The sequence below is a fragment of the Desmodus rotundus genome, chromosome 10 (assembly GCF_022682495.2).
Source record: "Desmodus rotundus isolate HL8 chromosome 10, HLdesRot8A.1, whole genome shotgun sequence".
NCBI lineage: Eukaryota > Metazoa > Chordata > Mammalia > Chiroptera > Phyllostomidae > Desmodus > Desmodus rotundus.
The window spans coordinates 58,175,217-58,420,880 of NC_071396.1; the positions used below are offsets into that span (position 1 = coordinate 58,175,217).

Consider the following 245,664-nt stretch of genomic DNA (forward strand, 5'->3'; position numbering starts at 1 on the left):
CATTGCCATTATTTCCTACCTGTGTTCCTCTGTCTTTCTCTTTTCCTTCCTTTCCTTAAAGCAGTCCCTTTAGCATCTCTTGCAGAGCTGGTTTGGTGGAGCTGTATTCTTTTAGACTTCTTTTGTCTGGGAAACTCTTTATTTGGTCTTCTATCTTAATTGAGAGCCTTGCTGGGTAAAGTAGTCTTGGTTGCAGGCCTCTGGTTTTCATTACTTGGAATATTTTTTGCCATTCTCTTCTGGCTTGGAGCGTTTCCATTGAGAAGTCAGTTGCTAACCTTATTGGGGCTCCCTTGTATGTTACTTCCTTTTTCTCCCTTGCTGCCTTTAAGATCCTCTCTTTGTCTTGGAAATTTGCCATTTTAATTATGATGTGTCTTGCAGTGGGTCTCTTTGGGTTCCTCTTGCTTGGGACTCTCTGTGTTTCCTGGATTTGGGTGACTTTTTCTCTCCTCAGATTAGGGAAATTTTCCATCATTACTTTTTCAAACAGGTTTTCTATCCCTTGCTCTTCTTCTTCTCCTTCTGGTATTCCTATTATACGGATATTGTTACGTTTCATGCTGTCCTGCATTTCCCTTATTGCCTCTTCATTCTTTCTGAGCCTCTTTTCCTTTTCTTGCTCCTTCTGGGTGTTTTTTTCTACTTTATCCTCCAGCTCGCTGATCCGATCCTCTGCTTCATCAAGTCTGCTTTTAATTCCTTCTACTGTGTTCTTCAATTCAGAAATTGTATTCTTCATTTCCTCTTGGCTCTTGTTGATATTTTCTATTTCCTTTTTCATGTTGATATAGTTTGCAGTGAGTTCATTGTAGTTTCCTTGTAGTTTCTGGTAGTTCTCTTTGAGCTCAGAGAGCTCAGTGAGCTTCCTGATGACCATTGCTTTGAACTCAGTATCTGATAGTTGAGTTGCCTCTTTTTCGGTTAGTATTCTTTCTGAGACTTCCTCCTTTCCTTTCATTTGGGAATTGTTTCTTTGTCTTCCCATTGTTTGTGAGGCTCTTCTTGTTGGCCTCTGCTTCTTAAATTGCTTTGTTCTGACTCCCTGGATTTATGATATGAACTTCTATGGTAGAATGCCAATGGGATTCGGTGGTGCTGTCTCCTTACTCTCCTGTGCTCACTGGTCTTGAGGTGACGTTTTTGTGTTTAACACGGTCTAACTCTAGTCTTTTCAGCCCTCCAGGTTTTGTTGTCTCATCTGTGGGAAAAAGAGAAAGGGGGGGAGAAAGGAAAACACACACACGCACACACACACACACACACAAAAGAAACCACAAAAAAAAAAAAAAAACACACCCAAAAAAAACCAAAACAAAGATGGGAAGGAGGGAAAAAGGAACTAGGAATGGAGGAAAGGAAGGAAGGAGGGAAGAAGGAATAAAGAAAGATCGTAGGCAAGATAAGAAGGAATTTTAACAAAAATTAAAACATAGAAATAGATAGAAGAAGGCAGGAAGAAGACATAAAAATGGTAAAGGATGGGAGGAAGAAGGAATGAAAAAAAAGAAAAAAAGGAGAGAGGAAGAAGGAATTCAGGGGGAAAGGAAAGAAAAGAAAAAAGATAAGAAAAAATAAAAGAAAAGAAATCTTCTGTTGGCTTTAAACCGGTCAGGTTATATCTGCTGGTGTCCTGTCTGTGCAACGGGAGGGGGTGGATGGAAGGATTGGTTTCACTTTTCTCCCTTCCTGGGTCACACTCTTCGCTGTTTTGTAGGTGTGGTCCCTGGCAGTCAATCAGGCCGTTGATCAGCCACTCCAGCCGCTTTGTTCTTGGGACACGCAAGCAGCGGCTCCTGCCGTTTTGGCTTGGTAGGCGTGCGCGCGCAGCAGGGGAATCCAGCCGCTTTGGGTTTGTGACGTATTTTGTGCCCTGAGCGCGCAGCCTGCTGACCAATCGAGCCGCCCGGGTTAGGGACTCTGGAGTTAGTACGCTCGCCAGCAGCTTTGTGCCCGAAAACGCGCACCCAGCCGGCCCTGCGCTAGGCGAGCACGCAATCCGCCGGGCCTGAGGTTCTATGCTTGGGGGCTGATCCAGCCGCCCTGGGCTTGAGTCTCTCGAGCGGGCGGGGCCGCCCCGGGACTGAACCACACGGCACTCGGCTCCAAGGTCCTGGGCCCGTGGGTGGAGCAGCTAGCCTTCAGCTGCAAATGATCTCGGAGGTTTCAGGTGTGGGCGCCCCTCCGGGGTTTCATGTATGGGCCCCGTTCGCTAATCTGTGTGTGCGCGCGCGCGCGCGCGCGACCGGACCTCGGCTGAGCGCCCTCACTTTTTGTGCTGTTTATCCCCCCGGCTCGCAGTCCAGGGGCGGAGGGGGGAGGGGCGCCAGTGGCCTTGGTTACTACCGAGAGTTCTCTAACTAGCCCCTGAGTGTCTCTATTTTCTTTTTCTTTTTGAGAAATTCCTCCTTTTCAAGCTCCCCTGGTCCAATCAAGCACCTGGCTGCTCACAGCGCAGCCTGGCCCTCTCCCAAGACTCCTGCAGCCGACCCTGCGCCAGGGCTGGCGCTTCTGCCGGCCTTGTACCGCGCGCGTTCCCGGGACCGGGGACCTTATTGTCCTTGAGCACTCTTCTTACCGTCAGATCTTTCAATGTCCTCTATCTTTGGTCTCTAATCTTCGTATATGCTGGAATACTGTTGGCTGTTCGCTCTGCTCCTCGGATCAGCTAGGTATTTCCCTGGCGCTGAGGGGAAGTGGATTCCGCTCCCACCTATGTTGCCGCCATCTTCCTAGGAGAGAATCTTCAAAGCAGAAAGAGAAAAGAAGACAGTTACCTACAAAGGAGTTCCCATTCGACTTTCAGCTGATTTCACAAAAGAAACCTTGCAGGCAAAAAGGAGCTGGAAAGAAGTATTTGAAGTCATGAAAGGCAAGGACCAACATCCAAGATTATGCTATCCATCAAAACTATCATTTAGATTGGAAGGGCAGATAAAGTGCTTCACAGATATCGTCAAATTAAAGGAGTTCATCATCACCAAGCCCTTATTATATGCAATGTTTAAGGGACTTATCTAAGAAAAAGAAGATGATGAAAACTATGAGCAGTAAAATGGCAACAAACACAGCTATCAAGAACTGAACCTAAAAAAAACAAACACAAAAACAAACTAAGCAAACAACTAGAACAGAAACAGAATCACAGAAATAGAGATCACATGGAGGGTTATCGACATGGTGGGGGAGGGAGGAGAATGGGAAAAAGGTACCGTGAATAAGAAGCATAAATGGTAGGTACAAAATAGACAGGGGGAGGTTAAGAATAGTATAGGAAATGTAGAAGCCAAAGAACTTATATGTATGACCCATGGACACAAACTAAGGCCCGGGGGTTGGGGGTTTGCTGGTAGTCAGGGGTGTACAGGGTGGACGGGAATAAAGGGGAGGCAAATGGGATAACTGTAATAGCATATTCGATAAAATATATTAAATTTTTTTCATTATTTTCCTTTTTATGTGCTAGAACTTGTTCTTTTTTTCTCTTTCCCCCCCTTACTTCCCCTACTGTTTTTTCTTTTTTTCTTTTTATTTTTAAAAAATATTTTATTTTAGTGAAATTTTCTTACCTCTTCTGATCTTTTAGTCAAGTTAAATGAAAAAGCACATAACGATTAAAAGAATATATGGTATTTGTCCCTCACTGCCTGGCTTATTTCACTTAGCATAATGCTCTCCAGTTCCATCCACGCTATCGCAAAGGGTATGAGCTCCTTTCTCTCTGCTGTGTAGAATTCCATTGTGTAAATGTACCATAATTTTTTGATCCACTCATTTGCTGATGGGCACTTAGGTTGCTTCCAGTACTTGGCTATTGTAAATTGTGCTGCTGTGAACGTTGAGGTGCATAAGTTCTTTTGGTGGGGAGAAGGATTTTCAGAAAATACTGTAAAGGACACATGGACAAAACCAAGGGGGAGGGTGGAAGCAAGGGAGGGAGGTGGGTTTGGATGGGATTGGACGGAGGGGTGGGGAGAAAAATGCAGACAACTGTAATTGAACAATAAAATAATTTATAAATAAATAAAATTAAAAAATATTAATAAAAAGATTAAGAGAACAAAATCTTTATTCTCACTACCCAGAGTTAACGTTGTTAACAGATCACTTAGAGACAAGGCTTGGTGCTTAAATGCATTTAAGAACTCCCTGTATTAATTTTTTCACTTCTCTCAATCCATCAGGATTCTCTCAATTGTGCATGACAAAAACAAAAAATAACCCAAAACAACAACAACAAAAAACAACAAACAGAAAAGCACAACAGTTTGAATAGTTTTGAGAAAAAAATACTGGAATTATTTAGCTCATGTAGATCTAAACAAAGATTGATTTAAGCCCTAAACAAAGGGCTTAGAATGTGTCAGACCCAATTTCTCTCCATCTATTTTCTGCTGTCTTTTGAATATAGCACCCCTCCTCAGCGTGACCCTCTAAAGTCCCAGTCTTCATAGTTTAAAATCTAGCAGGAGAGATTTTTGTCTTTCCCACAGTCCTTACAAAAATCCTGGGATTAAGTTTAATCAAACTGACTTGGGCCAAGTGTTCACCCCTGAACCATCACTGTGACCATACAGTACAGAATAAACTGACTGGCCGTTAGTCTTATCCAAATCACACTGATTGAGAATGTCTGAGGTAAAGTTCTATCTATGATGGAAAATCAGGGTACTATTTCCAGAAGAAGGAAGAATAGATGCTGGGTGGGCAAAAAACAATGCAGCATCTTCCCCCCCCCCCATCCAACTCACTGCTGCCACCAGTCTGCTGCTTGCTACTGAGGAAAGAGCATTGGATATAGAGTCCAACAGATTCACATTCTCCATTCTGTTTCAATTCTAGCTCAAATATTTAATAGTCATGTAATTTATGTAATAATCTGAGTCTGAGAACTTACAGTCAAGAATGAGGTGAACATAAACACGCTTTACCTTGCACAACTACAGAAAAAATTACAACTAGACCTTGAAACAAGTAACACCCAGAACCATCAGAAAACCAAACTGGATAGAAGTCTGACAACCAAGGGTTTAAAGAAGCCACATTTTGTCTAAATGGGTAGGAGGGTCAACGATGTGGAGATGGGCGGAGAGGCGTGAGACATGGTGTGGCACGGATAGGCAGTGGAACAGCTGGTCCCACATTCATGTGTGGTGGATAACAATTGGGAGGGATAACTTGGGGGTGAGGGATCCCAACTCCAGGCCAGACCATACAGCCCAGGGTTCCAGCACCAGGAAGGTAAGTCCCCATAACTTCTGGCTGTAACAACCAGTTGGGTTTGGGGCAGCAGAAGAAACTGCTGGATTTTGAGGAGCCTCTGCTTAAAGGACCTGCAGGGACTTAGAACTTTTGCAGACCTACCCCCTCTGGGATTCAGCACCAGGGCAACAGCTGGAAGGGCACCAGTCACATAGAGGGAGTACCATATTTCCCTGTGTATAATACACTCCTGTGCACAATGTGCACCCATGTTTTTGTGCACATTATTATACATGGGATCACTATACCCATGACTGTACCCATGGTATGGAATTATTATTATTATTTATTTTTAGAGAGAGGGGAAGGGAGGGAGAGAGGGAGAGAAACATCAATGTGTGGTTGCCTCCTGTGCGCCCCGCACTGGGGACCTGGCGCACACCCCAGGCATGTGCCCTGAGGTATGGAATTATTATACCCAGGAATAATGTGCATTCTTATTTTTCCCTAAAAAATCTGGGCAAAAAAGCCCTGTGCATTATACATGGCAAAATATGGTAAGTGAAATGACTGGAAACAGGGCAAGTGCCAGGCAAACCTCCAGAAACTAGTCAGTGGCATTGTCCCCTCTGTGCCCTCCCCCAACACAGAGCCACAAAATGGTGAAGCAGGTTGCCTGGCCTTAGCAATTACCTGAGGTTTCACACTACTTTTTACAGGTGCCTTTTTTACAATAGGCCACACTACTAAGGAAGTCAAAGCATCTCTATCTAATACACAGAAACAAAGAGGGAGGCTGCCAAATTGAGGAAACAAAGAAATATGGCCCAAATGAAAGAACAGAACAAAAACCCCAGAAAAAGAACTAAACGAAATGGAGGTAACCAACCTATCAGATGCAGAGTTGAAAACACTGGTTATTTGGATGTTCAAAGAACTCATTGTGTACAGCAACAACATAAAAAAGACCAAGGAAGAAGTGAAGACTACATTAAGTGAAATAAAGAAAAATCTACAGGGAACCAACAGTGGAGTGGATGAGGCTGGGGTTCAAATCAACAATTTGGAACATAAGGAAGAAATAAGCATTCAACTAGAACAAGAAGAAAAAAATTCAAAAAAACGAGGATAGTATAAAGAACTTCTAGAATATCTCTAAATGTACCAACATCCAAATTATAGGGGTGCCAGAAGGAGAAGAGAAAGAGCAAGAAATTGAACACTTATTTGAAAAAATGATGAAATAAAACTTCCCTAATTTGGTGAAGAAATAGACATACAGGTCCAGGGAACACAGAGTCCCAAACAAGTTGGACTCAAATAGGCCCATAAGAAGACACATCATAATTAAAATGCCAAAGTTTAAGATAAAGAATCTTAAAAGCAGCAAGAGAAAAGCATAGAGTTCCCAACAAAGGAGATCCCATAAGACTGTCAGCTGATTTCTCAAAAGAAACCTTGCAGACAAGAAGGGACTGTCAAGAAGTATTCAAAGAGATGAAAAAGAGAGGACCTACATCCAAGATTACTGTATCCAGCAATGCTATCATTTAGAATGGAAGGGCTGATAAAAGTGCTTCCCAGACAAGGTAAATGTAAAGGAGTTCATCATCACCAAGCCATTATTATATGAAATATTAAAGGGACTTAAGAAAAAGAAGATCAAAACTATGAGCATTAAAATGGCAACAAATCCACAACTATTAACAACTGAATCAAAAAATCAAATTAAGCAAACAACCAGAACAGGAATAGAATTGTAGATATGGAGTAATTTATTAATCTGGGGTACATTTTGGAGGGTTATCAACTGGGAGGGGGAAGGAGGAGAATGGGGGAAAAGGTGCAGGGATTAAGAAGCATAATTGGTAATTACAAAATAGATGGGGATGTTAAATATAATATAAGAAGTTGTTAAGCCAAAAGAACTTATATGCACAACCCATGGGCATGAACTAAAGGGGGGAGATTGCTGGAGGGAAGGAGTGTGCCTGTCGAGCAAGGCAAAGGGGGAAAATTCAGGCAATTTTAACAGCATAATCAATAAAATGTATTTTAAAAAATCTCTGAGTCTTAGTTTCTTAATCTGTCAAGGAGAGGTGATAATATGGAGTTGTGGTGAAGATTAAGTGAAATAATGCAGATGAAATCACCTAGAAAAATTCCTGGTCTGGAAAGTGTAGTGTTTGCTAATTTCCTTTTTGTTATTAACCCAAGCCTCTTTGAAACATCCAAAGGCAAATTTGCCTTTATTTCAAGAAAAAGTTACTATTATAGTAATTATTATTAAACTAGCTGCCATTTATTGAGTGTTTGCCGTGTGCCATATGTGTTGTTAGGTAGGACTGCCTGGTATGGCTGGCTATGCAGACTGTGCTGCTGCACAGCTCCACTCTAAGGGAGTCACACAGAATCTAATGAGGATGTTGCCACCTTGGGGTGACAGTGCAGCAGTCCTGTTTGACATGCACTAATTCAGTCCTCACATGGACACTATGATGAAAGTACTATTAATCCCATTTAACAAAGAATTTTGTAATTTAGGTTAAGGAATTTTCCCAAGGTTATTTAAGCATGAAATGATGAACAAATGAAAGCCACACACATCAGGGACACTTAACTGTGGTGTTTTAAAAATAACTGATCTCAAGTTACAGAATTACTATAGCCCTCCTGTAGGGGTGGGGGCATAGAATCCTGGAGCTGAGAATACCGTCAGCTGTCTCATTTACTATCCTTAGCATCTAGGAAAGGGACAAAAACATAAGCAGTCTGGAGTATCTTCTACTTCTTCCAAATAATCTGAAGCAAATACAACATCAGATTTCCAATTTTGGAACCATGTGATTTATTTATTTACTTGATAGATAAGGTCTGAATGTGATTGCAGAAGTTTTTTCTAGGGTCCTGTAAAGGTCAGATGGGGCTGTTTCTTGGATTTTTCATGTGAAAATAAACATAATTCTGGAAGAGGATTCAAGCACTTCTACTCCAATTACCTTGGCCTCACATTGAGTTTGTTGTCTTCTGTCTTTTACTGTAGGATATTTTGATTATGTTGCAATACCTCTCTAAAGACCACAAGAGCCCTAACAAAGTTTACTTCAAAATAATTAATTTCAGATACTTTAAAGAAAATATTTTATAATTCACAAATAAACCCAATTTTCCATTTGATAGGCTTTCATGACGGATTTTGCCCAAACTTGCAGTGGCTGTCTGTGGTCTTCAACACTGAGATTTGGAAAAGCATCCACTGTTGCTGATGTGGACACCGGCCCACAGTGTCTGTGGCGTTATGGATGAAATGAGACAAATTCACATGGACTACAGAAATCCTGTGGAGGAAAAGGGATGACATGGCTGCTCTCTCAGTGAAAGAGAGGGCCAGCCCTGCCCCTTGCCTGGACAGGCTTTTATTGCTTTTCTGGGCACATTACATTGAGGATGGTCCTCATTTACTATGCACAGGTTCTCTTTAGGTGGTTACCTTTTACAGATTATGTAACAAAGGAGAGGATGTTGCTAATTACACCAAAAAAGAAGGATATTTTCAAATGTAAAGGGAAAAGTGGTGGAACTGGTTACACTCATCCTTGGGAGGTTTAGCATAGATTTTAGGAAGTTACTTTAAAGATACGCAGTATACATTTGCTGCCTCAATTCAGGGTGAGGGAGTTTTAGCAAAAGCAAGCCTCAAAGCAGCCTAGGTACAATGCAGGCCTGATTCCCCACTGTAAAACCTATCCGTGAGCGTGGGTCCTGTGTACTGGACCTCACTCCCTACTGGCCTTTCTGAGTGGGGGCTGGGCTACATTCCCCACACCACGTGGAATGGTCCCCTATAATCACTATGTCAGATTCAGGCCAGCAGGCTGTGCATGATACTCAACATTATTCTTATAAAATAGTCACTGTGACTCCTCACTTGTTCAGCTCACTTAGTGGCAACTGCAGCTATCAAGAGTACAGCTGAGGTTAGTAAGTCACAGGAGATCACAAGGTTGCCATGATAACTGCCCTAGTGTTTACTTAACTCTTGAAAGAATGATTTCAGAACCTGTTTGCTTTTATAGATGTACAGTTGTGTGTATGTATTGCTTGTTTTGTGAGATTTCTGAATTCAAACACCACAAAATTCGCCAATTTATCTGTACAATTCAGAGGCTTTTAGTACATTCACATGTCTGTCAAAACATTATGACTATCTAACTTTAGGACATTTTCACCATCCCAAACAGAAACCCCATATCATTAGCTGTCAATTTACCCTCATCCCTGACCAACTTCCAGCTATTGGCAACCATTAATTCTTTCTCTATGGCTTTGCATTTTCTGGATATTTCATATAAATGGAATTATATAATATATGGTCTTTCATTACTGGCTTATTTCACTTAGCATAGTGTCTTCAAGGTACGTCCATGGTGTAGCATGTGTCAGAATTTCCTTCCTTTTTATGGCTGAATCATATTCCATTGCATTAAATATTTAGCAGTGTGTTTTACTCACCTTTTTGTGAGTTGGTGGGCTTTGGGTTGATTCTACTTTGTCACCACTATGAATAATCCTGCTATGAATATTCATGTATAGATTTTGTGTGAATATTTGCTTTCAGTTCTCTTGGATATATATACATAAGTATGGCATTGCTAAGTCACATGGTGTCTCTATGTGTTGGGAACTGCACTGCCTGGTTTCAGAAGCTGTAAACCCCCATGGTTAAGGCTGAGTCACAGACCTTGGGACCATAAGCCATTAAGGAGACAAAGCTTATCTCCCTGGCAGGGTGCCATCTCTGCCCGCTTTACTTCACCCTGCTTGGCCCTGAGCTTGACCAGTTAGCCAATGACGAGTAAGATTCCTCAAGGGAGGAACAACCTAAGACAGGCATGGTCACAGAAAAGGCCCACAGGGAAGGACTCGGGGGGCCATAGAAAAAGGGGGTGGTGGACCCTCGCCCCTCGGCTTTGAAATAGCCTGCATCCTCATTCTGTCTGCAAGAAGTCTCCTAATCTCTTGGCTGCCTTACTTCCCCTGCCTGACTTGAGCCTGAAACAATAACAGAGGGCAGTGCAGCCCTGTGCTGGGAGGGGCAAATTTCCTGGGGAATCAAGCCTAAGAAAGAATGCATACAATCCAGTGAAACCTACTTTATTTATACCCTCAGCTTAAATGATAAGGGTCCAGGCCTGAAATGAGTTTGTCTCCCAAAGTTTTATAGTCCTTTAACTAACTGACCGTAACTCAGAATAAGCCCTCAAAGTTCTCTATAAGTTATGTGTTGTTTGACCCTTACTGCCTGACAGTGATTAATGAGCTTTATCTGTATTCCTGTGCAAAATGAACCTAATAAAAGCCCATGGAGGAAAAGGCTCTGGGGCCCTTCTCCTTTGAGAGATCAGCCACCTCTCCTCCCCAAGCAGATCATGTCTTGGTAGACTTATTCTCATCCATGGTGGACGTGGGGCTCAGAGATAAAGCTCCACGATTTCTATGTTTAACATTTGAGGAACTGCCAAGTTGTGATCCAAATCATCTGCACCATTTAACATTCCTAGCAACAATGTACAGTAGTTACAATTTTTCCACATCCTCACTAATACTTGTTTTTTAAATTGTTTTTTTTTAATTATAATCATCTTAGTGGGTACAAACTGGTATTTCACCTGGTTTTGATGTCCATTTCTCTGATGGCTGCTGATGTTAAGCACCTTTAATGATATTGATAATTTTATTTTAATTCTTATTGTCCATTTTATTTGAAGAATGTCTATTCAAATTCTTTGCCCTTATTTATTTATTTATTTATTTTTTAGAGAGAGGTGAAGGGAGGGAGAAAGAAAAGGAGAGAAACATCAACATGCGAGAGAAACATTGGTTAGTTGCTTCTCACACTACCAGGACTACAACCCAGGCATGGGCCCTGATGGAAAAGACCCTCTGGTTCACAGGCCAGCGCTCAGTCCACTGAGACACAGCAGTCAGGGCAAATTCTTTGCCCATTTCAAATTATCTTTTTATTGTTGAATGCAAGAGTTTTTTTTTAAAAAAAACATATTCTGGATACAAGTTCCTTAACAAATATATGATTTATAAATATTTTCTACCCGAGGGTTGTCTTTTCTACTTTCTTGATGGTGACCTTTGAAGCACAAAAGTTTTTTTAAGTTTGAAGAAATCCAATTTATCCATTTTTCTTTTGTTGCTTGTGCTTTAGTTGTCATAAGAAATTAATGTCTAATTTAAGGTTAAGAAGATTTATATGCAGTTTGTTTTAAGAGTTGTATAGTTTTAGCTCTTACATCCATTTTGTGTTAATTTTCATACATGATGTGAGGTGGGGGTCCAACTTAATTCACTTTTTCTTTTCTAAAAATTTATTGTTGTTCAATCATAGTCCCACATTTTTCCCTGTTGCTTTCCCTGCCCTGCCCCCCCTACCCTGCTCCCACAGTCAATCCCTACCCATGGGTCAGTGCCCATGGGACCCTCTATAACAGGGTCCCCATTATGCCCCTTACCACTCTCCTCTGGTCACTGTCAGTTTGTTCTTTATTTCCATGTCTCTCATTCTATTTTGCTCCTTTGTTTGTTTTGTTGATTAGGTTCCACTTACAGCTGAGATCATATGGTATTTGTCTTTTACTGACTGGCTTATTTCAGTTAGCATAGTACTCTCCAGTTCCATCCATGCTCTCACAAAAAGTAGGATTTCCCTCTCTCTTTTTGCTGTGTAGTATTCCATTGTGTAAATGTACCACAGTTCTTTGGCCCACTCATTTACCGATGGGCATTTAGGCTGTTTCCAGCACTTGGCTATTGTAAATAATGCTGCTATAAACATGGGTTATATGGGTTCTTTTGGATTGGTGTTTTAGGGTTTTTAGGGTATAATCTTATCAGTGGATTCACTGGATCAAAAGGCAGTTCCAGGATTGAGGGTGAGAGGTGGGGTAGGGTGGGTGAGGAGGAGTAGGAGGGGGAAAATGGAGATGACTGTACTTGAATAGCAATAAAAAATAAAAATAAAATTTTAAAAAGGCAGTTCCTATTTTAGTTTTTTGAGGAAATTCCATAATGTTTTCCACAGTGGCTGGACCACTCTGCATTCCCACCAACAGTGTACTAGGGTTCCCCTTTCTCTACAACCTTGTCAGCACTTGGTGTCTGTCTTGTTAATAAAGGCCATTCTGGGAGAACCAAGATGGCAGCGTAGGTAGACACACTGCTCCTCCTCGCACAACCAGAACTGACAGAAAATCGAACGACAAGGAAGTACGACACCAAGGAGATAAAAAATAAACATTCATCAAGACCGGTAGGAGGGGCAGAGATGGGCAGCAGGGACGAAGAGGACTTGCGTTGCCGTGGCGGGACCAAGACTGGTGGAGTGTGGGACAAACGGGGCAGGCAGTCTGACCACTAGCAGACCCTGCAACCCTACAGTCGCACACAGATAAACCGAGAGGGCTGGACTCAGAGTGGCAGAGAACAGGGCAGGCAGAGCGCGGGTAGCAGATCCCGCGGCCCCACATTCACGCATAGATAAACCGGAACAAATGGCAGGGAGCGAAGCAGACCGCGTAACCCAGGGCTCCAGTGCAGGGGCGGGGCGGGGGGGGGGGTGCGGAAATAAAGCATCAGACCTCTGAGTGAAAACACCTTTGGGGGTTGGGGTGGCAGCAAGAGAAACTCCCAGCCTCACAGGAGAGGGCGTTGGAGAGACCCACAGGGGCCTAGAGCATGCAAAAACCCACCCACTGGGGAACCAGCACCAGAGGGGCCCAGTTTAATTGTGGGTAGCACAGGGAGTGACTGAAATCCAGTGGAGAGTGGAGCAGGCGCCATTGCTCCCTCTTGGCCCCTCCCCCACGTACAGTGTCACAGCACAGTGACCAGCGTTACCCCCCCTTCCCCCCCAACACCTAAGGCTCCGCCCCCTTAAGTAACAGAAGCATCAAGACAAAAAAAAATGGCCCAAATGACAGAACACTTCAAAGCTCCAGAAATAATTCAACTAAGCAGCGAACAGCCAACCTATCAGATGCACAGTTCAAAACACTGGTAATCAAGAAGCTCACAGAACTGGTTGAATTTGGTCAAAAACTAGATGAAAAAATGAAGGCTATGCTAAGAGAGACAAAGGAAGATGTACAGGGAACCAATAGTGATGGGAAGAAAACTGGGACTCAAATCAACACTGTGGACCAGAAGGAAGAAAGAAACATCCAACCAGAAAAGAATGAAGAAACAAGAATTTGGAAAAATGAGGAGAGGCTTAGGAACCTCCAGGACATCTTGAAACGTTCCAACATCAGAATTATAGGGGTGCCAGGAGGAGAAGAGGAAGAACAAAAAATTGAAAACTTATTTGAACAAATAATGAAGGAGAACTTCCTTAGTCTGGAAAAGGAAATAGACTTCCAGGAAGTCCAGGAAACTCAGAGAGTCCCAAAGAAGCTGGACCCAAGGAGGAACACACCAAGGCACATCATCATTACATTAGCCAAGATTAAGCAGAAGGAGAGAATCTTAGAAGCAGCAAGAGAAAAGGACACAGTTACCTACAAAGGGGTTCCCATAAGACTGTCAGCTGATTTCTCCAAGGAGACCTTACAGGCAAGAAGGGGCTGGAAAGAAGTATTCCAAGTCATGAAAGGCAAGGGCCTACATCCAAGATTGCTCTATCCAGCAAAGCTATCATTTAGAATGGAAGGAAGATAAAGTGCTTCTCAGATAAGGTCAAGTTAAAGGATTTCATCATCACCAAGCCCTTATTATAGGAAATGTTAAAGGGATTTCTCTAAGAAAAAGAAGATTAAAAAATATGAACAGTAAAAATGACAGCAAACTCACAGTTATTAACAACCACACTTAAAACAAAAACAAAAGCAAACTAAGGAAACAACTAGAACAGGAACAGAACCACAGAAATGGAGATCACATGGAGGGTTATCAACAGGGGAGTGGGAGGGGGAGGGGGGAAAGGTACAGAGAATAAGTAGCATAAGTGATAGGTGGAAAATAGACAGGGGGAGGGTAAGAATAGTATAGGAAATGTAGAAGCCAAAGAACTTATAAGTATGACCCATGGACATGAACTATAGGGGGGGAATGCGGGAGAGAGAGGGTGGGCAGGATGGAGTGGAGTGTGGAGGGGGGGAAATGGGACAACTGTAATAGCATAATCAATAAATATATTTTTAAAAAAAGAAAAATAAGTAAAGGCCATTCTGACCAGTATGTGAAGTGGTCTCTCATTGTGGTTTTAATTTGCATCTCTCTGATGGCTAGTGATGTTGAACATGTATTCATGTGTCTATGGGCACTCTGTATGTCCTCCTTGGAGAAGTGTCTTTCAGGTCCTTTGCCCATTTTTTAATTGGATTGTCTGTCTTCCTGGTGTGGAGTCACGGGAGTTCTTTATATATTTTGGAGATCAAACCCTTGTCCGATGTATCACTGGCAAGTATGTTTTCCCATATGGTTGTCTCCCTTTCCATTTTGTTGATGTTTCTTTAGCCATGCAGAAGCTTTTTAACTTGATGTAGTCCCATTTGTCTGTTCTTTCCTTTATACCTGTTGCCCTATGGGACATATCCATGAAAATATTGCTATGTGGGATATCTGAAATTTTCCTGCCTATGTTCTCCTCTAGGACTTTTATGGTGTCATGACTTATACTTAAGTCCTTTATCCATCTTGAGTTTATTTTGGTATATGGTGTAAGTTGGTGGTCAAGTTTCATTTTTTTGCACCATTTGTTGAAGAGTCTATTTTGATTCCATTGTATGCTTCTGTCCCCTTTGTCAAATATTAATTGACTGTAGAGTCATGGGTTTATTTCTGGGTTCTCTATTTTGTTACATTGGTCTGTGTGTCTGTTCTTTTTTTTTTTTTTTTTTTAAGATTTTACTTATTTATTTTAGACAGAGTGGAAGGGAGGGAGAACGAGAGAGAGAAAAATACCAATGTTTGCCTCTTGTGTGCCTCCTACTGGGGATCTGACCTGGCCAACAACCCAGGCATGTGCCCTGACTGGGAATGGAATCAGCAACCCTGTGGTTCACAGGTCAGCGCTCAATCCATTATGCCAGTACTAGACTATTTTGGGTACAGAGGCATTGTAATATAGTTTGATATCAGGTATTGTGATCCCTCCTACTTTGTTCTTCTTTATCAAAATTGCTGACGCTTATCAGGGTCATTTGTGATTCCATAAACATTTTTGAAATATTTGGTCTATGTGAAATATGTCATTGGTATTTTGATAAGGATTGCATTGAATCTATAGATATCTTTGGGTAGTATGGACATTTTAATGATATTAATTCTTCCAATCCATGAACATGGTATATACCTCCATTTATTTGTGCCTTCCTTAATTTCTTTCTTCAGTGTTGTATAGTTTTCTGAGTACAGATCTTTTACCTCTTTTTAAAAAAATATAGACATTTAAAGATTTTATTTATTTATTATTATTTATTTATTTTTAGACAGAGGGGAAGGGAGGGAGAAAGAGAGGGACAGAAACATCAACGTGTGGTTACCTCTCATGTGCCCCCTCACTGGGGACCTGGCCCACAACCCAGGCATGTGCCCTGACTGGGAATCAAACTGGTGACCCTTTGGTTCACAGGCTGGCACTCAATCTATTGAGCCTCACCAGCCAGGGCTTTTATTTCCTTTTTTAAGTTTATTCTTAGGTATTTTGTTTTTCTTGTTGGTATAGTATATGGGATTTTTTCACAATTTCTGTTTCTGATATTTCATTGTTGGCGTACAAAAATGCCTTTGATTTCTGAACATTGACTTCGTATCCTGCCATTTTGCTAAATTCACATATTAGGTCAAGTAGTTTTTTTGGTGGAGTCTATAGGGTTTTTTATGTACACTGTCATGTCATCTACAGATAATGAATTTTACTTCATCCTTTCCAATTTGGATGCTTTTTATTTACTTTTCTTGTCTGATCACTGTGGCAAGAACTTCCAATACTATGTTGGATAGAAGTGTTGAAAGTGGACATCCTTGTGTTGCTCCTGGTCTTAGGGGAAAAGCTTTTAGTTTTTGCCCATTGAGTATGATGTTGGCTGTAGGTATCTTGTATATGGCCTTTATCATGATTAGGAATTCTCCCTCTACTCCCACTTTGCTGAGTGGGTTTTTTTTTTTTTTTTTTTTACCATAAATGGGTGCTGTACCTTATCAAATGCTTTTTCTGCATCTGTTGATATGATCATGTGATTTTTGTCCTTGTTTTGTTTATGTGATGTATTATATTTATTGGTTTGCGAATGTTGTATCATCCTTTCATCCCTGGGATGAACCCCATTTGATCATGGTGTATGATCTTTTTAATGTATTTCTGGATGTAGTTTGCCAATATTTTATTGAGGATTTTAGTATATATGTTCATCAGAGATATTGGCCTGTAGTTTTCTTTCCTTGTATCTTTATCTGGTTTTGGAATTAGGATGATGCTTGCATCATAAAAAGAGTTTGGAGTCTTCCGTCTTCTTGGAGTTTTTGGAATAGTTTGAGAAGGATCAAGGTTAGCTCTTCCCTAAATGTTTGGTTAAATTCTCCTGTGAAGCCATCTGGTCTAGGACTTTCGTATGCTGGGAGTTTTTTGATTACTGGTTCATTTTCACTAGCTGTTATCAGTGTATTCAGCCTTTCTGCTTCTTCTTGACTCAGTTTTGGAGGATTATATGTTTCTACAAATTTGTCCATTTTGTCCTTGTTTTCAAATTTCTTTGCATGTAGTTGTTCATACTAATTTCTTACAATTCTTTGTAGTTCTGGGTATCAGTTGTAGTTTCTCTTCTTTTGTTTCTGGTTTTATTTTATTTGGGCCCTCTTTTTTTCTTGATGAGTCTGGTTAAAGGCTTGTCATTTTTGTTTATGTTTTCAAAGAACTAGCTCCTGAATTTATTGATCCTTTGAATTGTTCTTTTAGTCCCTGTGTCATTTAATTCTTCTCTGATCTTGATTATTTCCTTTCTTGCTCTGGGCTTTGTTTGTTATTGTTCCTCTAGTTCTTATAGATATAGGATTAGGTTGTTTATTCCAACTTCATTCTTTTGCATGTGGATATTGTTACTGGACAGGGGACCTGGCCCTGAGTGGGTCTGCATAGGGCAAGGCTGTAGTGTGTGGGTTCTTGACTGTGTAGGGAAAATTTCACAACCTGAGTCCAGGTGATTATGAAGGCATGTTTATTACAGCTGGATATAGTGAAGTAACAAAGGACCTAGGGTAGAAGAAGCAATGGGAGAGTGCCTAGAATGAGATGTCTGAACTCACTGGGAAGTCAAAGAAAAGGGGTTTTGGGGACGGGTTCAGGGCACTAACCTTAGATGAGCAGCTACTGCCTATTGCTCCCCTGGTTGCAAGTCTCATGGGGACCTTAGAGTTTAGGAGATGTGTGCCTGTGGGGAAGAAGACAGGGAAGGGAATGATGTGCGCTGCTCCTCAGAGTGAGAGCACACATGCTGGATCCTTTGTCTTGAGAGTTTTATCTCTTGCAGGCAGGAATTTTACTGGAGTTCTTAGGGGAGGGTTTTAACAGAATATTTGTCAGTTTTGCAGGTGTGCTATTTCAGGGACGTAGTCTCCATTGATTGATCAGTGCCAGGGCAAGGGGGTCTTTAGTTATTGCAGCTGGTTCTGGCACCACCTGCCTGGTTTTGATCTTTTCTGGGCCTGGAGTTGAAATACAACTGAGGCCTAAATGTTATCTCTAGGAAGGTGACCTTTTGTATCTGGGTGTAAATTGCTTGGACAGTTGTTCAGCCATCTGTCTCAGTTTCCCTATTTTACTTGTCCTGACTTATTGGCCTGTCTTAGATATCCAGTTGTCCCAATAATATGTGTATGTAGTGTTTCTCTCAAAATTCTTATGGCGAAGTCTTAACCCCCAGTACCTCTTAATGTGACTATATTTAGAGATAAGGCCTTGAAAGGGTTAAGTTAAACTGAGGCCATTAGGTGGTTACTAATCCAACATGACTGGTGTTCTTATAAGAGGAGGAAATGTGGACACACAGAGAGATACCAGGGATGCATATGCATAGATGAATGACCATGAGAGGAGCTGGCAGGAGGAAGGCCATCTGCAGGCCGAGGAGAGACGCCTCAGAGGAAACCAACTCTGTTGGCTTCTTGATCTTGGACTTCCAGCCTCCAAAACTGTGAGAAATACATGTGTGTTGTTCAAGCCACACAGTCTGTGATATTTTGCTATGTTAGCCTTGGAAGACTAATACAACTGGGTTAAAATAAGAGTGGACTCACAGAGTACACTCCAATATGTACAGAGCATTTGCCCTGTACATCTGGTCTCAGGGTGGTATTTTGCATTCCCTTTCTGTGGCAGCAGTCACCCCAGTTGCTGTCAGTGGCATCCTCTGGTAATGTTCTGTCCCCTTACTAAACTCACACTGACTGAAAAAACAGAAACCCATAATAGTTAACACTGTACCTCTAGTGATGTTGGTGAAAATGGCAAAGTAATGGCCTCCTAAAATTCTCTCCTCCATAGAAACAAGAAAACTGGCAAAATGGTAAAAAAAATCAACTTATTCAGAATTCTGAAAAGTAGCCAAAGGCTTTCAGCCACACGGGAAGCATTTATTCAAGTAAAACAGCTGAACCGTGATGAGAGTAATGAGCTTAGTGGTGTTTTAAATTATCCTATCTCTTCCCCAGCTTGGCAGTAACCTTGAAAACCTCCAATTGCGATCATGGTGAAAAACAACAGCCCAGCAGTTACTAGCAATGGCAAAATAGGGTTGGTGCTCCTTCAAAATCCTGTTGCAGGAAAGTTGTTATTATGTGACTTGTGTGGAGGTTCTCTAGAAGACCCTACTTGCAAGGCTGTCTTTATTTGACTCAGCTTGGAGCTCAGAGTACAAGAAGTGTTTTTCCCCAAGGTCATTTCCTAAAAACTTGTAGAAGCAAATGTCTGAAGTAGTGAATAACACTTGAGACAAATAATAGACTAGCCAAAAAACTTAAAAGGAAAAACTAGGGAATGGACATCCATAGAAGCTTTCCAAAGTTCTAAAATATTCCTGCAACTCTAAAGACCACACACACAGGTAAAGCATGTGCATGCCTAAGGCTGTGACCATGCTCAACAAATACGTGAAAGGCCCTATACTCAAGCATCTGGCTGACCTTGAGGCTCTCCGCAAGCAGGAAGTGAAAGGTAAGGGAGAATTTTCCCCTGCCTGGCTGAATGTTGAAGGTTTGTCCACACAGAGAGCCCCTCAGCATATATTGGGGGGCTTATTCGTCCCACATGTTTAAGGAAATATCTGTCTCACAATTAGCTGACTACTAAGCTACTCAGCAGAAACTTCAGTGGCTATACACAATAGAGATCCCAGGCTTTACAGAATTAGTTCAGATAAATCACTAAACAAACAAACAAAGCAAACAATAACAACAATAAAAATAAGCCCAGGGCAGGGTACAGAATCTGATTGCCAGAGTCACTACATTGTACTCTTTAAATATTCATTTTCAACCACAAATTATGAAACATGCAAAAAATCTAGACAATATGGCCTATACACAGAAATCAAAAGCAATCCACAGAAACTGTTCCTGAGGAAGCCTAGATGTTATACTTCCTAGATTTTAAATTAGCTATTTTAAATACATTCAAAGAGTTAAAGTAAACCATATCTAAAGAATTAAAGTGTGAGATCACTGTTTCATCAAATAGGGAATATCAGTAAAGAGTTAGAAATTACAAAAATAGAAACATGGAATAAAAAGATATAATAACTGAAACCAAAAATTCATGAGAGGAGCTATACAGAAGATTTTGTTAGGTAGAAGAAAGAACACACTTAAAGATTGACTAATTCAGAGTATCCATTCTGAAGGGAAAAAAAAGGAAAGTGTAAGCAAATTAAACTTTTAGCAAAAGGAAGTATATAATAATTACTTATATTGATCATGAGATCTAAAAATGGGGGTTCAGTTTGGTATAGTTTTTCTTAAAGGGGATTGTAACGTATTTTTCACATATATTTAGATTCCATTATACAAAAGTATGTTAATGATCATGCAATCAACTCTGGACTCCTAGAACAGTGGGTCTCAATCATTTTTCTGCTGGGATGTCTATTGTTGGTAGCAGTTATGTCACAGGTGGGCACAGGTAACCAGGTTCTTGGTGATGGGGACAAAGAATTGAACTGAACACCCAGAGTTTATAGCAGAGAACATGGGAGCAGGCCAACTCCAAGCAGACATTGACCTCATGGGCTGGAGGGATTCTATTCTTATAGGGCGGATCCTTCCTGGCTAGTTTTTGTGGGCTTTTATTGTGCATGTACAAGTAGTTGTTTACTTTAAAGCTACTGTACATGTGGTCTCCCATGATTTTCTCTGATTGGCCACCAGGGAAAGGGGTCCTGCAATGTTACCAAATGGACCCTTCCTTCTCCTGGGGTCCCCCTGAACTAGGTTCGCCTTGCCCATCACCAGGGAATTATAACTCTCCGTGTTACAGGTTGGTGAAAAGGAAAGGAATTTATTCAAAATCACACAGACTTAAGAGTAATGACTTAATGCCTTCGTTGAAATCCCACAGTCCCTTAAAACACCCACAAACACACATAGTCCTTCTTTGCCCCCTGCGCCTGGTCCAGGATACTGTATCTCAGGAAAAGAAATAGAAGTCTGTGGCTCAGGTAGCCCCCGATTCTTCTCAGTAATCCATGCTCAGCTGGAAGGCCTCCCTCAGTTCCTGGCACCATCAGCTGTGTTGCTGGGATCTCCAGTTCTTAATCCACATGGCACCTTCTTATGGCCGACCAGCAAGATTCTTTTACCCCTTTCCTTCCTGCAGCATCTCTCCTGCATTCTTCCAAATTGCTAAGAGAGAGCTCTGCATTGCTGCTACATCTTGCTTTTGGGCTTCCTAAGCTGCGTTCTCCTGGCATGGTTGCATTCCCAGGTTTAAATTCGAGCACCAATCTTCTTCTGCAGCCCCATTTCCTACTCCTCCCACAATCAGCTACACTTGCCAGCATTCCCATATTTTTCCAGTTTTTCTGGGCTGCCATTGTAAGTCTGGGCAGGTGTGGCCCTGTGGTGTGGCTAATCATCTCCAAGCTCTTATGTAGACTCTGTAACCAGGGGCAGTTGCCTCCCAATTACATCCTGAGTGGAAGTCACTCCCTTCTCCCTGGCTCAAAGCATGGCCATGGCTATTTAACATATCTATGAAACCAGTTAAAGGTTACAGATATGTTAAATGACCGTTTTAGAGGTTATCTTCAAAACTGTTGCTATGCGAAACAACTCTCAGTGGCCCTGCTCCATGCATCCCATCCCCCAAATCAAACTTGTGGGGGTGAGGATATCCCATATTTTTTTTCTTTAAGATTTTATTACTTTATTTTTTGATGTATTTATTTATTTATTATCTTTTTTTTATTGTTATTCAATTACAGTTGTATGCCTTTCTCCCCATCCCTCTACCCCACCCCAGGTGAACCCACCTCCCTCCCCCCTCCCCACCCTCCCCCTTGGTTTTGTCCATATGTCCTTTATAGTAGTTCCTGTAATCCCCTCTTCCCACTATCCCTGCCCCCACCTCCCACCCCCGCCCTGGCTATTGTTAGATTGTTCTTAACTTCAATGTCTCTGGTTATATTTTGTTTGCTTTTTTCTTCTATTGCTTATGTTCCAGTTAAAGGTGAGATCATATGGTACTTGTCCCTCACTTCCTGGCTTATTTCACTTAGCATAATGCTCTCCAGTTTCATCCATGCTGTTGCAAAGGGTATAAGCTCCTTCTTTCTCTCTGCTGCGTAGAATTCCATTGTGTAAATATACCATAGTTTTTGGATCCACTCGTTTGCTGATGGGCACTTCGGTTGCTTCCAGTACTTGGCTATTGTAAATTGTGCTGCTATGAACATTGGGGTGCACAGCTTCTTTTGGATTGGTGTTTCAGTGTTCTTAGGGTATACTCCCAGCAGTGGAATTACTGGGTCAAAGGGCAGTTCCATTTTTAGTTTTCTGAGGAAATTCCATATTGTTTTCCACAGTGGCCTCACCAGTCTGCCTTCCCACCAACAGTGCACAAGGGTTCCCTTTTCTCCACATCCTCTCCAACATTTGTTTGTGGAAATGTTTATGTTGGCCATTCTGACTGGTGTGAGATGATACCTCATTGTGGTTTTAATTTGCATCTCTCTGATGGCTAGTGATGCTGAGCATCTTTTCATATGTCTCTGGGCCCTCTGTATGTCTTCCTTGGAGAGGTGTCTGTTCAAGTCCTTTGCCCATTTTTGCATTGGGTTCTTTGTCTTCCTGGAGTGGAGTTGTGTGAGTTCTTTATGTATTTTGGAGATCAGGCCCTTGTCTGAGGTATCATTGGCAAATATGTTTTCCCATACTGTTGGTTCTCTTTGTAATTTGGTGCTGTTTTCTTTAGCCTTGCAGAAGCTTTTTATTTTGATGAGGTCCCATTTGTTTATTCTTTCCTTTATGTCCCTTGCTTTAGGGGATGTGTCTGTGAGGATGTTGCTGCGTGGAATGTCTGAGATTTTCCTGCCAATGTTTTCCTCAAGGACTTTTATGGTGTTACGACTTATATTTAAGTCTTTTATCCATCTTGAGTTTATTTTCGTGTATGGCGTAAGGTGGTGATCGAGTTTCATTTTTTTGCACGTAGCTGTCCAGATCTCCCAACACCATCTGTTGAAGAGGCTGTTTTTGCTCCATTTTATGCTCCTGCCTCCTTTGTCAAATATTAATTGATCGTATAGACTTGAGTTTATTTCTGGGCTCTCTGTTCTGTTCCAATGGTCTATGTGCCTGTTTTTATGCCAGTACCAGGCTGTTTTGATTACAGTGGCCTTGTAATACAGTTTGATATCAGGTATTGTGATCCTTCCTGCTTTGTTCTTCTTTCTCAAAATTGCTGCAGCTATTCGAGGTCGTTTATGGTTCCATATGAATTTCTGCAATGTTTGTTCTATATCTGTGAAATATGTCATGGGTACTCTAATAGGGATTGCATTGAATCTATAAATTGCTTTGGGTAGTATGGCCATTTTGATAATGTTGATTCTTCCAATCCATGAACATGGTACATGCTTCCATTTGTTTGTATCTTCCTTAATTTCTTTCTTCAGTGTTGTGTAGTTTTCTGAGTATAGGTCTTTTACCTCCTTGGTTAGGTTTATTCCTAGGTACTTTATTTTTCTTGTTGCTATATCGAATGGGATTTTTTTCCTGATTTCTGTTTCTGCAGTTTCGTTGCTGGTGTACAGGAATGCCTTTGATTTCTGGGTATTGACTCTGTATCCAGCTGTTTTGCCAAATTCATTTATTAGGTCGAGTAGTTTTTGAGTGGAGTCTATAGCGTTTTCCATGTACACTATCATGTCGTCTGCAAACAGTGACAGTTTCATTTTCTCCTTTCCAATTTGGATGCATTTTACTGCTTTTTCTTGTCTGATTGCTGTGGCTAGGACTTCCAATACTATGTTGAATAGGAGTGGTGAGAGAGGGCATCCTTGTCTTGTTCCTGATCTTAGTGGGAAAGCTCTACGTTTTTGTCCATTGAGTGTGATGTTGGCTGTAGGTCTCTCATATATGGCCTTAATTATGTTGAGGACTGCTCCCTTTATTCCCACTTTGCTGAGTGTTTTTATCAGAAATGGGTGATGTATCTTATCGAACGCTTTTTCCGCATCTATTGATATGATCATGTGATTTTTGTCTTTGCTGTTGTTGATGTGATGTATTGTGTTTATTGATTTGTGAATATTGTACCATCCTTGCATCCCTGGGATGAATCCCACTTGGTCATGGTGGATGATCTTTTTAATATATTGCTGGATGCGGTTTGCTAATATTTTGTTGAGAATTTTAGCGTCTATGTTCATCAGCGATATTGGCCTGAAGTTTTCTTTCTTCGTTGTGTCTTTATCTGGTTTTGGGATTAGGATGATGTTGGCTTCATAAAAAGAGTTTGGGAGTCTTCGGTCTTCTAGGATTTTTTAGAATAGTCTGTGGAGGATGGGGATAAGCTCTTCCTTAAATGCTTTGTAAATTCTCCTGTGAAACCATCTGGTCCAGGGCTTTTGTGTGTTGGAAGCCTTTTGATCACTCCTTCAATTTCATCAGCAGTTATTGGTCTGCTCAGGCTTTCTGCTTCTTCTTCATTGAGTCTTGGAAGATAATATTTTTCTAGAAATGTGTCCATTTCACCTAGGTTTTCAAATTTCTTGGCATATAGTCCTTCGTAGTAATTTCTTACAATCCTTTGTATTTCTGTGGTATCAGTTGTAATTTCTCCTCTTTCACTTCTGATTATGCTTGTTTGTGTCCTCTCTCTTTTTTTCTTGCTGAGCCTACTTAAAGGCTTGTCTATTTTGTTTGTCTTTTCAAAGCACCAGCTCCTGTATTTATTTATCCTTTGAATTGTTCTTTTAGTCCCTATGTCATTTAACTCTGCTCTGATCTTGGTTATTTCCTTCCTTCTACTTGTTCTTGGTTGTCTTAGTTGTTGTTCCTCGAATCTTGTAGGCATAGGTTTAGGTTGTTTATTTGAAATGTTTCTATCTTTTTTAGGTAGCCCTGTATTGCTATGAACTTCCCTCTCAGTGCTGCCTTCAGTGTGTTGCATAAGTTTTGGATTGTTATATCTTCATTTTCATTGGTTTTGAGAAGGTTTGTGATTTCTTCCTTGATCTCATTCTTGACCCATTCATTGTTTAGAAGCATGCTATTTAATCTCCATGAGTTTGAGTGTTTTTGGGTTTTTTTCTTGAGGTTCGTTTCTAGTTTCAGTCCCTTGTGGTCAGAGAAAATGCTTGATATGATTTCAATTTTCTTGAACTTGTTGAGGCTGTTTTGTGTCCTATCATGTAGTCTGTCTGTGAAAATTTTCCATGTGCATTTGAAAAGGATGTGTATTTTGCTGATTTCGGATGAAAGGCTCCATATATATCAGTTAAGTGTATTTGATATAAGACATTGTTTAATGCTTCAATATCTTTGTTGATATTTTGTTGGATGATCTGTCCATTTTTGACAGTGTGGTATTAAAATCTCCTAATATTATTGTGTTGCTGTCAATATCTTTCTTGAATTCCTCCAAGATTTTCTTTATGTATTTGTGTGCTCCTTTGTTGGGTGCATATATATTTGCAATGTTTATGTCTTGTTGGTGGATTCTTCCCTTGAGTATTATGAAGTGATCTTGTGGGTCTCTTTTTATGGCTCTAATTTTGAAGTTTATTTTGTCTGACATGAATATTGCCACACCAGCTTATTTTTACTGTCCATTTGGTTGGAATATTTGTTTCCAGCCCCTCACTTTAAGTCTGTGTAGGTCTTTTGTTCTGAGGTGGGTCTCTTGTAGGCAGCATATGTGTGAGTTATGCTTTCTTATCCATTCTGCTATTCTATATATTTTGATATGGGCATTTAATCCATTTACACTTAATGTTATTATTGATAGGTACTTATTCATTGCCATTATTTTGTATATGTGTTCCTCTGACTCTCACTGGTTTTCTTCCTGTTCTTAAAGCAGACCCTTTATAGAGCTGGTTTGGCAAAGGTGTATTCTTTGAGGCTTCTTTTGTCAAGGAAGCTCCTTATTTGGCCTTCCATTTTAATTGAGAGCCCTGCTGGGTAGAGTGGTCTTGATTGTAGATCTCTGGTTTTCATTACTTGGAATATTTCTTGCATTTGTCTTTTGGCTTGGAGTGTTTCCATTGAGAAGTCAGCTGCTAGTCTTATCAGGGCTCCCTTGTATTTCACTTCCTGTTTCTCCCATGCTGTCTTTAAGATTCTGTCTTTGTCTTGGAATTTTGCCATTTTAATTATCATGTGTCTTGCAGTGGGCCTGTTTGGGTTCCTCTTGATTGGGACTCTCGTGTTTCCTAGATTTGTGTGACTTTTTCTCTCATCGAATGTGGGAAGTTTTCTATCATTACTTTTTCAAACAGGTTTTCTATCCCTTGCTCTTCTTCTCCTCCTTCTGGTATCCCTATTATATGGATATTCTTATGTTTCATGTTGTCCTGCATTTCCCTTAACCCCTCTTCATTATTTCTCATTCTCTTTTCCTTTTCTTGCTCTTACTGGGTGTTTTTTTCTACCCTGTCCTCCAGCTCGATGATATGCTGCTTCCTCTGCTTCATCTAGCCTACTTTTGATTCCTTCTGTGTTCTTTGGTTCAGAAATTGTATTCTTCATTTCCTCTTGGCCCATGTTGATAGTTTCTATTTCCTTTCATTTGGGGATTGTTTCTTTGTCTTCCCATTGTTTGTGAGACTTTTCTTTTTAGCCTCTGCTTTTTAAATTCATCTGTTTTGATTCCCTGGGTTTCTGGTGTGAACTCCTATCAGTGAAGACTTGTGAGATTCAATGGTGCCCTTTGAAAAAGGCGAGAGTCCCCTTGATTTCCTGAGCTGGCTGGTTGGTCTGTCATTTATGTTGACCCTCCGTATGTCTCTGGGTTTTGATTGTTGTTGGGTGTTTCTTTGGTGGGTCCTTCCCTCCAGCTGGTTAACTGAGGGTCCTTCCATCCACCACATCTTGTGTTGTGTTGTGCAGGTGTGGGAAGGTTGTGTTGAATCTGTTTATTCCTTGTGTAGAAGGTTTTGAGGCTTCTATCTTGCTCTTTTACAGTTGTTTGTCCTGAGTAACTTCTCCACCATTTAGTTGTATGTCCAGATTGGTCCTGGGTTTAGGTTAGTGTGGCTTCCACTCCCTCCTTCACCTTCTTCCTTTGTCATCTGTTGGTGGTTCCTTTGTTGGTGGGTTTCTTCTTCCTGCAGGTATACTTGTGTTCACAGCTCCCACCTACTCTTTTTTGTGATCAGTTGGAGGGCAAAGGCAAAATGGTTTAAGACAGTGGGAGTGTATTCTATGGTATTTAAAGTACCAACCCATAAAGAAGAGGTAGGAGATCCTTTGGATATGTATAGTGTTAATCATGATATTTCACCCAGCTAGCCACTCTTTAGAAAGGGTGGAAAGAAGATAAGACTCCTGTTGGGGTGGGGGAGGATTGTGAGTTGGATCTAGAAAGCAGTGAGCTTGTGGGAGGTCAGATTATGAGGTAAAGTGAGAGTAAAGCTTAGAAAATAGGTGTAGTGTGTGAGGGAATAGAGTTAACCACACCAGTAATAAAGTTCAGGAAACAGTGAAGTGAGCTAAGATCTGGGAGGGGTGCTGTCTAGTATTTACAATTGTATGGAACAGCAATTATTTACAATAATAATGGAGCAACAATCATATGACAGAATCTATGTGATCTGGATAACTAGAATAGAAAGTATAGGTCCTAGAGTAGTGTCTAATGGAACACAAGTGAAGTGAAAGACAGTAAATTAAAAATACAGTATGAAAGAGCTAACAAGGGAAATCAGTGAAACATTGCAATTTAACAAGCCAAGGGAAGAAGACTAAAGAGAAAGAAGAGAAATAAAAAAATAGTTATAAAATAAAAGATGTAAGAATATGAAAAAATAACCATAATACAAATATTCAATAACTTGCAAGTTGTCTGGAGTAGCAAAGTGAAATTTGTCTCACTGTCTCAGCTGTTGGAATGACCCCTCTTTGGGTCCAACTCTGGTCTTTTCACAGCTCCAGGTTTTATTGTCTCACTTGTGGGAATTAAAAAAAAAAAAGAAGGAAGGAAGAAGAGAGAAAAAGAGGAAGAAGGAATAAAAAAAGAAAGAAGGAAAGAAAGGAAGAAGGAGTTAAAAGACAAAAAAGAAAATTACTTAAAAAAAAAAAAACCTCCTGCTGCCTTCAAGCAGGCCAAGCCAGTTCTGCTGGTCTTCCTGGCTGCAGCAGGCTAAGAGGGAATTGGTTTCACTTTTCTCCCTTCCTGAGCCACACTCGTCCAGCCTTCAGTCCAGTTCCTCAGTTCACTGCCAGGCCCCCAGTGCCCTTCTGCGCCCAGCCTAGGTCTTCAGTCCACCAATTACACTGTCCTTGAGGTGCACCAATTAGGGGCACTTAGCGGCAATTCACACACCACCTTCTCGCTCTTTGCTGACCTAGATGCTAGGGCCTCTTAGAGGCCCTTCCAGCTAGTTCAGCCCCCTCACTGAGTTAAGTCTTTCTGGGCATTGCTGACTCCCTGAGCCCTGCAGTTCTCCTCTGTGGGGGCATCTCCGCCTTTTGGTGAGCCAGTCTGACTTGCAGGGCAGGGGTCCCCCTGTGGCTGCTGCTGTGGATGCAGGTATGCACCTCCTCTGCTTCTTCCCCTGGGGTGCAGGGGTGGGTGCATGGTGCCTCCGGGTGGTGGGGTTAGGTTCACTCAGTCCTGGGCCTGGGGGTGTGGGGGGATGGGCAGCTGCCGGTCCTGCAGGGTCAGGCACACTCCCTCCCAGTGCTGTGGGCGAGAGCACTTGCCCCTTTATCATTATGTAGTGTAGTGTTCTTTGTCTCTCACTATAGCCTTGGTTTTAAAGTCGATGTGTTTGATATAAATATTGCTATGCCAGCTTTTCTCCCTTTCCATTTGCATGAAATATCTGTTTCCATCCCTTTACTTTTAGTCTGTGTGTATCCTTTGATTTGATGTGGGTCTCTTGGAGACAGCATATACCAGTATAATGGCCTTTGGTTTCTTATCTTATTCAGTTACCCTATTTCTTCTGGTTGGAGCATTTAAACCATTTTCATTTAAGGTGATTATTGATACATACATATTTATTACCATTTTATTTTTCAACGTTTTTTCCTCTGTTTTTTTTTCCTTTCTTTTCTTTTCTTCTTCTACTTAAAGCAAGCCCTTTATCATTCGTTGCAGTACTGGTTTGGTGTTAACAAACTCCTTTACCTTTTTCTTTTCTGGGTGCTCTTTGGTTTTCCTTCAATTTTAAATGATAGCCTTGCTGGGTAAAGTAGCCTTAGTTGTAGGTCCTTGCTCTTCATCACCTTGAATATTTCATGCCCCTCCCTTGTGGCCTGAAATGTTTCTGTTGGGAAGTAAGATGACAGGCTAATTGGAGCTCCCTTGTAGGTAATTACCTTTCTTTCTCTTGCAGCTTTTAGGATTCTCTCCTTGTCTTTAATCTTTGACAGGTTTTTAATTATGATGTGTCTTGGTGTGGGCCTCTTTGGGTTCATCTTGTTTGGGACTCTCAGCGCTTCCTTGACTTCGGTGTGTTTTTCCTTCACCAGGCTAGGGAAGCTTTTGGTCATTATTTCTTCAAATAGATTCTTTTTTAAAAAATATATTTTATTGAATATGCTATTACAGTTGTCCCATTTCCCTCCTTCACTCCACTCCATCCTGCACAACCCCTCCCACCCACATTCCCCCCTACAGTTCATGTCCATGGGTCATAAATATAAGTTCTTTGGCTTCCACATTTACTATACTATTCTTACTCTCCCCCTATTTTCTACCTACCATTTATGCTACTTATTCTCTGTACCTTCCCCCCACACACTCCCCTGTATATAACCCTCAACGTGATCTCCATTTCTGTGGTTCTGTTCCTGTTCTAGTTGTTTGCTTAGGTTGCTTTTGTTTTTGTTTTAGGTGTGGTTGTTAATAACTGTGAGTTTGCTGTCATTTTTTAAAATATATTTATTGATTATGCTATTACAGTTGTCCCATTCCCCCCCCACTCCACTCCATCCTGCCCACCCCCTCCCTCCCACATTCCCCCCCTATAGTTCATGTCCATGGGTCATACTTATAAGTTCTTTGACTTCTACATTTCCTACACTATTCTTACCCTCCCCCTGTCTATTTTCCACCTGTCATCTATGCTACTTATTCTCTGTACCTTTCCCCACTCTATCCCCCTCCCACTCCCCTGTTAACAACCCTCCATGTGATGTCCATCTCTATGGTTCTGTTCCTGTTCTAGTTGTTTGTCTAGTTTGCTCTTGTTTTTGTTTTAGGTGTGGGCGTTAATAACTGTGAGTTTGCTGTCATTTTTACTGTTCGTATTTTTTATCTTCTTTTTCTTAGGTAACTCCCTTTAACATTTCATATAATAAGGGGTTGGTGATGATGAACTCCTTTAACTTGACCTTATCTGAGAAGCACTTTATCTTCCCTTCCATTCTAAATGATACCTTTGCTGGATACAGTAATCTTGGATGTAGGTGACGTGGATCTCGGCCAGCAAGATCTGCTGTTGAGGTTTCAGTAATCAAACACACATACACACGGACTATAGAAATCCTGTGGAGGAAAAGGGGCTACGTGGCCACTCTCCAAGTTAGAGAGAGACGCTTTCACCCCCGCCTGGACAGGCTTTCTTGTTTTTCTAGGCCTCCTACATCAAAGATGGTCCTCATTTATTATTCATAGGTTTGTTTGGGGTGGTTATCTTTGCAGACACGGGAGAGGAAGTCACTGAATACATCAAAGGAGGATATTTGCAATGTAAAAGGAGAAATGGTCGAAAAGGCTTTGTCCCATATCTGGGGGTCTAGCCTAGATTCTGTAAAGATAAAGATACTCAGTAAATATTTGCTTCCTCAATTCAGGGTGAGGGAGTTTTTAGCAAGAGCAAGTCTCATAGCAATCTAAGTACAATGCAGGCCTGATTTCCCACTGGAGAACTTATCCATGGACATGGGTCCTGCCCGCCAACCTCGCTCCCCACTGGGTTTCCGAGTGGGGGCTGAGCCACATTTCCCACGGTTGGAACGGTTCCCCACATGTAGGTCCTTGGCTTTCATGACTTGGAATACTTCTTGCCAGCCCCTTCTTGCCTGTAAGGTGTCTTTGGAGAAATCAGCTGACAGTCTTATGGGAAGTCCTTTGTAGGTAACTGTGTCCTTTTCTCTTGCTGCTTCTAAGATGCTCTCCTTCTGTTTCATCTTGGCTAATGTAATTATGATGTGCCTTGGTGTGTTCCTCCTTGGGTCCAGCTTCTTTGGGACTCTCTGAGCTTCCTGGACTTCCTGGAAGTCTATTTCCTTGGCCAGACTGGGGAAGTTCTCCTTCATTATTTGTTCAAATACATTTTCGATTTTTTTCTCTTCCTCTTCTCCTTCTGGCACCCCTATAATTTGGATGTTGGAACGTTTCAAGCTGTCCTGGAGGTTCCTAATCCTCTCCTCATTTTTCCAAATTCTTGTTTCTTCATTCTTTTCTGGTTGGATGTTTCTTTCTTCCTTCTGGTCCACACCATTGATTAGAGTCCCAGTTTCCTTGCACCACTATTGGTTCCCTGTGCATTTTCCTTTGTTTCTCTTAGCATAGGCTTCATTTTTTCATCTGGTTTTCGAACAGATTCAACGAATTCTGTGAGCGTCTCGATAACCAGTGTTTTGAACTGTGCATCCAATAGGTTGGCTATCTCTTCCTTGCTTAGTTGTACTTTTTCTGGAGCTTTGAAGTGTTCTGTCATTTGGGCCTTTTTTTTTTTTTTTTGTCTTGGTGTGTCTGTTACTTAAAGGGGCAGAGCCTTAGGTGTTCCCGGGGAGGGGTGGGATAATGCTGGTCCCTGTGCTGTGACTGACGCTGTACGTGGGGGAGGGGCCAAGAGGGAGAAATGGCGCCCGCTCCACTCTCCACCAGACTCCAATCTTTCACTCCACTACCCACAATCAAACTGGGCCCCTCTGGTGCTGGTTCCCGAGTGGGTGGGCTTGTGAACACCCTAGGCCCCTGTGGGTCTCTCCAATGACCTCTCCTGTGAGGCTGGGAGTCTCTCCTGCTACCGCCCCAACCCCCACAGGCGTTTTCAATCAGAGGTTTGAGGCTTTATTTACCCACGCTGGAGCCCTGGGTTGCGCGGTCTGCTTTGCTCCCCACCGTTTGTCCGGTTTATCTGTGGGCGAATGTGGGGTTGCAGGGTGCTACCCGCCACTCTGCCTGCCCTGTTCTCTGCCACTCTTTGAGTCTGGCCCTCTCAGTTTATCTGCACGAATGTGGGGCTGCAGGGTCTGCCAGTGGTCAGACTGCCTGTCCTGTTGGTCCCACACTCCGCCAGTCTCAGTCCCACCACGGCAATGCGAGTCCTCTCCACCCCGGCTGCCTGTCTCCGCCCCTCCTACAGGTCTGGATGAATGTTTATTTTTTATTTCCTTGGTGTCGGACTTCCTTGCCATACGATTTTCTGTCAGTTCTGGTTGTGTGAGGAGGCGTAGTGTGTCTACCTACGCTGCCATCTTGGTTCTCTCTGCTGTCATTTTTACTGTTCCTAATTTTTATTTTCTTTTTCTTAGACAAATCCCGTTAACATTTCCTATAATAAGGGCTTGGTGATGATGAACTCCTTTGACTTGACCTTATCTGAGAAGCACTTTATCTGCCCTTCCATTCTAAATGATAGCTTTGCTGCATAGGGCAATCTTGGATGTAGGTCCTTGGCTTTCATGACTTGGAATACTTCTTTCCAGCCCCTTCTTGCCTGTAAGGTCTCTTTGGAGAAATCAGCTGACAGTCTTATGGGAACTCCTTTGTAGGTAACTGTGTCCTTTCTCTTGATGCTTCTAAGATTCTCTCCTTCTGTTTCATCTTGGCTAATGTAATTATGATGTGCCTTGGTGTGTTCCTCCTTGGGTCCAGCTTCTTTGGGACTCTCTGAGCTTGCTGGACTTCCTGGAAGTCTATTTCCTTTTCCAGACTAGGGAAGTTTTCCTTCATTATTTGTTCAAATAAGTTTTCAATTTGTTTCTCTTCCTCTTCCCCTCTGGCACCCCTAGAATTCGGATGTTGGAACGTTTCAAGCTGTCCTGGAGGTTCCTAAGCCTCTCCTCATTTTTCCAAATTCTTGTTTCTTCATTCTTTTCTGGCTGGATGTTTCTTTCTTCCTTCTGGTCCACACCATTGATTTGAGTCCCAGTTTCCTTCGCATCACTATTGGTTCCCTGTACATTTTGCTTTGTTTCTCTTGGCATAGGCTTCATTTTTTCATCTAGTTTTTGAACAAATTCAACCAATTCTGTGAGCTTCCTAATTACCAGTATTCTGAACTGTGCATCTGATAGGTTGGCTATCTCTTTGTTGTTCAGTTGTATTTTTTCTGGAACTTTGATCTGTTCTTTCATTTGGGCCATTTTTTTTGTCTTGGTGCTCCTTTTATGTAAAGGGGCGTGCCTTAGGTGTTCACCAGGGCAGGGTAACTCTTGTCACTGGGCTGTCACACTGTATGTGGAGGAGGGGTCCAATAGGGAGCAATGGTGCTTGCTCCACTATCTGCGGGTTTTCAGTCACTCCCTCCACTACCCACAATCTAATTGGGCCCTTCTGGTGCTGCTTCCCGAGTGGGTGGGTTTGTGTATGGCCCCTTTGGGTCTCTCCAATGTACTCTCCTGTGAGGCTGGGAGTTTCTCCCACTGCTGTCTCAACCCCCACAGGTGTTTTCAGTCAGAGGTTTGAGGCTTTATTTCCCCGAGCTGGAACTCTGGGTTGCTGAGTGTGTCACCCGGTCCACCAGCTGCTGCCTTGCTGCGAGTCCTCTCTGCCTGGATGCCAGTCTCCGCCCCTCCTAATGGTCTGGATGAATGTTTCTTCTTTATTTCCTTGGTTGTCGGACGTCTGTACAGTTCGATTTTCTGTCAGTTCTGTTTTTTTTTTTTTTTTTTTATTGTTGTTGTCCTTCTTTTTTGGTTGTGCGAGGAGGCACAGTGTGTCTACCTATGCCTCCATCTTGGCCTGAAGTCCTCAAATAGATTCTTGATCCCTTGCTTACCATCTTCTCTGTCTGGTATTCACAGGATGTGGATGTTGTTATTCTTCATGTTGTCTAAAATGTTTCTTAAGCTCTCCTCATTTAAATTTTTTTTCTTTTTGCTGCTCTGCTTGGGTGTTTTTTGTACCTTGTCTTCCAAATTGCTGTTTTGATCCCCTGCTTCATCTGACTTACTGTTTATTTCTTCCACTATATCATTTCATATATCACATTTTATTTCTGACTTGTCTTTAATTGTTTCTTTTTTTTGTACTCATGAAAGAATGACCCTTTATTTGAAAAAACAGAACATTTGCATTATAATGTTCAGAAAGAGAAATGCACTAGTTACTGTTGTCACCGAAGGTTAACAGCTTGTCTTTGTAAGTGGTTTTGTACAACAAATATTTACGAACTGGGAAACAAAGGAAGAATGAAATCATTGTCGTGATCCACAAATGATTTACAGAGTAAGATAATAAGAGCAAAAAAAACCCTTTATTAAATACAATTGAAATGAAGCCAGAGATAATTAGAAACCAAATGAAAGAAGAAAGAACTAATTTAGGTTGTATCCTGAGAGTATAAACATAATATGTTTAGGGTTGTTCTTTTCACACCTAAGTTGAATGGGGAAAGTGGATTAAAATCTTCAGTAGGAATCAATGACTCAGTTGTTTGGTTCAGTTGTTTCTATTAGATTATATTTTTGCTTCAGATATTTTAACCAACTACTCAGAGATTGCCATTCATTCAAACCATATCCTCAATTGTTTTCACCAAAGATTTTCCCAAATGTTCCAGTATGACACTGGGGCATACATTTTCCATAATTTTGTGGTTTATATCTAGTGTCAGGAATTACCAACAATTTGATCTTGGGCTAGAATAACATAATTTCTTAGAATTTGATACTTGCCTTTTAAATTACTATATACATAATAACTTACATTTTGCAAAGGTATTGTATTATGAACCAAATGAGATTATATTGGTAAAAATACATCATGAAATACCACACACATATTAACATGTATTATTCATATTATGACTATTATATGAGGTACCTAATGCAATATTTAGAGCATAGACTATGGGATCTGACAGGAGAGGGCAAAAATATCAAGTTTTCCAAGTATTAGCTATGTGGTCTTGAGGAAATTACTTAACTTTGCTTAGCCTCAGTTTTCTTATCTGGAAAATGGAGATAATAATGCTATTCTATAAAGACAGAAGTTGCTGAAATAGAAGAGGATATTGATGATGATGATGAGGATGTTCTGTCAAAACTTACGGGTGCTTTCTATCTTTTCCTACTTTCAGTCCCCACTATTTATTGGATCATTTTTCTTATTTTTTTATTGTTGTTCAAGTACAGTTGTGTCCATTTTCACCCCACCACTCCTCCCACCCCACTCACCCCTACTCCCCTCCCTTGAATTCCCCCCTTTGGCTTTGTCCATATGTCCTTCATACATGTTCCTTAATGCTTCTGCCCCATTATTCCCTATTGTACCTCTCTCTCCTCCCTTCTGATTACTGTCAGATTGTTCTTTATTTCAATGTCTCTGGTTTTGTTTTGCTTGCTTGTTTGTTTTGTGGATTAGGAGAGATCATATGGTATTTCTCTTTCACTGCTTGGCTGGTTTGACTTAATTGCCCCTGCTGTAGGGAAGGGTAGGGGCACCTTCTTTCTTTCTGCTGTGTAGTATTTTACTGTGTAAATGTATCACAGTTTTTTGATCCACTCCTGCTGGTGTGCACTTAGGTTGCTTCCAGCACTTGGCTATTGTCAATTGTGCTTCTATGAACATTGAGGTGCATAGGTTCTTTTGAAATGGTGTTTCAGGATCCTTAAGATATAATCCCAACAGTGATACTGCTGGGTCAAAAGGCAGTTTCATTTTTAGTTTTCTGAGGAAATTCCGTACTGTTATCCATAGTGGCTGCACCAGTCAGCATTCCCACCAACAATGTACTGTGCTTTCCTTTTCTCCACAAACTCACCAGCACTTATTGTTTGTTGATTTGTTTATGATGGCCATTCTGACTGGTGTGAAGTGGTATGTAATTGTGGTTTTAATTTGCATCTCTCTGATGGCTAGTGATGCTGATATCCTTTCATATATCTCTGGGCCTTGTGCATGTTCTTAGAAAAGTGTCTGCTTATGTCCTTTGCACATTTTTTAATTGGGATATTTGTCTTCCTGGTGTGGACTTGTGTGAGTTCTTTATATATTTTGGACATCAAACCCTTGTCCAAGATATCATTGGCAAAGATATTTTCCCATACAGTTGGTTCCTTTTCATTTTGCTAATGTTTTCTTTAGTCATGCAGAAGCTTTTTATTTTGATGAAGTCCCATTTGTTTATTCTTTCCTTTATATCTCTTGCTCTAGGGGACATAAGGTGAAAATATTGCTGTGTGGAATATCTGAGATTTTCCTGCCTATGTTCTCCACCAGGACTTTTATGGTGTCATAATTTATATTTAAGTCTTTTATCCACCTTGAATTTATTTTTGTGTATCTTGTAAGTTTGTGTTCAACTTTCACTTTTTTTGCATGTAGCTGTCCAGATCTCCCAACACCATCTGTTGAAGAGGCTATTTTTACTCCATTTTATGCTTCTGTCCCCTTGGGTGAATATTAATTGACCAAAGAGACATGGTTTTATTTCTGGGCTCTCTATTCAGTTCCATTGGTATATATGTCTGTTCTTATGGCAGTACCAGACTGTGTTGATTACTGTGGTCTTGTAATATAGTTTGATGTCAGGTATTGTGATCACTCTTACTTTGCTCTTCTTTTTCAAATTTGCCATGGCTATTCGGGGTCATTTACATTTCCATATAAATTTTTGAAATGTTTGTTGTATATCTGTGAAATGCATCATTGGTATTTTAATAGGGATTGTGTGGACTCTGTAAATTGCTTTGGGTAATATGGACATTTTGATGATGTTGATTCTTCCAATTCATGAACACGATATATGCTTCCATTTGTTTGTGTCTTACTTAATTTCTTTCTTCAGTGTTCTGTAGTTTTCTGAGTATGGGTCTTTGACCTCCTTGGTAAAGTTTATTCCTAGGTACTTTATTTTTCTTGTTGGTATAGGAAATGGGATTTTTTTCCTGATTTCTGATTCTGATATTTTGTTGTTGGTGTACAATAATGCCTTTGATTTCTGAATATAGACTTTGGGCCCTGCTGTTTGCCAAATTTGCTTATTAGATCTAGTATTTTTTTGGTGAAGTCTATAGGATTTTCTAGGTACACTGCAAACAGTGACAGTTTTACTTCCTCCTTTCCCATTTGGATGTCTTTTATATCTTTTTCTTGTTAGATGGGTGTGGCTAGGACTTCCAATACTATGTTGAATAGGAGTGGTGAGAGAGGGCATCCTTGTCTTGTTCCTGATCTTAGTGGGAAAGCTCTAAGTTTTTGTCCATTGAGTATGATGTTGGCTGTAGGTCTCTCATATATGGCCTTTATTATGTTGAGGAATGCTCCCTCCCAGTTTGCTGAGTGTTTTTTTTATCATAAATGGGTGCTGTACCTTATCAAATGCTTTTTCTGCATCTGTTGATACGAGTGTATGATTTTTGTCTTTCCTTTTGTTTATGTGCTATATTACATTTAGTGATTTCTGAATGTTGTATCATCCCTTCATCCCTGGGATGAATTCCACTTGATCATGGGGTATGATCATTTTAATGTATTTCTGGATGCAGTTTGACAATATTTTATTGAGGATTTTAGCATGTTTGTTCACCATTGATATTGGCCTGTAGTGTTCTTTCTTTGAGCATCGTTATCTGGTTTTGGAATTAAGATGATGCTGGCTTTGTAAAAAGGTTTGCAGACTCTTCCCTCTTCTTGGATTTTTTGGAATAGTTTGTGAAGGATAGGGGTTAGCTCTTCCTTAAATGTTTTGTAAAATTCTCCTGTCATACCACCTGGTCCAGGGCTTTTGTGTGCTGGGAGTTTTTTGATTACTGCTTCAATTTCATCCTTTGTTATTGATCCATTCAGGCTTTCTACTTCTTCTTCATTCAGTTTTGGGAGACTAAATATTTCCAGAAATTTGCCCATTTCACATTGGTTTTCAAATATCTCAGCATATAGTTATAATAATTTGTCACAGCCCGTTGTATCTCTGTAGTATCAGTTGTAATCTCTCCTCTTTCATTTCTGATTATGTTTATTTGGGTCCTCTCTCTTACTCTTAATGAGTCTGCTTAAAGGCCTGTGGATTTTGTTTATCTTTTCAAAGAACCAGCTCCTGGAGTTTTTGATCCTTTGGATTATTCTTTTATTCCCTGTGTTATTTAATTATGCTCTGATCTTGGTTATTTCCTTCCTTCTACTACCCCTGGGCTTTGTTTGTTGCTGTTCACCCAGTTCTTGTAGATATGGGGTTAGGTTGTATATTGGAAATGTTTCTATCTTTTTTTTTGGTAGGCCTGTATCACTATGAACTTCCCTCTCAGGAACACCTTTGGTGTGCCCCATAAGTATTGGACTGTTGTGTGTTCGTTTTCATTTGTTTCCAGATAATTTTTGATTTCTTCTTTGATTTCATTATTAACCCATTCATGGTTTAAGGGCATGCTATTTAATCTCCATGAATTTGAGTGTTCTTGAGTTTTTCCCTTGAGGTTGGTTTCTAGTTTCAGTCCCTTGTGGTCAGAGAAAATGCTTGATATGATTTCAATTTTCTTGAATTTGTTGAGGTTTGTTTTGTGTCCTATTATGTGGTCTATCTTTGAAAATATTCCATGTGCATTTGAAAAGAATGTACATTTTGTTTCTTTTGGTTGAAAGGGTATATATATATATATATCTGTTAACTACATTTGATCTAGGACATTGTTATTGCTTCAATATCCTTGTTGATATTTTGTTTGAAAGATCAATCTGTTGTTGACACTAGGGTGTTAAAATCCCCTAGTATAAGTCTGTTGCTTTCTATATTTTCTTGAAATCCTCCAAGATTTTCCATATATATTTTGGTTTTATGTTGGGTGCATATATGTTTACAGTTTATATCTTCTTGATGAATTCTTCCGTTTAGTATTTGAAGTGTCCTTCAGTGTCTATTTTTATGACTTTTGTTTTGAAGTCTATTTTGTCTGATATAAATATTGCTACCCCACGTTTTGTTTTCTGTCCATTAGCTTGAAATATTTTTTCCCACCCCTTCACTTTCAGTCTGTGTAGGTCTTTTGCTGTGAGTTGGGTCTCTTGCAGGCAGCGTATGTTTGGATCATGTTTTCTTATCCATTCAGCTACCCTATGTCTTTTGGTTGGAGCTTAATCCATTAACATTTAATGTTATTAGTGATAGGTATTATTCATTTTTCTCACTTTGTACCAATGTTCTTCTCTCTATCACTCTTTTTCTTCCTCTTCTTATAGCAGTCCCTTTAGCATATCTTGCAGTGCTGGTTTGGTGGAGGTGGGATTCTTTCAGCCTTCTCTTGTCTGGGAAATCCCTAATTTTGCTTTCCATTGTAATTGAGAGCCTTGCTGGGTAGAGTAATCTTGGTTGCAAGCCTTCGATTTTCATTACTTGGAATATTTTTGGCCATTCTCTCCTGGCTTGATGTGTGTGTGTTGAGAAATCAACTGGTAGCCTTATCAGAGCTCTGTTGTATGTTACTCCTGGTTTGTTCCTTGCTGCTTTTAAGATTCTCTCTCTGTCTTTAAAAGTTGGCATTTTAATTATGATGTGTCTTGGAGTAGACCTCTTTGGGTTCATCTTGATTGGGACCCTCTGTGCTTCCTGAGCTTATGTGATTTTTCCCCTTTTCTGGTTTGGAAAATTTTCTGTCATTATTTTTCTCAAATAGGCTTTTTATCCCTTAATATAGTTTGACATTAGGTAGCATGATTCCTCCAACTGCGTTCTTTCTCAGGATTGCTGTTGCTATGCGGTGCCTTTTGTAGTTCCATATAAATTTTTGAAATATTTGTTTTAGTTCTGTAAAATATGTGATTGGAATCCTCATAGGAATTCCATTGAATCTATAGATTGCTTTGGGTAGTATGGACATGTTAATGATGTTAATTTTTCCTATCCATGAACATGGTATGTACTTCCACTTATTTGTATACTCTATTTCTTTCTTTTGTGTCTTAAATTTTCTGAGTACAGGCCTTTTACATCCTTGGTTAGGTTTGTTCCTAGGTATTTTATTCTTTTTGAAACAGTTGTGAAAGGGATTGTTTCTTAATTTCCTTTTCTGTTAGTTCATTATTGGCATATGAAAATGCAACTGATTTCTGGATATTAATTTTGTATCCTGCTACTTTGCTGAATTCATTTATCAATTCTAATACTTTCTTGGTGGAATCTTTGGGTTTCCGTATGTATAGTATCATGTCATCTGAGAATAATGACAATTTTACATCTTCCTTTCCAGTTTGGTTGCCTTTTATTTCTTCTTCTTGTCTGATTATTGCAGCTAGACTTCTAGTACTATATTGAATAAGACAGGTGAAAGTGGACATCCCTGTCTTGTTCTTGATCTTAAGGAGAACACCTGTATTTTTTTGCCCGTTGAATATGATAATGGCTGTAAGCTTGTCATATATACCCTTTATTATGATTAGGAATGTTCCTTCTAATCCCATGTTCTGAGAGTTTATCATAAATGGGTGCTGGATTTTATCAAATACTTTTTCTGCATCTATTGATATGATCATGTGGTTTTTATCCTTCATTATATGTATGTGGTGAATCACATTTATTGCTTTGTGAATGTTGCACCAATCTTTCATTCCTGAAATAAATCCCACTCGATCATGGTACATAATCTTTTTGATACATTGCTGTATTCAGTTTGATAATATTTTGTTGAGGATATTAGCATCTATGTACATCAGGAATACGGACCTATAATTTTCTTTCTTTGAGTCTGTTTTTGTGGTTCTGAAATTAAGGTAATGCTGGCCTCTAAAATGAGTTGGAGAGCCTTCCCTCTTGAATTAATTTTTTATAGAACAAAAATATTTATTTGTTTATTTTTCATATTTTTAATTGTTCAAGTACATTCTACCCCCTCCCCCACTGCCCTCACCCCAGTCATCCCCACTTTCCCCCTTTGATCCTACCCCCCTTTGGTTTTTCCATGTGTCCTTTATACATGCTCCTGACAACACTTCCCCCTTTTTTGAAATTGTTTGAGAAGGAGAGGTGTTAGTTCTTCATAGAACGTTTGGTAAAATTTCTCTGAGAAACTATTTGGTCCCAGACTTTGGTTTTTGAGAGTATTTTATTTTATTTTATTTTATTTATCACTGCTTCAATTTCACTAGGTGTAATTTGTCTATTCAGATTCTCTGAATTTTCGTGATTTAGTTTTGGATGATTGTATGTTTCTAGGAATTTATCCAATTTCATCCACGTTGTCCAGTTTGTTGGCATATAGTTGTTCATAATATTTTCTTACAAGCCTGTGTATTTCTTTGGTGTCAGCTGTTATTTCTGCTGTTTCATTTCTGATTTTATTTTTTTGAGTCCTTTCTTTTTTTTTTTTTCTTGATTTGTCAATCTTGTTTGTTTATTTTGGAGAACCAGCTCTAGGATTCATTGATTTTTTTTTTAATTTTAATTTTTTATTGTTGTTCAATTACAGTTGTATGCCTTTTCTCCGGATTCATTGATCTTTAGTATCACTTTTTTAAACTCTATTTTGTTTGTTTCTGCTCTGATCTTTATTATTATTGTTTCAAGTTCCTCTAAGTATAAAGTTAGATTGTTTATTTGAGCTCTTTCTTGTTTTTTTGTTTTTGTTTTTTGAGATAGTCCTGCAGTGCTATAAATTTCCCTCTTAGGATTGCTTTCTCAGTTATCCACAGATTTTGGATTGCTGTGTTCTCATTGTCATTTGTTTCAAGTTATCTTTTGATTTCTTCCTTGATCTAATTTTTGACCCATTCATTGTTTAATAACATGTTATTTAGCTTCCATGTCTTCGTTTATTTTTCAGTGTTCTTGTGATTTATTTCTAGTTTCATAGCTTGTAGTCAGAGAAGTTGCTTGATATGGTCTCAATCTTCTTAAATTCATTGAGACTTGCTTTGTGTCTTAACATGTGGTCTAGCCTAGAAATCATTCCATGTGCACTTGAAAATTGTGTATATTCTGTTGATTTGTGGTGAAATGTTCTGAAGATATCAAATCCATTTGATCTAGTGTCTTGTTTAAGGTCACTGTCTCCTTGTTGATTTTATGCATGGAAGATCTAGCTATTGAAGTCAATAGGATATTAAAATCCCCAACTATGACTGTATTTCTGTCAATCTCTCCCTTTATGTCCATCAATATTTGCTTTACATATCTGGTGCTCCTATGTTGGGTGCATAAAAGTTAAATCCTCTTGTTGGATTATTTATGCAGTGTTCTTCTTTGTCTCTTACTATAGCCTGATTTTAAAATCTATTTTGTCAGATATAAGTACGGCTACCCCAGCATTTTTATCTTTTCCATTTGCATGAAATATCTTTTTTCATCTGTTTACTTTTAGTCTGTGTGTATCTTTCCTTTTTTTTAATCTGTGACTTTGTTTTTAATTATCCTAAGCCTTATAATCACATAATTTACAATTTTGTGTTGATCTATTCTCCTTTACTTTAATCCTTCTAGGGAGTGGGCAAAAGCGTCTTTATCAATCACACATATTTAGTAACTCTAGTTGTTTTTGAATAGCTGTTCAAGACAATCCTGAATTATAACTTAGTCTGACTTAAAGAATTCAAAGTTTGCTACTTTATCTTGTCAAAGTATCTGACCTTATAGATCATCTATAACATGTGAGAAGTGTTAAATATTCTTTATTTGATATTATACAGAAACCACACTAAAATGCCTTTCATTAAGTTAAAGGCAACAGTTTAGATACAGGATATTTTAATTAAATTGGCATAGTTAGGACCAAAAAGATAAAATGGACACTGCCAGCTTTTCTACAGCCCTTGCCTTTTAACAGGCTAATGAACACAATTTGAAACACAAGCAAATTTTGCTTTTCTAATAAGCACTGAAGGGATTTTCTCAGTATTTAAAATGTTTCTGTAACCAGTTACATAAATCTAAATAAAAAACCAATCACCAGGAAGAACCAAGATGGCGGCGTAGGTAGACACACTGCGCCTCCTCGCACAACCAGAACTGACAGAAAATCGAATGGCAAGGAAGTCCGACACCAAGGAAATAAAAAATAAACATTCATCCAGACCTGTAGGAGGGGCGGAGACGGGCACCAGGGCGGAGAGGACTCCCGTTTCTGTGGCGGGACTCAGACTGGCAGAGTGTGGGGCGAACAGGGCAGGCAGTCTGACCACTGGCAGACCCTGCGGCCCCACATTCGCGCAGATAAACCGAGAGGGCCGGACTCAGAGTGGCGGAGAACGGGGCAGGCAGAGCAGTGGGTAGCAACCCAAGAACCTACACTCACTCACAGTTAAACCGGGATGAATGGCAGGGAGCAAAGCAGACTGTGCAACCCAGGGCTCCAGCTCCGGGAAATAAAGCCTCAAACCTCTGATTGAAAGCGCCCGAAGGGGTTTGGGCAGCAACAGGAGAGACTCCCAGCCTCACAGGAGAGGTCATTGGAGAGACCCACGGGGGCCTAGGGCGTGCATAAGCCCACCCACTCGGGAGCCAGCACCAGAGGGGCCCAATTTGATTGTGGGTAGCGGAGGGAGTGGCTGAAATCCAGTGGAGAGTGGAGTGGGCGCCATTGCTCCCTCTCGGCCACTCCCCCACGTACAGCCTCACAGCGCAGTGACCAGCGTTACCCCGCCATGCCCCGGGAACACCTAAGGCTCCGCCCTTTTAAGTAACAGATGCACCAAGACAAAAAAGAAAAAGGCCCAAATGAGAGAACACTTCAAAGCTCCAGAAAAAATACAACTAAGCGAGGAAGAGATAGCCAACCTATCGGATGCACAGTTCAAAACAGTGATTATTAAGACGCTCACAGAACTGGTTGAATTTGTTCGAAAAGTAGATGAAAAAATGAAGCCTATGCTAAGAGAAACAAAGGAAAATGTACAGGGAACCAATAGTGAGGCGAAGAAAACTGGGACTCAAATCAATGGTGTGGACCAGAAGGAAGAAAGAAACATCCAACCAGAAAAGAATGAAGAAACAGGAATTTGGAAAAATGAGGAGAGGCTTAGGAACCTCCAGGACAGCTTGAAACGTTCCAACATCTGAATTATAGGGGTGCCAGAAGGAGAAGAGGAAGAACAAAAAATCGAAAACTTATTTGAACAAATAATGAAGGAGAACTTCCCTCATCTGGCAAAGGAAATAGACTTCCAGGAAGTCCAGGAAACTCAGAGTCCCAAAGAAGCTGGACCCAAGGAGGAACACACCAAGGCACATCATAATTACATTAGCCAAGATGAAACAGAAGGAGAGAATCTTAGAAGCAGCAAGAGAAAAGGACACAGTTACCTACAAAGGACTTCCCATAAGACTGTCAGCTGACTTCTCAAAAGAGACCTTACAGGCAAGAAGGGGCTGGCAAGAAGTATTCCAAGTCATGAAAGCCAAGGACCTACATCTAAGATTGCCCTATCCAGCAAAGCTATCATTTAGAATGGAAGGGAAGATAAAGTACTTCTCAGATAAGGTCAAGTTAAAGGAGTTCTTTATCACCAAGCCCTTATGATATGAAATGTTAAAGGGAGTTACCTAAGAAAAAGAAGATAAAAAATATGAACAGTAAAAGTGACAACAAACTCACAGTTATTAACGCCCACACCTAAAACAAAAACAAGAGCAAACTAGGCAAACAACTAGAACAGGAATAGAACCATAGAGATGGAGATCACATGGAGGGTTGTCAATAGTGGAGTGGAAAGGGGAGAGTGGGGAAAGGTACAGAGAATAAGTAGCATAGATGATAGGTGGCAAATAGACAGGAGGAGGGTAGGAATAGTGTAGGAAATGTAGAAGCCAAAGAACTTACAAGTATGACCCATGGACATGAACTATAGGGGGGGAATGTGGGAGGGAGGGGGTGGGCAGGATGGAGTGGAGTGAGGGGGGCGGAAATGGGACAACTGTAATAGCATAATCAAGAAATGTATTTTTTTAAAAATGGAGAATTCTTTGGTGCAAAAAAAATAATACCTTCTCCCCCCTTTAGTATTTCCTTTAGAAAAGTTGAAATTTGAAATGCTATCTCTGTTTCACTAAGTTGTATATAAATCATTTTTAAAAGCTAACTGAGCTTCTTGCCAGTTTTGGATCCCAAGACTGGCTTCCTCAGAGGCCAAGGAGCCTTCTCTAATATGTCAACATCCAAAAGTGTAATGCCTGTCTTCCATCTCCTCAGGGGTTTAAAGCCCAGGCCCCAACATGCCACTTCCTGCTTGTCAAAGAATATAAGTTTCATTTTTCCTTGGGATAAAGAAAACTAGCATGTGTGAAGTAGATTCTGTCTGCCAGGCCATATAAAAAAGGATGAGCTTTCTTTTTTTTCTTTACAATATTTTTAGCTGATTGTTAGTGATGCTCATTGCAGTCTGTTTCAGTGCTTATTCAATCACAAAACTTTTCTTTCTCTTCTACCTTTATGGAGAGGTTTTCTGCGTTGGCAGGAGGTTTTAATTATTTTTGTAACAATAGGTGTATGTTTATATGAGTATATGAGTGTCTGCATATATGCAGGTATGTGTATGTGTGGGTGTGTTGGGGTGGAGGGAAGGTGGCAAGATTCCTAAGAAGCTGATACAGTGCAACCCTCCTTGACTATTGAAACTAGGAGACCATATTTTTTTAAATATATGCTCTGTGTAGAGAGTGAACTAAGCACATATATTGTATTAAAGAAAAATACATAATTCAGGTCACTTTGTCCTATCTTTTGGAGGTTTTCCTCTATGTATTGAATAGTTACAACATTTCCAGGCCACCTGTGGCTAGCTCCTGGTAGATGTGAAGCTCTCAGCCCAATGTCTTAGCTCTTTCTGTTCAGAACCACCCAACCAGACTCTCCGTGTCCGGGGTTTCAGGTAGCCTGGCTCCCCAGAGCTGGGCCCAGCTGAGTACACCAGCAGTAGCTACAGTTTAGATAGGGATCAGCAGCCAGTAGGATGTGAAATTTACTAAAGTGAGGACACCAGAGCCAAGAACATCCCTCCCCTGGGAAGGGAGGTCATGACGCCAGTATTACTCTTTCATTCATTTAAAATCAGGATGGATAAAGAATGACAGTATATTGAGCAGGAAAGCCTAAGATCTTCAGTGAAGAAGCTCCTCCCCCTAGTGGCTGGACCTGACAACAATTCCTGCAGTGAAGTGGTGGCCCACCCCCTGACACCAAGGGACTTTTACCATCCTAACAATATTAAGTCTTCTGACCTTTGGACACAGACATCTTTTCATTTATTTATATATTCTTTCAGTGAAGTTTTGTAGCTTTCAGTACATCTTGCACTTGTTTTTAGTTAATGCTATTTTTTTAATTGTTATTCAGTTACAATTGTCTGCATTTTCTCCCCATCCCCCCACCCCACCCCAGCCAATCCCAGCTCCCTCCCCGACCTCTACCCTCCCCCTTGATTTTGTCCTTGTGTCCTTTATAGTAGCTCCTGTAAACCTCTCTCCCCACTATACCCTCCCCACTCTCCTCTGGCTATTGTTACATTGTTCTTAATTTCAATGTCTCTGGTTATATTTTGTTTGCTTTTTTCTTTTGTTGATTATGTTTGAGTTAAAGGTGAGATCACATGCTAGTTAATGCTATTTTAAATGGAATTGTTGCTTAGTTTAATTTGCAGGCTGTATATTGCTAAATTATAGAAATACAATTGCTTTTTGTATATTATTTCATATTGTGAAATCTTGCTGAACCCATTTAATAGTTTTAATTTACCGATTGCATTTGTGTGTATTTCTTAGGATTTTCTGTATACAAGAGCATATCATTTGCAAACAGAATAGTTTTACTTCTTCCTTTTCAAGCTGGATGGCTTTTGTTTCTTTTTCTTACACGACACCCCTGGATGGAAGCTCCAGTGTGATGCTGAATAGCAGTAATGAAATGGACATCTTTGTCCTGTTTCTTCTCTTAGAAGGAAAGCCTTCCTATCTTTCACCATTAAGTGTGATAGTAGCTGTGGATTTTTTACAGATGCCCTTTATCAGTTTAGTCCTAGTTTGCCGAGTGTTTCATCATGAAGATTTTTTTCCAAATGCTTTTTCTGTGTCTATTAAAATGATCACTTGGTTTTTGCCCTTTCTGTTTTGAGTCTATTACATTCATTGTTTTTGCAAGTTAACCAACCTTGCCTTTACAACATAAATCCCACTTGGAATGGTGTATACCCTTTTATATATATTGTTGGATTCAGTTGGCTAGTATTTTGTTGAGCATTTTTATATCCATACTCATCAGAGATATTGGACTTTATTTCCCTTGTGATGTTTTTTGTAATCACAGTAATACTGGCTTCATAGAATGGGCATGTGTTGCCTTCTCTCCTACATTATGGAAGAGTTTGCAAGAAATAACTACTAGGGTGGCAAGATAGGTGGGAGCCGAGTCCACTTCCCCTCGACACCAGTGAAATGCCTAGCTGTTCTGAGGAACAGAGCAAACAGCCAACGGTATTCCAGCATATATGAAGCTCGGAGACCAAAGATAGAAGACATTGTAAGATCAGACGGTAAGAAGAGTGCTTAAGGACAATAAGGTCCCTGGGACCAGCGCGGGGACCAGGATGACTGAAGCCCCCGGCGGGGACACAGGGTCTGCTGCAGGATTCTTGGGAGAGAGCCAGGCTGGGTTGTGTGAGAGGCCAGGTGTTTGTTTGGACCAGGGGGGCTTGAATAGGAAGAATTTCTCATAAAGGAAAAGAGAAAATAGAGGCACTCAGCAGCTGTTTAGACAATTCTCTGCAGCAGCTGTGGACTCTTGCACCCCTACCCCCTCAGCCCGTGGACTGTGAATGCTGGATAAGCAGCCCCAGCACACTCCTGAAGCCCAGTTAGCACGCACCCAGATCAGCGGACTGGGCGCCCACAACTGAAAACCTGGGTGGGTGCACACCCTGATCAGCAGCCTGGCTGCTGGGGCGCACAGACTCAAAGCCGGAGATCAGTGTGCATCCAGATCGCCGGCTGGGCTGCCTGGGTGCACATGCCCAAAGCACCTGGGTGGGCTCACACCTCAATCAGCAGCCTGAGCGCCCACACCTGAAACCCCAAGTGGGCACCAACATCTGAAACCTCGGGTGGGTGCGCACCCAGATCAGTGGCTCAGCTGCCGGGGCAGACAGGCCCAAAGCCAGGGATCAGCCGCCCAACCCGATCAAAGGCCTGGCTGCCCCAGGACAATGACACCTGAAGCACCTGTTCTGAACAAATCCCACCTAGCCCCTGCGCGCAGAGCCCTGCAGGGCCTACTCGCTCTCTAGGAGGAAGGCAGAATGCCCAGCAGAGGGGAGCTTCAAGGGTAGGGGAGACTGCAGTCTCCAGAAAGACTGGACCCAGTAGGGGGCTGAACTACCCAGGAGCACGGAGAGCCCCTAGCATCTAAGGCAGCAAAGAGCAAGAAGGTGGAGTGCGAGTTACCACTAATTGGTGCAACTCAAGGACAGCAAAACTGCTGAACTAAAGGCCTAGCAGGGAGCAGAAGGACCCTGAGGAACGGGACTGGAGGCTGAACAACAGCGAAGAGTGTGGCTCAGGAACGGAGAAAAGTGAAACCAATCCCTCCAACCACCCCCTCCCATTTCACAGACAGGAAGACCAGCAGAACTGACCTGACCTGTTTAAAGCCAGCAGAAGACTTCTTTTTTTCTCCTTTCCAACTAAATTCCTTCTTCCTTTCAGTCCTTCTTTCTTTTTTTATTCCTTTTTCCTTCAATCCTTTACTTTTTTATTCCTTCTTCCTGCCTTCTTTTATTTATTTTTATTTTAATTTTTCTTAAAATTCCTTCTTCTCTTTCCTCCGATCTTTTTTATTCCTTCTTCCTTCTTTCCTTCTGTCCTTACATTCCTTTTCTATTCCCTTTTCCCTTCCTTCCCTTCTCCTTTCCCTTTTCTTCTTTCTCCTTTTTCCATGGGTGAGAGAATAAAACCTGGAGTGCTGAAAAGACATGAGTTAGACCGTGGTAGCCCCATAAACATCAGCTCAAGACCAGTGAGCACAGGAGATTAAGGAGACAGCACCACTGAATCCCATTGGCATTCTACCATAAAAGTTCATACCATAAACACAGGGAGTCAAACACATCAATTTAAGAAGCAGAGGTTAACAAGAAGGGTCTCACAAACAATGGAAAGACAAAGACACAATCATGAAATGAAAGGAAAGGAGGAAGCCTCAGAAAGAATGCTAAGTGAAAAAGAGGCAAGTCAACTATCAGATATTGAGTTCAAAGCAATAGTTATCAGTAAACATTTGGTTGCCCCAGAGAGAGAACCAAGATGGCGGAGTAGGTAGACATACTGCGCCTCCTCGAACAACCAGAACTGACAGAAAATTGAACAACAAGGAAGTCCGACACCAAGAAGATAAAAAGTAAACATTCATCCAGAGCAGTACGAGGGGTGGAGATGTGCAGCCGGGGCAGAGAGGACTTGCGTTGCCATGGCGGGACCAAGACTGGCAGAGTGTGGGACAAATGGGCAGGCAGTCTGACCACTAGCATACCCTGCAACCCTACAGTCGCACACAGATAAACTGAGAGGGCTGGACGCAGAGTGGCAGAGAACACGGCAGACAGAGCGGTGGGTAGCACCCTGTGGCCCCACATTTGCACATAGATAAACCAGGACAAACAGCAGGGAGTGAAGCAGACTGCGCAACCCAGGGCTCCAGCGCGGGGAAATAAAGCCTCAAACCTCTGATTGAAAGCGCCCAAGGGGGTTTGGGCAGCAGCAGGAGAGACTCCCAGCCTCACGGGAGAGGTCACAGGGGCCTAGAGTGTGCACAAGCCCACCCACTGGGGAACCAGCACCAGAGGGTCCCAGTTTGATTGTGGGTAGCACAAGGAGTGACTGAAATCCAGTGGAGAGGGAGCAGGTGCCTTTGTTCCCTGTCGGCCACTACCCCACGTACAGTGTCACAGCACAGTGACCAGCGTTACCCCGCCCTGCCCCAAGAACAGCTAAGGAACTGCCCCCTTAAGTAACAGAAGCACCAAGACAAAAAAAAAATGGCCCAAATGACAGAACACTTCAAAGCTCCAGAAATAATTCAACTAAGCAGCGAACAGATAGCCAACCTATTAGATGCACAGTGCAAAACACTGGTAATCAAGAAGCTCACAGAACTGGTTGAATTTGGTCAAACACTAGATGAAAAAAAATGAAGGCTATGCTAAGAGAAACAAAGGAAGATGTACAGGGAACCAATAGTGATGGGAAGGAAACTGGGACTCAGATAAACACTGTGGACCAGAAGGAAGAAAGAAACATCCAACCAGAAAAGAATGAAGAAATAAGAATTCAGAAAAATGAGGAGAGACTTAGGAACCTCCAGGACATCTTGAAATGTTCCAACATCCGAATCATAGGGATGCCAGAAGGAGAAGAGGAAAAACAAAAAACTGAAAACTTATTTGAACAAATAATGAAGGAGAACTTCCCTCATCTGGCAAAGGAAATAGACTTCCAGGAAGTCCAGGAAGCTCAGAGAGTCCCAAAGAAGCTGGACCCAAGGAGGAACACACCAAGGCACATCATCATTATATTAGCCAAGATGAAACAGAAGGAGAGAATCTTAGAAGCAGCAAGAGAAAAGGACACAGTTACCTACAAAGGACTTCCCATAAGACTGTCTGCTGATTTCTCCAAAGACACCTTACAGGCAAAAAGGGACTGGCAAGAAGTATTCAAAGTCATGAAAGGCAAGGGCCTACATCCAAGATTACTGTATCCAGCAAAGCTATCATTTAGAATGGAAGGAAGATAAAGTGCTTCTCAGATAAGGTCAAGTTAAAGGAGTTCATCATCACCAACCCCTTATTATATGAAATGTTAAAGGGAGTTACCTAAGAAAAAGAAGATCAAAAATAGGAACAGTAAAAACGACAGCAAACTCACAGTTATTAACAACCACACCTAAAACAAAAACAGAAGCAAACTAAGCAAACAACTAGAACAGGAATGGAACCACAGAAATGGAGATCACATACAGGGTTATCAACAGGGGAGTGGGAGGGGGAGAGGGGGGGAAAGGTATAGAGAATAAGTAGCATAAATGATAGGTGGAAAATAGACAGGGGGCGGGTAAGAATAGTATAGGAAATGTAGAAGCCAAAGAAATTATAAGTATGACCAATGGACATGAACTATAGGGAGGAATGTGGGAGGGAGGTGGTGGGCAGGATGGAGTGGAGTGGGGGGGATATAGGACAGCTGTAATAGCATAATCAATAAATATATTAAAAACAAAAGCAATAGTTATCAGGAAGCTCACTGAGCTCACAGAGAACTACTAGAAACTACAGGGAAACTACAATGAACTCACTGCAAACTATATGAACATGAAAAGGAAATAGAAACTATCAACAAGGGCCAAGAGGAAATGAAGAATACAATTTCTGAACTGAAGAACACAGTAGAAGGAATCAAAAGCACACTTGATGAAGCAGAGGATTGGATCAGCGAGCTGGAGGACAAAGTACAAAAATACACCAGAAACTGCAAGAAAAGGAAAAGCAGCTCATCAAGAATGAAGAGGGATTAAGGGAAATGAAGGACAACATGAAATGTAATAATATCCATATAATATGGATACCAGGAGAAGAGCAAGGGATAGAAAACCTCTTTGAAAAAGTAATGATGGAAAATTTCCCTATCTATTGAGAGAAAAAGTCACCCAATCCAGGAATCACAGAGAGTCCCAAGCAAGAGGAACACAAAGAGGCCCACGGCAAGACACATCATAATAAAAATGGCAAAATTCCAAGACAAACAAAGAATCTTAAACTCAGCAAGGGAGAAACAGGAAGTAACATACAAGGGAGCCCCCAAAAGGTTAGCAACTGACTTCTCAATGGAAACATTCCAAGTCAGAACAGAATGGCAAAAGATATTCTGACTAATGAGAACCAAAGACCTGCAACGAAGACTATTTTACCCAGCAAGGCTCTCAATCAAGATAGAAGGCCAAATAAAGAGCTTCCCAGATGAAAGAGGTCTAAAAGAATATACCTCCACAAAAAGAATATTTTATGACACATGCAAAAAAAAAAAAAAAGAATATACCTCCACCATACCAGCTCTGCAAGAGGGGCTAAAGGCATTGCTTTAAGGAAAGGAAGGAAAAGAGAAAGAGAGGAACACAGGTATGAAAAAATGGCAATGAATAACTACCTATCGATAATAACCTTAAACGTAAATGGATTAAATGCTCCAATCAAAAGACATAGAATAGCTGAATGGATAAGAAAGAGTGACCCACACATATGCTTTCTCCAAGTGACCCATCTCAGGACAGAAGACCTATAGAGACTGAAAGTGAAGGGCGGGAAACAAATTCTATAAGCAAATGGACAGGAAAAAAAAAAGCAGGGGTAGCAATACTCATATCAGTCAAAATACACTTCCAAAGAAGGGCCATAAAGTAAGACCCAGAAGGTCACTTCTTAATACTCAAAGAAAGAATCCACCAAGACATAAACATTGTAAATATATGTGCACCCAAAATAGGAGCACCCAAATACATAAAGAAAATCTTGGAGGATTTCAAGAAAGATATTGACAGCAACACAATTATAGTAGGGGACTTTAACACCCCACTGTCAGAAATGCACACATCTTCCAAACCAAATATCAACAAGGATATTGTGTCACTGAACAATACCCTAGATGAAATGACTTAACTGATATATATAGAGCTTTTCATCCAAAAGAAGCAAAACACACATTCTTTTCAAGTGTACATGGAACATTTTCAAAGATAGACCATATGATAGGACACAAAGCAAGCCTCAACAAATTCAAGAAAATTGAAATCATATCAAGCATTTTCTCTGACCCCAAGGGACTGAAAGTAGAAACCAACCCGAAAGGAAAAACCCAAAACATTCAAAATCATGGAGACTGGATAGCATGCTATTAAACAATGAATGGGTCAAGAACGAGATTAGGGAAGAAATCAAAAACGTTCTGGAAACAGATGAAAATGCACTCACAACAACTCAAAACCTATGGGACACAGCAAAGGCAGTCCTGAGAGGGAAGTTCATAGCAATACAGGCCTACCTTAAAAAGATAGAAACATTCCAAACAAACAACCTAACACTATGCCTACAAGAACTGGAGGAACAACAACAAAGACAACCCAGAGCAAGTAGAAGGAAGGAAATAACCAAGATCAGAGCAGAGTTAAATGACATAGAGACTAAAAGCACAACTGGAAAGTTCAATGAATCCAGGAGCTGGTTCTTTGAAAAGATAAACAAAATCAAGAAGCCTTTAAGTAGGCTCATCAAGAGAAAAAGAGAGAGGATCCCAATAAACACAATCAGAAATGAAAGAGGAGAGATTACAACTGATACCACAGAAATACAAAGGATTGTAAGAAATTACTACTAAGAACTGTATGCCAATAAATTTGAAAACCTAGGTGAAATAGACACATTTGTAGAAAAATATAATCTTCCAAAACTGAATGAAGACAAGCAGAAAACCTGAACAGCACAATAACAGGAGACATAATTGAAGCAGTAATCAAAAAACTCCCAACACACAAAAGCCCTGGACCAGATGGTTTCACAGGAGAATTCTACAAAGCATTTAAGGAAGAGCTAAGCCCTATCTTTCACAGACTATTCAAAAAAATCCAAACTGATGGAAGACTCCCAAAGTCTTTTTATGAATCCAGCATCATGCCAATCCCATAACCAGATAGAGATATAACGCAGAAAGAAAACTTCAGGACAATATCACTCATGAACATAGACGCTAAAATTCTCAACAAAATATTGGCAATCCGCATCCAGCAATACAATAAAAACATCATCCACCATGACCAAGTGGGATTCATCCCAGGGATGAAAGGATGGTACAATATTTGTAAATCAATAAACATAATACATCACATAAACAACAGCAAAGAAAAATATCACATGACCATATCAATAGATGAGGAAAAGCATTTGATAAGATACAGCACCTATTTCTGGTAAAAACACTCAGCAAAGTGGGAGTAAAGGGAGCATTCCTCAACATAATAAAGGCCATATATGAGAGACCTACAGACAACATCATACTCAATGTACAAAAACTTACAGCTTTCTCACTAAGATCAGGAACAAGACAAGGATGCCCTCTCTCACCACTCCTATTCAACCTAGTATTGGAAGTCCTAGCCACAGCAATCAGACACGAAAAAGCAATAAAAGGCATCCAAATTGGAAAGGAGGAAATGAAACTGTGACTGTTGGCAGATGACATGATAGTGTACATGGAAAATCCTATAGACTCCACCAAAAAACTACTTGACCTAATAAATGAATTTGGCAAAACAGCTGGATACAAAGTCAATACTCAGAAATCAAAGACATTCCTGTACACCAACAACGAAACTGCAGATACAGAAATCAGGGGGGAAAAATCCCATTTGATATAGCAACAAGAAAAATAAAGTACCTAGGAATAAACCTAACCAAGGAGGTAAAACACCTGTAGTCAGAAAACTACACAACATTGAAGAAAAGAAATTAAGGAAGAGACAAACAAATGGAAACATGTACCATGCTCATGGATTGGAGGAATTAACATCATCAAAATGGCCATACTACCCAGAGCGATTTATAGATTCAATGCAATCCCTCTTAGAGTACCCATGACATATTTCACAGATATAGAACAAACATTGCAGAAATTCATATGGAACCATAAACGACCCCGAATAGCTGCAGCAATTTTGAGAAAGAAGAACAAAGCAGGAGGGATCACAATACCTGATATCAAACTGTATTCCAAGGCCACTGTAATCAAAACAGCCTGGTACTGGCATAAGAACAGGCACATAGACCAATGGAACAGAACAGAGAGCCCAGAAATAAATCCAAGTCTTTATAGTCAATAATATTTGACAAAGGAGGCAGGAGCATAAAATGGAGCAAAAACAGCCTCTTCAACAGATGGTTTGGGAGATCTGGACAGCTACGTGCAAAAAAATGAAACTCGATCACCAACTTACGCCATACACGAAAATAAACTCAAGATGGATAAAAGACTTAAACATAAGTCGTAACACCATAAAAGTCCTAGAGGAAAACATTGGCAGGAAAATCTCAGACATTCCACGCAGCAACATCCTCACAGACATGTCCCCTAAAGCAAGGGACATAAAGGAAAGAATAAACAAATGGGACCTCATCAAAATAAAAAGCTTCTGCATGGCTAAAGAAAACAGCACCAAATTACAAAGAGAACCAACAGTATGGGAAAACATATTTGCCAATGATACCTCAGACAAGGGCCTGATCTCCAAATTACATAAAGAACTCACACGACTTCACTCCAGGAAGACAAACAACCCAATTAAAAAAATGGGTAAAGGACTTGAACAGACAGTTCTCCAAGGAAGACATACAGACTGCCCAGAAACATATGAAAAGATCCTCAGCATCACTAGCCATCAGAGAGATGCAAATTAAAACCACAGTGAGGTACCATCTCACACCAGTCAGAGTGGCCAACAGAAACAAATCCACAGACAAAGGTTGGAGAGGATGCGGAGAAAAGGGAACCCTAGTGCACTGTTGGTGGGAATGCAGACTGGTGAGGCCACTGTGGAAAACAGTATGGAATTTCCTCAGAAAACTAAAAATGGAACTGCCCTTTGACCCAGCAATTCTGCTGCTGGGATTATACACTAAGAACACTGAAACACCAATCCAAAAGAACCTGTGCACCCCAGTGTTCATAGCAGCACAATTTACAATAGGCAAGTACTGGAAGCAACCTAAGTGCCCATCAGCAAACGAGTGGATCCAAAAACTATGGTATATTTACACAATGGAATTCTATGCAGCAGAGAGAAAGAAGGAGCTTATACCCTTTGCAACAGCATGGATGGAACTGGAGAGCATTATGCTAAGTGAAATAAGCCAGGCGGTGAGGGACAAATGCCATATGATCTCACCTTTAACTCGAACATAATCAATAGAAGAAAAAAGCAAACAACATATAACCAGAGACATTGACGTGAAGAACAATCTAACAATGGGCAGGGTGGAGTGGAGAGGGGACAGTGGGGAGAGGTGATTACAGGAACTACTATAAAGGACACATGGACAAAATCAAGGGGGAGAGTGGAGGTCGGGGAGGGAGGTTCGGCTGAGGTTGGGTGGAGGGATGGGGAGAAACGGCATACAACTGTAATTGAATAATAATAAAAATTTAAAAATAAATAAATAAATAAATGAAAAATAAAATTAAAAAGTGGAAAAAAAAGAAAAAGAAATAACTACTAATTCTCTAAATGTTTGGTAGAATCCACCAATAAAGTCATCTGGGTCTAAGCTTTTCTTTGTGCATACTTTATTACTAATCAACCTCTTTTTTGTTGTTGTTGTTGTTGTTAAAGATTTTATTTATTTATTTTTAGAGAGAGAAGGGAGGGAGAAAGAGAGAAAGAGAAACATCAGTGTACCAGAGATATATCGATTGGTTGCCTTTTGCACACCTCCAACTGGGGACCTGGTGCCCTGATTGGGAATCGAACTGGCAGCCTTTTGGTTCCCAGGCCAGCGCTCAATCCACTGAGCCCCACCAGCCAGGGCTAGAGGGTACTATTTTTATCCCGTCTTTTTGGATATAGAAATCAGAGCAGTTTCGTGAGAGCTCAGAAGTGGTGGGCGGAGTCATGTCTCAGCCTCAGAGGGTCCGGGGCTTGTGCTGCAGTATTCTGTCAGGAAGGGATCCTGAACCCTCGTTTCTTCAGAGCGCAACTCCTCAGCTAAAGGGCCCTCATCCATCCTACATGCCCACTCTAGGCAGATCAACCTCTTTTCTTGTTATAAGTTGATTCACATTTATTTTTTTAGTCAGTTTCAGCACTTTGTGTCTTTTTAGGAATTTGTCCGTTTCATCTAAGTGGTCTAATATTTTGGCATACAGTTTTGCATTGTATTGCCTTATGATTTTTTTCTGTAAGTAACCTTCCTTACTTGATTTCTAATTTTAATAATTTGTGTCTTGGCTGTGCTGGCCACCCAGAGCTACCCAATGGGCCTGAGTTGTGAGATGGCAGAAGTGGAGGAGTCACTGAAGCCACTTCAAAGCCAGAAGGGAGTGCAGGGAATCATTGTGGTGAACATAAAAGGCATTCCCCTTAAAGGCACCATGGACAATTCCACCACCACACAGTATGCCAATCTCATGCACAACTTCATCTTGAAGGCCTGGAGCATGATGCATAAACCAACCCCCAGAATTACCTCACCTTCCCTCGAATTCACTCCAAGAAAAATGAAATCATCAAATAAAGGCTATTTCCTGATTGTGATTGAAAATCCAACTGAATAAGCCACTCTCTTTAATCCACACATCATTCCTTCATTTAACTCCCCCAAGAATAATCATGTAAACTGACTGGCAGATGGAAATGGCCTTAAGAGTTCATACTGACCAATCCAGTGATCAAGGCGGGCTGCAGCTCTACCCCATCCCACCAAAGTCATCCCTCTGTTGACCACTGCACCTAAGTTTCTAGTTTAAAAGTTTCTAAGTTTCTAGTTCTAAGTTTCTAGGGCATTCTTTCAAGGCCAGGTTTTGGAACAAGAGCTTATGAGAAGCCCACACCCTGCTTCCTTCTGACCCTAAGTTCAGTTTATTGCCCATGAAAAGACTATTTTCCTTTAACTAAAAATAACGGAAATGAGGATGGCAGAGGAGTAAATGGAAGCAACACTAACCTCTTCCCAGGACCAATCTGGAATTACAACTAAATTGCAGAGAAAGTATCCTGAGTAACCAATGGAACACTAGCTAGAGAGAAGCCTTATAACGAGGAGCAGACAAAAGAAACCACTTCACCCCAACAAGACTTGTAGGGAATGTGGAGAAGGTGTGAGAAGGCTGACTGGACTTCCACGGGTGATAGAAGAAGTTCTGGGGGGTATTTCAGAGACCAGGGGTTTCCCTCTGAGAAGTGTGGGCCTAAACCCCAAGCCGGGCTCCCCAGCCTATAGCACCAGAGACAGAAAGGAACCCAGATAACATCTAGCAGTGAAAAGTAGCAAGGTTTCTATCTGCCCGGGGACAGATGGTTGGAGACTCGGAGAGCCTCTTAAAGGGTCAATTTTACTTGCAGCCACTTACCCTGGGATCTGGCAGAGGGAGGGTAGAATGAACTACAGACACTTGAGGAGAGTCTGGGGTTGGTGGCTCTGGGAATAGAACTGAGGAATAGCATCCAGAATTCCTGTGCTGAGTCATTTCCCATACTGCAAAAGCCACCTTTCTCAGTCAGAGCACTCCTTTCTGAATGGCCTCAGCCTGAAGGGAAGCAATGGCCCCACCCACAGGAATTAAATGCTCCACCCTGTGTAGTTTAAGCTGGCAGCTGATTACAGTTTGATTAGTTCAACAGCTGATCAGCTTTAAATTGATTGGTTTAACAACTACAGTGAAACACACAAAGAAGCAAGAAAAATGGGAAGAAAAAGAAACAAACACCAAATAAAAGAATAAGAGAATTCTCCAAAGAAGAACTAGATGACATGGAGGCAAGCAATTTATCATATAGTTTACAGTAATAAGAATACTCAACGACATGAAAAAAGACATAGAAACCATAAGAAGGACCAGTCAGAAATAAAGAATGCATTTCTGAAATAAAAAATACACTGGAAGGAATACAGAGTAGGCTAGATGAAGAGGATTGAATCAGTGATTTGGAAGACAAGGTAGGAAAAAACACTCAAGCAGAGCAGCAAAAAGAAAAAAGAATTTTTTTAAAAATGAGAAGAGCTTAAGAAACGGTTGGACAACATGAAGCATAACAACACCCACATCACGGGAATACCAGAAGGAGGAGAGAGCGAGCAAGAGATCAAGAATCTATTTGAAGAAATAATGACTAAAGACTTCCTTAATCTGGTGAAGGGAAAGGACACACCAATCCAAGAAGTTCAGAGAGTGCCAAACAAGTTGGACCCAAAGAAGACTACACCAAGACACATCATAATTAAAATGACAGGGCTTAAAAACTTGGAGAGAATCCTAAAAGCGACAAGAGAAAAGCAGGTAATTACATACAAGGGAGCACTAATTAAACTGTCATCTGATTTCTCAACAGAAATATTTCAGAACAGGAGTAGCATGAAATACTCAAGGTGATGAAAAGCAATGACCTACAACCAAGACTACTTTATCCAGCAAGGCTATCATTTAAAAATCAAAGGAAAAATAAGGAGCTGCACAGAAAAGAAAAAGCTAAATAAGTTTGTTAACTCCAAACCAGTACTGCAACAATGTTAAGGTATTGCTTTAAGAAGAGAAAGAAAAAAAGAGTCTAACAATAAAATAACACTGCATATGTATCTATCAACAATCACTTTAAATGTAAATGGCTAAAATGTTCCAACCAAAAGATATAGAGTAGCTGAATGGATAAGAAAAATGACGCATATATATGTTGCCCCCAAGAAACTCATCTCAGATCGAAAGATACACACAGACTGAATGCTGGTACTTAGGTGCAGACTGGTGTGTCCTCGGACTTAGAGCGTGGGACTTCATCTTGCGAGTGGGAACTTCTATGTTTCCCATGATGAAAGAGCGATTTTAAAATGGGTGATGTTGAGAAAGGCAAGAAGATTTTTGTTCAGAATTGTGCCCAGTGCCATACTGTGGAAAAAGGAAGCAAGCACAAGACTGGGCCAAATCTCCATGGTCTATTTGAGCAAAAGACAGGTTAGGCCCCTGGATTTTCTTACACAGATGTAACAAGAACAAAGGGATCACCTGGGGAGAGGCTACACTGAGGCAGTATTTGGAGAATCCCAAGAAGTACATCCCTGGAACAAAAATGATCTCCACTGGCATTAAGAAGAGTTCAGAAAGGGCAGATTTGATAGCTTATCTGAAAAAAAAGCTACTAATGAGTAATAGCTGACCACTGCCTTATTTATTATAAATGTCTCATGAACTTTTTTATTTCTACCATATTTACATTGATCTCATACACCAGATCATGAATGGCTGATAGAATGTTTCTTTTGGTCAGTTCTGGTTTAAGTACTATTGTGGCCAAATGAATATGATCAGCTTTTTGAACATTGATGGTAATTTCGGTTCAGGAACTGCTATCACTATTTTCCCCTTCTAAAAATATGATTGGACTTGGTTTGTAATATTCACCTTTTCACAGAGATGGTGAATGCTGTCTCAAACCTTGTAGGTGATTGGTTTCTTTTTTTTTTTTAAAGGCTTACCAATCCAAGAAATTTAGTATTAGAAATTTCATAGATGGTCCCCTAAATTTTATACATTGGGGGGAGAAAAAGACATAACTGGTTATTAGGAAAGGTGCATACATTTTTATCATAAAGTATTTACAGCACTTCTTGGTATTCTGCGAACATATAATTAAAATCCTGATACCTTAAATAGTTTCAGTATTAACCATGAGAGTGTGAATTAACTCCATATATATTTGATCACTTAAAATGAACGGAAAAAAGATGAAATCGCCCAATGTATCTTTTTTTAATATATTTCTTGATTATGCTATTACAGTTGACCCATTTCCGCCCCCCTCACTCCACTCCATCCTGCCCACCCCCTCCCTCCCACATTCCCCCCCTATAGTTCATGTCCATGGGTCATACTTGTAAGTTCTTTGGCTTCTACATTTCCTACACTATTCCTACCCTCCTCCTGTCTATTTGCCACCTATCATCTATGCTACTTATTCTCTGTACCTTTCCCCCCTCTCCCCTTTCCACTCCACTATTGACAACCCTCCATGTGATCTCCATCTCTATGGTTCTATTCCTGTTCTAGTTGTTTGCCTAGTTTGCTCTTGTTTTTGTTTTAGGTGTGGGCGTTAATAACTGTGAGTTTGCTGTCACTTTTACTGTTCATATTTTTTATCTTCTTTTTCTTAGGTAACTCCCTTTAACATTTCATATCATAAGGGCTTGGTGATAAAGAACTCCTTTAACTTGACCTTATCTGAGAAGTACTTTATCTTCCCTTCCATTCTAAATGATAGCTTTGCTGGATAGGGCAATCTTGGATGTAGGTCCTTGGCTTTCATGACTTGGAATACTTCTTGCCAGCCCCTTCTTGCCTGTAAGGTCTCTTTTGAGAAGTCAGCTGACAGTCTTATGGGAAGTCCTTTGTAGGTAACTGTGTCCTTTTCTCTTGTGGCTTCCAAGATTCTCTCCTTCTGTTTCATCTTGGCTAATGTAATTATGATGTGCCTTGGTGTGTTCCTCCTTGGGTCCAGCTTCTTTGGGACTCTCTGAGTTTCCTGGACTTCCTGGAAGTCTATTTCCTTTGCCAGATGAGGGAAGTTCTCCTTCATTATTTGTTCAAATAAGTTTTCGATTTTTTGTTCTTCCTCTTCTCCTTCTGGCACCCCTATAATTCAGATGTTGGAACGTTTCAAGCTGTCCTGGAGGTTCCTAAGCCTCTCCTCATTTTTCCAAATTCCTGTTTCTTCATTCTTTTCTGGTTGGATGTTTCTTTCTTCCTTCTGGTCCACACCATTGATTTGAGTCCCAGTTTTCTTCGCCTCACTATTGGTTCCCTGTACATTTTCCTTTGTTTCTCTTAGCATAGGCTTCATTTTTTCATCTACTTTTTGAACGGATTCAACCAGTTCCATGAGCATCTTGATAACCAGTGCTTTCAACTGTGCATCTGATAGGTTGGCTATCTCTTCCTCACTTAGTTGTATTTTTTCTGGAGCTTTGAAGTGTTCTGTCATTTGGGCTTATTATTTATTTATTTTTTTTGGTCTTGGCGCTTCTGTTACTTTAAGTGGCGGAACCTTAGGTGTTCACCGGGTGGGGTAACGCTGGTTGCTGTGCTGTGACGCTGTATGTGGGGGAGGGACCTAGAGGGAGCAATGGCGCCCGCTTCACTCTCCTCCGGATTTCAATGTTTCACTCCGATACCCACAATCAAACTGGGCCCCTCTGGTGCTGGTTCCCCAGTGGGTGGGCTTGTGCACACTCTAGGCCCCCGTGGGTCTCTCCAACGACCTCTCCTGTGAGGCTGGGAGTCTCTCCTGCTGCTGCCCAAACCCCCTCAGGCGCTTTCAATCAGAGGTTTGAGGCTTTATATCCCTGCGCTGGAGCCCTGGGTTGCGAGTTCTGCTTCGCTCCCCGCGGTTCCTCCCTGTTTATCTATGTGCGAATGTGGGGCTGCGGTGTGCTATCCGCGCTCTGCCTGCCCCGTTCTCCGCCACTCTGAGTCCAGCCCTCTCGGTTTATCTGCATGAATGTGCGGCCACAGGGTCTGCTAGTGGTCAGACTGCCTGCCCCGTTCGTCCCACACTCCGCCAGTCTCGGTCCCGCCACAGCCACGTGAGTCCTCTCCACCCCTCCTACCGGTCTAGATGAATGTTTATTTTTTATTTCCTTGGTGTCGGACCCCCTTGCCATTCAATTCTCTGTCAGTTCTGGTTGTGCGAGGAGGCGCAGTGTGTCTACCTACGCCGCCATCTTGGTTCTCAGAATTCTCCATTTTTAAAAATAGATTTGTATAAACACACATTACAGTGTACATACACACATATACAAACACATACACACACTTATACACATTCAAATACATAGGAATTTATCTATATACACATACACACATTCATATATACATACATCTATATTCACACACACCTATATATATACATCTATATATTTACACATATAGTCACTCATATACTCTTACACACATATATTCATGGACATACACACATATGTATGAGTATATATGTATGCACATAGTGTGTGTGTTGAGGGGGGTTTGATGACCTTGTCCACATTCCACAAATGGAACCTTGTATGTACTTAATTTTCTGTCTTGCCTTTTTCACTTGACATACTACAGAGGTTGTCTCTTCTCAGTAGAGGGGAAGATAATGGTAATGCAGATCCCTCAGGTTCACTCTGGGATGTTGGGGAATGCTATTCCCCAAGGGGAGGTTCACGTTCAATTCTCTCATTCAATTTTCTAATATCCTTGCAAGTGAAGTAGGAATTATTAGTCACTGTCCAGCTAAGGACTCCAAGGCTGGGAGAGAGGAGGAGAAGTGCCCAAGGCTACATAGCTATGGTCTCGGGATCTGGGATGGGAACTGGTAACCCAAAGGCCCTGCTCACTCAGACCTGCCTGATTTGCCTCTGCTTCAGAGGAGGGCTCCCCGCTGGGCTGCAATCCCAGCCTCAGACAGGGAGAATGGCTACTAGGAGTCCTCAGGCCCCTCTGTGTGTGCCAGTTTATGGAAATGAGGGGAGAGTATAAGATTGGGCAGGAGGTGGTACTAGGGTGGGCCTGTTTTTGGGACACTTTTTTTTTTTTAATGGAGGACTAGTAATTGGAGAGTATATGTGCTGTGTCTTAATTTCTTTATTCTGATTTAAAAGCTGTGCACATAATGAATGGAAACCACTCAGGCATAGGCGTAGTAAGTGCAAAATGCCCTATAATCCAACTCCTGCAGCATGGTAACTCTAGCAGCCTGGGACGTTCTGCACACACACAGTTGTCTCTTTACTCCTGGGTCAGGGTACCTCCCTGTTTGTTGTTATGCACCTTGATTTCCCCACTTAATGATTTCTCTTAGTTGGCTTTTGCACATGGACTTCATTCTTTTCTTTTTTTAAACAGTTCTATACTAGTTCATTAAGTGGTACAATGTAATTTATTTAGCTAATCTGTTTTTGATTCTCATTTAGGTTGGAAACATTCTTTTAAATGTAGCTCAGCTGAAATTGATGAGATATTAGAGAAATGAAAATAAAAAATAACAAGGAAGCATCATTTTACAATCATCCTACTGACAAATATTAGAATGGTGGGTAATGCCGAAGGTTAGAGGGGTGGGGAGTCAGTGACACCTTAGTGCCTGCTGGAGATGGTGTGGGCACGGCCATACAGCAGAGGAGCTGGCAAACACAGGCTACTTGAGTATGAGCAAGACATCCTTCCCCTAGGTGCACCAGAAAATTAGTGCTTACACTAGTCTTAGAGGAGATGTGTGCTCATGTCACTGTTGTATTGTTTAGTGGGTGCGGACAATGAAAATAGCTGTTTTAGAGGAATGAGTAAATATATCAAGCACTTGAAATGTGACATAAATGTGATAAGTACAACATATATGCTGATTTTGGGAACTTACTATGAAAAAGAAAATGTAAAATATCCCATTAATAACTTTATACTGGTTATGTGTTGAAATGAAAATATTTTGGACATATTGAGCTAGATAAAACAGATTAAATTATTTTCACCCACTACCCATTTACTTTCATTTTTTTAATGTGGCTACTAGATAATTTTAAATGATAGCTATGGGAGATTGAGAAGAACAACAAACAGGGTGCCGCAGGCAATGCCTGAGAATGATTCCATGAGGTATTTGGAAGCTTATTTTAAGAAATACTGGATTTTATCAAGAAGCATAAAATAAGCAATTGGGAAGAAAAAGTTTCTACTCATCTTTGAAGATGAATGACTCCTTTGTATCCTTAAAAATTATTGAAGACCAAACCAAGATGGCGGCGTAGGTAGACACACTGTGCCTCCTCGAACAACCAGAACTGACAGAAAACCGAACAACAAGGAAGTCCGACACCAAGAAGATAAAAAGTAAACATTCATCCAGAGCAGTACGAGGGGCGGAGATGGACAGCCGGGACAGAGAGGACTCATGTTGCCGTGGCGGGACCAAGACTGGCGGAGTGTGGGACGCACGGGGCAGGCAGTCTGACCACTAGCAGACCCTGTGGCCCCACATTCACGCAGATAAACCGAGAGGGCCGGACTCAGAGTGGTGGAGAACGGGGCAGGCAGAGTAGGGGGTAGCACCCCACAACCCCACACTCGAGCACAAATAAACTGGAACGAACGGCAGGGAGCGAAGCAGACCCTGTAACCCAGGGCTCCAGCGCGGGGAAATAAAGCCTCAAACCTCTGATTGAAAGTGCCCGAAGGGGTTTGGGCAGCAGCAGGAGAGACTCCCAGCCTCACAGGAGAGGTCGTTGGAGAGACCCACAGGGGCCTAGAGTGTGCACAAGCCCACCCACTGGGGAACCAGCACCAGAGGGGCCCAGTTTGATTGTGGGTATCGGAGTGAAACATTGAAATCCGGAGGAGAGTGAAGCGGGCGCCATTGCTCCCTCTAGGTTCCTCCCCCACATACAGCGTCACAGCGCAGCAATCAGCCTTACCCTGAACCTGTGAACACCTAAGGTTCCGCCACTTAAAGTAACAGAAGCGCCAAGACCAAAAAAAAAAAAAAAAAAGGCCCAAATGACAGAACAACTCAAAGCTCCAGAAAAAATACAACTAAGTGAGGAAGAGATAGCCAACCTATCAGATGCACAGTTCAAAACACTGGCTATTAAGATGCTCCCAGAATTGGTAGAATTTGTTCGAAAACTACATGAGAAAATGAAGCCTATGCTAAGAGAAACAAAGGAAAATGTACAGGGAACCAATAGTGATGCGAAGGAAACTGGGACTCAAATCAATGGTGTGGACCAGAAGGAAGAAAGAAACATCCAACCAGAAAAGAATGAAGAAACAAGAATTCGGAAAAATGAGGACAGGCTTAGGAACCTCCAGGACATCTTTAAACGTTCCAACATCCGAATTATAGGGCTGCCAGAGGAGAAGAGGAAGAACAAAAAATTGAAAACTTATTTGAACAAATAATGAAGGAGAACTTCCCTAATCTGGCAAAGGAAATAGACTTCCAGGAAGTCCCGGAAGCTCAGAGAGTCCCAAAGAAGCTGGACCCAAGGAGGAACACACCAAGGCACATCATAATTACATTACCCAAGATTAAGCAGAAGGAGAGCATCTTAGAAGCAGCAAGAGAAAAGGAGACAGTTACCTACAAAGGAGTTCCCATAAGACTGTCAACTGATTTCTCAAAAGACACCTTACAGGCAAGAAGGGGCTGGAAAGAAATATTCCAAGTCATGAAAGCCAAGGACCTACATCCAAGATTACTGTATCCAGCAAAGCTATCATTTAGAATGGAAGGGCAGATAAAGTGCTTCTCAGATAAGGTCAAGTTAAAGGAGTTCTTTATCACCAAGCCCTTATGATATGAAATGTTAAAGGGAGTTACCTAAGAAAAAGAAGATAAAAAATAGGAACAGTAAAAATGACAGGAAACTCACAGTTATTAACACCCACACCTAAAACAAAAACAAGAGCAAACTAGGCAAACAACTAGAACAGGAACAGAACCATAGAGATGGACATCACATGGAGGGTTGTCAACAGGGGAGTGGGAGGGGGAGAGGCGGGAAAAGGTACAGAGAATAAGTAGCATAGATGATAGGTGGAAAATAGACAGGGGGAGGGTAAGAATAGTGTAGGAAATGTAGAAGTCAAAGAACTTCTAAGTATGACCCCTGGACATGAACTATAGGGGGGGAATGTGGGAGGGAGGGGCTGGGCAGGATGGAGTGGAGTGAGGGGGGGGAATGGGACAACTGTAATAGCAAAATCAATAAATATATTAAAAAATAAATAAAAAAATTATTGAAGACTAAAAGGAAAAAAGTGATAGGTATGGCTTGGATTATTATTTTTTAATTGTTATTGTATTACAGGTGTCCCAATATTTTCCCCTTTGCCATTCTCCACCCACCCCAGGCCCCCACCTCCACTCCCACAGGCAATTCCAACACTCTCATCCATGTCCGTGGATCAGTCATACATGTTCTTTGACTAGTCACTGCCCCTTCTTTCAAACATTATCCACCTCCCTCTTCCCCTGTGTTCACTGTCAGTCTGTTCCCTGTCCATGGCTGTGGTTCTATTTTGTTTGGTGTTTATTTTGTTCATTGGATTCCTCTTATAGGTGAGATCATATTGTACTTATCTTTCACTGTCTCTTTTCACCTAGCATCATATTTTCTGATTCCATCCATGATTTCCCAAAAGGTAAGAGTTCCTTCTTTCTGCTGCGTAGTATTCCGTTGTGTAAATATACCACAGTTTTTTGATCCACTCATCTACTGATGGGCACTTAGCCTATTTCCAGCACTTGGCTATTCTAAATAATGTTGCTATGAACATATGGGGTGCATAAGTTCTTTTCATATGGTGTTTTGAGATTCTGAGGGTATATTCTTAGCAGTGGAATTGCTGAGTCAAAAGGCAGTTCCATTTTTATTTTCTGAGGTGTCTCCATACTGTTTTCCACAGTGGCAACACCAGTCTGCATTCCCACCAACAGTGTGCTAGGGTTCCCTTTTATCTGCATACTTGCCAGCACGACTTATTTGTAGATGTATTAATGAGGGACATTGTGACCAGTGTGAGGTGATAGCTTATTGTGATTTTAATTTGCATATCTCTGATGGCCAGTGATGTTGAGCATTTTTTCATATATCTATGGGTTGTTTGTATGTCCTCCTTGGAGAAGTGTCTGTTCAGGTCCTTTGCCCATTTTTTAATTGGATTTTTTATCTTCCTAGTGTTGAATCATCCGAGTACTTTATATATTTCGGAGATTAAACCCTCGTCTGAGGTATCATTGGCAAATATGTTTTCCCATATGGTTGGTTCCCTTTCCATTTTGCTGATGTTTTCTTTAGAAGTGCAGAAGCTTTTTAATTGGTTGTAGTCCCATTTCTTTATTTTTTATTTTATTTCCTATGCCCTAGGAGATACACTGCAAAAATATTGCTATGAGGGATATATGAAATTTTCCTGCGTATGTTCTCCTCTAGGACTGTTATGGTGTCAGAATTTATATTTGAGTTTATTCTGGTGTATGGTGTAAGTTGGAGGTCTAGTTTCATTTTTTTTTTTTTTTTGCATGTAGCTGCTCAGTTCTCCAAACACCAATTATTGAAGAGGTTATTTTTACTCCATTGTATACTCATGCCCCCTTTGTCAAATATTAATTGACCATAGAGAAATGGTTTTATTTCTGGGCTCTGTATTCCTGTCCATTGATCTATGTGTCTGTTCTTATGCCAGTACAAGGCTGTTTTGATTACAGTGGCCTTGTGATATACTTTGATATCAGGTATTATGATCCCTCCTACTTTGTTCTTTTTTCTCAAGATTGCTGAGCCAATTTGGGGTCTTTTTTGGTTTCTTATATATAAATTTTTGATATATTCTAGATCTGTGAATATGCCATTGGTATTTTACTAGGAATTGTGTTGAATATATAGATTGCTTTTTGTAGTATGGATATTTTAATTATGTTAGTTTTCTCTATCCATGAGCATGGTATAAGCTTCCACTAATTTGTATCATCCTTAATTTCTTTCTTCAGTGTTCTTTGGTTTTCCAAGTCCAGGTCTTTTACCACTTTGGTTAGATTTAATCCTATATTCCTTATTTTTCTTATTGCTACAGTAAATGGGATTTCCCCCCCTAATTCCTCTTTCTGATATTTCATTATTTGTGTACAAAAATGCCATTGATTTCTGCATATTGACATAGTATCCTGCTTTTTTTGGTGCCAAACTCAATTATTAGGTTAAGTAGTTATTTGGTGGAGACCATAGGGCTTTCTATGTCCATTATCATGTCACCTGTGAATAATGCCAGTTTTACTTCCTCCTTTCCAATTTGGATGCCTTTTATTTCTTTTTCTCATCTGATTGCTGTGGCTAGAACTTCCAGTACTATGTTAAATAAGAGTAGTGAAAACAGCCACCCTTGTCTTGTGCCTGATCTTAAGGGAAGGCTATTAATTTTAGCCCATTGAGTATAATGTTGGCTTAGATTTCTGGTATATGGTGTTTATTATGTTGAAGTATGTCCCCTCTATTCACATTTTGCTGAGTGTTTTTATCATAAATGTATACCAGACTTTACCAAATGCTTTTTCAGCATCCATTGATATGATCATGTGATTTTTGTCCTTCATTTTTTTTATATGGTGTGTTAAGTTTATTGATTTGTCAATATTGTACCATCCTTACATCCCTGTGATGAATCCCAATGGATCATGGTGTATGACTCTTTTTAATGTATTGCTGGATCTGGATTGCCAATATTTTGTGGAGGTTTTTACATCTATATTCATCAGAGATACAGGCCTGTAGTGTTCTTTCTTTGTTATATCTTTACCTAGTTTTGGAATTAGGATGATGATACTAGCCTCATAAAAAGTGTTTGGGAATCTTCCCTGTTTTTGAATTTTTTGGAATAGTTTGAGAGTGACAGGAGTTAGTTCTTTAAAATGTTTCATGAAATTTAGCTGTGAAATTGTCCAGGCCAGGGCTTTTGTGTGCTGGGAGTTTTTTGATTAGTGATTCAATTTCACTAGTTGTTATTGATCTATTCAGGCTTTCTGCTGCTGCTCCTTCTTTTTTCATTCAAACATATTTATTGAGTATTATGATATGGTAAATACATAATTTATGTTTTCTTGAGGGCTTCCATTCTTTTTTTTATCATTGTTGAAGTACAGTTGTCTCCATTTTCACCTCACCATGGCCTCCAACCCAACCATCCCTACCTCCCACCCTCAAACCTACCCTCTTTGGCTTTGTCCATGTGTCCTTTATACATGTTCCTTGATGGACCTTCTCCTATTTTCCCCATTATCCCTTTCCCTCCTCCTCTCTGGTCACTGTCATTTTGTTCTTTATTTTGATGTCTCTGGTTCTATTTTGATTGCTTGTTTGTTTTGTTGATTAGGTTCCACCTATAGGTGAGATCATATGGTATTTGTCTTTCACTGCCTGGCTTATTTCACTTAGCATAATGCTTTCCAGTTCCATATGCTCTCTTTGTTGTCATGAAGGGTAGGAGCTCCTTCTTTCTCTCTGCTGCATAGAATTCCAAAGTGTAAATGTACCATAGTTTTTTGATCCACTCATTTACTGATGGGCACTTAGGCTGCAACACTTGGCTATTGTGAATTATGCTGCTGTGAACGTTGGGGTACATAGGTTGTTTTGAATTGGTATTTCAGGATGCTTAGGGTATAACCCAGCAGTGGTATTGCTGGGTGAAAAAGCAGTTCCATTTTTAGGTTTTTGAGGAAATTCCATACTGTTTCCCACAGTGTCTGCACAGTCTGCACTCCCACCAACAGTGTATTAGGATTCCCTTTTCTGCACAACCTCTCCAGCACTTGTTGCTTGTTGATTTGTTTATGATGGCCAGTCTTACCAATGTGAAGTGGTATCTCATTGTGGTTTTAATTTGCATCTCTCTGATGGCTAGTGATGCTGAGCATCCTTTCATATGCTTCTTCTTGATTCAGTGTTGGAATATTGTATGTTTCTATAAATGTATCCATTTCACCCAGGTCTTCAAATTTCTTGGCATGTAGTTCTTCATAATAATTTCTTACAATTCTTTGTATTTCTGTGGTATCAGTTGTAACTTCTCCTCTTTCATTTCTGATTTTATTTAATTGTGTCCTCTCTCCTTTGTTCTTGATGAGTCTGGTTAAAGGCTTTTCAATTTTGTTTATCTTTTCAAAAAACCAGCTCCTGGATTTATTGATCCTTTGAATTGTTCTCTATGTCATTTAATTCTGCTCTGATCCTGGTTATTTCCTTCCTTCCACTCACTTTGTGCTTTGTTTGTTGTTTTCCTCTTGTTCCTGTAGATGTAGGGTTAGGTTGTTTATTTAAAATTTTTCTGTCTCTTTTGGGTAGGCCTGTATTGCTATGCACTTTTCTCTCAGAACTGCCTTCCCCGTGTCCCATATTTTTTGGACTGTTGTGTGTTCATTTGAATTTGTTTCCAGAACCTTTTTTATTTCTTCCTTGATCTCATTATTAACCCATTCATTGTTTAATAACATGCTATTCAGTCTCCATTAACTTGAATGTTTTTGAGTTTTTTCCTTGATGTTGTTTTCTAGTCAGGCCCCTGTGGACCAAAAAAATGCTTGATATGATTTCAATTTTCTTGAATTTGTTGATGCTTAGTTTGTGACCTATTATGTGGTCTATCCTTGAAAATGTTCTATGTGCATTTGAAAAGAATGTGTACTTTGCTTCTTTGGGATGAAAGGTCCTATATATATATATCAGTTAAGTCCATTTGACCTAGTGTGTCATTCAGTGATACAATATCCTTGTTGATACTTTGTTTGTAAGATCTTTCCATTTTTGACCTGAGGTGTTAAAATCCCCTACTATAATTGTGTTACCACCTACATCTTTCTTGAAGTCTACCAAGATTTTTAAATGTATTTGGATGCTCCTTTGTTGGGTGCATGTATGTTTATAATATTTATGTCTTCTTGATGGATTCTTTACTTGAGTATTATGAAGTGTCCTTCTGTGTCTCTTTTTATGGGCTTTGTTTTGAAGTCTATTTTGTCTGATAGAAGTATTGCTACTGAAGCTCTTCTTTCTCAGTCCATTTGCTTGGAATATTTTTTCCAACCCTTCACTTTCAGTCTGTGTAGATCTTTTGTTCTGAGGTGGGTCTCTTGTAGACAGCATATGTGTGGGTTATGTTTTCTCATCCATTCATCTATTCTCTGTGTTTTGATTGGAGCATTTAATCCATTAACATTTAAGGTTATTATAGTTAGGTACTTACTCATTGCCATTTTACTTCCTTCTTACCTGTTTTACTCTCTCTTTCTCACTTTGTTTCTCCATCTTCTTAAAGCAGTGCCTTTAGCATATCTTGCAATGCTGGTTTGGTGGTGGTATATTCTTTTTTTTTTAATTTTTTATTGTTATTCAATTACAGTTGTGTGCCTTTGAGATGGGGAGAAAAGGTGGTGGTATATTCTTTTAGCCTTCTTTTGTCTGGGAAACTCCTTATTTCACCTTCCATTTTAAAAGAGAGCCGTGCTAGGTAGAGTAGTCTTGGTTGCAGGCCTTTGCTTTTTATTACTTGGAATATTTCTTGCCATTCCCTTCTGATTTGTCTTGTTTCTGTTGGGAAGTCAGCCTTATTGTGTCTCTCTTGTGTGATACTTCCTATTTCTCCCATCCTGCCTTTAAGATTCTCTCTTTGTCTTTAAAATTTGTCATTTTAATTATGATGTGTCTTGGAGTGGTGTCTTTGGTTCATCTTGATTGGGACCCTCTGTGCTTCCTGAACTTGCAAGGCTTTTCCCCTCTCCAAGCTAAGGAAGTTTGCTGTCATTATTTTTTCAAACAGGGTTTCTATCCCTTGCTCCTTTTCTTCTCTTTCTGGTATTCCTATGATTCAAATGTTGTTGTGTTTCATGTTGTCCTATAGTTCCCTTAAATTATCCTCATATTTTTTAAATCTTTTTTTGTGTTGCTGCTCTGCCTGGGTATTTCTGTATACCTTGTCTTCCACTAATTCAGTCCTTTGTTTCATCCAGCCTGCTTGTAATTCCTTCTGGTATATTTTTATTTAAGATATTGTATTCTTCATTTCTTCCTGTTTCTTGTTTATAGTTTCTATTTCCTTTTTCATGCTGTTTTAGTTCCCACTCACTCTCTTGTGGTTGTCACTGAGTTCCTTGAGCATCCTTATAACCATTCTTTTGAATTCTTTGTCTGATTGTTTGCTTGTCTCCATTTCATTTAGCTATTTTATTGGGGATTCTTCCATTCCTTTCGATTGGGAGGTTTTCTTTGTTTCACCATTTTAGGGAACTGTTTTTTAATGTCAGGATGCTCTGCTTTGCAAGCCATTTTTGTGGAGTGGCTTTCGGGAGTAGGAATTCTGTTTGACTCAGTGGTGCTGTATCTTTTATATCCTTGTGTAGATGATCTAGGGTTGCCCTTTCTTTCATTTGTGTGGGTCTGTTGTTGTTCTTAGGCTTTACTTGTTGGTGATTTCTTTGGTGGGTTCTCCCTTCCAGTGAGCTTACTTGTAGTCACAACTCCTGCCTTGTCTTGTATGAAGTTCTGATGAAGAGCCAGGTGAAATTTGTCTCAGCTGTTAGTGGTTGCCTTCTGATTGCTTTCTGGATCTGTCTCTGGTTTTCTCTCTGGAATAAATAATCTTATCAGAAATTCATTCACTCAAGTGAAATCATAGGTCAAGGAAGAACAGGATGCTGTGGTGAATCATTGCAGATGCCCTCCATTGACTGAGCTGTTTCTTATTCAAGGAGCATGATTTCATTGGCCCAGGGTAGTGATACAGCAGAGACATCACTGGACATCTTGTCCTTGAGTGCTTTAAAGAACCATCTGGGTCCAACAGCCTTCTATTTTTCATCACTTTAAATACATTATGCCAATTCCTTTGGGCTTGATGTGTTTCTGTTGAGACATCAGCTGACAGCATTATGGGAACTCCCTTGCAGGTAACCAACTGTCTCTCTCTTGCTGTCTTTTAACTTTCGCTCATCGTCTTTACCCTTTGGCTTTTTAATTATGATGTGTCTTAGTGTGGGTCTCCTTGGGTTCATCTTGACTTGGCCTCTCTGTGCTTACTGAACTTGTGTGACTTTTTCCTTCACCAGGTTAGGGAAGTTTTCTGACATTATTTCTTCAAACAGTTTTTTTTTTTTTTCCCCCCCTTGATAGCTCTCTTCTCCTTCTGGTACCCATATGATGTGGACATTGACTGTTTTGTTTTTTTTTTTAATCATAAATGGGTGCTGGATTTTATCAAATGCTGTTTCAGCATCTTTTGATCTGATCATGTGATTTTTGTCTTTAATTTTGTTTATGGGATGTATTGCATTTATTGATTTATGAATGCTGTGTTATCCTTGCATCCCTGGGATGAATACCACTTGATTTTGGTATATGATCTTTTTAATGTATCACTGGATCTGGATTGCCAATATTTTGTTGAGGATTTTAGCATCTATGTTTATCATAGATATTGTCCTGTAGTTTTCTTTCTTTCTTGTGTCTTTACCTGGTTTTGGATTAGGATAATACTTGACTAATCAAAGAGTTTGGTTTTTTTTTCTCTTTGTGATATTTTGGAATAGTTTCAGAAAGATAAGTGTTAGTTCTTTGAATGTTTGGTAAAATTCTCCTGTGAAGCCATCTAGTTCAGGGGTTTTCTGTGCCAGTTTTTTTTTTTTTTTTTGATTACTGCTACAATCTTGCAGGTTATTAGTCTGTTTAGGCCTTCTACTTCTTCAATCAATTTTGGGAGATTGTATGTTTCCAGAAATTTTACCATTTTGCCTAGTTGTCTTATTCCTTGGCATATAGTTGTTCATAGTAATTTCTGACAATCCTTTGTATTTCTGTGGTATCAGTTGCAATCTCTCCTCTTTAATTTCTGATTTTATTTATTTGGGTCTTCTCTCTTTTCTTATTGATGAGTCTGCTTAAAGACTTGTCAGTTTCATTTATCTTTTCAAAGAACCTGGATTCAAAGAAACTTCTGGATTCATTGATTCTTTGGATTTTTTTGTAGTCTCTATGTTATTTAATTCTGCTCTGATCTTGTTTATTTCCTTTTTTTCTACTTATTCTGGGCTTTGTTTGTTGTTGTTCCTCTAGTTCTTTTAGATGTAGGGTTATGTTGTTTATTTGAGCTTTTTTCCTATCTTATGTAGGCCTGCATTGTTATGAACTTCTCTCTCAGAACTGCCTTAATCGTGTTTCATAGGTTTTGGGTTGCTGTGTGTTGATTTTTGTTTGTTTCCATATACTATTTGATTTCTTTTTTTTTTAAGGTTTTATTTATTTATTTTTAGAGAGAGGGGAAGGGAGGGAGAAAGAGAGGGAGAGAAACATCAGTGTGTGGTTGCCTCTCACACGGCCCCCACCAGGGACCTGGTCCACAACCCAGGCATGTGCTCTGTCTGGAAATTGAACCAGTGTTCCTTTGGTTCACAGCCTGCGCTCAATCCACGGAGTCACACCAGCCAGGGCTGATTTCTTTTTTGACCTCATTGTCAACACATTCATTATTTAATCAAATGTTATTCAGTCTCCATGTATTCTTATGTTTTTGAGTTTTTTCCTTTGGTTGATTTTTAGTTTCAAGGCATTGTGATCTGCGATGCTTGATGTGATTTCAATTTTTCTGAGTTTGTTAAGGCTTGTTTTGCATCCTACCATGCTGCTAATCTTTGAAAATGATCCATGTGTGTTTGAATAGAATGTATACTTTGCCTCTTTGTGGTGAAATGTTATGTAAATATCAATTAAGTCTATTTGATCTAGAGTGTCATTCATTTTCACAATATCATTGTTGATTTTTTGTTTCAAAGATCTATCTGTTGTTGACTGTGGGTGTTAAAATCCCCTACAATGACTGTATTGCTGACAATGTCCTTCTTAAAGTCCTTCAAGATTATCCCCATGTTTAGGTGCTCCTATAATGGGTACATATATGTTTCCAAGGGTTATATCCTCTTTTTGACTACTCCCTAAGTAGATCTTCTTTGTCTCTTGTTATGGCCTTTGTTTTGAAGTCTATTTTCTCTGACATAAGTGTTGATACTTCAGCATTTTTTCATGTCCATTTGGTTGGGACATTTTTTTTCCATCCCTTCAATTTCAGCCTGTATATATCTTTTGTTCTGAGGTAGGTCTCTTGTAGACAGCATATAAGGATCATGTTTTCTTATCCACTCAGCTACCCTATGCCTTTTGATTGTAGCATTTAAGCCATTTATATTTAAGGTTATTATTGATAAATAATTGTTCATTACCACTTTTTCCCATTGTACCTGTGTTCCTCCCCCCTCTCTTTCTTATTCTTAAAGCAGTTCCTTTTAGCACCTCTTGCAGTGCTTGCTTGGTGGAGATGTACTCTTTTAGCTTTATTTTGGCTGGGAGGCTCTTTATTTTGCCTTCCATGAGAGCCTTGCTGGATAGAGTAGTCTTGGTTGCAGTTCCTTGCTTTTCGTTACTTGGAATATTTTGTGTCAGTCCCTTCTGGCTTGTAATGTTTCTGTTGAGAAAACAGTTGGTAGCCTTATCAGAGGTCCCTTGTATGTTGCTAGCTGTTTCCCTCTTGCTGCCTTAAATATTCTCCCTTTGTCTTTAAATTTTGCCATTTTACTTATGATTTATCTTGGTGTGTGCCTCTTTGGGTTCATCTTTGGGATTCTCTGTGCTTCCTGAACTTGCATGACTTTTTCCATCACCAAATTAGGGAAGCTTTTTGTCATTATTTTTTCAAACAGGTTTTCTATCCATGGCTCCTTTTCTTCTCGTTCTGATAGTCCTATGATGCAAATGTTGGCATGTGTCATGTTGCCCTGAAGCTCCCTTAAATTATCCTCATTGTTTTTGGGTCTTTTTTCATTTTGTTGCTTTAATTGGGTGTTATTCCTACCTTATCTTCCAGCTCACTGATTCAGGTTATTAACATAGTGAATATGTCCTTTTCATGCTGTTGAAGTTCTCACTAAGTTTCTTTTTTTTATCTTTTAAATATATTTTATTGATTATGCTATTACAGTTGTCCCATTTTTTTCTCCCTTTATTCCCTTCACCTTGCACCACCCCTCCCACCAGCAATTCCCTCCCCACTTAGTTCATGTCCATGGATCATTCATATAAATTCGTTGGCTTCTCCATTTCCTATACTATTCTTAACCTCCTCCTGTCTACTTTGTACCTACCATTTATGCTTCTTATTCCCTGTACCTTCTTCCCCATTTCCCCCCCTCTCCCTCCCTGTTGATAACCCTCCATGTGATCTCCATTTCTGTGATTCTGTTCGTCTTCTAGTTGTTTGCTTAGTTTGTTTTTGTTTTTGTTTTTTTAGGTTCAGTTGTTGATAGTTATGAGTTTGCTGTCATTTTAGTGACCATATCTTTGATCATCTTCTTTTTCTTAGATAAGTCCCTTTAACATTTCATATAATAGGGGCTTGGTGATGATGAACTCCTTTAACTTGACCTTATCTGGGAAGCACTTTATCTGCCCTTCCATTCTAAATGATAGCTTTGCTGGATAGAGTAATCTTGGATATAGGTCCTTGCCTTTCATGACTTTGAATACTTCTTTTGAGCCCTTTCGTGCCTGGAAAGATTCTTTTTTTTTTTGATACATTTATTGATTATGCTATTACAGTTGTCCCATTTCTGCCCCTTCACTCAACTCCATCCTACCCACCCCTTCCCTCCCACATTCCCCCCCTATAGTTCATGTCCATGGGTCATACTTATAAGTTCTTTGGCTTCTACATTTCTACACTATTCTTACCTTCCCCCGTCTATTTTCGACCTATCATCTATGCTATTTGTTCTCTGTACTTTCCCCCCTTTCTCCCCCTCCCAATCACCTACTGATAACCCTCAATGTGATCTCCATTTCTGTGGTTCTGTTTCTGTTCTAGTTGTTTGCTTAGCTTTCTTTTCTTTTTGTTTTAGGTGTGGTCGTTAATAACTGTGAGTTTGCTGTCATTTTTACTGTTCATATTTTTTATCTTCTTTTTCTTAGATAAGCCCCTTTAACATTTCATATAATAATAGCTTGGTGGTGATGAACTCCTTAACTTGACCTTATCTGAGAAGCACTTTATCTGCCCTTCCATTCTAAATGATAGCTTTGCTGGATACAGTAATCTTGGATTTAGGCCCTTGCCTCTCATGACTTGGAATACTTCTTTCCAGCCCCTTCTTGCCTGTAAGGTCTCTTTGGAGAGATCAGATGACAGTCTTATGGGAAGTCCTTTGTAGGTAACTGTCTCCTTTTCTCTTGCTGCTTCTAAGTTTCTCTCCTTCTGTTTCATCTTGGCTAATGTATTTATGATGTGCCTTGGTGTGTTCCTCCTTGGGTCCAGCTTCTTTGGGACTCTCTGAGCTTCCTGGACTTCCTGGAAGTCTATTTCCTTTGCCAGATTAGGGAAGTTCTCCTTCATTATTTGTTCAAATAAGTTTTCAATTTTTTGTTCTTCCTCTTCTCCTTCTGGCACCCCTATAATTCGGATGTTGGAACGTTTCAAGCTGTCCTGGAGGTTTCTAAGCCTCTCCTCATTTTTCCAAATTCCTGTTTCTTCATTCTTTTCTGGTTGGATGTTTCTTTTTTCCTTCTGGTCCACACCATTGATTTGAGTCCCAGTTTCCTTCGCATCACTATTGGTTCCCTGTACATTTTCCTTTGTTTCTCTTAGCATAGGCTTCATTTTCTCATGTAGTTTTCGAACAAATTCTACCAATTCTGGGAGCATCTTAATAGCCAGTGTTTTGAACTGTGCATCTGATAGGTTGGCTATCTCTTCCTCACTTAGTTGTATTTTTTCTGGAGCTTTGAGTTGTTCTGTCATTTGGGCCTTTTTTTTTTTTTTTGTCTTGGTGCCTCTTTTACTTAAAGGGGCAGAGCCTTAGGCATTCCCAGGGTGGGGTGGGGTAACGCTGGTTGCTGCGCTGTGAGGCTGTACGTGGGGGAGGGGCCGATAGGGAGCAATGGCGCCCACTCCACTCTCCACCGGATTTCATCACCCCCTCCAATACCCACAATCAAATTGGACCCCTTTGGTGCTGGCTCCTGAGTGGGTGGGCTTGTGCACACCCTAGGCCCTTGTGGGTCTCTCCGATGACCTCTCCTGTGAGGCTGGGAGTCTCTCCTGCTACCGCCCCAATCCCCATGGGCATTTTCAGTCAGATGTTTGAGGCTTTATTTCTCCGAGCTGGAGCCCTGGGTCACGCGGACTGCTTCGCTCCCCACTGTTCATCCGGTTTATCTGTGCGCGAGTGTGGGGCTGCAGGGTGCTACCCGCTGCTCTGCCTGCCCCGTTCTCTGCCACTCTGAGTCCATCCCTCTCGGTTTATCTGTGTGCAAATGTGGAGCCGCAGGGCCTGCTAGTGGTCAGACTGCCTGCCCTGTTCGTCCCACACTCCGCCAGTCTCGGTCCCGCCATAGCCATGCAAGTCCTCTCCGGCCCGGTGCCCATCTCTACCCCTCCTACCAGTCTGGATGTATGTTTCTTTTTTATCTCCTTCGTGTTGGACTTCCTTGCCATTCGATTTTCTGTCAGTTCTGGTTGTGTGAGGAGGCGCAGTGTGTCTACCTATGCCGCCCTCTTGGTTCTCCACAAAGATGTCACTAAGTTTCTTGTATGTCCCATAAAGTCCCTTGTAGTTCTCGCTGAGTTCCTTGGACATCCTTATAACCATTATTTTGAACTCTGTGTCTGATAGATTGCTTGCCTCAAATTAATTTATCTCTTTTTCTGGGGATTTGTGGGGAACTGTTCCAAGCATGGGAAAATGTGGCTCAGCCCCCCACTCAGAAAAGCCACTGGGGAGCGAGGTTGGCAGGCAGGACCCATGTCCATGGATAGGTTCTCCAGTGGGAAATGAGGCCTGCATTGTACCTAGACTGCTATGAGACTTGCTCTTGCTAAAACTCCCTCACCCTGAGGAAGCTAATGTTTACTGAGTATCTTTATCTTCCTAAAATCTGGGCTAGACCTCCCAGGTATGGAGCATAACCTGGCTTCGACCATTTTTCCCTTTACATTGCAAATATCCTTCTTTGATGTATTTAGTGACATCATCTCCTTTGTCTGCAAAAGATAACCACCCAAAACAAACCTATGCATAATAAATGAGGACCATCTGTGATGTAAGGGGCCTAGAAAAACAATAAAAGCCTGTCAAGGCAAGGGTTGGGGCACTCTCCTCTTGAGAGAGTGGCTGTGCCGTCCCTTTTCCTCCACAGGATTTCTGTAGTCCGTGTGTATTTGTATATTGCAACCACAACACCGGATCCTGTGGGCTGGGATCTGCGTCTGGGATTCCTCCTTTCCTTTCCATTGGGGTTATTTATTTGTGTCCCCATTTTAGGTGGCTCTTTTCGTTTGTTTCTGCATCTCAGATTGCTCTGCTTTGATTGCCTGTCTTTGTGGGCTAGCCTTATGTGGTAGGAGTTCTGTGAGATTCAGTGACACAGTCTCTTTGATCTCCTACCTTAATGCTCTAGTGATGCCCTTTATTTAGTTTATGTGGGCTCTCTTGTTGTATTTGGGCTTTGATTATTGGTGGCTCATTTGATGATGGGTTCTCCCCTCTGTCCAGCTAACTGAGAATCACAACCCTCACAATGTCTTGTATGCTGTTGTGCACGTGCTGGCAGAACAAAGCAGAACTATCCAGAAAACCCAACCCATGCGAGAAAAAAATGCCCCCTCCCACATCAGCAATATCAACAGCAACTGAGGAAAGATTAATAAGTTGGAAAGAGAGAAGAATATTATAAGATAGGAAAAAGAATATGAGATGACTAAAAGAGAGTAAAATGCTTTTGGGAGAGAAGAAGGAGAAATAATAAGAGTTGGAAATAGAAACAAGGCAAAGAAAGGGAGAAATGAAATGTAAAATGTAAGTAAAACAGAGAAAGGTGATGGCAAAATAGAGTAAGAAAAGGGAAGGGTATAATGTGAGGTATATATATATAAAAAAGTAAACCAATAGGAACAAAACTGAAAAACTACAACAGGGTTAATAACAATGACCGGTGAGTAAATATTGATAAAGGTGGAAAGAGAATAAGAATATTATAAGAAAGAGAAAAGAGAATATGAGATGTCTACAGTAAAGAAAAATGATTTTGAGTGGATAGAGGGAAAAGCAATAATAAGACTAAAGAATAGAATCCAGGCTAAGAGAGGGGAAAAAAAATTTCAAACTGAAATAAGCAAGGGCAGGAGGAAGGCAAAATATGGTAAGACAGGGGGAGAGTAACCTATGAGGTTTGAAATAAAAAATAGTGAAGAGGAATAAAGTTGAAGAAAAACAGCCATAAGCACAATATCCATGCCAAACAAGCAATGGTTTTAAAAACAGGAAGAAAATAAGAATACTATAAAAAAAGGGAAAAAGAATATGAGCTGACTAAGGAAAGAAATATGATTTTGAGAAGGTAGAGGGAGGAGAAATACAGTAAGGAATAGGAACAAGGCATAAAAAGGGGAAAAATAAAATTTAAAATGAAAATAAGCAAGGGCAGGAAGAAGAAAAAATGGAGAAAGACAAGGGAAGGGTACAATGCAAGATTTGAAATAAAAATAAAATAAAAATATAAAACTATAAATAAAAAGAATAAAAAATAAAAGACAAAAATAGTGAATTAGTTGGAATACAATTGAAGAAAAAGAAGAAATGTTAAAAGGCTCTGTGAGAGAAAAAAATAACACAAATTCTGAAGAAAAATGAGGTGGAATTTGTCTCTGCAGACTTTGGTGTTTGTGGTGTTTGCCTTCTGTCTTATCCTTCCAGATCCACCTCTGGCCATTTTTTTTTTTTTAAGATTTTATAGAGAGAAAGAAAGGGAGGTAGAAAGAGACAGAGAGAAAAATCAATGTGTGGTTGCCTCTCATGCATTCCCTATTGGGGACCTGGCCTGCTACACAGGCATGTGTCCTGACTGAGTATCGAACTGGTGACCCTTTGTTTCACAGACCCATGCTCAATGCACTGAGCTACACAGGCCAACCACCTCTGGCTTTTTATTAGCTCAAAGTCCTGGTATGGGTCCTCCTTATTCTGGCAGCACTGCATGTATAACTTTCACCTGCCTCTAGATGGGGCTTTCATTGCAATTGGGAAGGTGGGATGACTGGGTCTCTCCTATGTGGCACTGTTGAGTCTTCTGGGAAAACTGTGGGTGTGTTCCCTTGCCTCTGTGCTACCTTTCTTGGTCTGTTCTAGCTTATTTCCAATAATGTGTAGCTTCTGATGAACTAGCTGTCTGACCCAGGTGCAGATAGAGTCTCTCCCTCTCTGGCACTCTCCCAGTTGGTATTTGGTGCTGCAGCTATAGATATGCTGCCCACTGTGTGTGTGTAGCCTTGATCTCCCTGACTTTGTATATCCCCCCAAGTCACCCCTGGTCCAGGTCTGGGGGTTCTCTGCCCTGCGAAGGGAGGGAACCACAAATCTGTGATTTCTGACTAGACTTTCTGAGGTTGCAGGCCCCATGCATGGGTTATTTTTCCTTCATACTATAAAATCTCCTTACTGGACATTGTGAAGTGTCTTCTGTATTCCTTTGCTTCCAAAGTTCATATAAGCTATAACTCCATTGATTGTTCAGGATACTTGTTGGAAGATCAGCCAAGAATCTGAGTTGGTGGCAAGAGCAAGTGGACTCAGCTTCCACCTACTTGGCTGCCATCTTCTCCCTCCACTTTTGCTTATTAATAAGAGATTTCTGTTTTTTCCCCCTATAGTTTTGCTTTTACAAAGTGAGAAATAAATTTCAGTCTGGTCCTCACCCCCTATCTTTCAGAAGAAAGAAATTTCTAATGTAGTGACCCTGGGAAACAAAGGGACAGCTATGGGACCTCAGGGAGCTCACCTTCATCATCTGGGGTGTGGGGACAGAAGCTCTCAGGATACAGTGGGAAGCTATCAGACAGAAGGCTGGGCCCATAATGATTCCTCTCACCTTCTGCCTAATAGCCACAGCATGTAATGCTTCTGAGCACTTCTTTGTGCCTGATGCTGTGCAGGAGCTCCAGTGGATGATCTCACCTCATTTTCCTACTGCAGGGAGATGGTGCAGGTGAACAAATGTAGATTCAACAGTAAAACAACCTGTCCAGTCCACACAGTGAGGCAGCAGGGAGTTGGAGTCCTAAGTCCCATCCACTCCACTCCAACACTGGCCTAGAGTATAATTCAATCTGTTTATTCCTCTGACATATTTAGTTGGCCTCCACCATACTTAGCTGGGCTCCGCCAACAGCTTCCTATCAGGTTGCCTGTTCCTGTTCATGCTGAGGTGTAGCCACCAATGTGATTTTCATAAAATTCCATGCTGGCTTCCGGGAGTTCATACCCAGGGCCAATTCCACCTGACTCAGTCTGCCATTCCAGCCACCTGCTCTTGTACTGCCTGTACAAAGTTTCTGTCCATACCTGCACAACCAGGTCTTTCCCATGGTGGGGCCTTTGCACAGGCTGCCCCTGCACCTGGAGTGCCCTCACTCTTGTCTATCTAACAAACCCAAGCCACTGGTCACCTGCTTGTGAGAGGAGTCTCCCTCCCAGTACTATTTAAAGCCATGGTGTCCCTTCTGTAACCTTCACCTGTTTGGGTCATTTTGTTTGTACCAGAGAACCATTTAACTTATGTGATAATCTGTGTTTAGCTGTTACTACACTTCTTTGACTCCTATGAAATGTGTGAAAGTCTTCATGTTAAAGGAGGATGGAAGTAATCCCACAGCTAGGAGCCTTTCCTCCTCACTCTTCCCCTCAGGGATGTCACAGAGGTCTCTCAAACTGCAGCTGTCACTGATTATGATCCTACATTTACACTTGCCATTGTTTTCTATGATAGTGCCCAAACGTTGATGTCCACATGAAGTCCTGCACAGGCTGTGTACAGATGAACTTCATGGGTAGTCTTAGGCATTGGATGATGTGGTAGGCAGAATAATGGTTTCCCCAAAATGTATATCCCAACCCAGTTGGTCTTCTATATTTATAGGTTCTGCATTCATGGATTCAACCAACTGCAGATCAATATTCAGGAAAAAAAGTTTTGTTGTTACTGATATGTTCTATGTAGTTGTTACTACATCAGTACTATGTTACTGATATGTAATATGATGGTTGTGTCTATACTGAACAGGTACAGATATTTATCTTGTCATGCCCTAAGCAGTACAGTATAAAAGCTATTTACATCGTATTTACATTATATTAGATATTATAAATAATCTGAAGATGATTTCAAAGTAAATGAGAGGGGTCCATAGGTTATAGGCAGATACTATACCATTTTATATAAGAGGCTTAAGCATAGGCAGACTTTGAAATGGGTGAGGTCCTGGAACCAGTCACCATAGATACCAAGGGACAATGATTTAAAATTTAATGGTATAGGGGAATTAGGTTGCTAATCAGCCTACCATAAGATGGGAAAAATATCCTGAATATTTGGGTGGGCTCAGTGTAATCACAGGCTTGTTAAAAGTGGGAGATGGAGTCAGAAAAGGAGGTGTGACAATAGGAGCAAGGCAGGGCAATGTGATTGTTGGCTTTGGAGATGGAGGAAGAATCCACAAACTGAGAAGTGCCAGCAGCCCCCCAAGGCTGAAGAAGGCAAGGACATGGATTCTTCCCCAGAGCCTCAAAAGGACTATAGCCCTGAAGACACTCCAATTTTAGCTCACAGAGATCCATTTTAGATTTCTGAGTTATAGAAGTATAATATAATAAATTGATGTTGCAATTTAAGCCAGTAAATGTGTAATGATTTTTTTCAGCAGCAATAGGAAATGATGTAGGAATAATTATACTGCATATTTGCCTGATGTGGATTTAGATTCTAACCTCTCAGAAGATATCATGCACTGTATTTGCACATCTCTTCTCTCCTCCAGAATGTGAACTCATTGAGAGCTTGGCCTTGCATTGCATCTCTCTTCCCTAACAGTGCCTGGCTCAGAAAAAGTGCTCAAAAAATGTTGACTAACTGATGCTTTGTGATTTTCTTTGAGTGTGTCTTCTCTTTGAGGAATGGCAAGGTATTTTCTTGCTTTATTCTAGATATCCTGGTAGTGCCCAGTTCAGGGCTGAGCAGCCATATGTGTTGAGTAGAGATAGAGAAAGGTGGGATAGAGTGGGTTTTGTCTGGAGCCAGGGGCTTTCATATCTGTGCCACAGGGGACACTTTCCACCTCTGCCCTCTCCCTGGTCCACCCTCTCATGGCATGACCCCTTAGATGAAGAAGATCCAATACTGGCACACTTCCCTTTGATAATATTGCTCTAAAAATTCACAGTATTGGGAAGGTAGAGAAACAAGTTTCAGCAGGGCTTCTGGGCCTTAAGTCATGACTCTGATCTGAAGGAAGTGTCCTTGCTGGTGAAGAGCCTTGTCTTTGGCTGGAACCTGACGATTCAGCTCTTCTTCCTGACCCATGTATTTTTCCTTTGCCCCATGCCAGTTTGAGTTTCTCAATGGTGCAGGATGGGCATGACCTCTCACAGGATGCAGAGACTGTGCCTGCATTGTCCAGTTGTCCTCTCAATGACAGCTGACTGCTACCTCACAGAGGTCCTCTGCTCAGGCTGGGCAAGCCTTTGCATGAGACGGGTCTGTTTCCTAACTTGGCTGTTATCCATAATGTCTCTCAATAAGCCCAAATGCCTCTAAGTAGCTTGGGGCCATGTCCACCACAAGTAGGCAGGCTTCTGCATCTGTATCTGATGTTCCCAAGCTCCCACAGAGACTTTCAGTGCAAGGCAAAGCCTATATTATAAACAATCACCACCCTGGTGCCAGAGCCCAGATCAATAGAGTGGGAAGTCAAATCCTTCCCCTTTGAATAATGCTGGAGTAACCAACAAAAATGTCCATCTCTTGGTGATTTGTTTAAGAAAGTGTGCTACATATATGATGCAATACTACATTGCTGTTTTAGATATATTGTTGAATAAAAGAATGGATTAGAGTCATGTTATATATGTAAAAAAAGAATATGCAAATACATTTCTTTGTAATTTATATATTCCCTTTGCTCAGTATTTTTCTTCAAGAAAATTTGATGGACTATACCAGAAGTTGGCAAATGTTTCCTGTGAAGGGCTGAATAATAAATATTCTAGACTTTGTGGGTTAGAGGACTCTTTTGCCCCTCAGCTATGCTGTTACTGTGTGAAAGCATCACAGACAATCCATAAGTGACGAGTGTGATTGTGTGCCAATAAAACATTATTTACAAAAGCAGTTGGCATGCGGAGTTTGTAGTAAACAAAAATGTTGAAGTTTGGAGAGAAAAATACACGAGAAACAGTTAAGGAGTAACTTGGGATTGTAAACCATAGTCACTTGCCAGGCATGTAGAACTTCCCTCACTGAAATGAACTAAATCACCTCTCACTAGACATTCCAAGGTCCAGGAACATTTGAGTCCTCTCCTGTAGCAGAGCTACAATTTCATCCCAAGAGAAAGTGGCTTTGGTGGAGGAGGTCTAGAGCATCAATTAGGAAGTCTTGGGCTGCAAGTAACTCAAGAGATCCTGAATAAGAAGGGACATTTGTTGCAACAATTAGCATCTAGCAAGAAGTCCCAGGGTTGATCCATTCAGTAGTGTATCCCAATCCATGGAACCCATGGGTCCAGGACCTGGGTCTTTTCCTTCTGTGGGTCAACCTCAGCAATCTCCTCATCACTTCAAGACAGTTACTGCAGTTCCAGGGGACATGCAGACTTGAAAATACTCAGCAGCGGAAGAGCTCATCTCTTTCTCTACAGCTTTTCAAAAGAGAAAACTTTCCCCAAAGTCCCTCTGTAGATATTCCTCTATGTCTCCTTGGCCAGGATTGTACCACATGGCTGTGTTAAACTAACCATGGAGAAGGAAATGGTATTGTGATAACTGGTTCATTCAAAGAAGAATTTAACAAAGCAGAATTTAACAAAGCAGAATTTAACAAAGCAGAATTTAACAGCAACCAGGTCAGGGTCTGGTTGCTGTATACAAGAATAGGGGGATTTCTATGGGGAACACTCAGCTGGGTCTGCTAGAGTTGGCAAATAAATGGGGTGACTTGACTCTACACCCTGATACCTCTTCTCTCTTGGTGATACCAGGCTCAGGAAGAACAGCTGGATCCACCTGGACAGTGGCTGTCTTTAAGAAACACTTTAAGATGAAGGGGACCCCTTGAAAAATTTTCTGGTCTTTGGTTTTGATTGAGTGGCTATTCCTTTGTGGTTAAACTCCTGGCATCTCCCTGGCTCTGAATTGGCAAGCAAACTGTTGACACCCTCCATTTCTGGCTGCATTGGACTCTCATTGTTCCCTCTGTTACTGGGTTGTCAGCTTTTGTGACTTGGGTTCCTATAAGGCCTCCTGCTCATCTACCTGTGCCTGCTGTCACTCTAGTGATCTACACAGGGCTGTGGAAAGGTGTTCTTAAAGGGCTTCCTTGCCTTAAGCCATGTTGATGGGGCATGATGTTTGGCCTCATCTCCTTTTCCTGTATCCTCCTGTTCTTCAACCACTCTGCAAATGGGACCACCTCCTGTCCCTCACCTGCCTGATACATTCTGACCTCTGAGCCTTCCTCCTGATAATCTTCTGGCTGGTCATGCCCCACTCCGCCCCACTGGTGGCACTCAGCACTTTCTGGGCATAGGAGCCCCTTCTTCAAATGAAATTGACATCGAATTGCAATATGAAAAACAAGATGAAGGTGATCTTTTATTAGTAAAATTTTATTTTATAAGTTCAAATTCAAAGCATTTGCTCATTATAATCAACTAGTGAGAACAACAATGCTTTCTTGAAGAAAACAAACTGAACCTGGGTATATTTGACAGCTGTATTCCTCTATCAGCCCCAGCATCCAAATCACTTTTCTTTTATGTTCCATTGCTCAGTGTCAAAGAATCCTGCTTCACAAAGAGAGCTAATAGCCAAAGTTTTATAAGAGTCCTCCATTGCAATGTTAAAGTGAAAAAAGGATTGAAAGAAAACTGCCATTTCAACACTATCTAACAACAGGAGGGCAGAAGTGTCTAGTTTTGAATTACAAGTATGAAAGTCAGGCCAGAAGCACAAGGGCTTAAAAAAAAAAAACAAACACTAAAGCAAACTGTTGCTTGTTTGAACACACCAACTGGAGGAGCCAAGAGGCTGGGTCTGGAAAATTAAGAGCTACCTCAGTCCTGGCCAGGTAGTTCAGTTGGTTAGAACATTGTCCCAATATGCCAAGGTTGTGGGTTCGATTGCCAGTCAGGCATATAGAAGAACAAACCAATGAATGCATAAATAAATGTAACAACAAATCTCTCTCTCTTTCTTCAACCATAAGTAAAAAAAATATTAAAAGGAAAAAGTTTATTGAAAAAAGAACGATCTCAAACTATATGTATATTTCTCCCTAGAATTTCAAGAGATTGCACTCAAGCACTGGGTTATTCTGGGGACTATGCTTTGGGAAATGCTGAGTGTAATAAATAATAATAATAATAATAGCAGCTAATAAATATTTACTGTTTTAGTGCCTTACAGGCACTTTGCTACCATTTTCTCATTCAACCCTCATATGAAACTTATAAAGGATTTTTCTTCCCATTCTGTATATCAGGAAAATAAGGCTTTAGAAAGGTTATTTTGCCCAAGATCACACAGCTAAGTAGCAGACCTGGGACTAAAGCCAACATCTGAAATCCAATGCATCCAGAAAAGTGTCCTGACATGTTGGCAACGCCTCTCTAATCCAGGGAAATGTGACATCTTTTATGTTCAAATAGGTGGAGCAGGTGCAGGGGTTCCGTTAAGAGGAGGTCAGTCAAGCAGACACCTGTGGTGGCTCTCCTCAACATGGACACCACCAGCTAATACATCTGCTGAGAGGAACTATTCTGCCTTTGCAGCAAGAACAAGAACCCACAGATTAGACCTTTCACCAGGGAGAAGAGTTAACTTATTTTAACTGAGATTCCTGGCATGCTCAGAAGCCAGGACCTCAGATTAAGAAATGCTACCCTGTACTGGCCACTCAAAGACCCATATGTGCCAGGAATTGCAGTGGGCAGTTTGGTACAACTGCAAAGAGACATGGCTCCTACCATGTCTAGCCTACTAGGGGACAAATTACCTTGGGTCTAGCTGGGCCCCCCTTCATGGTGGCAGGAGTAGGTTTACAACTGGCTTGTTTCCATGGACATGTCTCTCCAGCCTGGGTTAGCAGCTAGAACCTGGGGACATGGAGTAGTAGTCACCATAGTCACACAACTATATACCAAGGAAAAGCTGTCTTAATTTAGGAATGTCTCCTTCTGGTAAAATTCTAGGGAATTTACTAACCACTCCTGCTTAAAACAGAGACTTGTGTAGGGTTAAACTCTTGAGAAATTGTTGAACATCATCTATCAAAATGCATTCTTTGAATCCACTGTGCTTCCAGAAGTATAGATGGTAAGTAAAACAGATGGATTTCCCAGGTGTTTTTTTATCCTCACCTAAGGTTATATTTATTGATGAGAGGGAGGGAGGGAGGGAAAGGGGGGCGGAGAGAGTCAGGGCATATAGAAGAACAAAACAAAACTGTCAAAATGGCAGTTTTCTTTCAATCCTTTTTTCACTTTAATATTGCAATGGAGGACTCTTATAAAACTTTGGCTATTAGCTCTATATGCTCCACCTCTGGCCTTCATTCAGAGAGAGAGAAAGAGAGAGAGAGAGAGAGAGAGAGAGAGAGAAAGAGAGAGAGAGAGAGAGGCATTGATATTAGAAACATTGACCAGTTGCTCACATACATACCCCAATGGGTGATTGAACATGCAACCTAGGTATATGCCCCAACTGAGAATTGAACACATAACCTTTTGGTATATGGGACAATGCTCCAATAAACTGAGCCACCTGGCCAGGGTTCCCAGGTGTAATCCCTAAAATATATTTTGGGAGTGGCTGTTATGCTTAACTGTGGGCTGAAGGAGTTTCCATCCTTCCTCTTCAACCTTGAGAAAGATATTGCAAAGGCTGGATCTAAGAGGGCAGCTGGCCACCAAAGGGTCATGCTTCCTCTCTTATTTACTACAGAGCCTGGTCTGTGTCTGGGTTGAGTGGTGTAGCTCAGTTGTGTTCATCCAGGAACAGCCTGTAAAAGGCCATGTGTGTCTCAGAGCTAGTCAAGGGCAGCTTGTGTAAGTCCAACCCAGGACCCTCTGTACCAACCCAAGAGAGGACCATTTTACAGAACCCTGCATCTCCTTTGCTGACACAGCCCCAGCCCAGGGCAGAATCTCTCTGCTCACTCTGGTTGGGCTTGAGTGGCAGGGATGTTATGAACTTGTAGTCCACTGCTAGCACTGTTTTAAATAATATTGTTGCAGCAGAAGAGTATTCTGCATGAGAATAGACAGTCTTTATGACAAGCCTGAACAGAGCACAAAGTCTTCCTTTACACTACAATTCTGAGACCATGCCCATGCTCAGAGACTAGGTCCAAAGTCCTTGGTCTTCCAAATGTCGGTCATTTAGCTACAACCTACTTTTCTAGCTTTTATACCAAAGGCATTGGCCCAGGCCAACTGGTCCACCTCTGGCCTTCATTCAGCTATTTCCATGATCTCAGTGTCAATTGCACACATGGGTCTGCTTTCCTTTCATCTTCTGAGGCCCTAATAGAAGGCCTGCTTCTTGGCAATGCTTTTCTTAAGTCCGCAGCAGTGTGGCATTCACCCTGTACTCCTCCTGTGCCATCACTACATTCTGCCTGGTTGTGTCTTCTCCACCCTAAGCAAGTGGAGGACCCTGAGGGTGGGCTCCACACATCCCCCTTGCAGTGGCCAGTCCTTGCTGCTTTGCACATGGGCTACTACACATTCAAAGCACATGTATGGATGCCCAAGATCTCTCTCCATTCCTAATGCCTCCTTTGCAGACACAACGGGAGGTTCTATAGCAATACTGACCTCAGTGCTCCTTGCCTTCTTCCACCAAATCTGAAGGTGGGGGGATGAGGTCTCGAGGATTCATCCTGGCAACCAAGCAGACATCATAGCTGTCATGCATGAGGACATCAATAGCTATAACATTCCACTGATTTTCCCATGGGTCCAACTCCAATATTTTTTTGGAGATAACCTCATGGCGATCTGGAAAACAGCAAAGTAGGAATACAAAAATATCACAGGGGTATTAAACTCAGAGGTCATAATCACTGTATTGAATAACTTTCTCTAAAAGACCAAAAACTAACAAAAAACCAAATCAAGTTACTTTAAATGGAAGACACAGTATTCCTGACATTTAGGAAACTAAGAAAGGCCATGTTACAACTCACATTCAAAATTTATTCAAGACATACCTATTTACAGGGCATACTATTGTCTAAAGTTGAAAGGATGTTCCAGTGTTGTTAATGATTTATTAATAACGTGGGAAGAGATGAAACTCCAATTTTTACACTGGTGAAAGAAATCATAGCCAGAGTCATGTGACCTGTGAGAATTGCTGATATCCCTGAGCTTATGTTTTCTTAAATGCAGACAGAGATGCTAATACACAGCCAGGGGCTTTGCAGGAAACATGGGACACTCTAATTGGATGATTTGAAGAGTTTACAAAGGGACTGTTGGAAAAGTGTGGGCAGGGTTTGGAAAGACCCACAAGGGATGGCACAGCACCCCAGGACTAATAATAGCAAGGGCCTTTAGCACCTGAAAAACAGCAGGGGAAGAGTGGGTACTGGAACTTACAGAGGGCAGCTGTCTGGTGAGTGCTGCCTGGTAGAAGCAGACTTAGGTAGGGGAGGATGGATGAAGCCACCCTCAGCAACCCTACAAGGAGAGGGCAGGGAGAATAAATAAACTAACTCTACCCTCCTTTCAGTCAACAATTTATGCTCTTGCCATCAGTTGGCTGAACCTAATCAGAAGCCAGAGAGGAAAGGAGCTGTGAAAGCAACCCATCCAAGTTAGCTTCGTAGGACACAGAGCATGAGAGAAGGGACAGGGTGAGTCTGAAGGAGCAAATGAAAGATTTCTAGGCCAGCTGTCTATTTCACAATTGTGTTATGATTAGGGGAGATAATGTATGTAAAATTGCCTAGTACTGGCATATAAAAGTCAATATTAAAAAATGGCTTATGTGTGCTTGTAAAGGATATATATTTTGTAATTGTTAGGTGCAGTATTCCATAAATGTTGATTAGGTCATGTTATTCAACTCTTCTACATATTCACTCATTTCTATGGGCTAGTTTTGTCAGTTAGTTACTGACAGAGCTGTGTTAAAACATCCCACTGAGATTATGGATTTATCTTTTTCTCATTTTACTTCTGTCAAGTTTTAGTGTACAACTTTGAGTCTGCTATTAGGTAAATATACATTTTATCATTTATAAACTTATCAGGGATCCAAGATGGTGGCAGAGCAGGTGGAAGTTACACTCACCTCCTCCAAGTACCAAACTGGAATTATAACTAAATTATTGGACTATCAACATGAATAACCAATTAAAGAAGACTAGCTGACTATAAGTCTCATAACCAAGGATTTATAGAAGAAGCTACATCAAGACTGATAGGAAGAGTGGAGAAACAAAAAGGGCTGGCCCCACAAACAAGTGTGGTGGTTGAAAATCCAGAGAGATATCTCAGCTGCAAAGGTCCCTTCTCAACCTATACCAGGCTCTCAAGTCAGGAACACTAGAGCTAGGAAGAGGAGTGAATGTAACATTTGGCTGTGAAAATCAGCAGGGATTCTGTCCACCAGAGAGATACTGGAGTCTAGTGGAAAACCAGGTACCCTCTTAAATGGCCAGCACACAAAGTCTCGTTCACAGCCACTTACCCTAGGTTCTAATTGAGGGAGTGTGGCTCAGACTGGACTGGAATTATGTGAAGAGAGACTGGGTGTATTGTGGCTCTGGAAAGAGAGCTGAAGGGGCAGCCACCAGGGCTCCTGTGCTAATTCCCTCTCCCACACTGCCAACAGGTACCACATTTCCTGGGTAGTGCACTCCCATCTATAAGCATCAAGCTAAGGAAATATACTAGCCCCACCCTCCCGACACTGACAGCTGGCTGTGGCCAGCCAAGACCTACAGTACAGACTTTCTAGAAAGGTTATTCAGGATGTCCAAAGAGAACTGGGGAGAGACTGAGTTGTATGGCTTTAGGGAGGGGACCGTTTTTTCCTCACATGCCCAACTGGTACCACAGTTCTTGCGCAGAGCCCTCCTTTCACACGGCCAAATCTTGGTCTGTTAGAACCTGATGAACTCTGCTGGTCTCATCCTGATGACTCCTTAAGACCCTACCCCACTACAAAGGTTACCAGGCACCTGGCAGGTGGTGCCTAGCATTGGTGTACCCTGGAACTTTTGCTGAGTGCTCAGACCCAGCACTGTCACATAGTTTGAATCCATATCAGTCTGATGAACACCACTTGCCACTACCTGGTGACTAACTGAGGACCAATCTCATGCAATTTGTGTACCTCCAGAGGCTCTTTTAGTGATTGAGCATAACAGGTAGCTGAAAGATTTGGGATATCTTGGGCCTTTAGTTGACCTTACCCTGGCTCACTATGGAAGCCAGCCTTAGTGCACAGCTTGGCCTCCCCCATGCACACCCAGGCCCAGTAGAGGCAGCTACAAACTGTGGATTGCTTTGTATTTCCAAACAGGTATTTCAGAACCCATTAAGGCAGTACCTGCCATTAGCCTGTACCAGAGATGCTCCCAAGAGGCCCCAGAACCAATACACCTGGTGGCAGGCCTCAGACTACACCAGAGCATGCCTCAAGTAGCTCCACAAGCAGCATCACCAAAGGGAGATCTCGGTAGACACCAGATACTGCTGAGGTGAATTCTGTTTCATGAGGTCAGCCCTGGCACAGCAGCTCATACACTGCGGTCAAGGGCATCCATATAGTCAAATAGCTATAGGATTAGCCTCAACCACAAATGGCCCAGCAGCAATCAAGACTTAAGTACAACAGGAGGTCTCACATAAGCCACACAAGGGACATTCCTGGAGCACCTAGCTCCAGTGATAAGGGAGAATGAACTACAGAGCCCCACAAGACATCTACTACATAAGGCCAACCCACCAAGACTGGGAGACAACAAATCTTCCTAGTACACAGAAACAAATACAGAGAGGCAGCCAAAAGGGTGAGACAAAGAAACACATTTCACATAAAAAACAGGAGAAATCCCCAGAAAATAAACTAAATGAAATGATGCAAGCAATATACCAGATCCAGATCCTCAATACAATGGTTATAGGTATACTCAAGAAACTTAGTGAAAACTTCAACAAAGAGACAGCAAACATAAAAAAAGGACATAGAAGCCATAAAAAGACCCAGTCAGAAATGAAGAATGCAATATTTGAAATAACGAATACACTAATGGAATCAACAGGAGATTAAATAAAAGCAGAGGACCAAATCAGCCATTTAGAGACAAGGTAGCAGAAAACATGCAATCAGAGCATGTATATAAAATGAGGATAGTTTAAGAGACCCCTGGGACAACATGAAGAATAACAACATCTGCATCACAGGGGTACCAGAGGAGAAGAGAGAACGAGCAAAGCTGTGAAAACTTATTTGAAAAATTAATGATGGAAAACTTTCCTTATTTGGTGAAGGGAAACGACCAGGAAGTACAGAGAATCTCAAACAAGACAACCCAAAGAGGCTAACACCAAGACACATCATAATTAATGGCAAAAGTTAAAGACAATAAAAGTATCTTAAAAGCAGCAAGAGAAAGACAGTTAGTTACCTACAAGTGAACTCCTGTAAGACTGTCAGCTGATATCTCAACAGAAACATTTTAAGCCAGAAGGACTGGCAGAAAATATTCAAAGTGATGAAAAGCAAGGACCTACAACAAAAACTATTCTACCAGGCAAATCTATCATTTAAAATTGAAGGACAAATAAAAAACTTCCTGGAAAGAAAAAGCACAAGGAATTCATTACTACCTAACTAGTATCAAAAAAATGTAAAGGGACTTCTTTAAGAAGAGGAGAGACAAAAAAGAACATAGTTATAATAAGTATAACATACTTCTACCATAAGAAGTATAACAACCAGTCTAAAAATAACCAGCACTGCCAGAAAATCGAACTGTATAGAAGTCCAACAACCAAGGATTTAAAGAAGAAACATTAATCCAGATGGATAGGAGGGGCAGAGAGGATGTGGTGTGATGTAGTGAGGCAGTGGCAGGTGGCAGTGGTGGAAGCCTGCAGAATGGGTGGTTCCACATTAATGTGTGGTGGATAAAAACTGGCAGGGACAACTGGGGAGAGTGATACCAGCCCCAGGCCTCACCACACACCCAGGGTTTCATTGATGGGAGAATAAAGCTCCAAAACCTCTGGCTGTAAAAATCTCTGGGGATTGTGTTGGCAGGAGAAACTCTCAGTCTCACAGGAGAGTCTCTTGGAGAGGCCCACGAGGTTCTAGAACATATACAAACCCACCCACCAGGGAATCAGAACCTGAAAGGGCACAATCCACTTGTGGGAAGTGAGGGAAGTGATGAAATGTGGGGTGAGAACTGAGCAAGCAGCATTGTTCCCTCTCTGACCCTTCCCCCACAGGCAGCACCACAACACAGCAAAGAGAGTTGCCCACCCTGGCAAATACCTAAGTTACTGCCCTTTATAACATAACATGTGAAAAGATAAAGAAATATGGCCCAAATGAAAAAAAAGATCAAAACTCCAGAAGAAGAACTAAGCAAAGACATAGCCAACCTATCAGATGAAGAGTTCAAAACACTGGTAATCAGGATGCTCACAGGATTGATTGATTCAGTCACAAAATGAAGGAGGAAATGAAGGCTATACAAAGTGGAATAGAGGAAAATATACAGGGAACCAACAATGAAGGCAAGGAAACAGGGACTCAAACCAATGATTTGGTACAAAGGAAGACATAAACATCCAACAGGAACAGAATGAAGAAACAAGAATTCAAAAAAATGAAGAGAGGCTGAGGAACCTCTGGGACATTCAAACATCCAAATCATAGGGGTGCCAGAAAGAGAAGAGGAAGAGCAAGAAATTGAAAACTTATTTGAACAAATAATGACTGAGAACTTCCCCAATTTGGTGAAGGAAGTAGAGTTCCAAGAAGTCTAGGAAGCTCAGAGAGTCCCAAAGAAATTAAATCCAAGAATAAACACACCAACACACATGATAAGTTACCCAAGTTTAAATATAAGGAGAGAATCTTAAAAGCAGCAAAAGAAAAGGAGACAGTTACTTACAGAGGAGTGCCTATAAGACTATCAGCTGATTTCTCAAAAGAAACCTTCAAGCAAGAAGTGGTTGGAAAGTTTTCGAAGTCATGAAAAGCAAGGACCTACATTAAAGAGTACTCTATCCAGCAAAGCTATCATTTGGAATGGAAGAGCAGATAAACAGCTTTCCAGATAAGGTAAATCTAAAGAAGTTCATCATCACCAAGCCCTTATTATATGAAATGTTAAAGGGACTTATCTAAGGAAAAGAAAATCAAAAATATGAACAGTAAAATGACAACAAACTCATAACTATCAACAATGAAACTGAAAACAAAAGCAAAAACAAAAACAAACTAAGCAAACAACTAGAACAGGAACAATCACACAAGTGGAGCTCACTTGGAGTGTTATCAGCATGGAAAGGGAAAGAGGAGAATGGGAAAAAGGTATAGGGAATAAGCATAAATGGTAGGTACAAAATAGACAGGGGGAGGTTAAGAATAGCATAGGAAATGGAGAAGCCAAAGACTTTATATGTATGACCCATGGACATGAACTAAGGGGAGGGTGCAGGAGGATGGGCAGGTGCAGGGCAGAGGTGGATAAAGGAGAGAAGAAAATTGGGACAACTGTAATAGCATAATCAATAAAATACACTTAAAAAAGCAGCTCTACCTAATACACAGAAACACAGGAAGGCTGTCAGAATGAAGAGACAGGGAGATAAGGCCCAAAGGGACAAAGGCCTGAAGGGACAGAGCAAAACTCCAGAAAAAGAGCTAAGTGACATAGAGATAGCCAACCTATCAGATGCAGAGTTCAAGGCCCTGGTGATCAAGGTGCTTAGAGAAATGATTCAGTATGGCTGCAAAATAAAAGAAGAAGTGAAGGCTATACAAAATGAAATGATGAAAAATTTATGGGGATATAATCCCTGCAGTGGAATTGCTGGACCAAAAGGCAACTCTATTTCTAGTTTTTTGAAGAAATTCCATACAGTTTCCCACAGCACTTGCATCAGTCTTCACTCTCACCAACAATGTACTAGGGTTCCCTTTTCTCCACAACCTCACCAGCACTTATTGTTTGTTGATTTGTTTATGATGGCCACTCTGACTCGTGTGAGGTGGTATCTCACTGTGGTTTTAATTTGCATCTCTCTGATGGCTAGTGATGTTGAGCATCATTTCATATGTGTCTGAGCCCTCTGTATGTCCTCCTTGAAGAAGTGTCTGCTCAGATCCTTTGCACATTTTTCAATTGGGTTGTCTTCTGCAGTGGAGTCATGTGAGTTCCTTATATATTTTGGAGACCAAACCTTTGTCTGAGGTATCATCAACAAATATATTTTACCATAAGGTTCGGTTTCTTTTCATTTTGCTGAAGTTTTCTTTAGCCCTACAGAAGCTTTTTATTTTGATGAAATCCCATTTGAGTATTCTTTCCTTTATGTCCCTTGCTCTAGGGGACATATTGGTGAAAGTATTGCTGCAAGGAATATCTGAAATTTTCCTGCCTGTGTTCTCCTCTAAGGCTTTCATGGTGTCATGACTTATATTTGCCTTTCATCCATCCTGAGTTTATTTCTATGTATGGTGTAAGTTGGTGGTTGAGTTTCATTTTTTTTCATGTAGCTGTCCTGATCTTCCAAGACCATTTGTTGAAGGGAATATTTTTACTCCATTTTATACTCCTGCCCCCTTTGTCAAATATTAACTGACCACATTGACATGAATTTATTTCTGGGCTCTCTATTCTATTCCATTGGTCTATGTGTCTATTCTTATGCCAGTACCAGACTGTTTTGATTACAGTGGCCTTGTAACAAAGTGACAATGCCATATGAATCAGGTATTGTGATCCCTCCTGCTTTGTACTACTTTTTCCAAATTGCTGAGGCTATTTGGGGTTGTTTATGGTTCCATATAAATTTTTGAAGTGTTTGCTCTATGTCTGTGAAATATATCATTGGTACTTTAAAAGATATTGTGTTGAATTTATAAATGGCTTTGGGTAATGTGGACATTTTAATAAGGTTAATTGTTCCAATCTATTAATACAGTATATGCTTCCATTTATTTGTGTTTTCCTTAATTTCTTCCCTCAGCATTTTATAGTTTTCTGAGTACAGGTCTTTTCCTCCTTGGTTAGATTTATTCCTAAGTACTTTATTTTTCTTGTTGCTATATCAAATGGGATTTTTCCCCTGATTTCTTATTCTGATACTTCATTGTTGATGTATAAAAGTACTTTCTTTTTTTAATATATTTATTGATTATGCTATTACAGTTGTCCCATTCCCTCCCCCACTCTACTCCATCCTGTCCACCGCCTCCCTCCCACATTCCCCCCTATAGGTCATGTCCATGGGTCATACTTATAAGTTCTTTGGCTTCTACATTTCCTACACTATTCTTACCCTCCCCCTGTCTATTTTCCACCTATCATCTATGCTACTTATTCTCTGTACCTTTCCCCCCCTCTCCCCCTCCCACACCCCTATTGACAACCCTCCATGTGATCTCCATCTCTGTGGTTCTGTTCCTGTTTTAGTTGTTTGCCTAGTTTGCTCTTATTTTTGTTTTAGGTGTGGTCGTTAATAACTGTGAGTTTGCTGTCATTTTTACTGTTCCTATTTTTGATCTTCTTTTTCTTAGGTAACTCCCTGTAACATTTCACATAATAAGGGCTTGGTGATGATGAACTTCTTTAACTTGACCTTATCTGAGAAGCACTTTATCTTCCCTTCCATTCTAAATGATAGCTTTGCTGGATACAGTAATCTTGAATGTAGATCCTTGAGTTCAATCTTGGGTAATGTAATTATGATGTGCCTTGGTGTATTCCTCCTTGGGTCCAGCTTCTGTGGGACTCTCTGAGCTTCCTGGACTTCCTGGAAGTCTATTTCCTTTGCCAGACTGGGGAAGTTCTCCTTCATTATTTGTTCAAATAAGTTTTCGATTTTTTTCTCTTCCTCTTCTCCTTCTGGCACCCCTATAATTTGGATGTTGAACGTTTCAAGCTGTCCTGGAGGTTCCTAAGCCTGTCCTCATTTTTCCAAATTCTTGTTTCTTCATTCTTTTCTGGTTGGACGTTTCTTTCTTCCTTCTGGCCCACACCGTTGATTTGAGTCCCAGTTTCCTTCGCATCACTATTGGTTCCCTGTACATTTTTCTTTGTTTGTCTTAGCATAGGCTTCATTTTTTCATCTGGTTTTCGAACAGAGTCAACCAATTCTGTGAGCATCTTGATAACCAGTGTTTTGAACTGTGCATCTGATAGGTTGGCTATCTGTTCGCTGCTTTGTTGAATTATTTCTGGAGCTTTGAAGTGTTCTGTCATTTGGGCCTTTTTTTTTTTGTCTTGACGCATCTGTTACTTTAAGGGGCGGAGCCTTAGGTGTTCACTGGGGCAGGGTAGCTGGTCTCTGCTTTGTGACGCTGTATGTGGGGGAGGGGCGGAGAGGGAGCAATGGCAACTGCTTCACTCTCCCCCGGATTTCAATCTTTCACTCTGCTACCCACAATCAAACTGGGCCCCTCTGGTGCTGGTTCCCGAGTGGGTGGGCTTGTGCATGCTTTAGGCCCCTGTGGGTCTCTCCAACGACCTCTCCCTTGAGGCTGGGAGTCTCTCCTGCTGCTGCCCCAACCCTCACCGGCATTTTCAATCAGAGGTTTGAGGCTTTATTTCCCCGAGCTGCAGCCCTGTGTTGCGTGGTCTGCTTCGCCCCCCACCATTCATCCGGTTTATCTGTGGGCTAATGTGGTGCCACAGGGTGCTACCCGCCACTCTGCCTGCCCCTTTCTCCACCACTCTGATTCTGGCCCTCTCTGTTTATCTGTGCGAACGTGGGGCCTGCAGGGTCTGCTAGTGGTCCGACCCCCTGCCCTGTTGGTCCCACACTCTGCCAGTCTCAGTCCTGCCACAGCAACGCGAGTCCTCTCCGCCCCGGTGCCCGTCTCCGCCCCTCCTACTGGTCTGGATGAATGTTTATTTTTTATTTCCTTGGTGTTGTACTTCCTTGCCATTCGATTTTCTGTCAGTTCTGGTTGTGCAAGGAGGTGCAGTGTGTCTACCTACGCCACCAGCTTGTTTCTCGTCCGTAGTCATTTCTTACAATCCTTTGTATTTCTTTGGTTCAGTTGTAAATTTTTCCTGATTTTATTGATTTGGGTCTCTGTCTTTTCCTCTTGATGAGTCTCATTAAATGTTTTTCAGGTTTTTTTTTTATCTTTTCAAAGAATCAGATCCTGGATCCATTGATCCTTTGAATAGTTCTTTTAGTCCTTATGTCACTCAGTTCTGCTCTGATCCTGATTACTTCCTTCCTTCTACTGTTGGTGGGTTTTATTTGTTGTTTTTCCCATAGGTTTTGTAGGGTTAGGTTGTGTGTTTGAAATATTTCTATCTTTTTTTTATGTAGGCCTTTGTTGGTATGAAATCACCGCTTCTTGAGACTGCCTTCGCTGTGTCTCATTGGTTTTGGGCTCTTTTGTGTTCATTTTCATTTGTTTCCAGAAACTTTTTTTATTTCTTCCTTGATCTCATTACTAACCTATCATTGTTTAATAGCATAGTATTCAGTCTCCATGAATTTGAATGTTTTTGAATTTTTTCATTGAAGTTGGTTTCTAGTTTCAAGCCATTGTGATCCAAGAAAATGCTTTATATGATTTCAAGTCTCTTGAATTTGTTGAGGCTTGTTTTGTGTCCTATCATGTGGTCTATCTTTGAAAATGTTCCATGTGCATTTGAAAAGAATGTGTATTTTGCTTCTTTGGGATGAGAGTTTCTATGTATAGCATTTAAGTCCATTTGATCTAGTTCATTATTCAGTGCCACAATATCCTTGTTGAAATTTTGTTAGGAAGATCTATCCATTGCTGACAATAGGGAAAACACCATTTTCTGTTAGAAATTCTTTTATTACAAATCATAAGCATGTAATTCTGTAACAACAATATCATACTCAAGCATACCATATGTCGTTTTAGGTGAATTGTTCAAATAAATTATTACATCCATATTAATACCCTACATATCACACTCAAGCATGCGTTACTTCTGCTGGACCTTGTATATATCCCCATGTACTCATTATCTAGGTTTAATAATTTTCAACATTTGCCAATGTTGGAAAATCTATTCTTGGACCTCCTACCCTGTTCACTTTATTTTATTTTATTTTTTGATTTAATCATCATTGTATTTTTTCCATTACCATTTAGCTCCTTATACCAACCTCCCCCCAGCAATCATCACACTGTTGTCCATGTCCATGAGTCCTTTTTCCTTTTTGCTTGATCCCTCTACCCCTAACCTCCACTCCCCCACTAGCTGTCATCTTCTCTCTATCTATGAGTCTGTTTCTGTTTTGCTTATTAGTTCAGTTTGTTGATTATATTCCACATATGAGTAAAATAATATGGTATTTGTCTTTCTCTGACTGCCTTATTTAACTTAGCATAATGTTCTCCAGGTCCACCCATACTGTTGCAAAGGGTAAAATTTTCTTTTTTTGTGGCTGAGAACTATTCCATTGTGTAAATGTCCCATAGTATTTTTAGCCATTCATCTATTGATGGACACTTAGGCTGCTTCCATATGTTGGCGATTGTAAATAATGCTACAGTGAACATAGGGGTGCTTCTTTTTGTTCAAATTAGTGTTTTGGGTTCCTTTGGATACATTCCCAGAAGTGGGATTGCTGGTTGATAGGACAGATCCATTTTAATTTTTTGAGGTAACTCCTACTCCATTCACTTAAAAAAATATTTGCTGGAGTAAAGTAGATTTCAGATATCATATCATTTTCATTCACAAATGCTTCTAAATAATGTCTAATTGTTAAGAATATTTTTTCTTTTCTTTCATTGTAAAACTACAATGCCAATATTATCATAACCTAACAAAATGAGCAATTTCTCATTATCATCTAACACTCCAGTCTATATTCATATTTCCCAGATTATCTGAAAAATATCTTTCTACAGAAAATTTATTTGAATCAAGAGTCAAATAAGGCTCATTCTTTGCATTTGGTTCACATATTTCCTAAGTCTCTTTTATTCTGCAATGAAAAAACTTTATTCTTTGTGCTTTATGTGGCTTAAAAATGAAGGTAACTTTATAAAAGGCTTTACTCTGCTGCAGTATCATTAGCTTTATTTTAATCTGGCAGACTTCCAAAGTTTTAAGTGTTCTTAAGGCATGTTACACATTGATTATGTATTAGCCTAGTGCTTCTATTAGTGAGGTTAGAATTAAACATTTTGAATATAACTGCATTCTGCCCTATTTACTGATGCACCTATCAAACTATGGATACAGTTGCATATTAGATTTGTGCATAAAATGAAACTGTTACAATAAAAATTATAAATCCATAGTATAGATTACAATGACACTATGATTAGATATGTGGAAACTAAGTTTGGTAATAAATATATGCATTAGGTATTATTTTAGAAATTCTTTCAGGTAATTTATTTCAAGTGGTAGTAGTGGAGAAGGAATAAGAGGGTTTTCTGGGAGCAAGTTCTATTGACCAATAAAGATAGAGATAAAACCCAAGGCTTTTGGATATTCTTCTATTTCTACCAGTTCGTACACTTAGTCAGCCTGAGTGTCAACCTTACACACTGATATGCCAAGAGTGATCAGTGCTCAACTACAACAGGAGGGTAAACACAACCAGCAACAGAAGGGTACCTACAACCAACACAAGGACACTGGTGGAGTACTCAGCTCAGGTTATCATGAAAGGTTTGCTCTGGGCCCCTAAAAACACTTAACTACATAAGCCCACCCTGACAAGATTGGGAGTCATAGAAGATCTACCTAATGCATAGAAACAAACACAGAGAGGCAGCCAAAATGAGGAGAAACATGTCACAGATAAAAGAACAGGAGAAGGAGAAGGAAGCAAGATGGCTGCCCTTTAGGATTTGTTAGAAAGGAGATATGATTGCAACTACTTCATTGCTGCAAGTCTGCAGGACAAGAACAAGATTTACTCATGATATTGCTTTCAAGGCATTGCCAAAATTAATAGTTACATTTTCTCCAATAAGGAGTGGTGGATTTGGAAGCAGCAAGCTGGAGGAGGAGTGAGTGGAAGCCACACTAACCTCCTCCTGGGACCAATCTGGAATTACAACTAACCTGTGGAAAAATCATCCAGAACAAACAACTGAACAATAGTGAGAGAAGCCTCATAACCTCAGACAGACAGAAGAACCAGCTTTAGCACAATCTGGCTGGTAAGGAGTGGAGATTTGAGAGGGCTGGATGGGCACCCACAGGTGGCAGCACTGGAGAAATAATTAAGTGGTAGGTTAGACTTCCCTGAGAAGAATGGGGCCTAAATCCTAAGCTGGGATACCCAGCCTATAACACCAGAGCCCCAAAAGTACACAGATAACAACCAGCGGTGAAAAGCAGCACGGTTACTCTCTGCCAGAAATGGATGGCTGGAGATGCAAAGAGTTATTTAAAGGGCCAACACACCAATTTTCATTTGCTATCACTTACCTGGGGTTCCAGCAAAGGCAGGAACAGAATGGGCTGGAGACACCTGAGGAGACAGTGGGATGAAAACTTTGGGGAGAGTGCAGAGACGGTAGCCACAGGGAACCCAGTGCTGAGTCATCCCCCAAATGGTGGCAGTCATCATGCACAGGCAGACCACTTCCCTCTAAGCAGCAGCAGCCTGAGGGGAAACAACAGCCCTGCCCCCAAGAAAGACTCTGCCCTGGCTCTGTGGTGCTTAAGCCTGACTGCTGAACACATAGAGACTAGATTAATAACTAAAGAAAACAGCCACAGACATAAATCCCTGGCAAAGGCGGGGCAGAGTGGATTAGAAACACATGAGGAAAGTCTGGAGACGGAGGCTTGGGGGTGAGAACTGAGAGGGTGGCTGCTGGAACCCCAGCACTGAGTCATCTCCCATACTGCAGGAGCCAATCTGCTCAGGCAGACCACTCCTCTCCAAGTAGTAGCAGCCTGAGGGGAAACAATAGCCCCAAAGCCAGGAAGATTTCAGCCCTGCCCTATGGGGCTTAAGCCTGACAGACTACTGAGTGCACAGTGACTAATTAACAACTGAAGGAGACAACTGTAGACAGCAAAGCTCTGATAGTCTCAAAGCAGGTTGCTTAAGGTCATATGGGGTCAACATCTGACTCCACCAGAGGCAGACCAAGAAAGAAAAAAACAGTGGTAAATACTAGAGGCTACCGAGATGAAATCCACTGTAGTCTTCTCCATAATTAGTGATATTTTCTCTCCTGTATAGCTTTTTAACATTCATTTCTTGTCCAGTAAGTTTGTGCATATTAAGTCACTAGAATTTATATTATAGTTTATTTCTCTCCTTTCTTATAAAAGTCTTAGTCTCTTTATACCCTTATTAATACTGGTTCATTTGCTGTTGATACTGAGGTTGCGGTGGGAAATATTTTTGTGTATGTGGGTTTGTTGCCTGGATTTTGTAGTTTTCTTCCGGCAGCAGCTGCGCAACAGCATACAAGATGTGGTGGGCAGAGTGACCTTCAGTAAACCATCTGGAGGGAAGGACCCATCAAAGAATGACTCAACAACAATCAAAACCAAAACACATCCAGAGAGCCAATAGAAATGGCATCCCAAGAGCAGCAAGTTCAGAAGATCAAGGACACTGTACCACTGAATCTCACAGTTCTCCTACCATAGAATTTCACGCCACAAACGCAGGGAGTCAGAACATATCAATTTAAGAAGCAGAGCCTAACAAGAAGTGTCTCACAGATATTTGGAAGACAAAGAAACAAACCCCAGATGGAAGGAAAGGGGGAAATCTCAGAAAGAATGCTAAATGAAATAGAGGCAAGTCAACAATCAGATATTGAGTTCAAAGCAATGGTTATAAGAAAGTTCAATGAGCTCACTGAAAATTAGTAAAAACTATAGGGAAGCTATGATGAACTCTCTGCAAACTATATCAACATGAAAAAGGAAATAAAAACTATCATCAAGGGTCAAGAGGAAATGAATAAATTTCTGAATTGAAGAGCACAGTAGAAAGAATCAAAAGCAGGCTAGATGAAGCAGAGGATCTGATCAGCGAAATGGAGGACAAGGTAGAAAAAAAAACACAGAAAGAGCAAGAAAAGGAAAAATGACTCAGAAAGAACAAAGAGGTGTTAAGGAAACTACAGAACAACATGAAACATAATAATATCCATATAAGAGGGACACCAGAAGGAGAAGAAGAAGAGCAAGGGACAGAAAACCTGTTTGAAAAAGTAATGATGGAAAATTTCCCTAATTTGATGGGAGAAAAATTCACACAAATCCAGGAAGCACAGAAGGTCCCATCAAGAGGAACCCAAAGAGGCCCACTTCAAGATACATCATAATTAAAATGGCAAAATTCCAAGACAAAGAAGAATCTTAAAGGCAGCAACAGAGAAACAGGAAGTGACATAAAAGGGAGCCCGATAAGGTTAGCAGCTGACTTTTTAATGGAAACACCCCAAGCCAGAAGGGAATAGCAAGAAATGTTCCAATTAATGAAAGGCAAAGGCCTACAACCAAGACTACTCTATCCATCAAGGTGCACAATTAAAATGCTAGGTGAAATAAGGAGTTCCACAGACAAGTCTAGAAGAATACACCTCCACCAAACTAGCACTGGAAGATATAATAAAGGGACTACATTAAGAAAAGCAAGAAAAAGAGAGCGAGAGAGAGGAACACAACTACAAAGGAAGTAAAATGGCAATGAATAAATATCTATCAATGATAACCTTAAATGTAAATGGATTAAATGCTTCAATCAAAAGACATATATTAGCTGAATGGATAAGAAATCATGACCCACACATATGCTGCCTACAAAAGACCCACCTCAGCGGGCGCCATTGCTCCCACTTGGCCCCTCCCCCATGTACAGCATCACAGCGCAGCGACCAGCATTACCCTGCCCCAGTGAACACCTAAGGCTCCGCCCCTTAAAGTAACAGATGCGCCAAGACAAACAAACAAACAAAAAATGGCCCAAATGACAGAACACTTCAAAGCTCCAGACAAAATACAACTAAGTGACGAAGAGATAGCCAACCTATCAGATGCACAGTTCAAAGCACTGGTTATCAATATGGTCACAGACTTGGTTGAATCTGTTCGAAAAACAGATGAAAAAATGAAGCCTATGCTAAGAGAAACAAAGGAAAATGTACAGGGAACCAATAGTGATGAGAAGGAAACCGGGACTCAAATCAATGGTATGGACCAGAAGGAAGAAACAAACATCCAACCAGAAAAGAATGAAGAAACAAGAACTTGGAAAAATGAGGAGAGGCTTAGGAACCTCCAGGACACCTTGAAACGTTCCAACATCCAAATTATAGGGGTGCCAGAAGGAGAAGAGGAAGAACAAAAAATTGAAAACTTATTTGAACAAATAATGGAGAACTTCCCTCATCTGGCAAAGCAAATAGACTTCTGGGAAGTCCAGGAAGCTCAGAGAGTCCCAAAGAAGCTGGACCCAAGGAGGAACACACCAAGGCACATCATAATTACATTACCCAAGATTAAACGCAAGGACCTACATCCAAGATTACTGTATCCAGCAGAGCTATCATGTAGAATGGAAGGGAAGATAAAGTGCTTCTCAGATAAGGTCAAGTTAAAGAAGCTCATCATCACCAAGCCCTTATTATATGAAATGTTAAAGGGAGTTACTTAAGAAAAAGAAGATCAAAAATAGGAACAGTAAAAATGACAGCAAACTCACAGTTATTAACGACCATACCTAAAACAAAAACAAGAGCAAACTAGGCAAACATCTAGAACATGAGGGTTGTCAATAAGGGAGTGGGAGGGGGAGAGGGGGGGAAAGGTACAGAGAATAAGTAGCAAGGATGATAGGTGGAAAATAGACAGGGGGAGGGTAAAAATAGTGTAGGAAATGTAGAAGCCAAAGAACTTATAAGTATGACCCATGGACATGAACTATAGGGGGAATGTGGGATGGAGTGGAGTGGGGGGGGGAAATGGGACAACTGTAATAGCATAATCAATAAAAAAAAATTAAAAAAAAAGACCCACCTCAGAACAAAAGACCTACACAGACTGAAAGTTAAAGGTTGGAAAAAAGTACTCCAAGCAAATGGACAGCAAAGAAAAGCCAGGGTAGCAATAGTCATATCAGACAAAATAGACTTCAAAGCAAAGCCCATAAAAAGGGACCCAAAAGGACACTTAATAATACTCAAGGGAAGAATATATATATTCTTATACATATAACCTTATATATATATGGTTACATACAGTTTTAAAATACATACAATTTTTTATATATATATATATATATATATACACACACACACACGGATACACACACACACACACACACACATATATATACAGACAGACACACATGGATATATATATGTATACACACACATATATACACATACAGATATATATATATATACACACAGATATGTGTGTGTGTGTGTGTGTATAACATTTCATCCCAAGGAAGCAAAATACACATCCCTTTCAAATGCGGATGGAACATTTTTCAAAGATAGACCACAAGGTAGGACCCAAAACAATCCTCAACAAATTCAAGAAAATTGAATAGCAAGCATTTTCTCTGAACACAAGGGACTGAAACTAGAAACCAGCCTCAAGGAAAAAACTCAAGAACACCCAAACTCATGGAGATTGAATAGCATGCTATTACACAATGATGGGTCAAGAATGATATCAAGGAAGAAATCAAAAAGTTTCTGGAAAAAATGAAAATGAACTCACAACAATCCAAAGCTCATGGGACACAGCAAAGCAAGTCCTACGAGGGAAGTTTATAGCGATGCAGGCCTACCTAAAAAAGATCCAAACATTTCAAATAAACAACCTAACCCTACACCTACAAGAACTGGAGAAACAAAAAAGACATCCCAGAGCAAGTAGAAGGAAGGAAATAACCAAGATCAGAGCAGAATTAAATGACATAGAGACTAGAAACACAATTCCAAGGATCAATAAATCCAGGAGCTGTTTCTTTGAAATGATAAACAAAACTGACAAGCCTTTAAGCAGACTCATCAAGAAAAAAAGAGAGAGGACCCAAATAAACACAGTAGAAATGAAAGAGGAGAGATTAAAACTGATAACATAGAAATATAAAGGACTGTAAGAAATTACTATGAACGACTATATGCTAAGAAATTTGGAAACCTAGATGAAATGGACAAATTTCTAGAAAAAATTATCTTCCAAAACTTAATGGAGAAGTAGCAGAAACCCAGAACACACCAATAACAGCTGACAAAATTGAAGCAGTAATTGAAAAACTCAAAACACACAAAAGCCCTGGACCAGACAGTTTCACAGGAGAATTTTACAAAGCATTTAAGGAAGAGGTAACCCCTATCCTTCACAGATTATTCTAAAAAATTCTAGAAGATGGAAGACTCTCAAACTCTTTATGAAGCCAGCATTATCCTAATCCTCAAACCAGATAAAGACACAACAAAGAAAACTACAGACCAATATTGCACATGAAAATAGATGCTAAAGTCCTCAACAAAATATTGGCAAACCACCTACAGCAATACATTAAAATGATCATACACCATGATCAAGTGGTATTCATCTCAATGATACAAGGAAGTTACAGTATTCACGAATCAATAAATGTAGTACATCACAGAAAAAAAAAAGCAAAGACAAATATCACATGATCATATCAATAGATGCGGAAAAGTATAGCACCCATTTATGATAAAAACACTCAGCAAAGTGGGAATAGAGAGAGCATTCCTCAACATAATAAAGGCCATATATGACAGACCTACAGCCAACATCATACTCAATGGACAAAAACTTAGAGCTTTCCCACTAAGATCAGGAACAAGACAAGGTTGTCCACTTTCACCACTTCTATTCAACGTAGTATAGGAAGTCCTAGCCACAGCAATCAAACAAGAAAAAGAAACAAAGGCATTGAAATTGGAAAGGAGGAAACAAAACTGTCATTGTTTGCAGATGATATAATAGTATACATAGAAAATCCTACAGACTACACCAAAAAACAACTTGATGTAATAAATGAATTGGGCAAAACAGTGGGATACAAAATGAATATTCATAAATCAAAGGCACTTCTGTATACAACAATGAAATATTGGAAACCAAAATCAGGGGAAAAATCCCATTTCCTATAGCAAAAAGAAAAATAAAATACTTAGGAATAAACCCAACCAAGGAGGTAAAAGACCTGCACTCAGAAAACTACACAATACTGAAGAAAGAAAATGAATAACAATAAAAATTTAAAATAAATAAATAAATAATGTAAAAAGAAATTGAGGAAGACACAAACAAATGGAAACATATATTGTGTTCATGGATGAGAAGACTTAACATCAAAATGTCCATACTACCTAAAGCAATTTATAGATTCAATGCAACAGCTATTAAATTACCAATGGAATATTTCACAGACATAGAGTAAACACTTCAAAAATTTATATGGAACCATAAATGACAGTGAATAGCTGCAGAAATTTTGAGAAAGAAGAACAAAGCAGGAGGGATCACAGTACCTGACATCAAACTGTTTTACATGCTCACTGTAAACAAAACAGCCTGGTACTGGCATAAAAACAGGCACATAGACCAATGGAACAGAACAGAAAGCCCAGAAATAAACCCAAGTCCCTATGGTCAATTAGTATTTGATAAAGGAGGTAGGAGCATAAAATGGAATAAAAGTAGTCTCTTCAAGAAATGGTGTTGGGAGATCAGGACAGCTATGTGCAAAAAAATGAAACTCAATCACCCACTTATACCATACACAAAAATAAATTCAAGGTGGATAAAAGACCTGAATATAATTCATGACACCATAAAAGTCCTAGAGGAAAAACATAGACAGGGAAATCTCAGACATTCCACGCAGCAATATATTCACTGATATGTCACTTAAAACAAGGAACATAAAGGAAACAATAAACAAATGTGACCTCACCAAAATAAAAAGCTTCTGCAGAGCTAAATAAAACAACATTAAGATAAAAAGAGAACCAACTATATGGGAAAACATATTTGCCAATGGTACCTCAGACAAGGGTTTGATCTCTAAAATATATAAAGAACTCACACAACTCCACTCCAGGAACACAAACAACCCAATTAAAAAATGGGCAAAGTACTTGAACAGACACTTCTCCAAGGAAGACATACAGAGGGCCCAGAGACATATGAAAAGATGCTCAGCCTCACTAGCCATCAGAGAGATGCAAATTAAAACCACAATGAGGTACCATCTCACACCAGTCAGAGTGGCCAGCATAAACAAATCCACAAACAAATGTTGGAGAGGATGTGGAGAAAAGGGAACCCTAGTGCACTGTTGGTGGGAATGCAGACTGGTGAGGTCACTGTGGAAAACAATATGGAATTTCCTCAGAAAACTAAAAATGGAACTGCCCTTTGACCCAGTAATTCCACTGCTATGTTCTATCCTAAGAACCGTGAAACACCAATCCAAAAGAACATATGTGAGAGGAACCAAGATGGCAGCGTAGGTAGACACACTGCGCCTCCTCGCACAACCAGAACTGACAGAGAATCGAACAGCAACGGGGACCGACACCAAGGAAATAGAAAATAAACATTCATCCAGACTGGTAGGAGGGGCGGAGATGGGCACCGGGGTGGAGAGGACTCGCGTGGCTGTGGCGGGACTGAGACTGGCGGAGTGTGGGACAAATGGCGCAGGCAGTCTGAGCACTAGCAGACCCTGCAGCCCCACATTTGCACAGATAAACCCAGAGGGCCGGACTCAGAGTGGCGGAGAACAGGGCAGGCAGAGTGGCGGGTAGCACCCCGTGGCACCACATTCGCCCACAGATAAACCGGAGGAACGGCGGGCAGTGAAACAGACCGCACAACCCAGGGCTCCAGCTCGGGGAAATAAAGCCTCAAACCTCTGATTGAAAGCGCCCCTGGGGGTTGGGGAAGCAGCAGGAGAGACTCCCAGCCTCACAAGAGAGGTGGTTGGAGAGACCCACAGGGGCACAGAGTGTGCACAGGCCCACTTACTCGGGAACCAGCACCAGAGTGGCCCAGTTTGATTGTGGGTATCGGAGTGAAAGATTGAAATCCGGAGGAAAGTGAGGCGGGCGCCATTGCTCCCACTCGGCCCCTCCCCCAAGTACAGTGTGACAGCCCTGCAACCAGCATTACCCCACCCCGGTGAACACCTAAGGCTCCGCCCCTTAAAGTAACAGACGCGCCAAGACAAACAAACAAACAAACAAAAAATGGCCCATATGACAGAACACTTCAAAGCTCCAGAAAAAATACAACTAAGCGACGAAGAGATAGCCAACCTATCGGACACACAGTTCAAAGCACTGGTTATCAATATGCTCACAGACTTCGTTGAATCTGTTCGAAAAACAGATGAAAAAATGAAGCCTATGCTAAGAGAAACAAAGGAAAATGTACAGGGAACCAATAGTGATGAGAAGGAAACTGGGACTCAAATCAATGATATGGACCAGAAGGAAGAAACAAACATCCAACCAGAAAAGAATGAAGAAACAATAACTTGGAAAAATGAGGAGAGGCTCAGGAACCTCCAGGACAGCTTGAAACGTTCCAACATCCGAATTATAGGGGTGCCAGAAGGAGAAGAGGAAGAACAAAAAATTGAAAACTTATTTGAACAAATAATGGAGAACTTCCCCAATCTGGCAAAGGAAATAGACTTCCGGGAAGTCCAGGAAGCTCAGAGAGTCCCAAAGAAGCTGGACCCAAGGAGGAACACACCAAGGCACATCATAATTACATTACCCAAGATTAAACGCAAGGACCTACATGCAAGATTACTGTATCCAGCAAAACTATCATTTAGAATGGAAGGGAAGATAAAGTGCTTCTCAGATAAGGTCAAGTTAAAGAAGTTCATCATCACCAAGCCCTTATTATATGAAATGTTAAAGGGAGTTACCTAAGAAAAAGAAGATTAAAAATAGGAACAGTAAAAATGACAGCAAACTCACAGTTATTAACGACCACACCTAAAACAAAAACAAGAGCAAACTAGGCAAACATCTAGAACATGAGGGTTGTCAATAAGGGAGTGGGAGGGGGAGGGGGGGAAAGGTACAGAGAATAAGTAGCATAGATGATAGGTGGAAAATAGACAGGGGGAGGGTAAAAATAGTGTAGGAAATGTAGAAGCCAAAGAACTTATAAGTATGACCCATTGACATGAACTATGTGGGGGGAATGTGGGAGGGAGGGGGTGGGCAGGATGGAGTGGAGTTGGGGGGGAAATGGGACAACTGTAATAGCATAATCAATAAATATATTTTTTTTAAAAAAGAACATATGCACACCAGTGTTCATAGCAACGCAATTTACAATAGCGAAGTGATGGAAGCAACCTAAGTGCCCATCCATAAAAGAATGGATCAAACAACCATGTTACATTTACACAATGGAATGCTATGATGGGGAAAGAAAGAAGAAGCTACCCTTTGCGATAGCATGGATGGAACTGGAGAGCCTTATGCTAGGTGAAATAAGCCAGGTGGTGAAAGACAAATATCATATGATCTCACCTTTAAGTGGAACCTAATCAACAAAACAAAGAAGCAAACAAAATTTAACCAGAGACATTGAAATTAAGAACAAATGAACAGTAACCAGAAGGTAGATGGGAGGGGATAATGGGGGTGGAAAGAATGAAGGGTTTTCAGGAACAATTAAAAGGGACACATGGAAAAAAACAAGGGGAAATGTAATCAGGGCAGGGAGGTGGAATTGGCTGGGGTGCGGGGGGAGAGGTGAAGGGAAAAGGTAGATAACTGTACTTGAACAACAATAAAATAAAATAAATGGAAAAAAAATACCTAGGGCCCTGACCATGTGGTTCAGTGGGTTGGAGTGTCATTCCATGCACTTAAAGGTTGCCAGTTCGATTCCTAGTCAGGACACACATGCCTAGTTTGTGGGTTCAATCCCTGGTTGGGGCACATACGAGAGGCAACAGATCGATGTTTCTTTCTCACATCTCTTTCTCTCTCTCTCTCGCTCCCTTCCTCTCTCTCTGAAAATCAATGGAAACATGTCTGAGTGAGGTTTAAATAATACATAGAAATAAATTTAATCAAATAGGTAAAAGACCTATACTCTGAAAATTATAAGACATTGAAGTAATAAATTGAAGGAGATACAAATAAATGGAAGAGTATATCATGCTCATGGTTAGGAGGAATTAATATAGTTAAAATGTCCATACTACCCAAGGCATGAATATATATTTATATATATTCATTCAATGCCATGCCTATGAAAATACCAATGGCACATTTCACAGAGCTAGAACAAATAATCCTAAAATTTATATGGAGCTACAAATGACCCAGAAAGTACAAAGTTGGAGGTATGCTACCTGATATCAAACTTTACCACAAGGCTATAGTCATCAAAACATCATGATACAGACTTAAAAACAGACACATAGATCAATGAAACAGAATTGAGAGCCCAGAAATAAACCTACATCTATATAGTCAATTAATATATGACCAAGGATACAATGGAGTAAAGACAGTTTATTCAATAAATGGTGTTGGGAAAATTGGACAGATACATAAAAATTAAACTAGACTCCTTTTTGTACAATACCAAGAATAAACTAAAAATGGATTAATGATTTCAATGTAAGACATGAAACCATAAAACTCCTGAAAGAAAACATAGGTAGTAATGTCTCTGATATTGCTCGTAGTAATATTTTTTGTGGATATGTCTCCTGGGCAAGGAAACAAAATTAAAAATAAACAAATGGGACTACATCAAACTAAAAAGTTTTTGCACAGCAAAGGAAGCATCAATCAACCTATTGAACAGGACAAGGTATTTGCCAATGATACATCTGATAAGGGGTTAATATCCAAAATTTATTAAGTATACAACTTAAACCCCCTAAAGCAAACAATCCAATTAAAAAGTGGTCAGAGGACCTGAATAGACATTTTTCCAAAGAACATACAGATGGCCAATAGACATAATAAAAGATGCTCAAGTTCACTAATCATCTGCAAAATGCAAATTAAAATCACAATTAGATATAACTTCACACTTGTCAGAATGGCTACGATCAATCAACAACAAGCATTAACAAGGATACAGAGAAAACAGAACTCTCATGCATTGTTGGTGGGATTGCAAATTGGTGTAGCCTTATGGAAAACAGTATGAAGTGTCCTCAAAAAGTGAAAAAGAGTAGTACTATATGACACAGCAATTCCACTTCTGGGATTTTATCCAAAGAAATGCAAAACACTGATTTGAAAAGGCATGAACATCCCTACATTTAATGCAGCAATATTTACAATAGTCAAGATATGGAAGCCATCTAAAGTGCCCATCAATAGATGAATAAAGAAGAAGTGGAGCATATATACAATGGACTGGCCATGATAAAGAATAATATTAACATTTGCAAGAAAATAGATGGCCCTATAGGGTGTTATGCTAAGTGAAATAAGTCAGATGGAGAAAGGCAAGTATGATATGATTTCACTTATATGTAGAATCTAAAGAACAAAAATGAACAAACAAAACAGATACAGACTAAAAGATTCAGAGAACAAATTGAGGGTTGCCAGATTAGAAGGAGCTGGGTGAAAAATGTGAAGGGATTAAAAAGTACAAATTGGTAGTTAAAAAATAGCCGTGAGGATGAAAAGTACAACACAAGGATTATAGTCAATATTGTCATAATTATATATGGTTCCAGGCAGGCATTACACTTATTGGGGGATCACTTCATTAATTATATAAATGTCTAACCATTATGTTGTACATTTTAAACTAATATAAAATAATATTGAATGTCTACTCTAATTAAAAATAAAAATATTTTTTCTTTCTTTTTTAATTAAACATTTTTTTTTTGTTGTTCAGTTACAGTTGTCTGCATTTTCTCCCCAATCCTTCCACCCCAACCCAGCCAAACCCACCTCCCTCCCCCACCTCCACCCTCCCCCTTGGTTTTGTCCATGTGTCCTTTACAGTAATTCCTGAAAACCCCTCTCCCCACTATCCCCTCCTCACTCCCCTCTGGTTTTTGTAAAATATTTCTTATTCAGTCCTACAATCAGGCCTTCCCTCTCTGATGTCTCCTCATATTCACATTATAAACTAGATGTCATTTTATTCTTATGGTATCCTTTGGAGGCAGTAGCTCCATTTTGTGGATGTAGCAACTCAAGTTCAAAGGTTTGGTGAGTTACTCAAGATCACTGAACACTAAAATCCATGCTTTTACCAGTCCTCATACTGTTCTCAGGCTTATTTTTGGTACTGGGTCAGTTAAGGGAAGTCAAATCAACACCAAAGTTATAAACCATTTTTAAATGGATCAATACCTGCTCCATGGAATCCTCCACAGACATACAGCTTCCCATCCACTGCTCCTGCATTGGTAGAATTGGTTCGAAGAGAGAGCAGGGAACTTGGCATAGGGGGGCCCTCTCTCCAAAAGTCCCCATCAGGGTTATAGATCTCCACCACATCCAGGCACTTTCTAATCTGGCCCTTGTCTCGACCTATGCAGCCAATTCCACCTATAGAGAATGATAAGAACAGACACTTCATTGTAGATAGCCTCCTTACTGCTATGGTTTGTATCAGATGTTTCTAGGCTTTCTGATCTTCCTCTTTGGTGCCCAGTGCTACTTCTAAGCAATAGTGATGTCTACTAGGTACTCCATAACCAAATTTAATGTCATTTCTAGTCACAGTTTTCCATCTACTTGTTCTTATGCATGATGCTGATTCCATTGCAGGTTTTATATTCTATACAATATCCAACACTGGTTGACACAATGAGTAATTCCTATAGAATAAGAACTCCAGGTTTGAATGTGAGGGTAACTTGACTCTGACATCTGCCTTCCTATTGATAATTAGCAATGATTTCACTGATCTTGCTAGCTAGAGATGTGTCCTTTTCATTCCTCATCATCGCAAGCCTGTCTTTTCCTCTCTTCTTGAGCTGCATAAATTTTCCCCATTAGGAAAGGACAATTCTTTGGTAAATTTAAGGTTTAAGGATCAAAGGAAGGCCTTCAAATCTAAATGCCCAGTGCATCTTCCACTTTTGGATGATACAGTTAATTGAACAGGTAGTCGCTGATTGCCTAACATATGCAAGACAATGTGCTAAGTGATAAAGGGAATTTAGAAAGACAAATAAGGTATATTTCTAGCCATTAAGAAGTTAAGGGGTAGAAATAGTTATGTATGCAAATAAGTGAAGGAGATCATGACAAGTACCTTAAAAGAGATACAAATTAGACCCAGAAATCCAGATACTGTAGCAAGTAACAGAAATATCTTTTATATATTATGACTAAGTACAACCCTCCACAAGAAAAGTAATTGTGTAAGAACTTCCAATTGACTGTAATAATAAACACAAAATTTTTAAGCAATCTTTTTTGTTCTCTCCTCCAAGTACCACAACGAATGTTTTTAACTGTCAGGGCCATATTTCCTGACCTGAAATATGGCTCCTGAGACTAAGCTGAATTCAGTGGAAGGAGAGACACTCCTGTACTTGCAGACACTCCTCCATCAGTGACCTCATTTCATGCATACCCAATCTTATAACCCTGATCTGCACAGTCAAAAAGATTTTAAAGTACTGGTCTCAGGCTAAACCAGCTCTCTTTACTGTAGAGAGGGTCCTAGAGAGTCATTGCATTTGTGGAGTATTGATTGGTGCTTGGTTGTATTGTTTATAGCAATATCAAAACCAAAACGAAGAACTTCTCTGGTCTCATGGCATTTACTGAACATCACTATTATTTAACACCTTTTGCCCACCATTGCACTAGTTGGATGGTTATTTGCATTATCATCTGTTTTTCAGCCTTCAGTACTGCATCCTCAGTAACCAGTACAGTACCTGACATGTGTGTCTGGAATGAATTAATGAGATATTTAACTTTTCCTATGCTTTCTGAGTTTGTTCAAGTGGATGTATTGTAAGCTCTTTAAAGGCAAAGGCCACTTTTTATGTATTTAAATTTATTTCACAGGTGCTTCCGGCCAAGATGGAGGCATAGGTAGATACACTGTGCCTCCTCCCACAACCAAAAGAAGGACAACAACAATTTAAACACAAAAAACGACCAGAACTGACAGAAAATCGAACTGTATGGAAGTCTGACAACCAAGGAGATAAAGAAGAAACATTAATCCAGACCGGTAGGAGGGGTGCAGACGGGGAGCCAGGGCAGAAAGGACTTGAGGCAAGGCGGCAGCTGGTGGACCCAGTGAGGTGGCGGATTGTGGAACAGGGCAGGCCAGGCTGCAACTAGCAGACCCCACAAGTTGGTGGCTGGCAGATCCTGTGGCCCCACATTCTCGAATAGATAAACCAGGAGGAAAAGCAGGGGAGCGAAGCAGACCCTGCGACCCAGGGTTCCAGTATGGGGAAATAAAGCCTCAAACCTCTGATTGAAAACACCTGTGGGGGTGGAGGTGGCAGCAGGAGAAACTCCCAGCCTCACAGGAGAGTTTGTTGGAGAGACCCACAGGGGCCAAGAACGTACACAAGCCCACCCACTCAGGAAAGAGCACCAGAGGGGCCCAATTTGATTGTGGGTAGCAGAGGGAGAGAGTGAAATCTGGCAGAGAGTGGAGCAAGCGCCATTGCTCCCTCTCGGCCCCTCCCCTATGCACAGTGTCACAGCACAGCACCAGCGTTACCCCACCCTGGTGAACACCTAAGGCTCCGCCCTTTATGTAATAGGCGCGTCAAGACAAAAAAATTGGCCCAAATGATAGAACAGATCAAAGCTCCAGAAAACATAAAACTAAGCAACAAAGAGATAGCCAGCCTATCAGATGCACAGTTCAAAACACTGGTAATCAGGAAGCTCACAGAATTGGTTGAATTTGATCACAAATTAGATGAAAAAATGAAGGCTATGCTAAGAGAGACAAAGGAAAATGTACAGGAAACGAATGTGATGCGAAGGAAACTGGGACTCAAATCAACAGTGTGGATAAGAAGGAAGAAAGAAACATCCAACCAGAAAAGAATGAAGCAACAAGAATTCAGAAAAATGAGGAGAGGCTTAGGAACCTCCAGGACAGCTTGAAACGTTCCAACATCCGAATTATAGGGGTGCCAGAAGAAGAGGAAGAACAAAAAATTGAAAACTTATTTGAACAAATAATGAAGGAGAACTTCCCTAATCTGGCAAAGGAAATAGACTTCCAGGAAGTCCAGGAAGCTCAGAGAGTCCTAAAGAAGCTGGACCCAAGGAGGAACACACCAAGGCACATCATAATTACATTATCCAAGATTAAGCAGAAGGAGAGAATCTTAGAAGCAGCAAGAGAAAAGGAGATAGTTACCTACAAAGCACTTCCCATAAGACTGTCAGCTGATTTCTCCAAAGAGACCTTACAGGCAAGAAGGGGCTGGAAAGAAATATTCCAAGTCATGAAAGCCAAGGACCTACATCCAAGATTACTGTATCCAGCAAAGCTATCATTTAGAATGGAAGGGCAGATAAAGTGCTTCTCAGATAAGGTCAAGTTAAGGAGTTCATCATCACCAAACCCTTATTATATGAAATGTTAAAGAGAGTTACGTAAGAAAAAGAAGATAAAAAATATGAACAGGTAAAAATGACAGTAAACTCACAGTTATTAACAACCACACCTAAAACAAAATCAAAAGCAAATGAAGCAAACAACTAGAACAGGAACAGAACCCCATAAATGGAGATCACATGGAGGGTTATCAATAGGGGAATGGGAGGGGGAGGGAGTGGGGGAAGGTGCAGAGAATAAGTAGCATAAATGGTAGGTAGAAAATAGACAGGGAGAGGGTAAGAATAGTATAGGAAATGTAGAAGCCAAAGAATTTATAAGTATGACCCCTGGACATGAACTATAGGGGGGGAATGTGGGAGGGAGGGGGTGGGCAGGATGGAGTGGAGTGAAGGGGGGGGGAAATGGGACATCTGTAATAGCATAATCAATAAATATATTTAAAAAATAAAAAAAAGTTTAAAAAAGGGTGACTAAACAAAAGAGCTTGAGTATGATACATGCTGTTCCGCAAAAACCAAATGAAGATCCTCTTGAAAATTTAGACAGGATCTATCAGGTCTGTTGAATGCACACCGATGCTGACCTAGAGGCACCAGAAAATGTCCTGATGGTAATTATGACTTTTATTAGGCAAAGTGCCCTGGTTATCAGAAGGAAGCTCCAATGTTTAGATGGGATATTGGAAATGAATCTCTCCCGGGTCGTGGACAGAGCCTATAAAGTTTACCATGCTGGGGAAAGAAGGAAATTAAAGCAGGTCACCATGTTCTTAGAAACAGAGCAGGGAATCCAAAAAGAGAGGCAGGACTCAAAAGGAAAAGAAAATGACCCACTTAGTACTAATCAATGCACCTATTTTAAAAACCATTGCAGAAAGACTTCCTAGAATGAATAAATAAATAAATAAATAAATAAATAAATAAATCCTCTTCGAGAAATGTTAAGAGAAATGATGACTCTGATGATAAATGAAGAGGCCCAGGTGGCTCCCCTAGACACCTCCCGACCTATTACTATTTCCCCACATGAGCCCCAGGTACAACTGATGGTGAGAAAAAAGTTAATAGACTTCCTCACAGTTCCAGGAGCTATATACTCAGTGCTAAATACAAAACTAACCAAGAAAAGTTCAGCTGTGGAGTGACCAGACAATTACAAAACATGCATTCCTTCAACCTCTAGAATGCAAGCTTTGGAATCTAAAACTTATACATAGTTTTCTCTACATGCCACACTGCCTCATTCCACTGTTGGGCCAAGATTTACTTTGGGAATTGCACACATAAGTGTTTTCCCCTGAGCAGCAATTATGGTTAGGAGTCATGCGTGAAAATATTCTTCAGTTTCAGGTGCTCCAGATTTGCCTAGAAAAATCCAGAGGTGAACTCTTCCCACCTGAGAACTATGAGTAGGTCGATCAAACCATCTGTGCTGACAGAATCCCAGGTGAGAGCTGTTAATATCCAAACTATAAAAATTAATCTAGAAGAAGGGACACAGATCCTATGAAAAAAACAATACCCCCTTAAAAAATGAAGCTTTAGAGGGAATTCAACCCATAGTGCAGAAATTCTTAAAATCAGGATTAATTTGGCCATGCCAGTCTCCCTACAACACCCTCATTTTGCCAGTCAAAGAGCCTCACTCTGATGAATATTAATTTGTACAATACCTTAGGGTCATAAATGACATTATCTAAGACATTTATCCTATGGTGCCAACCCTCGTACTTTGATGACTGCTGTGCCTGGGGATAGCAAATTGTTTTCAGTCCTCAACTTGAAGGATGCTGGTTTCTGCATCCTAATAGATGAACAGTATCAACTATTATTTGCCTTTGAACGACAGGACTCAGAATCTAAAGCCATGCTTTAAAACTGTTGGATTGCGTTGCCACAAGGATTTAAGAATTTTCCAACCATATTTGGGGAAATATTAGCAAAAAAATTTAAGAGACATTCTATTGAAATAAAGAATTATTCTACAATATATAGATGACTTACTAATAGCTAGCAATAGTTATGAAGACTGTTTGATCAACACCATCAAAGTCCTAAGTAATTTGGCAAAAAGACAATATAAATTCACCTCAGAAGGTCCTGATTTGCAAATAGGAGATGGTATACCTGGGACTCCAACTGAAACAGGATACTAGAAAAGTGAAGACCAATAAAAAACAAGTTATTGATATAATAAAATCCCAGCCAATCAGAGGTAGCTTCATGGATTCCTAGGGATTACAGGGCTTCTCCAAATTTGGACCCCGAATTTTGGCCTTATAGTGAAACCAGTGTATAATTTTTTTGAAGGACTAGACTCTGAAGTCCTTGAATGTACAGAGACTATCTGGTGGCATTTGACACCTTGAAAGAAAAACTAGTTACAAAATCCTGAACTGGGATTGCCCAATTTATAGAAACCTTTCCAATTATACAGTCATAAAAGGGAAAGAATTGAACTTGTGGTACTAACCAAGACCCTGAGAAATACTCCTCAAACCATAGCCTATCTTTCAAAGAAACTGGATCACACAACAAAAGAATGGGCACCATGCCTCCAGGTAACAGCAGCTACCTGTGACATCTTACAGGAAGTAGAGAAATTTACTCTGAGGCAACCTACTATGGTATTTGTGCCATACCAGGTCCTAACCCTATTAGAATAGAAAGGAGGGTATTGGTAATGACAGAGCACATGGGAAAATGACAGCCATTTTATTAGACAGCCTAAATGTTACCTTACAAACCTCCACTACCTTAAACCTGGCCACCCTAACCCCAAACTCAGAGGGAAGTTCAGATCACCAACATGATTGCTTAAAAATCATTCACAAAGTTTATTTTAACAGACTGGATCTATTGGACCAGACACTGACAGAACCTGACAGGGAATTATATACAGATAGGAGCAGCTTCAATAAGAACAGTCAATGATGAGTTGGGTATGCAGTGTCACCATAGATAAGGTAATAGAAGCCTCAGCCCTTGCTGTAGGAACCTCAGCATAAAAGGTTGAACTGATAGCCCTCACTAAGTTTCCCTTAGAACTTTTCTAAGAACTTTATAACTTGTAGATATTAAGAGTGTTAATATCTACATTTACTCTAAATATGCCTTCATGGTAGTCCATGCCCATGGGGCAATATGGAAAGAAAAAGGGCTCTTACCCCAGGGAATAAGGACATCAAAATGAAAAAGAAATTTTATAGTTCCTAGAGGCAGTGAATCTATTGACACAGATTGCCACAGTGTACTTTCCAGGACACCATAAGGACAGTTCCCAAACAAGCCAGGAAACCAGGGTGCTGATAAAGCAGCAAGACAAACCACTCAAGGGCCACACATCTTGGGGCTTTAATTCTTCACTTGGTCTTGCCAAAATTTAAACTCCATTACACAGAATGAGATGAGGAATGGACCCATGAATGGGGATTCTCTACCACTGATCCTAATTCTGTATGGAAGATCAATATTCTCATGGTGTGATCTGACTCCCTGAAGCTCTAGTGTATTCCATCTTCATATACCTACATGAAGAGACCCATTCTGGAAGGTATGCTTTAATGGATCTCATTAGACCACGTTTGAAGGATCCTCATTCGCAAGATTATCCAAGCCTGTCAGACATGGGCCAAAAACAATCCTAAGACAGAAGTGCTTTAACAGGAAAGCAGGTACAATAAAAAAGGATATGTTCATTTGGGGACTGGCAAGTTGACTTACATAGATGCCTAAAACCATAGGAAACTAAATTTTTATTAGTTTTTGTAGACACCTTTTCTAGATGGGTAGAGGTTTACCCCACCAGAACTGAGAAAGCAGCTGAGGTTCCAGCCAAGATGGAGGTGTAGGTAGAAACCCTTCACTTCCTCACACAACCAAAAGGAGGAGAACAACCAAAAGGAGGATAATCTAAAATCAACAACCAAAAGCACCAGAAAATCTAACTGCATGGTACTTTGACAACCAAGGAATTAAAGAAAAAATAAACCAGAACAACCAGACTGGTAAGGTGACAGACCTTGTGGGCCAACTCAGAAAAACTACCTAGATGTGGCAGCCTTGGGGGTGGGGCTGGCTGCCCAGCTCTGCAGGCTGCAGGGGAGGGGCTGACTTAAGGGGAAAACTGAGACTCAGAGGTGACTGTGGGCTATGGCTGGGGTTGCTGCAGTGGGAGATACTTCCAATCTCACACCAGAGTTTGTTGAAAAGTGTGCTAGAAATGAGAGGGTGAGCTGCATTGTTTTCTTTCTGGCCCCTCCCCCACAGGCAGCACCACAGCGCAACAAAGAGGGTTGCCCTGACCAGGTGAATACCTAAGGCTTCGCCCCCTTACAACCTATCAGCTGCGCCAAGACAAAGAAATATGGCCCAAGTGAAAGAACAGAGGAGAACCTCAGAAGGAGAACTAAGTGAGGAGGGGATCACCAACCTATCTGATGGAGAATTTAAAGCCATGGTAATCAAAATTACTGCACACAGATCTGATTGAGCTTGGTCAAAAAATGAAAAAAACAAATGAAGGATACCCAGCGTGAAATAAAGCAAAATATTAAGGGAACCAACAATGACAGGAAGGAGACCAGGATTCAAAGCAATGATTTGGAACAAAAGAAAGAAAGAAACCCAACCAGAAGAAAAGGAAGAAACAAGAATTCAAAAAAAATGAGGACAGGCTTAGGAACCTCTGGGACAACTTGAAATGTTCCAATATCCAAATTATAGGGATGCTGGAAGGAAAAGAATGACAACAAGAAATTGAAAACTTATTTGAACAAATAACAAAGGAAAACATTCCCAATCTGGCAAAGGAAATAGATTTTCAGAAAGTCCAGGAAGCCCAGAGAGTCCCAAAAATGTTGGACCCAAAGAGGAGCACACCAAGGTACAACATCATTAAGTTACCCAAGATTAAAAATAAGGAGAGAATCCTAAAAGAAGCCAGAGAAAAGGAGACAGTTACCTACAAAGGAGTTCCCACTAGTCTATCATTTGATTTCTCAAAGAAACCTTATAGGCAAGAAGGGGCTGGAAAGTATTCAAAGTCATGAAAGGCAAGGACCTACGTCCAAGATTACTCTATCCAGCAAAGCTTTCATTTAAAATGGAAGGGCAGATAAAGTGCTTCCCAGATAAGGTCAAGTTAAAGGAGTTCATCATCACCAAGCCCTTATTATATGAAGGGTTAAAGGGACTTATGTAAGAAAAAGAAGAAGATCGAAAATATGAACAAAAAATGACAACAAACTCACAACTATCAACAAATGAACCTAAAAGAAAAGAAAAACAACAAAAACAAAAACTAAGCAGACAACCAGAACAGGAACAGAATCAGTGAAATGGACACCACAAGGAGGGATTTCAGTGGGGAGGAGGAAGGGAGAAATAGGGGGGAAAAGGTACAGGGAAGAAGCATAATTAGTAGACATAAAATAGATGGGGAGAGATAAAAAATGGTATAGGAAACTGAGGACTCAAAGGACATATATGTACAGGAACTACTATAAAGGACACATGGACCAAATCAAGGGGGAGAGTGGAGGGGGGGGAGGGAGGTGGGTTCACCTAGGGTGGGGTGGAGGGATGGGGAGAAAAGGCATACAACTGTAATTGAATAACAATAAAAAAAAAGGACATATATGTACAACCCATGGATATGAACTAAGGTGGGGGGGGAATGCTAAAGGGTTGGGGGAGCAGGGTGGAGGGGGGAAATTGGAAAAACTGTAATAGCATAATCAATAAAAAATATGTAAAAAAAGAGAAAGCAGCTGAGGTAGCAACACCTCTACTCAATAAATAATCCCTAGGTTTGAACTTCCTCAAAGCATTCAAAGTGACAATGGACCATCATTCACTTCAGAAATCTCCTGGAAGACAGAACAGGCACTACAGATTCAATAGAAACTATGTGCATCCTGGAGACCCCAATCTATAAGGATGAGTGAGAAAAAAGAACCACACAGTAAAGAATATCCTGATGAAAATATGCCAGAAAACACATTTGAAATAGGACAAGGTACTTCCTGCTGCCTTGCTCCAGATTAGAGTAGTGCCCTGAAGTGAGATTAAATTAAGCCCATTTGAAATAATTTATGGGACACCATTCCAAGTTTTTATTTCAGGAACACCCCCTTTAGATTTATAATATGAATAAAAAATCAAACAATATCTACAACATTTAGGGCAGACACCAACAATTTGCACAAGTTTGCTCATTGCAGGTCTATCTACCCATCTGACCAGTCCTTACATTTGTTCCAGCTGGAGGACCCAGTCTTACTAAAGACCTGGAAGACTCAAGGTCCTGAATAGCAGTTAGCTGAGCAATGGATCAGTCTCTATGACATCCTTCTGACAACAGACCCCTTCATAAAGCTCATGGGAATCAAGTCTTGGATCTACCACACATGGATAAAGTGGGCACTGCCTGAGGAGGACTCAGATCTTGCTGCTGCTATTGATACTGCAAGGGAAAACTGGACTTGCACTCCTTTAAAGAGATTTAAAATTCCTCTTTTGGAGAGGGATAGCATGTCCCAAAGCTAAGCAACAATGTTATTTTTTATTTTATTCTGCATTTCTCAGACAGTGGCTCCCTGCAAATTTATTCTGCTATTGGGTATGCCACCCAAACCCTGCTCAGTGTAAAATCATGGGATCTTTTAGTCTCTCCAGTTTATGACACTTCACTAAACACTTGACTGATTGTGCAGTAGGTACCACTTCAGAAACCCATCTGCAACACTGTCTCTTGAAACATGAAGCAGTCTATCAGCTTCACTTGTTCAGCCATGCCATCTTCTAAACACTGCATTTAGTGCCCTCCAAAGGCAGTAATCCTTTTCTTTCACTTAAAAGCTTCCCTCCATTCCTGATACTCCCCTCTTCCTTTGTTATATGGTAAGAATTTCTGGACCCAGAGATAGGTAAGACTACGCTCTTTGTCAGTAGAAAGTAACTACAGAAGAGTAAGACCTTCAACTACTTAACCTTGTAAGATTACAAGGTCCAGAATTTTGAAGAGGGGAATTGTTACTATAATTGTTACTATAAATCATCCAGAGTTCCAGGGGAGACTCCATCCATTGGCTTAAGATAGTGGCAGGGGGGAACTTCTTACACCAAGTATGCCAAAGGCTAGAAATATGAATGGGGACAGAAGATGGCGGCAACATAGGTGGGAGCGGAGTCCACTTCTCCTCAACGCCAGGGAAATACCTAGCTGATCTGAGGAGCAGAGCGAACAGCCAACAGTATTCCAGCATATACGAAGATCAGAGACCAAAGATAGAGGACATTGAAAGATCTGACGGTAAGAAGAGTGCTCAAGGACAATAAGGTCCCCGGGACCGGGACCTGCGCGGGGACAAGGGCGGCAGAAGCGCCAGCCCTGGCGCAGGGGCTGCTGCAGGAGTCTTGGGAGAGGGCCAGGCTGAGCTGTGAGCAGCCAGGTGCTTGATTGGACCAGGGGGGCTTGAAAAGGAGGAATTTCTCAAAAAGAAAAAGAAAATAGAGACACTCAGGGGCTAGTTAGAGAACTCTCGGTAGTAGCCTCGGCCCCTGGCGCCCCTCCCCGCTCTGCCCCTGGACTGCGAGCGCGGGATAAGCAGCACCAGAGTCATGGCGCTCACCTGAGGGCCGGTTGCGTTCATGCAGATTAGCGAACTGGGGGCCCACACATGAAACCCGGGAGGAGCGCCCACACCTGAAACCTCCGAGATCATTTGGAGCAGAGACTAGCTGCTCCACCCACAGGCCCAAAACCTCGGACCAGAGTGCCATGTGATTCAGTCCCAGGGCGGCCCCGCCCGCCCCAGAGACTCAAGCCCAGGGCGGCTGGATCGGCCCCCAAGCAGAGAGCCTCTGGCTCGGCGGGCTGTGCGCTCACCCAGCGCACAGCCAGCCGGATGCGCGTTTTCCAAGCACAAAGCTGATGGCGAGTGTCCTAACCCCAAGGCAGATGAATCCGCCGCCTGCGCGCCAGCGGCCCAAGCTCAGGCGGCTCGAACAGCCGGCTGCGCTCTCAGAGCACAAAGCAGCTTGATAGCGTCCCAAGCCAAAGCGGCTGGAGCCGCTGCTTGCATGTCCCAAGAACAAAGCTGCGGGATTGACTGATCAACGGCCTGATTGCCTGCCAGGGACCACACCTACAACGCCTACCTAACAAGTGCGCACCCTGCAGGGCCAACTAGCTCTCTAGGACAAAGGCAGAACACCCAGTAGAGGTGAGCTGCAGTGAGAGGAGAGTCTGCAGGCTGAACAACAGCGAAGAGTGTGACCCAGGAAGGGAGAAAAGTGAAACCAATCCTTCCAACCACCCCCTCCGGTTGCACAGACAGGACACCAGCAGAACTAACCTGACCGGTTTAAAGCCAGCAGAAGATTTTTTTTTTTCCTTGCCTTTCCCCCTGAATTCCTTCTTCCTCTCTCTTTTTTTTTTCTCATTCCTTCTTCCTCCCATCCTTTACCATTTTTATGTCTTCTTCCTGCCTTCTTTTATCTATTTCTATGTTTTAATTTTTGTTAAAATTCCTTCTTATCTTGCCTCCGATCTTTCTTTATTCCTTCTTCCCTCCTTCCTTCCTTTCCTCCTTTCCTATTTCCTTGTTCCCTCCTTCCCATGTTTGTTTTTTTTTTCTTTTCTTTCTCCCCCCCCTTTCTCTTTTTCCCACAGGTAAGACAACAAAACTGGGAGTGCTGAAAAGACTAGAGTTAGACCGTGTTAAACACATAAACGTCAGCTCAAGACCAGTGAGCACAGGAGAGTAAGGAGACAGCACCACCGAATCCCATTGGCATTCTACCATAGAAGTTCATACCATAAACCCAGGGAGTCAGAACAAAGCAATTTAAGAAGCAGAGGCCAACAAGAAGAGCCTCACAAACAATGGGAAGACAAAGAAACAATTCCCAAATGAAAGGAAAGGAGGAAGTCTCAGAAAGAATACTAACCGAAAAAGAGGCAACTCAACTATCAGATACTGAGTTCAAAGCAATGGTCATCAGGAAGCTCACTGAGCTCTCTGAGCTCAAAGAGAACTACCAGAAACTACAAGGAAACTACAATGAACTCACTGCAAACTATATCAACATGAAAAAGGAAATAGAAACTATCAACAAGAGCCAAGAGGAAATGAAGAATACAATTTCTGAATTGAAGAATGCAGTAGAAGGAATTAAAAGCACACTTGATGAAGCAGAGAATCGGATCAGCGAGCTGGAGGACAAAGTAGAAAAAAACACCCAGAAAGAGCAAGAAAAGGAAAAGAGGCTCAGAAAAAAATGAAGCGGCAATAAGGGAAATGCAGGACAACATGAAACGTAACAATATCCGTATAATAGGAATACCAGAAGGAGAAGAAGAAGAGCAAGGGATAGAAAACCTGTTTGAAAAAGTAATGATGGAAAATTTCCCTAATCTGAGGAGAGATAAAGTCACCCAAATCCAGGAATCACAGAGAGTCCCAAGCAAGAGGAACCCAAAAAGACCCACTGCAAGACACATTATAATTAAAATGGCAAACTTCCAAGACAAAGAGAGGATCTTAAAGGCAGCAAGGGAGAAAAAGGAAGTAACATACAAGGGAGCCCCAATAAGGTTAGCAACTGACTTCTCAATGGAAACGCTCCAAGCCAGAAGAGAATGGCAAAAAATATTCCAAGTAATGAGAACCAGAGGCCTGCAACCCAAACTACTTTACCCAGCAAGGCTCTCAATCAAGATAGAAGACCAAATAAAGAGTTTCCCAGACAAAAGAAGTCTAAAAGAATACAGCTCCACCAAACCAGCTCTGCAAGAGATGCTATAGGGACTGCTTTAAGGAAAGGAAGGAAAAGAGAAAGACAGAGAAACACAGCTAGGAAATAATGGCAGTGAATAACTACCTATCGATAATAACCTTAAACGTAAATGGATTAAATGTTCCAATCAAAAGACATAGAACAGCTGAATGGATAAGAAAACATGACCCACACATATGCTGCCTACAAGAGACCCATCTCAGGACAAAAGACTTACACAGACTGAAAGTGAAGGGCTGGAAACAAATTTTCCAAGCAAACGGACAGGAAAAAAAAGCAGGGGTAGCAATACTCATATCAGACAAAATAGACTTCCAAAGAAGGGCCATAAAGAGAGACCCAGAAGGTCACTTCATAATACTCAAAGGAAGAATCCACCAAGAAAGCATAAACATTGTAAATATATATGCACCCAACGTAGGAGCACCCAAATACATAAAGAAAATCTTGGAGGATTTCAAGAAAGATATTGACAGCAACACAATTATACTAGGGGATTTTAACACCCCACTATCAAAAATGGACAGGTCTTCCAAACAAAAGATCAACAAAGATATTGTGTCACTTAACAATACCCTAGAGGAAATGGACTTAACTGATAAATACAGAGCTTTTCATCCCAAAGAAGCAAAATACACGTTCTTTTCAAGTGTCCATGGAACTTTCTCAAAGATAGACCATATGATAGGACACAAAGGAAGCCTCAACAAATTCAAGAAAATTGAAATCATATCAAGCATCTTCTCTGACCACAAGGGTCTGAAACTAGAAACCAACGCCAAGGGTAAAAACCAAAAACACTCAAAATCATGGAGACTGAATAGCATGCTATTATTAAACAATGAATGGGTCAAGAACGAGATTAGGGAAGAAATCAAAAACTTCCTGGAAACAAATGAAAACGAACTCACAACAACCCAAAACCTATGGGACACAGCAAAGGCAGTCCTGAGAGGGTAGTTCATAGCAATACAGGCCTACCGTAAGAAGTTAGAAACAGTTCAAACAACCTAACCCTATGCCTACAAGAACTGGAGGAACAACAACAAAGACAGCCCAGAGCAAGCAGAAGGAAGGAAATAACCAAGATCAGAGCAGAACTAAATGACATAGAGACTAAAAGCACAATTCTAAGGATCAATGAATCCAGAAGCTGGTTCTTTGAAAAGATAAACAAAATCGACAAGCCTTTAAGTAGGCTCATCAAGAAGAAAAGAGAGAGGATCCAAATAAACAGAATTAGAAATGAAAGTGGAGAGATTACAACTGATACCACAGAAATACAAAGGATCATAAGAAATTACTATGAAGACCTGTATGCTAAGAAATTTGAAAACCTAGATGAAATGGACACATTTCTAGAAAAATATAATCTTCCAAAACTGAATGAAGAAGAAGCAGAAAACCTGAACAGACCAATATCAGCAAAGGAAATTGAAGCAGTCATCAAGAAACTCCCATTACACAAAAGCCCTGGACCAGATGGTTTCACAGGAGAATTCTACAAAGCACTTAAGGAAGAACTAACCCCTATCCTTCACAGACTATTTGAAAAAATCCAAACTGATGGAAGACTCCCAAACTCTTTTTATGAAGCCAACATCATCCTAATCCCAAAACCAGATAAAGACACAACGAAGAAAGAAAACTTCAGGCCAATATCGCTGATGAACATAGACGCTAAAATTCTCAACAAAATATTAGCAAACCGCATCCAGCAATACATTAAAAAGATCATCCACCATGACCAAGTGGGATTCATCCCAGGGATGCAAGGATGGTACAATATTCGCAAATCAATAAACATAATACATCACATCAACAACAGCAAAGACAAAAATCACATGATCATATCAATAGATGCAGAAAAAGCGTTCGATAAGATACAGCACCCATTTCTGATAAAAACACTCAGCAAAGTGGGAATAAAGGGAGCAGTCCTCAACATAATTAAGGCCATATATGAGAGACCTACAGCCAACATCACACTCAATGGACAAAAACGTAGAGCTTTCCCACTAAGATCAGGAACAAGACAAGGATGCCCTCTCTTACCACTCCTATTCAACATAGTATTGGAAGTCCTAGCCACAGCCATCAGACAAGAAAAAGCAATAAAAGGCATCCAAATTGGAAAGGAGGAAATGAAACTGTCACTGTTTGCAGATGACATGATAGTGTACATGGAAAATCCTATAGACTCCACCAAAAAACTACTCGAGCTAATAAATGAATTTGGCAAAACAGCTGAATACAGAGTCAATACCCTGAAATCAAAGGCATTCCTGTACACCAGCAACGAAACTGCAGAAACAGAAATCAGGAAAAAAATCCCATTCGATATAGCAACAAGAAAAATCAAGTACCTAGGAATAAACCTAACCAAGGAGGTAAAAGACCTGTACTCAGAAAACTACACAACACTGAAGAAAGAAATTAAGGAAGATACAAACAAATGGAAGCATGTACCAATCTCATGGATTAGAAGAATTAACATCATCAAAATGGCCATACTACCCAAAGCAATTTATAGATTCAATGCAATCCCTATTAGAGTACCCATACATATTTCACAGATATAGAACAAACATTGCAGAAATTCATATGGAACCATAAACGACCTCGAATAGCTGCAGCAATTGTGAGAAAGAAGAACAAAGCAGGAGGGATCACAATACCTGATATCAAACTGTATTCCAAGGCCACTGTAATCAAAACAGCCTGGTACTGGCATAAAAACAGGCACATAGACCAATGGAATAGAACAGAGAGCCCAGAAATAAACTCAAGTCTATACGATCAATTAATATTTGACAAAGGAGGCAGGAGCATAAAATGGAGCAAAAACAGCCTCTTCAACAGATGGTGTTGGGAGATCTGGACAGCTACGTGCAAAAAAATGAAACTCGATCACCAACTTACGCCATACACGAAAATAAACTCAAGATGGATAAAAGACTTAAATATAAGCCGTAACACCATAAAAGTCCTTGAGGAAAACATTGGCAGGAAAATCTCAGACATTCCACGCAGCAACATCCTCACAGACACATCCCCTAAAGCAAGGGACATAAAGGAAAGAATAAACAAATGGGACCTCATCAAAATAAAAAGCTTCTGCATGGCTAAACAAAACAGCACCAAATTAGAAAGAGAACCAACAGTATGGGAAAACATATTTGCCAAGGATACCTCAGACAAGGGCCTGATCTCCAAAATATATAAAGAACTCACACGACTCCACTCCAGGAAGACAAACAACCCAATGAAAAAATGGGCAAAGGACTTGAACAGACACTTCTCCAAGGAAGACATACAGAGGGCCCAGAGACATATGAAAAGGTGCTCAGCATCACTAGCCATCAGAGAGATGCAAATTAAAACCACAATGAGGTATCATCTCACACCAGTCAGAATGGCCAACATCAACAAATCCACAAACAAATGTTGGAGAGGATGTGGAGAAAAGGGAACCCTCGTGCACTGTTGGTGGGAATGCAGACTGGTGAGGCCACTGTGGAAAACAGTATGGAAATTCCTCAGAAAACTAAAAATGGAACTGCCCTTTGACCCAGTAATTCCGCTGCTGGGATTATACCCTAAGAACACTGAAACACCAATCCAAAAGAATTTGTGCACCCCAATGTTCATAGCAGCACAATTTACAATAGCCAAGTACTGGAAGCAACCGAAGTGCCCATCAGCAAACGACTGGATCCAAAAACTATGGTATATTTACACAATGGAATTCTACGCAGCAGAGAGAAAGAAGGAGCTTATACCCTTTGCAACAGCATGGATGAAACTGGAGAGCATTATGCTAAGTGAAATAAGCCAGGAAGTGAGGGACAAATACCATATGATCTCACCTTTAACTGGAACATAAGCTATAGAAGAAAAAAGCAAACAAAATATAACCAGAGACATTGAAGTTAAGAACAATCTAACAATAGCCAAGGCGGGGGTGGGGGTGGGGGCGGGGACAGTGGGTAGACGGGATTACAGGAACTACTATAAAGGACACATGGACAAAACCAAGGGGGAGGGTTGAGAGGGGGGAGGGAGGTGGGTTCACCTGGGGTGGGGTGGAGGGATGGGGAGAAAAGGCATACAACTGTAATTGAATAACAATTAAAAAAAAAAAAGAAATATGAATGGATAGGGCTTGAGAGCAGATGGAAAAGTAGAAAGATGAATGGATAGGGATCCAAATGCCCCCAATGCTGGAAAGATAATTGGGTTCTGAAAAAAGTCCTTCCCCTCCCTATCCCTATACAGAACTGTGGGCTTGAGCAGGAAGATGAGATGGTCTTTGAGATAGGAGTCCATCATTTTTCCCAGGTTGTGTGGCACCTGAATGAAAATCTTTCCTTTTGCACCAGCACCTGCCTTATGAGTTTGGCTTTTGTGGCAGAAGGCAGATGAACTTCTGTTTTTTGTTTGGTAACAGTATCTTCCTCACTTTACCTGCTTTAGCAGCTCATACTGCTTCCATTGTGAAGGAGATTTCAGTGGCTGCTCTTTTGGGGTAGCCTGTAGACAACCTAGGAGTTAGTAAGAAATTAAATCCATTATAGGTATTAGGGAGAGCACTTATTATACTAACTGACAGTGACCCCAATCACAATGGGGATCACATAGATTCCCCAAAGCACACAGAGCTTTTGCTAAGAAAATTAACAAATAAGTGTAAGGTATCATTGAAACTGATACATTTTTAGGTTTCTGTATGACATTTGCCCAAATTCCAATTGCCCAAATTATACACGCAATGAACATTAAATCTGAACTAAGACTACCATAAAAATACCTAAAAAAAATGAACTTCATTCAATTTCACAGCTTATAAATATATTTGGAAATTACATATAAAATGTTGGAGAAGTTGACTTTTTTGGATAGAATCTTACAAGATGGTAAAATTTATTTGCATCCTCAGTTCTCTATATCCAGAAACTAGATTCTACACTACTGAAAAAGCCTTTCTACTTGGTTTATTCACTTACATTTCTGTCTCACCTATTTTTTATTGATCAAAACACTGCCATTTAGACTTTCAGGTAAGCTGGAGATGTAGGTAGATACACTATGCCTTCTTACAACCAAAAGAAGGAAAATAACAAATTTAAAAACAAAAAATAAGCCATAACTGCTTGAAAATCAAACCATGTGGAAGTCTGACAACTAAGGAGTTAAAGAAGCAACATTCATTCAGACTGGTAGGATGGGTGCAGTTGGGCAGCTGGGGCAGACAGGATGTGTGGCAAGGCAGGGCACATGTTTGGAAGACCAGGAGGGTGAGGTAGCAGCTGGCAGACTGGGCAGTCCCATATTTGCATGTGGATAAACTGGGAAGAACAACGTGATGGAGATAGACCACAGAACCCAGGGTTCTAGTATGGGAAAAGAAAGCCTACAAACCTCTGGCTGTAAAAAAAAAAAACCTGTGGGGCCTGTGGTGGTGGGAGAAACTCCAACCTCACAGGATAGTTCGTCGGACGGGCCCACCAGGTCCTAGAACATACACAAATCCCCCCACCATGGAATCAGCACCAGAAGGGCGCAGTTTGCCTGTGCGTAGCAAGGGAAGTGACTGAAACCTGGCTGAGAGCTGAGCAAGCAGAATTGTTCCCTCTTTGTCCCCTCCCCCATATACGGTGCCACAACTCAGCTATGTGTGTTGCCCCACTCTGGTGAATAATTAAGGCTCCACCCCTTACAATGTAACAGGTGTGTCGATACAAAGAAATATGACCCAAATGAAAGAACAGATCAAAACTCCAAAAACAGAACTAAGAATGAAGAGATAGACAACCTATCAGATGCAGAGTTCAAAATACTGGTAATCAGGATGCTCACAGAAATGGTTGAGTATGGTTGTAAAATAGATGAAAAAGTGAAGGCTATGCAAAGTGAAATAAAGGAAAATGTACTGGGAACCAACAGTGATGGGAAGGAAACTGGGACTCAAATGCACAGAAAAAGAAATAAATATTCAACCAGGACAGAATGAAGAAACAAGAATTCAAAAAAATGAGGAGAGGCTTAGGAACCTCTGGGACAACTTTAAACATTCCAACATCCAAATCATAGGGATGCCAGAAGGAGAAGAGGAAGAGCAAGAAATTAAAAACTTATTTGAAAAAATAATGAAGGAGAACTACCCTAGTCTAGAAAAGGAAATAGACTTTCTGGAAGTCCAGGAAGCTCAGAGAGTCCCAAAGAAGCTGGACCCAAGGAGGAACACACCAAGGCACATCATAATTACATTGCCCAAGATTAAGCAGAAGGAGAGAATCTTAGAAGCAGCAAGAGAAAAGGACACAGTTACCTACAAAGCAGTTCCCATAAGACCATCAGCAGATTTCTCAAAAGAAAACTCACAGGCAAGAACGGGCTGGAAAGAAGTATTCCAAGTGATGAAAGGCAAGGACCTCCATCCAAGATTACTGTATCCAGCAAAGCTATCATTTAGAATGGAAGGGCAGATAAAGTGCTTCTCAGATAAGGTCAAGTTAAAGGAGTTCATCATCACCAAGCCCTTATTATATGAAATTTTAAAGGGACTTATGTAAGAAAAAGAGGAAGATCAAAAATATGAACAAAAAATGACAACAAACTCACAACTATCAACAATTGAACCTAAAAACAAAACAAAAACAACCATGTACTAAGTAAACAACTAGAACAAGGACAGAACCACAGAAATGGAGATCACATGGAGGGTTATCAGCAGGGAAGGGAAGGGTGGGAAATGGGGTAAAAGGAACAGCAAATAAGAAGCATAAATGGTAGGTACAAAGTGGGGGGAGGTTAAGAATAGTGTGGTAAGTGGAGAAGCCAAAGAACTTATATGTATGACCCATGGATCTGAATAAGGGGGGAGGATTGCTATTGGGAGAGGTGTACAAGGTGGAAGGGAATAAAGGGGAAAAATGGGACAACTGTAATAATCAATAAAATATATTTAAAAAAGGAACCTAATAATAAAACAAATGAGCAAAACAGAAGCAGAGACATGGAAGCAAGGAACAGACTGACAGAGACCACAGGGTAGGGGAGGGAGGATCAGGGTAGAATGACTGGGAAGGGAGTAGTCAAGGAACATGTATGAATGATCCATGGACATGGACAACATGGACTGTCTGGGAGCAGGGGGTGGGATGGGTGAAGGACAGATAAGGGGGAAAATTGGGATAAGTGTAATAGAACAAAAATAAAATATTTATTAAAAAATAAAAGCAATAAAAGAAAACTAAGAAAAAGAGAAGATGATATTAAGGAAATGGAATGTGCTTAGAAGAGCAAAGGACTCCCAGTCTCCACTCCACCCAGGCACCCTCCAGTGCAGGGCGTGTGCGCATTGACCAGGGAGTGTGGGCACCCACCACAGACTGTGCACATGCACCCCAGGAAGTGTCTGAACCTCGTCTTGGAGGGAACTGAGACCACAGGCACCAGGGAGAGTGCGAATCAAGGAAGGCTCTGCAGGCATACCCATAGCCTGGAGGAGGCCTACCATAAAAAAAGAGTAGGTAGAAACTGGGAACACCAGGTTACCGCCTGGAAGAGGAAACCCACCAACAAGGAAAACACCAACAGCTAAGAACAGAAGAAGGTGAAGGAGGGAGTAGAAGTCACACTAAGTCAACCTAGGACCTATCTGAAAATACAAATAAATAGTAAAGAAATTACTAAGAACAAACAACTGAAAAAGAGCAAGAGAAAAGCCTCAAAACCTTGTACACACAGAAGAACCAGGCCCAACACAGCCTGCCCACACCTGCACAACAGAAAACAAGAGGTGGGGGACAGACTGACCATCACATAACCAGCTGGTGGAAAAGACCCACCAAAGAAAGACCCAAAAAGAACCAAAAACCAAAGACATACATAGAGCCAACATAAACCACAGTCTAAGGTCAGTAAGATCGGGAGATCAAGGAAACTGTAACACTGACTCTCACAGCTATTCTACCACAGAAGGTTACACCAAAACCTCAGGGGGTCAGAACAGAGCAACTTAAGAAACAGAGGCTAACAGGAAGAGTGTCATAAACAATGGGAAGACAAAGAAACAAACCCGAAATGAAAGGAAAGGAGGAAATCTCAGGAACAATGCTAAATGAAAGAGGCAAATCAAGTACCAGATACTGAGTTCAAAGCAATGGTTATCAGGAAGCTCTCTGAGCTCAAAGAGAACTACCAGAAACTACAGGGAAACTACAATGAACTCAGTGCAAACTATATCAACAACAAAAAGAAAATAGAAACTATCAACAAGGGCCAAGAGGAAATGAAGCATACAATTTCTGAACTGGAGAACACAGTAGAAGGAATGAAAAGCAGACTTAATGAAGCAGAGGATCGGATCAGTGAACTGGAGGACAAGGTAGAAAAAAACACCCAGAAAGAGCAAGAAAAGGAAAAGAGGCTCAGAAAGAATAAACAGGGGTTAAGGAAAATGCAGGACAACATGAAACGTAATAATATATGTATAATGGGGATACCAGAGGAAGAGCAAGGGATAAAAAACCTGTTTGAAAAAGTAATGATGGAAAATTTCCCTAATCTGATGACAGAAAAAGTCACACAACTCCAGGAATCACAGAGAGTCCCAAGCAAGAGGAACCCAAAGAGGCCCACTGCAAGACACATCATAATTAAAATGGCAAAATTCCAAGACAAACAAAGACTCTTAAAGTCAGCAAGGGAGAAACAGGAAGTTAACATACAAGGGAGCCCCCAAAAGGTTAGCAACTGACTTCTCAATGGAAACATTCCAAGTCAGAAGAGAATGGCAAAAAATATTCTGACTAATGAGAACCAGAGGCCTGCAACCAAGACTACTTTACCCAGCAAGGCTCTCAATCAAGATAGAAGGCCAAATAAAGAGCTTCCCAGATGAAAGAGGTCTAAAAGAATATACCTCCACACAAGAATATTTTATGACACATGCACACACACACAAAAAAGAATATACCTCCACCAAACCAGCTCTGCAAGAGATGCTAAAGGGACTGCTTTAAGGAAAGGAAGGAAAAGAGAGAGAGAAGAACACAGGTACAAAAAATTGGCAATGAATAAATAATTATGAATAATAACCTTAAATGTAAATGTATTAAATGCTCCAATCAAAAGGCATAGAATAGCTGAATGGATAAGAAAGCATGAACCACACATATGCTTTCTCCAAGTGACCCACCAGGACAGAAGACTTACAGAGTCTGAAAGTGAAGGGCTTAGTGTTTCCCACTAAGATCCGGAAACAAATTTTCCAAGCAAACGGACAGGAAAAAAAAGCAGGGATAGCAATACTCATATCAGACGAAATAGACTTCAAAAGAAGGGCCATAAAGAGAGACCCAGAAGGTCACTTCATAATACTCAAAGGAAGAATCCACCAAGAAGGCATAAACATTGTAAATATATATGCACCCAACATAGGAGCACCCAAATACATAAAGAAAATCTTGGAGGATTTCAAGAAAGATATTGACAGCAACACAATTATAGTAGGGGACTTTAACACCCCACTGTCAAAAATGGACAAGTCTTCCAAACAAAATATAAAAAGGATATTGTGTCACTTAACAATACCCTAGAGGAAATGGACTTAACTGATATATATATAGAGCTTTTCATCCCAAAGAAGCAAAATACACATTCTTTTCAAGTGTACATGGAACATTTTCAAAGATAGACCACATGACAGGACACAAGGCAAGCCTCAACAAATTCAAGAAAATTGAAATCATATCAAGCATTTTCTCTGACCACAAGGGACTGAAAGTAGAAACCAACCCCAAAGGAAAAAACCCCAAACACTCAAAAACATGGAGATTGAATACCATGCTATTAAACAATGAATGGGTGAAAAATGAGATTAGGGAAGAAATCAAAAACTTTCTGGAAACAAATGAAAATGAACTCACAACAATCCAAAACCTATGGGACACAAGAAAGGCCGTCCTGAGAGGGAAGTTCATAATGATACAGGCCTACCTAAAAAAAATAGAAATATCTCAGATACACAACCTAACCCTACACCTAAAAGAACTTGAGGAACAACAACAAAGACAACCCAGAGAAAGTAGAAGGAAGGAAATAACCAAGATCAGAGCAGAGTGACATAGAGACTAAAAGCACAATTGTAAGGATCAATGTTTCCAGGAGCTGGTTCTTTGAAAAGATAAACAAAATTGACAAGCCCTAAAGCAGGCTGATCAAGAAAAAAAGAGAGAGGACCCCCAAAAACACAATCAGAAATGAAAGAGGAGAGATTACAACTGACACCACAGAAATAAAAAGGATTGTAAGAAATTACTACGAAGAACTATATGCCAAGAAATGTGAAAACCTAGATGAAATGGACAAATTCCTAGAAAAATCCAACCTTCCCAAAATTAATGAAAAAAAGACAGAAAGCCTGAATAGACCAACAACACCCGATGAAATTGAAACAGTAATCAAGAAGCTTCCGACATACAAAATCCCTCGACCAGATGGTTTCACAGGAGAATTCTACAGAGCATTTAAGGGAGCGCTAACCATCATCCTCCACAAATTATTTCAAAAAAATTCAAGAAGGTGGAAGACACCCAAACTCGTTTTATGAAGCCAACATCATGCTATTCCCAAAACCAGATAAAGACATAACAAAGACAGAAAACTTAAGGCCAATATCACTGATGAACATAGATGCTGAAATCCTCAATAAAATATTGGCAAACCAAATCCAGCAATACATTAAAAAGATCATACACCATGATCATGTGGGATTCATCCCAGGGATGCAAGGATGGTACAATATTCACAAGTCAATAAACATAATACATCACAAAAACAACAGCAAAGACAAAAATCACACTATCACATCAATAGATGGGGAAAAAGCATTTGATAATTACAGCACCCATTTCTGATAAAAACAAAGTGGGAATAGAGGGAGCATTCCTCAACATAATAAAGGCCATATATGAGGGACCTGCAGCCAACATCATACTCAATGGACAAAAACTTAGAGCTTTCCCACTAAGATCAGGAACAAGACAAGGATGCCCTCTCTCACCACTCCTAGTCAACATAGTATTGGAAGTCCTAGCCACAGCAATCAGACAAGAAAAAGCAGTAAAATGCATCCAAATTGGAAAGGAGAAAATGAAACTGTCACTGTTTGCAGATGACATGATAGTGTACATGGAAAATCCTATAGACTCCACCAAAAAACTACTTGACCTAATAAATGAATTTGGCAAAACAGCTGGATACAAAGTCAATACTCAGAAATCAAAGGCATTCCTGTATACCAACAATGAAAGTGGAGAAACAGAAATGAGGAGAAAAATCCCATTTGATATAGCAACAAGAAAAATAAAGTCCCTAGGAATAAACTTAACCAAGGAGGTAAAAAACCTGTACTTAGAAATCCACACAACATCGAAGGAAGAAATTAAGGAAGACACAAACAAATGGAAGCATGTACCATGCTCATGGCTTGGAGGAATTAACATCATCAAAATGGCCATACTACCCAAAGTGATTTATAGATTCAATGCAATCCCTATTAAAGTTCCCATGACATATTTCACAGATATAGGACAAACATTTTAGAAGTTTATATGGAACCACAAGCATCCCAGAATAGCTACAGCGATTTTGAGAAAGAAGAACAAAGCAGGAAGGATCACAATACCTGATATCAAACTGTATTCCAAGGCCACTGTAATCAAAACAGCCTGGTACTGGCATAAAAACAGGCACATAGACCAATGGAACAGAACAGAGAGCCCAGAAATAAACCCAAATCTTTATAGTCAATTTATATTTGACAAAGGAGTCAGGAGCATAAAATGGAGCAAAAATAGCCTCTCCAATAAATGGTGTTGGGAGATGTAGACAGCTACATGGAGAGAAATGAAACTCGATCACCAACTTACTCCATATACAAAAATCAATTCAAGGTGGATAAAAGACTTAAATATAAGTTGCAACACCATCAAAGTCCTAGAGGAAACCATTGGCAGGAAAATCTCAAACATTCCATGCAGCAACATCCTCACAGACACGTCCCCTAAAGCAAGGGACATAAAGGAAAGAATAAAGAAATAGGACCTCGTCAAAATAAAAAGCTTCTGCATGGAGAAAGAAAACAGCATTAAAACGAAAAGAGAACCAACAGTATGGGAAAACATATTTGCCAATGATACCTCAGACAAGGGCCTGATCTCCAAAATACATAAAGAACTCACACAACTCCACTCCAGGAAGACAAACAACCCAATTAAAAAATGGGCAAAGGACTTGAACAGACACTTCTCCAAGGAAGACATACAGAGGGCCCAGAGACATATGAAAAGGTGCTCAGCATCACTAGCCACCAGAGAGATGCAAATTAAAACCACAATGAGGTACCATCTCACACCAGTCAGAATGGCCATCATAAACAATTCAACAAACAAATGTTGGAGAGGATGCGGAGAAAAGGGAACCCTAGTGCATACTGGTGGGAATTCAGACTGGTGAGGCCACTGTCAAAAACATTATGGAATTTCCTCAGAAAACTAAAAATTATACCCTAAGAACCCTGAAACACCAATCCAAAAGGACCTATGCACCCCAATGTTCATAGCAGCACAATTTCCAATAGCCAAGTACTGGAAGCAACCTAAGTGCCCATCAGCAAATGAGTGGATCCAAAAACTATGGTATATTTACACAATGGAATTCTGTGCAGCAGAGAGAAAGAAGGAGATCATGTCCTTTGCAACAGCATGGATGGAACTGGAGAGCATTATGCTAGTGAAGTAAGCCAGGTGGTGAGGGACAAATAGCATATGATCTCACCTTTAACTGGAACATAATCAACAAAAGAAAAAAGCAAAGAACATGTATGCAGAGACATTGAAGTTAAGAACAATGTAACAATAGCCAGGGGAGAGTGGGGAGGGGACAGTGAGGAGAGGGTATTACAGGAACTACTATAAAGGACACATGGACAAAATCAAGGGGGAGTGTGCAGGTGGGGGAAGGAGGTGGGTTCGGCTGGGGTAGGGTGGAGGGATGGGGAGCAAATGCCGATAACTGTAATTGAATAACAATAAAAATTTAAAAAAAAAGAAGAGCAAAGGACTTAATAATAAAAGGAAAAAACAAAGAATAGGGGAAATACAGCCTGCTTCAATGTGTTTGGTAGGGTAATATTATGGGTGTAATAATTTATAGTTTTAATTTGAACATTTCACCTAAAATGTCATATGGTGTGCTTGAGTGTGATATTGTTATGTTACAGAATTACATACTTATGATTTTTTAATAAATGAGGGTGTTATTTGTGCCAGACCCTGTATATTGACGCACTAGGGGTTTCTGTGGGATTGAATCAATCTTTCACCAACTCCTATAGGCTAGTATAAGATCACACATATTTGAGTGATAAGAAAAAAATGTATTCAGATAAAAGTTATTTGTTAACATCTCTATAGAAATTAGGTGGTAGAGGGAAAGTGAAGATGATCATTGGCATGATCTGTGGCTTTGTCTCTCCTATGGTGGCTTTCTCATCTATTATCACAGATAATCATATTTTGTTGCAAAGGCCTATATTTCGTTTTTAAAAGTAACTGAAGTCTTATTCCTATTTGAAAATATTTTTCTTGATAATATATATTAGGATGTAACACTACTGTTTTCATATTCCAAAGGACTTGGAAATTCCATAAGGATAATTTTGTTTTTAATAAGTCAATGGATTTTTATTTAATATTATTACCTGTGCTCTAGAAGACAAGAAATACAAGGAAAAATAGCTAATTATATATACATTTGAACTAGAATGCAAGAGGAAGAGAGAATATTTCATTTTTACTGAGGCAAACTTCTGAGAAAAATAAAAGGAGTTATATTCTTTTAGCAATCTGCTTCTTCTTACCCAAAACGTAAATCTCACTGTTGACTACAGCTGTACTGAATCGGTACTTAGAATACTTCATGGGTGCCCGCTCTGTCCATTGGTCTTGTCTAGGGTCATACTGCAACAGTTTGTTGCTTAATCGATCAGGTTCTTCGGCAGGAAGATCCATCTGCATGAAATATGACGACCAATATAATAATACATAATTTAAAATCTCTGTGGATACATAAATGCAATTAACCAAAGTAAATAGCCAAACAGACAGAGGTTAACTGTAGTGACTTGAACTCACAAATACACAAATCCCATGATTTGGGGTTATAAATCCATTGTCAATATCAGAGAAATTTATATTCTGTAATAATGAGGCTAAGGTGTTGGGTTACAGCAAATAATCTGTGATCTTAGCAATAAGACAACACAGAATTTTTTAAAAATGAAGCAGCTGCAATGCCTTAAAAATGAAACCATGCTTTCTATAGTAGAACAGTATTTAAAGTATAATTTTATTTTGTCAAACGTTATAGTGGTGGATTCTAATATTTGTGAGAAACAATTTATAAGGCATTTATATTTATAGTAATTTTCTAATACAAATGGAACAAAATTACAAAATATTATAGTGTTATAGTAATTATTTTTGCCCATAATTATAACTTACATGGGAATGGTCTGAATTCAATTTTTAAAATACATGAATTAATATAAATTATTCAGTTATTTTATATATTTATTTTATTTACATATATTTTTAAATGACTAGAGATAGTACAAATTGAATGACTGTTTATTCTTACACAGATATATGTGGCTTCTCCTACTGATAAACTTCAGGTGAAGTAATTCTTTTTTACAATGTGTCAGGAACTTTTATGACCTCAGGCTAAGGATGCTTAAGTGTCTTTTAGTTTTTGTTTTGGATCCAGATGTTCAACACAGAAATAATTACCATAGTTACAAAAGGTGTGTGCAATTAATTTTAGTTAATTACTTTAAGTGCATCAAGAGTTATCACTATGATTGCACTCACAACTCTGTTATCTTGCAATTTAATGTATAGTATTAGGCAAAGACTAGCTAAAGCTTTTCTTATGCAGTAAAATATTCACATGTCATTAGTTCAAAGACAATATAAATTAGTAAGTGTTATCTTTATTGTTTTAATTTTCCTTCTAATATATTGTCTTCTAATGTAAGTATTTAATCTCCATATAGTGAATGAAAAGTAAAGAAAAGCTTCTAAATTGTCTTTGGAGCTTGTTCATGCAAAATTAACTATGTAATGAATAGTTATGAAAAAGCTTAATTACAAATAATTTGTCAGGTATCAGCTCGTAGCTGGGATTAAATCTGTACTTCTTTTTGATACACAGCACAAATTTAAAATGTATTAAATGTGAAGTTTAAGTTTTTAAAACAGGTATGGTATGCTATATACACGGCAAAGTGCAAGCTTATGAAATAAATGCAAAAGCATTGGTTTTATCATGAAGTAAATATGGAAAATCAAGAAATTATATAGGAAACAATAAATTTATTTTATGTCATGTGGGTGGACAAGGAGCTAGTAAGATTAATTTCTCTTAGAAAGACTACATGGCCAGGGTAAAAGACAACTGGAGATACTACTGTGAGAGCTCCAAGGCACTGGGAGGAACACCCAAGAGAAGATGAAGGACCACTGTGGTCACACTCTATTAACCTTTCAATTTTGGCTTGCCAACATTTCATGGGGCTTCCATACAAACAGTGTTCTGGTTTCTCTGTGTGTGGATGCTCAGCAAAGACATAAAGTGTTTAAAATCACAATATGCTGTTGCGGAAGTAATTGTGCCAACACAGGATGAGTATTATTCTGGTTTCCTACTTAAAGTAAGAATCTTAAATGTGGAAAGGACCTAAGAGTTAGTTGCCTCACCTCATACAGCTGTTATGCAGACAGTTCTGGGATGAGGACCCAGCTTTTCTAGCTCCTCCTTAGATGTTCCCTACAGATAATCCCTCAGCATAAGCATCTTTCATAATTAATAAGATGGGAAGGATTATGAAGAATACAGCATGAATACTGAATGAAGTCATTCTATGAATAACACACTTTACAGTTTTATTCTCCTACACTGATTTAACACTTTAAAATTTAAGTTTAGTGTTTTATAAAATAAAATTTTTTACCAAAATGAAAATCATACTCTTTTAGTATTGAACAACTACAACATTTTCAACATAGCATCAACAGATTCTGCATAGCCATGCCAGTTAGGTATGTAGGAAATTACTTAACCTGAGGGGTCCAGCCTCCAATCACATAAAGTTTATTATTCACTGTCACTACAGCATGACACGCCAATTGTAGTGGAAGGGGAGACACCCTTTTCCAATTGTCCTGGTCTACAGAGTACTTATCAACACAATTTGTAATAAGATACTGGTTTTTAATTTTCATCTGTCCTCCTATAACATAGAGATCATCATGGACACTGCCAAGAGCATAGAGCTCTCGAAATTCAGCAGTGCATAACTTTTCCCAAAACTGGTTTCCTCTATCATGATACCTGTAAATTAACAGAAAGAGAATTCAGGATTAGAGTTAACATGAAAACAACTTACCCAAGAAACACACTTAAGCTTTTTTTCCAACTAAAAACAATATGATTTGGTTCTTCTTACTGGAGAGAAAGTAAACATCACTATAAGATAGTGATACAGGTTTGCAAGATCTTTTTTTATTTTTTGAAAGGGCTGATGAACAAAATATAATGTGTATAGAAACTATTATTCACACCTACCTGCAGAATTTTAGGAAAAATAGTATATTGAAAAAGTATAGATTATCCAGGTCTAGCCTTCATTTCCTAATTATGGGGAGGAAAATCAAGAAAAAATAGCAAAGTCTTTTAGCAAATCATTTCTAATTTACCATAAGAGAATAATAAGTAAAAATAAAAAAAAACTTAAAAAGTTTAATTCTGTGGACTAGAAGCTTCACCTTAATACTAATTAAAGAAATAAGTTTTAGAGCAGAGAATCTGAAAACATCTCAATTCAGAGACTTCTAATGGGCTGATGTATGTGTAGACTTTTAAGGATTGTTCTTTTAGTTCTAATTGGCTTAGATCAGTATCAAGAGCACGTGTGGGTGTTATAAAAATCTACCTGCAGATGTCTGTCAGGCATTTAACATTTATTTTAATCCTCTAGATATGGTAATTTTAGTAATTTCTTCCATGAATAATTATGTCTGTCTGAGAAGAATCTCAGGAGATAAGACACTAGGATATATGATCTCTTAATACCTCCAGAAGTCCAGCACATACATTAACTGATTATCTGTGCAAGTATAGCATTATATAGTCACTAAATACATGAGTTTGTGGCTATCCTTTGTCTTACCTCTTGATAGTGGTTAAGTCAATCATAACTTGGGACACAGTCTGAGAAGGACAAAAGTACTTACAGGGACAGTGGGATAAAATATGATATTAGATCTCTCCTAGAAAATCCAGAATGTGTACCTGGAATTCAAAACTAAAACAAGACAAAAAAAACAAAAGCCAGGGAAGTAAAAAAAAATTGTTCTTTTGGAAACAAATGAAGAAATTATGTATGTGTGTTCCCTACCAAGTACAATTTTAAAGTACAGACTACTTATTTTGCATCAAACATTGACAGTTGATCACATTTATAGGAGTTTTTCTTAATTGTTTTAGGTTAACTCTTTCATTCTTTCCCATTCTTGACAGGTAAGTTAGAAGACTATGCTTCTTTTGTATAGGGCATGCCTGGCTTGTCACAAACTGAATGCAGAAATTTATCAAACCTTATGATAGCTGTCTTCTAGGTAATTCTAAGTAGGAAACCAGAGTACCTAGAATCACAGGTGATATTTCTACCACTATTTTTAATTGTACTGAATTTCAGAAGAGAAAGGAGGATTAGGTATCTATATGTAGGTAGAGGCTACTAAAGTAAAGCCTCTACCTACCTACTAAAGTAAAGCCTCTACCTACATATAGGTAGAATGAATATATACAAAGAACTAAAAAAATGGTTTGATTTACTGAGACATGATTCAAGAAAACAGGCCAAGAATGAAATACATCCCATGAAGGTTGGGATGTACATGTTCACTGGCCAATTTGATAATCTGATTTTTAGCAGTTTGAACTGAAAACATGGAGAGAAAATGCCCAGATAAAACTATAAAACTTGGCAGCATTTGAGATCTTGCTTCCTGGCAATTGTTACTAGTTTTGGCTCAAGTAAACTCATAATTTAAAAAAAAACTGTAAAATTTATTAAGAAAAATAGATATGTCATAAAAAAGAAAATAATAGTGACAAAATCATTCAATGTTCTCGGAGGCTGATAGTTTAAAAACAACACATATCCTCAGCTGTTTGCATATCAAAGTATGGGAGATAAGTGAAGGAGATAGGTCTATCTTTTAGAAAAGAAATGACCAACTAGAGTATTAGTCTACTCCCTCTTTTAAGTCAAAAATAAATGTATCTGCATGAAAATATATTATCTACAGAGTAGAAGCAAACTGAAGAATGTCTAGGTAAAAATAAAGGGGATTAGAAACAAAAATAATATAGTAGGAATATACCACAAGATGATGATGATTTCTCACACATATCACAAAACTGGTACTAAATTGACCTTCAGTAGTACCTGCCATAATATTTTTAACTCTCCAGATATCTGCTGGAAGTCTCATTAAGCTCTAAGCAATGCTTCTGATTATTTCAATATTTGCCTTGCTGACAATTTCATTATTGGAGGAAATGAGGAGGAAAACTGATACTTTTACCCTAATTCTGACCAATGTGGAGGAGTTGGTTGGTGATGGGAACCTGATTGAGTCAAGATTGATCAGGGCATGTAGTCAGACATATGCTGTAAGTAAGGGAAGCGGGCCTTCAAAAAAGTTAAGAAAAAAATGTTTGAGGATGAAAATAGAAACACGTTTTGACAGGATTGAGCATTTATTAAAAATAAATTCTGGAGGCATGGGGAGAAAATGCAGACAACTGTAGTTGAATAACAATAAAAATAAAAAAATAAAAAAATAAATTCTGGTGGCACTTTTGTAGACTATTTGATCATGAAGGAAAAGAACTATTTAAAGAACCTAAGGTATTTGTAACAAGAGATTCTCAAATGGGAAGAAGGGCATCTATCCAAGACCAAATAGACAAGTGGCATGGACCTATAAGAACCATGCTGGGAAAGATAAAGCTTCCTCTTCCTTTAAGATTTGATATCCCAAAAGACAAAAACAATGGAAATCATGGTACTTTAGTCTTTACCTGGTAATTCTGAAGAAGGATACTCCTTCCACTCAGTGACATGCTCTGCCACAATGGGCATAGGTCCAGGTCACTTATCTAGGGTTCTGTATTCCCTCTGCTCTCTCTACTAGGGAAGATGAAACACATATCCAAAGGATGAATGTGAAAAAGAGACAGGTCTATAGCTTGAAACAGATAACAAGATACTAGGAGATGACAGAAAGACAGTAGATCTCTTCATTATTTCTTTATCCCAACTTCACTGTTCATAAAAATTGCTTTCTGACTGAAAATTCATAATGAACTCTGGTGAGAGGGAACTGAGGGGAGAAAGATATTGAAGGAGAACTTTACTATCTATTATGTATTCCATGTATATATTTATTATTTACCCAGGTAGATTTAAGAGCTGAATACTTGCTGAATAAATAGGTGATATGCTACTTCTTAGCAGACACTATGTTTCTCCTTACATTTCTAGGAGTGAAGCACTCTTATTAGGCTACAAACATTTTATACTATTGGAGGTTTAGGGAAGATCCACACATTAAAGATACAGAATGAAATGTGACAGATAATTAGTAATTTTTGTTTGAGAAAAAATTACTACCTTGGGGTAGGAACTAAAATAAATAAGTTCAAAGGAGTCAGTGGTAATAAATATTTCTTCTGGTTAAAAGTTATTTCAAGCTCTTCAAAAACAAAGCATATAGATAAATAAGGAAATAATTAAAAGATACATAATGGAATCAAAACATACATATATTTAACTTATGTAAATTCAACTATATGTTCTTAAAGGGAAAGAAAGGGTTTTTTTCCTTTTATTTTTATTTTTTATATATATTTTAATTAATTAATTTATTTTTATTCAGTTACAATTGTCTGCATTTTCTCCCCTTCCCTCCACCCCACCCCAGCCAGTCCCACCTCCCTCCCCCACCTCTACCCTCCCCCTTGATTTTGTCCTTGTGTCGAAAGAAAGGTTTTTAAGTATAGGTGATTTAATTATGAATTTTACATATATAAAGTACATAAAATGTGTATTTACAGGATAATTTTGACTACATATAATTTAAGATGTGATCACTCTTTCAGCAGTATTTTTTTCTACTGTTGCTAATATCAAAGCAAGGTAATTAAAACAAACATAAATACAGTGTTAGATACAAACCTATAGATTTCAACATTCTTGTTCTTTTGTCTAGCGAGTTTTGAGGCACTTGCTTCTCCAGCCACAATTATAGCATTGTTTTCCATAACAACACCAGTACACACAGATCCTAAACCCTCCCCATACTTGGGAGATGAGATAAAGTAGGTCTTCCGTGATGCAGGATCATAACAAAAACTGGCATCCTCATAATTCCTATGTCTTGACCTGATTCCTGAAGAATTATTGCCAATGCAAAGCAAAAGACTAGTAGTCTCCATGCCATAACGAAGATTTAGAGGATGCTGTTGTGGTTTCCTGAAGGCTTTTAATGTGTTTTGAATTATGTCAATGCAATTTGCATCACATAGAAGCATTGTGTTTCTTTTCAGGGCTTGTCTTAAAAAAGAAGGATTTATAAGTTCCAATCTTACTTGCTTCAAAAGCTCAACAAGATGCTCTTTGCGCAATTCCTGGTTATGATTTACCCATCTCAGAACTAAGTCCAAAATGCTCTCCTCTCTGGATATGTTAAGGTCATCTGATTTAATAAGCATCAGAAACTGGTGCATTTCAGTTTCTAGTATTTCTTCATGTAAGCTCACCTCAGCAAAGTGCTGATATAAATATTTCTTTGACTGATCAGATAAATCTTCAGCTCCAATCTGCTTTGCAAAATGATAGATACCCACACAGTTGAAGGCATCCATATGGTCCATCATATATTTTTGACACACACTAAAGACTTCTTCCATCTGCATAAAATAGGCAGCCATAGCTACAGTCTGTACATTGGCATTATTGATCTCCAAAACTGCACTGTACATATAATTTAATATAACTGACACACTTTCTGCTGTGATGTCATAAAGTATGACTTCTCTTTGAGTACATTCAAGTAATCCACAGGTGAACATGGCTTTGAAATAAGGACTAAAAGCAGACAGGATCAATCTGTGGCAAGGAAATTTCTCTCCTTCTGCTATGACTACTACATCAATCATTTCTGCTAATTCTTTCATATTCTTAATTTTATTCAGTAAATTCAAGCTATGTTGGTATTTTTCTTTCCCATCAATTTTGTACTCCATGATAGACTCTTCAATGTTTCTAAGTTGTCTTCAAGTTTAGCTTGATTCTTGAGGGGCTATTTGCATATCAGATTACTCACAAAGCAACAAGAGATACAATAATCCTGAGGGAAAGAAAAGAAGCAGTTTTTCTCTAAGAAAAGATTCTCTATAATATTTAAAATGCAGCATTAGTTCTATGAAGTATTTGTAAATAAATATTATTAATTCCAAACAGAATAGTTTAACTTCAAGATACTTTTTTTATATTTTAAAATAACATCAATTGTATAAATAGTAAATTTTTATTTTCCTAATCAGCTGCAGAGGCCTTTTACGGGGGCTGGAAAGTGCTCCCTCCCATCGTGAATGAAACAGAAGTGATTCCACTTCCCGTTATAAAATACAGCTTCCCCGCAGACAGAGGGTACATACGAATTAGGTAACATTTTCTCTGAAGAGATGCAACATAACATAAAAGGCTATGTGCACCTCCCCCAAAATGCACCAAAATGTTAAAATGGCCAATTCACAAATCACAATCATGGGCCATGTAGTATGGGTGAAAAAAATTCCCTAAAATTCTGCTCAAACTATGCTCTGGGGCAAATAATTCTAAACAGATGCTTTGGAAAGCAAAACCCAAAGTCAACTGACCTGGGACTTCACAATATTTGAAACTTCCAATTAAATCATCCTAAACTTAGAAAAGACATGAAAGTCATCGGTTTCTCTCTCCTCCCTCCTTAATCAGCTTCTCTTTGTTCCCTATTTCACAGTAGCAGAGACTGTATGGCTTCTTGACTTAAAAAGCACTAGTCTAGTGCAAAGTCTCTTTAAGCTAGATGTCTCATCTTCACCTTCCCTAGAGTAATGGAAATAGGCTGTTTCAAGGAAGTTAATTAGTTGTTTTGATTTAATGAAAGACCTTCCTGGAGTCAGAAATCTTTAAAAAAAATTTTTTTTATTGTTATTCCATTACAGTTGTATGCCTTTTCTCCCCATCCCTCCACCCCACCCCAGCTGAACCCACCTCCCTCCCCCACCTCTACCCTCCCCCTTGATTTTGTCCATGTGTCCTTTATAGTAGTTCCTGTAATCCCTTCTCCTCACTGTCCCCTCCCCACACCCCCCTGGCTATTGTTACATTGTTCTTAACTTCAATATCTCTGGTTATATTTTGTTCACTTTTTTCTTCTGTTGATTATCTTCAGGTTAAAGGCCAGATCATATGCTATTTGTCCCTCACCGTCTGGCTTATTTCACTTAGCATAATGCTCTCCAGTTCCATCCATGCTGTTGCAAAGGGTATAAGCTCCTTCTTTCTCTCTGCTGCATAGAATTCCATTGTGTAAATATACCATAGTTTTTGGATCCACTCATTTGCTGATGGGCACTTAGGTTGCTTCCAGTACTTGGCTATTGTAAATTGCACTGCTATGAACATTGGGGTGCACAGGTTCTTTTGGATTGGTGTTTCAGGGTTCTTAGGGTATAAGTCTTAATGTGAGGAGGGGATCTCAAGTTTCTGTCACTCTCTACTTGGCTATAAGTTGCATGCCATAAGGATAAATATTGATGGTAGAAAAGTCAGAACTAGGAGGTGAAGAAAGAAGGGAAGGTGATAATTTCAACAAATAAAAAACAAAATTTGTCAGCTGTAAAGATTATACATTTTCTTTTCTTTTTTTATTCTTGTTCTATTATAGTTGTCCCAATTTTCCTCTGTTGCTCTACCTTGCCCCACCCCTGCTCCCACAGTCAATCCCCACCCTGTAGTCCATGTCCATGGGTCCTTTATACCTGTTTGTTGATTAGACCCTTTCCTTTCTTTCCCCACTTAATCCACTTCCTCCTTCCCTCTGATTATTGTCAATCTGTTCCTTGTTTCCGGGCCTCTGGTTCTGTTTTGCTGATTTGATAGTTTTTTTCATTAGGTTCCTCTTATAGTAAGGTCATATGGTATTTGTCTTTCACTGCCTGGCTTATTTCCACATTTTCTAAATCCCTGTGATACTGTAATGGATTAGAAAACTCACGTGTCTCTATAAGGCATGATATATTTTTTTCCACTGCTAAATTAAAGTTATTTTTAGGAAACAACTGTTAAACATGATAGGAATGTTTAACGATATAATGGCAACTATAAGACCTATAAAAAGGAATTACAACAATTTGCCAATATGGTAATGGAAAATATATAATAAAAAAGTATGATTGGAGATGAGTTCTGGCCAAGAAGGAGGCATAGGTAGACACACTGTGCCTCCTCGCAAACCAAAAGGACAACAACAATTTAAAAACAAAAAACAACCAGAACTGACAGAAAATTGAACTGTATGGAAGCCCGAAAACCTAGGAGATAAAGAAGAAACATTCATCCAGACTGGTAGGAGGGGTGGAGACGGGCAGCCGGGTGGATAGAAGTCACAGCAACATGGCTGGACCCAGAGACAAGGCGGATTGTGGGACGAATAGGGCAGGCAGTGCAACTGCTAGCAGACCCTGCGGCCCCACATTCGCACATAGATAAACCAGAAGGAATGGCTGGGGGGTGAAACAGACTATGCAACCAAGGGCTCCAGCGTGGGGAAATAAAGCCTTAAACCTCTGATTGAAAACACCCGAGGGGGTTGAGGTGGCAGCAGGACAAATTCCCAGCCTCACAGGATAGTTTGTTGGAAAGACTCACAGGGGCCTAGAGCATGCACAAGCCCACCCACTCGGGAATCAGCACTAGAGGGGCCAAGTTTGATTGTGGGTAGCAGAGGGAGAGACTGAAATCCGGCAGAGAGTGAAGCAAGCGCCATTGCTCCATCTCACCACCGCCCTCACAAACAGCGTCACAGCACAGAGACCAGCATTACCCCGCCCTGGTGAACACCTAAGGCTCTGCCCCTTTACATAAGAGGCACGCCAAAACAACAACAAAAAAAGGCCCAGATGAAAGAAGAGATCAAAGTTCCAGAAATAATATACCTAAGCAACGAAGAGATAGCCAACCTATCAGATGCACAGTTCAAAACACTGGTAATCAGATGATCACAGAATTGGTTGAATTTGGTCGCAAATTAGATGAAAAAATGAAGGCTATCCTAAGAGAAACAAAGGAAAATGTACAGGGAACCAACAGTGTTGGGAAGGAAACTGGGACTCAAATCAACAGTGTGGACCACAAGGAAGAAAGAAACATCCAACCAGAAAAGAATGAAGCAACAAGAATTCAAAAGAATGAGGAGAGGCTTAGGAACCTTCAGGACATCTTGAAACGTTCCAACATCAGAATTATAGGGGTGCCAGAAGGAGAAGAGGAAGAACAAAAAACTGAAAACTTATTTAAACAAATAATGAAGGAGAACTTCCCTAATCTGGCAAAGGAAATAGACTTCCAGCAAGTCCGGGAAGCTCAGAGAGTCCCAAAGAAGCTGGACCCAACCAAGGAGGAACACACCAAGGCACATCATAATTACATTATCCAAGATTAAGCAGAAGGAGAGAATCTTAGAAGCAGCAAGAAATAAGGACACAGTTACCTACAAAGGAGTTCCCATAAGACTGCCAGCTAATTTCTCAAAAGAGACCTTACAGGCAAGAAGGGGCTGGAAAGAAGTATTCCAAGTCATGAAAGGCAAGGACCTACATCCAAGATTACTCTATCCAGCAAAGCTTTCATTTAGAATGGAAGGGCAGAAAAAATGCTTCTCAGCTAAGGTCAAGTTCAAGGAGTTCATCATCACCAAACCCTTACTATATGAAATGTTAAAGGGAGTTACCTAAGAAAAAGAAGATAAAAAATAGGAACAGTAAAAATGACAGCAAACTCACAGTTATTAACAACCCGCCTAAAACAAAAACAAAAGCAAATGAAGCAAACAACTAGAACAGGAACAGAACCCCATAAATGGAGATCACATGAAAGGTTATCAACAGGGGAGTGGGAGGAGGAGATGCGGGAAAGATGCAGAGAATAAGTAGCATAAATGGTAGGTAGAAAATAGACAGGGGGATGGTAAGAATAGTATAGGAAATGTAGAAGCCAAAGAACTTCTAAGTATGACCCATGGACATGAACTATAGGGGGAGAATATGGGAGGGAGGGGCTGGGTGGGATGGAGTGGAATTAAGGGGGGGGGAAATGGGACAACTGTAATAGAATAATCAATAAATATATATTTTTAAAAAGTATGATTGGAGACCTCCGGCCAAGATGGAGGCATAGGTAGACACACTGCCTCCTCGCAAACCAAAAGAAGGACAAACATAAATTAAAAAGTAAAAGCAACCAGAACTGACAGAAAATCTAACTGTATGGAGGTCCAACAACCAATGAGGTAAAGAAGAAACATTCATCCAGACCGGAAGGAGGGGTGGACACCGGAAGCTGGGTGGAGAGTACACACAGCAAGGCGGGGGCTGGTGAACCCAGCGAAGTGGCAGAGTGTGAAGGCGGGGAGGGTAAAGCTGCAGCTGACAGTGAGGCAGCAGCTGGTAGATCCTGCCACAGACCTCAAAACCCAGAGTTCCAGTGTGGGGAAATAAAGCCTCAAAGCACTGATTGAAAACACCTGTGGGGTTTCAGGTAGCAGCAGGAGAAACTCACAACCTCACAGGAGAGCTCGTTGGAGAGACCCTCAGGGTTCTAGCACATTCACAAACCCACCCACTCAGGATTTATCACCAGAAGGGCCCAATTTGATTATGGGTAGTGGAGGAAGTGACTGAAAACCACCAGAGAGCAGAGCAAGCGCCATTACTGCCTCTCGGACCCCTTGCCCACATAGAGATTCACACTGCACTGACGACTTTTACCCTGCCCTGGTGAATACCTAAGGCTCTGCCCCTTTACATAACAGGCACGCCTAACCAAAAAAAAAAAAAAAAAAAAAAAAAAAAGACAGGCCCAAATGAAAGAACAGATCAAAGCTCCAGAAAAAAACACAACTAAGCAACGAAGAGATAGCCAACCTATCAGATGCACAGTTCAAAACACTGGTAATCAGGAAGCTCACAAAACTGGTTGAATTTGGTCATAAATTAGATGAGAAAATGAAGGTTATGCTAAGAGAAACAAAGGAAAATGTACAGGGAACCAACAGTGTTGGGAAGAAAACTGGGACTCAAATCAACAGTGTGCACCAGAAGGAAGAAAGAAACATCCAACCAGAAAAGAATGAAGAAACAACAATTCAGAAAAATAAGGAGAGGCTTAGGAACCTCCAGGATATCTTGAAACATTTCAACATCAGATTTACAGGTGTGCCAGAAGGAGAAGACGAAGAGCAAAAAATTGAAAACTTATTTGAACAAATAATCAAGGAGACTTCCCTAATCTGGCAAAGGAAATAGACTTCCAGGAAGTCCAGGAAGCTCAGAGAGACCCAAAGAAGCTGGACCCAAGAAGGAACACACCAAGGCACATCACAATTACATTACCCAAGATTAAGCGGAAGGAGAGAATCTTAGAAGCAGCAAGAGAAAAGGATACAGTTACCTACAAAGGAGTTCCCATAAGACTGTCTGCAGGTTTCTCAAAGGAAACCTTACAGGCAAGAAGGGGCTGGAAAGAAGTATTCCAAGTCATGAAAGGCAAGAACCTACATCCAATATTACTCTATCCAGCAAAGCTTTCATTTAGAATGGAAGGGCAGATAAAGTGCTTCTCAGATAAGGTCAAGTTCAAGGAGTTCATCATCACCAAGCCCTTATTATATGAACTGTTAAAATGATTTATGTAAGAAAAAGAAGATAAAAAATATGAACAGTAAAATGACAGCACACCCAGTTATTAACAACCACACATAAAACAAAACAAAAGAAAACTAAGCAACCAACTAGAACAGGAACAGAATCACAGAAATGGTGATCACATTGAGGGTTATCAGCGGAGGAATGGGAGGGGGAGAGACAGGGGAAAGTTACAGAGAATAGGTAGATTAAATGGTAGGTAGAAAATAGGCAGAAGGAAAGAATAGTATAGGAAATGTAGAAGCCAAAGAACTTATAAGTATGACCCATGGACATGAACTAAAGGAGGGAGTGTGGGTGGGAAGGAATGGGCAGGACAGAAGTGAGTGAAGGGGGGAAAATGCGACAATTGTAATAGCATAATCAATAAAATATTTTAAACAATTAAAACAAGAGTATGATTGGAAAAAGAGAACCTAAATACAAATTTAAAAAAAAAAACTAACTCATCAGAGAATATGTATATATATTTTTAAATTATTCTATTGTTTTTCAACAATTAGAGTTGTCTGCATTTTCTCCCCACCCCTCCACCCTACTCCAGCCAAACACACGTCCCTCCCTGCTTCCACCCTCCCACTTGGTTTTGTCCCTGTGTTCTTTATTCTAGTTCCTGAAAACCCCTCTCCCCACTCTCCCCTCCCCACTCCCCTCTGGCTATTGTTAGATTGTTCTTAACTCCAATGTCTCCGGTTATATTTTGTTTGCTTTTTTCTTCTGTTGATTATGTTCCAGTTAAAGGTGAGATCATATGGTATTTTTCCCTCACCACCTGGCTTATTTCACTTAGTATAATGCTCTCCAGTTCCATCCATGCTGTTGCAAACGATATGAGCTCCTTTCTCTCTGCTGCACATAATTCCATTGTGTAAATGTACCAGAGGTTTTTGATCCACTTATTTACTGATGTGCACTTAGGTTTCTTCCAGCACTTGGGTATTGTAAATTGTGCTGCTATGACCATAGGGGTGCATAGGTTCTTTTGGATGGGTGTTTCAGGGTTCTTAGGGTATAATCCCAGCAGCGGAATTGCTGGGTCAAAGGGCAGTTCCATTTTTAGTTTTCTGAGGAAATTCCATACTGTTTTCCACAGTGGTTGCACCTGTCTGCAATCCCACCAACAATTTACTAGGGTTCCGTTTTCTGTGCACCCTCTCCAACATTTGTTGTGTGCTGCTTTGTTTATGATGGCCATTCTGACCAGTGCCAGATGGTACCTCATTGTGGTTTTAATTTGCATCTCTCTGATAGCTAGCAATACTGAGCATCTTTTCATATGTCCCTGGACCCTCTGTATGTCCTTGGAGAAGTGTCTGTTCAAGTCCTTTGCCCATTTTTGCATTGGGTTCTTTGTCTTCCTGGAGTGGAGTCGTGTGAGTTCTTTATATATTTTGGAGATTAAACCCTTCTCTGAGGTATCATTGGCAAATATGTTTTCCCATGCTGTTGGTTCTCTTTGTAATTTGATGCTGTTTTCTTTAGCATTGCAGAAGCTTCTTATTTTGATGAGGTCCCATTTGTTTATTCTTTCCTTCATGTCCCTTGCTTTAGGGGACATGTCTGTGAGGATGTTGCTGCGTGGAATGTCTGAGATTTTCCTGCCAGTGTTTACCTCTAGAACTTTTGTGGTGTTACGAGTTATATTTAAGTCTTTTATCCACCTTGAATTTATTTTTGTGTATGGCATAAGTTGGTGATTGAGTTTCATTTTTTTGCATTGAGTGTCCAGATCACTCAACATCATTTGTTGTAGAAGCTATTTTTGCTCCATTTTATGCTACTGCCCCCTTTCTTGAATACTAATTGACTGTAGAGCCTTGGGTTATTTCTGGGCTCTCTGTTCTGTTCCATTGGTGTGTGTGCCGGTTTTTATGCCAGTACCAGGCTGTTTTGATTACAGTGGTCTTGTAATATAGTTTGATATCTGGTATTGTGTTTCCTCCTACACTGCTCTTCTTTCTCAAAATTGCTGAAGCTATTTTGGGTCATTTATGGTTCAATATAAATTTCTACAATGTTTTTCTATATCTGTGAAATATTTCATGGGTACTTTAATAGGGATTACTTTGAATGTATAAGTCGCTTTGGGCAGTAATGGACAGTTTGATGTTAATTCTTCTGACCCATGAACACAGTATATGTTTCCTTTTGTTTGAGTCTTCCTTAATTTCATTCTTTAATGTTGTGTAGTTTTCTGAGTACAGGTCTCTTTGGTTAGGTTTATTCCTAGGTAGTTTATTTTTCTTGTTGCTATATCAAATGGGATTTTTTTTAGTGAGTTCTGCTTCTGATGTGTCATTGTTAGTATACCAAATTGCCTTTAATTTCTGGATATTGACTTTGTATCCAACTGTTTTGTGAAATCATTTATTAGGTTGAGCAGTTTCCTGGTGGAGTATATAGGGTTTTCTATGTGCATTTTCATGTCATCTGCAAACAATGACAGTTTTGTTTCCTCCTTTCCAATTTGGATGCCTTTTATTTCTTTTTCTTTTTTTTTCCTTTTATTTCTTTTTCTTATCTGATTGCTGTGGCTAGGACTTCCAATATTATGTTGAATAGAAGTTTTGAAAGTGGACAACCTTGTATTGTTCCTGATATTAGTGGGAATGCTCTAAGTTTTTGTCCATGGAGTATGATGTTGGCTGTAGTTCTCTCATATAAGGCCTTTATTATGTTGAGGAATGCTCCCTTTAGTCCCTCTTTGCTGACTGTTTTTATCATGAATGGGTGCTGTACCTTACCAAATGCTTTTTCCACATCTATTGATATGATCATGTGATTTTGAGAATATGTATACTTAAAGTAGGAATAAAACCCTACTTGTCAGATTTTCTGGCATTAATAGCTCCATTTTATTTCAGGAAAAGCTAAGGCATTCTTAGCAAGGACTTGCAGGTTAAAAGTGAACCTTTGCTTTTTGGTTTTTTAAAAAAGATTTTCACAAAGTGAATCCAATTATGGGCGCAGAGGTCATTATATTCCTGAATTTTCCTACAACACTTTCTGCCTAGCCCAAATCATATATGTAGGCTATATTATACATAAAAACACCTCAATCAACTTTAAAGACGACAGTTGTTACTTTAATTTGAAAAGCATAAAACCTTTCTTATAAGGCAATAATTATTTAAAAAATTTTAGTATTGCAGTGATATATCAGAATCCCTCAAAGGAAATCAATACTAATAATGCTGGAAAGCCAAGTGCAGCTTTCAGACACAATCACTAGATCTAACACACTGCAGGTAGTTCAGACTCATTAGTTCCTAAAATGTTGATCTTGATGTTGCTAAGAAAGATATGAGATATTGAGGACCCTAATGTTATGACAAAAATGCTAGAATTTTGAAGTATGTCAATTTTCATAAATATACAGGTGACATTAGTTTCAAAGAGAGGTTAAAATTGAATCATAACTGGTACATTTTGTGTTTGTTTTCTTATAAACACATTATATGCAATATCTTATAAAGCACTTTATAGTGGACAATGTTGGGTTTCCCCCAGCATTCAACTTACCTTCACTTGGTGAGATTGGGATGGGATTGACCCTCATCCCCTTCACTACTGTGATGGGTTCAGGGATGGGTATGAGACCTGAAATTATCCTAATTAGAGTGAAGCTCATGTCTCTGGTTCAATGGTTGGGGGTGTCCATGTGTTATACAGATGAGAGGTCTGGAACTGCTGCAGCGATGTCTCCATAAGGTAGTATGAGAGCAATACAAGGAACAAGCAGGGAATCCAGAGCAATGGAGTTTGAAACATGCCTTTTATCTGTATTTTTCAGTTTTGAAGGACAAATCATTCCTTTTATTGTTTAAACTAGTTTGAATTGAGGTTGCTGTTATTGGCACTCAAGAGTCCTTATGAATATATGTAGCATATGTAAAAATATTGAGAAAAGGTTGCCCAAGGTAATTGCAACTATATATTTTATAAAATTTCACTTTTGTTATATTCTTATATTTTCTATTATTATACTGTCAACTAAAAGAACCATAGAAACCTCTATTTATCCTCATTTCTCCTTGACAGAAGGCAACAGTCACTAAGGTACTCTTTCAAGTTTACTTTTTCTCATCAAATAGCCACATTATACAGATGGAAGAACTGAGTCTTGAACCAAGTTCTGTCCAACTCCAAAGTCTGTACTCTTATTAACCACTCCTTCTAGTGCAAGTGTCAACAAACTAGGGCTTTCTAGGCCATACAGGTTCTATAATAACAACTCAACTTCTTCATTACATTGCAAAAGTAGCCATAGACAGTAAATAAACAAATGAGCATAGCTGTATGTCAATTTAATGTTTTATGGATATTGAAACTTGAATGTTATATATTTTGATGTTATGAAATATTATTCTTCTTTCATTTTAAAAAGTCATTTAAAATTATAAAATTCATTCATAGTTCAGGGACAATATACAAAAACAAGTAGCAGGTCAACTATTCTTGTTCTACTATTATAAATAAATCCATTTTCTAGATTATGAGTATCCTGTCAGGGTGCCTAATTACCGCTTATCTGCTTAAATCCAGCTTAAGAGTTTTGAGAAGGAGAATGGTCAGACTTCTATTTTTAAAAGGTCATCTGGTCGTCTCCAAGTTTCCCAAATAATCAATTTCTTAAATACTTTATTTGAATGTAGCTTCTATGACCCAAACATTGGCTCCAACAACAAAAATACTTTTAAAAAAAGAAATAACTGTTTCAAACATTCTGAAGAAATATTTATGAATTTTTAAAGATGGGCATATAGACCTGTTAAGTATCCCTTTCTTCCAACTGCCTTTTATACAACTACTGAAAGCTACCCTAATTGAAATGCACTTATAGACCAAATGAATTTACTGATGAAAATCCTGAAAATTACTTGGGCAGTTAAATTAGCGACCATACTTAAAAAACATTTTCAGCATTGTTGTTCAGCATATAAAGGTGCACAGAAGATATTGGTATTACAGGGGGGGCCTGGATGTGAGATAGTCCTGGGTTTGAATCTCAGTTTAGCCACTTACTTGCTGTAATCTTAATATTACTTAACCTTTCCAAAATTTGGTTTCTTCATCTGTAAAAGAGGGATAATGTATATAACTGAAGTAGTTATATTGAGGATCCAACAGAAATTATTACAAGTTTACAGTGGCATAGAATACTGTAGAGCAGAAATTAGAAACATAGACTTTGGCCCTGGCTGGTGTGGCTCAGTGGATTGAGCCTGGGCCTACAATCCAAAGGGTGGCCATTTCAATTCCGACTCAGGGCACATGCCTGGGTTGCCAGCCAGGTCCCCAGTATGGGGCATGTAAGAGGCAACCACACATTGATGTTTCTCTCCCTCTCTTTCTACTTCCCTTCCCCTCTTTCTAAAAAAAATAAATAAATAAATAAAAAGGTACAGCTGATCTGAGGAACAGAGCTAACAGCCAATGGTATTCCAGCATATATGAAGATCAGAGACCAAAAATTGTAGAGGACATTGAAAAATAAGACAGTAAGAAGAGTGTTTAAGGACAATAAGGTCCCTGGGACCAGCACAGGGACCAGAGCAGCTGAAACCCCTGGTTGGGGCACAGGGTCTGCTGCAGGATTCTTGGGAGAGAGCCAGGCTGGGATCTGTGACAGGCCAGGTGCTTGTTTGGACCAGGGGGGCTTGAATAAGAGGAATTTCTTGAAAAGAAAAAGAGAAAATAGAGGCACTCAGTGGCTGTATAGAGAACTCTCAGCAGAAGCTGTGGCCTCTTGCGCCCCTACCCTCTTGGCCCCTGGACTGTGAACACAGAATAAGCAGCCGCAGCACACACTTGAAGCCCAGGTCCCTGCGCACCCAGATCAGCAGCCTCGGTGCCCACACCTGAAACCCCGGGTGGGTGTGTACCCTGAGCAGCAGCCTGGCTGCCCAGGAGCACATGCCCCAAGCCCCCCCGTTGGTGCGCACCCAAATCAGCGGCCTGGGTGCCTACACCTGAAGCCCCGGGTGGGTGAGCAGCCTGATCAGCAGCCTGGGTACCCACACCTGAAGCCCCGGGTGGGTGCACACCCTGATCAATGACCTGGCTGACTGCGGGTGACCACGCCTGAAGCACCAGGGACTGAACACCTCCCTCCTAGGCCCTGCACACAGAGCCCTGCAGGGCCTCCTGGCTCTCTAGGAGGAAGGCAGAATGCCCAGCAGAGGAGAGCTGCAGGGCTAGGGGAGAGTGCAGTCCCTGGGAAGACTTGACTCAGTAGGGGGCTGAACTACACTGAAGGAGCACCAAGAGCCCCTAGCATCTAGGATAACAAAGAGCAAGAAGATGGAGTGTGAGTTGCCCCTAACTGGTGTACCTCAAGGACAGCACAACTGGTGGACTAAAGGCATAGGGGGGAGCAGAAGGACCCTGAGGAACTGGACTGGAGGCAGGATAACACCAAACAGTGTGTCTCAGGAAGGGAGAAAAGTGAAACCAATCCCTCCACACACACCCTCCTGTTTCACAGACAGGAAGACCAGAAGAACTGACCTGACCAGTTTAAAGCCAGCAGAAGACCTTTTTTTTTTTTTTTTTTTTAAATTCCTTCTACCTTTTTGTCCTTCTTTCCTTTTTTTATTCCTTCTTCCTTCCTTCCTTCCTTTACTTTTCTATTGCTTTTTCCTTCTTTCCCTTTTTCTATTTCTTTTTTCTCCTTTTCCACAGGTGACAAAATAAAACCCGGAGCTCTGAAAAGACCACAGTTACATCCAAACAGGGGTCATCAGAATAACTGAGACAGTGAGACAAATTTCACTTTGCTACTCTTGAGAACTTGCAAGGAGGGAGCAATGAACACCAGTACACACCAACAAAGAAACTACCAACAGATAACAATGGAAGAAGGTGAAGAAGGGAGTGGAAGCCACACTAACCTATATCCAGGACTGATCTGGAAATACAACTAAATAGTGGAGAAATTACTCAGAACAAACAACTGAACAAAAGTGAGAGAGAAGCCTCAAAACCTTGTACACACAGAAGAATCAGCTTCAACACGAACTTTCCACATCTGAACAACAGAATACAAGTCATGGTGGATGGAGTGATCCTCAATTAACCAGCTCGAGGGAAGGACCCATCAAAAAAAGACCCAACAACAATCAAAACCCAAAGACATACAGAGAGCCAACATGAATGACAACCCAAGACCAGTGAGCTTAGGAGATTAAGGAGACGGAACCACTGAATCCCACTGGCATTCAACCATAGAAGTTCATACCATAAACCCGGGGAATAAGAACAGATCAATTTAAGAAGAAGAGGCTAACAAGAAGAGTCTGACAACAATGGGAAGACAAAGACACAATCCACAAAAGAAAGGAAAGGAGGGAGCCTCAGAGAGAATGCTAAATGAAATAGAGGCAAATCAACTATCAGATACTGAGTTCAAAGCAATGGTTATCAGGAAGCTCACTGAGTTCACAGAGAACTACCAGAAACTACAGGGAAACTACAATGCACTCACTGCAAACTATATCACTGCAAAATATATCAACATGAAAAAGGAATAGAAACTATCAACAAGAGCCAAGAGGAAATGAAGAATACAATTTCGGAACTGAAGAACACAGTAGAAGGAATCAAAAGCAGACTTCACGAAGCAGAGGATTGGATCAGCGAGCTGGAGGACAAAATAGAAAAAAACACCCAGAAAGAGCAAGAAAAGGAAAAAGGCTCAGAAAGAATGAAGAGGGATTAAGGGAAATGAAGGACAACATGAAATGTAATAATATACGTATAATGGGGATACAAGAAGAAGAGGAAGAGCAAGGGATAGAAAACCTGTTTGAAAAAGTAATGATGGAAAATTTCCCTAATCTGAGGAGAGAAAAAGTCACACAACTCCAGGAATCACAGAGCGTCCCAAGCAAGAGGAACCCAAAGAGGCCCACTGCAAGACACATCATAATTAAAATGGCAAAATCCAAGACAAAGAGAAGATCTTAAAGTCAGCAAGGGAGAAACAGGAAGTAACATAAAAAGGAGCCCCAATAAGGTTAGCAGCTGACTTCTCAATGGGAACATTCCAAACCAGCAGAGAATGACAAAAAATATTCCAAGTAATGAAAACCAGAGGCCTGCAACCAAGGCTACTTTACCCAGCAAGGCTCTCAATCAAGACAGAAGACCAAATAAGGAGCTTCCAGGACAAAAAAAACTCTAAAAGAATACACCTGCGCCAAACCAGTTCTGCAAGAGAGGCTAAAGGGATTGTTTTAAGGAAAGGAAGGGAAAGAGAAAGAGAGAGGAACACAGGTAGGAAAAAATGGCAATGAATAACTACCTATCAGAAACAGCCTTAAACATAAATGGATTAAAGGCTCCAATCAAAAGACACAGAATACCTGAATTGATAAGAAAACAGGACCCACATATACTGCCTACAAGAGACCCACCTCAGGACAAAAGACTTACACAGACTGAAAGTGAAGGGCTGGAAACAAATTTTCCAAGCAAATGGACAGGAAAGAAAAAGCAGGGGTAGCAATACTCATATCAGACAAAATAGACTTCCAAAGAAGGACCATAAAGAGAGACCCAGAAGGTCACTTCATACTACTCATAGGAAGAATCCACCAAGAAGACATAAACATTGTAAATATATATGCACCCAAGATAGGAGCACCCAAATACATAAAGAAAATCTTGGAGGACTTCAAGAAAGATATTGACAGCAACACAATTATAGCAGGGGACTTTAACACCCCACTAACAAAGATGGACAGATCTTCCAAACAAAATATCGACACAGATATTGTGTCACTGAACAATACCCTAGATGAAATGGAATTAACTGATATATATAGAGCTTTTCATCCCAAAGAAGAAAAATACACATTCTTTTCAAGTGTACATGGAACATTTTCAGATAGACCACATGATAGGACACAAGGCAAGCCTCAACAAATTCAAGAAAATTGAAATCATATCAAGCATTTTCTCTGACCACACGGGACTGAAAGTAGAAACCAACCCCAAAGGAAAAAACCCCAAACACTCAAAATCATGGAGACTGAATAGCATGCTATTAAACAATGAATGGGTCAAGAACGAGATTAGGGAAGAAATCAAAAATTTTCTGGAAACAAACCAAAACGAAGTCACAACAATACAAAAGTTATGGGACACAGCAAAGGCAGTCCTGAGAGGGAAGTTCATAGCAATACAGGCCTACCTTAAAAAGATAGAAACATTTCAAATAAACAACTGAACCCTATGCCTACAAGAACTTGAGGAAGAACAAGAAAGACAGCCCAGAGCAAGTAGAAGGAAGGAAATAACCAAGATCAGAGCAGAGATAAATGACATAGACTAAAAACACAATTGTAAGGATCAATGAATCCAGGAGCTGGTTCTTTGAAAAGATGAAGAAAATCAACAAGCCTTTAAGTAGGTTCATCAAGAAAAAAAGAGAGATAACCAAGATGGAGGCATAGGTAGACACACTGCACCTCCTCACACAACCAGAACTGACAGAAAATCGAACAGCAAGGAAGTCCCAAACAAAGGAGATAAAAAATAAACATTCATCCAGACCAGTAGGAGGGTCGGAGACGGGCAGCCGGGGCGGAGAGGACTCACGTTGCTCTGACGGGACCCAGACCAAGACAGTGGAGTGTGGGACTAACGGGGCAGGCGGCCTGACCACTAGCAGACTCTGAGGCCCTACATTTGCACACAGATTAAACCAGAGGGCCAGACTCAGAGTGCCAGAGAACTGGGCAGGCAGTGTGGCGGGTAGCACCCAGGGGACCCACATTTGCGCATAGATAAACCGGGACAAACAGCGGGGAGCAAAGCAGACTACGCAGCCCAGGGCTCCAGCTCTGGGAAATAAAGCCTCAAACCTCTGATTGAAAACACCTGTGGGGGTTGGGGAGGCAGCAGTATAAACTCCCAGCCTCACGGGAGAGGTCGTTGGAGAGACCCACAGGGGCCTAGAGTGTGCACAAGCCCACACACTCAGGAACCAGCACCAGAGGGGCCCGATTTGATTGTGGGTAGCACAGGGAGTGACTGAAATCCGCTGGAGAATGCAGCAAGCGCCATTGCTCCCTCTCGGCCCCTCCCCCACGACAGCGTCAGAGGGCAGAGACCAGCATTACCCTGCCCTGGGGAACACCCAAAGCTCTTTATGTAACAGACCTGCCAAGACAAAAAAAAAAAAAAAAAATGACCCAAATGACAGAACACTTTATAGCTCCAGAAATAATTCAACTAAGCAGCGAACAGAGAGTAACCTATCAGATGCACAGTTCAAAACTCTGGTAATAAGGATGCTAACAGAATTGGTTGAATTTGTTCAAAAACGAGATGAAAAAATGAAACCTATACCAAGAGAAATAACGGAAAATGTACAGGGAACCAATAGTGCTGCGAAGGAAGCTGGGACTCAAATCAACGGTGTGGACCAGAAGGAAGAAAGGAGAACTTCCCTAATATGGCAAAGGAAATAGACTTCCAGGAAGTCCAGGAAGCTCAGAGAGTCCCAAAGAAGCTGGACCCAAGGAGGAACACACCAAGGCACATCATAATTACATTACCCAAGATTAAACGCAAGGACCTACATCCAAGATTACTGTATCCAGCAAAGCTATCATTTAGAATGGAAGGGAAGATAAAGTGCTTCTCAGATAAGGTCAAGTTAAAGAAGTTCATCATCACCAAGCCCTTATTATATGAAATGTTAAAGGGAGTTACCTAAGAAAAAGAAGATCAAAAATAGGAACAGTAAAAATGACAGCAAACTCACAGTTATTAACGACCATACCTAAAACAAAAACAAGAGCAAACTAGGCAAACAACTAGAACAGGAACAGAACCATAGAGATGGAGATCACATGGAGGGGTGTCAATCGGGGAGTGGGAGAGGGAGGGGGGGGACAGGTACAGAGAATAAGCAGCATAGATTATAGGTGGAAAATAGACAGGGGGAAGGTAAGAATAGTGTAGGAAATGTAGAAGCCAAAGAACTTATAAGTATGACCCATGGACATGAACTATAGGGGGGAATGTGGGAGGGAGGGGGTGGGCAAGATGGATTGGAGTGGGGGGGAAATGGGACAACTGTAATAGCATAATCAATCAATCAATATATATAAAAGAAATATCCAACCAGAAAAGAAAGAAGAAACAAGAATTCAGAAAAATGAGGAGAGGCTTAGGAACCTCCAAGACATCTAGAAACGTTCCAACATCCAAATTATAGGGGTGCCAGAAGGAGAAGAGGAAGAGCAAAGAACTGAAAACGTATTTGAACAAATAATGAAGGAGAACTTCCCTCATCTGGCAAAGGAATAGACTTCCAACAAGTTCTGGAAGCTCAGAGAGTCCCAAAGAAGCTGGACCCAAGGAGGAACACACCAAGGCACGTCATAATTACATTATCCAAGATTAAAGAGAAGGAGAGGATCTTAGAAGCAGCAAGAGGAAAGAACACAGTTACCTACAAAGGAGTTCCCATAAGACTGTCAGCTGATTTCTCCAAAGAGACCTTACAGGCAAGAAGGGGCTGGCAAGAAGTATTCCAAGTCATGAAAGGCAAGAACCTACATCCAAGATTAGTGTGTGCAGCATAGCTCTCATTTAGAATGGAAGGGTAGGTAAAGTGCTTCTCAGATAAGGTCAAGTTAAAGGAGTTCATCATCACCAAACCCTTACTATATGAAATGTTAAGGCACTTATCTAAGAAAAAGAATATTAAAAAATAGGAAGAGTAAAAATGACAGCAAAATCACAGTTATTAACAACCACACATAAAACAAAAACCAAAGCAAACTAAGCAAACAACTAGAACAGGAACAGACCACAGAAATGGAGATCACATGGAGGGTTATCAACAAGGGAGTGGGAGGGGCAGAGAGGGGGAAAAGGTACAGAGAATAAATAGCATAAAGGATAGGTGGAAAATAGACAGGGGGAGGGTAAGAATAGTATAGGAAATGTAGAAGCCAAAGAAGTTATATGTATGACGCATGGACATGAACTATAAGGGGGGAATGTGGGAGGGCAGTGATGGGCTGGATGGAGTGGAGTGGGGGGGGAATGGGACAACTTTAATAGCATAATCAATAAATATATTAAAAAAGAGAAAGGATCCAAATAAACAAAATTAGAAATGAAAGAGGAGAGATTACAACTGATACCACAAAAAACAAAGGATTGTAAGAAATTACTAGGAAGAACTGTGTGCCAAGAGATTTGAAAACCTAGGTGAAATGGACACATTTCTAGAAAAATATAATCTTCTCAAACTGAATGAAGAAGAAGCAGAAAGCCTGAACAGACCAATAACAGCAGACAAAATTAAACAGTAATCAAAAAACTCCCAACACAAAAAAGCCCTGGAGGAGATGGTTTCACAGGAGAATTCTACAAAGCATTTAAGGAAGAGCTAACCCCTATCCTTCACAGACTATTCGAAAAAATCCAAACTGATGGAAGACACGAAAACTCTTTTTATGAAGCCAACATCATCCTTATCCCAAAACCAGATAAAAACACAACAAAGAAAGAAAACTTCAGGCCAATATCACTGATGAACATAGACGCTAAAATTCTCAACAAAATGTTGGCAAACCACATCCAGCAATACATTAAAAAGATCACACACCATGACCAAGTGGGATTCATCCCAGGGATGCAAGGATGGCACAATATTCACAAATCAATAAAGATAATACATCACATAAACAACAGCAAAGACAAAAATCACACTATCACATCAATAGATGGGGAAAAAGCATTTGCTAAGATACAGCACCCATTTCTGATAAAAACACTCAGCAAAGTGGGAATAAAGGGAGCAGTCCTCAACATAATTAAGGCCATATATGAGAGACCTACAGCCAACATCACATTCAATGGACAAAAACTTAGAGCTTTCCCACCAAGATCAGGAACAAGGCAAGGATGTCCTCTCTCACCACTCCTATTCAACATAGTACTGGAAGTCCTAGCTGCAGCCATCAGACGAGAAAAAGAAATAAAAGGCATCCAAATTGGAAAGGAGGAAATGAAACTGTCACTGTTTGCAGATGACATGATAGTGTACATGGAAAATCCTATAGACTCCACCAAAGAACTACTCGACCTAATAAATGAATTTGGCAAAACAGCTGGATACAAAGTCAATACTCAGAAATCAAAGGCATTTCTGTATACCAACAATGAAACAGCAGAAACAGAAATCTGGAAAAAGAAATCCCATTTGATACAGCAACAAGAAAACTAAAGTCCCTAGGAATAAACCTAACCAAGGAGGTAAAAGACCTGTACTTAGAAAACTACACAACATCGAAGGAAGAAATTAAGGAAGACACAAACAAATGGAAACATGTACCATGCTCATGGCTTGGAGGAATTAACATCATCAAAATGGCCATACTACCCAAAGCGATTTATAGATTCAATGCAATCCCTATGAGTACCCATGACATATTTCACAGATATAGAACAAACATTTCAGAAATTCATATGGAACCATAAATGACCGTGAATAGCTGCAGCAATTTTGAGAAAGAAGAACAAAGCAGGAGGAATCACAATACCTGATATCAAACTGTATTACGAGGCCACTGTCATCAAAACAGCCTGGTACTGGCATAAAAACAGGCACATAGACCAATGGAACAGAACAGAGAGCCCAGAAATAAACTCAAGTCTATACGGTCAATTAATATTTGACAAAGGAGGCAGGAGCATAAAATGGAGCAAAAATAGCCTCTTCAACAAATGTTGGGAGATGTGGTAGCTACATGCAGAGAAATGAAACTCGATCACCAACTTACTTCATATACAAAAATCAATTCAAGGTGGATAAAAGACTTAAATATAAGTTGTAACACCATCAAAGTCCTAGGGGAAACCATTGGCAGGAAAATCTCAGACATTCCATGCAGCAACATCCTCTCAGACACGTCCCCTAAAGCAAGGGACATAAAGGAAAGAATAAAGAAAATGGGACTTCATGAAAATAAAAAGCTTCTGCATGGAGAAAGAAAACAGCATAATATAAAAAGAGAACTAACAGTATGGGGAAAACATATTTGCTAATGATACCTCAGACAAGGGCCTGATCTCCAAAATACATAAAGAACTCACACAACTCCACTCCAGGAAGACAAAGAACCCAATGCAAAAATGGGCAAAGGACTTGAACAGACACCTCTCCAAGGAAGACATACAGAGGGCCCAGAGACATGTGAAAAGATGCTCAGCATCACTAGCCATCAGAGAGATGCAAATTAAAACCAAAATGAGGTACCATCTCACCTCAGTTAGAGTGGCCAACATAAACAAATCAGCAAAAAATATTGGAGAGGGTGCAAAGAAAAGGGAACCGTAGTAAATTGTTGGAGGGCTTACAGACAGGTGCAACCACTGTGGACAACAGTATGGAATTTCCTCAGAAAACTAAAAATGGAACTGCCCTTTGACCCAGCAATTCTGCTGCTGGGATTATACCCTAAGAACCCTGAAACACCCATCCAAAAGAACCTATGCACCCCAATGTTCATAGCACAATTTACAATAGCCAAGTACTGGAAGCAACCTAAGTGCCAATCAGCAAATGAGTGGATCAAAAAACTATGGTACATTTACACAATGGAATTCTATGCAGCAGAGAGAAAGAAGGAGCAAAAGCATGGTTGGAACTGGACAGCATTATGCTAAGTGAAATAAGCCAGGCAGTGAGGGACAAATACCATATGATCTGGCTTTAACCTGAAGATAATCAACAGAAGAAAAAAGGAAACAAAATATAACCAGAGACATTGAAGTTAAGACAATGTAACAATAGCCAGAGGGGAGTGGGGAGGGGACAGTGGGGAGAAGGGTTTTCAGGAACTACTATAAAGGACACATGGACAAAATCAAGGGGGAGGGTGGAGGCGTTGGAGGGAGATGGGTTCGGCTGGGGTGGGGTAGATGGATGGGGAGAAAATGCAGACAATTGTAACCGAATAAAAATAAAAAGTAAGTAAATACATAAATAAAATAAAATATTTTAAAAAAAGAACAATGTAAGAATAGCCAGAGGGGAGTGAGGATGGGACAATGGGAAGAGTTGATTACAGGAACTAGTATAAAGGACACATGGACAAAATCAAGGGGGAGGGTGGAGGCGGGGCAGAGAGATGGGTTCAGTTGGTGTGGGGTGGAGGGATGGGGAGAAATTGCAGACCACTGTAATTGAATAACAATAAAATTTTTTTGAAAAAGCTTATATTCTGTAATAATCAAGTTTGCTCGGAAAAAAAAAGAATAATTGAGAGAGAATTAAAGTTGTCCATGCATGTACACAATATGTAACTTGCTTGGTAAAATTTGCTTGAGAAAGTTGTGGCAGGATACCTATACAAATAATTTTCAAATAATAACTATAATGTTTGTGTCCATATACAAATTGCTTATGGGTAGAGACACAGCTTATAAATAGAAGAGAGCTGACATAACTTTTTCTTTAATGAAGGTGTAGAGGGCATTCTCCTTTCATCAGCAAAACAAAATTGTGTAAATGTTTTGAATGGTATCAATGGTAGTTATTCTCTTTTCCAATTTATAGAGGACTGAACTAGTGCATTTATAGTAATACTACCTATAATAATGGGAAAAAATGAGTAGCAAAGATAAATATAAATCACAAGAACAAAGCCTAATTACTGTGCAAATCCAAAATGCAGTTATGTTTGTGTCCAATATCATTAGTTTTGAGAAATGTACTGCTATAAATTTTAATGTGGCATTTACTTAAACTACCAATGTTTTGCCTTTACAATGCTTAATTTTATAATCTTTAAAATTACTACTTTTTCTAAAAGACAATTGGTATATGACCACGCCTGCATGTTTTGCTAAAGTCAAAAGTATTTAAGTTCATAGCAGGACTGTTTGAAAAAGTAAAAATTTGGAAATAACCTAAATAACTATTAATAGAACAGACTATAGTGTATTTACTGAAGAGAATACTGCACAGCATAAAAAAGAATTAGCTACTGCTACATGTATCAACATGGGTGAATTTCACAAACATAATAATGTATGAAAATATGTAGAGGAAAATTGCTGCATACCATTGATACCATGTTTTTAATATGCAAAACAATATTATATATTCTAATAGAGTAAATGTAGATGATAAATCCTGACAAAGTGAATAGACACAATTGGTGAATCTGGTCAAGAGTATATGGGAGTTTTTTATATTATTCTTAGAACTTTTCTGTGAACTTGAAATTATATCAAAATAAAAAGTTAAAAAAGTATATATTATTTCAGGATACACACAACTGTAGTGGAATATAAGGAAATGAAGGGTAATAATGCACATGAAATTAAAGATAGTGGTTGCCTATCAGGAGGCAAGGAAGGAGGGGGATGCAATTGTAGAAAGGTGACAAGGAATTTTAACTGCATACTCAATTTTAACTTCACCAGCTGTATGGTGGGTACATAATGCATAATTATTCTTTATGCCTTTTTGCATGTCTTAAATATTGTGTAAACTGAGTTTAAAACAAAAAAAAATTATTAACATCAGGGTAACTTATACCTTTTGAAAACCTAACCTACATTGTAACCATGTCTATGTATATGTACATGCATGTATACATACATACATACACCCGCGCACACATACCGAGAGAGTGAGAGAGAGAGTGCTACATAATAAACTTTCTTTTTAAGTTGTCAAGGAGTATGTCGCTCAACGTATGTGTTTGGAAAATACAAAAGCTTACAACCTACTTACCTACTCTGAATGAGAACTGTTTTGGGGGAAGGGCAGAAATAATTCCTTCCTGCTCCTGCTTTGGTGGGAAAAGAAGTAACTGGATTCCTGAATTAGTGTGTTTTTTTCCTCATCGAAATGTTCTGTGTGGTGATAGGTTATAATATGAAATGATAGTTGATCAACAACAAAGCTTTGAATTTTATCAATGAAAAAATTGAAGACCTGAGAAATGACTTGTACAGGGTCATAGATTCTAGTATGTCTAAAACTCCCTTCCACAGACTTTGGTTGGCAAGCTGAGGAAGGTCAACATATCAGAAAATCATGTCCCAGTTCCAATGTTTAAACAAAATCCTTCTGTAAGTTGGTGTCTATTGTAAACCCTGAGAAAGAAGACACCTGCTAAGAAGGCCTCCTGGTGGTTAACTGGGCAAACAAAACAAAACAAAACTGGAGCCTAGCAGCCATTTCTACATGGGGGCCTCTCATGTAAACCCCACTTCAGAGAGAGGCCTGCATTAAACTGCCTGCCTCTAAACTGAATTGCTTGTCTGCACTGTGTTTCCACCATCTGAACCAGCCCTTATAAAGAAGTGCCTGGAATCTTATTTCCACCAATAGGACTGAAGCTTTCCCCATCCAATTGGAGCTGCACAGCTCTGACCAACCAGAACAGCTCTATTCTAATCAATTGGGACAGTGTCTTTTAAACCAATCAAACTGAAAATTGTTTGTGTTAGGACAGACTAATCTGGGATGGGTGGGAGGGGCTTTTGTCCATATAAACCAGCTCCCATCTGGCTCTGAGAGCTCACTTTCCTTTTTCACCGAAGACAGATGACTTCATTTCCCTGGCTGAGCTGAAACACTGAAGACCTCTTGCAGCAACAGAGCGAAGCAGACCAGCACAGGCCAGAGCAGACTGGCACGGAATGGAGCAGACCAGCACAGGCCAGAGCAGACTGGCACAGAATGGAGCAGACCAGCAGCAGTGAAAGCTAGATCTGCAAGGAGCGGAGGAGAGCAGACAATTGAGGTGCAGAACTATCTAGCCTCTCTGGCTAAAGAGGGACCTGCCCTCAGGGCTGCCTCACAGCTATGCTGTTTTCGCAACTGTGCTTATCACAGTTGAGCTGTTTTACACTAAATTAGTGATTCCTATTGGCATTGAAGGACATCAGTTGACACTTTTAAGTATAAAATCACTACCCCATATTTAAAAAAATTATCCTGAGCCTATTTTCAGCAACACCACACCTCATTCAGGCATTATGAGGCCCTTCACAATCTGGCACCTCCTGACCTTTCCTGCCTTATCCTTCCTTCCTTCCTTCCTTTTTCAATCTTTTAGTAGTGGTGAACCACTAACAATGCATACATGCCTTTACACCTGAAAAAAATGTAACTGACTCTTCAATATTCAGCTCACATATCACTTCTTCAGTGAAGACTTCTCTGCCTTTCCTTGCTTACACCTTGGCCATAATGGTTGTACTGTTGTTACTGCAATTTATTTATGCATATGCCTGCCCCTCCCATTTCAGTGAGTGTAGGATGCTCATGTCTTAATCATCCCTGTATTCTTAACATCTGTCTGTAATGATGCGTGGCACATTAATGTTCAATATGGTTTCTGCAATTAAATGAATGCTTTGCTTAGTCCTAAATTATGAGTTTATGATAACTTTTTTCTTTTACATTTTGTACATGTTAATAAACCACTATCTTGGAGATTTTTTCCTACATATAAAAGTTGCGCTCAATTCTTCAATTTGCTATCTTTTTGTCCAAGTTAAATAAATCATCCAGAATCATTAACTTGATTTCCTTGCCTATAGCTTGATGCATTGTGACATCCACTTCTCACTCCTAGTCTTAAAATTAATTCCCATGTGCTTTTAGGAATTTGGTTACCATTCTTAGAGAATAACTGAAGCCAGAGATCACAGATTGGCTGCTCACAGGCTTCTTTTTCTATTTTTTGTAAATTATTAATAGTTGTCAACAAGCAGAGTTGAAACATTCCAGCATCTGTTGAAACTAATGAACAATATGGTAACAGTGGGTCCTTAATTCCCATGGTGACAACAATGTGCAGGACTTGAGTAGCCAGATGCCACCTCTCTGATGGCACATCTATGCTCATATTCCCCAGCCCCCAGTTATCATTTATAATTCTCCCTATGCTGTTGCATTTCTCACCACTGCTTCTTGAGTTATCCTACAGCCATTTAAGTCTGTGAACCCTGGTTTTCCCATTACATCCCCATACCCTAATTTGTTTCAGCACTACCATCTTGTGCAGACACTGGTAGAAAATGGCTCAGAACACAGGCACCCCCCTAAAATGTACTCTGAGTCTCCCACTAGTATGGACAGATGCCTGATTCATTTAATAGTAATAATCATCCCTCACACTAGATGCTTAACAATGGCCAGGTGTATGGACACTAAATAAGGCAGGCTTCTTTTTTCTTTCCTTTGAGTTCACAATGTTTTGTGTTTCATCATGCTTTACACTTTGTAAAGAGCTTTAAGATGCATTGTAAGTTATTAGTTTTGTGGAGGGGGAGGGAAATGCAAGGCAATTACATTCCTGGCTTTAAATGTAAGAGAGTTGCCCTGACCCTTGTGGCTCACTCAGTTGGTTGGGCATCCAGGTCCCCAGTGGGGGTGCTTATAGGCAATTGATATTTCTCTCTCACATCCATGTTTCTCTCTCTTTCCTTCTCCGACCCCCCCCAATAAATAAATAAATAAAATCTTGAAAAATAAAGTTAAGAGAGTTGCCTGGGGATACTTTCCATGTTTATTCAAGCTTTTTAAAGTGCTAGGCACTATTCAAAGTTCTAGGAAGACAACTCCGAATAGAGAAATGGCCTGCTTCTACCTTTCTGGAGCTTACAGTCTAGTAAGGGAGGCAAATGATTAAGTCGTTCTGAGAATGATAGCACCGTGAAGGCTACCAAACTAAATAATGTCACAAAAAGGGAGGAAGAGAGTCCTGGCTGGGTAGAGATGGTCTCTCTCTATCAGGAGGCAACTGTTAAGCTGAGCCCTGCTGGTAAGAGCTGTCCCTAGGGCGACTCAAGGGAAGCGCTACATTAAGACAAGGCTTTAGACTCCCCACGTCTCCCCGTCTCTCTGTACTTACGGGAATGCTGCCCCGGCTTGAGATAGGGCCCCTTTCCGTTCGCAGGGGCCGCCAGGTCTGGTGGCTGTCAAGGACGCTCTGGAGTACGGAGGGTTCCGGGAGGGCAGGCAGCTGGTGGCTGGCGATGGGCCTGATTGACCGGCAATGCCTAATATGGACAAGGTCCGCACCCTGAGGAGGGTAGAGGAGGAGGGAGGGCGCTGGCAGGTCCTCTGAGGTGACATCTACTGGCCCTCACAGCTCAGGAAACGGGGAACCGCGTCCTCCAAGCACTGCGCCTGCCAACGCCTTCCCGCGCTGGTGCCAGACAGAGACTCACCAGCTCCAAAGGTCGCTGTGCACCTGCGCGAGTTGCCAGCGTGCCAGGATGACTGAAGATCAGCCAGGAGTGGGGGGAGGACACATTTTTTAAAATGACAAATCCTATCCGTTTAATCTCTTCTTTTTTTAAATGCAAAAAATCTCTGTGTGTGGTCTTATTTAATGTGGCTCAGAAACAGGGCTTGCCAGATAAAGTACCCATGCCCAGTAAAATGTAAATTTCAGATAAACAACCAATAGTTTTCTAGTATATGTCTCAAATAATTTATAGTCAGTTCACGTTTAACTGGTTATGGGTCTTTTGTTTGTTTAGGGTTCTGTAATTTCATTTGCTACATCTGGCAACTCTGCTTGTGAGCCATCAGCTCCATGGCTTTTGCCAACAGGTTAGCTATGTTCAGGTTTGGAGTGGTGCAAGGACTGGGGTACAATGGTTTTCTGATGGAAGTGTCAACAGAATATCTACTGTTGAGTTTAAACAGATAGATAACCATTTCTCCAGCAAAATGGGTTAATTCTGTAACAACAACCAATTGCAACTCAGGACATGTCTAATGGAGAACCACCCAAAAGTCCAAAAGAGGACCATTCTTTTAAAGAGGACAGGGGAGCTCAGAGGGGCTGTTTTAAACAGAGTCCTATGGAGGTAGCTGGGGGTTGTAAGTGTAGTGGCTTTTCATTGGCTTATTGCAGCAGTCTCATTGGCTGAGTGGTTCAAGGGGGTAAAGAGAAGATCTTCTTCCTTCCTGCTGGGGTAGTAGAGTAGAAAAACATTCCGCTTGTGGGATGGAAAGTACTCTCTTCCTGTTTTAGGGTTATTGAGGATGAGTGGTAGGGAATGAGAACCCCCCTGCCATAGGTTCTCCTAACTGCAATTTAAATGAGGTTTCTGTTTATTGATCTTCACTATAGTATGCAGATAAAGCAGTAGTATTATATCATCTAGTTTAAAACAAAATAAAATTTGTTATTGGTGGTGGTAAGAGTTTTTTTAAAAATTTTTTTTATTGTTATTCAATTAGAGTTGTGTGCCTTTTCTCCCCATCCCTCCACCCTACCCCAGCTGAAACCCCCTCCCTCCCCCACCTCCACCCTCCCCGTTGATTTGGTCCATGTGTACTTTAAAGTAGTTCCTGTAATCCCCTCTCCTCACTGTCCCCTCCCCACTCCACCCTGCCCATTGTTAGATTGTTCTTAACTTCAATGTCTCTGGTTATATTTTGTTTCCTTTTTTTTCTATTTATTATGTTCCAGTTAAAGGTGAGATCATACGGTATTTGTCCCTCACCGTCTGGCTTATTTCACTTAACATAATGCTCTCCAGTTCCATCCATGCTGTTGCAAAGGGTATAAGCTCCTTCTTTCTCTCTGCTGCGTAGAATTCCACTGTGTAAATATACCATAGTTTTTGGATCCACTCGTTTGCTGATGGGCACTTAGGTTGCTTCCAGTACTTGGCTATTGTAAATTGTGCTGCTATGAACACTGGGGTGCACAGGTTCTTTTGGATTGGTGTTTCAGGGTTCTTAGTGTATAATCCCAGCAGCAGAATTGCTGGGTCAAAGGGCAGTTCCATTTTTAGTTTTCTGAGGAAATTCCATACTGTTTTCCACAGTGGTCTCACCAGTCTGCATTCCCACCAACAGTGCACTAGGGTTCCCTTTTCTCCGCATCCTCTCCAACCTTTGTTTGTGGATTTGTTTATGTTGGCCACCCTGATTGGTGTGAAATGATACCTCATTGTGGTTTTAATTTGCATCTCTCTGATGGCTAGTGATGCTGAGCATCTTTTCATATGTCTCTGGGCCCTCTGTATGTCTTCCTTGGAGAAGTGTCTGTTCAAGTCCTTTGCCCATTTTTTAATTGGGTTGTTTGTCTTCCTGGAGTGCAGTGGTCTGAGTTCTTTATATGTATTGGAGATCAGGCCCTTGTCTGAGGTATCATTAGCAAATATCTTTTCCCATACTGTTGGTTCTCTTTGTAATTTGACGCTGTTTTGTTTAGCCATGCAGAAGCTTTTTATTTTGATGAGGTCCTATTTGTTTATTCTTTCCTTTATGTCCCTTGTTTTAGGGGACATGTCTGTGAGGATGTTGCTGCATGGAATGTCTGAGATTTTCCTGCCAATGTTTCCTCAAGGACTTTTATGGTGTTACGACTTATATTTAAGTCTTTTATCCATCTTGAGTTTATTTTTGTGTATGGTGTTAGTTGGTGATCGAGTTTCATTTATTTGCACGTAGCTCTCCAGATCTCCTAACACCATCTGTTGAAGAGGCTGTTTTTGCTCCATTTTATGCTCCTGCCTCCTTTGTCAAATATTTTTGTTTGTTTGTTTATTTAAAATTTTTTTAATTTAATTTTTTGATATATTTATTGATTGTACTATTACAGTTGTCCCATTTCCGCCCCTTCACTCAACTCCATCCTGCCCGCCCCCTCCCTCCCACATTCCACTCCTATAGTTCATGTCTATGGGTCATACTTATAAGTTCTTTGGCTTCTACATTTCCTACACTCTTCTTACCCTCCACCTGTCTATTTTCCACCTATCATTTATGCTACTTATTCTCTGTACCTTTCCCCCTTCTCTCCCCTTCCCAATCCCCTATTGATAACCCTCCATGTGATCCCCATTTCTGTAGTTCTTTTCCTGTTCTAGTTGTTTCCTTAGTTTGCTTTTGTTTTGGTTTTAGGTGTGGTTGTTAATAACTGTGAGTTTGCTGTCACTTTTATTGTTTCTATTTTTGATCTTCTTTTTCTTAGATAAGTCCCTTTAACATTTCATATAAGAAGGGCTTGGTGATGTTGAACTCCTTTAACTTGACCTTATCTGAGGAGCACTATATCTGCCCTTTCATTCTAAATGATAGCTTTGCTGGATACAGTAATCTTGGATGTAGGCCCTTGTTTTTCATGACTTGGAATACTTCTTTCGAGTCCCTTCTTGCCTTTAAGGTCACTTTTGAGAAATCAGCTGCCTTTCTTATGGGGACCCTTTTGTAGGTAACTGTGTCCTTTTCTCTTGCTGCTTCTAAGATTCTCTCCTTCTGCTTAATCTTGGGTAATGTAATTATGATGTGCCTTGGTGTGTTCCTTCTTGGGTCCAACTTCTTTGGGACTCTCTGAGCTTCCTGGACTTCCCGGAATTCTATTTCCTTTGCCAGACTGGGGAAGTTCTCCTTCATTATTTGTTCAAATAAGTTTTCAATTTGTTGCTCTTCCTCGTCTCCTTCTGGCACCCCTATAATTTGGATGTTGGAACGTTTCAAGATGTCCTGGAGGTTCCTAAGCCTCTCCTCATTTTTCTGAGTTCTTGTTTCTTCATTCTTTTCTAGTTGGATGTTTCTTTCTTCCTTCTGGTCCACACTGTTGATTTGAGTCCCAGTTTCCATCTCATCGCTATTCATTCCCTGTACATTTTCCGTTGTTTCTCTTGCTATAGGTTTCATTTTTTCATCTCGTTTTCGAACAAATTCAACCATCTGTGGGAGTCTTAATAACCAGTGTTTTCAACTGTACATCCGATAGTTTGGCTATCTCTTCCTCGCTTAGTTGTATTTTTTCTGGAGCTTTGAAGTATTCTGTCATTTGGCCCATTTTTTTTTTTTTGTCTTGGCGGGTATGTTACTTAAAGGGGCGGAGCCTTAAGTGCTCACAAGGGCGGGGTAACACTGGTCGCTGGGCTGTAATGATGTACATGTAGGAGGGGCCGAGAGGGAGCAATGGCGCCCACTCCACTCTCCACCGGTTTTTAGCGACTCCGTCCACTACCCACAATCAAATTGGGCCCCTGTGGTGCTGGTTCATGAGTGGGTGGGTTTTTGCACACTCTAGGCCCCTGTGGGTCTCTCCAAGGACCTCTCCTGTGAGGCTGGGAGTCTCTCCTGCTGCTGCTCCCCAACCCCCACGGGCTTTTTCAATCAGAGGTCTGAGGCTTTATTTCCCCGCGCTGGGGCCCTGGGTCATGTGGTCTGCTTTGCTCCCCGCCGTTTGTCCCGGTTTATCTGTGCTCGAGTGTGGGGCCTCCGGGCTGCTACCCGCCACACTGCCTGCCCCGTTCTCCGCCACTCTGAGTCCGGCCCTCTCAGTTTATCTGTGCGTGAATGTGGGGCCATAGGATCTGCTAGTGGTCCACTGTCTGCCCCGTTTGTCCCACACTCTGCCCGTCTCGGTCCTGCCACGTCCAGGCGAGTCCTCTCCGCCTTGGTGCCCATCTCTGCCCCTCCTACTGGTCTGGATGTATGTTTCTTTTTTATCTACTTGGTGTTGGACTTCCTTGCTCTTCAATTTTCTGAGAGTACTGATTGTGCGAGGAGGCGCAGTGTGTCTACCTACGCCTCCGTCTTGGTTCTCTCTTCCCTTTGTCAAATATTAATTGACCATAAAGACGTGGGTTTATTTCTTGGCTCTCTGTTCTGTTCCATTGGTCTATGTGCCTGTTTTTATGCCAGTACCAGGCTGTTTTGATTACAGTGGACTTGGAATACAGTTTGATATCAGGTATTGTGATCCCTCCTGCTTTGCTCCTTTTTCTCAAAATTGCTGCAGCTATTCAGGGTCATTTATCGTTCCATATAAATTTCTGAAGTATTTGTTCTATATCTGTGAAATATGTTATAGGTACTTTAATAGGGATTGCATTGCATCTATAAATCGCTTTGGGTAGTATGGACATTTTTATGATGTTAATTCTTCCAATCCATGAGATTGGTACATGCTTCCATTTGTTTGTATCTTCCTTAATTTCTTTCTTCAGTGTTGTGTAGTTTTCTGAGTACAGGTCTTTTACCTCCTTGGTTAGGTTTATTCCTAGGTACTTCATTTTTCTTGTTGCTATATCAAATCGGATATTTTTTTCTGATTTCTGTTTCTGCAGTTTCATTGTTGGTGTACAGGAATGCCTTTGATTTCTGAGTATTGACTTTGTATCCAGCTGTTTTGCCAAATTCATTTATTAGGTCGAGTAGTTCTTTGGTGGAGTCTATAGGATTTTCCATGTACACTATCATGTCATCTGCAAACAGTGACAGTTTCATTTCCTCCTTTCCAATTTGGATGCCTTTTACTGCTTTTTCTTGTCTGATGGCTGTGGCTAGGACTTCCAATACTATGTTGAATAGGAGTGGTGAGAGAGGGCATCCTTGTCTTGTTCCTGATCTTAGTGGGAAAGCTCTAAGTTTTTGTCCATTGAGTGTGATGTTGGCTGTAGGTCCCTCATATATGACCTTTATTATGTTGAGGAATGCTCCCTCTGTTCCTACTTTGTTGAGAGTTTTTATCATAAATGGGTGCTGAATCGTATCAAATGCTTTTTCCTCATCTATTGATATGATCAGTGGTTTTTGTCTTTGCTTTTGTTTATGTGGTGTATTGTGTTTATTGATTTGTGAATATTGGACCATCCTTTCATCCCTGGGATGAATCCCACTTGATCATGGTGTATGATCTTTTTAATGTATTTCTGGATGTGGTTTGCCAATATTTTGTTCAGGATTTTAGCATCTATGTTCATCAGTGACATTGGCCTGAAGTTTTCTTTCTTTGTTATGTCTTTATCTGGCTTTGGCATTAGGATGATGTTGGCTGTGTAAAACGAGTTTGGGTGTCTTCTATCTTCTTGAATTTTTTGAATTAATCTGTGGAGGATGCGGACTAGCTCCCCTTTAAATACTTTGTAGAATTCTCCTGTGTAACCGTCTGGTCCAGGGCTTTTGTGGTCAGAAGCTTTTAATTACTGTTTTAATTTCATCAGGTGTTACTGGTCTGTTTAGGCTTTGTGCCTCTTCCTCATTGAGTTTTGGAAGGTTATATTTTTCTATAAATTTGTCCATTTCATCTAGTTTTTCAAACTTTCTGGCATACAGTTCTTCATAGTAATTTCTTACAATCCTTTGTATCTCGATAGTATCCGTTGTAGTCTCTCCTCTTTCATTTCTGATTGTGTTTATTTGGGTCCTCTCTGTTTTTTTCTTGATGAGCCTGCTTAAGGGCTTGTTGATTTTGTTTATCTTTTCAAAGAGCCAGCTCCTGGATTTGTTGATCCTTACAATGGTGCTTTTTGTCTCTCTGTCATTCAATTTTGCTCTGATCTTGGTTATTTCCTTCCTTCTACTTGCTCTGGGTTGTCTTTGTTGTTGTTCCCTGAGTTCTTCTGGGTGTATGGTTAGGTTGTTTGTTTGAAATGTTTCTATTCTTTTTAGGTAGGCCTGTATTGCTATGAACTTCCCTCTCAGGACTGCCTTTGCTGTGTCTCATAGGTTTTGGATTGTTGTGAGTTCATTTTCTTTTGTTTCCAGAAAGTTTTGATTTCTTTTCTGATCTCATTTTTCACCCATTCATTGTTTAATAGCATGCTATTCAATCTCCATGTTATTGAGTGTTTTGTGTTTTTTTCCTTGGGATTTGTTTCTAGTTTCAGTCCGTTACAGTCAGAGAAAATCCTTGATATGATTTCAATTTTCTTGAATTTGTTGAGGCTTGCTTTGTGTCCTATCATGTGGTCTATCTTTGAAAATGTTCCATGTATACTTGAAAAGAATGTGTATTTTGCTTCTTAGGGATACAAGGCTCTCTATGTATAAGTTAAGTCCATTTCATCCAAGGCCTTCTTCAATGCCACAATATCTTTGTTAATATTTTGTTTAGAAGATCTGTCCTTCTTTGACACTGGGGTATTAAAATCCCATACAATAATTGTGTTTCTGTCAACATCTTTCTTGAAGTCCTCCAAGATTTTCTTTATGTATTTGGATGCTCCTATGTTGGGTGCATATATATTTACAATGTTTATGTCTACTTGGTGGATTCTTCCTTTGAGTATTATGAAATGACCATCTGGGTTTCTCTTTATGGCCCTTCTCTGGAAGTCTATTTTGTCTGATATGAGTATTGCTAGCCCTGCTTTTTTTTCCTGTCCATTTGGTTGGAAGATTTGTTTCCAGCCCTTCACTTTCAGTCTGTGTAGGTCTTATGTCCTGAGATGGGTCTCTTGTAGGCAGCATATATGTGGGTCATGCTTTCTTATCCATTCAGCTATTCTATGTCTTTTGATTGGAGCATTTAATCCCTTTACATTTAAGGTTATTATTGATAGGTACTTATTAATTACCGATTCTTTGTACCTGTGTTCGTCCCTCTTTCGCTCTTTTCATTCCTTTCCTTAGAGCAGCCCCTTTAGCATCTCTTGCAGAGCTGGTTTGGTGGAGGTGTATTCTTTTAGACTTCTTTTGTCTGGGAAACTCTTTAGTTGCCATCTATCTTGATTGAGACCCTTGCTGGGTAAAGTAGTCTTGGTTGCATGCCTCTGGTTCTCATTACTTAGAGTATTTTTTGTCATGCTCTTCTGGCTTGGAGCGTTTCCATTGAGAAGTCAGCTACTAACCTTATCGGGGTTCCCTTGTATTTTACTTCCTTTTTCTCCCTTGCTGCCTTTAAGATCCTCTCTTTGTCTTGGAATTTTGCCATTTTAATTATGATGTGTCTTGCAGTGGGCCTCTTTGGGTTACTCTTGATTGGGACTCTTGTGATTCCTGGAGTTGTGTGACTCTTTCTCTCATCATATTGGGGAAATTTTCCATGATTACTTTTTCAAGGAGGTTTTCTATCCCTTGCTCTGCCTCTTTTTCTTCTGGTATCCCTATTATACGGATATTATTACGTTTCATGTTGTTCTGCATTTCCTTTAATCCTTCTTCATTCTTTCTGAGCCTCTTTTCCTTTTCTTGGGTGTTTTTTTCTACCTTGTCCTCCGGTTCACTGATCTGGTCCTCTGCTTCATCAAGCCTGCTTTTGATTCCTTCTACTGTGTTCTTCAGTTCAGAAATTGTATTCTTCATTTCCTCTTGGTGTTTGTTGATAGTTTCTATTTCCTTTTTGTTGTTGATATAGTTTGCAGTGAGTTTATTGTAGTTTCCCTGTATTTTTTTTGGTAATTCTGTGTGAGCTCATTAAGCTTCCTCATAACCAATTCCTTGAATTCAGAATCTGATAGTTGACTTTACTCTTTTTCATTTAGCATTTTTTCTGAGACTTCCCCCTTTCCTTTCATTTGGGGATAGTTTCTTTGTCTCCCATTGTTTGTGAGATTCTTCCTGTTAGCCTTTGCTTCTTAAGTTGCTCTGTTCTGACCCCCTGAGTTTTTGGTGTAAACTTCTGTGGTATAATACCTGTGAGATTTTGTGTACAGTCTCCTTGATCTCCTGATCTTACTGATCTTGCGCTCTGGTCTCTGTTGGCTCTGTGTATGTCTTTGGTTTTTGGTTCTTTTTGGGTCTTTCTTTGGTGGGTCTTTTCCATCTGCTGGTTATGTGATGGTCAGTCTGTCCCCCACCTCTTGTCTTCTGTTGTGCCGGTGTGGGCACGTTGCGTTGGAGCTGGTTCTTCCGTGTTTACAAGGTTTTGAGGCTTTTCTCTTGCTCTTGTTCATTTGTTTGTTCTCACTACTTAGTTGTATCTCCAGATAGGTCCTGGGTTGAGTTAGTGTGACTTCCACACCCTCCTTCACCTCCTTCTGTTGTTTTCTGTTGGTGATTCCTTTGTTGGTGGGTTTCCTCTTCCAGGAGGAATCCTGGTGTTCCCAGTTTCTACCCACTCTTTTATTATGGTAGCCTTCTCCAGGCTATGGGTGTGCGTGCAGAGCCTTCCTTGATTCACACTCTCCTTGGTTCCTGTGGTCTCAGTTCCCTCTGAGATGAGGTGCAGACACTCCCATTCACTGGGCACCCTCCCCTGGGTGGTTCCTGTAGTCTCAGCTCCCTCCGAGATGAGGTGCGGGCACTCCCAGGTAGCTGGGCACACTCCCGGTTGCTGGGCACCCTGACCTGAGTGGTGCCTGTAGTCTCAGCTCCCTCTGAAATGAGGTGCGCGCACTCCCCCATGGATGGGCACCCTCCCTCAGGTGATGCCTGTAGTCTCAGCCTCCTCCTAGATGAGATGTGGGCACTCCCCGGTGGATGGGCACACTCCCAGTTGCTTGGCACCCTGCCCCGGGTGGTGCCTGTAGTCTCAGCTCCCTCTGAGATTAGGTGCGCACAGTCCCCCGACGGGTGGTGGGGTGGAGAGGAGACTGGAGCTGTTGCTGCAGGGGAATTCCCCAAAGTGCGCCAGAGGGTCTTTTTCTTTTGGGGAAAAATCCTCCTGCTCAGTTCTGTGGCTCCCTGCGTATAAGGAAGGGCCTGACCTCTCACACAGCCCACCTCTCCAGCTAGGCCGGGGGCTGTCCAGGTCAGGATCATACACTGCCCAACTTTCAACTTTCCTTGGCCAGCGCCTGCGGTCTCCCTGGGTTTTCCACGTCATCCTTATTCCCCTCCCTGCAACTTTAGGCAACCAGGTCTCTCACAGTGTTGCTCAGGCCTTGTTTGGCAGGGGAGGGGGCCGTTAACCCACCTCTCTCCCAGGAGTCCTGCGGCAGGCCCTGCAGGAGCAGGCCTGGGGCTGCAGCTGCCCTGATCCCCATGTTGGTCCCAGGGACCTTTTTTGTCTTGAAGCAATCCCCTTACCTTCTGTTTTCTCAGTGTCCTCTGTACTTTTTGGTCTCTTTTGGCTGTTCGCTTTGTTTCTCAGTAGAGTGGGTAGGTGTTTCACCCAGGTGCAGGGGGAAGTTAACTCTGCTCCCACCTATCTCGCCGCCATCTTCTCTCTCCTATAATATTCTTTAACTCATGCTTTGGTAAATTTCTTTTTCAAAATTTTCTTGACTGTACTTACACATCTATTTTTGACTTCAGTTATAGAATCATTTTGTCAAATGTCCAAGAAAAATCACTTTGTATTTTTATTTGGAATTGGAAAAATACAATATATTAGTTTGAGGAAACTAAATTATTTTACAATATTGAGTATTCTCTCTAAGATTTAAACAGGCTCTGTCATTTGTTGGAGTCTGTTATGTTCCTTGGTAGCCTTATTTATCTATTTATGAAAAACACCTCTAGCTCTCAGCCTAGGTGAATCTCACAAAGAGGCAGTGAAATACTGCAAATACAAGCCATGTGTTATACACATTAGAGAACATTTAAGAGGTTTTTCTTAAGGGCATTTTGGACTGTCCCTAATTTTTCCATACATACATGGGGATACAAGATCATGCATACTTTTATTATTGTTTTGGTTTAAGTGGAGGTGTTAGATAGGGTAGATAATAAATTAAGGCAGGGAGGAGGAGGGAGACAGGTCTCAATCACTAATTCAGCAGTCCTGAACCTGGTCTGATAATATTGCCAGGTGTCCCAATATCATAAGAAACACCATGAGGGCTTCCAGCCAAGATGGAGGCATAGGTAGACACATTGTGCCTCCTCACACAACCAAAAAAATGACAACAACAATTTAAAAACAAAAAATGACCAGAACTGACAGAAAATCCTACTGTATGGAAGTCCAACAACCAAGGAGATAAAGAAGAAACATTCATCCAGACTGGTAGGAGGGGTGGAGACTGGCAGCCAGGTGTAGAGGACTTGTGGCAAGGTGGCGGCTGGCGGACGCAGCAAGGTGGTGGATTGTGGAACGGGGCAGGCCAGGCTACAGCTAGCAGACCCCACAAGGTGGTGGATGACAGACCCTCTGGCCCCACATTCGTGCATAGATAAGCTGGGAGGAACAGCAGGGGAGCGAAGCAGACAGCGCAACCCAGGATTCCAGCGTGGGGAAATAAAGCCTCAAACCTCTGATTGAAAACACCCATGAGGGTTAAGGTGGCAATAGGGGAGGCTCCCAGTCTCACAAGAGAGCTTGTTGGAGAGACCCACAGGGGCCTAGAGCGTGCACAAGCCCATCCACTTGGGAATCAGCACCAGAGGGGCCCAGTTTGATTGTGGGTGGCAGAGGGAGTGACTGAAAACTGGCAGAGAGTGGAGCAAGTGCCATTGCTCCCTCTCGGCCCCTCCCCCACATACAGTGTCACAGGGCAGCGACCAGTGTTACCCCTCCCTGGTGAATACCTAAGGCTCCACTCCTTTATGTAACAGGTGCACCAAGACAAAAAAAAAAAAATGGCCCAGATGAAAGAACAGATCAGAGCTCCAGAAAAAATACAACTGAGCAACAAAGAGATGGCCAACCTATCAGATGCACAGTTCAGAACACTGATAATCAGGAAGCTCACAGAATTGGTTGAATTTGATCACAAATTAGATGAAAAAAATGAAGGCTATGCTAAGAGAAACAAAGGAAAATGTACAGGGAACCAATAGTGTTGGGAAGGAAACTGGGACTCAGATCAACAGTATGGACCAGAAGGAAGAAACATCCAACCAGAAAAGAATGAAGAAACAAGAACTCAGAAAAATGAGGAGAGGCTTAGGAACCTCCAGGACATCTTGAAACATTCCAACATCCGAATTATAGGGGTGCCAGAAGGAGAAGAGGAAGGACAAAAAATTGAAACCTTGTTTGAACAAATAATGGAGAACTTCCCTAATCTGGCAAAGGAAACAGACTTCCAGGAAGTCCAGCAAGCTCAGAGAGTCCCAAAGAAGCTGGACCCAAGGAGGAACACACCAAGGCACATCATAATTACATTACCCAAGATTAAGCAGAAGGAGAGAATCTTAGAAGCAGCAAGAGAAAAGGAGATAGTTACCTACAAAGGAGTTCCCATAAGACTGTCAGCTGATTTCTCCAAAGAGACCTTACAGGCAAGAAGGGACTGGCAAGAAGTATTCCAAGTCATGAAAGCCAAGGACCTACATCCAAGATTACTATATGCAGCAAAGCTATCATTTAGAATGGAAGGGCAGATAAAGTGCTTCTCAGATAAGGTCAAGTTCAAGGAGTTCATCATCACCAAGCCCTTATTATATGAAAAGTTAAACGGAGTTACCTAAGAAAAAGAAGATAAAAAATAGGAACAGTAAAAATGACAGCAAACTCACAGTTATTAACAACCACACCTAAAACAAAAACAAAAGCAAACTAAGGAAACAACTAGAACAGGAACAGAACCACAGAAATGGAGATCAATGGAGGGTTATCAACAGGGGAGTGGGAGGGGGAGAGACGGGGGGAAAGGTACAGAGAATAAGTAGCAGAAATGGTAGGGAAAAAATAGACAGGAGGAGGGTAAGAATAGTATAGGAAATGTAGAAGCCAAAGAACATATGTATGACCCATAGACATGAACTATAGGGGGGGGGAATATGAGAGGGAGGGGATAGGCAGGATGGAGTGGAGTGAAGGGGTGAAGTGGCACAACTTTAATAGCATAATCAATAAATATATTTAAAAAAAGAACACCATGAGGACTGTTAGGTTGGAGTCCCTCAAGAAACCAGACGGACACAGTGAGCTAAGGAGCTGGGTTTATTAGCAGGAATAAGAGGGAAAGTGGAGCCAACCTAGGGAGTTTGGGTAGCCAACCAAGGGAGGTTAAGATGCATTAGGTTGTTCTTAGGGCAGGGTTTTTAAGCGCAAAACCCCATGAAGGGTACCTGGTTGGAGTGTCAGAGTGTGATTGGCTAGAGCTGGTTGCTGGGTGCCATTTCTGCTGACCATTTCCTTTGATACACCTTGTCAGGCTCAAGTTAAAGCTGCATCCTGTTATGCTAGATAGGTTGACCCCAGACCCCAATCTTAGCCAGGCATCTATTTGTCCCGGGTAGGGTCAGCAGGAAGTTTCCCAGGCAGGCATTTTCACAGACTACAGCTTCCCACGGTACAGTTTTCCTTCCTGGTGATTTTCCATTCCTGCTAGGCCTGCCTAGGTTTGTCAAGGAGAGGAGCCCTTGAAATTCTGTGTTTATCACTTCCACCATCTAAAAAAGAAAGACTTTGAAACTGTGTTCACCCCAAGGCCTAGAAGATGGAAGGGGGTCCACAGTGCCCAAAGAAAAAGCCCATAAAACAATTTTGGTTAATTGCCTACCTTTGGTCATGATGTTTTATCAGGGAGTCCCCAGAACTTACAGAAAAAACCCATAAATAACCTCAGGTAACTCCCTCAACTTTATTTAACTGCCTCCTGTCACCTATCTGTTTTACAACAAGATAAACAAATGTGGTCTGGAGCTAGATAAGGGTTCAGGATAACAGACATACATACCCCCACACATACCTAAGTTTGGGTAGTCGGGTCCCCCTGGGAAAGCTGGCACAACCATTACCCATCAGTCAATATGCAACTTCTTCACCCCCATCCTGACAACTATGTAAGTCCTCAGAACAGAGTACCTGATGCTCTTGCCCCCTTTGCTTTTGTTGCCCTAGCTTTTTGTCACTCATACTCTTGCCTTTCTTCCCTGCCTCAGCAAGGCCCATTCTCTTCCACGAGAATGTATCACTAATAAGTCCCACTTACATGCTAATAGACTTGCTGTTCTATAATTTTTTACTGCATCAGCAAAAACAGAGTTTCTCCCATAACAGCACTACTAAATCGATCAATAGAATAGATAAAAGCAGTGATATATTTGGGTGTCATTTAATCACAAGGTATTTTTGGTGCCATTGGTAATTTGGTAATTTGTCATAATTGGTTTCCCCCTCCGGTTTGTTCAGAGCTCACTGCAATACTGTGATTTCTGAGGACAGGTATGCTATTAAACTTTGAACTTGTGTGATTTATTTTCAATTCAAATGAGTCTATATGCAGTTACAGCAATGATCAGTTTGTGAGACCAAGATACAGCTTATTACTAGCGAGTTAAAGGGTGTCCTGTAACCTCAGCCTGTACCCAAAATACTAGTACTTCCTGGAATGCTTACCAGCATTCCCTTACTTATGTGGGTGCAGGCATGAGTTCCATTTAGTGTTTGTAGGGGAATAGGGAGATGACCATGGACCCTCTTGTAGACCTGTAAAACTTTATTCAAATGAAGTCTTTTCATTGTAATCATTTCTGACCTGTTTAGTGGCTTACTGCTCCCCACTTCTATCCTTTCAAGTGTGCTGTAACCATTAAAAGGTTACCAAACAGGGGATAGTTAATTTAGGGCCAGTAAAGTGGGCTTTAAGTTTAACTGTGTAAATGACAGAATGATTCATTACTTTGTAAGTCATTGGAAAAGAACAGAATTTCTCAAACTGTGTTCCATGAGCTGATATTAATCATACAAATGTTCTAAGCACAAAAAGTTCTCAGGGTTGCAGGCCCAAGTTGGCTTGAGAAATGCTGCATGCTAATTTCCCTGAGAGGGGAATTTACAATGTGTATTAGCATATTAAAAGTTCTGAGTAGTAGCAGGGAAGTTTTAGTTTTCTGAGTGATTAAACAAAGGACAAGTTTTTTTTAAGGCCAAACAGGTTTCCCTCAGTACCAATTTTGGAAGGGCTTGAGGAGATTTAATGGAATTTTACCTTCCTTTTTGTCACAGGGTCCCAGCTTCCCCACCCCCATTAAAACATACTAGAGCTGGATTTTAAATGAAATGCAATCAAAATCAAGTTCCACTATAAATATAATTGTGCTTATTTATTAATAATATCAGTGATGTATTTAAGTGCATTAGATTAAAAAGGTGGGCTTTTTAACTCATATGGCACTTTCAGAAAATGACCTTCTACTGCAGTCATTGATTGATTGATTCACATAATAGATATTAATGGACTTCTGAGTCCTCAACACTGCTAAGTGTGAAAAATCTGGAGCTATTCTAGTCAGGGAGTGGTAAGAGATAAGAGAACTGGGAAAATACCAGAAACCCATATCCTTCATGGGACTACTCCAGGGGCAGAATTCTGCCATCAGCATTAAGTGGCTGTGGGAGAAGTACAAGACTGAGTCTGAGAGGGATGTAGCCCAAGACAGAAAGTGGGTTGTCTTTCCACAGCAACTTTTGAAGGTTTTGCCAGGGACACTGACACTCACAAACTAAATTAACATGTATCACTTATCAATGATAACAATGCTGCTGTGTAACAAGCCACCTCAAATCTCCGTTACTTAAAACAATATTCATTTATTATATCAGGTTGCCTTGGGTTGCTTTGATACAGTCTTAGCTGGGTGGCCCTGTTTCTGGTGTTTGTGGCTGGAGCAGCTCTGCTTCTTCAGCTCTGTGAGTCAGCTGGGGCATCTCCACTCATATTTTTCTTTTCTTCTTATTGAATTTATTAGGGTGATATCGGTGCATAAAATTATAAAAGTTTCAAGAGTACAATTTCATAATACATCATCTGTACACTGAATTTTGTGTTCACCATCCAAAATCAAGTCTCTTTCCATCACCATTTATCCCCCTTTTACTCTCTTCTACCTCCCACAACCCACTTTGCCTCTGGTAATCACCATACTGTTGTTGCCTGTATCTATGATGTTTAGGGTTTTTTGCTTAATCCCTTTATCCTTTTCACCCAGCCCTCCAAGCCACCTCTCCTCTGACAGTTGTCATTCTGTTCTCTGTATCTATGAGTCTGTTTCTATTTTGTTTGTTTATTTTGTTCATTAGATTCTACTTATGTAATGCAGGAGGTCAAGCCAAGAGATCTTGACTGTTCATTCAGAGAAGCCAAAAAATCTACAAGGAGGACTGGGTGGAATAGACATTGTCTTTATTACTCCCATTACAGGGAGCACTGATGGCTGACAGTGGTAGGTTGGTGAAGCACTACTGCACCCCACTGTGTCTGAAACTTGTTTTAAGGGGTCCCAGACAAAGGAGGCACGTGATCTCCTATGTGTGACTCTAAAGTACATTACCTCAGTGTTAAGAAAAGGTCAAGAAACAGTCACAGGACAGGAAGCCACTCCCCAAAAGTGATCCATTTCCAAAATAATGCACATTCTTCTGGCCAGCAGTCCTCTGACTAGCCCTTAGTTATGGAAGGGGGAAGGGCCATGTATTGATCCTACAACATATAAGGGAAATCATATGGTATTTGTCTTTTTAAAAAATTTTCATTGTAATTTTTCCCATTACCATTTAGTCTCTTTATACCCACCTCCCCCACAACACTGTTGTTCATGTCCATGAGTCCTTTTTCCTTTTTGTTCAATCCTTTTACTCCCTACCCTACCCTCCTCCCTTAGCTGTCATCCTGTTCTCTATGGGTCTGCTTCTAGTTTGCTTGTTAGTTCAATTTGTTCATTAGATTGAACATATGAGTGAAATCATATGGTATTTGTCTTTCTCTGACTTAACATAATGTTCTCCAGGTCCATCCATGCTGTCACAAAAGATTTTCTTTTAAATTTTCTTTTCTTGTGTGGCTGAGTAATATTCCATTGTATAAATGTACCACAGCTTTTTAATCCACTCATCTACTGATGGGAACTTGGGCTCCTTCCAAATCTTGGCTATTGTAAATAATGCAGCTATGAACATAGGGGGGCATATATTTTTGTGAATTAGTGTTTTGGTTTCTTTGGATATAATCCCAGAAGTGAAATACCTAAATTATAAGCAGTTCCATGTTTAATTTTTTTTAAAAAAAATTCTTTATCCTCACATGAGGACATTCTTTTCATTGCTTTTAGAGGGAGAGTAAGGGAAAGAGAGAAACATTGATGTGAGGAAGAAACATCATTTGGTTGCCTCAGTATGTGCCTGGACCAAGGATCAAACCCACAAGCTAGGTATGAGCCCTCACTGGGAATTGAACCCACAATCTTTCAGTTACAGAATGATGCTCTAAAGGACTGAGCCACACCAGCCAGGGCCCATTGTTAATTTTTTGAGGAAATTTCATACTGTTTTCTAAGTGGCTGCACAAATCTGCATTCCCACCAACAGTGCACAGGGTTCTTTTTTTCTCCACATCCTTGACAACACTTGTGTGTTGATTTACTGATGATAGCCATTCTGACAGGTATGAGGTTATTAGGAGGCACAGAGAGCAAACCAAGGCAGAGAAGTGGAGGGAGATGCATCTCACTCATTAATTCAGCAGTCCTGAGCCTGGTTGGATAAGACTGCCAGGTGTTCAAAAAATCCTAAGAAAAACTATGATAGTGCAGGAGGGGAGCCCTTGAAATTCTGTACATATCATTTCCACTATTGGGAAAGAAAGTCTTTAAACTGTACATTAATCCCAGGGTCTGGAGAGGAGAAGAGGAATGAGAAACTAGAAGCTGGCTATAAGCATAAAACCCCTGAAATCCCAATAGTTGGGGCATTTGGACTAGCTGGGTGCCTGCTTACAGTTTTGTGCTTGTGTATTTCATGAATAAACTTTGTATCTCATTTCCACTATAAGTGTTCCCCTCTTGTGAAGCAAGACAAGAACGGAGGATGGGGAGTCCCCTAGCTCAGGTCTCCTCCGCCAGAACAAAGAGATATCTCATTGTGGTTTTAATTTGCATTTCTCTGAAGAATAGTAACATTGGGCATCTATTCATATGCCTATTAGCCATCTGTGTGCCCCCATTGGAGAAGTGTATATTTAGGCCTTTTGCCCATTTTTAAACTAGATTGTTCTTCTGGTGTTGAGTTGTATACTTTCCTAATACATTTTAAATATTAAGCCCTTATCAGATGTATTATTGACAAATAAGTTCTACCATTCAGTGGGTTGTCTTTTCATATGTTGTTGGTGGTTTCCTTTGTGGTGCAAATACTTTTAGTTTCATGTAGTCCCATTGGTTTATTTTTTCTTTTGTTTCCCTTGCCCAGAGTAATATATTAGAAAAAACATTGTTATAAGAAATGCCCAAGATTTTTACTGCCTATGTTTTCTTCTAAGTGTGTTATGGTTTTTAGTCTTACATTTATGTCTTTAATCCATTTTAAATTTATTCTTGTGTATGGTGTACAAAGATGGACTAATTTCATATTTTGAATGTATCTATCCAATTTTCCCAACACTATTTATTGAATAGACTGTCTTTACCCCATCATATGTTCTTGCTTGCTTTGTTAAATATAAATTGACCACAAAGGCATAGGTTTATTTCTTATTTCTGAGCTCTATTTCTCTATTCTGTTGCAATGATCTATGTGTCTGTTTGTATGCCAGTACCATGCTGTTTTGATTAGTCTAGCCTTGTAGTATAATTTGATATCAGGTAGAATGATAACCTCCCACTTTGCTCTTCTTTCTCAAGATTGCTATGGCTAAGTGGTTTTTGTTTTTTATTTTTTGTATTTTTGTGGCTCCATATAAACTTTGTAACATTTTTTCTAGTTCTGTGAATTAGACCATTGATATCTTGTTTGGAATTGCATTGAATCTATAGATTGATTTGGGCAGCATGAATTTTAATGATGTTAATTCTGACCATGAAGACAGTATATTCTTTCACTTATTTGTATCTTCTTCAATTACTTTCTTCAGCGTCTTATAATTTCCTGAGTATAGGTCTTTTACATTCTATTTACATTTATTCCTAGGTATTTTATTTACTTAGTTAGTGCAATTTTAAATGGGATTGTTTTCTTAGTTTCCTTTTCTGATAGCTCAATATTGGTGTATAAAAATGCAACTGATTCCTGGACATTTATTTTGCATTCTATCACTTCACTGAATTCATTTACTGAAAACTACATCAGTTCTAGAGTTTTTTCATGGAATCTTTAGGGTTCTCTATACAATATCATGTCATCTGCAAATAATGACACTCTTACTACCTTCTTTGCAATTTGAATGCCTGTTATATCTACTTGTCTGTTTGCTGTGGCTAGGACTTCCAGAATTATGTTGGGTACAGGTGGTAAAAGCAGATATCTTTGTATTGTCCCTAATCTTTTTATTTATTTATTTTTTCAATATATTTATTTCTTATGCTATTACAGTTGTCCCATTTCCCCCCCTTCACTCCACTCCATCCTGCCTAACCCCTCCCTCCCACAATCCCCACCTATAGTTCATGTCCATGGGTCATACATATAAGTTCTTTGGGTTCTACATTTCCTATACTCTTCTTACCCTCCTCCTGTCTATTTTCTACCTACCATTTATGCTACTTATTCTCTGTACCTTTACCCCCCTTTCTCCCTCCCACTTCCCTGTTGATAACCCTCCATGTGATCTCCATTTCTGTGGTTCTGCCCCTGTTCTAGTTGTTTGCTTAGTTTGCTTTTGTTTTTGTTTTAGGTGTGGTTATTAATAACTGTGTTTGCTGTCATTTTTACTGTTCATATTTTTGATCTTCTTTTTCTTAGGTAACTCCCTTTAACATTTCATATAAGAAGGGCTTGGTGATGATGAACTCCCTTAACTTGACCTTAGCTGAGAAGCACTTTATCTACCCTTCCATTCTAAATGATAGCTTTGCTGGATACAGTAATCTTGGATGTAGGCCCCTGTTATTCATGACTTGGAATACTTCTTGCCAGTCCCTTCTTGCCTGTAAGGTCTCTTTTGAGAAATCAGCTGACAGTCTTATGGGAAGTCCTTTGTAGGTAACTGTGTCCTTTTCTCTTGCTCCTTCTAAGATTCTCTCCTTCTGTTTCATCTTGGGGAATGTAATTATCATGTGCCTTGGTGTGTTCCTCCTCGGGTCCAGCTTCTTTGGGACTCTCTGAGCTTCCTGAACTTGCTGGAAGTCTATTTCCCCTGCCAGATGAGGGAAGTTCTCCTTCATTATTTGTTCAAACAAGGTTTCAATTTTTTGTTCTTCCTCTTCTCCTTCTGGCACCCCTATAATTTGGATGTTGGAACGTTTCAAGATGTCCTGGAGGTTCCTAAGCCTCTCCTCATTTTTCTGAGTTCTTGTTTCTTCATTCTTTTCTGGTTGGATGTTTCTTTCCTACTTCTGGTCCACACTGTTGATCTGAGTCCCAGTTTCCTTCCCAACACTATTGGTTCCCTGTACACTTTCCTTTGTTTCTCTTAGCATAGCCTTCATTTTTTTCATCTAATTTGTGATCAAATTCAACCAATTCTGTGAGCTTCCTGATTATCAGTGTTCTGAACTGTGCATCTGATAGGTTGGCCATCTCTTTGTTGCTCAGTTGTATTTTTTCTGGAGCTTTGATCTGTTCTTTCATCTGGGCCATTTTTTTTTTTTGTCTTGGCACACCTGTTACATAAAGGAGTGGAGCCTTAGGTATTCACCAGGGAGGGGTAACACTGGTCGCTGCCCTGTGACACTGTATGTGGGGGAGGGGCCGAGAGGGAGCAATGGCACTTGCTCCACTCTCTGCCAGTTTTCAGTCACTCCCTCTGCCACCCACAATCAAACTGGGCCCCTCTGGTGCTGATTCCCAAGTGGGTGGGCTTGTGCATGCTCTAGGCCCTTCTGGGTCTCTCCAACAAACTCTCTTGTGAGGCTGGGAACCTCCCTTATTGCCACCTTAACCCCCATGGGTGTTTTCAATCAGAGGTTTGAGGCTTTATTTCCCCACGCTGGAGTCCTGGGTTGCGCTGTCTGCTTCGCTCCCCTGCTGTTCCTCCTGGTTTATCTACGCACGAATGTGGGGCCAGAGGGTCTACCTTGTTAGGTCTGCTAGCTGTAGCCTGGCCTGCACCGTTCCACAATCTGCCACCTCTCTGGGTCTGCCAGCTGCCACCTTGCCCTGAGTCCTCTATGCCCTGGCTGTCTGTGTCCACCCCTACTACCGGTCTGGATGAATGTTTCTTCTTTATCTGCTTGGTTGTCGGACTTCCATACAGTAGGATTTTCTGTCAGTTTTGGTTGTTTTTTGTTTTAAATTGTTGTTGGCCTTCTTTTGGTTGGGTGAGGAGGCACAGTGTGTCTACCTACGCCTCCATCTTGGTTGGAAGCCCTGTTCCTAATCTTAAGGAAAATATTCTTAGATTTTGCCCATTGAATCTAAAAATAGAACGAATCATTGGCTGTTCGTTTGTCATGTATGGTCCTTATTATGTTGAGGTATGTTCCCTCTATTCCCACTTTGCTGAGCATTTTAATCTAAAATTGGTGCTGGATTTTGTCCAATGTCTTTTCTGCATCTATTGATATAATCACATAATTTTTATCCTTCATTTTGTTTATGTAGTATATCATGTTTATTAATTTTTAGATATTGTACCAATCTTGCATGTCTGGAATAAATCCCACTTAATCGTGGTGTATGCCCTTTTGTATTGCTGGATTTGGTTTGCTAATTTTTTGTGACCATTTTAGCATCCATTTTCAATGGGGATATTGGCTTATAATTTTTTCTTTGTAGTGTCTTTATCTGTTTTGGGAATTAGAATAATGGTGGCCTTGTAAAATGAGTGTGGGAGCCTTCCCTCCTCTTGATGCTTTTGAAATAGTTTGAGAAGGGTAAGTGTTAGTTCTTTGAATGTTTAGTAAAACTACCTGTGAAGCCATCTGGTCCAGTACTTTTGTTTGCTGGAAGTTTTGTGATTCCTGCTTCAATTTCATTTGTTATAATTGGTCTATTCAATTATAGAATAGATCAATTATAACAGAGTCTCTTACAGAGTCAATATAATTGACTCTATAACAGAGTCAATTATAATAGAGTCTCTGATTTTTCCTCATTCACTTTTGGAAGACTGTATGTTCCTAGGAATTTAGCCATTTCTTCCAAATTGTCCAATTGCTTGGCATATAGTTGTTTGTAATATTTTCTTATAATTCTTTGTAGTTCTATATTGTCAGTTTTACTTCTCCTCTTTCATTTCTGACTTTATTTGGGTCATCTCAGCTTTTTTCTTAATATACCTGGTTAAAGGTTTGCAAATCTTGTTTTTCTCTTCAAAGAACAAGCCTTTGGTTTCATTTATCTTTTGTATTGATTTTTTAGACTCTATTTTGTTTATTTCTGCTATTATCTTTGTTATTTTCTTTCTTCTACTCACTTTGGGTTTTGTTGTTTTTTTTCTTTTTGTAGTTACTTTAAATAAAGTAACTAATATCTCATTTGCCAAAGCACCTCAAAGGATAGAAGACTATTTCTTGCCTCTTTTTAGTAGGAAGTTACATGGCAAAGAATATGGATGTCCACTCCATAGGGAACATGAAGAATTAAAACAATAATTCATTCTGCCCCCTCCAGGAACCATGGGGCAATAATGGTCTCCCTTCAGAATGTAAATTCCACTTCAGTGCATTCGAGACCTTAGTCTTGGCTCCTGGATATGAGGAAGTTTTCTCTGTGTCTAGTGAGACCTGAGGGCTGGCAGCTGACTTTGAATAAAATATAGCAGTCCAGGGATGGAAGTTTGGCCAGGTAAATAGGTTGATCTGCAGCCCATGTATTCTAGCCACATCCTCCTCCTTCTCAGACTTAGACCCCATCTCCAGTACAGCTGTAGGTCATGGCTGCAGCTAGCACACAGGGTGCCTTCATGCAAATTAGAAGTCTTCCCCCCTCTGCCATCATAAGTCTCTTTTGAGGGAACCATTGGAGGATGAACTTTAACCAATCAAGAGACAATGGAGGAAATTTCAGAAAACGATTGAATGTTGAATACATTTGACAAGAGACATAAGGCAAAAATAGTAAAGGGGAATAAGATCAATGGAATATAGTGTGGGGAATACACTTTGCAAAATGGCCCTTCTTCCACACAAACTCTGGGTTTGGCCCTGTGGCTTGTTTGGTCCATGGAACAGCAGTAGATGTGATGGAAGTGAAATTTGAAAGGTTCTTGTGTTTGGGGGCTTGTCCTCACTTGAAGCCCTTCTACCTCAGTCTGAACAAACCCAGATTAACCTGTTGGAGTAGATAGAAGCATATGGCTGTTGCCTCAGCTGACATCAAACCAACTGCCATATCTCTCTGGACCAATGCTTTTGGTCTCAGAGGCTTCTCAGGACAACCCCCTTGCAGAACCCATTACTAGATGGTGTAGCCAAGCTGGCTCGGGGGAGCTATTCTTCCAACACACAGGACTGTGTGACAAATGATAAGTGTTTATTGTTTTAAGCCACTATATTTTGGAGTGTTATGTTAAACAGAGAAAGCTAAATGATACATAATGTCACTGTTGTATGTCTTGGCAATGTTTAAATAAGATAGAATAAACTTTGGGATTACCTTGCCTTTAATGCCGACAAGTGTGTTGTCCAAATTGAACGATATTTAAGAATGAAGGCAGAACCAAGATGGAGGCATAGGTAGACACACTGCACCTCCTCGCACAACCAGAACTGACAGAAAATCGAATGGCAAGGAAGTCCTACACCAAGTAGATAAAAAAGAAACATTCATTCAGACCAGTAGGAGGGGTGGAGACGGGCAGCCGGGGCAGAGAGGACTGGCAGAGTGTGGGACAAACGGGGCAGGCAGTCCGACCATTAGCATACCCCGTGGCCCCACATTAGCACACAGATAAACCAAGAGGGCAGGACTCAGAGTGGTGGAGAACAGGGCAGGCAGAGTGGTGGGTAGCACCCAGCAGCCCCACATTCGTGCATAGATAAACCCGGACGAAAGGCGGGGGAGTGAACCGCGTAACCCAGGGCTCCAGCGTGGGGAAATAAAGCCTCAAACCTCTGATTGAAAACACCCGTGGGGGTAGGAGCGGCAGCAGGAGAAACTCTCAGCCTCACAGGAGAGGTCGTTGGAGAGACCCACAGGGGCCTAGAGTGTGCACAGGCCCACCCACTTGGGAACCAGCACCAGAGCGGCCCAATTTGATTGTGGGTAGCAGAGGGAGTGACTGAAATCCGGTGGAGAGTGGAGCAAGCGCCATTGCTCCCTCTCAGCCCCTCCCCCACATACAGGGTCACTGTGCAGCGATCAGCTGTTACCCCGCCTGGGAACACCTAAGGCTCCACCCCCTTATGTAACAGACACGCCTAGACAAAGAGAAAAAAAGGCCCAAATAATGGAACACTTCAAAGCTCCAGAAATAATTCAACTAAGCAGCAAACAGATAGCCAACCTATCAGATGCACAGTTCAAAACACTGGTAATTAGGACATTCACAGAATTGGTTGAATTTGGTCAAAAACTACATGAAAAAATGAAGGCTATGCTAAGAGAGACAAAGAAAAATGTACAGGGAATGAATAGTGATGCGAAGGAAACTGGGACTCAAATCAACGGTGTGGACCAGAAGGAAGAAAGAAACATCCAATCAGAAAAGAATGAAGAAACAAGAATTCGGAAAAATGAGGAGAGGCTTAGGAACCTCCAGGACATCTCGAAACGTTCCAACATCCGAATTATAGGGGTGCCAGAAGGACAAGAGGGAGAACAAAAAATTGAAAATTTATTTGAACAAATAATGAAGGAGAACTTCCCTCATCTGGCAAGGGAAATGACTTCCAGGAAATCCAGGAAGCTCAGAGAGTCCCAAAGAAGCTGGACCCAAGGAGGAACACACCAAGGCATGTCATAATTACATTACCTAAGATTAAGCAGAAGGAGAGAATCTTAGAAGCATCAAGGGAAACGGACACAGTTACCTACAAAGGAGTTCCCATAAGACTGTCAGCTGATTTCTCCAGAGAGACCTTACAGACAAGAAGGGACTGGCAAGAAGTATTCCAAGTCATGAAAAACAAGGGCCTACATCAAGATTACTGTATCCAGCAAAGCTATCATTTAGAATGGAAGGGCAGATAAAGTGCTTCTCAGCTAAGGTCAAGTTAAGGGAGTTCATCATCACCAAGCCCTTCTTATATGGAATGTTAAAGGGAGTTACCTAAGAAAAAGAAGATAAAAAATAGGAACAGTAAAAATGACAGCAAACTCACAGTTATTAACAACCACACCTAAAACAAAAACAAAAGCAAACTAAGCAAACAGCTAGAATAGGAACAGAACCCCATAAATGGAGATCACATGGAGGGTTATCAATAGGGGAATGGGAGGGGGAGAGAGTGGGGAAAGGTACAGAGAATAAATAGCATAAATGATAGGTGGAAAATAGACAGGGGAGGGTAAGAATAGTGTAGGAAATGTAGAAGCCAAAGAACTTATAAGTATGATCCATGAACATGAACTATAGGAGGGGAATGTGGGAGGGTGGGAGTGGGCAGGATGGAGTTGAGTGAAGGGGAGGAAATGGGACAACTATAATAGCATAATCAATAAATATATTTAAAAAACAAATGAAAAGATAAACCTTAAGAAAAACAGTATTATTGTTTCACACCCTAAAATTGGGTTGTGGAAGATGGGAAGAGGTGAGGCGGGAAGAGGTGGGGCAGGAAGAGAGAAAACTAGTTCTATTATTCGTTTTCTTTTTGAAAACCAATGGATACTGACAAAAGAAAGAGATGACAAGTATTATATAAACATATAAACAGAATCACTAGAACAGAATGCAAATCTTCCTCAATAGACAAAGAACTACAATAAAAAATAAATAAAACACATTACATATATGTTAAAATACATACCAAATTTTATTGACTCTTAAGATTATATTAGTTGTAAGATAACTATTTTAATCATCACTGTATAAGAAAACAATGTTGTCAATTAAGCTATGATGCACCATCAATTGTAAGACACATCCCTAATTCAAAGATGTTAACATGAAAAAAGCACATCAGGAATTGTCATACTGCTATATCTAAAAACAGAAAACATAATATAAAATATTACAGAACTAAGATACATGTCATACTAGTAATATAATTTATTGATTAGGAGAAAAAGTTTGCAGAGTGAATGACAAAACAAAATTAAAAAACCAAAAATAAAAGCATGAGCAAATGCATACCAGCAGAAAACTAAAGTGTGTGTGTGGAGGGGTCATGATCCTAATTAAAAAGAAGGTAAAATTCAGTCCAAAAAGGTTTAAATAAGACAAAACTGGCATTTTATAATGCTAAGATCAAACTATGAAAATATAGGAGTTATAAATATCTATTTGTCAAATAATAGCATCTTTCATTAAGGAGATATGAGGAGAAATAGATAAGAACACAGTAAAAATAGACATAAGTGTGAGGCATAAAGTTGATTAAAAATTGTAAAGCAATTCAATTTAGTACTTTGTAGTCGTTATAAATAAAGATATGTAGTTTTAAGGGGATGGTGTACAACACATGAGAAAAAATAGATCATATATTCTTTGATTGTGTATCTTATACTAACTGGCAATTTGTGTTTAGAGGTGCACAAAGATTGGAAGAGCTAAGAAAAGTAGTTATGTAAGAGAAAAAAAATCATGAATCTATAGATTTTAGCAAATTGTTTTGATGATTTAACCATTTTAAGGAAAATGCTAATTAATTCTTTAGCATAACTCTGTATGGTCATTATAGAGAAAGTTATAGTGATACTTGCCACATGAGGGTCTGAGTAGGGACATCAGAGTAATACAGTCTTTTATGAATTAATTTATCATATGACTAACCTCAGAGGATATGGCTTAAAACAAAATTTGAAAGGTTAAACTTGATAATGAGAGTGTAACCAGGACACTGGGTCAGGCATTTCCTGCCTGTTTTCTATGCTCTAAACATTATCCTTGACACAGGAAAAAAAATTTCCTACCAACCATTTTTTTCATTGCAATCCTTAGCACTTAGCTTAAATAAAAACAATTATATGAAACAAATACATTTGTTTCCTAGAGAATTACTCACTTTGGGGACAGGAATGGGGGAAGGAGGATAAAATAATGGAATTTTGAGAAATCATTTGCTTTCAAACAAGGAAACTAAGACAAATTAGATTATTTAAATGGTTTATGTACGCCACACAACTGGATAGAAGCAGGGTTGAGATTAGAACAAAGTTATATTTATTGATTATGCTATTACAGTTGTCCCATTTCCCCCCCCCCACTCCACTCCATCCTGCCCACCCCCTCCCTCCCACATTCCCCCCTATAGTTCATGTCCATGGGTCATACTTATAAGTTCTTTGGCTTCTACATTTCCTACACTATTTTTACCCTCCCCCTGTCTATTTTCCACCTATCATCTATGCTACTTATTCTCTGTACCTTTCCTCCCATCTCCCCATCCCACTCCCCTATTGACAACCCTCCATGTGATGTCCATCTCTATGGTTCTGTTCCTGTTCTAGTTGTTTGCCTAGTTTGCTCTTGTTTTTGTTTTAGGTGTGGTCGTTAATAACTGTGAGTTTGCTGTCATTTTTACTGTTCCTATTTTTTATCTCCTTTTTCTTAGATAAGTCCCTTTAACATTTCATATAATAAGGGCTTGGTGATGATGAACTTCTTTAACTTGACCTTAGCTGAGAAGCACTTTATCTGCCCTTCCATTCTAAATGATAGCTTTGCTGGATAGAGCAATCTTGGATGTAGGTCCTTGCCTTTCATGACTTGGAATACTTCTTTCCAGCCCATTCTTGCCTGCAAGGTTTCTCTAGAGAAATTACCTGACAGTTTTATGGGAACTCCTTTGTAAGGTAACTCTCCTTTTCTCTTGCTGCTTCTAAGATTCTCTCCTTCTGCTTAATCTTGGCTAATGTAATTATGATGTGCCTTGGTGTGTTCCTCCTCGGGTCCAGCTTCTTTGGGACTCTCTCAGCTTCCTGGACTACCTGGAAGTCTATTTCCTTTGCCAGATGAGGGAAGTTCTCCTTCATTATTTGTTCAAATAAATTTTCAATTTTTTGTTCTCCCTCTTGTCCTTCTGGCACCCCTATAATTCGGATGTTGGAACGTTTCGAGATGTCCTGGAGGTTCCTAAGCCTCTCCTCATTTTTCCGAATTCTTGTTTCTTCATTCTTTTCTGATTGGATGTTTCTTTCTTCCTTCTAGTCCACACCGTTGACTTGAGTCCCAGTTTCCTTTGCATCACTATTGGTTCCCTGTACATTTTCCTGTGTTTCTCTTAGCATAGGCTTCATTTTTTCATCTACTTTTCGAACAGATTCAACCAATTCTGTGAGCATCTTGATAACCAGTGCTTTTAACTGTGCATCTGATAGGTTGGCTATCTCTTCCTCGCTTAGTTGCATTTTTTCGGGAGCTTTGAAGTGTTCTGGCATTTGGGCCATTTTTTTTTTTTGTCTCGGTGCTTGTTACTTTAAGGGGCGGAGCCTAGGTGTTCACCAGGGTGTGGAATGCTGGTCCCCGTGCTGTGACGCTGTACGTGGGGGAGGGGCCAAGAGGGAGCAATGGCGCCCACCTCACTTTCACTCCGATGCCCACAATCAAACTGGGCCCCTCTGGTGCTGGTTCCCCAGTGGGTGGGCTTGTACACACTCTAGGCCCCTGTGGGTCTCTCCAACGACCTCTCCCGTGAGGCTGGGAGTCTCTCCTGCTGCAGCCCCAACCCCCACGGGCGCTTTCAATCAGAGGTTTGAGGCTTTATTTCCCGGAGCTGGAGCCCTGGGTTGTGCAGTCTGCTTTGCTACCTGCTGTTCACCTGGTTTATCTGTGTGCGAATGTGGGGCCCCGGGGTGCTACCCACTGCTCTGCCTGCCCCACTCTCCCCCACTCTGAGTCCAGCCCTCTCGTTTTATCTGTGCAAATGTAGGGTTGCAGGGTCTGCTAGTGCTCGGACTGCCTGCTCCTTTCGTCGCACACTCCGCCAGTCTCAGTCCCGCCATGGCAACGGGAGTCCTCTCCGCCCTGCCTGCCCGTCTCCGCCCCTCCTACCGGTCTGGATGAATGTTTATTTTGTATTTCCTTGGTGTCGGACCCCCTTGCCGTTCGATTTTCTGTCAGTTCTGGTTGTGCGAGGAGGCGCAGTGTGTCTACCTATGCCACCATCTTGGTTCTCCTATAGGGTATATTTTATATGTGTTAATATATCCATGAAGTGTTGCCAACATGTTTATAATTTTTCTGAGCCTCAAGAAACACCGCATGGAAGTCTCATACCTTAGCACTTTATATCTTTAAGATGGTTGCTTCTTCCACAACATCACATTCATATAGTAGCAGATGTTTTCATTGGTTCTCCTTCGTGGCCACTGCTCCCTTTTACATTACTGCAGCTACTTTGCCAGCCTTATTTCCTGATTGGGAATGTGCCAGTCAATTGTGGAAAACAAATCCCCTGAAGCACAAATTTAACATTTATTTTAAAATAAACAATGTATGCAGGGCTTTTTATGTCAAAAATCTTCTATTCATGTGTTTCAAAACCAAAGGGCACCAAATTTTCAAAATATAGCTTGCGGAAACATCATAGACATGAATGGACCCATAAGCTGATGATGTCCACAGTCACGTGTGAAAATAAAATGCTGTGGAGTGATGCAACAGTGTTTTTCAAGATAAACAAATTCTTAAAAACAGTAAACACAATGACTGTATAAGATCTTAGGTCAACCAAGGAAACCAAGGAAGAAGGTAAGAATGGTCTACTAAGGGAAATATATTGTGGTGAATGCTTAAAGACTTGGGTTATAGACATTTATTCAAAAATAACTTAAAGACACATAGTGATCCCAGTATTACATTAAATGGAATTCTAGTGTTGTTATTTGTTTATATGTTGCTTTTCATTGTACAGATTCGTTGTGATAAAGCTTTAATCCCAATCTCAGAAAGCTACAGCAGGTGCTCAGAATATTTTGGGGACTTTTCTGACTGCCTATCTTTTTACTGGTATTTAAAAAGTGTTTAGGGTAAATTTATTGGGGTGACATTGCTTAATGAAATTATATGTTTCAAGTGTACAGTTCTATCATATATCATTTGTATATCACATTGTGTATTTACTACCTAAAATCAAATCTCCTTCTGTCACCATGTATTTGACCCCCTTCACCTTTTACTACCTTCCCCCAACCCCCTTTTTCTTTCTAGTAACCACCATACTGTTGTCTGTGTCTATGAGTATGGGGTTGGGTTAGTGTAAGGGCTAGGTTTAGGGTTAAATTTAGGTTTAGGTTTAAGGTTAGGGTTAAGTTTTCAGGTAGGGTTAGTGTTAGCATTAGTGTTAGGGTTTGGAGTAAGTTTACAATTAGGGTTAGAATTAGGTTTAGATTTAGCTTTGAAGTTGGGTTTTGGATTGCATTAGGGTCAGCATTAGAATTACAGTTTGGGTAAGAACTAGTGTTGGGTGAGATTTAGTATTATGTTTAGGGTTCAGAGTAAGCTTTCAGTAAGGTTTATGTTTTGAGTTATGGTTAGAGGCAGAGTTAGGCTATTAAAGTTATGTTTGACTACTTGAACAACAATAAAAATATTTTAAAAAGAAGAGATACGAATATACAATAAACATTTGAGAGATATTCAGCTTTATTGGTAGTTGGAGAAATGCAAATTAAAACAATAAAGAAACACTATTTTTATTCAAAACATTGGCAAAAAAAAAAAGATTGGTTAGATCAGATCAGTACCATCTAATTCTGATCATTTCAGTGGGTGGGGAGGGCAAATCTCCTCCCAGAATTTATTAAGTATAGAATTAAGCATTTATTAAGAGAAAACATGACGTTAGACACAGAAATACTCTGTAGAAATAACAGTACCAGTAATTAATGATCTGTACATGAGGATGTCTGAAGCAATGCTTTTTGTATTATCAAATAAAAGTTGAAAACAACCAGAATTATCATAGAGGAATGGTCAAATTATGGTTCATCCATATCAGGGGACATTATATTGTTTTAAAATTTTTTTAAAAGCCGTTTTTCTAAAATCAAACAGTGTGTGTTTAATAATATAAAATTTAGAAAGTCCAAATAAGAAATAAGGGGAAAAATCAGAATTCCAGATCTGGACAGGTTATCTTGTAATACATCATTTCAAGTGTTTCTCAGTGTGTGTGACTGTGTGTATGTGTGTACGCATGCATGTGTATGTATTCTTGTTTGTTCAATACTTTATTTACAAATAAAAAAGGTATCATGTTAAAAAAATGGTTAGGTTTGAGTTTATGATTAGGTGTTAGGTGTTTGGTTACTTTAGCTTTGAGGTTAGGGTTTCAATTTGCATATTGGCTTATAATTATTTTTAAACTTAGCTGGAGATTATATTTTTATATGATCTATTTTTCTGTTTTCAATTGAATAGTCATTTTGAATTGTCACTGCTATTTCTCCATTAGGGCATATTATGTAGACAATCTTCTGTCTTGTTAAAATGCAATACAAGCTTACATCTATTCAGGGGTTTCTAATTTCTCATGTTATATTTGGCCTTCAACAGAATACATTTCTATGTTTAAAAGCCATTGTATTCTTTTTCATTTTATTATATAATCTTTGTATTTCTGAGACCTTTTTGAACTTTTTTGTCGTATTTCACTTGCTCTCAAATAATGGTGATTTCCTAATTCCTGTGTCTTAAGAAGGGTTCAGGATGAAAGGAGTAGTGGAAATGGATGGAGTGTCACCTTGAATGAAACTGAGTATAAGAAACTGACTGATGAGAATGAGAAACAAGCTGGGACTTATGCTGGGGGCACCAACTCAGCTTTGGGTAGGCCCAGAGGGACATGGGCAGCAATTTTGTTTTCAGCCATAATCCTTGAGCTAAGGTTAACACTTGAGATGACTTCCGTATTTACCTTGGCTTTTTGCTTGGGTGTGATTTTTCAAGTCACAGTGAAGGAAAATTTAGTCAAGAGCAACAGTCTCCTGGGCAGAGGAAATCCTAACTCTAACCACAAAAAACAACCCTATTTAAACCCTAAACCCAACCTCTAACTCCAACCATAACATTAACCCTAAACCTAATCATAAACTCAAACCTAATTCAAACCCTAAACCTAAATGTAACCCAGATCTTATACTAACCCTAACCCTAATTTAAAACCATTACCCTAATCTCAATGCTAACCCTAAAACCTATAGTTAACCCTAAACCTAATCCTAAAAACCCTATCACTAAATCTAACCCTAATTAATACTCAAATCCTAACCTCGAAGCTCTCCCTCACCCTAAACCTAACCCTAACCTTAATTCAAAATCTAACCCTAATCCTAAACATAACCCTTATGCTAGCCATATCCTAACCATAACCATAACCTTAATTTAAAGTAAAACATAACCTCAAAGCTAACACTAACTCCAATCCTAACCCTGTCCTGATCCTAATTAAAAACATAAACCTAACACTAACCCTTAACCTAACCTTATTTTAAATCCAAACCTTAACCTCAAAGCTAACTCTAACCTTTACCATAACTTGAAACCTAATCATAAACTAAACCCTAACCTTAATCTTACCTTAAACCAGCTATAAGGCTAAGTAAAACCCTAATCTTAACTCAAAACCTAACAATAATACTAACTTTATCCCAAAACCTTACCCTAAACTCAGCACTTGCCATAACACTAAACCTAATCCTGACCTTAATTTAAACCCAGCCCTAACCTCAAAGACAACCCTAACCCTCAATCTAACCTTAAACCAAATCATTAACTCAACCCTAACCGTAACTCTAAATCTAGCCTAAATCATACCCTAACCTTAAACCTAACCTTATTCCTAATTAAAACACAAAACCTAATATCAAGGCTAACTCTAAACCTTAACCTAACCATAACCAAAGCCATAAACTCAACATTAACACTAACACAAATCATATCTTTAACCCCAACCTTAAACCTAAATCTAACACTATAACTAACTTTTACCCAAACACTAACATAACCCTAACTTAAATTAAACCCTAACCTCAAATTTAACTCTAACCTTAATTCTACACTTACCCTAACTTAAACCCTAACACTAACCCTAAACATAACACTCACCCTAGACCTTACCCAAAACCTAACCCTAATATCAATCAAAATCCTAACCTCAAGCTAACACTAATCCTTAACCTAAACCTCACCATACTCATAAACTCAATCCTACCCTAACTAAATCCTGTTCCATATTCCTCACCGAAATTCATAACCTAACACTAACTCTAAACCTAACACTACCATTAGCCCTTGCCCAAGTCCTAACCTAACACAAATTTATATTAAACTATGCCCTCAAAGCTAACTCTAACCCTAATCCTAACCCATACCCTAACAGAACAGAGACTGTGGCTGCTAAGACAGCTGTAATTGGTGTGTTACGGTACCAGATGGGAGAGAGCAGCTGAGAAGGAATTCCTTAATGCTATGTAAGGTTTTCCTTCAGACACTTGGCCAAATCTTAAACCCACCATGTTTAAACAAGAAACCATGAGGCCTAACAGAGAAGAGCTGCTGGGGAACAGAGAGTTGAACAGAGATTTCAGAAGTCACACAGTGTTGAAGAATTTCAACCAGCAAAGCCAGAGACATTAGTGAACATCCCTGATATTCAATTAAGATCCAGAAATGCCATTTATTAAAGTAAAAATAATGTCATAGGAATAAACATTGTGCACTATGAACTAGGAGAAAATTAAAGTAGATCTGATTGGAAACCAAGCCTCAAAAAGTTGAGGTAATCTGAGAGAGAAGATGGCAGAGTAGTAGGTGGGAGCTGAGCCCAGTTGCTTGTGCACCCAACTGGGACACTTAGCCAATCTTTCCAAAACAAAGTGAACAGCCAACAGAATCATAGATGATATGAAGTTTGGAAGCCAAAGTGTACAGAGGACACTTCAAAATGGGTGGAAAGGAGGTTTTATAGACAGATAGGGAAAGTTCCAGGGCTTGGTGCCAGAAACCACGGTTGCCACAGGGAAAATAAGGGAGGAGAGCTGGGTCAATGATAGCAGGCTTGCATCTCTCATCCCTCTCCCAGGACAGGGAAATCCCAGACCAGTGACAGGGAAGACCTGAATGCCTAAAGTCTCTGAGGGGTGTGGTGGGGCAAAGGCAACAAACACACACACAACAGGCAGTGCACCCAAGAAAGGGCCGTGGTCTCTGGCCGAGACAGTGCCAGAGAACGCGGGAGATCCTGACAGCACCTGGAGCTGGGAGAAGAGGTAGGCCGACATTGGCTGTGACTGGGATAGACTCTGGACTTGCCAGAGGCTTGGAGTGTGTGGAAAGCCAGGCAGTGGCTCAGAGCAGCAACAGCATCAACAGAGACTTTTTTTAAAAGGGGAACTAAGGTGCATTGGGCAGAGACTTTAAACAAGCAGCTGCTAGGCCAACAAGAAAGGAGGATAGTGGAGGTGATTTGCTCCCACTCAGTGTACCACATGGATTGATCAAAGGGGTGCAAAGTGAGGTGGTTTATCAGCACCAGCCTGTTGCAGCTGTGCAGAGTAGATAGTGCTGGCCACACAATGCTCTGAGGTAGTGGGCTGGAAACTGGGCACATGTGATTATTGTATCCCAGACCCAGCCCCATCCATGGCAAACCATCAAAAAGGGAAAACAGAGCCCACCCCCTAACAACTTGCTGGATTTTTTTCTTTTTTCTTTTTCAAGAGTAAGACAGTAAGACCTGCAGTTGAGAGAAAACCAGAGACAGATCCAGAAAGAAGTCAGAAAGCAAACACCAACAGGTGAGACAAATTTCACCTTGTTCTTCATCACAACTTGCCTGTTTTTTTAAATTTCTCTTTCTTCTTTTCAGTTTTTTAAGTTTTTTTAGTTTGTCGGTTTGCTTTTTTTCTCTTTCATATTGCATTTTAATTTATTTTATTCATTTATTTATATTTTTTAAAATTGTTGTCAATTACAGTTGTCTGCATTTTATACCCACCCTTCCACCCCACCCCATCCAAACCCACCTCCCTCCCCCGCCTCCACACTCCCCCTTGGTTTTGTCCATGTCTGTTTTATAGAAGTTCCTAAAAACCCCTCTCTGCACTATCCCCTCCCCACTCCCCTCTGGCTATTGTTAAATAGTTAATTTATTTATTTCTTTATTTATATTATATTGTTATTGTTATTCAATTACACATGTCTGCATTCTCTCCCCATCCTGCCACCCCACCCCATCCAAACCCACCTCCCTCCCCCACCTCGCACCCTACCCCTTGATTTTATCCATGTGTCCTTTATACTAGTTCCTGTAAACCCCTCTCCCCACTGTCCCCTCCCCACTCCCCTCTGGCTATGGTTAGAATGTTCTTAACTTCAGTGTCTCTGGTTAAATTTTGTTTGCTTTTTTCTTTTGTTGATTATGTTCCAGTTAAAAGTGATATCATATGGTATTTGTCCCTCACTGCCTGGATTATTTCATTTAGTATAATGCTCTCTAGTTCCATCCATGCTGTTGCAAAGGGAATAAGCTCCTTCTTTCTCACTGCTGCGTAGAATTCCATTGTGTAAATGTACCATAGTTTTTTAATTTTAATTTTAATTTTTTATTGTTATTCAATTACAGTTGTATGCCATTACTCACCAACCCTCCACCCCACCCCAGCTGAAAAACCTCCCTCCCCCACCTCCACCCTCCCCCTTGATTTTGTTCTTGTGTCCTTAATAGTAGTTCCTGTAATCCCCTCTACTCACTGTCCCCTCCCCAGTCCCCCCTGCCCATTGTTAGATTGTTCTTAACTTCAATGTCTCCGGTTAAATTTTGTTTCCTTTTTTCTTCTATTTATTATGTTCCAGTTAAAGGTGAGATCATACGGTATTTGTCCCTCACCACCTGGCTTATTTCACTTAGCAAAATGCTCTCCAGTTCCATCCATGCTGTTGCAAAGGGTATAAGCTCCTTCTTTCTCTCTGCTGCGTAGAATTCCATTGTGTAAATATACCATAGTTTTTGGATCCATTCGTTTGCTGATGGGCACTTTGGTTGCTTCCAGTACTTGGCTATTGTAAATTGTGCTGCTATGAACATTGGGGTGCACAGGTTCTTTTGGATTGGTGTTTCAGGGCTCTTAAGGTATGATCCCAGCAGCAGAATTTCTGCATCAAAGGGCAGTTCCTTAGTTTTCTGAGGATACTCCATACTGTTTTCCACAGTGGTGGCACCAGTCTGCATTCCCACCAACAGTACACTAGGGTTCCCTTTTCTCCACATCCTCTCCAATATTTTTTGTTGATTTGTTTATGTTGGCCACTCTAACCAGTGTGAGATGGTACCTCATTGTCCTTTAATTTGCATCTCTCTGATGGCTAGTGATGCTGAGCATCTTTTCATATGTCTCTGGGCCCTCTGTATGTCTTCCTTGGAGAAGTGTCTGTTCAAGTCTTTTGCCATTTTTTAATTGGGTTGTTTGTCTTTCTAGAGTGGAGTTGTGTGAGTTCTTTATATATTTTGGAGATCAGGCCCTTGTCTGAGGTATCATTGGCAAATAAGTTATCCCATACTGTTGGATCTCTTTTTATTTTCATGCTGTTTTCTTTAGCCATGCAGAAGCATTTTATTTTCATGAGGTCCCATTTGTTTATTCTTTCATTTATGTCCCTTGCTTTAGGGGACATGTCTGTGAGGATGTTGCTGTGTGGAATATCTGAGATTTTCCTGACAATGTTTTCCTCTATGACTTTTATGGTGTTGCGACTTATATTTAAGTCTTTAATGCACCTTGAATTTATTTTTGTGTACGGTGTAACTTGTTGATTGAGTTTCATTTTTTTGCACATAGCTGTCTAGATCTCCCAACAGCATCTGTTGAAGAGGCTATTTTTGCTCCATTTTATGCTCCTGCCTCCTTTGTCAAATATTAATTGACCATAAAGATGTGGGTTTATTTCTGGGCTCTCTGTTCTGTTCCATTGGTCTATGTGCCTGTTTTTATGGAAGGACCAGGCTGTTTTGATTACAGTGGCCTTATAATACAGTTTGATATCAGGTATTGTGGTCCCTCCTGCTTTTTCCTCCCTAAAATTTTGCAGCTATTCCCGGTCATTTATGGTTCAGTTTAAATTTTTGACCTCTTGTTCTATGTCTGTGAAATATGTTATTGATACTTTAATAGGTATTGCATTGAATCTGTAAATTCCTTTGGGCAGTATGGATATTTTGATCATGTTAATTCTTCTGTTCCATGAACATGGGATACGCTTCCATTTTTTTTCCTTCCTTGATTTCTTTCTTCAGTGTTGTGTAGTTTCCCAAGTACTAGTCTTTTACCTCCTTCATTAGGTTTATTCCTAGGTACTATATTTTTCTTGTTGCTATATCAAATGGGATTTCTTTCCTGATTCCTGTTTCTGCAGTTTTGTTGTTGGTGTACAAGAATGCCTTCGATTTCTGAGTATTGACTTTGTATCCAGCTGTTTTGCCAAATTCATTTATTAGTTTGAGTAGTTTTTTGGTGGAGTCTATAGAATTTTCCATGTACAGTATCATATCATCTGCAAACAATGACAGTTTTGCTTCTCCTTTCCAATTTGGATGCCTTTTATTTCTTTTTCTTGTCTGATTGCTGCAGCTAGGACTTCCAGTACTATGTTGAATAGGAGTGGTGAGAGAGGACATCCTTTCCTTGTTCCTGATCTTGGTAGGAAAGCTCTAAGTTTTTGTCCATTGAGTATGATGTTACCTTTAGGTCTCTCATATATGGCCTTTATTATGTTGAGGAATGCTCCCTCTATTCCCACTTTGCTGAGTGTTTTTATCAGAAATGGGTGCTGTACGTTATCAAATGCTTTTTCCCCATCTATTGATATGATCATGTGATTTTTGTCTTTGCTGTTGTTGATGTGATGTATTATGTTTATTGATTTGTGAATATTGTACCATCCTTGCATCCCTGGGATGAATCCCACTTGGTCATGGTGGATGATCTTTTTAATGTATTGCTGGATGCAGTTTGCCAATATTTTTTTGAGAATTTTAGCGTCTATGTTCATCAGAGATATTGGCCTGAAGTTTTCTTTCCTCGTTGTGTCTTTGTCTGGTTTTGGGATTAGGATGATGCTGGCTTCATAAAAAGAATTTGGGAGTCTTCCATCAGTTTGGATTTTTTCGAATAGTCTGTGGAGGATAGGGGTTAGCTCTTCCTGAAATGCTTTGTAGAATTCTCCTGTAAAACCATCTGGTCCAGGGCTTTTGTGTGTTGGGAGTTTTTTGATGACTGCTTCAATTTCCTCTGCTGTTATTGGTCTGTTCAGGTTTTTTGCTTCTTCTTCATTCAGTTTTGGACGATTATATTTTTCTAGAAATGTGTCCATTTCACCTAGGTTTTCAAATTTCTTGGCATACAGTTCTTCGAAGTAATTTCTTACAATCCTTTGTATTTCTGTGGTATCAGTTGTAATCTCTCCTCTTTCATTTCTAATTGTGTTTATTTGGATCCTCTCTCTTTTCTTCTTGATGAGCCTACTTAAAGGCTTGTCGATTTTGTTTATCTTTTCAAAGAACCAGCTCCTGGATTCATTGATCCTTAGAATTGTGCTTTTAGTCTCTATGTCATTTATTTCTGCTCTAATCTTGGTTATTTCCTTCCTTCTCCTTGCTCTGGGCTGTCTTTGTTATTATTCCTCCAATTCTTGTAGGCATAGGGTTAGGTTGTTTGTTTGAACTGTTTCTATCTTCTTAAGGTAGGCCTGTGTTGCTATGAACTTCCCTCTCAGGACTGCCTTCATGTTTTCTTATCTATTCAGCTATTCTATGTCTTTTGATTGGAGGATTTAATCCATTTACACTTAAGGTTATTATCAATAGTTAGTTATTCATTGCCATTTTTTCCTACTTGTGTTCCTCTCTCTTTCTCGTTACCTTCCTTTCCTTAAAGTAGTCCCTTTAGCATTTCTTGCAGAGCTGGTTTGGTGGAAGTGTATTCTTTTAGACTTCTTTTGTCTGGGAAACTCTTTATTTGGCCTTCTATCTTGATTGAGAGCCTTGCTGGGTAAAGTAGTCTTAGTTGCAGGCCTCTGGTTCTCATTACTTGGAATATTTTTTGTCATTTTCTTCTGGTTTGAAGTATCTCCATTGAGAAGTCAGATGATAACCCTATTGGGGCTCCCTTGTATGTTACTTCCTGTTTCTCCCTTGCTGCCTTTAAGATCCTCTCTGTGTCTTGGAATTTTGTCATTTTCATTATGATGTGTCTTGCAGTGGGCCTCTTTGTGTTCCTCTTGTTTGGGACTCTCTGTGTTTCCTGGATTTGGGTGACTTTTTCTCTCATCAGGTTAGGTAATGTTTCCATCATTACTTTTTCAGGGAGGTTTTCTATCCCTTGCTCTTCCTCTTCTCCTTCTGGTATTCCTATTATATGGATATTGTTGTGTTTCATGTTGTCCTGCATTTCCCTTATTGCCTCTTCATTCTTTCTGAGCCTCTTTTCCTTTTCTTGCTCTTTCTGGGTGTTATTTTCAACCCTGTTGTCCAGCTCGCTGATCCGATCCTCTGCTTCATCAAGTGTGCTTTTGATTTCTACTACTGTGTTCTTCAATTCAGAAATTGTACTCTTCATTTCCTCTTGGCCCTTGTTGATAGTTTCTATTTCCTTTTTCATGTTGATATAGTTAGCAGTGAGTCCATTGTAGTTTCCCTGTAGTTTCTGGTAGTTCTCTGTGAGCTCAGTGAGCTTCCTGATAACCATTTCTTTGAACTAAGTATCTGATAGTTGACTTGCCTCTTTTTCAGTTAATATTCTTTCTGAGACTTCCTCCTTTCCTTTCATTTAGGGATTGTGTCTTTGTCTTCCCATTATTTGTGAGATTCTTCTGGTTAGCCTCTCCTTCTTAAATTGATCTATTCTGACTCCCTGGGTTTATGGTATGAACTTCTATGGTAGATTGCCAATGGGACTCAGTGGTTCTGTCTCCTTAATCTCCTCTGCTAACTGGTCTTGAGCTGACTTTTATGGGTCTAACACGGTCTAACTCTGATCTTTTCAGCGTTCCAGGTTTTATTGTCTCACCTGTGGGAAAAAGAGAAAGAAGGGAAAAAAAAGGAGAAGGGAAGGCGGAGATAAGGGAATAGAAAAGGAAGGGAAGGAAGGAAGAAGGAATAAAGAAAGATGGGATGCAAGATAAGAGGGAATTTAACAAAAATTAAAACAAAACAATAAATAAAAGAAGGCAGGAAGAAGGAATACAAAAGTAAAGAATGGAAGGAAGAAGGAATAAAAGAAGAAAGAAGTACAGAGAGGAAGAAGGAATTCAGGGGGAAAGGAGGAAAAAAAAAGTCTTCTGCTGGCTTTAAACTTGTCAGGTTAGTTCTGCTGGTCTTCCTGTCTCTGAAACGGGAGGGGGTGGTTGGAATGATTGGTTTCAGTTTTCTCCCTTCCTGAGCCACACTCTTCAATATTGTTCAGCCTCCAGTCCAGTTACTCAGAGTCCTTCTGCTCCTCCCTAGGCCTTTAGTTCACCAGTTATGCTGTCCTTGAGTTGCACCAGTTAAGGGTAACTCACACTCCCCCTTCTTGCTCTTTGCTGCCTTATATGCTAGGGACTCTAGGTGCTGCTATGGGGTGGTTTAGCCCCCTACTGGGTCAAGTCTTTCCAGGGACTGCAGTCTCCCCTAGCCCTGCAGCTCCCGTCTGCTGGGCGTTCTGCCTTCCTCCTAGAGAGGCAGTAGGCCCTGCAGGTCTCTGTGCACAGGGGCTAGGTAGGAGTTGTTTAGAACCCGTGGTTTTAGGTGTGGTTGCTTGCAGGCAGCCAGGCCATCTATCAGTGCAGCCGATCTGCTGCTTGGGGCCTGGGTCGCACGCGGCCAGCAGGTCCGCCGCTTTGGGCCTGTGTGTGGGGCAGCTAGCCTCTGCTCCTGGTGCGCACCCACCGGAGGTTTCAGGTGTGGGTGCTCCGCCGGGGTTTCATGTGTGGGCGGCCAGCTGGGGTTTCACTTTGGGCCCCCAGTCTGTGGTTTCAGTTGTGGGCCTCCAATCTGCTAATATGGGTGTGCGCAACTGGGCTTCAGATGAGTGCTGGGGCTGCTTATCCCGGCCTTCACAGTCCAGGGGCTGAGGAGGGAGGGGCGCCAGAGGCTGTGGCTGATGCAGAGAGTTCTCTAACTAGCTGCTGAGTGCCTCTATTTTCTCTTTTTCTTTTTGAGAAATTCTTCCTATTCAAGCCCCCTTGGTCCAGACAAGCACCTGGCTGCTCACACAGCCCAGCCTGGCTCTCTCCAAAGAATCCTGCACGAGACCCTGTGCCCGGGCTGGGGCTTCAGCCGCCCTGGTTCCCGCGCTGGTCCCAGGGTCCTTATTGTCCTTAAGCACTCTTCTTACTGTCAGATCTTTCAGTGTCCTCTATCTTTGGTCTCCGATCTTCATATATGCTGGAATACCATTGGCCATTCAATCTGTTCCTCAGATCAGCTAGGTGTTTCACTGGTGTTGAGTGGACTCTGCTCCCACCTATCTCTCCGCCATCTTCCCCCGTTCCTCCCTTCACATAATTTCCATTTCTTTTTTTTGTGGTGAGAGCATTTAAGTCTTTTCTCTTAACAATAATTCAAGTATATAATACAGTATTGTTAACTATATTCACCATGCTGTATATTAGATCTGCAGAAGTTTTTAATATTATAGCTGGAAGTGTATACCCATGACAAACATCTTCCCATTTTCCTCTTCCCCCAGACCTTCATAGCCATCACTCCATTTTCTGTGTCTTTGAGTTCTGGATTTTTAGTCTCCATATATAGGTGGAGTCTAAAAACTTATATCTGTCCTTCTCTATCTGACTTATTTCACTTAGCATACTGCTCTGTAGTTTCATCCAAGTTGTCACCAATTCTGTCTCAAGGCTGAATTAGATTTCATTGTGTGTGTTTCTCTATCATCTATCTATTATCTATCTATCTATTCATCCATCCAATCCCATCTTCTTTATCCATTCATTTGTTGATGGTCACTTATGTTGTTTTCACATCTAGACTATTGTGAATAATGCTGCAATGAACATGCGATGCAGACATCTCTTTAAGATTTATTATTTCTTTTTTAAAGATATGGCCCAAGTATGATTTCTCATAACATATCCAAAGAAGGGTAAATTTTTCTAAAGACCTTATTAAACATCAAGGAGAACAAGGACTTCCAGCCAAGATGAAGGCATAGGTAGATACAATTTGTTTCTTTGCACAACCAAAAGAACAAAAACAAATTAAAAAAATAACCCAAACTTACCAGAAAATTGAACTATATGGAAGTCTGACAGCCAAGGAGTTAAAGAAGAAACATTCATCCAGACCAGTAAGAAGGGCAGAGGTGGGCAGCTGGAGTGGAGAGGACCAGTGGTGAGGGAGTGACTAGAGGAGTGGGGAGAGTGAGCGAGGTGGCAGCTGGCAGAGTGTGTGGTCCCACGCTTGCATGCAGATAAACCAGGAGGAACAACAGGGGAGTGAGACAGACAACATAACCCAATGTTTCAGCACAGGGAAATAAAGTCTCAAAACCTCTGGCTGAAAAAAACCAGTGGGTGTTGAGTCAGCAGGAAAAATTCCCAGCTTCACAGAAGAGTTCATTGGAGAGACCCACAGGGTCCTAGAAAGTACACAAAACCACCCGCCAGGGAATCAGCACCAGAAGGGTCCAGTTCGCTTGTGGGTAGAGGCGGAAGTGATTGAAAGCTGATTGAGAGCTAAGCAAGTGGCATTGTTCCCTCTCAGACCTCTCCACAAACAGCACTACAATGCAGTCACAAGGGTTGCCCTGTTCCGGCATATACCTAAGGCTCCTCCCCTTAATAAATAAAGGGTGTGCTGAGACAAAAAAATATGGCCCAAGTGAAAGAACAGATCAAGGCACCAAAAAAAATACAACTAAGCAATGAAGACATAGACAACCTATCAGAAGCACATTTCAAAACACTGGCAATCACGATGCTCACAGATCTGGTTGAGTATGGTCACAAAATAGAGGGAAAAGTGAAGGCTTTGAAAAGTGAAACAAAGGAAAATGTACAGGGATCTAACAGTGAACAGAAGGAAAGTGGGACTGAAATCAATGGCTTGAAACAGAAGGAATAAATAAACATTCAACCAGAACAGAATGAAGAAAGAATTCAAAAAAATGAGGAGAGGCTTAGAAACCTCTCAGACAATTTTAAATGTTCCAACATCCAAATCATAGGGCTGCCAGAAGGAGGAGAAGAAGAAGAGCAAGAAATTGAAAAACTATTTTAAAACATAATGAAGGAAAATTTCCCTAATTTGGCAAAGGAAATAGACTTTCAGGAAGTCCAGGAAGCTCAGAGAGTCCCAAAGAAGCTGGACCCAAGGAGGCACACACCAAGGCATATCAAAATTAAATTACCCAAAATTAGATAAGGAGAGAATCTTAAAGGCAGCAAGAGAAGAGGATACAGTTACCTACAAAGGAGTTCCCATAAGACTCTCAGGTAATTTCTCAAAGGAAACCTTAGAGGCAAGAAGGGGCTAGAAAGAAGTATTCCAAGTCATGAAAGGCAAGAACCTATATCCAAGATTACTCTATCCAGCAAAGCTATCATTTAAAATGGAAGGGCAGATAAAGTGCTTCCCAGATAAGGTCAAATTGAAAGGAGTTCATCATTACCAAGCCCTTATTATATGAAATTTTAAAGGGACTTACCTAAGAAAAAGATTTTAAAAAATGTGAACATAAAATGACAAGTCACAACTATCAACAACTGAACCTAAAAAACAAAAACAAAAATGAATTAAGCAAACAGCTAGAACATGAACAAATTCACAGAAATAGAGATCACATGGAGGGTTATCAGTGGTAAGGGGGAATGTGGAGAATGGAGGAAAAGTTATAGGGAATAAGAAGCATAAATGGTAGGTACAAAATAGACAGGGGATGTTTAAAAATAGTATGGGAGATGTAGAAACCAAATAACTTATATGTATGACCCATGGACATGAACAAAAGTGGGGGAATGACGGTGGGAGTAGGATACAAGGTAGAGGGTAATAAAGGGGAGAAAAAATTGGGACACTGTAATAGCATAAGAAATAAAGTACATTTAAAAATATCAAAGAGACTCTGGCGGAAGATGGTGCGAGATACGTGGGAGCAGAGTCCACATCCCCTCAACACCAGTGAAACACCTAGCTGATCTGAGGAACAGAGCGAACAGCCAACGGTATTCAAGCGTATATGAAGATCACAGACCAAAGACAGAGGACATTGAAAGATCCGACAGTAAGAAGAGTACTTAAGGACAATAAGGTCCCTGGGACCAGTGTGGGGACCAGGGCGGCTGAAGCCCCTGGCTGGGGCACAGGGTCTGCTTCAGGATTCTTTGGAGAGAGCCAGGCTGGGCTGGTGAGCAGCCAGGTGCTTGTCTGGACCAGGGGGGCTTGAATAGGAAGAATTTCTCAAAAAGAAAAAGAGAAAATAGAGGCACTCAGCGGCTACTTAGAGAACTCTCTGCATCAGCCACAGCCTCTGGCGCCCCTCCCCCCTCAGCCCCTGGACTGTGAAGGCCGGGATAAGCAGCCCAGCTCTCACATGAAGCCCGGCTGGCAGGCACCCACATTACGGACTGGGCACCCACATCTGAAAACCCTGGCGGAGCGCCCACACCTGAAACCTTGGGTGGGTGTGCACCAGGATCAGTGGCTGGATGCTCTACGCACAGGCCCAAAGCCGTGGATCGGCCACGCAGAGCAGGCCTAAAGCGCAGATCGGCCAGGCAACCGGACAAACGGCCTGGCTTCCTTCGGGCGACCACACTTAAAAGCACCGGTTCTGAACAACTCCCACCTAGCCCCTGCTGCTCAGAGACCTGCAGGGCCTACTGGATCTCTAGGAGGAAGGCAGAACGCCCAGCAGAGGGGAGCTTCAGGGCTAGGGGAGACTGCTGTTCCTGGAAAGACTTGACCCAGTAGGGGGCTGAATTACCGCATAGCAGCACCTAGAGCCCCTAGCATCTAAGGGAGCAAAGAGCAAGAAGGGGGAATGTGAGTTGCCCCTAAATTGTGCAACTCAAGGACAGCATAACTGGTGAACTAAAGGCCTAGTGGGGAGCAGAAGGACTCTGAGTAACTGGACTGGAGGCTGAACAATATTGAAGAGTGCGACTCAGGAAGGGAGAAAAGTGAAACCAATCCCTCCAACCATCCCCTCCCATTTCACAGACAGGAAGACCAGCAGAACTAACATGACTGATTTAAAGCAAGCAAAATACTTTTTTTTTTCCTCCTTTCCCCCTAAATTCCTTTCTCCTTTCTGTCCTTTCTTCTTTTTTTATTCCTTCTTCTTCCTTCCATCCATTACCTTTTTTGTTCCTTCTTCCTGCCTTCTTTTATTTATTATTTTGTTTTAATTTTTGTTAAAATTCGTTCTTCTTATCTTTCCTCCGATCGTTTTTTATTCCTTCATCCTTCCTCCTTCCTTCCGTTCGTTTTCTATTCCCTTATCTCCTCCTTCCCTTCTCCTTTTTTTTCCCTTCTTTCCCTATTTCACACAGGTGAGACAATAAAACCTGGAGCGCTGAAAAGATAAGAGTTAGACCCTGTTAGACCCATAAAAGTCAGCTCAAGACCAGTTAGCAGAGGAGATTAAGGAGATGGAACCACTGAGTCCCATTGGCAATCTACCATAGAAGTTCATACCATAACCCAGGGAGTCAGAATAGATCAATTTAAGAAGGAGAGGCTAACCAGAAGAATCTCACAAATAATGGGAAGACAAAGACACAATCCCCAAATGAAAGGAAAGGAGGAAGCTTCAGAAAGAATGCTAACTGAAAAAGAGGCAAGTCAACTATCAGATACTGAGTTCAAAGCAATGGTTATCAGGAAGCTCACTGAGCTCACAGAGAACTACCAGAAACTACAGGGAAACTACAATGGACTCACTGCTAACTATATCAACATGAAAAAGGAAATAGAAACTATCAACAAGGGCCAACAGGAAATGAAGAATACAATTTCTGAATTGAAGAACACAATAGTAGGAATCAAAGCACACTTGATAAAGCAGAGGATCGGATCAGTGAGCTGGAGGACAGGGTAGAAAAAAAACACCCAGAAAGAGCAAGAAAAGGAAAAGAGGCTCAGAAAGAATGAAGAGGGATTAAGGGAAATGCAGGACAACAAGAAACGTACTAATATCCATATAATAGGAATACCAGAAGGAGAAGAAGAAGGGCAAGGGATAGAAAACCTCCTTGGAAAAGTAATGATGGAAACGTTCCCTAATCTGATGAGAGAAAAAGTCACCCAAATCCAGGAAACACAGAGAGTCCCAAAAAAGAGGAACACAAAGAGGCCCACTGCAAGACACATCATAATGAAAATGACAAAATTCCAAGACACAGAGAGGATCTTAAAGGCAGCAAGGGAGAAACAGGAAGTAACATACAAGGGAGCCCCAATAGGGTTATCATCTGACTTCTCAATGGAAATGCTCCAAGCCAGAAGAGAATGGCAAAAAATATTCCAAGTAATGAGAACCAGAGGCCTGCAACTAAGACTACTTTACCCAGCAAGGCTCTCAATCAAGATAGAAGGCCAAATAAAGAGTTTCCCAGACAAAAGAAGTCTAAAAGAATACACTTCCACGAAACCAGCTCTGCAAGAGATGCTAAATGGACTGCTTTAAAGAAAGGAAGGTAACGAGAATGAGAGAGGAACACAAGTATGATATTGGCAGTGAATAGCTACCTATCGATAATAACCTTAAATGTAATTGGATTAAATCCTGCAATCAAAAGACATAGAATAGCTGAATGGATAAGAAAACATGACCCACACATATGCTGCCTACAAGAGACCCATCTCAGGACAAAAGACCTACACAGACTGAAAGTGAAGGGCTGGAAACAAATTTTCCAAGCAAATGGACAGAAAAAAAAAAAAAAAAAACAAAAACAACCAGGGGTAGCAATAGTCATAACAAACAAAATAGACTTCCAAAAATGGGACATAAAGACAGACCCAAAGGTCACTTCATAATACTCAAAGGAAGAATCCACCAAGAAGACATAAACATTGTAAATATATACGCACCCAACATAGGTGCACCCAAATACATAAAGAAAACCTTGGTGGACTTCAAGAAAGATATTGACAGCAACACAATTATAGTAGGGGGCTTTAAAACCCCATTGTCAAAAATGGACAGATCTTCCAAACAAAATATCAGAAAGGATATAGTGTCACTTAACAGTACCCTAAATGAAATGGACTTAACTGACATATATAGAACTTTTCATCCAAAAGAAGCAAAATACTCATTTTTTTCAAGTGTACATGGAACTTTTTCAAAGATTAACCACATGATAGGACACAAGGCAAGCCTCAAGAAATTCAAGAAAATTGAAATCATGTCAAGCCTTTTCTCTAACCATAAGGGAATGAAACTAGAAACCAACCCCAAAGGAAAAAACCCAAAACAGTCAAAATCATGGAGACTGGATAGCATGCTATTAAACAATGAATGGGTCAAGGACAATATTAGGGAAGAAATCAAAAACTTTCTGGAAACAAATGAAAACGAACTCACAACAACCCAAAACCTATGGGACACAGCAAAGGCAGTCCTGAGAGGAAAGTTCATAGCAATACAGGCCTACCTTAAAAAGATAGAAACATTTCAAACAAACAACATAACCCTATGCCTGCAAGAACTCGAGGAACAACAACAAAGACAGCCCAGAGCAAGCAGAAGGAAGGAAATAACCAAGATCAGAGCACAGTTAAATGACATAGAGACTAAAAGCACAACTGGAAGGATCAATGAATCCAGGAGCTGGTTCTTTGAAAAGATAAAAAAAATAAACAAGCCTTTATGTAGGCTCATGAACAAAAAAAGAAAGAGGATCCCACTAAACACAATTAGAAATGAAAGAGGAGAGATTACAACTGATACAACAGAAATACAAAGGATTGTAAGAAATTACTACAAAGAATTGTGTGCCAAGATTTGAAAACCTAGGTGAAATAAGACACATTTCCAGAAATTTATAAACTTCCAAAAGTGAATGAAGAAGAAGCAGAAAACCTGAACAGACTAATAACAGCAGATGAAATTGAAGCAGTCCTCAAAAAACTCCCAACACACAACAGCCCTGGACCAGATATTTTCACAGGAGAATTCTACAAAGCCTTTAAGGAAGAGCTAACCCCTATCCTTCACAGACTATTCGAAAAAATCCAAACTGATGGAAGACTCCCCAACTCTTTTTATGAAGCCAGCATCATCCTAATCCCAAAACCAGTTAATGACAGGAAAAAGAAAGAAAACTTCAGGCCAATATCTCTGATGAACATAGATGCTATAATTCTCAACAAAATATTGGCAATCCGCATCCAGCAATACATTAGAAACATCATCCACCATGACCAAGTGGGATTCATCCCAGGGATGCAAGGATGGTACAATATGCACAAATCAATAAACATAATACACCACATAAACAACAGTAAAGAAAAAAATCACATGATCATATCAATAGATGAGGAAAAAGCATTTGATAAGATACAGCACCCACTTCTGATAAAAACACTCAGCAAAGTGGGAATAGAGGGAGAATTCCTCAATATAATAAAGGCCGTATATGAGAGACCTTCAGCCAACATCATACTCAATAGACAAAAACTTAGAGCTTTCCCATCAGGGAAAAGCTCTAAGATCAGGAACAAGACAAGGATGCCCTCTCTCACCACTCCTATTCAACATAGTACTGGAAGTCCTAAACACAGCAATCAGTTAAGAAAACGGAAAAAACACGTCCAATTGGAAAGGGGGAAATGAAACTGTCACTGTTTGCAGATGACATGATAGTGTACATGGAAAATCCTATAGACTACTATCCAAAAAACTACTTGGCCTAATAAATGAATTTGGCAAAACAGCTGGATACAAAGTCAATACTCAGAAATCAAAGGCATTCTTCTCAACCAACAGCAAAATTGCAGAAACAGAAATCAGGAGAAAAATCCCATTTGATATAGCAACAGGAAAAATAAAGTCCCTAGGAATAAACCTAACCAAGGAGGTAAAAGACCTGTACTCAGAAAACTACACAACACTGAAGAAAGAAATTAAGGAAGACACCAACAAATGGAAGCATGTACCATGCTCATGGATTGGAAGAATTAACATCATCAAAATGGCCATACTACCCAAAGCAATCTATAGATTCAATGCAATCCTTATTAGAGTACCCATGACATATTTCACAGATATAGAACGAACATTTGAGAAGTTCATATGGAACCATAAACAACCCCGAAATGGCTGCAGTAATTTTGAGAAAAAAAACAAAGCAGGGGGGATCACAATACCTGATATCAAACTGTACTGCAAGGCCACTGTAATCAAGACAGCCTGGTACTGGCATAAAAACAGACACATAGACCAATGGAACAGAACACAGAGCCCAGAAATAAACGCAAGTGTTTATGGTCAATTAATATTTGACAAAGGAGGCAGGAGCAGAAAATGGAGCAGAAACAGAGTCTTCAAAGATGGTGTTGGGAGGTCTCGACAGCTACGTGCAAAAAAGTTAAACTCGATCACTAACTTATGGCATACACAAAAATAAACTCAAGATGGATAAAAGACTTAAATATAAGTCGTAACGCCATAAAAGTCCTAGAGGAAAACATTGGCAGGAAAATCTCAAACATTCCACGCAGCAACATCCTCACAGACACATCTCCTAAAGCAATTATGTCTCCTAAAGACATAAAGGAAAGAATCAACAAATGGGACCTCATCAAAATAAAAAGCTTCTGCATAGAGAAAGAAAACAACATTAAAATAAAAGGAGAATCAACAGTATGGATAACATATTTGCCAATGATACCTCAGACAAGGGCCTGATCTCCAATATATAAAGAACTCACATGACTGCACTCCAGGAAGACAAACAACCCAATTAAAAAATGGGCAAAGGACTTGAACAGACACTTCTCCAAGGAAGACATACAGAGGGCCCAGAGACATATGAAAAGATGCTCAGCATCACTAGCCATCAGAGAGATGCAAATTAAATCCACAATGATTTACCATCTGTCAGCAGTCAGAGTGGCCAACATAAACAAATCAACAAACAAATATTGGAGAGGATGCGGAGAAAAGGGAACCGTTTTGTACTGTTGGTGGGAATGCAGACTGGTGCGGTTACTGTGGAAAACAATATGGAATTTCTTCAGAAAACTAAAAATGGAACTGCCCTTTGACCCAGCAATTCCGCTGCTGGGATCATATCCTAAGAACCCCGAAACACCAATCCAAAAGAACCTATGTACCCCAATGATCATAGCAGCACAATTTACAATAGCCAAGTACTAGAAGCAACCTAAGTGCCCATCAGCAAATGAGTGGATCAAAACGTGTATGGTACATTTACACCATGGAATTCTATGCAGCAGAGAGAAAGAAGGAGCTCCTGGGTACCCTTTGCAACAGCATGGATGGAACTGGAGAGCATTATGCTAAGTGAAATAGGTCCCTCACCAGGTGGTCCCTCACCAGGTGGTGAGGGACAAATACCATACGATCTCACCTTTAACTGGAACACAATGAATAGAAGAAAAAAGGAGACAAAATATAACCAGAGACATTGAAGTTAAGAAGAATCTAACAATAGTCAGGGGGGTGTGGGGAGGATACAGTGAGGAGAGGGTATTACAGGAACTACTATAAAGGACACATGGGCAAAATCAAGGGGGAGGGTGGAGGCGGTGGAGGGAGATGGGTTTGGCTGGGGTGGGTTGCGGGTATGGGGAGAAAAGGCATACAACTGTAATTGAATAGCAATAAAAATTAAAAAATAATAATAAAATAAAAATATCAGAGCGACCACAAGAGAAAACCATGAATATACAAGAAGTATAAAAATAGTTCAGCTTACAAAAGATCTTAATTTAGACACAGGCCTTGTGCCTGTCACTTTTTTCCTCCTGAGTTGCCAGAGGCTAGTATGACCAGACAGGCTCTTGACATGAGTTACTATTTCCCTGATCTTGGCTCATGTCTACATGCGGTCTCATTAGCAGTTTGCAGCCTCAGCCAGTCAGGCATGGTGAGTCACTTGCTGGCTGACCAAAAGAATGATTCTACTTTTTCTGCCTCTGAGGCCTTTTCACCTGGCTCTTGTTTCTGGATTGATAGACTCTTCTCAGTCCCCAGAGGAGAAGCAAAACTTTAATAACTGATACATAAATTGTTTCCTTCTCTAAGTAAGACTCAGCCCACGGGATACAAGCCCAATAGGAAACAATGCCTACCCACAGGCTATCCACAGTACCCACACAACAGATATTACACATATAGGACAATGGTGGGTCCTTCTGCAAACATCTGGTTAAATCATGAACTTGCTAGATTTATTCTTCCTGGATGTTCTTTGTTGTTTTACATGGTGCTTCAATTACCTAAGACTGCATAACAAACCACTCCAAAGCAGTGGTCTAGGAAGTAGCAACCATTGTTTTGTTCATAGGTCTGGGACTTAATCCCAGTTAAGCCGGGTAGTCCTTTGCTTAGAGTCTCTTAGGAGGTTGTAGGCAGTTGGTGACTGCAACTGGGGTTTTCTTGAAAGCCTCATAGGTCACATATCTGGCACCTGGGCTGGGAAGATTGAGGAGATGGGATCCCCAGGCATCTCTCTGTCCCTGTCTCTGATCTTTCCACAAGTGGTCCTTGTAGCATAGACTTCTTATATGGTCACTGAAGCTAGACTTTTTATATGGTCACTGAAGCTCTATTCACTGCTACTTTGTGTATCTCTGCATTTCCTATTCAGTATCACCACTTGAGGATGAAAATAAAATGTTTACACTCAGATAAAAAGTGTGCAAGCAGGACCAGAGCAGTTACAAATCTATAAAATTAGGAAGAGAAATTTCAACAGGGCATCCAGTGTATAAGATGCAAACAGTCTTTGACTGCCTACCAGGTTTTTAATATCAGTACTCCACTTCCTTTGGAATGAGCTGAGGAGTCCCCTGGCAGGGTAGAAAGGGCAAAAATCTGGGCCCCCTGAGTATATAGTGATGACTACTGTGGGAGGTAGGAGGGCAACATGATGTGATTTAGTATCTGGCTGTCTGAATTTAACTCCAACTCAAATACATTTGCTGTGGGCTCTCAAGAAAGTTTCTCAAATCCCTTCCAGCCTCTTTTTCCCCCTCTGAAAAATGAGAATGATGGTAGCACCTACCTCATGACTTTTGTGAGAAATAAACTAGATATCCCACCAGAAGCATTTAAAACGTATATTCAGAGTAATGCTCAAAAACTATTCTCTACTATTAACATTAATACCAGAGCTTAAAATTTTTGCCATGAGGCATAGGACCTTTATTGACAAGATTCTGGCCTGATGTTCCAAACTCTCAGATAACACTGATGTAAATATACATGAGTAGAGATAAATAGAAAGAAGGATTAAAATGTTCAAATGAGTTGGAAAAAAGACTAATCTCCATTAGCAATTATGAAGCTATAAAAAGAACAAGAGCAGTGTTAGTCCTCTCAACATACTTCCAAAACAACTTGGCTGAGGATAAATTACAGTACAGACAAGTACTAAGTACCCTGGAAGCTCCTTTGCACAATCTTATGAAGGTTTCAGCGCTGAATGCATTTTTTTTTCTTTTGGCAGCAAGAAAATTTGTCAATCAGGAGTGTGAAAATTGGAGTTGCCAAGACTGAAACAAAAACACATTTCACCATTTTGAGGAAGCATCAAGGTTGAGCTTTGCAGCTGTTGTCCTGTATGAAAGAAAATATAGGCTCCTGGCCGGAAAAATGGAACATAATTATGTTATGATGAGCTGGGATAAAATGGCAATGAAAAATTATCATGCAAAGCATGATGGATGATGTTTTTCAATTCGAATTGCTGGAATGACGCAGTAGAGCAAAATGGCATAATAACTCTAGTCCTTGTCTTCCAACTTGGGAAGTAGAAATGCAGCAGCATATCACATCTTTTTGTTTTATATGTTTTTTCTTGACATAATTAGGTCAGGTTTGTGGAATGGAATGTAGAGTCATTGATAATGAAAATAAAGTGGATATACCACTTTTAGGAAGAAACCTGAAATTCCATTGGATAGAAAATTTCAGTTGCTTTACTTATATTTTCAAAATTATACAAGGGTCTTTTCATGGTCATTTACATGATGACAAACTATACATCTCTAAATATATAACTTCCAGGTAGTGTGGATTTTATTTACATAGAGTCCGTGCTAATCATATTTTCAAACACAGTCAGGAAGACAACTCAGATCATTAATCAAGGAGACTTCTTTGTTGTTTGTCCATCTGCAAAGGGTGCTGTCTAGCAGTTTGGCTTGTCATAAGATAATGTTCGTTTTTTAAAAAAATTTTATTGTTATTCAACTACAATTGTCTGCATTTTATCCCCATCCCTCTACCCAACCCCAGCTGAACCCACCTCCCTCCTCCACTGACACCCTCCCCCTTGATTTAGTCCATGTGTCCTTTATAGTAGTTCCTGTTATCCTCTATCCCCACTATCCCCTCCCCACTCCCCACTGGCTATTGTTAGATTGTTCTTAACTTCAATGTCTCTGGTTATATTCTGTTTGCTTTTTTCTTCTGTTCATTATGTTCCAGTTAAAGGTGAGATCATATGGTATTTGTCCCTCACTGCCTGGCTTATTTCACTTAGCATAATGCTCTCCAGTTCCATCCATGCTATTGCAAAGGGTATAAGATCCTTCTTTCTCTCTGCTGCGTAGAATTCCATTGTGTAAATGTACCATACACGTTTTGATCCACTCATTTGCTGATGGGCACTTAGGTTGCTTCCAGTACTTGGCTATTGTAAATTGTGCTGCTACGAACATTGGGGTGCACAGGTTCTTTTGGATTGGTGTTTCAGGGTTCTGAGGGGATGATCCCAGCAGCGGAATTTCTGGATCAAAGGGCAGTTCCATTTTTAGTTTTCTGAGGAAATTCCATACTGTTTTCCACAGTGGCCACACCAGTCTACATTCCCACCAGCAGTACACTATGGTTCCCTTTTCTCCGCATCCTCCACAAAATTTGTTTGTTGATTTGTTTATGTTGGCTACTCTGACTGGTGTGAGATGGTAACTCATTGTGGTTTTAATTTGCATCTCTCTGATGGCTAGTGATGCTGAGCATCTTTTCATATGTCTCTGGGCCCTCTGTTTGTATTCCTTGGAGAAGTGTCTGTTCAAGTCCTTTGCCCATTTTTTAATTGGGTTGTTTGTCTTCCTGGAGTGCAGTCATGTGAGTTCTTTATATATATTGGAGATCAGGCCCTTGTCTGAGGTATCATTGGCAAATAGGTTTTCCCATACTGTTGGTTCTCTTTTTATTTTAATGCTGTTTTCTTTCTCTATGCAGAAGCTTTTTATTTTGATGAGGTCCCATTTGTTGATTCTTTCCTTTATGTCCCTTGCTTTAGGGGACATGTCTGTGAGGATGTTGCTGCGTGGAATATTTGAGATTTTCCTGCCATGTTTTTCTCTAGGATTTTCATGGTGTTACAACTTATATTTAAGTCTTTTATCCACCTTGAATTATTTTTGTGTATGGTGTAAGTTGGTGACTGAGTTTCATTTTTTTTTGCATGTAGCTGTCTAGATCTCCCAACACCATTTGCTGGAGAGGCCATTTTTGCTCCATTTTATGCTCCTGCCTCCTTTGTCAAATATTAATTGACCGTAAAGACTTGGGTTTATTTCTGGGCTCTTTGTTCTGTTCCATTGGTCTATTGCCTGTTTTTATGCCAGTACCAGGCTTTTTTGATTACAGTGGCCTTGCAGTACAGTTTGATATCAGGTATTGTGATCCCTCCTGCTTTGTTCTTCTTTTCTCAAAATTGCTGCAGCTGTTCACGGTCACTTATGGTTCCACATGAATTTCTCAAATATTTGTTCTATATCTGTGAAATATGTCATGGGTACTCTAATAGGGATTGCATTGAGTCTATAAATTGCTTTGGGTAGTATGGCCATTTTGATGATGTTAATTCTTCCAATCCATGAGCATGGTACATGCTTCCATTTGTTTGTGTCTTCCTTAATTTCTTTCTTCAATGTTGTGTAGTTTTCCGAGTACAGGTCTTTTACCTCCTTGGTTAGGTTTATTCTTAGGTACTTTATTTTTCTTGTCGGTATATCAAATCGGATATTTTTTTCTGATTTCTGTTTCTGCAGTTTCGTTGTTGGTGTACAGGAATGCCTTTGATTTCTGAGTATTGACTTTGTATCCAGCTGTTTTGCCAAATTAATTTATTAGGTCGAGTAGTTTTTTGGTGGAGTCTATAGGATTTTCCATATACACCATCATGTCATCTGCAAACAGTAACAGTTTCATTTCCTCCTTTCCAATTTGGATGCCTTTTATTTCCTTTTCTTGTCTGATTGCTGTGGCTAGGACTTTCAATACTATGTTGAACAGGAGTGGTGAGAGAGGGCATCCTTGTCTTGTTCCTGATCTTAGTGGGAAAGCTTTAAGTTTGTGTCCATTGAGTATGAGGTTGGCTGAAGGTCTCTCATATATGGGCTTTATTATGTTGAGGAATGCTCCCTCTAGTCCCACTTTGCTGAGTGTCTTTATCATAAATGGGTGCTGTACCTTATCAAATGCTTTTGCTGCATCTATTGATATGATCATGTGATTTTTGTCTTTGTTGTTTTTTACGTGATGTATTATATTTATTGATTTGCAAATATTGTGCCATCCTTGCATCCCTGGGTTGAATCCCACTTGGTCATGGTGTATGATCTTCATTTTTTAATTTAATTTTTTATTGTTATTTGGGTGTATGATCTCTTTAACATATTGGTGGATTCAGTTTGCCAATATTTTGTTGAGAATTTTAGCATCTATGTTCATCAGCGATATTGGCCTGAAGTTTTCTTTCTTCATTGTGTCTTTATCTGGTTTGGGGTATAGCATGATGCTGGCTTCATAAAAAGAGTTTGGGAGTCTTCCTTCAGTTTGGGTTTTTTTGATAGCCTGTGAAGGATAGGGGTTAGCTTTTCCTTAAGTGCTTTGTGGAATTCTCCTGTGAAACTATCTGGTCCAGGGCTGTTGTGTGTTGGGAGCTTTTTGATGACTGCTTCAATTTCCTCTGCTGTTATTGGTCTGTTCAGGTTTTTTGCTTCTTCTTCATTCAGTTTTGGAAGATTATATTTTTCTACAAATGTGTCCATTTCACCTAGGTTTTCAAATTTTTTGGCATACAGTTCTTCGTAGTAATTTCTTACAATCCTTTGTATTTCTGTGGTATCAGTTGTAGTCTTTTCTCTCTCGTTTCTAGTTGTGTTTATTTGGAGCCTCTCTCTTTTTTCCTTGATGAGCCTACTTAAAGGCTTGTCGATTTTGTTTATCTTTTCAAAGAAACAGCTCCAGGATTCATTGATCCTTCCAATGTGCTTTAGTCTCTGTGTCATTTAACTGTGCTCTGATCTTGGTTATTTCCTTCTTTCTACTTACTGCGCGCTGTCTTTTTTGTTGGTCCTCAAGTTGTTGTCGGCGTAGGGTTAGGTGGTTTGTAGGACATGTTTCTATCTTTTTTTTGATATATTTATTGATTATGCTATTACAGTTGTCTCTTTTCCACCCCTTCACTCAACTCCATCCTGCCAACCCCCTCCCTCCCACATTCCCCCCCTATAGTTCCTGTCCATGGGTCATACTTATAAGATCATTGGCTTCTACATTTCCTACACTACTCTTACCCTCCCCCTGTCTATTTTCCACCTATCATTTATGCTATTTATTCTCTGTACCTTTCCCCCCTCTCTCCCCCTCCCAATCCCCTATTGATTACCCTCCATGTGATCTCCATTTCTGTGGTTCTGTTTCTGTTCTAATTGTTTGCTTAGTTGTCTTTTGTTTTGGTTTTAGGTGTGGTTGTTAATAACTGTGAGTTTGCTGTCATTTTTACTGTTCCTATTTTTTATCTTCTTTTTCTTAGATAAGTCCCTTTAACATATCATATAATAATGGCTTGGTGATGATGAACTCCTTGAACTTGACCTTATCTGAGAAGCACTTTATCTGCCCTTTCATTCTAAATGATAGCTTTGCCAGATACAGTAATCTTGGATGTAGGCGCTTGCCTTTCATGACTTGGAATACTTCTTGCCAGTCCCTTCTTGCCTGTAAGGTCTCTTTCGAGAAATCAGCTGACAGTCTTATGGGAACCCCTTTGTAGGTAACTGTGTCCTTTTCTCTTGCTGCTTCTAAGATTCTCTCCTTATTTTTAATCTTGGGTAATATAATTATGATGTGCCTTGGTGTGTTCCTCCTTGGGTCCAGCTTCTTTGGGACTCTCTGAGCTTCCTGGAAGTCTATTTCCTTTGCCAGACTGGGGAAGTTCTCCTTCATTATTTGTTCAAATAAGTTTTCAATTTTTTGTTCTTCCTCTTCTCCTTCTGGCACCCCTATAATTCGGATGTTGGAATGTTTCAAGATGTCCTGGAGGTTCCTAAGCCTCTCCTCATTTTTCTGAGTTCTTGTTTCTTCATTCTTTTCTGGTTGGATGTTTCTTTCTTCCTTCTGGTCCACACCATTGATTTGAGTCCCAGTTTCCTTCGCATCACTATTGGTTCCCTGTACATTTTCCTTTGTTTTGCTTAGCATAGGCTTCATTTTTTCATCTACTTTTCGAGCAAATTCAACCAATTCTGTGAGCGTCTTAATAACTAGTGTTTTGAACTGTGCATCCGATAGGTTGGCTATCTCTTCCTCGCTTAGTTGTATTTTGTCTGGAGCCTAGAAGTGTTCTGTCATTTGGGCCATTTTTTTTTTTCTTGGCGCATCTGTTACTTAAAGGGGCGGAGCCTTTGGTGTTCACCAGGGTGGGATAATGCTGGTCAATGCACTGTCACTCTGCGCTGTGATGCCGTACGTGGGGGAGGGGCCGAGGGGGAGCAATGGTGCCTGCTCCACTCTCCACTGGGTTTCAGCCACTCCATCCTCTTCCCACAATCTAATTGGGCCCTTCTGGTGCTGGTTCCCAAGTGCGTGGGCCTGTGCATGCTGTAGGCCCCTTGTGGGTCTCTCCAATGACCTCTCGTGTGAGGCTGGGAATGTCTCCTGCTGCCGCCCCAACCCCCACGGGCATTTTCTTTCTTTTTAAAAAAAAATTTTATTGTTAGTCAATTACAGTTTTGTACCCTTTCTCCCCATCCCTCCACTCCACCCCAGCTGAACGCCCCTCCCTCCCCCACCTCCACCCTCCCCCTTGATTTGGTCCATGTGTCCTTTAAAGTAGTTCCTGTAATCCCCTCTCCTCACTGTCCCCTCCCCACTCCACCCTGCCCATTGTTAGATTGTTCTTAACTTCAATGTCTCTGGTTATATTTTGTTTCCTGTTTTCTTTTATTGATTATGTTCCAGTTAAAGGTGAGATCATATGGTATTTGTCCCTCACCGTCTGGCCAATTTCACTTAACATAATGGTCTCCAGTTCCATCCATGCTATTGCAAATGGTATAAGCTGCTTCTTTCTCTCTGCTGCGTAGAATTCCATTGTGTAAATATACCATAGTTTTTGGATCCACTCGTTTGCTGATGGGCACCCACGGGCATTTTCAATCAGAGATTTGAGGCTTTATTTTCCCATGCTGGAGCCCTGGGTTATGTGGACTGCTTTGCTCCCCTCCATTCATCCCGGTTTATCTGTGCGCGAGTGTGGGGCAGCGGTTTGCTACCCTTTGTCTGTGTTCCCCGTTCTCCTCCACTCTGAGTCCGGCCCTCTCGGTTTATCTGCGCAAATGTGGGCCTGCAGGGTCTGCCAATGGTCAGACTGCCTGCCCCGTTCGTCCCACACTCTGCCAGTCTCGGTACCGCTACGGCAACTCGAGTCCTCTCCGCCCTGGCTGCCCGACTCCGCCCCTCCTACCGGTCTGTATGAGTGTTTATTTTTTATTTACTTGGTGTCGGACTCCCTTGCCGTTCGATTTTCTGTCAGTTCTAGTTGTGCGAGGAGGCTCAGTGTGTCCACCTACGCCGCCATCTTGGTTCTCCTGTTTCTATCTTTTTAAGTTAGGCCTGTATTGCTATGAAATTCCCTCTCAGGACTGCCTTTGCTGTGTCCCATAGGTTTTGGGTTGTTGTGAGTTCATTTTTATTTGTTTCCAGAAAGTTTTTGATTTCTTCCCTAATCTCATTCTTGGCCCATTCATTGTATAGTAGCATGCTAACCAGTGTCCATGATTTTGAGTGTTTTGGGTTTTTTCCTTTGGGGTTGGTTTCTGCTTTCAGTCCCTTGCGGTTGGAGAAAATGCTTGTTATGATTTCAATTTTCTTGAATTCGTTGAGGCTTGCCTTGTGTCCTATCATGTGGTCTATCTTTGAAAATGTTCCATGTACACTTGAAAAGAATGTGTATTTTGCTTCTTTGGGATGAAAAGCCTTATATATATCATTTAAGTCCGTTTCATCTAGGGTATTGTTAAGTAACACAATATACTTCTTGATATTTTGTTTGGAAGATCTGTCCATTTTTGACAATGGGGTTTTAAAGCCCCCTACTATAATTGTGTTGCTGTCAGTATCTTTCTTGAAGTCCTCCAAGATTTTCTCTATGTATTTGGGTGGTCCTATGGTGGGAGCATATATATTTACAATGTTTATGTCTTCTTGGTGGATTCTTCCTTTGGGTATTATGAAGTGACCTTCTGGGTCTCTCTTCATGGCCATTTTTTTGAAATCTATTTTGTCTGATATGAGTATTTCTACCCCGGCTTTTTTTCCCTGTCCATTTGCTTGGAATATTTGTTTCCAGCCCTTCACTTTCAGTCTGTGTAGGTCTTTGTCCTGATGTGGGTCTCCTGTCGGCAGCATATGTGTGGGTCATGTTTTCTTATCCATTCAGCTATTCTATGTCTTTTGATTGGAGCATTTAATCCATTTATGTTTAAGGTTATTATTTATAGATAGTTATTCATTGCCATTATTTCCTACCTGTGTTCCTCTGTATTTCTCTTTTCCTTCCTTTCCTTAAAGCAGTCCCTTTAGCCTCTCTTGCAGAGCTGGTTTGGTGGAGGTGTATTCTTTTAGACTTCTTTCATGTGGAAAGCTCTTTATTTGGCTTTCTATCTTGTTTGAGATCCTTGCTGGGTAAAGGAGTTTGGTCGCATGCCTCAGGTTTTCTTTACTTGGAATGTTTTTTGCCATTATCTTCTGGGTAGGAGCTTTTCCATTAAGAAGTAGCTGCTAACCTTACTGGGGCTGCCTTACTTCCTGTTCTTCCCTTGCTGCCTTTAAGATGCTCTCTTTGTGTTGGAATTTTGCCATTTTAATTATGATGTGTCTTGCAGTGGGCCTCTTTGTGTTCCTCTTGTTTGGGACTCTCTGTGTTTCCTGGATTTGGGTGACTTTTTCTCTCATCAAATTAGGGAAATTTTCCATCATTACTTTTTCAAACAGGTTTTCTATCCCTTGCTCTTCTTCCTCTCCTTCTGGTATCCCTATTATACAGATATTATTACGTTCATGTTGTTCTGCATTTCCCTTAATCCCTCTTCATTCTTTCTGAGCCTCTTTTCCTTTTCTTGCTCTTTCTGGGTGTTTTTTTCTACTTTGTCCTCCAGCTCGCTGATCTGATCCTCTGCTTCATGAAGTCTGCTTTTGATTCCTTCTACTGTGTTCTTCAGTTCTGAAATTGTATTCTTCATTTCCTCTTGGACCTTGTTGATAGTTTCTATTTCCTTTTTCATGTTGATGTAGTTTGAAGTGAGTCCATTGTAGTTTCCCTGTAGTTTCTGGTAGTTCTCTGTGAGCTCAGAGAGCTTCCTGATAACCATTGCTTTGAACTCAGTATCTGAATTTGACTTATCTCTTTTTCAGTTAATATTCTTTCTGAGACTTCCTCCTTTCCTTTCATTTGGGGATTGTTTCTTTGTCTTCCCATTGTTTGTGAGACTCTTCTTGTTAGCCTCTGTTTAAATTGATCTATTCTGACTCCCTGGGTTTATGGTATGAACTTCTGTGTTAGAATGCCATTGGGATTCAGTGGTGCTGTCTCCTTAATCTCCTGTGCTCACTGGTCTTGAGCTGATGTTTATGGTCTAACAGGGTCTAACTCTTGTCTTTTCAGAGCTCCAGGTTTTATTGTCTCACCTGTGGGAAAAGGAGGAAGAAGGGGGTAAAAAAGGAGACGGGAAGGAAGGAAAAAGGAATGGAAAGGAATGGAAAAAGGAAGGAAGGAAGGAATAACTAATAAAAAAAGTACTGAGGAAAGATACGAAGAAGGAATGTTAACAAAAATTAAAATAAAAAAAAGAAGGCAGGAAGAAGGAATGAAAAAGTAAAAGATGGAAAGAAGAAGGAATAAAAAAAGAAAGGACAGAAAGGAAGAAGGAATTTAGGGGGAAAGGAGGGCAAAAAAAGAGGAAGTCCTCTGTTGGCTTTAAACAGGCCAGTTGTGCTGGTCTTCCTGTCTGTGAAACAGGAGGGGGTGGTTGGAGGGATTGGTTTCACTTTTCTTTCTTCCTGAGCCACACTCTTTGCTGTTGTCCAGCCTCCAGTCCAGTTCCTCAGGGTCCTTCTACTCCCCCCTAGGCCTTTAGTTCACTAGTTGTGCTGTCCTTGTGGTACACCAATTAGGGCCATCTCACACTCCCCCTTCTTGCTCTTTGCTGTCTTAGATGCTAGGGGCTCTCGGTGCTCCTTCAGGGTAGTTCAGCCCTCTACTGGGTCAAGTCTTTCCGGGGACTGCAGTCTCCCCTAACCCTGCAGCTCCCCTCTGCTGGGCATTCTGCCTTCCTCCTAGAGATCAAGTAGGCCCTGCAGGGCTCTGTGCAGCAGGGGCTAGGTGGGAGTTGTTCAGAACCGGTGCTTCAGGTGTGGTTGCCCACTGGCAGCCAGGCCTTTGATTGGGTTGCACACTGATCCCTGGCTTTGGGCCTGTCTGCCCGGGCAGTGAGCTGCTGATCCTGGTGCGCACCCACCTGAGGTTTCAGGTTTGGTCGCCCACTTGGGGTTTCAGGTGTGGGCGCCCATCCGGGGTTTCATGTGTTGGCCCCAGGTCAGTGATTGGGGTACGTACCCATCTGAGTGCTTTGGACCTGTGCACCCAGGCAGCCGGGTCACTGATCTGGGTGCACACTGATCCCTTGCTTTAGGCCCGTATGCTCGGGCTGCCGGCTTGCTGATTAGGGTTTGAGCCCATCTGGGGTTTCAGATGTGGATGCCCAGGCCACTGATCGAGGTGCGTGCCAACCTGGCTTCAAGCTGGGGCTGCTTATCCTGCATTCACAGTCCAGGGGTAGGGGCGCAAGAGGTCATGTCTGCTATGGAGACTTCTCTAAATAGCCACTGAGTGCCTCTATTTTCTCTTTTTCTTTTGGAGAAATTCCTCCTATTCAAGCCCCCCTGGTCCAAACAAGCACCTGGCCTCTCATACAGCCCAGCCTGGCTCTCTCCCAAGAATCCTGCAGGAGACCCTGTGACCTCACCAGGGGCTTCAGCTGCCCTGGTCCCTGTGCTGGTCCCAGGGACCTTATTGTCCTGAAGCACTCTTCTTACCATCTGATCTATCAATGTCCTCTGTGTTTGGTCTCTGATCTTCATATATGCTGGAATACTGTTGGCTGTTCGCTCTGCTCCTCAGATCAGCTAGGCATTTCACTGGTGCCAAGGGGAAGTGGACTCTGCTCCCACCTATCTCGCCGCCATCTTCCAAAATCCTCATTGTTAAAAAACTGTTTCCTTCTTTACTAAGATACCACTTGTGAATAGCATACCCATTTCTCCTGCAGAAGTTCAATGAGCATCAATTTACTATTGTATAACTTATAAACCAAGGGACTGATTATACTTGGCCTGAAAACTTGCATTATAGATTTGTCAGTCTCTCAAGTGAAATAATCCTGTAAACTGTCTTCGCATCCTGGGATTGAGTGACTGCAGAATTGTAAATCAATGCCTTGGCTCAGTTTGCTTTGGTCTCCTTTCAGCTTAGAGCAGATAACCTAGGCTGCAATATTAGCAGTTTCCAGAAAATGTTCAGGCATGCTCAAAGCTAACAAAGAGATAGGTGCATTGTCTTATCCTGGAACATTTTAGAGTTCAAGGACTTTGAGGTTGGCATGTTCTGTTTCAGTGGGTGTCGTGTTTTGCTTTTCTTTCACTGTGTGCCAATATGATACCAACTCTAGCACCACTGCAGGTATATGTTGTATTACTTTTGTACTTTGCTGATACTGATACTAAAAATTGTTTTTTCCTATATAGAAATATAATTTTAGCAGTTCCTAGGTTACAACATGCAATATGTGTGAGAAGTCTTGAGGTTGTCCAGTGGGACTCAGTTTACACCCATCCTGAATGCACCTTTAGATGGTGGACTCAGGGTTCCCATATCTAGCCTTCGTTTTATTTTTGTAAAGTTTTATCTTAAATACCCTTAATTCATAAAAGTTCTAAAATTATTATTCTAAAAAATTTCCACTGCCCAACTTCATCCACCAAGCTGTAGATTTTTAAAAAATAATTGAGAGCCTGGATTCCCTTCTCTGAGCATGCAGTATAAAGTATATAAAATACATATAGGATATATTTATGTGCTTATGCACTCATATTTTGTCCCTTTCAGAAAGAACAAAAGCTCCAATAAGAGAAGCATCTTGTTTGTTTCATTCTCACTGTTATCCCCAGCACCTGGCACATAGGAGGTGCTCAATAAATCTGTGGTGCTCAGAATGACTGAATGGTTTGTATCTCTTTTTTATATTTGCTGCATAAGCCAGTTGCTCTGAGTGGGGCATGCCTGGAATAATTAAATAAGCAGAGATCTGTTCCCTTTTCACTCCTTATCCTTTTTTTGTCAAGCATGTGACACCCTCCTAACCCCAGGCCTTTGCCATCTTTCAGCTGCCTTGCCCTGATGTCTCCCCCATATAACACATGTTTGTGTGTTTGTTTTTCTTTTGCATTGTTACAGGTGTTCTCTCAGGTTAATTAGAATAGCTATTTTGTCCATAAAATGGGTTGTTCAAAATGCAATAATTATTTTGGAAAAAAATTAAGGTTATTTTAATTTAAATTTGTTATTTCAGAAAATAGTGTTTTAAAAACATGTTTTAAACTCTAACCTAGAAGGGGCTAAATCAGAACAGAGTCTTCAGTAAGAAGACAAGGAAGGCTGTCCATGCCTTATGTAATGATGGTATCAGGGGCAAGGAATTGACAGAGGGAGAGGGTGAATAAGAGGGAGAGAGGAAGAAGGACAAAGATACTGAGAGCAGAGGGAGAGGCTGCATAGAGCTAAGTTTTCAATGAACAGAGTCCCATTCAACCAATGTTTTTGAAGACTATGCTCTTCTAGATTCTGGGACAAGACAAAATCCCTATTCTCATGGCATACTCATCCTAGATCACCACTGTTTAATGGACAAAGAATGAAAATCACAAATGCAATCCATATGTGGAATTTAATATATTGGGTCAATCCATAATAGTACTGTTTCAATGTATAAGCAATATAAAATTATTAATGAATACTTGCCTTCTTTTTTATGTTAATTCTTCAAAAATCCTGTGCATATTTATTTTGTACTTACAGCACAACTCAATTTAGACTAGCCATTTTCCAAATGCTCAATAGCTATGTGTATCTAGTGGCTACCATATTGTGTAGTGTCATTGTAGACAATAAACAACTAAACAAAAGTGTAATATATAATAAATATACTTATAAATAATATAATTTTAGTAGTGAGTATTGTGACATATTGTGAACTACTCATAGTTGTAAAAGTATTGTGGAGAAAACTAAAATAGGACAAGTGACAAAGGATAAGGAGCTATTTAGCCTGGGTGGTCAGAGCAAGCCTCTATGGAGCTGGAACTTGAGCAGAGACTGGAGGGTGTAAGGGAAAGAGCCATTCTAAGGTTGGAGAAAGAGCTTTGTAGGTGGAGCACCCAGCAAGAGCAAAGGACCTGAGTTAGCATCCAGAGTGGTGTCTCAAAAGGGTGAGAATGGGGGAGATGAATTCAGAGATATCAGGGCTATGGCCATACCCAATGGAACCTTGCAAGCCGTGTGAGGAGTTTGGCCTACCATGCCCATAAATTGTCTTTGGAGGACATGAATCTATGCTCACGTTTCTTAAGTGGTCTATTTTCTTCCATATGGAAGGGTAAAGTACTAAAAATCTTTCCTTGATGTTGCCTTAGGACATTAACACTTTAAACGTAATTGTTAGCATGTCCTTACTTTTGGTGTCCCTAAAAGTGTCTATATTACAGTGACTGCCATGAATCTACCATGCTCTGGATACATGGCCCACATGGACAGTGTCTGGGGTTTGGAGAGCATCACATAACAACACACCACTTAAAGGCATTTTCTCTCTGTAAGATGTTACCTGTCACTAGCATGCCTTTGAATATCTTTATTTGGCAAATATCATATTCCTGCTTAAAAAGAATATTTATAAATGCATTATCAGCTTTTCTCCAAGATCAGATGTTTGGAGAGTTTTGTCCTTTTCCTTAACCAGCTCTTCTTTGTACTGCCAATCAACTTAGGCCCCCACACTCTTTGAATACTCCCTGGTGTTTGTAGTGCTCCCAAAAGCAGCTACCAATAAAGGCCGCCCCCAAGGCTGTGAATTAAGTAAGCATCAGTGGGCACTCCTGGGCTGGAGCATACATTCCTAAGAGGCTGACTTTCTTTCTTTTTTTTTTTTTAAGATTTTATTTATTATTTATGATTTCATTTATTTTTAGAGAGAGAGGAAGGGACAGAGAAAGAGAGGGAGAGAAACATCGCTGCATGGTTGCTTCTTGCATGCCCCCAACCGGAGACCCAGCCCGCAATCCACTGAGCCATACTAGCCAGGGCCTAAGAGGCTAACTTTCTGCAACCACTTCTTCCACTCCTTTCTATAGATCTCCCCAGTATGTTATAGATGCATTTCAGTCCCCTCTTCTCCCATCTTTCCCCTCCTTTCCCAACACCTCTCTTGCAGTGCCCTTTCCTGTCAGCCCCATAAGCCCTGGGCTTGCTCCCTGACCTTCTAGGGTGGGACATCAGTGCATCAGTGTGCACGGTCACATCCCACCTCCTGACGTCGAGCAAGGTCTGATCTGTCCTCAGGTCGTCAGCCAAGTCATACTTATCACTCAAGAGACAATTTTTGGTGCTTGGAGATAGTAGAAGCTTGACAAATGTTGGTTAAATATGTATTTTATTTTGATGGTTTAAGATGTTACTGGGTAATACGCTTCCCTGATCTGAGAGGGTGGGAACCAATGTTCAAATTACAAGTGTAAGGCCACTGGCTATATGAAAACAACTTTTAACCCCTGAAAAGTAATTCTAAATGTTGCTGTCCCCTATAATACCTCTGCCTGATAGTGGCTCACTTTCTACCAAGGCTGCTACCTCTTTATGATCTGACATGCCAATGCTACTTCATTACAGTACCATTTTTGGCACTACAATAATACTCCCCACTGTTCTGTTTTAATTTCTAAATAAACAAAGGACAGTTTTAACTTAAAGGTAGAACCACACATTATTTCCAACATTTTTGAACTTGGTCTTCATGGTCTGTTTCAGGTGCCAGAATTAAGAGTTTTGTCTTTTCCAGCATTTTGTTCTCCTTTATCACATGCCCAGGTCCTTCCTATCATTTTATGTCTTCCAAGCACAGAGGGGTGGTAACCCCTCTACTTAGCTTCAAATTTGTATGTTCTTTTGTTGACATATCACATATATATGGAGGCAGGAAAAAATAAAGATTGTAAAGGTTTCCTGCTTGGATAGCAACAGTTCAAACAAGGTATTGGAACAAGTAATGCTAGCTGCTGTAAGAGATACTTGTTTCACAGCCCAATACAATCATTAGGGTTTCTCCGCTCCATGCAGTCATGCAGAAGCCCAGATGGCCATATTTTAGAACTCTCCACTCTTCATCTGGCTGACAGATTGCAGGGTGGGGAGGAGACAGGAAGAGAGAGAGAGAGGGGAGAGAGAGAGAGAGAGAATGGTTTCCTCCATATTCCATTGGCCAGAACTCAGCAGAATGAGACCACCAAATGTGTTTAGGAAATGTAGACTAGCAGTATGCTCCTGAAGAGGAGAGCCAGAAATCCACACCCCACCCCACCCAACCACAAATATGGCTTTACTCCATCATTTTAATCACAGTTTTGTCCTGTACACATAGGTGAGCCAGAGATGTATTTGTTTTTAGGGGGACACTTTGCCTTAAGTTTCTTTGCCTCAAAGAGATTTTTTGAGACTGCCTTAGTTTTTATTTTTTATTTATTATTTATTAATTTTTTATTGTTGCTCTATTACAGTTGTCCCAATTTTCTCCCATTGCTCGCCCCTGTGCTGCCCAATCCCCACTCCCACAGTCAATCCTCACCCTGTTGTCCATGTCCATGGGTCATTATACCTGTTCCTTGACTAGACCCTTCCCTTTCTTTCCTTCTTACCCCATTCCCCCCTAACTTCTGGTCACAATCAGTCTGTTCCTTGTTTCCATGCCTCTGGTTCTATTTTTCTCATTTGTTTGTTTTGTTCATTAGGTTCCTTTTATAGGTGAAATCACATGGTAATTGTTTTTTAATCCCCAGACCTGAGAGGTAGGAGGGACAGGAGAGGTCCCTGATACCATTGGTTTTCTAGTAGTTGTGTGATTTCTTTTTTACATCTAGATCCCTGATCCATTTTGAATTTGTTCTTGGGTAAGGTGAGAGGTGTGGATATAGTGTTATCTTTTTAAACAACTAACCAGTTGTCCAGGGCTGTATGTTAAAAAGTTCAACTTTGCCCCAGTGATTTGAGATGCCACCGTTATCAAATGGCACATTCCTACATGTTCTTTGGTCTATTTTTAGACTTTCTGGTCTTTTCCACTAATCCATTAGTCTATTTATGTGCCAGTTACCGCACCGTCTCAAAAGGTATGCTTTAATGCTTGACAAGGCATTCTTACTTTGCAGACAATAAATGCTGTTCTTGCATTTTTAAAATTATGAATTTTAGTATCAATTGTTTACCTCAACAAAGAAGCTTGTTGCTGCCTTTACTTGGATTATTTAAACTTTATAAAGTTTAAAGGAAAGCTGACATCTTTATCTTGTTGTCATCCTATCCAAGAAGAAGGGACATTTTCCCACTTGTTCACATCTTTTTTTTCTGTCTAGCAGAGCTGTTTAATAAGGGTTTTGCATATTTCTTAAGTGTATATTTTATCTTCTTGTTATTATAAAAACGATTTTCTCTGCCTTTTATATATACATATACAAATAATTTATATATGTATATTTTAAAGACTATTGCTTCGATATGCTAATTTCATATCTTGCTATCTCACAGATTTTTTTTAACATCAGTATTTCTCAATCTGTGAAGTTTTTAAGAGCCATCTAAGGAATATTTTCAGAGTTCCAGCCAAGATGGAGGTGTAGGTAGATATGCTCTGCCTCCTTGCACAACCAAAAGAAAGAAACAACCACTTAAAAGCAAAAAAACAACCAGAACTGCCAGAAAATTAAACTGTATGGAAGTCTGACAACCAAGGAGTTAAAGAAGAAACATTCATCCAAACTTGTAGGAATGACACAGATGGGCAGCCAGGGCAGAGAAGACATGCAGCAAAGAAGTGACTGGTGGACCAGGCGAGCAAGGTGGCAGCTGGCAGGCTGGGCAGTCCCACATTCTCATTCTCATAGGGATGAACTAGGAGGAACACTGGGGACCAAGACAGCCCACTCAACCCAGAATTCTAGAGTGGGCAAAATAAAGCTTCAGAATCTCTGGCTGTAAAAGCCTGTGGGGTTTATGGCAGCAGGAGAATCTGCCAATCTCTTGAAAACAGGGCAAGAGCTGAACAAATGCCACTTTTCTCTCTCTGACCCCTTCCCCACATACAGTTCCACGACACAGTCATGTGGGTTGTCCCACCTTGGCGAGTACCTAAGCTGCCACCCCTTACAACATAACAGGTGTGCTGACACACAAAAATATGGCCCGAATGAAAGAACAAATCAAAACTCCAAAAGAAAGAACTAAACAATGAGGAGATAGACAACCTATCATACGCAGAGTTCAAAACACTGGTAATCAGGATGCTCACAGAAATGGTTGAGTATGTTTGCAAAATAAAGGAAGAAGTGAAGGCTATGAAAAGTGAAATAAAGGAAAACATGCAGGTAACCAACAGTTAAGGAAAAAAACCAGGACTCAAATTAACAATTTGGAACAAAAGGAAGAAATAAACATTCAACTGGAACAGAATAAAGAAACAAGAATTTAAAAAAGTGAGGAGAGGCTTAGGAACCTCTGGGACAACTTTAAATGTTCCAACATATGGGGTGCCAGAAGTAGAAGATGAAGAGCAAGAAATTGAAAACTTATTTGAACAAATAATGAAGGAGAACTTCCCCACTATGGTGGAGGAAATAGACGTAGAAGTCCAGGAAGCTCAGAGAGTCCCAAAGAAGTTGGACCCAAAAAGGAGTACACCAACACACATCGTAATTAAATTACCCAAGATTAAAGATAAGGAGAGAATCTTAAAAGAAGCAAGAGAAAAGGACACAGTTACCTACAAAGGAGTTCCCATAAGACTATCAACTGATTTCTCAAAAGAAACCTCTCAGACAAGAAGGGCTGGAAAGAAGTATTCAAAGTCATGAAAGGCAAGGACCTTCATCCAAGATTACTCTATCCAGCAAATCTATCATTTAGGATGGAAGGGCAGATAAAGTGCTTTCCAGACAAGGTCCAGTTAAATGAGTTCATCATCACCAAACCCTTATTATATGAAATGTTAAAGGTACTTAGATCTAAGAAAAGGAAGAAGATGAAAACTATAAACAGCAAAATGACAATGAACTCACAACTATCAACAACTGAACTTAAAAAAAGAACAACAACAAAAGCAAACTAAGCAAACAACTAGAGCAGAAACAGAATCACAGAAATGGCAGTCACATGAGGGGGAGGCAGGATAATGGGGGAAAAGGTACAATGAATAAGAAGTATAATTGGTAGGTATAAAATAGGGGAATGTTAAGAATATTATAGGAAATGGGGAAGGCAAAGAACTTATATGTACAACCCATGGACATGTACTAAAGGTGAGAGGGGGGATGCAGGGCAGAGGGGAATAAAGGGGAGAAAAAAATGTAATAGACAACTGTAATAGCATAATCAATAAAATATACTTAAAAATAAATAAAATCCTTAAACTTTGAAAAAATAAAATATTTTCAAATAATGAAGCTGAGATTCACCCTGACCAGTGTGGCTCGGATGGTTTGGCATCATTCCACAAATCAAAACATTGAAGGTTTGATTCCCAGTCAAGGCACATGTTGGGGTTTCAGGTTCAGTGCCTACTTGGGGTGCATACAAGAGGCAATCAATGTTTCTCTCCCTTTCTTTCTCCTTCCCTTCGTCTCTAAAATCAATGAGTATGTCCTTGGGTGATGATAAAAAAAATAAGATGTTGAGACCCGCCCCCACCTCCCTTGCCCAAGGTCACAGGATAGCATCAGGGAAGGAGAAGAGATTAGGTGGCCCTCTGCTTCTCTGATCAAAATCAAAATTAAGACCTCGAATGTGAGCAGCTCACATCCATGAGTCAGAGAAAGTGAGGCTGGGTGGAGCAACGGGCTCCAGGGACCATGTAATCTGGACCATGGTCCAGACCATGCACGGACCACCTGTGCATGATTACATTTCTCTGTGAGACCCAGGAATGAATCACTTCCAACATGGGAAGCAGAGAATGCATGTGCAAATTGAAGAAAGATAGGACTGAAAAGTGTCACCAGCCTTGACCAACAGACCTGGAGACTGAGCAGAGCTGAGCACTAGGACCAG

At 40.5% G+C, this 245,664-nt stretch overlaps 2 protein-coding genes and 1 pseudogene across 7 annotated transcripts; 2 read left to right on the top strand and 1 right to left on the bottom strand.

Moving 5' to 3' along the window:
- Positions 1-963: 963 nt before the first annotated feature.
- On the bottom strand, positions 964-175,418 carry KBTBD12 (kelch repeat and BTB domain containing 12). 6 transcript variants are annotated; one of them, XM_053912571.2, is made up of 7 exons: positions 175,149-175,246; positions 148,445-149,618; positions 144,258-144,528; positions 141,995-142,145; positions 115,054-115,251; positions 90,303-90,485; positions 964-2,744 (listed from the first exon to the last, which is right to left on the bottom strand). In XM_053912571.2, exons 2-6 carry the CDS (start codon positions 149,512-149,514, stop codon positions 90,304-90,306), a joined length of 1,872 nt encoding a protein of 623 aa, XP_053768546.1. In that variant the 5' UTR covers positions 149,515-149,618; positions 175,149-175,246; the 3' UTR covers positions 964-2,744; position 90,303. The 6 variants fall into 6 exon arrangements, with proteins under 6 accessions (XP_053768546.1, XP_024436295.1, XP_045043862.1 ...); XM_024580527.4 differs by lacking the exon at positions 964-2,744 and adding an exon at positions 87,074-89,033; XM_045187925.2 differs by lacking the exon at positions 964-2,744 and adding an exon at positions 89,923-89,934.
- Positions 57,105-57,386, top strand: LOC112322932 (dynein light chain roadblock-type 1 pseudogene; annotated as a pseudogene).
- Positions 59,372-59,979, top strand: LOC112322637 (cytochrome c-like). Its single transcript, XM_053912245.1, is given in 2 exon segments — positions 59,372-59,801; positions 59,804-59,979. Coding segments are annotated over 2 exon segments (324 nt in total). The 5' UTR covers positions 59,372-59,653.
- Positions 175,419-245,664: the final 70,246 nt, after the last annotated feature.

Bases quoted from the DNA above. Each gene is read 5' to 3' on its own strand.
- KBTBD12 (XM_053912571.2), bottom strand. From the start codon at position 149,514: ATGGAGTACAAAATTGATGGGAAAGAAAAATACCAACATAGCTTGAAT. The intron at 115,252-141,994 runs GTAAGAAGAAGC...CATTCTCTATAG, and splicing joins CAGTGAGATTTACGTTTTGG to GTGGAATTGGCTGCATAGGT. The intron at 90,486-115,053 runs GTATTGATCCAT...GCTGTTTTCCAG, and splicing joins TGGAGGATTCCATGGAGCAG to ATCGCCATGAGGTTATCTCC.